Source organism: Lytechinus variegatus, chromosome 11 (genome assembly GCF_018143015.1).
Source record: "Lytechinus variegatus isolate NC3 chromosome 11, Lvar_3.0, whole genome shotgun sequence".
Classification (NCBI taxonomy): Eukaryota; Metazoa; Echinodermata; class Echinoidea; order Temnopleuroida; family Toxopneustidae; genus Lytechinus; species Lytechinus variegatus.
This window is the reverse complement of record NC_054750.1, coordinates 5,338,685-5,603,171: the sequence shown is the minus strand read 5'-3', so window position 1 is coordinate 5,603,171 and position 264,487 is coordinate 5,338,685. Positions and strand designations below refer to the sequence as shown.

The 264,487-nt window shown below is 35.9% G+C and overlaps 10 protein-coding genes across 11 annotated transcripts; 5 read left to right on the top strand and 5 right to left on the bottom strand.

Moving 5' to 3' along the window:
• The first annotated feature begins 53,073 nt into the window (after positions 1 to 53,073).
• LOC121423647 (transcription factor AP-1-like) lies at positions 53,074 to 55,605 on the top strand. Its single transcript, XM_041619063.1, has one exon. It carries the CDS (start codon positions 53,303 to 53,305, stop codon positions 54,233 to 54,235), a length of 933 nt encoding a protein of 310 aa, XP_041474997.1. The 5' UTR covers positions 53,074 to 53,302; the 3' UTR covers positions 54,236 to 55,605.
• Positions 55,606 to 78,401: 22,796 nt separating this feature from the next.
• On the top strand, positions 78,402 to 87,303 carry LOC121424174 (dystrophin-like). Its single transcript, XM_041619780.1, has 8 exons — positions 78,402 to 78,483; positions 80,927 to 81,021; positions 81,783 to 81,844; positions 83,124 to 83,198; positions 83,845 to 84,049; positions 84,559 to 84,644; positions 85,382 to 85,477; positions 87,275 to 87,303. Exons 2-8 carry the CDS (start codon positions 80,966 to 80,968, stop codon positions 87,301 to 87,303), a joined length of 609 nt encoding a protein of 202 aa, XP_041475714.1. The 5' UTR covers positions 78,402 to 78,483; positions 80,927 to 80,965.
• Positions 86,214 to 98,825, top strand: LOC121423932 (dystrophin, isoforms A/C/F/G/H-like). The gene is made up of 11 exons (XM_041619479.1): positions 86,214 to 86,313; positions 87,275 to 87,383; positions 87,932 to 88,098; positions 89,023 to 89,153; positions 89,950 to 90,006; positions 90,588 to 90,758; positions 91,307 to 91,535; positions 92,377 to 93,544; positions 94,999 to 95,061; positions 96,071 to 96,163; positions 97,360 to 98,825. The coding sequence occupies exons 2-11, from the start codon at positions 87,320 to 87,322 to the stop codon at positions 97,371 to 97,373; spliced, it is 2,157 nt and encodes a 718-aa protein (XP_041475413.1). The 5' UTR covers positions 86,214 to 86,313; positions 87,275 to 87,319; the 3' UTR covers positions 97,374 to 98,825.
• Positions 98,826 to 101,527: 2,702 nt separating this feature from the next.
• On the bottom strand, positions 101,528 to 121,213 carry LOC121423915 (very-long-chain enoyl-CoA reductase-like). The gene is made up of 11 exons (XM_041619464.1): positions 121,133 to 121,213; positions 119,581 to 119,631; positions 117,929 to 117,980; positions 116,984 to 117,028; positions 113,737 to 113,840; positions 109,172 to 109,281; positions 105,482 to 105,587; positions 104,639 to 104,711; positions 104,172 to 104,215; positions 103,679 to 103,871; positions 101,528 to 102,259 (listed from the first exon to the last, which is right to left on the bottom strand). The coding sequence occupies exons 1-11, from the start codon at positions 121,136 to 121,138 to the stop codon at positions 102,132 to 102,134; spliced, it is 912 nt and encodes a 303-aa protein (XP_041475398.1). The 5' UTR covers positions 121,139 to 121,213; the 3' UTR covers positions 101,528 to 102,131.
• Positions 121,214 to 129,867: 8,654 nt separating this feature from the next.
• Positions 129,868 to 131,561, bottom strand: LOC121424171 (dnaJ homolog subfamily B member 1-like). The gene is made up of 2 exons (XM_041619777.1): positions 131,522 to 131,561; positions 129,868 to 130,535 (listed from the first exon to the last, which is right to left on the bottom strand). The coding sequence occupies exons 1-2, from the start codon at positions 131,559 to 131,561 to the stop codon at positions 129,904 to 129,906; spliced, it is 672 nt and encodes a 223-aa protein (XP_041475711.1). The 3' UTR covers positions 129,868 to 129,903.
• A 2,135-nt stretch (positions 131,562 to 133,696) lies between these two features.
• Positions 133,697 to 142,960, top strand: LOC121423762 (dnaJ homolog subfamily B member 4-like). Its single transcript, XM_041619249.1, has 2 exons — positions 133,697 to 135,034; positions 140,004 to 142,960. Exons 1-2 carry the CDS (start codon positions 134,228 to 134,230, stop codon positions 140,241 to 140,243), a joined length of 1,047 nt encoding a protein of 348 aa, XP_041475183.1. The 5' UTR covers positions 133,697 to 134,227; the 3' UTR covers positions 140,244 to 142,960.
• Positions 142,961 to 152,342: 9,382 nt separating this feature from the next.
• LOC121423609 (cilia- and flagella-associated protein 57-like) lies at positions 152,343 to 168,921 on the bottom strand. Its single transcript, XM_041618991.1, has 19 exons — positions 168,817 to 168,921; positions 167,178 to 167,693; positions 166,404 to 166,660; positions 165,682 to 165,853; positions 164,875 to 165,027; positions 164,420 to 164,559; positions 163,794 to 163,959; positions 162,972 to 163,085; positions 162,120 to 162,332; positions 160,923 to 161,096; positions 160,078 to 160,242; positions 159,223 to 159,472; positions 157,926 to 158,116; positions 157,386 to 157,559; positions 156,594 to 156,752; positions 155,866 to 156,126; positions 155,257 to 155,388; positions 154,530 to 154,673; positions 152,343 to 153,807 (listed from the first exon to the last, which is right to left on the bottom strand). The coding sequence occupies exons 2-19, from the start codon at positions 167,646 to 167,648 to the stop codon at positions 153,490 to 153,492; spliced, it is 3,654 nt and encodes a 1,217-aa protein (XP_041474925.1). The 5' UTR covers positions 167,649 to 167,693; positions 168,817 to 168,921; the 3' UTR covers positions 152,343 to 153,489.
• A 4,271-nt stretch (positions 168,922 to 173,192) lies between these two features.
• On the bottom strand, positions 173,193 to 207,764 carry LOC121423729 (muscle-specific protein 20-like). 2 transcript variants are annotated; one of them, XM_041619179.1, is made up of 5 exons: positions 207,175 to 207,764; positions 176,941 to 177,080; positions 176,500 to 176,578; positions 175,582 to 175,686; positions 173,193 to 173,883 (listed from the first exon to the last, which is right to left on the bottom strand). In XM_041619179.1, exons 1-5 carry the CDS (start codon positions 207,220 to 207,222, stop codon positions 173,677 to 173,679), a joined length of 579 nt encoding a protein of 192 aa, XP_041475113.1. In that variant the 5' UTR covers positions 207,223 to 207,764; the 3' UTR covers positions 173,193 to 173,676. The 2 variants fall into 2 exon arrangements, with proteins under 2 accessions (XP_041475113.1, XP_041475112.1); XM_041619178.1 differs by lacking the exon at positions 207,175 to 207,764 and adding an exon at positions 201,694 to 201,902.
• A 9,521-nt stretch (positions 207,765 to 217,285) lies between these two features.
• On the bottom strand, positions 217,286 to 244,248 carry LOC121423857 (pre-mRNA-splicing factor 38A-like). The gene is made up of 9 exons (XM_041619367.1): positions 244,087 to 244,248; positions 225,115 to 225,274; positions 224,015 to 224,136; positions 223,209 to 223,336; positions 222,335 to 222,400; positions 220,221 to 220,330; positions 219,733 to 219,872; positions 218,180 to 218,291; positions 217,286 to 217,506 (listed from the first exon to the last, which is right to left on the bottom strand). The coding sequence occupies exons 1-9, from the start codon at positions 244,214 to 244,216 to the stop codon at positions 217,482 to 217,484; spliced, it is 993 nt and encodes a 330-aa protein (XP_041475301.1). The 5' UTR covers positions 244,217 to 244,248; the 3' UTR covers positions 217,286 to 217,481.
• A 201-nt stretch (positions 244,249 to 244,449) lies between these two features.
• On the top strand, positions 244,450 to 261,657 carry LOC121423856 (origin recognition complex subunit 1-like). The gene is made up of 16 exons (XM_041619366.1): positions 244,450 to 244,680; positions 245,844 to 245,953; positions 246,656 to 246,846; positions 247,493 to 247,793; positions 248,397 to 248,914; positions 248,945 to 249,010; positions 251,362 to 251,471; positions 252,059 to 252,160; positions 253,075 to 253,246; positions 254,240 to 254,347; positions 254,702 to 254,851; positions 255,357 to 255,476; positions 256,592 to 256,761; positions 257,103 to 257,190; positions 258,488 to 258,524; positions 258,975 to 261,657. Exons 1-16 carry the CDS (start codon positions 244,574 to 244,576, stop codon positions 259,136 to 259,138), a joined length of 2,514 nt encoding a protein of 837 aa, XP_041475300.1. The 5' UTR covers positions 244,450 to 244,573; the 3' UTR covers positions 259,139 to 261,657.
• The last annotated feature ends 2,830 nt before the right edge of the window (positions 261,658 to 264,487 follow it).

The window sequence follows — 264,487 nt, the reverse complement described above, 5'->3', positions numbered from 1 at the left end:
CCACATGAGCTAAAGTATGATATCTCTACTGTTAGGGATTTATGTAACAATTGGCTCGCCATACATTAAACCTGAATTTAAGTTAAACCCGACTTCAGAATACAGGCCAATATGTCTTTAGGTTAAAACATGTATTTTAAAGAAAAGCTGTATTCACACTTAAAATGCTTTCACGTTTTAACATATGTAAGATTCTTTCACAGTTAAAAAATATTATTTATGAAGGGTGAATTCACACTTGCAATAACTCTAAGCAATAAAGAGGCAAATATTTTACACAGTCAAATGCATCATTGACAGGAAAGGTTCATTCACACTTTGATAAATGAAGAGGTAATTCAATGTTTGCAGTTCAAGGCATTATTCCTTGGGAAAAGCAAATTCATAGATTATTTCTCAAGATACAAGAGTTTTTAAGTACAAAATACAATCCAAAATATATCAAACTCATTATAAAGATGCAAGCATTTTTGGTCAATGACAGTAATAAAGAAAGGCACATTGAAACTTACCAAATCTTTAAGTCATAAAGATCCAAGTGTTTTATAATGCATGCAAACATATGACACTCCATGAAAAGGGGTGAATTCACACTTTGAAAGTCTTCAATATAACTAAAAACATGCCATAACTACAGTCAGTCGTATTGAATTGGGGAAAAAGTCCGTTCACACTTGTAGAATTCAAGCTCTAAAGACGCAAGAGATTTAAAGTCAAAGGGTAAAGCAGATGGTGGAAAGATTTCCTGAACATAGAAAGTATCTGATGATTATTCCTAAGTGATCCATCTCAGGAAGCTGATGTTGACAGCCATAAAAACAATGCTTTCATATCTTACTGAGATGCTACTCCTATTCAAATAGGTTGAGTTGGTTTTGTGTTTGAGTTGTTTGTGTGTTTATTTGTTTTGGGTGGTTTTTATGGTCAGGGATTTTAGCACTCCATTGAACATGCCACATATTTTTTTCATACAGTCCCAAATTTTTACTTGTTAGCCAACAACTTAATAAACATTGTAATTAGAATCCTATAGAATAAGCCACCTGGAATAAGCCGTCTGAGAGAAAAAAGGAGTCCTGTGAATTGTTATCTTACATCTAAAATAAAAAATATATACATTCACAATATGCTTTTAAATCTAAATAAAAAAAAATGTAGAAAATTTATTTTATCTGAATATTTATTCTACAAAACCTACACAATTTTTTTTATGTGTGTGTTTTTGTGTCTGTTGTTTGGTCTGGTTGTAATTGACCTATTGTAGATTTGATTGTTCTTTTTAGTTCTTGATTTACCATGTCATAATGTATACTTTGTATGTAAGGGGACCACTGTTTAGCAAGCTATAGGCCTTTGTTGTGATCCCCATACACATTTTATTGTTTATATCTGCTTTGCATTATATGAATTATTAATAAATTGAAATCGTTAATCCTCAATTGTCCTCATCCTCATTGTAATTGTGTTGATAGAATATGTTCTTCATCAAATGGCTGACAATGACCACACCCTCAATTCTATTCAAATATTCCTAAATGACTAGAAATGCTATAGATGAAATGATTTGGGATAAACTAAAAAATGAATACAAGAGTATTAATAACTTGTGTGTAAGTAATTCTCATTAATATTACCCATAGTTACCCATAGCAGTGGTTTAGTATGAACGCAGGGTAATTTATCTGCGATTGCAAATGGCATTGAGATGGGGGAACAATGTTCATGGTGAAGGTTGGAGGAAGGCAGGTATGAATCACGGACCCAGGCTTCCAAGAAAAGAGTAGGATGTCTCGAGCGTTAACCCCAATGTCAAACAAGAGAGGTATAAAGTGACATCTGGAGAAACCTAATCATGTTTACATGTCTGAAGCCAATGATGTATGGACTCATTTAATAACCGTTTACAGCTAAAGTCATCAACGTTTGCAACGATACTGATTGCTTTACAGGTTTAATTTCTTGGAGTTTTTAATGTCAACGGAAATTGTGCTCTCTGTCTCTCCCTCCCCTTCTCTATCTCCTCTGCAACATGACTCCAACAATCTTTCATTTAATAACTTCCCTGATCCCTTCATCTGAAATTATACTTCTAAATAACTTTCCTAACTTGTTTAAATAAAGTACTCCTATCACACTTTGCTTCCACCCCAGAAAAATGATGATTTGAATAAATATAGAAAAATCAAACTAGCATAATGCTGAAAATTTCATCAAAATCGGATGTAAAATAAGAAAATTATTGCATATTAAATTTCTGCATATTTTTCACATAACAGTGATATGCACAACTCAGTGTCATTCAAATGAGTCAGTTGATGATGTCCATCACTCACTATTTCTTTTGTTTTTTATTGTTTGAATCATACATTTCATTTTTTACAGATTTGACATTAAGGACCAAGTAGACTAAACCATATAGTATAAAACAATACTAATTCCACATGTTCAGTGAGGAATTAATCATTGTTTCACTTGACAATGAGGAGAAAATTGAAATATTTCATATAAAAAAATACAAAAGAAATAGTGAGTGGATGACGTCATTAGTATCCATAATTGCTTACCGAACAGGATGTGCCTAGAACTGTTTTGTGAAATTAAGCGAAACTTTGAAATTTCATACCTTTCTTATTTTACATCCGATTTTGATGAATTTTTCAGTGCAATGCTTGTTGGATTTTTCTCTTTTTATTCAAATAAACTTTCTGTTGGTGTGGACTTGCCCTTTAAGTAAGAAATATCCCCTTCACCCTTTCTCCAAGTTTCTCTCATTTTTACTCTCTTACCTCTTTCATATCCTTCACCTTCTCTATATAAACTGCATACTCACTGCTCATTGTCCCTGCCCATCCACCCCCTTTCCTCGCCCTCAGCGGGGGTAATATCATCTCTAAAGCACTTAGAAACATAATTTTGATGTCTCTAATACAAACATTATATGATATAGCATGATATCATTTTTATTATCCTTGCAGCGCAGGGAATGCTGACATATCCTTCAAATTGTACATTTCTTACAACCACTTGAAGGGTCATCTGTGCCCCCCCCCCCTAGAGCTCCCTCCCTCAAACAATCACCAGAAATCACCACAATAACCTCAATCTCTCTTGAAAACCTGAAAATAAGTAACCACAGTGAGATATCATAAGCTATTACAGTGACCACGATGTGATATCATAGTAATTTAGATCACATGATCAGTTGAGGACTCATTAACAAGTCCTCTTATAACCTTGCTAATTAAGGACTAATTACCAGGTCAGGAATGGTGTCAGACAGAGGTCTAGCTTCAAAGCACTGTTCCCATTCCCAATGTCCCTGTCCTCATTCTTTGGAGATTTATTAGCAGCAATACCTTTATACCCCTTTCATATTGCGCTTTTCACCGGCGAAGTGCGCCAGTGAAGGGAAAGTGTCCAGTATGAAAAGTACACAGGAGAACTTTACCGGTGAAAGCAAACCGCAGAACTTCTCCTCTTTAATGACGTCAGAGGTCAATTTTTTCTCTCCTGAAGTACCCTGTGCCGAGATTCCGCGTGCGATAGTTGCAAGCTCAGCTGAATGCTGTGGCCAAGTAGATACCCTTGAACACAATTTTTTTTAACTAACAGTAGGGGATGGCGGGGTAAGTTGAGCATAGGGGCAAGTTGAGCCACCAGCCCCAGGCCAATGATGAATGAGTCAGACATTGTGGTGGTGTCATGTATTGATGACCCATAGCATAACCCCTAACCCCACCACATTGTTTTCAACTTTGAAACAAAAAGTAGTTTTTTAGAGGGAAAAACATGAATTTCAGCCAAAAAAGTAAAAAAGAGTGTGAAATAGATAAGTGCTTTAAAAACTCACACGTCTTTAAATATAATAAAGACATGATAACAACATTATTAGTCCAGGTATGGATCTTTATTCTTGTCATAGTCTTTTATATGATGGATGCATAATAAATGTGTGGATACAAAATTATCGCACTAAGTACGGACTGGGGTAAGTTGAGCCAAACAGCATGGGGCAAGTTGAGCCATGGTAATTCCTATGGTAATGTATCTTAAAAATTAAACAAACCATAAAAATCAATTGAAATGCTGGCTGAAAGGAGCAAATTTAAATGACTGCTCTTTTCCTTTTAAAGGATGTAAGTATTTATAGAGAATTAGCAAGTGAAAAGACTTTAAACAAAAAATTGACATGCTGGTTCTCCCCTCATACATTTTGTACATAGTTTTTGTGGCTCAACTTACCCCAGAAGGTGGCTCAAACTTACCCCATATATGGGGCAAGTTGAGCCATTTGACATCGTTTTTTTTCAAAGGTCACGATGACTTTCAGTGTGGGGATAGAAAGTTATATATAGGTGGAAAATATTTCAGAAGAATTAAATTTCAAGGCAAGGCACTTATTTCGACATGATTATTAATCACATAAATTCTAACATGCAAAAAGCAAACACTGTCACAACTTACCCCGCCTTCCCCTATGTATTAAAAAGCAATTTTTACATGTATAAAATGCACTTAAATATGAAAATAAGGTGATATTACTTTTATTTCTCGTAATAGGCCTACTTCCAAAATATGTTGCAATTAATTTTTTTATACCTTTTGTAATAGGTAATGTTTACAATTTTCTTTCGTTTGTCCTGCAATCGCCATTTGACTTTCGCCGTCAAAGAAATGTAAGTGCGAAAGGGTACATTTTTTCCTTAACCGGGGAAGTGAGGAATGCGAGGCGGAGAAGTTCGCCGGTGAAAAATGAAGAGGGCAGTATGAAAGGGGTATTAGCACACTGCACACACACCATATCATACTTAAAGGCCCTACACCTTACGACTGGTCCAAGATCTCACTCTGGAAGAACTCCAATTTTGTATATTTTCTAAAAATATGAATGAATAGAATCTTTGCATGTGAGGCCTAGATTATGTGTCAAAATACTAAAATCAGAATTTTTACATAAAATTTTGCAAAAGTTTTGGAGTATAGGTTGGTTTCAAATTCTGGCCGATTATATGATTTCTATATGTAGGCCTACATCATTACAATTGGATATTAAATTTGCTTTAATTCTTATGAGCAGATTAGCATGGCCATGGATTCAGACCTAAGTGCAATTGGTGCAATTATTTAGAACTTAGCACTAGAATAGGTTCAGTGCCTTGATATTCATATGGTTGTTCTATTGCAAAATGGGAGCGCAAGCCAATCGTATGCCCTAAGGTAAGTGGTGGCCTTAAAAAGGACAGCGTAGTTAAGATTGTCATTTTAATATGAAAGAAGAAGAAGAATAGCACCAAGATTTTCTCTTTTACTAAGATAATTGGGATAATTTGGGATATTACTTGAATTATAAGCAATAGCAATAACATTAAGATCCAGCTTGGCCATTTTTATTATAAATGTTTGTCACAAATGTGATTTGACTTATGAGTGCTAAGTGCTAAAAGGTGCAAATAGTGTTAGTTTTATTCAATCCTCTGTTCAAAACATGAAAAATGTATGTTAAATTACTTGACATGGGACATTGAGCATGGTTAGGAATTCTAATATTAGAAAATACCCTTCTTTCCTATTTTATTACAGCATTAAATGAGTAAAGGACAAATATCCAAGGCAAATGAGATGGGTACTAAGGCCAATAAAGAGGACAACTAAAGTCATGCCTGGATCGATTCAAGGCATGTTGGGGTTAGGGTTATGATTCATCTATCACCAAGATTGTTGATCTTCTACAGGAGCAATTGTTGCCAAGATGCAAATGTCTTAGAATCTCTGAGAGTATTCTCTCTGGTGAGAATGGGGTCTATAGTGCTTTCGCGATGGAATAACTGAATCTAAAATGTTTCTGGGTCAGTAAAATAGGTTGTCTGATAGGGACCATTACCCTCCATGTAGGCTGATTGATGACTATTTATTCATCGTTTGATGTTCTAGGTACATTGACCTATCAGGATATCATTTTAAATCAAGCAAGTTTCTTTTTCTAGTCTTTTCCGAGTTTCTTTTTCTAGTTTTTTCGAGTCTCTTTATTTAGATAAATATTTCATTTTCCAGAACCTTTAAGTAGACAGAGTCCGGAGTTCTCCCTACATTAGAACTTAACAACAAGATAAAGTCTATTTTCCCCCTTTTAAATGCTTTTTGCAAAAATAGAAGAGAAATGGCCAATTGAATAAAGGTTCTCGATATCAAAACTGTTTGATTTAATAATAAAAAATCCTGAGATATTTTCAAAACTCTTTGATACAATTATACATAATCCAGAGTTCTTCTTTTAAAGTTGTGAAATTTCTTAGTTATCCAATAGTTGATAATGTGGCAACACACTTAATATCTCATGCCAAAGGGGGCACTCACGTATAACGGCAGTATTGGTTTGTATGGCCCTTAAGACTCCCCATTTAATGCCTTACGAAAAATTCCCATTTTCATCCTCTTTTATTGATCAACCTATTCTCCCCCATTCCAAAGCCCCTCATTTCAGTTCTAAAGACCCCCATTTCATGTTAGATTCCAGTTCCCAATCCCCCCCCCCCCCCCGAGGGCCATCTAACTTGTTCATTCTTAAGCCCCTATTTTCATAAGCAACTTCCGTATGCTTTCAGATTTTGAGGACATACACCCCTCCCCTTTCGGAATCTGATAGCCCCCCCCCCCTCTTACATCTTACTTACCTAATTCAAAAGAAGACTATATAAAAGAAATTACACATGCACAATAGAATTAAAAGCCTTCCTTATTCTTAAAGGTCTCTTCGTAAGATGAAACAAAGAAATGGATCTTGAAGTAGCATAACATCATGGCTCAATCATCACTTTAGCACTCCTGAATTTGCAACATTTCATGCTATAAATACTATCCCACCTCCATGATTTTAATCTCTAATCCTGTTCCCAATCAAGCTATAACATTGGCTTCCTCCTCCCCAAATTAAAGTCTACCTGTAGACTGCTTATTAACCATCTTGGCCCAAGAATACCATTGTGATCCTTGATAGGGGTGCAGGAAGTTACCCCATGGGAGCGGTGTTGTACCCCTCAAGGGGGGATGGTCAGTCCCACCATATAAACAGAATGTAAGGGGGTCTGCCTTGGGGCGGGGAAGGAAGAAAGAATGATGGGGATGATTGAGTTTGATCCCAAACATCCCGCTTCATTACCATGACTTCTTTGCTTCTTGCAAAGTCTCTCAAATTTGCTTTCTTCCTTAGTGCCTACAACTTCCTCGTTCAGCGTTTAGAACTGCCTCTAGAACTGTCTCTGAACTTTTCCTTTGTCTTATCTTAAAGAAGAAAATGCAGTCTGATATCCTTAGGCTTTAAATGCCATATTCAGTTCAATTATGATAGAGTATTACTTTATTGTTAAGTGCATATTAAATCATATAATTTAACACTTTTGGAGTGCCAGACATCTTTACTCAGCTACAGTAGTCAAATCCAGCTCAAGGTGCATTTTAGGAAAATATCCAAAAGAAGAGTTGAGAATACTGCTAGAAACATAGAGATCAACAGTTCTTTCTAGAGCTTTACCCAAAATATTGCCCGACAATCCTTTTCAGGACTACCTCACTTACATTGTGCAATGGGTAAGCAATTGCATGTCCTCAAACAGTAAGATTACAAATGGCCCATGAATATTCTTAACATAATATTCATATCAAGCGTGACAAACTGGCTTTATAGCACATGTTCCACATTGATTAAACGGAAAATATCTATGAGAAAGTCTTTAAAGGAGAACGAAACCAATGGAACAAGATAGCTTGTGTGAGAACAGAAAAATCAAAGAAACAGATCAACAAAAGTTTGAGAAAAATCGGACAAATAATGAGAAAGTTATGAGCATTTGAAATAGCAAATTGGCAATGCGACAAAGATGTGTGATGTCACTTGTGAACAACTCTCCCCATTACTTTAGTATATATTTCACTTGAATTGCCTCTTTTATCACATCTATCCATAGATCATGTGTTCTTTCTACATGAGGGCATGTAATACATATTTTTTAAGAATACATCATGGATAGAGTTTGTATCATCATAAGAAAAAGCAAAAAGAGACATTTTGAGGGTATTTTATAGTCCACCAAAGGGAAAGTTGTTCATCAGTGACATCACACATCCTTGTCGCATTGCCAATGGGAAGATCTCCATAGCATTAGTGATTGCAATATTCAAATGCTCATAACTTTCTCATTATTTGTCCGATTTTTCTCAAACTTTCTTTATTCTTATTCTTTGATTTTTCTGTTTCTACACAAGCCTATTTGCTCCAAAGGTTTCATTCCCCTTTAATTGACTTAAAACCAACCCTTCATTCCTTCCAAACAAGAAGCTAAAAATTAGTTCATCTTTTCTAATTTCAAACCCTCTTCTTGATAAGCTGATGTAATTGAATTTAATTTGAATTATGCACCCAGAATATCATCGCTGATGCCTGATACTATTCAACACATGAATGAATCCAACCTGGCCTAGGACAGTAGCCGCATTGTAAAATCTGCACCCTTTTATGCATTATCTTTATGTTATCCTGTGGTATTTTGATCTGTTCATTTCCCAATGTTCATAGATCTTCCAAAATCAAGATTTGCAATTTGACCAATACAATGCAGTCTGCATGGTAGTCTAGATTGCATTGCCAATTGTTCCTTTCTGTCTGCACCACAGTCCCAAAGGGACATCATATGCAGGCATTTGATTGGATAAAAGTCATTCTGTAAAGAAGCATAGTCTATACGCACAGACTTAAATTTGATAATTACCAGAAATGGATTTGGGTGTGCAAATGAAATTACTCCCTGAACGATTTCTTTTTTATATTAATGAAGATATGCATAGATTGTTTCATCAAAATAATGTAAACCTTTTGAAGTATCATCGTAAACTTGTCTTGTCCAATTTTGATATAATTTTCATTGCATTGTTTGTCTGATTTCACTCTATCTATATAGATAAAAAGGATAGAATTTCAGCCTGGAAGGCAAACCCCTCCCCTCATGAAAAGAGATTTATTTTATGTCAGACAATTTTGGGAGAGCTTAGTACATCCATTATTGGTGATAAACTTCTACCATTTTGTGATCCCCTCCTTTTGTGAAATACTGGATCCACCCTTAAATGAAATAGAAAATACCCTTAGGGTAACACATTATCATCAGCATTTTTTTCATCAAAAATGAGGTTATAACTTGTTGAAGGGGTCCTTTGATAAAATCAAACAGTTTCTTTACAGCAATAGACCAGATTTTTGTCTGAAATTTAATCTCCAAGAGTGACTGCTCTTCTACATGAAAATGGGGTCCATAATCCACCACCTTCCTCTGTTCTAGTTTTCTACCCCCTATCCCAAGGCCACGCCCCTCAAGGGAGTGCAGTGATACCCCTCTTGGGGGAAGGGTCAGTCCCTAATGCAAACAGCAAGGGGGTTGCCTGGGGGCGAGGGAAGGAAGATGGTTAGATAGGTAATGAGTGACACTACATCCAAAATCAAAGCACCCTTCTATAAAAAGGGAAATGCTTTAAAACATTTTCAATAAAAAATATGAATGAAATGAATTCAATCTTATCATTCAAAAAGTAAATTAAAATACTTTTGTTTCCAGAACATCACATAAAAATATGAAATGAAATGAGAAAATACAAAGTTATAGAAATCACAGGCTTTGTCATATCCCAAACACACAATGAAAGGAAATCATGCAATGTTTTTAAACATTATGAGTAATAAATATTCAGCTTTAGATTTTAAAACAAGTAAAATCAAATAAAGATTTGATGGTGGGTCAGTGGTGGATCAGCGGTCTTGTAAACTTATGAATCAAAACCAAGTCAAATGTTTTCATTACCCAGTCCTTCAGGGCTTAAAATATTCAGTGGAAGAAATCAATATTTCCTTTTGGATAGCTATTTTTCCTACTTCATTCCAAATGAGAGTTTGTACTGTGTTCAATAGCAATTAGTAGGGCTCTTTGTCGAATTAGTATATAGGCATAATCCTTTGTAATTTTGGGGGTAAATTGCTAGAGTACATTTTCCTGTTGCAGAATCACTGGATTCCCATTCAACTCTCAAGCATAAAAAGTTTTCTATTGACACAAATTAAGCTTTCCAAACTATCAATGACCCACATATTATCCAAAATACTAATTACTTTCAAAAGTATTTAGATAATAGCAGAAACAAATATGAAAAAAGGACAAAAACCTCCAAGAAGTCGAATCAGAAACGAAAGCACTCGATGATGAAAAGGCTTTTTTTTTAAATTCCATCCCAGGTACTTGGATCTTTTCTCCCCCTCCCCCCTCCACAAACAAAAATCTTCAGAAAACAAAAGGGTCTTGATCTCTGTTTGAAGGCTGAGCACTTAATAATTTTTGTGTATGTTTTGTCAGAGCGCCAGAGGTTGTGGAGATGAGTCAGAGTAGAGCGTGTGTGACTCACCCATTCCCAGGGGCAATGCAGAGCAAGTGAAGGACTACATCACTTACTGATGAGTCTGAACCCTCACATCTTCAATTAATGAAAGTGGAATGTCTAGAAAGTTTGTACTGTTTGGACTAGAAAGACATAGAAAGACATATATCCAGACAAAATAATGATAATCTTTGTATATTTATTTTTAAATCACATTGTGACAGACATAATACAGATTTGTAATCCTACCACACCCTCACCTCTCCCTCCTTTCCTTATTCTCTCCAACACTTTTTTTTCTCCATTCTAATACACACACTCTCCCAATCTGCCTGTTTGTCTCTCTCTCCCTCTCTCTTTATCTGTATCTCTATTTGTCTCTCCCTACCTTTCTCTCACTCTCTCTCTCTGCCTTTCTCCTTCTACTCCCCATTATCGCACTAACCCTCTTCCCCCGAAACCCTACACCCACCCCCTTGATTGTCCTCAGACATCTCAAGAACACCCTTACATGTAGCTCCCTCTCACATCCCTTCTCTCCCTCTTCCTTCCATCCCCAATCATCCCACCATCCCCTTCTACCACGGAACCCTACACCCACCCCCTTGATTACCCCAAGACATCTCAAGTACAACCCTCAAGCTCTTTCATCCATCCACCATTAACTACTTGTCTAATGAAGTCATTCATGAGTTGAGGCAGGTAAAAGGGTTCGACAGCATACCGGAGCACTGACTTGTCCGAACCCAAGGGTAACCAGACCAGGGGAAAGCATCTTCCGTCGTTGTCGTGATGGCATCTCGCTTCCGGAAGATGCAGGGGACGAGAAAGATCATGCTTGCAAACATACCAGCAACATGAGTTGAAGGAAATGGACTGCAACATGATTGAAATGGAATATGTTTGCTTGCATTGATTACTGGGGTCGAAGGATTCTCAGATGATTAACCATGGGGACTTGACGGGTGCTTCAAAAGCATTTTGCCGACAGTCGGTCGGTGCCTGACCTACAAGACTGACACATACATTCATGTGCTATGTAATTAGCAGTGTTGCTCAACATCAGGGAGTCATCAAAGAGTGTCAACACATTACCACAGATCACAGAAGATTCCTTAAATAACTTTAAGAGTCACCAGGGAACATTATCAAGGATCTGTGGTGTTCCCCTAATTTTGTAATTTGAATGATTGTAACAAACAAAAATAGTTAATTTATGATTTTCTTTAAAATTTTATTTGTGAATATTCATACTTCCCTTACATTTGTGTTGTTATATCCTTCCCTATCCAGTCTATGTTGTACCATGTTCTTGTTTTACTACTCAATGTCATGTTTTTGCCAGTTTCTGGTCTTGCTATTAAGTTTTTCTACGCTTTTGATATAATGCAATGTGTTTGTTATGTTCTTTTGGTTATGTTAGTACTCTGATCGTACGTTAATTGTACAGGGCTCTCTTGTAAAGTAGTTCTTCTACTGTAAAGACTATTCTGGGTAAATAAAACATGATAGATACATGAATGAATAAACAAACATGTAGATTGTAGAACACAGTATATAATGCCTTTCCTGTCCATGCATTTAACAAGATAAACAACCATTTTTCATTCTTTTATCTCAAAATAAAACTCTCTATAATAATGAATAATCTATGTTAAATTCACATCAGTATTCAATTATATACATTAGTTTAACAAATACTGTATTCAATAATAAAAATAAACTGCAATAAACCTTGCAACCCTAATTAGACAGTATATTTGAATCAACAGGGGCCACAGAAACCCAACTAGGATTTGAATCTAAAGTCTTCCATTATAGCAACAACAATGAAGTAACTGCCATTAAGCCACCATTCTGTTGTCTTTATCCCTAAAGAGATATCTAATCATGGCAACGCGTTGTTTCTTGACTCCTAATCTAATTCATTCAACTTTTCAAAACAAGTTTGACCTTCTCTCCTAACAGAAATCTTCCTGAAGCCGAAATCCAAGATCACGTTGTGAAGATACTCGAGAAGCAAGTAAGATAAAATGGAAAGGGGAGATAGCGGATAGATGATCCTGGCTTGATTGAGTGATTCGGCAAGCTTGCTTACTGCCTTCAACAAAGCCAGAGAATCGTGCCTATGAAAGTTTACATCCTTGAGAACGATCCTGAATACCTTAACCCTTAACATAAAAGTAAAATCCTAACTTGATGGGATTTGTGTGTTTCATGATATACAAAGTGGCAACTATGAGATGTTACATCTTAGGTCGGGACACATATTTTAACTCATATAAACCTCTCAGAAGAGATAGATTGCATTTAAAGTTTAATATACCTATCAACCTTTTTTTTAACTACAAACCCGTTTTAATAGCTGCATGTTTGTATCAATTAAGTAACTAATTAATTAATGTTAATTGCACTATGGACCTTGATAAATCATATTTACATTAAGCAACTATTGTCACAAGTCCAGGATTGTTTCTGTTTCTGTGTAGAACATTATCTAAAATAATTTTCACATTAGAAAGTACACTGTATTTTGTCATATCTGTGCCTTGTTACCTACAGACTAAAAGAGGTTCATTCTAGACTTCTTTAATGATCAATATCAATTATATGATTCCTTGTAGCTCTCAAGTTAGAGATTATGTCCTTCTGCTTCTAACCAGCCTGTAGTACCTGTAAAAATTGCCTGTTCACCCCCCCCCCCCGTTACCAGAAACTGGGGAATATGTCATGAAGAGTTTAGTGCGATAGCTCAGTCGGTAGAGGGGGGGTCTCGAATTCCGGTGACCCGGGTTCGATTCCCAAGTGGTGCGCTAGTGCCCTTTGGTAAGGCATTTATCCTCATTACCAGGTCCCTCGGAGAGGACCTTAAGCCGTTAGTCCCCTGGTTGCTTGCTCACAGACATTCGTGCTTTCTTAGCAGTCAGGTAAAACAACCTCGGTATAACGGTATAACATAACTTTCACCAACAGATATCTATAAGTTATCAAATCCTTTGCATATGATTGGCTAAGAGCAAATTTGCCAGTTAAAATCACTTTTTTTGTTCCTAAAACACTCCGTATTAAATCTGAATATTGCAAGGAATCATACATTGTAGGATACAGAGCTGAGGCAGGTGAATTCACTCCCACATCAATGCATAGGCACATTCAGACCAACTCAATCACCACAATACCCGATAAATTATTTTTTCATATTCACACCAAAACAAAGCAGACTCTTTGCCCCTACAGAAATTTCCAAGCTTGCGGGAAGCGTGCGACTAGTTTGCGCAAGCTTGCGGCATGCTAGTAACTAGCATGCGGCTAGCTTAATAAGCGTGTGATATGCGTGCAGAGTAATAGTTAAATGATCTTTTAGCGAGCAGGGACTGTTCGCTAGCATGCACTCGCTTATTAAGCGAGCGCCCTGCTAGTCGCATGCTAGTTACTAGCAAGCGGCACGCTTAAATTTCTGCAGGGGTGGTAGTTACGTTCTCAAAGTAACAAGCATGCGCAGTATGGTCCAATTATACAACAGGATAGGCGTGCGACTCAAAATCGCTACTCGCTTGGTTGAGAAAGTTCTAATTTGCTTTCACACTGCAAGGAAACATGCAACCTTGGAAAAAAAATCCCTGTGAAAGTTCTTGTAATTTGACTGGTACCCAATATTTAGGAGGCATTTTCCTTTGGGAACATTACAAGCATTCTGCCTTCACATTGCCAAAAATATCTTGGCCCCGTCTTACAAACAGTGACGATTGATCGGATCAATCGTAACTCTATGGAAATCCATCAGTGTCATGATTTTTTCAACAAAAATTTTGCACAATGTCCTTTGTATGCAACGAGAAGCGCAGTGAATTTTCAAGAAAACAATGAATTATGAATATACATAATAGCTAGAAGATATTTTGAACAAACATGCGATTGATCGGATCAATCGTAACTCTTTGTAAGACGGTGCCCGGGTATTTCCTCATTGGGTAGATTAGGAAAAATTTCCTGATCAAATATCTTGGCCCCATCTTACAAAGAGTTGCAATTGATTTGATCAATCGCAATCGCAACTATGGACGGCCAGCAACGTCAACATCCGTTATGCATGTTTCTTCAAAATATATTGTAGCTTTGATGTATATTCATGCATTCATTGTTTTCTTGAAAATTCACTGTGTTTCTCTGTTTACAAAGGACATCATGCAAATTTCCTGTAGAACAAATTATGACACTGATGTAACTCTTCATAAGACGGGACCCTGGTATTGTCAAACTTTGAGGTGGTCTGAATACACCTCATGTAAACTGAATTGGGTTGGATCCAAGCGGCCTTTCTCTTACCCTTAGATTTCCTGTAGGAAGGTGAAATGTAAAGCTTTACTTCTGGTTAAATGAACATGTACCTGTCACATACGAGGCCAGTTATACTGTATAAACCAGGGAAACATGAAAAACTTGACATATACCCTAATTCATGATGGAATTTGAAAAAAAGGTGCATGACTATAGTTTGGATAAATCTCTCTGCAGAAAAAATAATAAATAAAACATTGTTTTATTTAGATTGTTTCTCTGTCATGTCAGTTGTGAAGTAGAGTGTTTAAACTGTAAAGCACCAAAAAGAAAAGATGTACTATCATTACTTACTAAATGTTGGGGGGTTGGTTGTTTCTTTTTTTGCTGAACTTTTGCTCAGTTTTCACGAAACTATTCATAAGCAAAACACTGTTCAACCAATGTATCAATGAATGCAGCTATTCAATTAGTAGTATCAGTTTTGACAAGATAGTAAAAGAATTTACTTTGAAGTTTTATGAGATAACAAGTCAAAACTATCTATACTATGAATAATTGCATCTTCATAGATGAATGGATGAAATCCTTACCATAGATCACTGCCATATTGGGAAAGTTATGAAATCTATTTAGTCGTAATTAAACAAAATAATAACAAGATTACTTGCAGATTATAAAAAAATATGAAAGGAAAATTACATTTATGCTTTATTAATGAGTCTAAATCTTGTGAAGATAAGAGTTAGATATACCTAGCAAAGGAAACTTGACTTTAGGAGAAAACATTGTCTATAATCACTCTTTATTTATGTCGAAAACACTTACAAAAGTAATTTTCTACATTCCATGTGAAAGAATGTGCAATATCCCATTGACAATCCTGAAAAAAGATTAATAAATTTTACTATTTACATTGAAAAAAAATGTGGAAGAAATGATTTTGAACATATTTGCATATTATATATTATATTTGCATTTTATATATGAGCTCATTTGGAAGGTTAAAAAAATGAAAATGAGTCTAAATCAAGTATCAATTTGAAAACAGCATTCAGATTTAGTGAATTTACATCTTTTAAGCCATAATTTCAAACAATGCACTGTCTACTGACATTATGGGAAAAAAGTTAGGATGTAGGAATTATCTGAAAATGGAATATTGAAAGAGCAAAGTAAGGAGTGAGACGCACTGACGAGGTCAGAGTAAAACAGCCGAAATCGTACATTCCTTCAAAGAGCCCATTTTGTGAATCTTTCAAGATGAAATAAGATACCTGTTAAAGGAAGGGTAAAGCAATTTAACCATTTCCCCCTTCCCCCTCTCCTTGGGTTCTCATCTTACACCCCTGCTGTCATGGTGAGGGGTATAAAGGGGGGTAAGAAGGTGGTCTTGTCAAACTTAAGGTGATGTGAACAGGAGTGGAAATGGGTCATTTTCAGGGAAGGGGGTGGACAATCTTCTTCCTTAAAGGTCAGCAAAGTTCAAGAGTGAAGCTTTCAGGGAAAGGAAGCAGAATTTTTGTAGTAAATGTGTGTACAAAAAGCAGACAGTAAGATGTCATTTTTTTTAGGGGAGGGTTGAAGCGGTTCACTTTTCAGATTTTTTAAAAAATTTCTAATAGACAGAATCTTTACTTTTAAATTACTAAAATTCATTCATATTAACTACCTGTTGACATACATCAAGTATTTAGTTTCTAGTTGATTTTCGTTATTTTCTTTTTGTAAGTAAAGCATAAGTAAACTTGTACTAAATGACCACCACCAAAAATATTCCTTGCTTAATTTTTTCCGTGTAAAGATTTTGACTATGAGAGTGGCAATTGGCTTGGTAGAAGTTATAACAAGTTTAAAGTTTACTTAAGTCTACAGGTTCAACCATTTTGAAATATGGTCATCCAAAGTCTGTGAGATATATAATTTTTTAACAAAGATGCATTTACGTAAATGGTGAAAAGCGTCAAAACTTAATGACGTACATAACATGTCAAACCCTTTGGCTATCTGTACAGGTCCCTGGAAAGTGTGAATGTTGTAAACACTTTCCAAAAGTTAAAAACCGTAAGAACTTCTGGAGGAAAAACATCAGGAACTTGGAAGGCTGGTGAACTTTGAGAGAAAGTGCCAGGATCAATCTTACGCCAGAGTGTCTGTCTTGCGGTTCCCTTAGGACGATCGTTGGGTGACCTTGGGGGTGGGTAGGAAGGAGGGTCTTACGAGGGTCACGCAAAGTTACCCACCACCATGCGTGGTTGAGTCATCATCTACCCGCCCCTAGATCCTATGTGTCCTTTATTACGACGACGTAAACATGATGGATCATACATGTACCAACTCTAAGTTAGAGTAGAACTGAAGCCTGATATGAGACTTGCAACATGTGGATGGGTCCAGCAAGAACAAATTAACCATCATATTGCCATCATACACCGATCAATCCTAAAGTTGTTAATGATAATAATTCCATTTATATAGCGCATATACTATGTGCATATACTCAACTGCGCTTTGATACTTGGTATCATATTATTACCCCGGCTGTAGCTGAGCCGCCATATTAATAGGCACTAAAAGCGTTCAAGGAATTAATCCTACCGGGTACCCATTCACCTCACCTGGGTCGAGTGCAGCACAATGTGGATAAATTTCTTGCCGAAGGAATTTACGCCATGGTTGGGATTAGAACCCACGACCCTGTTTCAAAGTGCAGAGACTAATCCACTGGGCCACAATGCTCCAGCAACAACAGATGTGCATGATCTTGAATAAGACAGGTTATAACACTAATGGGCGACTACATTTATAGCTTAAATACTTTAGCTTTAGCACTTAGATACAATATGGAAAGTGATGAAGAGGAGATAAATGAAAAAAAAATGTCTTTTGGCATTACCGCCTAAAGCACACTACAAAGACACAGTCTGTTGCAATCCAATTTTCCAAAAATTTGTAAAAGCATTAGAAATATTGTATCTAAATAGTTCCGAATTGTGGTATAAGTACTGAAATCAAACTATATCTCCAGTCTACCTGTAAAATCAAATCAAATCTAATTTCAAATGGTAATGACGGCATTATCAGTGAGACTTGAAGCTGATATGGATTTTACTCCGACCACAAGGCTTTCGACAAAGAAATATTCTGATTTCACTACTCCTAACATTATGTCAAACTTAATTTTACTGCTTACACAATTGGAACATGCGATTAGTTTCAATATCATGACATATCGCATCATGTAGTGTGCAGCGCACTTGAGATGTTAATAAAAAACTGACAAAAGCACGCAAGTTCTTAAAATTTCTTCAAACGCTATATGATAACCTTAGAACTAAGTTATTCTTCCAAGGTACAGCTAAGAAGACTAGCATCACACTCTTGCGGCAGATCTGCAGAGCGGATACTCCCACACCTAGGCAAGCGGAACTCTCCAAGTTTTAGAGGAGGTGAAACCCAAGTCCAGCCTCATTGAAGGGGATGGCTTGATAGGAGAGACCAAGGAGGCATCATGAATCATATACTACGAAATAAAATGACCATACCAGAATATGGTGACTAAATCTGGCAGGAAAATATGATGACTGGGTTTGGTAAGTCACGACGGTGGGATACAACTTCTCTGACATCAGCAGCAATTTAGACTGGCATGATCCAAGCGTAGTGGCAATATGCCATGTTTATGCCAGATTAAATATAAGAGAATGCTATGCTTTATTATCAAGGCAAACTCTTGATTTGGGCGGTGTTTCATGAAGCTGTTTGTAAATTATGCATGACTTTACAAACGAATGGAAGCCTTTTACTCTGCTGAATCAGATTTTAATGAATTTCCCTTTATTATAGCAACTAAAGTAGAAAATCCGAAATTTTTGAATAAAAATTCTTGTTTTAAAATGCATTTCAAAGCAAAATTTTATTTGTCAAGAGTCGTTTGGAATTAAAGTTCAACCTCATTATGCTAGAACTTGGAAAATTTTGGGTATTAATATCTGATTTATCAGATGTGTGTAAAGTCGAACATGATTTGTTTTTCCCTCCCAATTGTAAATCTTAAAAGGTTTGATCACATGAATTTCTTAAATCTCTGTGAGCTGTATGACCATTGCACGAAAATGTGTTCGCGGCACTCAAGAAGATGGACAGATATGTGTTCATGGCACATTAATGGTTAAGACTGAAACCCGAGTATCATAACCCTTGAAATTTGCTACTTGCATCAGTGAGGATCTTCAGAAAGTTGATTCTAATGCAGTTTATCTTTGATCTTTGGGGTTGAGTGGACAATTACTGACTTAATTCACCAGTCGTTAAACCTAGCTGGTACTTCAAGAATGAAAGAAAGAATATCCAGGTGCCATAATGAACTTTTGACTCAACAGTCATTAACACCAAGCAAGAAGATTAACTAGTTAATGCATGAGTCAAGATGCAACAACCTGCTCCTTGTAAGTCATCGCCGCCGCTGCGTCAGGGAGAGGAGTAATACTTGGGCAAGCACACTAACCAAAGAGATGTGTCACAGGTGGATGCACCCATTACCATGCACCTGACACAAACTACCGCAGAAGACATCAACTTCACGCTTGTAAAAATAAATTTAAGGAATAAGACCATGACGTGTTTAAATCCAAGCTCCTTTTTCTGCATAGTATAAAATAATTGCATGAGAACTTTGCATGTGCAACTTGATTGTATGCGGCTGATGCTATAATTACAGCTTATGATGATAGTTGTTTTATTGAACTTATTGACTGTGTGGAGATTCATTTAAAATCAACACCCAATCAGGCCCTCATTTCATAAAGACTTGTTATAATAACAAATTACAATTTCTATAATACATTTACTACCAGCCAATCAGATTGAATGATTTCAGTACCTTTTAACTGTTATTGTAAATTTCATTCATACCTTGACCAATCACATAGCAGGGTATAAAATCAATGTCCATGACTGAACTTTTGACCTCGTAAGTCACTGCGTGAGTCAAAGGTCTATGACACGTCGTCGTGACAAGCCTACGTCTAATTGGTAGGCTCTAACATTACGCTTTCCTAACGCAAGTAATTGACTGATGAGCATGTGAGCGTTACTCTTTAATACCGGCTCACAGGTGCGCGTTACTTCACGGTTATTCAAGAATAAAACACTAGGAACCTGCCATTTCCTGTGAATGTACTTTTTTTCACAGTGAAAGAATTTTAAACTGTAACAAAAATATTTGTCTATGGAAACTTTCTATCACGCCTTCAAGGGTAGCCTGTATGTAAATGAGGTTAATTGTAACAGGTGGATCAGGAAATTACATTTAGTGCTAGAGTTAAAATATCTCTTACTTAAAAAGGAATCAAAAGACCTACATATTGATTTAGAATAATTTCAAAAGGAAGCATATCTTTTACAAATATATAAAGCCACAAAATAATTTTTTAAAACTATAGATTCAGTGATTAAAACCAGGATTTACCCTTTTACCGAACACATAAGATTTGATAATAGAAATTAACTGATTCTACATGTATAATAGACCTTTTTGTTAGAAAATAGATGTGGGATTTAGCATTCATGTACAAACCATATATCAACAAACAAAATTGATTTATTTTCGTAGGTTACTTTTCACATCTTATACTGCCTAAATCTGCAATGTTGGATAAGCTTTAACATTGCAATGAATAAGGAATTTTCCAGGGCTACCTTTTTTTTTAAGTTTCCATGGCTCTTTTGAGCATTTCAGGGGCAATTCTGAGCCCCCTGTAATTTTTTTGGGTCAAACAGTAGCATACAAGTCAACTCTTTGATTATAGAATTCAGTGGAAAGATAAGCGACTAGAGGGGGAGCGTTTTTCATGAAACTTGCAGTATTTTATTAAGAAAGCATAAACTTCTGCAAAGAAAGTGGACCAGTTTGCATCTCTGCTGCTGGTGATCAAGAAGAATCATTATTGCAGGGGTAATCTCCCAGAGGAGGAAAAGGGGCAAAAACCTTGCTCCAAACTTCTCCCCAACCAATGTTTTGATGTTTGCGGTTTCCTCCAGCGTAGCCCTGTGATTGGACCATGTCTTATTCACTCTATCAGAGTTAGGGCCACAGGAGACTACTGCGTCCTTAAAGCTCCAATGGAAATGATTCAGCTAGACTCGTGCTTATCCAATGAACATTATACAGAGAATGTGTGCTGTATGTTACCTGGCAAGGATTTCAATACCCTCTAACTTGTACTGACTACACTTTTATTCTTTACATGTTTCCACAAGCCTACAAGCAAAGACAGGTTCTAAAAGTAAAAAAAAAACAATATACATGTAGATTGAAAACAGACAAGGACATACACAATGACAAAGTCACGAAGAAAATAGATTGAAGAAGAAATCGATAAAAGAAATTTTCTATTTTAAAAGTGAAATTTTACTTATTATTCTATATATCAGTACAGATACATGTATTTTACATTTGACCAACAGACTCCTTTAATATTTCAACTGTAAGGCCTAATTGAGGATCTGCTTCATTGAAAGAGTAATGGTGCTGAGGGTCATGAATTCAAAACAAAGTCAATTTTTTGAGGGGGGGGGTGAGTCATAAATCACTTTCACCAATAATCAAAAACTATATTACTCATTATCTCCTTATGAAAAAAAGGAAAATATAAAGTTTTCTTTATAGAAGAGGACTGAAGCTACATGGATATTAAATTTTACTGAAGACTTCAATTTTCTTGTGGTCTTTATTAAGTTAAGATGTAAAGATTGAACAATCTGAAGATTCTTTCCTTGGAGTGTTTATTTTACCCTTTTGGTTTCAAAACAATCATATTATTATTATATATAAAGGTCATGTGTTCGAATCCTAGACATGGCATGTTTCCTTCAGCAAGAAATTTATACACACTGTGCTGCACTCGACCCAGGTGAGGTAAATGGGTACCGGCAGGAAGTAATTCCTCAAAAAGCTGTGTGCACCAGAATCGGTAGACTAGCTTAGCCGGGATAATATAGGAGTGCCTTGAGCACCCAGCAAGGTGGATACGTGCGGTAAAAAAAATCCTATATTATTATTATTATGTATTTCTTGATTGGAACCATAGTCCATCTATGTCCATCTAGATTACCCAACAACTACTTTTCAAACTAATAAACTAATGAATTACACAGTATGAATTAGGTAAATGGCTGGAATTTCTTTGTATAAACAAAATTACAACTTGATTTTTATCCAATCAGCAACACCCATTTAGAATCCAAGCCTGGGGATGGAAGCCAGAACTCAAATGCATCTAATTTCCACTTCTACAGGATATGGCCCCTTTAATAGCCGCAGGATAGCTTGATTTCTACCCAAGCATAGACATCACTCTTCCCCGTCACGACAACGGGTTGACTAAAAGATTAATGAAGTTTCGATCACTTTGCTGAAACAGATCAACATCAATGTTAATGAAGTTATCGCAGCTTCAAACTTAGAAATTATTCAAAGTGCATCAATTTTTCAATTTCACTTCTAAAATCTAATCTACATTGATGTTAATATAACCATCACGGCTTTACAGTCATCAATCCATTTAACTTTTTTCATAAATTTCTTAATGAATTTGTTTCTTTATTCATGCTCTTCTTCTTTTACCATGTTTTTTGTATATTTTTATTTATTAGCTTATTCATTTTTTAACTTAATACATATCTCAGTTACTGAGTTAGCAACTTACTTATTAATCAATTTACCTGTTATACTTTGTTTATAAACACATATATCAATCTATTTGTGTATCTATTGGGCAATATGAGTGTCCTTTTTAAAGAAACAGCATTAATCTCGAGCATTACTATCTATCCCGTCTCTCAATAGGTGGTTTCAAACCGCCTCGATCATTAGAATCCCCGTCAAATTACGAAAACTTTTTAAGGCTAAACAAGTGGAATGCCTCTGGCCGTCTCACCTGCATCACGCGGTTCAATATAGCAGCAGTGCTGACTTTAAATACTACTCTAACTCGCACAAGATGTTCAGTGATACATGGTTACTCTTATGTCCACTTTTTATGAACTAGACCAATAAAATTACAGAGATATGATGGTTATTCAACGAAAAACCCCAACATGGCCAAAGTTCATTGACCTTACATGACCTTTGACCTTGATCATGTGACCTGAAACTCGAACAGGATGTTCAGTGATACTTGATTACTCTTATGTACAAGTTTCATGAATCAGATCCATAAACTTTCAAAGTTATGATGGTAATTCAACAGATACACCCAATTCGGCCAAAGTTCATTGACCTTTGACCTTGGTCATGTGACCTGAAACGCGCACAGGATGGTCAGTGATACTTGATTACTATAATGTCCAAGTTTAATGAACTAGACCAATAAACTTTCAAAGTTATGATGGTAATTCAACAGATACCCCCGATGCGGCCAAAGTTCATTGACCCTAAATGACCTTTGACCTTAATCATGAGACCTGAAACTTGCACAAAATTTTCAGTGATGCTTGATTACTATTATGTCCAAGTTTCATGAATCAGATCCATAAACTTTCAAAGTTATGATGGGAATTCAACAGATATCCCCAATTCGGCCAAAGTTCATTGACCCTAAATGACCTTTGACCTTGGTCATGTGACGTGAAACTCATGCAGGATGTTCAGTGATACTTGATTAACCTTATGTCCAAGTTTCATGAACTAGGTCCATATATTTTCTAAGTTATGATGACATTTCAAAAACTTAACCTCAGGTTAAGATTTCGATGTTGATTCCTCCAACATGGTCTAAGTTCATTGACCCTAAATGACCTTTGACCTTGGTCATGTGACATGAAACTCTAATAGGATGTTCAGTAATACTTGATTAACCTTATGGCCAAGTTTTATTAACTAGGTCCATATACTTTCTAAGTTATGACGTCATTTCAAAAACTTAACCTCAGGTTAAGATTTGACGTTGACGCCGCCGCTGTCGCCGCCGGAAAAGCGGCGCCTATAGTCTCACTTTGCTTCGCAGGTGAGACAAAAATTAATTATTCCTGCATTCACACTGCCATGAAACATACCCTTCGGGATAAGTTCCTGAAGTTACAAGCATGCGCAGTATGGTCTGATAAGCAGGCAAGGGGTGAGATTCAAAATCACTAGCCCAGCAGCCACCCACGGCGCCCGGGCCCAACGACACGCTGGGCTAAAAGTTCCTGTAAATTGCTTTCACATTGCCAAAATACCTGCGACCTTGGAAAAATCCCCACGAAAGTTTTCGTAATTTCGCCAAGTACCTACTATTTAGCGGGTATTTTCTTTCAGGGAAATTACGCGTAGTTAGCTTTCACATTACCAAAATACCTAGTATTTTCGGATCAGGGTAAATTTCTCGATCAGAGAATACCTGGAACTGACGAACTTTAGGTGGTTTCAGACTGCCTCGAAGTTCGTCAGTTCCAGGTATTCTCTGATCAGGAATAATGTGAAAGCAAACTACGCATAATTTCCCCGAAAGAAAATACCCGCTAAATAGTAGGTACTTGGCGAAATTACGAGAACTTTCATGGGGATTTTTCCAAGGTCGCAGGTATTTTGGCGATGTGAAAGCAAATTACGGGAACTTTTAGCCCAGCGTGTCGTTGGGTGCGGCGCTGTGGGTGGCTGCTGGGCTAGTGATTTTGAATCTCGCGCCTTGCCTGCTTATCAGACCATACTATGCGCATGCTCGTAACTTCAGGAACTTTTCCCGAAGGGTATGTTTCGGGGCGGTGTGAATGCAGGAATAATTAATGGGTATTTTTTAGCCGAAAACAGTTCCCGTAATTTAACGGGGATTCTTGTGATCGAGGCGGTTTGAAACCACCTTCTTTCTATCTCAATTATCAAGTTGCCATATTTTTCTTTACCTTTCAACCCCTCTCACTAGTGAACCCAAAAAAAGGTAGTATGGGGTTAAGGATAGTCCGGGTTCAGGATAGCATGGGGTTAAGGAAATGCAATGTGAAAAGCATATCACTATCTCTTCTAAAAAACAACACTCACGGAAACCTAATACATGACAAACATTGAGATATCGAAATATCAAATATCTGTAACTTGCTGTTAACATTGGATTTTCAAGCTTATCTAACTTCCTGAATGATATTCCCATACAATCAGAGGATATATGTACGACTTAAAACAAGGGCATCATCTACCAAGTAGGGAGAAGGTTTCATATATTGATTTATCAGTGATTTCTGACAAATCCGGTTAAAGGCTACTAAAACCCTTGCATCTGATTGGCTGAAATCAGTATTTTCAGTGAAAAACACTCACAGAATGCTTCAAGAAATCCTCCCCTCCACCCACAAGTCACTCAAAACATTGAATCTAAAACTAAACCTACAAAAAGTTTGCTTAGGCCTTACATGTATTTTACTTTCCAAATGAATAGTTACATTTCTTTGGAGTTTTTTTAACAAATTGCATCAAAAGCTGGTGAGCATTTTTTCTTTAAATCAGCTATCTTTTCTATAAAACCAATTTAAGAATTATATCAAAAACAAAGGATAAGGACTATTTTGATGGGAGTCAAATCAGTTGGAGCTTAAACCCTTGATAGAGACTAACCACCTCCAAAAGTTAAGAAGCATAAAAAATCCAATAAGCATTGAGCACATTAACGGGGAAAAGACACATGGCAATAATCATTATATTCAAGCCTTGATGATGGGGGATGGGGGGGGGTAGAGCAATCTATAAACCACCCTTAAAAACAAAGTTTAATTTCTTTTTCTACCTATAAACCACTGATTGTATTTTCTTTCAATGCTGCATCTCCCCCAAAATTATAATATTTCACAAGGTGTCCCAAGAGGCCAATATCAATGAAACACAATCACAAATGCGTTGTCTTTGATAATTGTACTGAATTGTTGAATATCTATGTCAGTCTTAATGGCGACAAACTAATTCCTAATTGCATTATTTCAAGGCAAAATATACTCATGTCAACATCTATTCTAGGTATTTCATTACACCAACATCATAGGACATATCAATTTGGAGATAATTCAAAAGAGAATAGTTGTTATGTATACACATCAAAGACTTGGGTTTTTGTATCATTTTCATGGATAAACAAATTAAATGCAATGCAATCTCTTCATCAAAAGACTGATCATACAAATGTTTATTGACCCATATAATTGGGAGCAATTTATCATTTTCGCAGGGATTTTCCTCTGAAATTGTCACATCAACAATACAGCTAATCACATTCGTACCAGATCACACTCTCTTCAATCTTATTTGATGACTTGTGATCAATAATTCTTAAAAAGTCATTGCCTAATGTGTTTTATATTATGTTAATGTGGATAAGCAAGAAAGCATGCAGATAAAAGGCAGATTGACAGACTTTACTCAATCTTAGATGGTAAATAGACATTGTATAATATAGAGGTAAACATAAAGCAGATCAGACAGAATCCCAGGATTCAAACTGTAATTTTTTTTATAAATATGAAAGTATAGAAAAAGAGTTTATCATACAAAATCATCTTTTTAAGTATGCCAAATAACCTTATAAAATGTTAAATGTAATTTGATACAGATTTTGAAAATATATAGAGGGAGTGAGAGATGTAGAGAGAGAAAGGAGAGAGGGAGGGAGGGGGGATAGGGTAATGGAAGAAAAAATATACAATCAAGATTCAAATCAATTGAAGTTTATTTCTCTCTGCATAAAATGAACCTACAGTAAAATACATGAAGAATAAATAATACATCACAAGAACTTTATTTTTATAAAAAGTAAAAAAAAAGTTGGAAGGGAAGCAGCCAAAAAGAAGAGTATTTCTTTACAATAACCAATACAGGGTGCTACATAAGCACTTGCCCGATTGCCCGGGGCAAGTAAAAGTTAGAGTCAGGCAAGTGTTTTGAAGTAAAAACCAAAACCACTTGCCCGAATTGGGCAAGCAAAATTCTGAACAGTAGAATGACCAAACTTTGGGTCAATATGTGATATTGACCCTAATTTGGGTCATGGCAGGCAAGATAACATCACCTTGGAAAAGGAAACGCAATAACAAGGTAGATCAGTTTATGTCAAAAGAGAGAAAAAAGTAAATGGTTTAAATAACCGCAAAACTTTCCTTTGAAGAGGTAAAACTTGTTTCAAGGATTTTTCGGGCAAGTGAAATAGATTTTTTGGCAAGTATATTCCAATTATTTCAAAATTTACTTGCCCGACTGGGCAAGTGCTTCTAAAAAGTTATGTAACACCCTGCAGTATCTGAATAATATCAAATAAACAAAATCAGATAAATGAAACACAAGATGGAAAGGCTGATACATAATGTGTAGATTAAACAATAACATGCTTGGGGAGAGATAATTTCTCACAAAATGTAAAAAAAAAACTCAGAATTTACACAAACCCCTCCTCCCTTTGCAAGAAATAATACTTAATTCAATACAATAGCAAAACTTGGCATACATGTAAATAAAAGTTTGAAAACAAACTGCCCCTTCATGAGCACAAACTATATTGTTTCCATTCATAGGGTAGATAGACACATATACAGATATATAGATTTGAAACTCTACATCACCCTGGGGGATTTTTCTTTTTTTTTTGGTAACTCTGGAGGCACCAACGACTGTTTCATATGGATTACACAGAAATATCCCACTTGCATTGTATTATATATTGATAGGAACCGGACTATTATCAGATTATAATTTCCTGTTAGACAATGGGACCATATCAAGCCCCTGGATGGCTGATTAATACAGGGGATCAAAACTCTGGAAAGTAGCCAGGATATGGATGAAATCTTTCCCCCGGCATCGAATGACATTAGGATGTATTTGTTTCTACGAATGCGACATACATGTACATTATATTCAAACAGGAAATTGTTTGAAGTGTATTATAACTCACATACAAATGAGGTTAGGATTTGTTTTTCTGCAGATGATATTATTATATAACATAAAATATGTTTTATATGTATGATGTATATCAGATTAAATCTGGTGTGTTGGCTCAGTTGGTAGAGCGTCCGTCTCACAACCAGGAGGTCGGGGGTTCAAACCCCGGCTGCGTCAGACCAAAAGACGTTAAACGATTGGTGTTGCTACATGTACTACCCTGTTTGGCGTTCAACAATTAAAGGGATAGAGCCTCAACGATATGGCACTACACAGCGGCTACCGGGCCCATGATCAATTGGGCAGAGCAAATTTTCGGAGTATTTCATTTCTGGTGTCTATTTCGAACAATAAAATATGTATTTTAAGATTTTTTTAAGATTAGATGGTTGGTCTGACATGCAGGAGGAGGGCAGATTGGGAAACAAAGTGATAGATTCCATGAATGCAACATCTGCAGAAGTATAATACAACATAAAATATTAGTGATCTTTTAGGCAATTGAATTTTTGTAATTTGTATCTTGGCATTATGAGCTTTTCAGTAAACCAAATGTGTCCACAACTCCATATCTAGAATAATTTTCCATGCCACAATCACTTTGGCTTTATGAATTTATTCCCTCCATGCATGTCTCACTTGGTGTTTCCAAAGCCATCTTAACACTCTTTAATGAGAAAACTGTCCAAAAGACAATGGACATCACGCTAATGGATGCTGTCAGTGGCAGAAAAGGAAAGGAAACATGGGGTGAAAAACAATGGGAAATGAGTGGAAATGGAGAGCAGAGATGGGCGAAGCAGCTGCGAGGATGTTACTTGATTACTTCAAGGGGTGAGGTGGATGGAGGGGGTGGGATGGGGGTCATTCTTTTTATCTTATTGTTCTTCAGTCATTCTCTGTTAAGTTACTGATCATCAGGGGCCCGTTGCAAAAAGAGTTGCAATCAATCGCAACCCTGATTTTCAACCAATCAACAACGCGCGTTTGGGACTTGCGATTGATTTTTTTACTTGAGTTTAAATGCAACTCTTTCTGCAACGGGCCCCTGATGACAGTTTCAAACAATGGTTATCATATTATATAAAATCTGAATTTTAGCCTAAGACGAACTCTGTGAAATTCATACAGGAGTAAACTTATTCAGAGTTCTCGATGAGTGGCGCAGGTAAAATTTGCCATGGTCTCTTTCTTATATTTTGAACATTGAATTTTTAAAGCACCATTCAAAAATTTCAATTTTATAGCCAGGGTTAGAAGTGCATTTATCCTTTTTTTTTAACTGAGTACAGTCTGTAAAATGTTAGATAAAGTCATGTCAGCAATGCGATGTCATATTCTCATTGCATTTGCAACATTTGATTTATTTATTAAGAACAAGCTTGGTATTCTCTTTTGCATGGTGCCCCCTCCCCCATCTCCCTACCTATATAAACAAAATATACATGAAGACATTTCAAATATCATAAAAGAAGTAACATGTTCTAAATGAAAAGATTAGTTATGACAGCACATCATATCAATAGTAACTTTCTCCTCGACTAATGAGTCATTTCTCGCTAAATACAGTAGAGTAGCTGTTCTCTACGCTCTCTCATCTGCCGCAGATCCCGGCATGACTAAGAAACCGAGAAATCCCTCGAAACCATTCTTAAACTATTGGCTTTCTTCTCATTAATCTGTTCTTAATCTACCAAAAATTGAGTCACATATCTATCTGAGAGATCCGAGAGTTTCATAGGGTAATTGTTCCTATCACTTCCTAATTGAAGGAAGAAGTGATAGCTTCGGAAGGCTTGTGCGATGAAAGACAAGATTCCACATCGAGGTGATGGATTGAATTATGGGTAGATTGTGTACTAATTATATTAAAATCATCATTTATGAAACATAATTCATATCAACTGATTCATAGAATAAAGGAACTTCACTGTACAGCAGCACCAGGAAAAGGGAAAAATTACATGGGGGCTCGGGGCAATTTCGCACCCTAAATGATCAAATGAGCCGTGGAAACTAATAAGAGCCTTGGAAAATCCCCATTTGTTAAAATGTTGAAAAAAGTCGTGGAAACTAGCCCCTGAAAATTGAAATTTAATTTTTTGCCTGACCAGGATGCCAGTATTCTAGGAATCCTGACTGAAATTTGATGTGTTATGTCACTGGCTACTGGATTCTCCAATTTTCATTCACCTTGTACAGGGATTGCCTGGTTCCCAGAGCCAATAAGTTAGAATGCAAGCCTTTGTAGGATTTCAGAAGACATTGAATCACCTTTGCCAGAGTTTCTGTCAAGGTGCGTGCGAGAAGGATGCGGTTGGCAGGTCACTGTGTCCGACATGCTGAACTATTTGCAGAGGTTTATTTCCAATTCATCTAATGCCAATTCTTCCAAAGGCCAACTCATCAACTATCATTTGGTCTAACATCAGTTCGTCCACTCACCGCATGGTCTACTTTCATTTAGTCTAATTCCATTCTGTTTAATAACCAGTTGGTCCAATAGCCATTTAGTCCATTTACCATTTGGTCTAATTGGACTAAGTGTTAAATTGTGCTAAATGAATAAAAAGAAAATGGGTATCATGCAGACCAACTGATTATTAGACGAAATGGTCATAGATGAACTGGTGATTAGACAAAGTGACGATTGGACCAAATGCTTATTGGACCAAATGGTTGTTAGACGAAATGTTGATGGATGGAATGGCATTAGACTAAATGAAGGTAGACCATGTGGTGAGTGGACGGGTTCAATTGGCAATAGACAAATAGGCAATTTACCTCTGCAGATCCCCTCATCCTCTGGGAGCCTAAACAAGGCACAGCAAGAAGAGGGGAGAAGTAGGGCCACTTATATCAATGTTTGAATAAAGACTCAGACCTTGATAGCATTCATCAATGTACCTTGGAAGTAGGCATAAAGTTAAACAAACCTTATTTGCATTAATAAACTGAGGACATCCATGCTGGGTAGATAGGTCTGGAAGCGCTTCTACAGTATGTTCATGGAACCCAATATTTCATGGGCTAAATTAAAGCCATTCTGTGCCGTCGAATTGACTTGACTTGGTTATCTTAATACTGGTAAGCATTCAAGCTTATACTAAAAAAAATTCCTGGTTCTACCATATAAGACCTTTCTTTCATTCTGGGTCATTTAAAAGAGTTATCCCTTTTCTCAAACCCTCTGGGGAGGGTTTAATGAAAGGACTCGTCTGACGCTTCATTCGACAAATTCTGTTTTATTCAACAGTTACCATAGTAACAGAGCTTCTCCACCAATCAGAATCAATGAAAGTTTTCAGGTTTGACAAAATGTCGGATGGAAATGTTGATGAAACGCTACCCAGATGGCTGTCCAAGGTGGAGTTCCCCAGGGTTATGCTTTGGGCACTGTATTGCAATTCTTCTTTTCAACAACAAAATTGAAAGTAGATAATAAATTTCATCTAAAATGCCAATTGTCATGACTTAAATAGCTTACAACAGAGTACTGTTAGTAGTTTTAACCCTTAGAAGCACGTCACTGGCTTCTGTTGTTGTTTGTTTTCTTTCTAGTTTTATTTCTAATCTCCATTTTTGAAGTGATATTTTTCTCTTTCTCTCCCTTTTTCCCCTTTCTTGAATGCAAACTGAAGTTTATTCTTATCCAATGATACGCATTCTTTGAATTTCTTTGAATGTCACTCACCTGGTGAACCTGACTGAACTTCACCCAGACATTAGTATTACTTAGCACAAATTCATTCCTCACTCTCAAGGGCAGAATTAAATCATCAGAGACACAATTTCAGCCCATTTTATTCCTTCTTTTCCTCCATCAACCACTTCATATTCATTCAGGCAATGAGAAGTGAAACTAGAATGAGAGCGTCGCACGGATATTAGAAAGGACAGAGGGAGATATGGATGTGGGCTTGTATAAGATGTTATGACATTGATGCGGCTCACACGGATAAACACAACCCAACCCTTGAGACATATAGCGCCTTCCCCTGTGCGGAGAGAAACATTCGTGACTGGTTACGGCCTCTTGTTTCTCCGAGAGGATAGGAATTGGTTTCGTTGGAGCGTGACTTTGCCGAGAGAGGCGTTAATTAGATCTCTTTCGGGATTGAAACCTGGAGAATGTGATAGCAGATGAGGATCACAGAAGAAAATTTGAGAGCTCTTTATGATTGCTTTTTGACGTATATGCATGGTTATATAAAGTAAATAAGATATTGTTTAATGTACGTGTTCATGAATAATTCGAAATAATATTTCTCACATTTTCCTTTTTTCTGCAAAGCTGAATTGATGTATACTTGTTATCTATGATAATAATAGTATAGATTATAACTTCCATGGAATCCTTGATTCTTACTGATTGTTGATCAAAGTAAGATAGAAGTTACCAATTACCGGTAATTAAAAGTTATGTGTGTGGGGGTTGTGAATGTGGCTGTGTGCTTACCCACAGTTGCAACAAGAGTTTCACATTTAAAATGAAAAACAGTGAACTGAGTCCACTGCGGTCCAGTAAGTTTGATTTAAATTTTGTTATTCAAGATACAAGATATCCTTGTTTGTATTGTAAAATTTTGCCATTAATCCTCAGTTACTCAGATTCCTACACATCACACAAATGTAGTAAAATACATTTTCTATAAAACAAAGTTGTCTTGATTCCCAAAACATATATGTGTGTTTTACATTTTTCGAGACATTTATCAATCTGATATTATCATTCAAGCCTGGGACCAATATGCAATACGTCTCCATCGAAACGATGTGAAAAAAACAGTGTAAATAAAATGGATTTATGCTCTGGGACATAAGTGCATGCAGTGGCCAGTTCTCAAATACTGGACCTTCATGTACTACATATCCTGTCAGGGTTCAATTAGTCAAGGCAACCCATATTTTTTTGGCCAGTTCTCAAATCCTGGACCTTCATGTACTGCATATCCTGTCAGGGTTCTTATACCAATTAGCCAAGACAACCCATAACATCAATGGTTTGTTGTATGTAGCAGGAACCTGTTATGATATTTTCATAAGCTAGGTCACACAGATCTGAACAACTCAAATATCTCAAATTTCATCAAGATCTATTCTTAAAGAAATAACTTCATGCAACAGATTTAAACCAGATCCTATATACCGTGCAACTTCAGAGTAAGATTTAACCCCAGATTGTCAGAACAATATGGAAGACTTCGCCAACAGGTGAAAGGGGGGGCGAGCTATACATTTGCCTAGATCTTGCCAAACAATTCAGCTGTTTCCTAACAATTACCCAACAAAATCTAGTGTCTCCAGACTGAACGGTCAGCTGGAATATTGTAAAACTTTGGGCAATTCAGTTGTGATGAAGGATGAGAAATGAAGGGTACATCACAAGATGTAAAATCAGCCAGCTGGAAATACCTAGAAAAAGAAATATTACTTTCAGAAAGCGAATACCGTAAGTAACGGTGTATTAACCGCACCCGTGTATTAACCGCACCCCCAACTTTGGACTAAAAAAAAAAAAAAAAAATCTTACATTTACATGCATATTTGAGGTACGAAGAAACAAAATCGAAGGTTTTAAGATTTCAAAGTATCCAAAGAGATTACCGGTATGCGGAAATCTGCTGTTCTTGATCAATTCATCTACAAATGTTAGAAAGAAAGAACGGTCCCGACAATATTGGCAACTTACACACTCACTCACAGTCACAGTCACAGTGTACACGCACACACACAGCACTGCCATTACATTGCAAACTACGATACAGTACCAGTCATGCCAGTACATCAAATTATGATCTGTGTCTTTCCCAGCGTAGGAGGAAGAAACATTCACATTTCTTGCATCACAACCTCACAATCACTTTCAGAAATTTGATGTCTTAGCATGAATTTTGGATACGGGATTACAGGAAGATTCAAGAAACAAAGAAATTGACATTTTGTCCAGTTGTTTTTTACGGCTTCATGCCGTCTCTCTCGTGCATGGTTTACATGGTATCTTATGAAAAGCAAACAGGAAGGCAAAAAAAAAGCTGGCGCGAAACGGGACTTTGAATAGCGCCAGCTTAAGTCGCATTATAACCACATTCCAACGCGATCTAAGCAAGCTCACTCAACTCTCGCTCATCGGTGACAAAAATATTACCGAGTATGCTTGGCGTCCCTTTTAAATTAGCCAGGGAACTTCACTACTTTGAATCGAGAATAAAGTCAAAATTAGTGTCATGAAGGTGGGTGCGTTTGTTATGGACATCATTTAATTAAGATCGTTCGCTTCCCATTACCCGCGGCTCATACCCCTCTAAACGACATTGCCTGGACGGCTACGCCCGGCCACTCGATGTGTTGTGAACTGGCAGACATCGTACATGTACGGGAGGGCCGGCGGGCTGGCTCGGACCCGTCACCGTGTATAAACCGCACCCCCGACTTTTGCTTCTATCCCGCAGAGAAAAAGGTGCGGTTAATACACCGTTACTTACGGTAAGTTCTTTATCCACTTTGCCACTTAAAAATATATGTATTTCATCAAAATAAGAATGTAAAAAGTAAAAAAAAAATCATTAATCAGATGATAAATTGTAAAATTTAACCACATGAAATATTTCATGTTTGAATAAAAAAATATTTCATTAAAGTCTTTCAGCTTTTAGGAAAAAAATTAGACTTCGAACAAATGACACTTTATTTTTACACTAATACAATAGAAATGGAAACAGTAAAACGTATAGAATGGTTTATAGTAACCAAGAAAAAACTGGTCAGTTTGAAAAACTATACAACTTTGCTTAGATTCCATTTTGCACTTTTCAGCATGGATCCATCAAAGATAATGCAAAACAGGAAAGGGAAGGAGTGGTTTTGATCAAAAGAAAAATCATTAAATTGCACAATTGATGAATTAATTAGCACAGGGATACACATCCTTTTGAAATCAATATGCTTTCCTTTATTCAGAGAAATGCAATGGTAAAAGGACATATGCTTTTTTCAGGAAACACTAGGTCAGATTCTTGGAGGAAACACATGATCATATGATGTCAAAGTGACCACTGTGTGTTACATGGTCAGGATTGGATACCAGATTTGCATCTATATATGAATAGACATCACATGAAGAAACACAACACATACAACATTTCAAACTATTATAAAATGTAATCAAATCTCAAACAGTGCAGAGGCAAGAATTATAGATAATTTGATTTCAAGAACATAACAGTCTTCTGATCCTTGCATCATGAGCTGATGCTATTAAGACACAACTTGGTGCTCATGAGGTCAGTTTGACCATGGTAGGGTTCATGGTTTCACAAAGTCTTACAACTTTGGCAACTGTGCCATTAATGTAATTACAATTATATGGGAACCTTGATTGTGATTGGCTGCTGAGCTGATCCCATGGTAGCTGCCATAATTTGGAGTCTTTATGAAACTGGGCCCCAGGGGCCCATTTCATAAAGAAATACAACTGTTGTAACTTTGCCATTATGACAACTATCATGGCAACTGGGCTCATCAGCTAATGGCAAAGTTACAACAGTTGCAATTCTTTATGAAACAGGGGCCCCAGGTCTTCTTTTTTAATCTGTCTGTAGCAATGGATACTTGTATGTCCAGACAAGCTGAAATTCCAGACAAGACATCAATCTAACAAACTTTTCAGACAATATTTCATTAATTGTTTGAAATAAATTTCTGACCATAGATCAAATCTTGGTTTTCATCCTTGATCTGGGTTATCCCTTCTCAAAGCTAGGCCACTGCTCTACTCGCTTTGCAGAACATTTTGCCACTTTTTCATGGATATTTATTTCCCTTTGCATCAGCATTATAGCTCCACAGTGTTCCCCTCCAATTTGGCACTAGTTAAATCTAACCTAATTTGTTACCATGTTAACTATCAAAACCATAATTTCCCTTGGAGAGATAACAGAGGACTCCTGGTTTCCAGGTAGATTTGGCAACTTCCTTTGTCCCATAGATACCAACAGAGACAAACAGGAAAGGAAAATAGATCAAGTTTATATTGCATTGCACACCTAAACTCCACCCGAGAGAAGTTTACAGAGTGATTTCTTGATAGGGTTATTCCTCTGTGAGGTAATTCAACCCATATTCTGAGGTTTCCTTTAATAGAATGAAATAGAAGAAATAGGGTCATATGCGAGGTTCAAAGCTTTAAAATTCACAGAGCAGTGTCTACTTGAAATCAATAGAATGGAGTGGAAAATGATTTCAATGGTGTCGAAGAAAGAAAGAAAAAGTTGCATCAAAGAAAATACAACATCACAATGTCCATGACAGATCAAGATCAGTGATGGCACCAGTAAAAAAAAGAACGAAAATGTATTCTGGAAAAAGCAGTAATTCAATACTTCCTCTTTAAATCCTAGAACAATTTTGCCAGCAATTTCTACAATGGCTAATATTTTGTGGCCCACTCATCAATTTACATTGACCGATGACATACTGGGTCCTGTAACACAAAGGTTGATGATTAATCATACGCTTGACTTTCATGATTGATTGTACATTGTAGTCATTATAATCAATCATAGAAAAATGTTCTACGATCATTGCTAAGCTCTGTGTTAACGGCCCCCAGTATTATACAGAGTTAGCCACACTTTGGTAAAGGTAGTGTCCTCTCTGGCTTTTTCCTCGCTGGTAATATACCTACTGCTAATAAAGTGACCATACTTCGGTCAGCGAGTAAGTTCAGAACTTGAGCAAAATTGACCATAAGCAAAAGAACAGAGATTTATATGAACTTTTATCAGCAGCTGGGACCAGATTCCAGAGAGTCTACCGAGATGCAGGGAAGGGGGATGGTGATAATTGGTGAGCATTGTTTTAGGAGAGGACCCAGATCAGTGTTTAATGGACAGGATGTGACTAACCATGACGTGGCTTGGCAAATTATGGGGAAGGGGAAGAACTTAATACGCCTCATTTTTGTCCCCTTTACCCCTCTCTCTCCCTGTCTCAATTTCTCTCTTGCCCTCTCTCCATGGCTCTCCTATAAGAAGACACTGCGACTGAAGCGATAGAGGGGTACCTCTGTTACCTCAAATGCCACAGAGGAAATTAGCTCTGATGAGGCTACCCCTGGACCAAGCACAGGAACAACACGCGTAGGAGAATCTGTAGTCTGTCAGCAAGGACTTTGGAGTTAGGTCAGCTGGCGCTAAGTGAGAACACATGGCTTCCGGGCAGCGATTGTTGCGGCTTCGCTCGCGAGCAAAATTTAACAAAGGTCTTGTTTCTGTCTCACGGTATCCTTCGGAAAACTGACAACCTGCTGATGGAATTTCTTTTAATGGACATTCTACAAAAAACCTCAGAAAGAAATTTGCACTTTTTTTGCTGGGAATCATAAATACTGTCAAATCATCATTTGCCCTAACTACAAAGAAGTGGCTAATCCAATAAGGCATCTCTGAAATCAAGTTTTGTCAAAGGCTTTACTTTCTTGGGAGGTACTTTAAGTTCTATAATTTTATTCTGATAGCCAAGCTTTTTGCTCAATTCACATTTTTATGAAGATGTGTGAAGTTGATTATGTTAAGAAGTTACTTGCTCCTAAATTTCACATGGAATATACATTTACCAGGGAAAACATTCTTGGGCTGTTCTTATGTCTGTGACACCAAGTTAGAGAAATTTGTAACACAGTAAACACACAATTACTAAGATCTTCCCACAAATTATTACCAATATTTCATAGGACAGTTCCATGTTGATACTCTCATAGAATACCATCATTTCTTTTCAGAGTTTGTACATGTTACAGGTAGAATGCTTTCACGATACAAGAATGCACTGTAACACTTTCAAGAGTTCAGAAAGATGTTATTAGAGGACTGACCAGAAACAGAGAGTGGGTCACATAAAAGCTCCTCTGAAAACAAATGCACTGCCTTTTTCCCATTCATAAAATTCAATCCAGATTTTATGCGTCCTGTTAGTCATCTATTAATCTCCCGCCATCTCCAGACATCGAAGTGTCACAAAACTTCCTTGCATTTCCCAATCCTTGACGTTACCTGCTCCACCTCAAACAAGGAGGTAGGATGACTCTTCAAGTTTCTGTACGACTTTCTGAAGGACTTTCCTAGGTGACACAACATTCACTCCTGCGACAATTGGTCTGGGATTACTTTCGTCTAACATGTAGAGTAAAGGTTGCATTAGGCTTTTGTTAGGTTTAGGGTTAGGTTTAGGATAGGGTATAGTGTAAAACCCAAGGCTGAAGTTGGTCATTCCATTAGTGTGTGAAATTCAGAACGGAGCAATAATCGCCGGAGCAAATGTAATGGAGCCCTTTCCTCAATCCCCCTCTATCATTCTTTAATTCCCCTCTCTTCTAATTTTATTTTCCCTTTTTCTAAATTCTAGACACCTATTAACTATCGAACCTGATCTCCCCCCCAGCCTCATACCTTTATCTTATCTTTTTTATAACTTTTTTAAAACTTCATTTCTCTCTAAATCCAATGTGCTTTACAACATTCTCCTTCTATCTCTCTCCATCAATTTCTTAACTCCCTCCCCCTTCTCTCTCTCTCTCTTTTCCTCTTTCCAACTTTTATTCTCTGCTTCTGTGTTTAGTTAATACTTTCTCTGTTCTTTCTCCCCATCTCCTTCCTTAGTGCCTTTAGTGCATACAGGGCCACCTTGGAAGGGGGAATTAATTGGAAGCAATACAGAAAGCGAGAGAGGAAACAATAGCCCTACCCAGAACCCTCCTGCTACTGCCTTTCAAAGTCATTACAAACAGTCAATTTGACAGATCATTCCTCAATCACAGAACTACCATTCCGATTGTACGGCTGATAAGACACCCTAAGTGACAGAGAGAGAAAGTGAGATAAAGAGGCCTGAAGTTCAGATAAATATCACTTAAATTCAGGTAGACATATCTTAAATGAATTTGATTTGGAATTCAAAATGGCAATCACCAAGCATAACCTTTCATGTTCCTTTTTCTATGTCATTAGGGAAGAGTCTAGTTATGCTGTTTGTTTCAATACGACCTTTCTTATATGTTATGTGTTGTATCATCACGGCCTGAATGAGCCACAATTTGAGGGGCTCAATATGGTGGATCAGGCAAGATTGCTAAAAGGTCACAAGTGAGCAAGCAATTAAGATTTTGACATAATATCAGAAAAAAATACAATAGTTCATCCCTTTCCCTATCTTTTGTTTATCTCCTATTATTTTAATGGTCATGAAACTTTTTTCAGGGAAGGGGGAGGGGGGTTCCATGTCATACGTGTATAATAACAAAAGACCAGGGGCCTGTTTCATAAAGCTGTTTGTAAGTTACGAATGACTTTATGCTCGACTGGTGACCAATTTCTTGTGCTAAATGATCTCTATATGAAACTGATTTAGCGCCTCAGAACAGGTTTCAGTCATGCGTAAAGTCATGTGTAACTTTACAAACAGCTTTATTACACACCACCCCGTTATAAATGCATGCATTTGGCATATGGCGCTAAATCAAAGTGCGATAATACAATAAATCTGCAGAGTCCATGGTTTCATTAATACAATGGTAAAATTGAATCCACCTTTGTGAATACGAGTCATCACATATATCCCTCTCTTTCTCTCCCTCTCCCCGCCCTATTTCTCTCTTCCCTCTATGCCAACTGGTAAACTCTATCTAACCTTCCCTATTAATTTGTCTTGAAAACATGTCACTAATAATTATACTTCAAGCTTTAATTGTTGACATTCTCCCCTGATCTTGGTAGGCCAAGGTTCCGCAAATCTTCTTTAATCCTCGGTCTTCTCTGACCCCCTTCCTAACGCCGTCCGGCCATGGTTCTTAAACAACGGAGCCTCGGACCAACGGTGGATCATCCACATTAGATGTGGACGTAGTAAAATGTCAAGGGTCATTGGGGAAAACTTACAAAGATCAAAGACAATGGACAAACACTCTTCATGTGCTAATTTCAAAACACTGTATAAGCTTGGAAATTGAATGTCAAAACCACTTTCACCACCTCCTTAATATGAACACATATGAGAAAACAATGAACTCAAAGAAAAAGCTTATTTCATGCCTAAAGACGTAGCCCGGTGCACATTGTCTGAGAGATGAAAACATAGATAATTTTGTACATCCCCTAAATTACATACAAAGTGTGGGTCACAACAAACATTTTACTAACAGTGAATCTGATGTTTGAAGGATAGTTTTGCTGGTTCCATATGAAATAATTTAGGATTTTTGTTTATAACAGAAACAAAAAAATCAACAAATCTTTGATTTGATAGTGATCGATTTATTTGCTTCTTGATTAAATGGTCTGTTCTGTTGCACAGACGATCGTGATTTATAATTCCGGTGCTTGAAACACATTGGCCCGAATTCACAAAGGTGGTTTTGAAAACCCACAGTTGAATCCACGGTTTATGCAGATTTCCTGTATATATTACGCTTAATTTTGCGTGTATAGGGTGCATGTATAAAAAATTCCCAATACTAATGCGCGCATTTGTCAGTGCGCGAAACTGACACCTGTTACCATGGTTATCCACGCTATTTTATTCATGAGTCCACTGTTTTTATTCACGAGTCCACTCTTCAAACGGTGGACTCGTGAATAAAATAGCGTGGAAAAACATGGTAACAGGCGTCACTTTGGCGCACTGACAAAACCACGCATTAGCATTGGACATTTCTTATACATGCGCCTGATACGCACTAAAATTAAGAGTAATTCATACAGGAAATCTGCATAAACCATGGATTCAACCGTGGGTTTTCAAAACCACCTTTGTGAATTTGGGCCTTCCTCTGCCATGTCAGTGAAAACACTTCTGGGCAGCAACCGCACTTACATGTATACTGGGAAGAATTGGTAGACACACAAAATAGATATATGACCTTTTAGTTCTAAACAGATGAAAAAATTTTAGTAGAATTTTTATTTTACCCGTGAGTAAAATATAAAGCATGTCGGATCACAAGGCTATACGGTGAAAGCAGCACATCCATTTCCCCCTAAACTGGGAAGAATTGATAATAGACACATTAAATAGAAATACACATATGACCTTTTAGCTCTAAACAGATGAATAAAAATCTTTGAGAAGAATTTTGATTTTTACCTGTGAGTCATCTCCATCCATCTCCAGCCTCCCCCCTGCATGATCCCCTCCTGACTGGCTCCCTCGGACACGCCTGATGCTATCCTCTGTCATCTCAGAGGTGTCATCCGGGTTAGATGTGGACGTAGCGGTCGTCATGGGAGTAGAGGTCGATGACCTTGCTGAGCTGGACCCGGTCATTCTTGATGTGAATAGTCTCTGGTCAGCAGAGCTGGCCATGATGGCATTGATTGGTTGCCTCGATAGATGCAGAGTATGGATCAAGTAGCCTAATACATGGAAATTTAAAATGTAAATAGACGATGTTTAACATACACATCCCTGCTGGCTGCTATTGCTTCAAGCAGTTTCCTGCTTATTATAGCAAACCCCTGCATTTTTACCTGACATTCTATTTTCACATGCTTTATTTATGATACAATCCTCAGTCTCTGACATTATTTAACTTTTTTATCGTCACATTTAAAATGTATTCATTCATATTATTATTATTAAATGTTAAATTATGATCGATTTATGAAAATGCAGGAAATCCTGCAAAAAAGGTCGAATTTGCCAACATCAGAAACAAGTCCAAAATACAGTTATTTTCTTTTCTAAGAGTTAATAAGATAAGGTCCATTATTTTCTTCTGAATGGTACCAATGATTGCAATATTTTCATCAGCCTATCAAATCAATAATTCATTGAAAAAAACATTTTAAGATTACTTTCAGTATGAAAGTATTGTTTTATATGATCTACTTTAACAGGAAGTTTTATGTAAAAAGGACCTGTTATTTGATAATGTACTGATTGACTCGGAAGGATTTTGGCCATTTTAAAACATCACAAGATTTGAAACCATTACCTTCTGATAGCCCTAGTGAGTTGCTCTTGCTCTCTCTCCCTCTCTTTCTCTAACTAAACCACACTGCCCTGCCTAAAAGGCTTAGAGACTTGATGAGTCATAAGCTAATAACTAGGATAATAATTTGAATCTACCGTTGGGCTTGCTGGGCCGCTTTTCCCCAGGTATACCCTACAGAGCGACAGGTGGGAGATCCAGGGAGATTCGTTAGGAGATTAGCAAGGGTAGTTAAGTATAAAACAGATGGCAGACGTGCAAGGATCGTAGCGTGGATTGCCAGACTTGCAGGAGCCAGGCTGGCACAAGCCAGGCATCAAGAATTACAAGATATACTATGAGTTTACAGACTTGAGTTTTGGTTTAAATGGATGGAGTAGGGGGATAGAGCAGTATCAGATTATTATCATAACATTTGAAACAAGGCTTGAAGGAATCGGTAGAGTTTCCTTGACATTTGGTGTATCCTTGTAAAAAAATCCTTGACACTCCTATTTGATTTGAATACTTTTATTATGTTCAATAGTTCATTTAGCCTTAATAGATGTCAATTAAAGATAAATCTTATGGTAGCCTGTACAATTTGTTGATTGATTAAGATCAATAAAACTTGATAAAATGACTAATATTAAGAAAATTTTGAATTACTTGTGAGTCAATCCGTATTGGCCTTTATATTTTCATACTTCATGAGATAAATAATGCAGTGTGTCACGACTGCTTGGGTAGTATTAACAGAAGTATCTAAACAAAAACACAATAAATGAAGTCATAATTAACCCACTATGCATAGTATTGATTTAGGTCTAACAGTTTTATTTTCATTTCAAAAAGAAGGAATTCTAATGCCATTTCTATTCCGAAAATCAGATACCCATGTCACTAGTCACTACTCTTCTAACCTGTCAGAAATTACAGCAGTGATATGGAAATGCATTTTAAACATTATTTCATAGACATAATTTAGTTTGACCTATAACATATGCATGTATATTGGTAAATAGAAAATAAAACTGGTGGATGTGATTATGAAAGTGAAGTGCTCAATATACAAAATCTTTTTTTAACTGACTTTGTCTTGAGGAATTAAAAGGGACATACACGTTGACTTAGTTTTGAAATCTGGGTCACATCGCACAGACAGCGGAATGATTGGGCCTCCCATCATCCTATTCTATTTATGATGACAAGTTATATCTATTTCTTTAAACTTTTTCCAGTCCACCACATGCCCATCTCTTTCAAGGAAGGAAGAAAGGCTACAAATTGAAAATACCAGGTTACATAAAACCAGTGGTATTGATGGATAAATGACTTTCACAAATTGCTTCAACCAATCCAATGGCAAGGTTTGAATCACTTAGCAGCTTATGTCTTTTCATTGGCATGTCTTGTGGAAAATGCACTGGCAATGAGGCGAAAACTTGCAATAAAAATATTAAAGTCAAAACAAATTGTCACAAGAGACAATGGAATCTTGATTTGGAGTACAGTATTTGGACCTTCTCATATTTGAAAGAATAATTAAATCTTGATTACCTTCCAGAGGATGAAAGAATATAATGGTCATTGATAAGCTCTAGGATAAATGAGTCTTCTTTTTTTTGACAAGTGCACACCAATTTACCAATAATGCATATAATGTAGCATTTTCATTTATTTGAAAGCAGGATAAAAGAGCATTGTGCATTAAATCCCTTGCTCACAGGCATGGGTAACGCGGCCGGGAATCGAACCCGGACTTTCTTTATGTATAGCCAGGCGCCTTAGACCACTCGGCCACGGCACCTCCATGATAAATGATTTATGAAGAAGATAAGAAAAATGACCAGCACACCTGCTAAGAATCATATATTCATCATTACACTATCTGACCATTCAATTTCTCAAAGGAGTACTAGTATCTGACCATTAGTATAATTTATGTAGGTTGGATCAATAACAGAACTATAGCAACGTTAAGGCCTGGTCACACTGCCCGAGCGTTGTTGGAGCGGTCGTGGAGCGGTAGGGAGAGAGGATCGAATTTTGTTCACAAAATTGGGGAAAAAATCGAAAAAAAAAAATAACAATCGAAATCGAAAATGGTGAATGGTAGCGAGTGGTGATTTTTTTCTTTCCGCTCCACGACCGCTCCAACAACACTCGGGCGGTGTGACCAGGCCTTTACTGCCTTTCATAACCATGCAAGACTGCCAGATTTAAAACCTAAATGCAAGATTTGTGGGCTGGGACCATTGTTTCCTGAAAAACAAAAAAAAAGGATAATGCACTCAGCATCAGGTCTTCAAACTCATAATTTTACCGTCTTAAAATTTAAAATGACAACATCCCTGGCGACTGGAGAAGCCTAAAAGTAGAGGAACTCTGTTGAATTTGTTAAAGATGATCAGCTAAACCTGGTTGTGATTTTGTCTTCCTCTTCCTGCGTTTCCCTATTTTGTAGCGAGTGACGAAAAAGACAAAAGAGACGAAGGGGGCTAATTGTCTTTCTCTGGTCGGGGCTTGATGCGATTTCCTGCTAATCCTCGCAGCGCTGCCAGACAAACGCGAGCAAGGGTTGCGTGTCAGCCTTAACAATGAGATGCCATGTTCAATGACGGGGGTATCGGGGTGACGTCTACGCACCCCTTAATAAGCGCTCCCTGGATGCCAGCCCGCTTGTTAGCAACATCACGCTAATCTCCGCCAGGAAGGGAGAAGGGTGAAAGCGACCGGGTAGAAGCGAACAACATGAAGCATCTTTTAAAAGAAAGAATAAATTCAGGGCATCCAAAGGATAGGATGCATCCTAATGAAGTTCAGGTGCAAGTTTCCACTCAAAAAACGTTTCCTCATCAAATTTGATAGAAGCAAATTACTTGAAGAAACAAAAAATGAAACAGGTACGAAGGGTGAAGACGATATGTAAGATTCCTAATAATTATGGAAAAAGCTACAAATAAAAGACACACTTGAACAACAGTACTGTGTGATATTTTGTTTATTTGATTGTATTTTGTTGTGAACAGAAAAGAATAAATCTCAAATCTTAAAAGCATACGGATTGTGTTGTTTGTTTTTTTAATTTCTAAAATGGTTCCTTATTTCATTTTTGTTATGATGGTACCAAGCCCGTACCATGCCAACCATGGTTCATAGTCATCCAGACGGGCCCCAGGTCACAATAATAGTTTATCGCACTGTACACCTTCTTATTCCTCCAGAAGATAGAGGTGGAATTAAACCAAAATCAAAACTTTTCATATTCCATTTTATAAATAGGCTGCAATATACCACAGTTCATCACAATCACACTATTTGCACCACAGAATTACATTTTTGTGAACTGACAGGAAAAACAAGCTTCCTCAATGAGAAAAGCTTGTTATAAATAAAAAATTGAAAATAGGGCTATCTAACTGTAAAAGTAGGACTAAGCCATGACTCTGAAAGTTTTGTTGCCCCATTTTGTTCCTAGAAATTTAAGCTTGCCAGATGAACTGCTGGCTTACCCTACAGTGTCACACAGTGTGATCACAGTGTGTTCACCTAGTCGGACTGTGTGACAACATTCACTGTTGAAATGCTCAAATTCAAAGTGTGAAGAAATTTTCACACTGTGGACACCTTGACCATGAAACTGTGAACACAGTGTGTTCACATGGTCTACTATGTGAATATGTGATTCAGTGTTGAAATGCTCAAATTAAAGCGTCAATATATTTTCACACTGTGGACACCTTGACAGTGTGGCCGTTCACAGCGTATTGCCATGGTCGACTATGTGAATATGTGATCCACTGTTGAAATGTTGAATGCAGTGTGAAGGCGATCAATTTTACATTGTGTTCCAAACTTGTGAACACACTGTGAAACACTGTGAAACACTGTGTTCATTCCAGTAGGGTATCCATCCACAATTAATATACAAATAATGAATGTTTATGAGTGCAATGGACAGAATACTTCATGAGGTGAAAGATGAAATGATCCATTTCATCTCTCACCGAATGAAGTATTCTGTCCATTGCACAAATGAAAAAACATTCATTATTTGGTTTATATGACAACTAAAAATTGATTTATTCCCTCCATATGAAATACATGAATTTCGATGCAAAACATGCTCATGCAGTGCGAGTTCGGTCTGTTGCAGTGATTGTTACATCATTAGAACATGCGCACTGCTGGTGCATGAGCTGCAGTCTCGGTGCGAGTGCAATGGACAAAATCGTATGGATCCAAAATTGCACGATGAATGGATACAAAATTGCACGCTTGATGACGTTATTGCAAAATGAGCTGAATGAACGATATCAAACAACCAATCAAATTGCAAGGGTCTATCTAGGTGTCATATAAATAGTATTAATTAAATTTTTACAATATTTACAGTGAAGTATGATGTGTTGGACATCATATGGGGCCAAAGACAGAGCCATACAGAGGCCTTGAATACAGAAATGGAACAATGCCTCTGTGCTGTTGGTAGGATGTCCATACAGTATGGTCATAATGATGATCGCACAAATAGCGTACATTGATGGTTGAATAATGTGGTACTTTGTAGGATTGTGCGATGCCCGTAGATTTTAAATGACCCTGCACTAATTATGCGATGACTTTGCAATGCGCTTTAAGGTTAATGATCTTTAACATGATTTTAAAAATTTTCATAGCTACACACTAACTAAAATCATAAACCATGATGACCAGGAATTCCTACAAAATTTGTATGATGCTGCTATACTCCCCCTTGGGAGATTATACGATTAGCAGGATACAATCACCCAATGGCCACTTTACAATGATTGTGGACCTAAAGTATAAAACGGGTACAACTCATGGTCTTTCGTAAAAGATAGGGGGCAGCAGCGCCAATTGCCCCTATCCCCATAAATTTCCAAAACCTACTTTTTTGTTTAGCATTTCATACATTTTTGCTTTTTTCCTTGACTTTGTTGGAGCAACTTTTTATAAACTGTTACACAGTTCTTGGTTTATCATCCCACCTTCTTATTCGTCTTTATTTTACATTATTTTGAAGAGAAATGGCACGTTTACCATACGTATCATGATAGCGCAATTAATTTCTTGGGAAGTGAACATATCCCTAATGGTCAAAATTTCATAGAATATATGGTCCTTTAGAACACAATTAGGGTCTCATGGTGATGGATCGTTTCTCTCCTTGCTAGTATGAACAGGATGTGTTGATTTCCTGCAGAATTCCTGCATGAATCAGCCTCTTCCAAGCTACCTTAGCGGACACCAATCATCAACGTTTTACACCACGTTTTGTTTGGTTAATTCTCAGGCATTCCACCTTCATGGGACAAGTCACACCAATGCAACCGTCTCTGAAACGTCCAATGGTATGGCATTGGAAGAAATGTAATAGCTTTCATTGGTATGGAGTAGGTGTTTGTTTGTGTGACTGTGAACTTTTTTAGTAAAGAAAGGTGTAAATTACTGAAGATATTTTCAGACATTAATGAAATTACATACCTGGGAATCCAAATTGAATACATTATCTGTTACCATGTCAGGCAATGCTTACATACACTAGTTTTGAGGTTAATTTGAGAAGATATTTTGAAATTGTAAAGAAATTGTTCCATTTGGTGGTGATGGTTTTTACCGATTACAATAAGCCAGTTCGTAGTTCCTTTCTGCGCGTGATCAAACGATTCTACGCATGATCATCAGAAGGTCATTTGTACTAAAGTGACATGGTGCTTTAAAATCTAATGAGATAAGCACCAACTTTGATGTCTTGATTGTTCATATATTCTTTGGAATTCAAATTCATTTATTTCACATCTCTTAAAAAACAGGGTACAATATAATAGTGTTTTTCATTTACATCCACAAAAAACAACAATGCATCCACGAATAACTGGTATTTCAGTTTGCCAAGTACATTGTGCAACATACTATGATATGCATTCAAAGTAGGAATGCAACAAATACCTTCATAAAGTGTTCATTGGTGTGCTATTCTAGTCACCTGGTCTATTCAATTTCTTCATCTTGCTATGTAAGGCAATTAAGCTTACGTAATATCTTGCTTTGAAATCTGCCTGTCATAATGAAAGAAATGAAAGGTCATTTGACCAAAATAGTCCATGAAGTAACTACGAACTGGTCTATTGATTGTTAAGCAAGCAACCAAAGGACCGAAGGCTAAAGGGCTTCTCAGAGGGACCTGGTAATTGAATAAATAAGAAAAGTTCAATCTACATTTCTTAGAAAACAAAGCAACCATTGAGCCCTTTTCAATAATTCATATTTTATTAGTAAAAACTGTTAAAGAACCAAACAAAATGAAGACTTCTGTAATCATTCACAAAAAAAAGTTTATTGAATGGGGCCCCAGAGTCTTGTATTCAGATGATATTTTGTCTTTTTCAACTAAATATTGATGAATTTTGTGTCTTTAGAAGACTATAAATTTTGGTCAAGCCTCTGAATCCTTTATGCTTGCCAAGTAAATAAATCTAAATTAATGAAATTAGTCCAAATTGCCACCTTTCACTCGCAAGGGTATACAGTACGAGTGCCAATTTCAGAGGCAAGATAGGTTCTTCACATCTTCCTTTTCTTACATGTATGTAGGCTATACTTATATGTGTACAAAAAATACCAGATCGATCATTTGCTTGTGTAGACCCAAAGATCTGCAATACTAGTAGAAGCCTACCCCTGGAAGTCAGGAAAGCACCACCCATAAACAACTTTAATAAAAACTCAAGACACATCTATGATCTATCTTATTAATAAAAAGCATTTCAGAGTCTTATATAGCGCAGTAGAATATATACTTTAGTGAAAAGTTTCTGCAGTGCTCTAGAAATCTGTATGATAATAATAATAACAATATTTTATTATTATCATAGTTATTATTAGTATTATCATTATTATTATCATTATTATCATCATCATCATCCTCTTCATCATTAATATCATTACACTGAAAAACAGTGCATGATTTCAGGTTTCCTACATAAATAAAAAAAGAAAATTTGCCCAACCAAGCTTACACGGTTTATCAAAAGCACTAAGTGCTTTGAATAACAAGATTTATTCCAATCATAACTATAAGGTAAACAGTTATCATACTTCTGTATCAATTACTGACATGCCTAGACCAAAACATTATTTTGATAAACGATTCCTGTATTCATCCTTGAAAGAGACATAATAATTTACAAGGGCCAAAACATGTTAATGATATCCCATGAAATGTACAATTGTCATTTCATGATTCAATTAAGATGGAAAATCTACTTTAAAAAGGTAAGGCTAGAATTGTCACATTTTGATATCAATAAAGAGGTTTAATAAATGAAATGGTTTACTTCCAGATCTCTAGGTAAAAACGTTAAAGAATATCTGACACAAATGAAAAAGAAATGCAAACAGATAAATTTAGAATTATACACAATAACTAGATACAAAAACTTCCATCAGTTGGAGATAATCCATTAAATAAAGTTTAAACTTCAATCAGCCTTAGTAATATTTTTATTTCTTTTATTTCATTCTTTTTTGGGGGGTACTAAATCAAATTTAATTTGCCAGTAAAACAAGATACAATATTTTCCAACATGCACATGTACATGTACAGCTTGAAGGAGAAGTTACGCAAGCGAGCGATGACTGGATTCTCCCCGGTTCCCAGGGTAGCATATTCCCAGAGTTGAGTCATATTTGCATGATGCTAGTAGTAGCACCGTCGATCCATGAGGACTCACCATACACTCAGTCTCACTCTGTATCACCTTTATATTCTCAGTATACATGGTAACCATGGAAACGGTGAGGTGGAAGAAATGTATATGTGGTTCAACAGGTAGCACTGGCAGGGGTGGTATGTAAGTCGGAATGCAGCTGACCTGTAATTAGGTGGAAACTTCAAGCTTGCAGCGTTTTGATGCACTCTTGAATGATTTTGCACAAAACTGAAAGTGTAACACTGTATTCCATGCAAAATTGCAAATGACTATTCTGCTCGCACAGACCCTTGGTTTTTGCAATTCGCATAGTGCATTATACAGAGTCTGAAGTTGTAAGACTAGATTCACTGTGTACTTTGGCATATAGTCTTCACTCAAGACCTGATATTGGTTAAAGTGTCAAATACGAGTCTTTGCTTGCACTCTTGCAGAATAGCAAATAATAGAGCATATACATAACATGATCTTCGTTCAATAAATTTTGTTTTAAATATGCAGATAAAATCACAATTGGCCTTTTTATATTTTGAAAAAAAAACATGTGGATCTATTAATATGAATTAATCCATCAATCAAGGAATAACTCAATGAATACAGCTAAGGGAATTCCCAGATCAGTGAGTTTTTCATGTTACATACCAATACCCTGACCTAATTAACTTAAAAGGGTACTCAAAAATGGAAATAATCATATCTAAATAAATAGAGCAAAACTCACTGAGCAAAATATGATACCAAATAACAAAATTATATATATCGTATAGTTTAGTGATATTTTGTGAAAGCAATTACTAAATGCCAGATAATATACAATATGTAGGCAGATTATGTCATGTTCCCACTTTCCTTATTTGATATGCTTCTACATGAAATCATAATTATTTCATATATGTGTGTATGATATATCTCGCTTGTAACAAAATAAGTTGGAGAAATGATTATCTTACACCTTAAATCAATTGTCAATCCATTTTTTTGGGGGGTGGACAAAATTTGAATAGATGTAATTAATAAAATACCAAAGAATAAGTTGTGATAACAGTGTATGCAGTTCTTTTCAAACGACTGATTCAACTAATCTACTTTAATGAAATCAATTAGGACTGAAAATTCCCTTCTTCCAAGAATGGAAAAAAATAGGCATGATGAAATAACAACCCCAAATAGCACTGAACCAATAAACCCTTCATTCACTATTGTCAATAAGTAAGCTGCTTGTCTTACATCCAACAAAATGAATAACAGTACAGATCTATAAATCTAACCACAATTGATTAAACAGTGTTCAAGGCAGACAGAAGTTTGCAGCAAACAACTTTCTTTTTTTTTTCAAAGTGTTGAAGAAACCGGATGAAAAACATGTCTAGTACGGTGTAAACAAGCATGAGCAATAGCTGAAGAACAATGTAGTCTTAACCTTTAGAAACAAGGACAACTAGAGATTTGAAGCCCATCTTAAAGGAAGTAAGCACAGGTGTTATTTGGATTTACTACGGACCAAAATAGCATTACAATTGGTTTGTGTAGATCTGCTTGCCACATACCATTAAAGTGACATCTTCTTCATCAATTTAAACCCACTCCATAGTACTGGATAATCGCTTCAGAGTACTCAAGACACCAAAATGGCGGTATCCGGTGGTCAACCCTAGTTTTATGGTACCCTAAAAATTGATTTTAGGTCTATGGCATTTTTTATCATACATGGTTTTTTATCATCTATAAATAGAACACAGATATGACATACTGTACGGACCTTGTTACTTCCAAAAAGCTCAATCTTCATCAAAGTCTAAGATTAAGTTAGAGACAAAGTTGAATAGATCTTGTTCAAATTTGTTTTAGTTTAGTGTTTGGACTAGTAATTAGGCTAGATCTAGGTCTTAGACAGGAATAGACTATCATTTTCGAAGATTTTTTTATTCAACTAGTTAGAACACTTTTATTAATTTATCAACAATCCCTAGAAAACAGTCCACTTATATCTTATATCATACCTTATTGTTACTTTAGAGTAGGGTCTAATGTAAGGCCAGGGCCAAGCCATAGCCAGGTCATGTCTAATAAAGTTAGGCTTAACCTAGGCCAAACTTAGTCTAAATTCTAGACCAAAAGCTTTGCCGTTTTAACTCTGTTCGTCAGTGTTGCACTCTGCTACGTCTTGTTTCACCGTCTCCTCCAATTTCATCAGTCCATGTGTAGACTGACACTGCCACATATTTTAATTGAGTATTTAAGCCTTGTTTTTCACTATTTAGGAAATGTTGAGGTTATGAGCAATGTCTGTGATAATGCTAATAAAGAATATAAAGGTAAATTCTTAAATCTAGTATTTTTGCTTTTTAGTAGAAATGCTGTTTTTTTTTTTGTCCTACTTACCTGGGCTACATGTAGGTTATTAATATTTTATTTAGACCTGCCAACTTACAACCCCAAAACATATTCTTATAAGGAAAAAAAATTGTTGACCCCAGTCTCGATCAGCCATTTTTTTGTTATGAATTTGAAAGAATTAGGAGAGGTATCGCGACAGAACTTTTTGGGGTTTTTTTGAGGTTCCAGTCTGTGCCTGATGTCAGGATACTGCCACTTGTTCGACCTTCATCCATCGTGGCAAGTGCATAATTTCTGTTTTCACAATTCAGTTTTATAAATATTTTGACCATAAATTACCCTAGTCCCATGTCTATGGCTTCGCGGGAGGGAGCTCCCTGGCCTGGGTAGTATTTGTCAACGATAAATGCAAATATAGGGTCAAAATAATGAAATATCATGGCAAAAGCCAACAGACAGTCACCGTCTCTAAAAACTTTTTTTTAAGCCTAGATCTAGACTAGGTCTAACGTTAGATCTTCATTTGGGCATATGAAACAGGGGAGACATGTAAATCTAGATTTATACTATTACTAGATAGGCCAAGACTGCATAAATATTAATGGAAAAATCCGTGACATATCCATGAATGTGACTATGTCCATGGCATGGCCCCTGGCGCCCACCACCACAACGTGTTCGAAATTGCAATTGCAGTGATTTGCACTTGTCTTTGGCTTTGCAGTTGCACGTGTTCGTTTAAGATTTTATGAACTAAAATGAGTTAGGCCGAGCAATGCCAACACTAAAACAGAAAATACTAGCACAAACATCCACTTATTTCCATCTTGAAACTTTAGTGATAACTTCATCAGAGTAACTTACAAGCAACATACAAAATTTATCCTCACCTTTTACCACCTGATTGATCTCGTTCACTTCCACAACAATACCATATAAGGAAAAAGGGGTTGTTACTTGTGACGTAGCGAAATCAAGGTTTATGCATGTTTTGTTATGGAAATGAAGGACCTCTTCCGGCGAGGCTGGTTCTATTACCCGGAAAAAGATTGTGACGTGTAATTGGATGCGTCCACATTGTCACGGGTAAGCTCAAACTAAAAACAATAGAATATCAACATTTAGATAATATTTCATCAAAGGTTCTTTGAGATAAAAGGTATCAAAATAAAGGAAAGTATTATTTAATAACCAAAACTGAATGGGAATTATACTTGTCTCTTTTATTTATAGCGAAATTATATCGTGTTACGCTTGATATGTACATTGGATTACATCATCCCTACTATGAAAGTGGAGTCGTCGAAGGGGTTACCGTTTACTTCCAGAGCACTGCACGTGTTTGATTGACATTTGGGATCGACCAATCAGATCGCAAGATGACATTGCCAAACACACGTCTTACATCATCGCCGACCAATCGTTATTCGAGAATCTGATGTCACTGCTCTTCCGTCTATTTTGGGAATCCTTAGTCAGTGTATATATAGTGAGTCAGCGTTGGTATCGGAAATTCATGCTACGATCATTTCATTCTGCACTGTGAAGAGACAGAGAATTCTCTCAATCCTTTACCTAGCCAACTACAGGATCTCCCTCTTTGCCACATCAATTCGAGACCTGTGACTCAGACTTGTAGCTCATAGCAAGAGAAAGCTCATAACTGTTTGTATGTCAGCCGAAAACGGTCGCAAAAAGATGGAGACTCAGTTCTACGAAGATGCACATAACCCGTGGCTGAGCAAGAAGAAATGCATGACTCTGGATCTGGACACGGGCAAGCGCAAACTTACGGCTGCTGTGCTGTCGACTCCAGACGTTCAGATGCTCAAACTCGCTTCTCCTGAACTCGAAAAAATGATTATTTCTCAGCAAGGCAATATTTGTACTACACCAACGCCTACTCAATTTATCTGCCCGAAAAACGTTACCGAAGAGCAAGCCGCCTTCGCCCAGGGTTTCGTCGAGGCGCTCCAGAGCCTCCACCAGCGGAATGATTCGGGGGACTCCGAGTCCGTGGTGAGCGATGATGAATCGTCGGTTGACCAGCTGGACCTAAGTGATCCAACAACGACCTACCAGCAGCAGGTCCTCAACCCCCATACCACCATCTCTAGCATGACCACAGCTGCGACATCGATTTACAACCCTGCAATGCCTACTACAACTACACTGCCTGGATCAACCGTTAGCCTTTCATCTCGTAATTCTATGCCCACTGACTCTACAGCCATCACACGTGGATGGCAGACGAATGTTGAACATATCAAACAAGAACCTGTGTGCGAAGAGCCCCAGACCGTCCCGGTGTACCACGCCACCGCTAACCCACCCATGTCCCCCATCGATATGGAAACACAAGAACGCATCAAGGCTGAGAGGAAAAGGCTCAGGAATCGAATCGCCGCCAGTAAATGTCGTAAGCGCAAGCTTGAGCGAATTGCCAGGCTGGAGGATAAAGTGAAGGACCTGAAAACGCAAAATTCAGACTTGACGACAACGGCAACCAAGCTTCGTGAACAAGTTTGTGCTCTTAAACAGAGTGTGATGGAACACGTAAAGAGTGGATGTCAAGTTATGTTGGCGCAACAACTGGCATTTTAATCTGGAATAATTGCAAATGATTTTGAAACATTGACATTCATACATGTAGCTGAAAATGGTGATCTCTACAGACTATTTGACTTTTGAGGCCTGTGAAACAAACATTACTGTGGATGTGGACTTTGAATTTGCATTCATATTCTTTGAGATTTTAAAAATTACCTAGAAGACATGTATATGTATTAATGTATTTTACTGTGCTGGTTTTGCAGTTCCCAAAATTATAGTGCTGATACAAAATTACTTTCATTCAGTAGTCCCGACCTGGTTATATCCAAAATTACCAGAAATTTGGGGCAGGATCCCCAGTATTCCTATTTCTGATTTTCAAATATCTCAGTCCATGATGTTCATTGTATGGAATTGATAATTATCTGCATTTATCACTCTCTGTGTAGGTACATGTATAACAATGCAGAGCAAATTGAGAATTGTAAACTTGTTTATTCCGCCCAGTAAGATGATTTGATAATCCCATCATACCTAATGACAAATTGTCTTTTAGCTTGCCCAGTAATTTTGAGTCAGTACTTTGGTAACAGTTATTTGGTGTAAACTTATAATGCCCAAATTTTAATTGTACTTGTCCATGCTTAGTCGTTTGAAGTCCAGTGTAGTAGGATGGTCCTTAATTCAAAAGAAAAATGGGAAGGGAAGTCGAATAATTTTTTGTGAGAAATTTTTGGAAGGAAATGTGAGGAATTTATAAAGTTGTACATTGAAATGGTTTATGATGTGAATATTCGTATGAAAAATATTTGTCTTTCAAAGAAACATACTGGTTTTGAGAATTTATTTCGAACAGAAGGTATGGTCTTGTGTCATAAATTTCTTGTTTTTCCTCAGATTTTATTTTTTACCAATTGTACATTTGACGAAAGCATTGTGTGCAAGGAAATAATCAGCTTTCTTTATTTTTTTATTTTTTGCTTGTAATGACCACTGACCATCAGAAATGGCTGCAAATGCAATGTAGCTCATCTGTGTTATGAATTTAACAGCTCACACCATTGGGAGGCCAAATAAAATATTTCCTACTTGCTTGCACATTACTGCACCAAAGCTTTTAGACTCTTAACTTACAGTAAAAGTTACGCATTTTGATTTACGACACCTGTGGTCGGTATTTTGTTTATTTTTGTATTTACCAATGCCGCCATTCTTGCAATACAACTTCAGACAGATAACATTTTGCCTGACAAGTCTATGACATAGGCATAAACAGAAAGGTTGTGATTCTTTTAATTATAGGCAATCCATGTATGAAGGCAAAATATGAAACACTGCTGAAGAATAATCTGTTATGAAATTGTACACGAGTTTCTTTTCACCCATTATTCACATGCTAGATTCTGGAACAACGTTTTTTTGTTAAAATAAATAACTCTGTTGTATTCTCCATGTGTTGCACAGCATTTGACGTTACAAAACCAAGTTGTTTCTGTATCTTTGCTGGAATATGTTCCAATAAAATGTACTTGCAATAATAGGTTTTCATGTTTTTAAACCATTTAAAGTCATGTGAATATTGTGTTGATTTGAAAGCTGGGTAATATTTTCAATTCTTCATTGTATGATACCTACATGTATCTGAATGAATTAGATCTTTTCTTCCAAATCACTTATGTTTTTTTTATAAAGATGCATCAACTAATACATGTGCATTAGTTATGCATTTTACCTTTTTGCCATTGTTTCATTTTTATGAAGTTTGTCATGCAATGTATTGTAAAAACAAAATTATTGAAAGAAAAAAAAAGAAACTACAGCTCAGTTTGCTGGATAATAAAAATTATGAAAATGAAAATGTTATTTCTTATGTGATTTGTTGGGTTTAGTGAAATTGTTTTCATGTTTGTGATGTGTGTGTTGTGATCGCATGGTGTGTCTCAGAGAGTTATGTATTTTGCTGCTAACATAAGTGAAGAAAGCAATAAAGTGTTCATCTTGTGAATGATAACAATGACGTTATTTTATAAAATTGCATGAGTTTGGTGTTCGAGTGCATGAATATGGAGACGCAGAGTGAAGAGTGGCCCTAATTACATTCTCTGTAATTATGTAGGCCCAAGTTGATGATTGATTTGCAAAAATATGTAGGCCTACATAAATTATATTTAAGACTTCTCAATAAATGCCAAGTTCTCTCATGAAGCTTCAAGCATGATACATGTAGGCTACACATGTATATTGGTATATCTCAAACATTTTTGCATCTCCTGGCATCATTTGCATTTTTATTTTCAAAACGATTCTCACAGATGAAATGGGATGATTCATACCCAGGTACTTCACTGATTACATGTATCAAATCAATGAGCAGTTTAAGAGCTCAACTGGAATGAAATTTGGAATGAAATTAACAAAAAAGCTTGGAAAATGAGAGCGGTGTCATAAGGCCTACATATTTTTACAGCATCCGATCTATGATCTGATATTGCCATGCAGTGTACATGTACAGTATGTGTAATTCTATGCTGGGGCATGTGGTGTAGTGGATGCAATCATTGAATATATGCCCGATCATGACATGGCCCGAGATAAAGAATACCATAGGTCATAGAGAGTGGAGAGAGAAGTGTTTATCACCTGGGTCTGTATTTGTGGATGGATTCTGGTCAGTTGGTAGAGAAATCATGCTTTAAATTCATTTATCATATGTACAAGAATACTGTGATTTACATATCCTTTGACATGTACATACACATGTAAGTACATGTAGTTCATAATTAAAGGACAAGTCCCTCCCGACAAAAAGTTATTCGAATAAAGAGAGAAAAATCCAACAAGCATAACACTGAAAATTTCATCAAAATCGCATACATGTGTATAATTATAAGAAAGATATGACATTTTATAGTTTTGCTTAATTTCACAAAACAGTTATATGCACATCCTGGTCAGTATGCAAATGAGGAGACAGATGACATCACTCACTATTTCGCTAAATTATTTATTTCACTATTATTATAGAAACATGAAATATTCCAATTTTCTCCCTTTTTTCGATTAATTCCTCCCTGAACATGTGCAATTATTATTGTTTAATGCTATATGATTTAATCAAGTTGGTCCTTTTTGTCAAATCTGTAACAAAAAAATGAAATATTGTACAATTCAAACAATAAAAACAAAAGAAATAGTGATGGACATCATCGACTGTACTCCTTTCTGCATTTTACTGAGCTGTGCATATCACTGTTTAAGCGAACTTAAAATTGTCATAACTTTCCAATTTTACATTGATTTTGATGAAATTTTAAGCATGATTGTTTGATTTTTCTTTATTTATTTAAAACAACATTTATCTGGGGTGGACTTGACCTTTAAGTTTAACTACATGTACATGTATAAACATTTGTTTATCTTAAATGTGAGGCTTGTCAAAAATAGAAATCAGTTTTTTGTGTGTGTGTATTACATGTACAGACACTGCTATAAAGTGTATCCACATAATTATTAACTGAAACTTGGCTAGGTAAATAATTTGCAATTCTGGTCTGCTATCTCTTTCCTTCTTCCTCATTTGGATTATTTTATTCTCAGTGTTTCCATTCTACATGTAGGTCTACATAGATTCTTTCTTATAAACCTCACAAATTGCATCGCCATGTTGTTGGGTTTTTTCTTCTTCATTGATTTTTTATTTGGGGTCCTTTTTGTCCATCTATCTCACTCCTTTTCTTCTCTTTCTTCCCCTTATTTTTCTTTCTCAGTGTCTTGAACATTTTAAGCACATGATCTAGAACTGTATATACATGAATGTATACACATATGCAATATTATTATAATCAGAAGAAATATGCATAATCATTTTTTTATTTGTTTATCATTTTATCAAGCAGCAGCATCTATTCTAAACAAATCAATGAGTTTCATCAATACCTAGTTTTGTCTCTCCTGCTTCTATTATTCATATAAATTTAATACAGTAGAAAAAAAAATTAATTGATTTCTAACAAAGGCCTACACGACAAGTACATAAATAACCATGTCATGTTGTCTAATAATTGCACCTGGTCAAACGATCAAATCATAATTCGCATCCGTCTCTACTGGATGAACGTTTCTCTACGTGCATAATCAGACGTAATAACCTTGCTGTATGGTTTTGAATAAATAACAGGAATTGTGTATTAACGGTGTATGGAGTCTGGTTTTCAACTGAGCTAGCAAGTTAGAGCGTACCTCCTTGTTTCCCGTCGGGTGTTGGACCCAGTAGGCAGGCTGTCACCGTCCCCTTCCTGTCTCTTTCCGCCTCCAATGTAGCTTTTTTTTATTTCCTTGAGAGAGAAACCTCCAATTTGACAGTTTTCAGCTGTTTTATTATCACCAAAATCAAGGATTATAAAAGCAATGTCCTTTTCAAGTTTGTGAAGGTCATTAAATAAAGGAGCTTGTGGCAATGTGAATAATCAAGAACTACTGCTACTCTGCTACTATCTCCTCCTCCTCCTCCTACTACTAGTAGTAGGCCTACTACTACTACTATACTACTACTTCTACTACTACTATACTACTACTTCTACTACTACTACTACTACTATTATTACTACTACTACTACCAATAATAATAATAACCACAATAGTAATTTAATAATAATAGAATTAAAAATAAAAGAATGATGATGATGATAATACTAAAAATGTTAATAATAATAAGAAGAATGATAAATATAGTAATATTGTTATTATTAGCTAGGCCATAATACCTAGAAAAATATACATAGGCCTAAACAGTCTTTTCTGTAAGACTCGTCTGGATAAATGAGGTTATGCAATAAGTCAATGTTGCGATTCTGAAACGATTGGTAAACGTGCAGCTACCTTTTCGTAATACCAATTTATAAGGGGCTTCCCATTAAAATTTTGTCATCATTCGACGATTATAAAGTCAAAGATAACAAACTGGTACAGCGCGGTACAACTATTGTGATGTCAAATTTGCATGATAACTTTTATAAATAGTGAACTCTTTTGTTCTGAACGAAATTGTATAGTCTGTCTATATACCTCCACAAAAAAACATATATATGTATTTTGAAATACATGTACACACGTGTGTGTATGTATTTCGAAATATCGATTAGTGACGTCATAATCATGTGATCCGCTCGGCTACATTCTTTGCATTCCATTCTATTGTGACGTAGCACGCTATTCAAAAGCGACGTTGCGCAAGAAAAGCAAACTCCAACATGTCCCAATAAAAACTATTGTCTCGTTTCTTTGAGCAAAGGTTCTACAGGTCTGAGCCCATGGCTGATGGCTCAGACCTATTCCCTTGTTTGAAGAACTGCAAAAAATTCCATTTGCAAACACTGAGCGTTGTTGAACGTTCATTCCAAGTGTTTTTATTTTATGTTTTTAAGGCCAAGGAAACTTTTCCAATCAAACAAACCCATGATGCAAATCTATAACCAATAAAGAGTTAAAATGTAGGTTCAATTTTTAATCTCTTACTCCGTGAGATAGCCATCTGATTTCCCAGATTCCTAGTGGGCCATGATCCCCGACTAGATTCGAGTTAGAAATCTTCTTCTCGGGTCACATGAGAACGGTTGTGACATTTCAGAGAGTGATTATTATAATCTGAAGAAAAAAAGATGTAGCTAAGATCTGAGAGATCTTGAACGATGAAGAAAAAATCACAATTTCACCCAAATGAATCTCGACTAAGGTCAAAAGTGTAAATTTTCGTGATTATTATCTTATAAAGTATTATCCATGAACACAATCGCTTGCTGAACACACTCACGAATACCATTTTAGTTGGAACCATAATTTAGAATGTAGTTTGTAACCATTAGATATTGCTGTGGTCAGAGCCTCTGGAATAAGCTTTTAGACTGACAAAAACAACACGTGTGACAAAACATTTGTTTTTTAAAATATGTATGGATTTGAATGTTCCAGGTTTATTGACGCCTGGTATTTTTTTTCCTTTAAAAATAGTCACCGTTCGTACCAGCGTGACCTCCAACCCCCTCTTTACATGCATTTCAAAATGCAAGATGGAAATGTACATTGTATAATTATGGATTAATGATGCTATGTGGGGCATGGATGTAAAGATTTCAAAATTAAGGGTGCGTCCATGCTAATAGGGGGCCTAATTCAAATCAGAATATATCATAATGTATTCTGAATTAGGCCCCCTATTAGTATTTCATAAGCCAAAATATAAATATAACCCTAAATTAACAAAGTCAATATTTTATTTGAGGCTGTATTTTTTCTTATGTTTCAGGAAATTTAATGTACTTCCTTGTGATGATAAAAACTATATATAATTCGCATTCGTTGACATTTTTAAAGTCGAATATACCGAATAATGATATTGAACATCTATATACATGACTTATGAAGACCTATTGCTATTTTAATAATAACTTACCCAGGGTAGCCACTTCAGTTAGGAAACTGCTCTACCAGCGGGCCCTGCATAACATTAGGCCTATATGTTATTATTACCCTTCTCCAAACTATATGCTGAGCGCCTAGCAAGAAGGCAGAAGGTCCCATTTTTTATAAGTCTTTGGTATGACTCGGCCGAGGATCGAACCCACGACCTCCCGTTCACGAGGCGGACGCTCTACCACTGAGCCACCATGTCCGGTGTACATTAATGGCTGAAATGCAGTCCAGCAAAGAGTCAAATACCAAGAAGATTATAAATATCTAAGCACAAAATGTTAAAGCAAATTCCCATTATTCCCTTTAATGTATACCTATACGCTTTATTCATGAAGACCGAAGGATGTGAAAAAAAAATGCTGGATCAATACCGGTGCATTAGTAGAAGCCGTCTGGCTGCGGGGGAACCCCAGTCCATCCGCTGATGAAGCATGGAAAAATTTCAGGGTGTTTTCCCTTGATTGATGAGTCATCCCTTCCTCGGGTCCTGGTAAAAATGAGTACAGGTGCAGGTGAAACATTGGCACAGTGAATGATCACGTGCGTATATAGGCCTATATATAAATATATATATGTGGTTGTGTTTCTTTATATCATACTTTGTGAATTCCTTCACGTTGGTTTGCGTCCCGTTTTAAGAATAGATTATGTAATTTTTATATAGATTTCAGCAATTTAAAATGAATCCACATGCACCTGGTATGAAGAGAATGACCCGAACCTAAACAAATTCGATTTATTTTCAAGCCTTCTGACTAAATTTCATATTTTTGTTAACCGCTCGACGCTGGGATTAGAAATAAATCTAACATACGACCGGTCACATATTTTCGCTTCAATATTCACAGCTAATTTGGAGCCTGACGATAACAAAAAATTCTTAACACCGACTCCAAGCCCAAAACAGATAAATTCCAGAGATGCGGTTGATATTTTCTCTTTCATTTAATATAGAAGTAGCAGTATGCTATGTAGGCATATTCCTCTTCTATTGGTTATAAACTTGTGGTATGATTTATGATTATGATTAAGGACCGGTGTAAAGTTCAGAAATAATCTTGGTGAAATCAACTCCTTGATGGTGAAATACCGAAAAGCGGAATTCTATTGAGAGCAGCGGAGTCGTAAAATTGCACATGTCATCCCATATACATCGGACTCGTTTATTTTCATTTCGCGCCTATAACCCCTAAAGCTAATCATTTCATTTCCAATTTCAGTTTCGCTAGAATTTATTATTAGGACTAACCACCATATTACAATCGAGTATTTCATCTGTGGTACTTTCGTTTTGCATTCATAACGAGTTCGCGCGCGCAGCACAATGCAACTCCTTGACACGCTGGCATGCCAGAGGTCATTATAATACATCCTCAAGTTCACATTATACCACAGCATATACCCCGCAGAATATTCCTTCCCGGACCCAATTATAATACCGCGGTTGGGAGTCTTTCGAATCGGCATATTCGACAGTCCTGAACCCTCTCCATGCATTGCTCTCATCCATAATGTGTGGGGTTATGTTCTACATTGAACACGAGGCATGCACATTAATATATGCGGGGGAGACACTTGAAATAATTAGGAGTGTAGAATATTCAAAGGGGTAATGCAATTCCCCCAGGGACAGGTGGTATTCCCCGCATGCACACTCGGTCCTCATTTTGATCTGATATGCTAGTCTTTGCAAACAGACTTCTATCTACACATTCTATTTTCAGTGTATCATTTGACAATCTTTTTTTTTAAATATACAATTGTATTTCATTTCTTTAAAAAATTTCAAGAGTCATGACGATTCGTCTAATCATTTTTCCAGTTACAGACCTACATCCCGATTTTTTTTTTGGTCCTTTTTAGAGTCAAATAGGATATTATAGTGGGTTGAAATTTCTTGAGGCGCGTGAATAAAACAAAAAGAGGGGGGTAAATGAAGAGAACAGAAAACTGTTCTCAATAGAAGACATCACTGATTATTTGCAAAGATCAGCCTTAAAAAGAATTGATCGGGACTCCTATGGTAAGTATCTTGGACTCATCACGTCTGATGGGCTTTATAGGCCTTGCCTCAGCCTGCCTTGCCTATATACTTACTAGAAGCTTACAATGTTTGTTCATTTTAAAGATTTAATATCATAGTTTCTTTTAAAAAATCGCAGCATGTCACCTTTGTCATGTAACAAATATTATTCTTTGAATTATTTCAGACTCACATAAACCATTCATGCGTGTATTAATTGTAATATTCTAGTGGCCTATATCAAAATCAAATCAAACATTTGTAATTATTAATTTATGATTGGATATGTTTATAGATTTGCCATTGATATTCACTAATAGCAAAAGACTGTGAGACTGTGATCTGTTTATTATACAAATGATCAAATTTTCCCCGCTGTATGATGTTATATGCAAACTCAAAGAACACAACATGTCCGCACGAAAATAGACTATCACATTGTACGTTGGCACGTTAGGTACACACAAACTGTATTTGCCAGAGACGAAATACATACACACACTGCCCGTGTCCGTGAATATTGCAATATTGGCGTGCATATATAATTAGTGAGGTCTTCTCCTCTTTTTCTTTTATTGGTCAATTATTAACCTGAAAATTGACCCTTAGAGAATTCGAATATATGCCTTCTAAGAATGAAATGGCACAGGCCGTGTACGAAGGCATGCAGATGACCCTCCGTCATTAAGTGAACATAAATATAAAGATGATTACTTGTGGAATGGTACCTTGAATATGATGAAGTGAAAGGATGTTTAATAAACCTCATTGCCCCTATGATAATAGTGGGGGAAATACCTGGAATATTTAGTTCATGTTCACACGGAATATTGGTAAACTCGGCCAAATATTTAATTGAAGCCTATATAGGCCTCTATCTTAATACGCTAGTTGCACATTCTTAAGCTAGATTTTTATTAGTATTCAGATTTTTTTCTAAACTGAGAAAACCACAACAAAATAAATCCGAGGTTTAAATTAATATGGATTTGTAAGGAGTTTCCAACATCTTTCAGCCTATTTTGCATTGCGGTATGTAATGAATATATTCCCCAAATTAATGGTGTTGATAAGTTTAATACTTCAACTTCAGTTACAGTGTACCCTATACCGGCCGCGTCAGCGACCACCAGCCTAAAAAAATATGCTGCTGTAGACCCCTACATGTCAAAGGGTGCCGGGTTTTTTTTTCATCTATTGTGTATTATGAAGGAATGTGATATTGTATTGCACGCATACAGCATAGCCCGCAGACAGAATACAGGCAACACAGATCGAATGGTTATGCTTCCAGACGAAATTTGGACAAGTGCACCGAAGGTTACTACACACACACAGCCACCGTGTGTAGAGCTGTGCATTTTGTTGTTGTTTTCAACGTGCCGCCTAGCTATACACGGCTGGTTGTATTATGGTATGACTAATAATGGTGGTCGATGTGTCAGCGCTTATTAATAGCACGAAGAGGGCATCCCTTTCCGTGATGTTGGGGTTTTATGATGACTCATACTCACGCTAAACCAATCTCAAGGTCTTGTTATTCAATTCAAGATGACCATTTATTGTGGCTGATGAGTCGAATTGTATGATAATGTGCCCCACCCGATGTAAACAACGCTCTATTTTGCACCCTTCCCCTTTTGATTTTGGGGTTTATAAACGCCCATTTCGCCTTCGATATTGGTGTTGGCATTATATGACACACCCAACGACAGAAATTATTTTTATATACTTCGTCATACATGGACGCATAGGTTTCATGTACATTAAAAGAAATGTCTCCCAATTTCCCAAAAATTAATTTTGTCAGTATGCACTTGAACAAATCAATTGTTCTTTGCTTTGAGTCATTCATTTCAAAAGGACCAGTGGGTAGGCATACTTACAAAAATAGTAGACATTAGGTTTGATTTGTTAGAACATATTAAACGGTGGATTCCGATCCCGGGTGGATTATCCACGATGGGGGAGGGCCAAGTTGCCCCTGTGACGAGTGCGTGCCCCCACCCATGAAATGGGTGGGGGCTAAACTCCGACAAATCAGTATTCTTTTCATTTAAAAAGATAAGAAACAGTGTAGATGACAATATTATTTTTTGCTTTCCAATCTGTTTTGTTGTTGAAAGGATCATTGGGACAGACGCGGGGAAGTCGACATGGAATATCCTCTTGAATATCCTTCCTTTATCGGCTTGTATATAGGCATCATACCGGGTCTATGCTTATGTAGTATTAAACTTACAGCATAGATCCTGTATGAGTTTCTTTTCATCCGTTCTAAAAGAAATATTGAAAGGAAACGTCCATTACAATTGAATGAGCCCATATCTGGGGCCCATATTCAAACCACTTCACCAATAGGCAACATAAATTATTATTTCAATCAATTTGTTTTTATTGAAAAAACAATCGTGAGAAATCACAATATTTACGAGTAATTTTTTTTTTTGGGGGGGGGCTTTGAAATAGCGGGAGTCTTATCTGATGACAGCCTCTCTCATGAAAACACCGGTTGAGACTTCAGAGCGAGCGAATCAAATACCAGAGGAATCTGTAAAATGTATCACGTGGTCTATTTATAGGCATGACTGACATCTACATCCAAAACAAAACTCGGACTAACCACTCAGATTCTCTTCCTTCCTCAACACAAAAATATATTTTTATGTGCATAATAATATAAGCAGTGCCACGTCTTACAAAGAGTTACGATCGATCAAATCACCACAACTATGGAAAGCCTACAACAGCCAACATTTATTTATATATAATTACATAAGTCTGTTTTAGTAGGGTGGCTCCATCAGTAATTGATATACTGTTGTCCTTGGAGGCCCTACAACAAAAATACAAACAAACATGAGTATAAACAGTGACAATGTAAGTTGAAACGAACAAACTGTAAAGAAAAGAACAACACAAGGGGCCAGTTTATAAACTAAAGACTATTATAACTCCAAAATAAAAGACTAAAGGAGGATTCGGATTGAGCATTCTTAAAAAATTAGGTAGATTGTTCCAAATGAATGCACCAGCAAAAGAAAAACTTTGTTTGCCCATTTCTGTTCGAACTCTGGGCAAAATCAATCCTGTGCTTTGTGCAATATATATGAGTACGAATACTATGTACAGTTTCAGATTTTTTAAAGATACTTATAACAAATAGACTGGATTTTTATTAAGAAAAACAGAGAATATCATTTTACATTTAAAATATTTCCAACTATTTTCGATGGGAACCCATTCCAGTTTGCTTGTTCCAAATATTTTCTACATGTTTCCTTGAAAATTTAGTATGCTTTACTTGGTTTGCAAAAGACTTTGTGCAAATTTTCTGAACACAAAAAAATATGGATTTCCATCATTGAGGTTGATCGGATCAATCGTAACTCTTTGTAAGACAGGGCCCAGCATTTATGAAAAAGAAACAAACTGAAAATCAAACTGATAGTCCCTAATATATTTTAGCAAGAGCTCATTACTTTTATAATATTTTTCTCGGTTTCTGTAATTTACTCTGAAGCGCCTTGAGCATAATTAAAAGTGCGCTACACAAATTGTACGTACTATTAGGGGCTCGTTATTTGTATTAATAGTGAGTGTTTAAGGTAAATAGGCCTATATTTTTACAGTCCATCAGTCTAAACCTTTGCGAAAAAGATTAACAAAGAAAATAGAATGTAGTGTCGAAAGTGAATGAAAAGCAAAATAATTCTTAAAAAGACTGGCTGCTATTATTTCAAGCTTTCAGCTTACGATAGCTGGCCTTTGCATTTTAATTTATTTGTTATTGTTTACATAAATGTCTATATCTACCTAACTATACTGATCATTATGTATGTTTAATTTTATATCATTGCTATAAATTTGTAATTTTGATTTATGAATAAATGCAGAAATACCTGCTTAAAAAAAATATATATATATTTCAAATATCAAACTGTTTAAAAACAAACACACGCCGTGGGACCATGCAGCCTATGTTGGATTTTTGTTTTTATTTTTTTTTTTATTTTATTTCATTTCATTATTTTTTTTTACATAGCAGCTCATTTGCCCCCCAAAAAAACTTTTTAGAAATGTTTACCATTATGGATAAGACTTCGGCTTCTTACAAAGAAATAATGTGATCTGACATATATAAATAGAATCATGACCTCAGTCACCCCCCCCCCCCCCTCCACCTCTCTTTGGCTCTGAAGATCACGGGGGAGATCACCTATTTTTGGAGGGCTGACAAAATACTCAACTAGTTTATAGCTAATCTATTTTCTTTTCCAGGAATACAGAAACAATTGAGATTTTATATTTCATAAATCTTTTCCCGGACTCTAAATCGCTGACCTCGTACTGGGACAATAATTCATCTTTTTTTATATACCAATAATAAGAGAGAGAATCACTACATATGATGATTCATCTCAAAACTACAATTATAAGAGCATGCGTGAAAACACAATTTCAATTCCATCAACCTGTACAAGATCAATAGATGCTTGGAAAATAATGATTGTTTGTCATCGGGGTTTATAAATAGATCGGGGAATAACAATAATGTTGATGTGTACAAGAATGGTTTCGAAATCAGCAATCGTCGATCTTTCATAACACCTTTCAAAATCTCATACAATAACAGACCACTGGCGTAAAGACGGGGACCCCCTCGAAATACATATAAATTGATTTTTTTTTAAATCATGACTCAGAAAAAAAGAGAAATGAAAATAAAAGGAAAGGAAAATGAGTGATCGTACAACAACGTTTTATGAATATCGTGTCAATTCTGTCACCAAATTATACATTTTTGTTTCAAAAGGTCAAGAAATGTTGCTTTTTTGCTTCGCTCACACACAGCTTTAAAAAAAACCCATACGCCAGCCTGGCCCCCTCAAATTTTACGCTACTCTAACAGACCCGTAAGGGGGGGGGGGCGCTCATGATGTAATTTTCTTTCTGGAATATGAGTTAAATCTTTCTGGGATATCAGGTGCCGTGGTCGAGTGGTCTAAGGCGCCTGGCTATACATGGAAAGTCCGGAGTTTGATCCCCGGCCGGCACCTACATGCCAGCGAGCAAGGCATTTAATCTACAATGCTCTTTTATCCTGGTTTCAAATAAATGGAAATGCTATATGCATTTTGGTAACTAGGTGTGCACTTATTTATAAAAAAAAAAAATCATTATCTTTATCGTTATAAAACTAGCATAAGTGGCATGCATGCTTCTTGTCTTCATCAAGTTGGAGTTGCTTCTTTTAGTTCATTCGGCAAATCATTGATTGCATGCACCCATCATTTTGCCATGAGAAAAAGAGAACCTCACATCACATTGAATTCTCTGGTCCTTGGCCCCTGATAAAATGGGTCAGATCCAAACACAGAGAACGAACCGGTCGACCTCGCTGTAATACGATACGTTCCGTTTCCATGGAAACGACTTGTTTGATATACAAAACATTATGGTACCTGGACAGGAAAAAAGACGAAGAGAATCGAGAGGAAATGGAGAGATGTTCGTGCATGCAGTATTCCAGAGGCGGGTCCAGGTTTGGGGTGGTGTCCCGTATCGTGCCCCCGCCCTAGGGGCCATGCAACGGTGTTGAAATAGGGGGAGGGGTGGACTGATCATTAAAAAAAAATCACGATCAGATGGTAATTTTTACGTATTTACCTTTGTTTGAACCCCCCCCCCGGGGGGGGGGCTTGGGAACGATTTGTTAATCAAGAGGGGTGAAGTTGTGGAGGGGGGGGGTAGACAAGGTAAAAAAAAGGTTTTCAATCCAAAATGAAGGTGAGCGCGGAAGGTGAGTTTGGTCTGAAAGTGGACATATTAGGTCCATTGTCCGAACAAAAAAAAATCGAAAGGCAAAAAAGGGGGTTAAGCTCCAAAATGAAAGGTGATTTTCTTCAAATTTCTACATTTTAGCATACCGACCTGATTTCCAAGGTGGTGCTGTCTATAGAACCCCCTGTACATCCCGTTCTCCCCGGTTCCTCGGTCCATGCGCCCCGACCGATTTTCTGCATGGGAGAAAAATGGAGGGCCAACTTTTCTGCATGGGAGAAAAAATGTAGGGCCAACTTTTCTGCATGGGAGAAAAAAATGTAGGGCCAAATTTTTTGCATGGAAGAATAATGTATAGGGCCAATTTTTGGAGCTGATAATCTTGACATGAGAAACGTTTGTCCCCACACCTACGCATGGGATTTCTATCAAAATTTGCAAATTTTGAATTATTTCGGCCGGCAATGGAACAGCAGACATCAACAACAAAAAAACTTAAACAAAATACTTATGTTTTTTTTCTTGGTGACATTGCTGCTGTTTAGTATTGCAGTAAGCCTACTGAACAGAATTGACACATAGGCCGAATATGTTCTTGTCATTTTCTTTCAATTTATATAGGACTGGTTACTTTTATCATAAAGTGCAGGTGAATTTAGGAGCGTATTTTTCGTTATGGTTTATATTTTTCAGGCATAAATACAAGAAACGAAAAGGGAAACACATAATATGAATACAGTGTCTTTGGCATTTTTTATCAAAATCAATAATATGAACACGCAGATCATGATTTTATTACGGCTTTGAAAAAATAGGAGAAAATATTATCATTAACATTATCATGCACGTGGGGATAAGTGATTGGATTTGGGTTATACTCAGTTAATTAATTTTGAAATAAAAAAAAGTGTAGAAGGAGAGATGGTAATCAATCAACGAATGGTGAATCATTTTTACTTGGAATAGTCCTCAATTATCTTTCATAATATCAGAAAGACGAGGGTCGATTCCTTTAGCTGTCAGTGACCCTGCGATTTAATTCAAAATCCAGGCATTGATATAGCCTTCAGCTCGAAAACAACGAACCTATTTTCTCTGACAATACCGTAATTATAAACGAAGCATGAGATATATCGATTTGATATTCACGCATGGCATATACGATCACACTTTGCCAAAAAATATTTCCCAGAAATTCACCTCATTTGCATCGAATGCAAACATCATTGTGAAAATTTTAACTCGGTTCAATTTACTCTGTCTACTCGAGTCGTGACCGCAAATAGGGCATTGACACAAGATATCGCACACCACATCACACCGCATGAATCCATGGATTTTTGTGTTCATGATCCCCCCCCCCCCCCCCAGTTTCGAGGCACCATTGCTGGACGCGTATGGTAGCTTATATTATAAGCTAATGATAGCCGTGTTGCCTTAATTTTACAGAAAATAATAATGAGAAGCTTGGATGGGAAAATAACAATGTCAAAATCTTCAACAGTTTTACATGAGGCTCTGGTTTTTTTATACTGCACCAGAAATGAGATACGTTACAGAAAATATTATACCCTATTTCTAACTCATTTATTACCAAAATGTTGCTCAGATTAATGTATTCTACAAATTAGCCTGAACATGCAGAAAAATATATAATTCATCACTGATTTATCATTACTCACATTAGTAGGCCTATCGACACACTCTCATTGTGTATATTGCCCAATATATTGATTTAAAGGAGTCAGCATCCAAGACTATGCGGTGTCATGACCCTTCGTCGTCGGATGATGGCGCCAGTCCGCTTTCTGTGAAACCTATCGATTATTATATTATTAGCGGTTAGACTCCAAGGCCTCTATAGAGTTAAATTTAGGACGTTCTTTCAGGATGTGTTCTCATTGTACTTTTATGTAAATACGAAACTGAAGAGCGGTTTATTGTTCGTATTCCTAGTAGAGCTTGAATACACAGTGGCAATGATAATACTTGAGAATTTAGGGGCGAGGTTAATGACACCAACCATTTTTTAAATAGTTGCTTTCATTATTTTACTTCCATTATCATAATCATAGAACTTCCTTATAAATACTAAACTGGATGAAGATAATCCAATATAGTTCATATCCCGAGCAGAAGATCAAGCAGCAAGTGAGGTTTAAGACATCGATTGGCATAGGCTACAGATGGGATGCTGTGGGGGCACTTGTTTGGTGGGGCACAGTGCCCCCACTTTTTAAAGCACTGAAAAAATGTCCTTTTTATGCAAGAAAAAATCCCCCCAGAAATGTGTGCTGTGTCCCTTTCACCTGTGGAGGATCCGATATAGGTGTTACAAAAAAAAAATCCCTTCTCGAACGTGTTCTGTACCCCTTTCACCTGAGAAGGACCCGTTGTATGTCTGAGCAAGTACCCCCCCTTGCATTCTTGTAAGTGCCCTTTCTCAGATCAGTGCCCCTTTTTACCAAAGAACTTAGTGCCCCTCATGAACGTGTTCTGTGCTCCTTTTATATCTGACAAGGATCCGTTTTATGCCGTTAGCAAGTGCCCCTTTGCCTCCTTATAGGTGTCCTTTCTCGTATCAGTGCGGTGCCCCTTTTCACCCTAGAAAAGTGCCCCTAACAAACATGTTCTGTGCCCCTTTCACTTGAGAAGGACCCGTTTTATGTATTAATGAGTGCCCCTTTGAAACAAGAAAACAATAATCTAATTCTTATATGTTACTACTTATGAAGGAATGAAGTTGTAGGAATAACTCTCTGTGCCTTAAGTTTCAAGAGTCATGTGAGTGGGGAAGATAAGCAGTGGCGTACAAAACACAACCAAGAAAAAAAAGGAAAGAGAAAAAGGTGAAATATAATATTTTTTGTATATTATGTCAAAATCTATCATAATTTGGATTTTCGTTGTAAAAATGTCATTTTTTTGCTCGCTCGCTTCGCTTTCTCCCAGCTTCTTATCTAGCCACCACAAATTTTTGGCTCATTACACCATTGTAAATAAATCATTTTCTTCATTTATTCAAGACATTGCCCTTTTGGAAATAAAAGGTGCCCTTTTTCCCTGTGCCCCCCACTTTCAACTTCGCTCCGCCGCCCCTGCAAGGGAGTTGAGGGTTGCGCCCGCCAATAATTGGAAAAGTAATTGTAACATCTAATTCTTAACACTTTCCAGTACCATGTTTACAGTGCTGAATTAAATATTAACCTTATTTGATCGTTTTCCGTTACCTCAAAAAGCCTGCGATCTTTAGTCAACAATGACCAAATGAGGGAAAACAAATTAGGGAGCCAAAATTTAGGTTTTCTATTTACAATTGATAAATTATTGATTGTGATATGAATGTAAAGACGAATCGGCCATATTCATGATTTAAAACACTAAATTACAAGGACTCAACACCACCTCCCAAAAAAAATGTTACACTTTTGGTAGGCAGTAAGCCCTCATCCAGGCTCCCCCCCCATTTGTAGGAGAGTAGCCTTTTAATGAGCCAATGATTTGGAGGAAGCACAACTTGGCGTATTGGGCAAATTTCTTCAAGACGTTATCTTTTTTTAAAGTGAAAATCGAATTTTGTAATAATTTGACATACTGTTTAAAAGTGATGTCATAATTTTACATTTTTTCTTTATTTTCTTTTCTATTCTCCTTCATTTTTTTTTTGGGGGGGTGCCATTTTGGGGTCCAGTGCCCCAAGCCCCAGTCCCAATACGACAGGGAATTGTAGGATTGGTGGAAGATCGATTAAATCACTGGAAATAGAAACCAAGGTTATTAAAGGATAAGTCCACCCCAACAAAAAGTTGATTTGAAGAAAAAGAGAAAAATCCAACAAGCATAACACTGAAAATTTCATCAAATCGGATGTCGAATAAGAAAGTTATGACATTTAAAATTTTCGCTTAATTTCACAAAACAGTTATACGCACATCCTGACTGGTATGCAAGTGAGGAGACTATGACGTCATCCACTCACTATTTCTTTGTATTTTATTATATGAAATGTGAAATATTCTGATCTTCTCCTCAATGTCAAGTGATACAACAATTAATTCCTCTTTAACATGTGGAATTAGCATTGTTTAATATTATATGGTTCAGTCAAGTTGGTCATTATTGTCAAATCTTTAACAAAATAAAATATTGTTTAATTCAAACAATAAAAAACAAAAGAAAAAGTGAGTGAGTGACATTATCGACTGTTTCATTTGCATGTCACTGAGTTGTGCATATCACTGTTTTGTGAAAAATAAGCGAAAATTTAAAATGTCATATCTTTCTTATTTTACATCTGAATTTGATGAAATTTTCAGCATTATCCTAGTTTGATTTTTCTCTTTTTATTCAAATCAACATTTTTATGGGGTGGACTTGACCTTTAAGACAAACAAAACATTTTATTCTTCATCTATTTATTCTGGTTCACAGGCACGTTTGATTACTCATCAAAATAATCTCGACGAAAAACCTCCCTTTCATCAAAAGCTCAAGTGGAAAAAACAAGGCCTACAAATATCATCAATATGGTGGTGACACACTAAAGATATCGCCTCCACATTTGATCGCTACAGCAACATTTAAATAATGAACACAAAGCTTGTTCGATATGTAATATATTTTGTTGATGTGACTGTCAAATGGAATCATGGATGTTTTTCGGGGCCCTATCTTTCGAAAGGGATTTGGGAAGGCCATATCCTGCTTTATGCTTGTACAGGTTACTTTCTATTTCCTTTGTTTGCAGCAACCATTTTGATTGAACAGGGTTTTTTTAATAGTCTGCCGTAGATAACAATGTCTAGATGTAACGACCAGAGAAATCAAGTTTAAATAAACATCAAGTTAAAGGCCCAAACGTGTCATTAAAACTATTCAATTAAAGGGCTTATCCAAGAAAGTTAATGCAGAGTGGGGGTCCTGTTATAAACTCACGTAGTACTACAAAAATCGTTCGGCGATGCCCAACTTCCAGCACCCGAGCAGGTTACTAATTGGTCTATCGCCGCTCTGAGTTGTGACTGAAGCCTAATACTATACGTCTTGATATGCAAACACCCCGGCATACACCTTTTAATACAATACTCTTAAAATAGTTGGGTAAAAAAATGCCCAACTTTTAACCAACCATGGGCAACATAGTCCGTCCCCACAACTATTGGTTAAAATCTGCCCAAATTGGGTAATAAAACTAATGATTGGGTATTAAATTTGCTAAATTGGGTAATAATTTCGCATTGACCCATCACTGATTCGAATCTACATAACCTATAGTAATAAAATTTATATTTTATTTACCAATATTACCCAACACAGTGGACAGTATTATGTCGCCCAACATTTCAAGTGTGAAGAATGGGAAATATATTGCGAAGTTTGGTATATTAATGTCACTTAGGAAAATGAGTATCTCGAAAGAAAATTTATTGTAATGCTTTCGTACATCGCTAAAAATTTATAGTTTCAAAAATTAGTTAACATTTTTTCATTGAAATGGGTATTTATCATAAGATTATTGCAACCATGCAACCATATTTATAATAATGATAATGATAATAATAATAATAATAATAATAATAATAATAAATAATAATGATGATGATAATAATAAAAACAATAATAACGATGATGATAGTAATAATACTACTACTAATAATAAAAATAATAATAATTATCATTATTATTATGACATTAATTTTCTAAGCGCTGAGCTTTCTGCCTATCAACTATAAATTATCAGGGATATTAAGAACGTAATCTTAATAAATCCAAAACAAAATTTAAAGAAAGAAACAAACGAAACGAAACCCTAAGATATGCACCTCCAAATAGACCACCCCATAACTCATATGTAGACACTAAAAAGGTAGGTCTTAAGCAAGGTCCTGTAAAAAAGGGCCACAAAAGACAAAAGGGGATTACTTGCTAAATGCGACAAAACATCCAGCATTATTGTTATAAAAATAAAAGCTTGAGACTACATGATTTTTATGAAGTATGTACCCTGTTAATTGTTATTACCTCCCTTCCCGTTTTAGATTTCTTGTTGGAAATTATATCATACAAAAAAAGTGTAAAATGCTAAATGACCTCAAATAACATTGACTGTGATACTGATTGATAGTTACCATGGAAACCTCCTGGCCCTCGGGGGTTTCGAAAGCAACAATAAACGGAAGCGCCGCTGACATATTTAAGGATAATTTTTCGAATCATTATCATTGTTTTAAGGTTAATATGTACTGACTCTATCTCTTTCCTGAAACAATTTTCTTCCTGCTGGGTAATTCCTGCAGTTATTTCACTAATCATAATAATAACTGGATTTATAAAGTGCCTTTGCCTGAGGATACCATGCGCTGCTATTATTACCTAAGCTTTAGCTCGAGCTGCCATCACCGGCGTTCAGTACATGCAAGGAAATAATCCTGCCGGGTACCCATTCACCTCACCTGGGTCGAGTGCAGCACAGTGTGAATACATTTCTTGCTGAAGGAAAGCACGCCATGGCTAGGATTTGAACCCACGATCCTCTGTTTGCATAGCAAGAGTCAGAAAAATTAGACCACCACACGTGAGCGGTGAGCATGTATTTGGTGCCACTGATTTTGCTGGTGATGGTTGCTGACAGCTGCGGTGGTGGTGGTGGTGTAATGTTGCTTGCATCATCAGTTGGTATAGGTCCAACTGGATAATATTATGTGTATAAGGGTGGGAGCAGATGAAAATTTGTCTACCGCCATTCCGTCCATCAACATTTCGTCTAACAGTCTTTGTTCCAATAACCATCTTGGTCAAATAATCACTTCGCCCTTGATCATTTCGTGTCATAACCAGTCGGTCTAATAACCATTTTATTTTAATTTATTTCACATGGCGGGGGGGGGGGGTGGCTGGTGAACGTTGGTGCACCCAATTGGTGCTGCTTCATCTCTCGATTGACCAGTCAAGATCTATGGGCCATTAATTAATTAACTATTCTCCATTCACATTTTTCTCTTGAAAATAAACTTGAATTATTCGAAATTTTGACATTTTTCTCACCATTTCGATGTCCATGGAAATTCTGTTCTATTGTTTTCTTCCCACGTTGTTTTTGTCATGAGGTAAGCTCTTTCATGTTATTAATCCAGGCACGTATCATTATGCTAGTAAGTTCACATCCTGTTAAGCTAACCTGGGATACAGATGAAAATATAACTTAGGCCCACGTTTTTGAGGCAAAAATATTTTGGTCTTATATTGAATAGGCCTACAGGGGAATTCTGTATCGTCTCTTTTTTTTCTTTCTCGATCTCCTCCTTTCTTTCTTTCTTTTTTTTCTTTCTTTCTTTCTTTCTTCCTTTCTTTCTTTCTTTCTTTCTTTCTTTCTTTCTTTCTTTCTTTCTTTCTTTCTTTCTTTCTTTCCTTCCTTCCTTCTTTCTTTCTTTCTTTCTTTCTTTCATTCTTTATCTCTCTCTCTTTCTTTCTTTCTTTCTTTCTTAAAAATTCGGGGGGGGGACTGCCCCGTGTCCCCCTCCCGCTGCTTGAGCCATGGTCCAGTTATTGGCTTTATCACTGAATTCGTGACCAAAAATTGTGCAGTCACGTTTCAGTTCCTCATTGATTTGTTATGACGGATGGACTGGATGATAATTTGATAAGATAAAAGAAGCGAGAAGTGTATTACATTACAACACTTCTGGTTGCTACTTACTTATTTTAACACTTTTTGAGTCTATGTACGCCAACTAGATTTTAATACCCTATTGGTATAGAAAACGAATCAAATTGGAAACTTGAATTGCATCAATATGTAGCAAAAGGGACTATCACTATAGTGTGTCAAAAGAAAAAAAATCTCGGAGAAAAAGATAAAATCAGCGATAAAAAAAAGAATATCTCTAAAAATTGCATCTTATGTTCCTTCATGAGGTTTAATCTCATCGTTTTGAAAATATAAAAAAGCACTACCCAAAACATAAACAAAAAACAAATAAACAATGCCATCGAATCATTTGATTCCTTATATACACATTCACACATCAATAGAAATGTGCAAAAATGACGGGTTGATATCCCCTTCTCATTTTATGAAATGTTTTTTTTCTCTCTGTACAGTTGAAACAAGATTTGATGCCTCCCTGAACAGGTGGAATTGCCACATTGAGTCCATGACGCGCTTCCTTTTACTAAAATCTACAAACTATAAGAGAAACGATTTTACTATTCATAATTGTTGATGAGCTAATTTCTAGAATTTCTTTTATTCCGTCTTTTATCAGACTTACAGACTTCTATGCCGGTATAAACGATATATTTGATGAATTTCTAAAATCAAAATTATGAAATTTATGTCCTTGTAGGCTGCACTTTTTTCGGTCATGATAAAAAATTACAATTCTTTGTTTTTACAATTTCTTACTTATTTAATAACGATTTTTTTTAAAATGATCATATTTATATTTTTTGTGTCGGGGTGCAGTGGGCAAAATTTATATCTTAATGTTATTTTTTGTTTTTTAAATATATACTTATCTTGATTGATCATTCAGGTCTATAATCTGAAACATACGTACATAGTACATAACCTGACGTAATTACCTCCCAAAATACATGATGTTGAGCAAAAACATGTAAATAGTCACTGTTACTTTCAAAAGTTAGGCCTATATATGAACATTCAGAGTCAGGGGCCGCAGAACGGTTTTCAAGTGGGGGGGGGGGGGCTGAGCATGCAAATATTCACAATCATATGGTAATTTTGTTGTTTTTGTACACGTTTTTGCCGCTTCCGCGGCCCCTGAGAGTTACGGTCAAAAGGCATAGGCGGACCCAGGGGGGGGGGGGGCGAGGGGCCCGGGCCCCCTATTGGCGGAGCAGAAAAAAAGAAAAAAAGGGAAAGAAAGAAAAAAAGAAGGGAAAAGAGAGGAGAAAAAAGAAGGGGAAACATAAGAGGAGGAAGACGAGTGAATAAAATAAGATGAGGGGAAGACTTGGAAAATAATTTTAAAAATGTTTCATGTCAGTATACAGTATAAAATTCGCGCTCTCATTGCCTTTTATGTGATTTATACATGTATATCTTGCACAGTATTAATATTATTAAATCGGGCTTATGAAATTATTCCACATTTATGTTGCTTATAAGAATAAAGCTAAGAAATTACTATTAGGACATGGGCGTTTTGCCCCCCCCCCCCACCTCAAAAAAAAATCGTGATCAAGAAAAAAAGAGAAATGGAAAGAAAAAGGGTGAAATACAATATTATTTTCCAAACGTTATGTCAAAATCTATCACTAACTTGGAATTTTGTCATAAACTGTCTAAATTTTTTGCTCGCTCGTAACTTCTTATTAATTTTACTCAATACGCCATATCGAGACCCCCTCAAAATTTTTGGCTCATTAAGCCACTGGGAAAACCCCTTTAAAGAAACTAACAAAAATCAAATTTGAGCGGCCTATCGGGGAAAGTATGGGTGAAAAAAAAATTTCGGGCCCCCAATTGGCAGTGGCTGGATCCGCCCCTGAAAAGGTACACATTCAAAGAATTTGAAAATGGGTAAATACCAGGGACCTCGGGGAAGAACAGATGGGCTATATTAATTTTAGCCCATCTGAAACGAGTCATCCCTACAATATAGGGTTATATAAGTCTTAGGCCTATATGTTGTATTATATTCATTATTTATGTTATGATTCTGTTATACTGATTTGATCTTACAATGTACATTTTGTTTATATTTACATATTTTTATCGTAAATAAACCAAACCTTGGCTAATAAGTACTGAACATTATGTAAAAATGAGTTCGCAGCTAAGCAATTGAATCAAATAAAACTGATTTAGTATTCTTTTTTTCTAAATGAAATCGACACCGGTTAGATCAGACGATACCCCCCCCCCCCACCCCGGATGGGTTTTTTTGCGGCACTCACATCACACCCGGTACCGGTACACTCATACGAAGGACAGCTCTCGGAGCGAAATTTTGAATTGTATAAAAAAAAAACGGACAAGAATCGCCATTGTTTGAATGAGGTATTTATAGAAATTGAGTGTATCATCTGCCAATTGTACTTTCTCTCACACTGCATTGTATTTTCAGTCAATATTCTTGTTCAAATGTATAGATCTCTAAAATTGTTTAAAAATATGCTCCTATTCTTATTTCTATTCTATAGTACGGTCCCACATACTAACTCTAAGCACTCCTACTACTAGTATAGTGACGTATTGTATTACCGGACACTATCATATTTCCGGACGCGCATATAACTGCGTAGGAAATCAATTTCGTACCGTAAGACTTCCGCAGTTCAATATCACAGATCAATTCAAAGAACGAGATTGCAAAAACAAGGCGAAAATATAACTTTTACCTTATTTTTCTCTAAAAATGACAGAAAATGCTTGAAATAACATATAACACAGTTTTGGCATTAACAATTGATCCCAATTGATCTATTTTCTGATTGAAATACGGACCTGATTTGCCGAATTTCAATCTCGTACGCTTCATCGATTAAATCGTCGACGGCTAGTTCTCAATGTTCCCGGTACCCCGGCCGTGCGCGAGGTTTACCGTGTTGGAGAGCCATCAATGATCGACAGCGCATCGATAGAACTTAACTTGATGACCGAGTCTTACGATATGAACGAGCATCATTAACACTTGGAAGTGCAATATCGAACGCGCAATTAAAAAAAAGGAAATTAGTTAGCAAACGCAAATTTATAACAAAGATCTGATCAGAATCGTTATAAGAAAGCAAACAAAAACTTAGAATTTACTCATGAGATGATTAATCTCGAAAAAAATCACACCAATTCTTTCTTACATCATTATAATCAAGAATATTTTTACCCGTCCGGCGCGCGTCCGGAATTACAATATAATTTGTCACGCACGAAAATAATTGTTTTTCGCGGAGGGGTATGCGGCAAGTGCGGTGCAAAGAAAATGGTTGGAAAATATAAAATAATTTCATCATATTCATGATTTTCAGAATATTTGGAATAGCAAGTGATAATTTTTCTTGATTGTATTTCCTCTAGTTGTCTTTTTTAAAGCACTGAAATGAAAGTGTCCGGCAATAGGATACACTGCCATACTAGTACCAATGAGGTCCAAACACATTATAAGATAACCTTGTTCGTAGGATGAGTGGTCAAGGGGTTTCACCAGTATCGCGATCTCAAAATTCTATTCCGATCGTCAAATGCGCGCTGTGCTGGAAAACCGGTCTGAAAAAGTGTGAACGAACTTCACGGACCAAAGTTTTTGTGGAGATTTTAAACAAAAACTCAAGCTCAAAAAGTGACCTATTTATATCAGATTGATGGCAAAATGCTTTACCCCTATAGAATCGGTTAGTACCACATTAACTCACATTTTTGATGATTTCTGCTTGCAAAATGGTGATATCGTAATGCTTGTTGAGAATATCAGATTTCTTCAAAACTGGCGCTAACGCCACGGTGACAAATTTGCCGATCTTTTGTCAATATTTTCATGATTACTGAATTCATCCCAAAGAAACTTACACCAAAGGGTAATTTTAGGTCGCTTTTCATGTTGATGATGTCAGATTTTAAGGATATCGGCTTGTTTTTGAGATAATTCAAGTTTTTGAGCACTATGGTGAATACAAAAATTACCCCCAAGTTACCAATGAAAAATAAATTGAAACTATACGGAAATTAGTATTTTTGGTAACAAAAGTGATATTTTAATGATTTTTTAAATTGTGTGCTGTGTACAGCATTGGTATACCATAGTCCTACCTGTAGATTTCCCACAGACAGGATGGTAATGAACCCTTGGGTGGTCATTTCATAATGAAAAGGATATAGGGGGGGGGTCAATTGATCATGTTCTTTTAATTAATCATCGGAATCATTATCCTCCAAAGCACAGTTAATTGTACCTCTCTACACATCTTTAAACAAGAGGTACAAAAGACCCAGCTCCGTTAATAACGGTGGTTGTTTTTACTTGCACACTGTAAGCAATTTTTATTGGATAATGTACATACACTTGCACGCTGCACTTCACCAGTACGACAATACACCAGACGGTGGACTGTACTGTTTCCAGAAGAAGAAGAAGAAGATACATGCTACCATGAAAAAAATATTTTTTCATATTTTATCATAAACCAGCAGAGATGCCAAGTTCAAAGACCAGCTATGCGTGAGATTTTCTGTGAATCTGAGTGAGATCACAGACATTGTGTACAATGTATGTGGGGATAGCCTGTGATAGTTGCGTGAGACAGAGATTTGAGGGATGAACAAGAGTCCAAAATGCTTGAGTCTCACGCATAATGCGTGAGACTTGGTAGCTCTGAACCAGTAGAAAATGGCAATTTATAGAATCGATAGTACGTGACATATAGGGGAGCTGCTTGCATGTGATAAACAAAATTACATGTAACAAGTGGGCAACTCTTATTAATTCATATCATGTATATCTTATTAGTACAGATAGACAGGGAAATGTAGGTCAGTATCAGAAAAAATGGAGAACCAATGGAGTAAAAGTGAAACGAGCAATGGAATTCCATATTATATCAAGTAAGCATGATTGTTTCTTCTAAAACTCATTAATGCATTGTATATTTACAAGGTTGCTGCATTAAGTTATGCCATTAAAGTGGGATTCAAAGGCACTGCGAATCTTTTACTACAATTTCCCCATGCTTTCATTTTTTAGAAATTTATTGCAAGGATTAAAGATAAATACCAGTTGCGGTAATGATCGCAAAATGAGTTTGAACAAAATCCAATAAACATACCACCCAAGTGTTTGTACATGTATGTATACATAAAAATATGTGCCAAGTGGCTCTGGAAAAAATGTGTAATTGCTGAGAAATGAGCAAAATAAGCACAGAATTCCATCAAATGTCAGATATTTTTCCAAGCAATATTCGGACATACATTATGCATACACATACACTTTTCTGTGTTAGTGATCATCAGAATTGTTGGTTTTGAGCTAAGATTTCATGATTTCACAAAGATAAGTTAACATTAGTGGTGACAATTAACCTTGATTTTAAAGAATTTCTCATGAAATATTTGTTTGCTCCAACTACTTTTCTTTTACCCTTAAAAATTATTAGATTCTTATTTAATTCCTGTGTGAAAGACATGGCTCAGAATTTTGATATTGTGCCTTTATGTATCCACGTTGACGTTACCATAACGTAATGTTCTTTTGCTCTCTCAAAGAATCTTTACAGAATTTATACATTCAAATCCAGATTCCTGTAGTATTATAGCTTCTAAATAAAGTTCTTACCATATGTATGTCTTATCTCCCTTTTCTAAAGCCATTACAGTGAGGTCACGCAATGGGATCACCCAGATCTTGTGTCGGCCATGTCCAGTTTGAGTAAGTATATTTGTTTATTTTTATTAGGATGTAAGACTTAAAAAAAAAAATCAAAACCTCAAACCATCAATTTTGTAGCTATTGTAATTTCTTTCCATTCTCCATCATTTGATCCTCTCATATTTCTGCAAATTATATGGCATTGTATCCTAATCCTATTGCCGGACACCTTTATTTCAGTGCTTTGAAAATGACAACTAGAGCAAATACGAGCAAGAAAAAATTGCACTTGCTATTCCAAATATTATGAAAATTATGAATATGATAGAATTGTTTTGTATTTACCAACCATTTTCTTTGCATCGCACTTGCCGCATACCCCTCCACGAAAAACAATTATTTTTGTACTCGACAAAGTACATTATGATTCTGGACGCGAAAAAATATATTGATTGTTAATGCAAATCTATGTTATATGATACTTTAAGCATTTTCTGTCATTTCAGAGATAAATAGGGTAAAAGTTGAAATTTTTCACCTTGTTTTTGCAATCTTGTTCTATGTATTGCTCTGTGAAATTGAACTGCGGAAGTACAGTACACATGTACAAAATCCTTTTCGTACGCAGTAATATTCATGTCCAGAATCATGATAGTGTCCAGTAATACAGTACGTGACTATACATTGTTCTTGTGAGGTTGAACTGTATTGTCCTTTGATAATCACCTACCTACATGTACACATATATGACTTTCTCATTCTTACTTTTTATGCTTTCAAAGGGTCAAATTTCTTAAATCGCGCATGGAAGTCTACAATGCTGTTTCAGCATTATTGATGTTGAACAATGGAATGTTTCACAATTATTCAATTGTGACTAAATGTCACATTTAAATTTCCAGTTGCTTGTGGTATAAAACGCATCACTGCATTGGTCAGATGTTGCTCTGTGGACATATTTTTCTGCTTATTAATCGATGAGATTGCGTGTCAGATATCATGTGCGCGCCAGCATTAAGCATGACTCTAAGCAGGGGCGGATCCAAGATTTATGAAAGGGGGAGGGCACATTTTCATGAAAAAAAATTTGACAAGCAAAAAAAAGGTCTTCACTTTCAAAAGGGGAGGCACACTTCTGTTTTAACAGCATTTCTACATTAAAATTTTTAAAATTGTGCCTCTCAAGGGGGGGGCACAGGCTGGATTTGCCCCCTCCTGGATCTGTCGCCAGTGCTCTAAGTCACACTTCTACTGTTTGTGAAACACCCTACTGGAATCATTTTAATAATTAATATGTGTTAGCTATGTTTGTAAATGTTTTAATCGTATGCATGTTTAGGCACAATGGACAACATTCAGTTTGGTGCATACAGAACTGCTGCTAAGCTTAGAATGCTACAAAAAGTATTACACAGTGAGTATGAGTAAAATGTCTTCTTTACCTCTTTTCTGATTAATTCATTGTGTATTTGAATTGAATTTTCTTTGCATTGATATATAGTGGTTATAATAACAAGCTCCAGTGCAAAAAAAGAATTTAAGGAATTTTGATGATGTTGAATTTTGACTGTGTCATTAGTTGCTTAATGTTACCAGGTGGGCTTTTCACAAAGCTGTTTTTAAGTTACAAGTGACTTTACAGACGATTGGTGACCCTATCTATCACTTTAATCAACACCTATGAGAATCATTTTCTAGAAGATAGGCTCACCTGGGGCCCATCTAACAAACAGTTGTGATTGATCCGATCAATCACAACTATGGAAAGCCAGCAAAGTCAGCATATGAAATGCATGTTTACTCAAAAACTTCTCTGCATATGAATGTATATCCATAAATTCATTGATTACTTGACAATTTGGTGTTATCCTTTGTTTACAAAGGACATTTTGCAAATTTCCTGTAGAAAAAATTATGACACTGATGGATTTCCATAGAGTTAAGATTCATTGGATCAATTGTAACTCTTTGTAAGATGGGGCCCAGTTGCTCATAAAGTTGTGCCTAATTATTATAAGTGTTATATGAAATACCATTGTGTTATCTATTCTATTCTCCAGTGGACGTGGTTAACTTGATCACTGTTAGGATGGCTTTTGAGCTCCATGGATACAGTCGCCATAACGACAGCGTCATGGATGCCATCCAGCTCTACAACATCATCAACGAGATGTATCACATGACCAAGGTCCGTGGACGGAGCACGCTTAGAGTGAATCGATGCAGTGATCTGCTTCTTAACTGGCTACTCAATTTATTTGATGTGTAAGATCAATTTCCTAATCATTACTCTTTCTGCAGATAAATAGGCCTATATAGTCATTCTTGCATTGTATTGATCAAAATCATGCCAAGATTTGGTTCATTTCATCTATTTAAAGAAATACAAGAGATCCATTAAAATGCAATTTATTATTTGAAATTATTACTGGATACCTATGGAATTCTTAAAGGGCCCATGGATTTACAAAGACGATAACGTTAACGATAACTTTCTGTGTAGAGTTTGTACTCTTGAAAGTAAACTTTTATTTTATAAGTGGGATATTATCACATGAATGTTACTTCTCTTGTTATTGTGTTTGTTTACTTCTTGCAAATCAAAATCTATATAATTTGAAACTATTTCTTGAAAAAGCTAGAACACTTTGCTATCTTTTTTTCCTAAGCAATTTCAAATGAATTCATATAAGTGTCTTATGACGTGAAATATTACGTTTTGAAAACAGCATGCCATCTGAGTGACACTCCTTGTCATGTCTGTTTTATTCTAGCCAAAGGACAGGTTGTATAAGAGTTCTACCTGTCAAGTTGGGTATTGCGATCATTTGCTCTGCAAGGATAACAGATAAATACAGATGTAAGTATTGTATGTATGGTAGTTTTTAAGTGGGGAATTACTGTCATCTGTTCTGGAAAGGTAACAGATAAATACAGATGTAATATTTGATCTGTAGTTTTCAAAGACTCATGAAATAAAACAGAAATGCAATATTGACTTTTAGGTTAAACAAGAAGTTTGTAAGCAATGAAATATCCATACAATGTTATGAATTAGGCTAATGTATTGCTTTTAAAGGTATTATTACAGTAAACAGACTTCTGGAATATTAACTCAAAATTTAAGGATTTTTATTAGTAAAAAATTGCCAACCTTGATATCTATTTATATTATAAAGGTAGTATTTCTACATGAAATATACATTGCTTAAGCAGATTTTTTTTTTTAAATAGGCTTGGCAATGATGACCCATTCCTTGAAACTCATCCATTTTTAAAAATCCTAATATTCTTTGTTGGATGTAATCCCTGGTGATCAAAATACAAGACTTTAGTAGCTTATAACGGTAGCTTGTAACATATCAATGATACTATGGTATAACTAACGATCTGGGTCTTTTTGTTTCATCTTTACAGTTGTCATGAAAAAAAATTGTTCTTGTTGATCAGCAAGTAAAGCAAATCATCAGTTTGGTTTTTAATTGTTTTTGTAAATTACTTATTACAGCAAATTATTTTCGCTCCCATATGTTTTTTTTGGTCTGTCACTATTTTATTATAAAGTCTGCTCCCCTTCCGATCTTTTATCTGTGATAGATTTCCAAGACCTCCTCGCTAATAGAATAGGCAGTATCACCCGTAAGATGATGACAGAATTCATGCATGACGTTACACAGGTAAGATCTATTCTAGGTAATCAAATCTTGTAAGGGAGATTTATACTACTCAAGAAAAAAAAAGAAATGGTTTCAACAAATTGTAGAAACAAAGTAAAGTTTTTAGTATGATGTTGTTGACTGTAAGTTAAATCACATTGGACAGTTGAGAGGTATTTGTTGAAAATCGATGAACCAGGACAGCAGATCGTCTGAAGATTTGGACTGATCGAAAAATTGCAAATATATTGTTTTTCCAGAGTCTAGGACGACACTGCTCTTTCGATTCAACAATTTTTTCAACAAAGTCTGTTTTGTCATTGAAGGGCTTTTGACGAAAGATTTTCTGCTTTATAGAAAGCATCTGCGTAGTAATTGCGAAAATGCCCTGTTATCCTGAAGTGTAGGAAACATTGTTGTTCAGTAACCACATCAGCAAATGCATTGATTTAACCTTATACTATTTCTTTTTCTCCATTGAAACATGTGACATGGCTATATATGGTTCAGAGTGGTCTTCTTTTCTTTGATTTCTATATTTGTTCCTGCGAATAAATTATTACTTAGTGGTGTCAACTTTTTCTCTTGTTTAATGTGTTTCTCTTTTTGCTACATCTCTTTCTATTCATCACTTAAGTTTCAACTGCTCCTAACCTTCTCAAATAATCAACTTCACAGATATTATATTTCCTGCGAATATTACCTAAAATAATGTCAACCTTAGGTAATTTTTCATTTGACTTCTAAATTTCCTTGACATATCACTCCATGTATTGCCAATATTTTCCTGTTTTACAGATAACTAATTTGATCGGTGAGAACGGTACATTTGGGAAAGGTGTAGGAGCATCAGTAGAAGACTGCTTCCAGTCGGTAATTCTACTTGTCTTAATTTTTGCAGTTACAGTACAGATTGTCAATGTCTTACATCTCTGGACATTGATCAGATCAATTGCAACAATGGAAAGCTGGCAAAGTCAACATATAAAATGCATGTTCGTTCAAAAGATTTTCTAGATATGAATGTATGTCCATAAATTCATTGATTTCTTGACAGTTTGGTGTGTTCTCCTTTGTCTGCAATGGACATTTTGCAAATTTCGTGTAGAAAAAATTATGGCACTGATGGATTTCCATTAGCGTTAGGGTTGATTGGATCATTTGCAACTCTTTGTAAGACGGGGCCCTGGGGAACATTGCGTGAATGTTATTAGCACTGATAAGTCATCAACATCCAAAAATTACCGTAGTTACAGTTACACACCTGTGCTTGTCAACCAATCAAAAGCAAAGATCAATTACAAATATTGATGGAACGCCCAACAGCAGTTGAGGTTTAGTCCAAGAAAACTAACCCTTCTGAGACTTGCTTGAATTGTAAATTTGTATCCAAGTGTCTTTGTCATGTTTATGAAATTGCTTTTAAATAATAAAATTATAATAAAACCATCTGCAGCCAAAAAGCATGTGATATGTCCAAAGAAGTATGTAAACTATGAAGTAAAATGTAAACTGTATGCAAATTGGATTTGGAGAATTGCAGTTCATTTAAAGCAGGCTACGGTAGTATAAAATTACCATCCCATTGTAATCGCCATCATGATAAAATATCTCTACAGCCAATCAAGTTTGGGATGATAGGTACCATAGTGGCAAAGTGAAAATGACCATAAGTCTTTATGAAATAGAGACCCAGGTTCACCCGAGTATTTTGCCATCAGTTCCTCAAAAATTATTTTCTTATATATTCTAAATTCAAATGTGATTTGATACTGCTCTGGTTTCAAATGTTATTTGATCCGTTATTATTATTATTTTTTATACTTTTTGACAGGCTTTGGGACCAACCATTTCTCAGGATGATTTCTACCAATGGTTGATGTCTGAACCACAGACCCTAGTCTGGCTTCCAACTCTACACAGGTTCTCAGCTGCAGAAACAAGTAAGCTCTTCATGCAATAAAACAAAAATATATGTACAGTATTCTGATTTTATATACTGATGTTGAATATTTACCAGTGTATAGTTATAAAAAGTGCCTGAATTCTAATGAATAGTTATATGATTTTCAAATATGTACAGTGTATGTTGGTCTTGTTAGTCATGTTTTTCCTAAGACTTTTTTTAACAGTGATATGCTTTGTGTTTCACTCTGTGTGTTCTGTCTCTCTTTTATATATAAATCTTTTGTTGATCTTTTTCTTTTTTACACTTCTTTTTGCTGTACTTTATTTTATTTATTTTTTCTTCCCTTCCTTTTGATTTCTCTGGCCTCTATTGCAAGAGGTTTATTGTAATCATGAAAGAATAGAGAATCCATTGTATTTTAAAAGCACAAAAAAATATGTGCACATAAGCACACATCATACAAGTGCACACATGCATACGTAATAAAATGGGATCAATTAATGGCATGCTCAGAAAATTGAGGACTGGTTTAAACTTCTGTTGAGATCCTTTGTCTCCCTTTCTTTCAATTGTATATTACAGTGAAGCACGAGGTCAAGTGTTCTGTTTGTAAGATGTATCCTATCATTGGACTTCGCTACCAGTGCCTCAAGTGTTTCAACTTTGACCTCTGCCAGAATTGCTTTTTCACCCGTAGGTCGTCCAAACATCACAAGCAGAGCCACCCGATTCAGGAGTATTGCCTCTCGGTATATTATATTCTCATTGAATTCTCAATGAATTGTTCATTGTATTTGTATTCATGTCCACTTTTAGAAGTATGCAAAAACCTTACACATGTAACCCCTCTCTTCTAACTCTATTTACATTATATAGCAGGATTGGTGAATGTACACTTAATTGTCGTAGATTTATACACTTAACATCTACAGAGTGAATGTACACTTCATTGTTATAGTTACAAGAGGTGGATATGTATAGGTGGACAAGATAAGCTTTGCTTTGTTAAAACACAAAGAGTCAGGATGGAGCATTAATGGGCAGGAAGTACATTGAAAATAGAGGATAAAATGATTAAAATGAATGTTGCTTGAGCATGTGGAGAGAAGCATGAGATATGGAATTAATGATATTATTGTCTGTTCAAGACAACTGAGCAGTTCAATTTAAAGTGCTGTTTACTCTATTTGAACCAAATCCTATATCCATCAAAAACAAGGTCCATAGTAGTATTTTGATCATACAAAGACAATAATATTTGAATTAAATTATGTAAGTGCAATGTACATGTACTTTGCATATTTCCATTTGAAATGTGATTAGTGAATTTAAATTTCTGCATTCTTTTATCTTTGTTTTTAATAAACATCAATTTTATTTCAAAATTGGATGATTATGGAATTGCTTCCTTACCTCCTAATTGTTCAGATATTATCAGAATATTTATTAGAAAAAAAATTAATTAAACAAAACAAAATGCAGATCCTAATCTGAAGACGATCAGAGCACATTGTTTCTGGCACGTTAGAAAAGGGTAATTTCCATTTGCAGTTTGAAAATTTAATCACAAAGTAGATACATAATGAAAGTAATCACTATTTCCCCATTGGAACTGTACATTACTTGCCTGTTTATTCATCGGTTTATTCTCTTTATTTTATTTAATTTTGCAGAGTAAATCAAAGGAGGATGTCCGTGCCTTTACAAAGACTGTGCGCAATAATTTGAGTAAGAAACATGGCCGTCGTATCAAGAAGAAATATCGCTCAATAGAGGATGGTTGGGAATCTGATGACAAAGCAAGGTAAGAGAAAACTAAATCCATTTTAAATTATTTTCTACTAAGAAATGTGGTCTCACTGGTATTTGAGTAGTTAACAAATTAAAAAAAAAAAACAAAAAACAATGAATGCATGAATGTGCATCATAGCTAGAAAATATTTTTAACAAACATGCATTAAATATGTTGACGTTGCTGCCTAAGACTGACCCTGGTCGGTGTAATCAATCATAAAAAATAGTTCTATGATTGATTGATATTCATATTCATATTCATTATAAATTTTTGACCATGATTTGACATTGTTTTTCAGTTATGGTTGGTTTTACCATTTTATGTATCTTTATATCACAGCGTGCAGTACAGGTTGAGAAATATGAGATCTTCATCATAATTTTATTCTTTAATTTTTCTTCTTTTTTCTATTCCACATGGTTCCTATATTGAATGCAATAATGATAATGGCTAGATTTATATAGCGCGTTCTGCCAGAGGATATAAAGCACAACTATTATTACCCGACTTTAGCTCGAGTTACCATTTTATCAATGGCACCCAATTAATCCTGCCGGGTACCCATTCACCTCACCTGGTTCAAGTAAAGTCCTTAGTCCACTGGGCCACAACATTCGATTATAATAACATAATATAATTTATGTTAGTATATAATTGAATATCAACGCAATTTATGTCATACAAAATAATCCATGAAATATTGTTCCTGTCATTAATGATAACAGACATTCAAAGTGTTACAACACTTCTACTATATTTAAAATTTTTCAAAATTTCTAACGGTTTTTGTGTTCTTTCTTTCTAGTGATAACCAAGATGCCGAATTAGAGACCCATGTTAGGCTCAGTCAAATGTCAGAGAGGTAGGATGAGGTCAATTATTATGATTGTAAATAGGTAATTGTTTATTGTTTCATGCAAGTATGGTAAGATTCAATGGTAGCACTCTCTAGCAAATGTTTCATTATAATAAAACAAAAAACAAAATAAATATTTAGTAGAAAAAAGCATAGAAGAATATATTAGGTTAACCAAGGTATTATGACATCACATCACTGTGAGTACATTTTTATTTTGTAGAGTTGGACATTAATCATTTTTTCATTTTCACTTGACAATGAGGAGAAAATATTTCATATTTCGTATGATAAAATACAAAAGAAATAGTGAGTGAGTGATGTCGTCAGTTCCTCATTTGTATACCAGCCAGGATGTACATATAACTGTTTTGTGAAATTAAGCGAAACTTCAAAATGTCATAATTTTCTTATTTTACATCCGATTTTGATGACATTTTCAGTGTTATGTTTGTTGGATTTTTCTCTTGTTATTCAAATCAATTTTTTGTTGGGGTGGACTTGGCCTTTAATGCATTTAGAGTGCATGTTTTACATACCCTGTACCAGTATTGCCACTGTCATCTGTGCATATAATATTTGAATAGGCTGAAAGCAGTGGAAGCCCAGCAACCTCCAGGGTTACATCGCTCTACTAGTCTACCGCCCTCTATCAAGTCCGCTAGGCCATCTATTGGCACGACAACCACTGATGAGAGTAGATATCAAGAGCGACGAGAGCTGGAGAATCTTATAGATGAATTAGAAAGAGAGAATGAGTATGTAGACAAGTATTATCTTTATTAGAACTGATACAAGAACAAGAAAATACATATATAGCAAATGAAAAAAAACAACTGAATTAGTTTTTTTTTACCCTGATATTGACTTATTTCCTCCAAGAATTGTTAATAGTACACCGTGTCTTCTCCACATATTACTCTGTACACAGCATATTTGTACATGTATATTTTTTAAAGTATATTTTCACAAATAAAAGCTCTATTTTCTTATCATGTCTCATTTGCAAGTCCTATGTTGAGGTTATAACTTTATTGAGAAATTATTGTAAAAAAAATTACAAAATCTTTTCCATCCAATACTAGTTAGCTTATTTGATTTTTCTCTTTCTATTGATTTCATTGAACTTGCTGTAGGTGTGGAATTGGCCAGTAAGGTTTGATTAATGCTGCTAAATTCATGAGATTTTTTCCACAAAATCCCAAGATTAAAGGAATGAACAAATGGAAATAATTTTTAGCATCTTCATAAACCCCTTAATGTGGTTTAATAAACACTTTATCCCTCTTTCATCTTTTTTGAAAAGTGAGCTTATGGATGATCTTGAACGTTTAGGCCTGCATGTCCAAGACTCCACCTCATCATCATCATCATCTGAGACGGACTCTGAACCAAGGGAACGTGAACCATCTCCTCATGACCGGACAAGACTAGTGGAGCAGCGAAATGAAGTCTTCGCTCGCTATGAAGTCCTGGAAGAACATAACAAGAAATTAGAAGAGCAGCTAAAAAACTTCAGAACCATGATACATAGGGTAAGCATACCTGATTTCACTTTTTTTCCCCTTTAAATTGTTTCACAGGGCCAGTGGGATTTTATTAAACTCAATAATTTGCAGTATTAAATTCTCCTATTCACAGTATTAATTCTAAACAAGATGAGAAAGTTTATATGTAGCTCTGTGGATTTGATTTTAATTATGTGGTGCCAATTAGCAACTTCATTTAAAGTAAAATTGTTGAACCCCGAACCCAGATGTGTAGCCATGCAGCTGAAGTTATGATTATAATGTTGTAATTATTGCAAACACAATCAGTTTTTGTCCAACCTTCAAATAATTTATTTAAGTGTATTTTAAATTGAATGAATACAAATCAATATTATTTTTCTTATACATAACTTTGAAAAATGTACAAACACACCTTTTTTTTTGTCCAATCTCAAATGTTTTTTGAATGGATTGGTGATGGGGTTGAATATAATTTTGTATTTCCTACTTTTCCACAATATCACTAGCTCATCAAACATGTTTTCTAACATTACTGTGCAACTTTTAAGCAGAGGTTTATTTGTTTGAATCTCATTGCTTTGCGTCCGTTGCATCAATCCTCACTTTCCATCCAGGTATTTAAATGGGTATCTCATATGATACAAATGCCTAAAATATGCCTAGCAATTGACTTTTGAAACTCTTGTTGGAATGCTCCCCAGGGAGTGGAGAAAAACCATACAAATTGTGTGAGCAAGCAAGGATCTGATAATATATCTGTAAAATGCTTAGAGATGTCATTTAGATTTATTAAGTGCTATTTCATAAAAGAAGAATATTATTAGTGTTATTAAAATTTATCTTCCTACTCTCCCATTGACAGAAGGAGACAAGCCAAGGAAGGTCTGATCACTCACCAAGATCTGCTTCCCTCAACCACAGTCCTTCATACCAACCAAGCAACGCCATCTACCACCATCAAGGATCCATGAACCACACCTCTAATCACAGTTCAGGATACCAGGCCAGTAGCGGGTATGACCGGACGGGCGAGCGACTGCCCCCCTATGGACAATCCCACCCCGCTCTAGACACCATCGCGGACCATTCATCAGGGTCGTCTGGTGCATCGGCGGTTAGACCACGGTTTGTCATGATGGGGAAGGACTACCCAGATGGGCGTGGCGACCATGGGCGTAGTCCCCCACCCCTGTATACCAGTCAAGCACTCCCAGTGGGGGTAGGTCAACATGTTAATGGACATGGTTATGGTCAGGGAAACCCGAGTGGAGCTCTCCATCAGCATCAAATGGCTGATCTATCAAAGGTTTCGACTGGGAGCTTTCGGATGCTGCCACCTGCTCCACCTTACCCTGGGAATATGGATCCTTCTGCCTTAGCTCCACCGGTGATTACTCATGCTCTACAGACTTCAGCACCAGCTCCGCTTCAGGGTAGTGGAGATGGTGCACACAGATCTTATGGTTTACAGAGTGATGCATCACCAGTGCATCAAGTTAGTGTGGGTGGTGTGTACCCTCCCAGGAGTCAGAGTGCTATTGCCCCGCACCACGACAACAGCCAAGGCTATCAGACCAGTTTATCGCATTCCACAGACATTCCATTCAGTAGCCAACATCCTTCTCGCCTGGATCAGTCCCATCACGTCGGATTCCAAATCGACCAATCACATCCGTCTGGGTTTCAAACGGACCAATCACATGCATCCCGATTTCAAATGGATCAATCACATGCATCAAGATTTCAAACTGACCAGTCACATCTATCTGGATTTCAAACGGACCAGTCACACCCATCCAGGTTCCGAACTGACCAGTCAATCCCTGCTGCATTTCAAATGAACAAGTCACGTGCCTTAGAGAGCGTGTTGGATCTGGAGCGATTCCTGCCCAACATCAACGACCAATCGACGGTTCACTTTCCAACGACAGGTGTATCCATGGCTTATCCATCAGAGGAAGCTGAATTGGATGAGTTGATTCAGAGAATGACTGATGCTTTCCCTCTCCATGACAGCCCCTCTCCTCCTCCAGGTGGGTATTTAGATGGGTTGCCATGATGATACCCTACCAATGTATACCAGGGTAGCGTTTCATCAACATTTTCGTCCGACAAGTTGTCAGGTCTGACAACTTTCTTTGGTTGTGATTGGCTGAGAAGCACTGCTACCATAGTAACTGTCAGATAAAACAGTACTTGTCGGATAAAATGTCTGACAAGTCCTTTCATAAAATACTCCCCTGTCTTTCTTGCAAAGAGTTATGAGTGATCCAATCAATCTCGACTACAGAAATCCATCAATATCATGATTCCTTTTGCAGTTAATTCAGTGGATTCACGGTATGGTGCACCATCAATCGGCTGCAGCAGACGGGTCAATTTCTAACCCCGGGGTCAACATCGTGCGCAGGCGTAGGCAGCGCACATTGCCAGTGTACTGTAATGTGACTCGGATGCTTCAAAAATGAAAACCATATGAAGCGGAGGAAGAATTTACCGAAAATTGTCTAAATTTTACAAAGAAACATGCAGCGAATTCTTCTCTTACCTCTTGGGGGGTGTTTCATAAAGCTGTGCGTAAAGTTGTGCGTAACTTTACGCACGACTGGAACATGTTCTTAGGTCAGAACTCAATTACACAGGGATATCACACAGCACAAGAAAGGATCACCAGTTGTGCGTAAAGTCATTCGTATCTTACGAACAGCTTTATGAAACACCAACCTGGACCCTGATAAACAGCATATGCAATCTGGCCAAGCTGCATTGGCAAGCACAGCATTCTGGCATGTATGCAATAGCACGCGCAACAGATGCCAACTTTTTTCCCCATGAGGCATTGCGAATTTCGGAATGTCCACTGCAGCCAATAAGTAGCGCACCACCAAATTCGTACAGTACCCTTTTGAGCACACTGATTTGTCCAGACAATGATGCATGCATGAATGTACATTGCATTTAGAAAACATATTTAAGAGATTATGTGCATCTTAGATATTGGGGTTGCTGGCTTTCCATAACTGAGATTGATTGCATCAGTCGCAACTCTTTGTAAGATTCCTGTTTGATGAGAGATGGTCCTTAATTAATGGGGGAGAAGGTAAAAGTAATTTTACTTTTGACTACTGTGTCTGTTTGTGAAAAATCTATCTGCAGTTATGTTAGGTAATTCAGGAATTTCCTTATTTTCAGTGTTTTCTAACTCATTTGTCGCATATTTCTTCACATAAGGCTTGAATTGAAAGATGTGTCAATGTCACTGGACATTACATTTCTCTGTGATACATTTCAATGTGATATGATTATGATTTGAGTATTCATAATTCAAAGAAATAACTAATGAAATTATGGCAAAGTGATAAACTTAGCCTTAAGAAAATGTCATAATAAATGAACTTCAAAGTGACCCCCCCCTACTTTCAATGAATCAAGCTTAATTCTGTATTTGGACTAAGGTTTTTCTTTTTTTTCCTTTGTCAAAATTCAGCTGAACCACATGTGCCTGTCATGACAATGGAAGAATTCCTTCAACCAAGACCAAGGAGATCAAGTATGTACTCTATTGCCGGTATTGTGGGGTCTGTTCCATGAAACTTGTTATAATAACAAATTTACAATAACAGTTAAAAGCTACTGAAATCCTTCAATCTAATTGGCTGATAGTAAATGTATTATAGAAATTTTAATTTGTTATTATAACAATTCTTCATGAAACGGGACCCTGAAGTCTGGTTAATAGCCGAGGCCATGATCTAAGTTGGTATTAAAAGTATGGCAAGCCAAAAATGTCAAAATTTCTGTTTACATTGTATGTTTCATATCTTTACTTGGCACTTTTCTTCATGTTTCAATTATGAATAGAATTATTTCAGTGATTATTCCCAGTCACATATGAATGATTTGAATGTCAAATGAGCTGGCAAATTGAACTTGAACTGTTTGAGATACCTGTCACAATTGGCTATCCATAGTTATGACAACGAGTTTGGACCAGAGTTTGAATTGAACCCAAGAATATGGGGTTAGGTCTTTAAATTCAGGACCTCAAAATAGCAAGATGGTTTAGGCCTTTGGTATTGCTTTACATCATTTTAAATCAGGATTTGGCATGCAAAGAGTTGAGAAATGGAAAATTACCTTTTCATTTAAAACAATAGGTGTATTTTTATCTTGTCACATTGAATATGCATTTCTTTATTTCTTCAGATTACCAACTGATATGTGTTTACAATATGACTGTTGAGGAATGGTAATTTAAGTAGTGATTTGAAAAATATACAGTGCATAGCTATATTTATATTTTGTATTCTTACACATTATGTTTATAACATCAAACTTCAGTAAATCAAAAATGTGGTAATAAACCCTGCCTAGGAAAACAAGAAAATTAGAGGGAAAAAGGGAAAGGAATTCCAAGAAAAAAACCATGATAATGATATACACAAAATAAAACACATAAAGGAATGAAAAGAGGGTGTATGAATATTTCTGGAATTTTATTTCTTAAAATAATCTCTTTTATTTTATGTTGCATTTATGTATTTAATTTCCTTTATTAGGAGGAAGTAGGCGAGGGAGTGGTGACCTATTTTCAGCTGCTAATCGGATTGGAGAAGCAATGTCAACGCTTGTTACAAGAGTTAGTGTTGAAGGTAAGTCATTCATTTACATTTGCCACTTTCCACCCAGTCGGGGAGTTCAATTCAGTAAATTTAAAAGTAAATTTCGGTGTCTTTCGGTTTATTCTATAATAAATGAAATAAAGTATAACAAGGCATGATAATGCAAGTGAGTTGAGTTCTTGAGACGTCATAATCAGCTCTTTTGTGTAGTTTGTTCAAGGTATTGAAAATCCCTGCTAATCCGGCTAATGATGGCGGTAAGTGGTCTCTGTCGAAGAAGCAATTCTTTGAATGCAGCTGAGAGCACTAACATTGGAAGTCTCATTAGTCTCGGAAGAGTTTCATAACAAAGTTTGTCAGTGATTATAAGTGATTATTATTGAAAGCTACTGTAATCCTTGCATCTGATTGGCTTAGAGCAAGTTTGCCATTGAAAATCCCTGACAAAACTTCCTATGAAACACTCCCAGAGTGATATTAGAGTGCCTTGGTTTGATTGAAATTAGTGCCGTGTAAATTATTATTTAAAAGATATTTTGTCATCATAGCTGGGTGTAATTTGATTGATGGGAAATTTTTAAAAGTATTACTAATGGAATGCTCATTGTAAGTTGGCGATTTGTGATGATTCCTAAACTTTCTATAAATATTTCATGACTAGACTTTTTAGTTGTATAAATTCTAAAGCCCCCATCACACTTATTCTGAATCAAGCAGAATTGGCCGGAATGAAAGGACTATTGTTTGACCACCAGTTGGTCATTTAAATCTACCTCTAACACCCTTCGAAAATACCCCTCAAATGTTTTGAACTTGACCAAAACCTTCGGGATGGCCAAAAGAAATGACAAAAATATTTCGAATGCAGTCAGAATATTTAGAATGTCCAAGAAATTAGCACAAATTATCAATCTGACTCCATTGCGGCTCATTTTAACTAGTGTATGATGATTCACCTTGTCAATTTACTGATTTTCAACTCCATTTGGTGAATTCATAAGTTGCTCACAAAACATTTCTAGATTTTAAAAGTATTTTTTTCCTTCCAGCTTCTGCTTGATTCCGAATAAGTGTGATGGGGGCTTAAAGGATAAAAACTGTCAAATTTATTTAAACACATGCAAAGTGAGACACGCCTATATTCTCTTCAAAGGACTAGATGAGTGTTTTCTGCTCTTCCTATACGTATCTCTAGCTAGCTCTTTCATGTTTTCTTTTGTTTTCAGGAGCACAAGGCTAGCAGTTTCACTCTACATAATGGATGCAAAGAAACCAAAGTCACATTCTCTAGGCCTCTGGAAATGGAAAACCATATTTGTTTCGTAGTCTTTCTGGTTCTAAGAGATGAAGCTTTCCTGCTTTCCATTAATAAGTTGAATCTGAGTGGCAGGCACATGGATCCAGCCGGTTTAGACACAATACCATTTCAGGGGCCATATTGTATTTTTGCACAATAGTCGGCCTCTCAAAACGGTTCCATGACATTTGCTCTGGCGACAATTGCTCTGATGGATATTCTGCATGTTAAGCTAAATATACAACCTAACCATCAGAACTAAATAAACCCTAATCCTTATCTTTACATTATACATCCTAACTCTAACCCTATGCCCTCTGAGATATTAAGATCGGTGCAAATGTCGCAGGAGCATATGTTGTGTCACCCTCACAACTATTGTGTCTCATCCAGCTAGATCTGTGTCTGCTAAGTGGATATTGCAAAATAGTATTAACTTTTATCATCTTGAATACACGTTAGGAGGTAAATGTTATTTTTTCTTCTCTGAATACAGATATTAAAATATATAATCAAACGATTGTAATTTATATCAGGGAATATATTTGATGCCGAAAAAGTGACTCGTAAATTAGAATCGGATGTAAGATTTGTTGTAAGATAATGATTTCAGAAAAATCAAGATAACAATTCTTCAAAAGCCGTTTTCAGTAATTTATATCAGGGAATATATTTGATGCCGAAAAAGTGACTCGTAAATTAGAATCGGATGTAAGATTTGTTATAAGATGATTTCAGAAAAATCAAGATTTCAGTATTACTTTGTAGTCGACTTACCTAACTTGCCTCACTTTATGAGTAACCTGTATTTCACATTTTTCACCTTGAGCATATTTGTCCATGAAGTGTGCTGCCTCAAATGTATTTAATTTCATATTTTATAAATATTTGTTCTGATGGGGTATATTTACTGGTATTTCAATTTACATTGTATTGTTATTTCGATGGTGTTAGAAATCGTATTAATAATTATTAAGGTGGTATACAGCAAATTCTTAAACAATTGCCTATTTGTATTGAAATAAAGAGAGGATATTGAGAGGAAATTTGTTTGGACTTTGTTGATTTATTAAAACAGTAATATCAAGAGTCATGATAACTGTTCATTTGACAATTATATTTTTTCCCTCTGAAAGGAGGAAATCCGGGTTTATTTCATCAGGGAACTGTAGGTGAAATTTACATATTTCATAATGGATGTTTAATTTGTCATCATGAACAAGTTGTCACTCGATGACAGTTAAAGTGCTTGTCAGTGGTGACAAGCTTTATGTAGTGTGAACCAAGGGCCAGTTTCACAGACCAGTGATTAAAGGTAAATGCCAGTAGTGGTAACGATATCAAAATGAGTTCGTACAGAATCCAATGAAATGACCACCAAAGTGTCTGTTAAATAAAACATATGTGCCAAAGGATTCTGGAAGAAATTGTGTAATTGCTGAGAAATCAGCAAATAAGCACGGGATTCGGGTCAAGCGTCGGGCCCGACATTCAAAGCAATAATAATACACTGTCCCACGTGCGCTTATCTCTGTTGGTGATCTTCAGTGTGAACATTTATCAGCGTAGATTTCAAGATTTCACAAAGTTCAGTTTATTTAACTACCAGATTTAGATCCTTGATTATGTACTGACAATTAAGCCTTGTTTTACAGACTTTCTCATGAAATCAGTGTTAACTGCAACTACTGGCATTTCTCCTAAACATACAGGTTGATTTGTATCATCGATTGATTATTATGTTCAATACAGTGATTCGGTCATAAAATCAGCCCCCATGAGCAATTGCTAAGTGTTGCGGATGACAATGAATCCATTCAGTTGTGTTACGTGGCCGAAGTGTTCTCAATGTGCTACATGCTTCATCTTATTTCCATTGCTTTCGTCAAATAACTGGTCAAAATACTTTGACTGAATGCATGCAAGTTTATTCTTTGAAAAATAAAGTGAACGAAATCGCTAATGTCTCTGTGTATGGAGCCATTGTTTCTTCATGTGCATTAGTGTTGATTGGGTAGGGGGATGCACCTCCAATCCCCCCAGTAATTCAGTGGTGGGGGTGGCCTGTATTACCTTTCCCAAATAGTTATTGGTAGAACATTATGATGAATATCATGAGTAGAAGATGATGACTATGCCGATGGTAGTAATGATTGGGGGAAATGCTCTCATATGTCACATATTAAGAACTATTAAACAGTCATAACTCACTTTTTGTTTGATGGATTTCATCAAACCATCGACCGATATTTTTTCTAATTTTTCTGCTTTTACTGGTATGTAAAATCAACCATGAATACTGATCGACAGATTTGACACCCAAGTTTTTGTGGTATCACATACCGTGAATAAACTAATTAACTACAATTAGAATGACAACACAAGAGAATGTAATTATTAGCTGCAAAATCACATAATTTATTACATTTCAATTTGAATTGTAACCAATGCCATTTTATACAATCACTCAATGTGTGAGCACATTTATGTCACTCAAAACATAGTATATTAAATATTAATATTAAAAAAGACATCAGTTACAGAAAGAAGAGGGGGAGAGTAACAGATGGGGTTAAGAGAGAGAGAAAGTGAGGAGCCAAAAAGATAATTACAAATTAAATTATGGGCTTTTATGAGTATACCCTGTAAGCAAGAAAAAAATTCTTTAATAATATTGGGGGAAAATGTTGAAAGTCAGGTACCAGGTATACCTTATGTAGACTTGGGATAAAATTCTTTGTCATTCCACAGAATAATAACTGATGTACTTTCATACATTGGAATTTTCTTAAATTTCAATGTTTTAAAATCACTTATAATTTCTCTATGACTGCTGAAAATAGTAATATGCACTTCTGCACAATCAAGGTTGCCTTGCTGCAATTTCCTAGCCACCTTCAAAATTTCCCTAAATTACTGGTTAGGTGGTTAGGTTTTAAACTTTTTATATGAAGTGATTTTTTTTAAATTGCCTTGCACTCCTGTCAGCTTACGACAGCATTTTCACGTGTTTGCATGAACAATTACCAAGGCACTTTCTATCAAGATTCAGAAATAAAATTTGTGGAAGTAAACATGTTACAGACACTACTGTATACAAATAATATGTTCCTTCCACTTTTGGATTGAGAGATTCAGAATAAACTCAAATGCTCGATTTAATAAAAACCTAATCTTGAAACTACGACCATGGAAATAGTAAAAAGGTGAATATATAATTATGCAGTAATGCCATTATATGATATTACCATCGCAACACAATTTCTGACACTCAAATTATGTGCCTTGCACCCTTCACTTCAAGACGAATGTATATCAAGGCTGAGGAAGAAGTTCACTCAACCGTCATGACAATTCCAGTCCCTCCCCCATTACATTTAGGTCAATTCCATGGGCCATGAGTTGCCAGGGGATAGCATGAAAAATGTCAATTAAAAACACACAAAGAATGTTTAAAGCAGGTATATTCATGTAAAAAATGTTATCATATATGTACACACATTCAATCATCACATGCATAGATATGTGTAGTAATATTCATTTTGCAAATGTTGCACTAACAAAATTATATATGCTGCAAGTAAATATCATTTAAACTGATATGGAATTCATAAAATCATATCCAGGAACTTCATGTGTAATGAATAATACACTTTATCAATACCAAACATCCAAGCATTTTCCCCCTTCAAATTTCAATATATCCGCCATGAAGAATCTTAAAAAAAAAAAAACAGTGGCACAAAATGTCCTTGGTACAAATGTGTAATGAACACATATCCAAGCATTTTCCCCATCAAATTTAAATATATCCAATATGATAAATCATAAAAAAGGAAAGAAAATTACACAAAATGCCCTTCTCAATAGCATTATGTAGTAAAAATATATCCATGCATTTCCCCTTCAAAATATGATAAATCATTAAAAAGGAATCTAAAGGGAAAAAAATGTCTATCTCAATAACACTGTGTAATGAAGATATGAGAAAGGTATCAATAAATTAATAATAAAATACTGAATACTTCCAACATAAATCAATTTGGCAACAATTAAATGAGGATGATAAGGATATTTTCAATACCATTTTTCTTTTAAAAAAACTGTTTTAATACTTCCTGGTAATACTACATGCTTTTCATATTAATCCTTTCAACAGCAAAAATGATTTGGTTTTGTACTGAAAATGATTCAAAATTACTTCCATATTACATAATTATCTATCATGGAGAAGACATAAATGATAAATTAATTTCATCTGCAAAATGGAATGCCATTTAAATCTTTCCTGCAATTTCTCAATCAAAATTAGATTTTATCATGACAACTATTTTCTTGAAAATGAGTTATATCAAAATTATCTAACACCCATACATGAAGGTCTGTTTTACATTTCTTGCAATACTGATTTTCATCAATTCAGAAAGCAAATCTCCCATGAAAAACAATTTTCAAAGGCAAACTATAAACTTGATCATTCAATTTGATTGAAATAATAATTTTTTTTCAATCTGGCATTGATCTTTGTCATTAAATCAGTAAAAAAAACCCAAACAACCCAACATGCCTGACACATTCGAAAAAAGATCTCAAATTATGTATACAGTGTAGTACCTGAAACTCAACACAGTCATTGATAATTTGAATGATTCAAAATGGTATTTGAGAGAAAGAAGGGGGTAATGGGAGAGGGGGAGGAGCTTAGAGAAGGAATGGAAGAATGGTTTTCCGTCCCCTTGGATATTCCTTGAATTCTTTCTTGTAGTTACGATGCTTTCCACCAGCCCAGATAGCCATCTGACCAAACCCAGCCAGGCAGAATAGAAGTACTGCAAGAAAGAGAAGGAAAGAAACATTGATTGATAAGGCTTTCATGCTCATTACAGGGCTACACTTCAAAACTGTCAGGCAGAATAGAAGTACTACGAGAAAACAGAAGGAAAGAATCAATGATTGATGATGATGACGATGTTAATGATGATGACAATGATGACGATGATGATGACAGTGATGATGATAACGATGATTATGATGATAATAATGATCATTCTTGTACAATGCAAATCACATTATGATATAACATCTCTATGCGCTTCTAAAGGACTTGAATATCATTACCGGCTTTAGCCAGGCAGCTGTTATTTACAACGCGGTGGCATTTCAAAAAATAAATTCCTGCCAGGTACAATTCACTTCACCTGGGTCGAGTGCAGCACAATGTGGATCAATTTCTTGCTGAAGGAAATGGCTGGGATTCAAACCCACAACCTTATGTTTCAAAGTGTGGATACTAATCCACTGGGCCACAACGTTCTGCAGCCTTTTTTACACTCGCTCCCATTTAACTGGGAAAAATTGGGGTATATCGTTACGCAAAAGAAATGATCACCAGTCATGCGTCAAGTTGTGCATAAATTACAAGCAGAATTAGGAAACAGCACTCACAAATACCACACACCGGGGAGTGTTGCCACCAGCAAATAGTGATTTTATCACTTTCTAATCTGGTTTGAGCCAATCAGATGCAAGGATTTTAGTAGCTCATAACAGTTATCAGTGAAAATCACTGACAACTTGTTTCCTGAAATGTTCCCTAGATCTTACCAAGGACAACAAATCACATGGGGGCTCGGGGGCGAGTTTGTCCCCTGAAAACGACACTCAGTCAGTGAGTGTCTTATTTACGAATGAGGCATACTCACCTGTCCCTGTTAAACATTACTATTCACCCCACCCTCAACAACACAAAGATCTCCCACATAATTTATGCACGCTCCTGGCACGTACAGCGTGCAACCCGTCAGGGGCCACCTTGTGACCTACATCCCTCGTCACTTCCTCTTTCACCACCGCGCGCCCTTCCAACAACACATCAGTGCATCGTAGAGTGATACCGGTGTTGCTGAGGGAGGGGTTGCAAAGTTAAACAGTGACAGGTGAGTTCGTGGATAATGATAGAAAGTATGGTAAAAACAGCCCTGGTCACCATAGCATAGTTACTATTATGGTCACTTTGCCATCCAATGGTAACTTGGCAACAATGCTCATCAGCCAATCAAAATCTAGGATTCCATGAAAGATACCACAGGATGGCAGTATTACCATAATAGTAAATTTAATGCAACAGCGCCAAGGAAAATCCTCAATCAGTGCAATATTAAAGCAAATACAATGTTGAAGATTTAAGCAGCAAGTTGTGAAAAATAGAACCCAAAAATAGAGCATTATTTTTTTTGCCTGGATCTTACCTGGTAGACACTGTGTCATGATAGCAAAACTGATCCATGCTAGTGTCTCGTAGGTGTAGTTAGGACAGCTGACGAACCGGAACATCTGGGTCATCGGGTTACCAGTTGGGTACGGGATACGTCGTTCCCTGGTGCCAGGGGGTCGAAGGTCACGCAGGGCAATGTGGATGCAGAAGTTGCCATATTCGCATAGCTGTAAGTAAAGTGAATGGAAATAAGTTTTGAATAGGAAAAATACAACAACTAATTCATTCACAGAGTTGAGTATCTCATCAGACTTTCAGTAAATTGAACTATCATTAACATCATCATTAAAATCCCCAATGTCCAAGTTGACGTTATCATCTCATCAGATTTTCATTAAATTGGACTATTATCATCATCATCATTATCACCACCATCATCATCACCACCACCACCACCACCACCACCACCATCATCATCATCATCATCGTCTTGCTTATCTTCATAACTTCATAAACCAAACACTCACCAAGAACATAAAGAGCCCAAAGTAGACTTGACCATCTCCAAAAGCTGAAAAGAACAAAGGTTTAATTAAATGAGAATATGATAAAAAAAAGTTTTGTACATTTGTGATTCACATTTTAATGCTGATAAAAAGTATAAATCTTTATTCAACAGCTCAATGTATCAAATTAGGAGCAAGATCATCAGTATAAAATGAATAAAAATTGATACTTTGCTTTAAAATAGAAGATTTTTGATATTGGTATTTGATGCATTTCCACCAATAGAATTGACACAATCTCCTATACCATTTCTATTTCTAATGACTTCCGATTCAAAATTTGACATTCTATAACAAACTTAAAATTTCTTATTTGCTATCAGATTTTTTACATCTATCAGAAGTTCAGCATGTAGAATCCACTGTATAATTACACTGTACAATGCATATCTCAATTTTATTATAGGATTTGACATCTCTTTACTTACTAGGTGGTGTGTACAATGGGTGGTTCATGAAGTAAGCAACAAAGGCTGCAAAACCCCAGTAGTATATAGAATTCTAAAAAAACAAATTTTAATTCAAGTTATCAGTGTCGGCCACACAGAAACGTTGTTAGCCTAACAGAGTGCTAACAGTAAGCCCAGTCACATCTTTTGGATTGTGAAGTCAAAACATTTATTTCAATGTTCAAGTAATGCATTAAAGCATTGCTGCCACACTAAGTGGTTGTAACAGAGCATCTGTTAGCGCATTGTTATATATAAGTATAATCGTGTTAATCCTAGAATAACACATTGAAAAAGCATTTAGTAACACAATATAACTTCTTGCAATTTAAAGTGTTTATTTTACGCTACATATGGTTGATATGTGTAGCTTAAAAGTAGTATGTCTTTCAGATCCTGGAGGCTCTTGGCAGAGAGTTGGGGGGGAATGGAAATTAAAGTCTGCAAAAAATCACAAGAATAGTCTGATGATTGATTCTTAAGCATCTGGCTGTAGAAATTAGGAGTACAGTTAATATGAGTTCTTTTTATTTCATAATTTGACCAAAAGTCAAATGGATGGAGAAAGTGATTCCAATATTAGCACTATAAATAGATATTTCCTATTGCTTCAAGGGAATAAAAGCAAAAACATGCAATATAATATATTATCTGAAGTGGTTGTGAATTCTGAATAAGGTTGAACCATGATTTTCAAATCTATCATTAGTCTTTCCCATTGAACATCCTATAACGTATAATTAAATGTAATTAAACCACATTTTTATGGGATGTCTAAAACCACACGATGGTATGAAAGCAACAAGACCAACAATGTCATACCTTGAAAATATTGGTGATAGGCATAGTGGCGTGAGAGAAGCGATGAACAAAGACCGTCTCAAGAAGTCTCTTGGCGTAGTGAAGGGTCCAACATCCCATAGCAAGGCTACATGATATAGATGACAATCATCATAATACTAATGATTAGTATAAATAAGATTTATACAGCACAATATTCATCTGGATTAGCTGCTCAAGGCACTTAAGACCAAATTACAGGAAAAAATATGTTGCAGGTTAAAAACTTTAATGATGAATGCTTAAATGTTTGTCTCTCAAAAGGCACTCTTATGTAAAGGTACATCTTCAGGTTGTCCCTGATGTCTGGATTGTTATTGGATGCAGATTCCACAGGGTAGGCCCTGTCGTGAGCAAAGGCCTGTTCCCCTTACGATTTTTGGGGATAAGAAAAGTTTTATGCACATGAGGTGTCAAAATATAACAATTATTCTCTAAATTCGTATTTGAATAGATTTTATCAAAGGAAAAGTGTTATGAGGGTTACTTATTTTACAAGCCTATAGACATAAAGGCTAGTTTTCTTTAGTATGCCAATATGAACAATCAAGAAAGAGTCTGGTTAAACCAAAAGGGACATGTTTTCCTGAAGGATGTTATGTCATGCAGCGAACATTACATGTACATTGGAAATGAAATGTCAGTTAAAGCAACATAGAATACCCTACATACTACATGTTTCTATCATGAGTTCCCAATAGTTGTTCAGTCAAAATGTTTGATCTTCTTGAGTACATAGATGTGTAATGTCTCTAATGCATGGACTGCTCTAAATTAGCAGCATAACAAAATAGACTAGTCACAGAAAGAGGAAGAGGAGAGGGGGTAACTACCTTCAATTTTAGGCATGCTTAACTAATCAATTAGATGTATCCTAGAGAGTAAGATTTGGTTAGAAGTTCAATTCCATACGATCAATTCAAGAGTATTACATGAACAAATACATTTATGTCACGTTATCGGATTTTGGATTGATTCACAGAGATTGATTTGCGAGAGAATTTGGATTGATTTGCGAGAGATCACTTTTGTCACTTTTGGACTGATTCACAGAGTACGAGGTGTAAGCTTCGAACGAAGCATAAGAGCTCGATATGTGAGCCGCATTTGAAGCAGCATAATGATGCCGAGATCCGTCCGTTAGTTCGCTTAAAACAACGAGTAGTGAGAGGAGGTAGATGCTCGGAGAGAACTAGAAAGGGGCACCGCCGCTCAAGGAAAGCAGTTCAACAAGATCTATGTACGCAACACTAGACAACATTTTTATTGATGAACCGCTGAATTGTTTCTGCTTCGAGGGACCTACTGTGCTGGATTATTGACACAGTCCCATCGCTGCATATCTGTGTTAGTGAAACATCATAAGCTATAAGTACATGTATTCGCCTTCTGCAGACTTTCAAACTTCTTATACCACGTCACATATTACTTTTCGAATTGATTAACATTTCAAAGCATGGACTGTGTCAATATACAAATCCAGACCTAACACTGTTGCTGTTCATCGAATCCCTAAACCAAATAGTTTCTTGCCAACTGTTTGTCCATTCTTCCAATCACTCCCTTGCAATGCCTTCAACCCGTTCCAATTCTGTCGGCACAACAAATGTGAGTGACATCATCATTGAACTGTTTCAGTCAGATAGATTCTTACAACAGATCGAAGAAATCGCTGAATCTATTGCAATGGAAATTGCTGAACAAACATTTGGGAAATTATAACAAATGATTGAGATGAATGAAAGCAAGATACATGACCTGGCAGTAACTGTAGAAAATAAGGAACAAAGATTAAAGAAGGTAGAGGAAGAATTATAATATTTGTAAATATTGTTTTATCATGTTAAATGTGTGATTTTATCTTGGGTGCAAATAAAAGGCCATATCGGCCAATCAATCAATCAATCAATCAATCAAAAGAATGAAAACAAACTTCAGGACTTAGAGATGGCAACAAATAATCTGGACCAGTACTCAAGACGCTCATCGTTGCGTATCTTTGGTGTAAAGGAGAATGCAAATTAAAACAAGGATCAGCTGATCTGCGATATCAGCAATACAAAACTTCATGTGTCCGTAACGCGTGATGACATTGATCGTTCTCATCGCATTGGGAAGTGCACTGGACAGCATCCGCGGTTTTTGATTGTCAAATTTCGGAGCTATCGAAAACGCGAAAAAGTCATCAAAGCACGCAAAATGTTGAAAAACACAGGAGTAACGATACAAGAGGATCTAACTCCCCGGAACGCTAGTCTGTACAAGAAAACCTACCAGTCGTCCAATGTAGAGTCCGCCTGGACACACGATGGGAAAATAATAGCTCTAGTGAAAGCTAGCGGTGGGAAAAAAGTAACTAAACTCATCGGAAGTGAGCTTGATCTCCGATCTCTATGATCCTTATTATGAGGGTCCTGACCCTTCTGCCGATCATGACTTTGAATAAATCAATGATATATGTCTCTGGTTGCAAACGTTGTTGTGAACTCATTGTCACCTTTTTATCTCGTTTGATTAGTTGTATTTACTCATTTATTTTATCATTGTACCCTTTGTGTTAGTTAATGTCACATAATTTTGCTTGTGTGGTTTGTGAAAGGCAAATTTCTAATATAAATAATCTAACTTGTCTAGCTTGTGAAGATCACTTAGATTCATTACGGGCTCTAGAAGATGATTTTGGTCCAAATACTCATTACTATACTTTACCTGAATACAATAAAGAAATTTCAAATACAAATTGTGTGGATAAGTTCTTAACCATTGCTCATTTTAACTGTAGAAGTTTGACTAAGAATATTGACAGTCTTGAATATGTAATATCTGAAACCAAATGCTCATTTTCTATAATAGCAGTATCGGAAACCTGGTTAAAAAATGAGGAATATGTTCAAATTGATGGTTATCAATTTGTCGGAAAAGGGAGAAATGACAGACATGGTGGTGGAGTAGGTTTTTATTTAAAAACTGGATTGAAATTCAGAAGACGTTTAGAACTTGATTTTTTTCATGACATTATTGAGATTCTCTTCATAGAAGTTTATACTACATATTCAAGTACTATCTTTGCTGTGTGTGATAGACCACCTACTCAATCAGTGCCATGTTTTTTAAGTGAACTGGAAGTACTACTTCATAAAATATCTAAAGAAAACAAAGAATGTGTCCTAATCGGAGATTTTAATTTAGATTTTTCTATTTTTTTCTCTTCTTTTTTTCCTACTTTTTCTATTGTTTTGTGTTTTACTTTGTATATATTTAAGAAACATTTTATGTAAATTTTTTATTACCTTTGGGAATAACCGATAGGCCTTTGTCAATTCCCACCACATTATGATTCCGAACTGAATATGTTTCATTTTAATGTTTTTTTATTGCATATATCTATTTGCATATGAATTTGTACTTGTGTTTTTAATCAGATGTGGAAATAAAATTGAATTCAATTGAATTGAAAAAAAAATAGTTCCATGACATTTGCTCTGCTGTGAACTCCATACGCTAACGGAATCACCAACTTCAACCCTGGATTAAGCACTATACCCTATCCTGCTAAAGACTAAACCTAAAATAAAAACCTACTGTAACCCTAGCACTATAGATGAAATAATGCCCCGAGCAATTGTCGCAGGAGCAAATGTCATGTCACTTAAACAGATATCGGCTACTTACTTTGCCACAAGAGTACGAGGCTGTGATGCATCAGATCCATAGATGATTGAAGGTCTCAAGTAAAACAGGAGATAGACAAAGAGAGGACCTGAATATTCCGTCAGAAACACCTTCAAAACAAGCAGGAATATTACCATTCAGATTAAATTTATTTGTCCAAATGGAAATTTGTTGTTGTGTATACAATCATTGATGCAACTATAGTTTATTCAAAGTAATGTTGTGCATGAACAATTAAGATATTCAGGTCACCACCTGGTTATTTACTGCATACATTGTAATCTTACAAGTTTAAGTTGAGCTATTGAATTGACTATCGTGCTTGAGCGAGCCACACCTAAATGTACAACATTGAATCAGACATTAAACGGAACTCAAAGAGTCGAGACTTGATTTCACTATATCTGTTGTCTACATTGGCTCTTATGTTATTTCAGCAACATTACATTTGTTTTGTTGGCATTATGCATATCATGTGCATATATATTAGAGCCTTATTAATATGCAAACAATACATAGTACACATCATCACATTTGTTACTCATGAACCGATAATGTCGCACCAACGCATAATGTCGCAGCAACGCATAATGTCGCAATCTGCGACATTATGCCAAGAGCGTCCGACGCATAATGTCGCAGTCAACGCATAATGTCGTAGTTTTTCTAACGCATAATGTCACATGTCGCAACGCATAATGTCGCAGCAAATCGTTAACGCATAATGTCACATGTCGCAACGCATAATGTCACAGCGGTATTTTCTTCAGGACTTGAGCTACAGATAAGATATAAAACATGCTTTTACTTAGTATGTTGAGACACGAATAAGAGAATGAAATTATTTTGAAATCAGGATTACTCTTTGTATGGATATTTGTCGCTTTATTGCCATTTCGTCTACTGCCTTTTCCTCAGTCGCATGGTCTGATATCATTTCGTCTACCATTAGTTAGTCAACTATCAACATAGTCCAATAACCATTTAGTCTAATTACCATCTCGTCTAATAGCCAGTTGGTCTAATAGCCGTTGTGTTTATTATCATTTAGTCTAATTGTATTTTTTTTCAGTTGGTCCAATATCCATTTTGTCCAATATCATTACGTCTATTACCTTTTGGTCTAATGGCCAATTGGTCTAATAACCACTTGGTGTACTCTCATTTTCGTCCATGTTCCATTTGGTCTAACTTCAGTTGGTTCGCTATCACTTTGTCTAAACCCATTTCGGCTAACAATCATTTGGTATAGTTGCCATGGGTCCAATCACCATTAGGTCCTATCACCGGTTCTAGGACAATTACCCCCCAGAAAATCACCTTCCGGACAACCACCTCTTAACATTTAGCCTCCGAGGACAATTACCCCCCCCCGGACAATTACCCCCGAGGACAATTACCCCCGGACAATCATCCCCTGGACAATTACTTCACAGACAATTACCCCCCTAGCAAATGCCCCCGAGGACAATGATTCCCCAGACAGTTACCGCCAAACAATTACCCCCGGAAAATCCCCCCCCCCCCACCTTCTCTCTGGCATCGAATCAAGCGTGACACCAGGGGGGGAGGGGACACTCGACCAAAAAAGTGGTATAAGGGTGTGCCGCGGGCGAGACAAAAAACGGGGTCCTTGGAACGGATCGCTAGCGTGTCAGTGCTGATGCATCCCTGTGGAACGGACATGCGTGCATGATGTAGCTCGCCCGGCGGCACGTCCGCCGGGTGCGCTCGCGCAGAGGTGATGGTCGGACAGCGCTCTGCGGCCGCATTTCACCAAAACTGCAGCTCATTGTAGCAGATCAATGTAACCGGAACGGCGTAACGAAAAATATGACAAGCTTTGGAGCGGATTTCTTTCTTCTTTTTTCTCGATAAGAAGAAAATGTTTTGCCTTGGAGCGGCTTTATTTGTTCTTTTTCTCAATAAGACAAAGATGCTATGCCTTGGAACGGAAATATGAGTGTCAAATTGGGGGTCCCCTCCGCTGCACATTATTATATACTGAGTTCCCCCCCCCCGGGCGTGATCCATTATAATGGTCTGGGTCGGTGGCACAGGTTTTCAATATATTTTCTACTTTATCTTATGTTAATAACTTTCTCTCTTATATCGCTCTCTCTCCCTTTTTCTCGCTCCCCCTCTCTCATTTTCTTCCTTTTCATTTTTTCTCCCTTTTCCGCCTTTTTTCTTTTTTTGTTTAGCAATGCCTTCTGCATCATGAAAAATGGGGGTGGGGGCTTGCGCTATATAGCTACGCACATGTACATCAGAAAATGTGTAAAGTTTTCATACAACAATTGAACATTCATGAAAAGACACCATTAGACATAATAATCACAAATGCCTAATTTCTCTGATTCCAACTGATCTGATTTTTCTTGATTTATTTGGGGTTTAATTCCAGGAAAAAATCAGGAAAATAGATAAAACATTAAAAAGACACCTTCACGGGTAGAAATATTGAAAGTCGGTAACGCAAACCATCAACACTACTATTGACAAGAAGAACCTATAAATCTGTTATTTTAAAACAATTCATCTAACAAGAAGCTAAGAATTATGAAACAATTTGTGCACATTCCAGATTAAGATGTGGCTTTAGTTTTAATACAGTAAGCAAAAAAAATATGCAAAGATAACATACACAAGAACGCCTTGTAATTTTACTATTTAGGCCCTAACTCTGTGCACTCTCTTTGTCCCCGGGGCAGGGTAATTGTTTCCGTTGGTAATTGTCCTCTGGGGTTATTATCCGGGGGTAATTGTCCTCGGGGGGGGGATTGTCCAAAGGGGTAATTGTCCGGGGGTAGTTGTCCGGGGGTAATTGTCATCGGGGGTAGTTGTCCAGGGGGTAATTGTCCGGGGGGAAATTGCCCTAGGGGGTAGTTATCCGGAGTGTAATTGTCCTCAGGGGGTAATCGTCCTCGGGGTAGTACTACAGGGGGCAGTTGTCCGGGAGTAATTGTCTAGGGGGGTAATTGTCCGGGGTGTAATTGTCCTCAGGGGGTAATTGTCCTCGGGGGGTAATTGTCCTCAGGGGGTAATTGTCCTCGGGTGGCTAAAATTGTCAGGGATTAGTTGTCCGGAAGGGTGATTGTCCGTGGGGTAATTGTCCTAGAACCAATGATTGGACCTATTGGTGATTGGACCCGTGGCAACGATACCAAATGAGTATTAGCCGAAATGGATTTAGACAAAGTGATAGCGAACCAACTGAAGTTAGACCAAATGGAACATGGACGAAAATGAGAGTACACCAAGTGGTTATTAGACCAATTGGCTATTAGACCAAAAGGTAATAGACGTAATGATATTGGACAAAATGGATATTGGACCAACTGAAAAAAATACAATTAGACTAAATGATAATAAACACAACGGCTATTAAACCAACTGGCTATTAGACGAGATGGTAATTAGACGAAATGGTTATTGGACTATGTTGATAGTTGACTAACTAATGGTAGACGAAATGATATCAGACCATGCGATAGTGGGGAAAAGGCAGTAGACGAAATGGCAATAAAGCGACAAATATCCATACAAAGAGTAATCCTGATTTCAAAATAATTTCATTCTCTTATTCGTGTCTCAAAATACTAAGTAAAAGCATGTTTTATATCTTATCTGTAGCTCAAGTCCTGAAGAAAATACCGCTGTGACATTATGCGTTGCGACATGTGACATTATGCGTTAACGATTTGCTGCGACATTATGCGTTGCGACATGTGACATTATGCGTTAGAAAAACTACGACATTATGCGTTGACTGCGACATTATGCGTCGGACGCTCTTGGCATAATGTCGCAGATTGCGACATTATGCGTTGCTGCAACATTATGCGTTGGTGCGACATTATCGGTTGTAACAACATTTACAAAAACATGGATAAACAGAAACAGAAATGTATATGTAGCATCAATTTATGGTGAACGGAATGAACTTGAATATTAACAACGTAGTTGCAGTAATCATCTATTAATCAAGGTTCATTGGGATCTGGTACATTAACATATACCTCAAATGGTAAAATAATGAAATTGAAGTTAAAAGACAATTACCCCAAAGATTGCCAACACACATGTATAAATATGTGGGACAGTGTGTTCTTTTTGCTTTTAAAAAAGACCCTACACAAAGCTTGAATGCCATGCTTATATATGTTGCTCATTTCTATTAGCCAATTGCACATTTTCTGCGAAAACCTTCTGGCAGATAAAGCTTAGTAGCCATCTAATTTTATTATGTTTGGACCCATTTTGAGATAATTACCGCAAGAGACATTTACATTTATTTCAATTTATTTACCAATTCACTTCTTTTACTTGGTTTGATTAAAAAAGAAAAAAAAAAGCATCAGAGGTTTTAGTATTCCAATACTTCGGGGGCCTTGCAACCCAACAAACAATAATATCGATACACAGATTTCAAATAGGTCAGGATCACTAATGCGTAAAGATGTGTGTAACACAAATCATGAAACACTTATTTGTAAACCCCTTTTATGGTGTATATAAAACACCAAACTCATTTGGAAACCTTTTCATGGTTGTATACTCACCGTAGTCCATCCAACCTGAGGGCCTAGATCCTTGAAGTAAAGACTATCACCATGAGTGATACCCAGGGATCCTAAAGTTGCATCTCCCTTCAAAGATTTACCCTCTGAATTCAGGTTTAAAGTAGAAATATATTGAAAATCGTAAAACTGGAGAATCATATATCACAATAAAGGAGAAAATAAGGAGAACACGATGGTGTACATCATTTATCATGGAGACGGATGAAACTCAGTTAATTGATAGTTTAAAGTTCTCTCTCTGAATGCTTCAAACACGCAGAATTACGTCCGCGAAATTGGGGATTTTTTATGACGTCACTGTCTGTACGAGAGGCGTGATTGGCTCTCCCACGTGAAGCTCCACTTGCATGCAAAACCTGTTGCAAGGGTACATTTTCTCCACATTGTCACTGAATACTTCGATCCCGAAATGATCGAAAGAAAACCCAGAATTTTATCTAGATTTGGATTTTCAAATTGATGATTTTGAGATGAAGAGAATGATGATGAAGTGAAACAACACAGTGAGGTAGTTGGAGGTAAATTGGGGGAATTACGCCGATGATGATGATGATGAAAATTCAACTTGCAACACAATCACAAGTAAAGTCATGTAAATACCGATTCGCTACCAATTCATGCTGCTGGAAGTGCTAGCTACACCGCGCGGGCCAAATTGAATTCATGCTGAACATGAATAACCACATCCAGACAGTCTATCATAAGAAGGAAAATGATATAACTGTACTTACAAACAAGTGAATAATCCGAACCTGAAGGCAAATCAACTCAACGAATATCGATATGGCATATGCACTGACGATAAACTTCATGTGGCTGGATAGATTGTCACTCGTTCTGTTAGATGTAACTTTTATCTCATTAATTTGACAAAATTACGAAACTCGGGGAATTATTATTCTATATAAAAATATAGTAACATCTCTTATCATTTTTTGAATTACGATAAAACCTGTTTTAAAGGAAAACGTTGAGGTAAATTAAAATTAGATGTAAAAGATCATCCCATCATGCGTAGCATTATGTGATCGTAAACAAACCATCACAACAACACATGCCGTATTGTTTGCTCGCCTTGGCTGAGACTGAGAGAATAGATCTATGCACGTGTTGCACAGCTCTCAATCAGCAAGGAAAGGAATACGTGCATGTTTGCGATGGTTTGTTTGCAATGACATACAAGCTACGCATGTTGGGGGGGATTTAAAAGTAATTTTAGTTTATCTCAACGTTTTCCTTCAAAAGAGGTTTTATCGTAATACAAAAAATAATAAGAGATGTTACTATATTTTTATAGATATAAATAATTCCCCGAGTTTCGTAATTTTGTCAAATTAATGAGTTACAAATTACAAACAGAACGAGTGACAATCTATCCCAGCCACATGAAGTTTATCGTCGGTGCATATCGTCTGCTGCTATTCGTTGAGTTGATTTGCTTTCAGGTTAATTCGGATTATTCACTTGTTTGTAAGTACAGTTATATCATTATTTTCCTTCTTATGATAGACTCTATAGACTCTCTCTGGATGTGGTTATTCATTTTCATGGATTAAATTGGGCCCGCGCGGTGTACGTATAGCTACCACTTGTAGCAGCAGCTTCATGAGTTGGTAGCGAATCGGCATGTACATGACTTTACTTGTGATCGTCAGGCAAGTTGAATTTTCATCATAATCATCAGCATTGTTCCCCCATTATTTACCTCCAACTACCTCACTGTGTTGTTCACTTCATCATCATTCTCTTCATCTTTAAAATCATCAATTTGAAAATCCAAATCTAGATAAAATTCTGGGTTTTCTTTCATTTCGTGATAGAAGTATTCAGTGACAGTGTGGAGAAAAAGTACCCACGCAACAGGTTTTGCATGCAAGTGGAGCTTCACGTGGGAGAGCCAATCACGCCTCTCGTACAGACAGTGACGTCATCAAATTCCAGTCAATTCAGAGACCGATGCGAGGCATATTTCGGAGGGGCATTTTAGCGTTTTTTAATCGGCGATTTTCACCTTTTTGTATTATTTTCGGTATTTTTGAATGACCCACTGATGATCCCCACATCATTACCTTTCCATTGATATATAATAAGACCACATTCATAATCAATATATTTCTCCTTTAAAGAAAACAAGGTTAGATGGTTAGATTAGTGAAAAAAATAAAATAATCAACCTTTCTGTACATGTACATCCTACCTCTATTTTCCAACCATTCTTTACATTGAATAGTACTGGTAATTAACTCGCACATTTTCGAAACATATGTTGCTTGAATAACACCTTTTGAATGTTATTCATAACAAACGCCTCTGAATAAGTAATTAGAAATTTAGTTATAATTACAAGTGTGTATTCTTTGAAATATAATTCAAAATATGATACAGATGCATCATCAAATGAGAGTCAAACTTCACTAGTGAAACATCCACAAAATAAAACTTTAGATCCAAACGCAAATTGGAATGTGTAAAACTGATCTACCTCCAAATTTTTGACTGAACACTTCAGTCTTCTTCAGGGATATGACCCGTTTGATCTGACTGCAATATTACAGGTTGTTAGGGTTAAAAACATGAAGAGAGATTATTTCTTGGAAGTTTTGTGACTGTGCAATGTATGCTATTACTTCCTTTGATTATCATTTGTCAAGTTTTTGTATCAAAGTTCTTTCCAATCTCACTTTATATGAACTACTTTTATTTTAAGATCCATCTCACAAAATCAGTCATAAACGAGCAAACTCAAATTATATTATATTGAACTAAACTCAAAATAAAGATGTCGACCAAAATGAAGTCCAGTGATGCTCTGATTCATTGGCCTGAAATCCAGACCACACTAGGCATTGCCTTTACAAGTTATATATTCAAAAATAGTGTCACATGATAAATTCAACCAATAGAGAAAGAAAGAATGGAAGAACCCAGAAAAGTGGAAGAACCAAGGGTGAAAGGTGAACCAATGAGGATGAGATAGGATGATATGAATGAAGAAGAATGTTCTGAATGAGAATGAGAAAAGGACAAAAGAAACATGTGAAGCTGTATGGAGTTGGAATGGCAATAGAATGATGTGATGTAGAAACTAAGGAATGAGAGAAACAGGTGTGTAACAATGGTAAAGAAATGGGAAGTGAAGAGAACTATGGAAAGCAAACGGTGAAATAAACAATTACATTAAACAAGGCAAAATTCAACCCTTACATAATCATTTGTAAAGACTTACTTGGCTCTGTCCTGAATGACTGTCTATCAGGGTAAAACTTCCTATCTGTAAAACAAACACATTTCCCAAAATAATAGATTAAATGAGAATTATTGAAAACAGCCCATCCCCCCCAAAAAAAAACCCTGAAAATACAGTAAAAATATTCATATGGACCTGGGTTAAATAGGAAGAATTGAAAATTCATATTGGGACAACTGAGTTTAGAAGAACACTTCATTCCAGTCAACACACAAGTCAAGTTGGACCAGAAGACACATTACTCATCATTTAGGGATAGAGATTTCTTTTTTACCAGTTAATAAAAACAGGAATCCACTTTCGTTCTTTACTTTCCATGTGAACATTCATTCAATTCACCCTTTGCAAAATGGAATTGATAATTTTGCTGTGTAAAGCTTCTATGACAAAATGGTATTTCCCTTTGTGATCAATTTTGAAACAGAATTAAAGGTTCTCAGAAATGGAAAAGACCATTGTTCTAAATGGAAAAGCACTCTAACCATTGAAATCACCAGTAACAATTATTTGTTCAATTTCATCAAACTCATGCAACAATAAACTGAAAGAAGTTTCAAATAACCTTTTTCAGAAAATCAAACATCAATTTCTTCTCACAGACAAAGGTTTTTTTTTCATCAAGAAGATAACTTTTTAACCTCTCTTTTCTGTTTGTATTTCTGTCAATGTCTGTTTGTTTGAAAGCTGAATAAAAAAAATAATAAGTTATAGTATAATAATATCTAGGATGAATACGAATGAACATTTAATGAAACTTTTTTTTATAGATAAAATAACTCTATTGCTTTTTATATTTTATTTAAATGTCTCAAATCATTATCAATCTTTATTTTACTAAGTTGTTCATTTAATAGTGGTGATCATAATCTCTGTGGATTTCATCATAAATGCAATCATGGACTTCAGAATAAATCAATAACTCACTCTTCTGATAGAAACCCTCCTTGACATCATCAATGGTCACTCCTTTGTTAAGCTGAAAGAGGCAAGAAACAAAATGATTAAAAAAAAAAATTAGGAGCACCTTGAACGCAAGGTGGATACTTGACATGCAATATTCATGTAAATACCCTAAACTATTATCAAATGAACAAAATATTTTAAAATGATAGATGAAAAAGGCAAGAAAAACACAAATCAGCGATTGTAAATTATATTTCTGCAGGCATACTAGTTTGCATTTCATTCAGTGTCCTGTTACTTCCGAATATTTAAAGTGGGGTATATTTCTAAGCTTTAAATGTGGAGCATTGTGGCTCAGTGGATTAGTCTAGAACTCACTTTGAAACAGAGGGTGGTGGGTTCAAATAACAGCCATTGCATAATTTCATGTGGCAAGAAATTTATCTACATTGCGTTGCACTCAACCAAGGTGAGGTAAATGGGTACCTGGCAGGAATTTATTCCTTGAAATGCCACCGCATGTAAAAGGCTGCGGGGCTAAATCCAGGGTAATAATATCCAATTGAGCACATAGGATCGCATTTGGCAGTGATATGCACTATATTTTGAAGCATGTTGATATTATTATTAAGCTGACTACAAGGAAACCCTCAGCTGAAGTACATTCTTAATTGTGTAAGTAAGTTTATAACGGGCAGTTTTCGCATTTACTCCGGGGAAAACTCTCTACAATATCCATTCCTTCTAAAATGCAATTAAAATCACAATGGAGAGCTGAGAGGCTTTTGTCGAAAGTTGGTGACACTGGGACAGTAGATCATCCGAAGATTTGCTCCGGCCGAACAATTGCAAAAGATTGTTGTCCAGAGTCAAGAGATTCCAATGCTGTCCCGGTCCACCAACTTTCAACAAAAGCCCCTCAACTCTCCATTGTGATTTGACTTGCAATTTTAAATTGGTGTGTTGTAGAGAGTTTCCCCCATAATAAATGTGAAAATATCCGGAATTCCATTCTTGGAGCCAGGTGGGTGTTTCATAAAGCTATTCATAAGATAAGAAGGACTAGTGATCCTTTCTTGTACTATGTGATATCTCTATGTAATTGAGATATGACCCGAGAACATGTTCAAGTCATGCGTTAAAGTCATTCATAACTTTAGTCTTTACAAACAGCTTTATGAAACACCCACCTGGTGAGATAGTTGGTACTATGTTGATTGTTTTCAACATATCCTAATATTGGATTTAACTGGAAGTGGCGATGGTAGAGGGTGAATTTAAGGGGGGGGGGGGGGGTAACGCCATCTTGTGTCCAGATCATTAGAAGCTTTATTTGACTGATTGATAATTTCAGGCATTATTGGACAATGTACATACACTTGCACACTGCACTTCACCAGTACAACAATACATGAGATGAAGAAGTTGTATTATTTAAAATAAACATTTCCAGGAGCTAGGTGAACAATAAAATAGTTGCAATTTCATTTCCTTCTACTTTCAATGATTTCTAACACACAATCGTATTTTGATATCCTCAGCATATTGTGCAGCATTATTTCAAAACCTTGTAACCTATTTCTCTATATTCCTTTACACTACCTCCTTTCCTCACTCTTTTCTGTGCTTTTCCAACTCCAACAAAATATTTTCTAAAAACCCCACATACTTACATTATGGAGGGTCAGCAACTCCTTGCCAGATTTAGCATTAATGACCTTGACCTGGAGAAAATGAAAATAGTTCAATCTTGATTAATGTTTAAGAAAAATATAAACTTGTGGTGAAGAGAGACTAGCCATGTGTTAGCACCTTTGACAACTGTATAAATATGTTGTATGTGTTTCTCATTCTAATTCCACACGTAATCATGTTTAGAATCCAGGGTTGAAAATAGACGGAAGTGACGAGTGATTCCGCTCTTGTGTGTTTTTGAATAGCTCTCAAAACTGCCTAAAACTGCTAAGTATGGAGTGACTCCCAATATAAAAATTGCTCCCGTCTGCACCCATCCAGTCTCCCATCCATGCCTGCATAGTAACCAGGCCAGCGCAGCTGCAGTATCTACTTCCATGCATTGTCGCTTTCGGATTTGTAACTGAGGGGACTTTTTAGAATCACGGGTGTGGCGCTTCAGAAAATGCGTATTCAGTTCACTGACACACTGATATCCCCCCAGTACGATTTTTCAAAACGCTGCACGACATCTATTTTATTGTGTTTGAAGATACCATTCTAAATTTGCTACAAAATAAAGTCCATGAACTCAGAACAAAATCACAGATTTTTTTTCGTTTTAGCGTATTTTTTTGCGACCCCACTTTTTAAATCTGAACTAAGCAACCAGGTCCTCTGGAAATATGGCGCGTATCCCGCAACTTGAAGGGCGAAATTAGTATTTTCAGCCCTAATTTTTGGTGAGTGGCAGTCAGTGCCAGAGTATATACATTTAATGGCGCTATTGCAATTTCATACCCGCCTGCATTGCAGTGATGATTGACTGTGAGTGTGAGCTGTGCTAGTAGCTGCGGTGGCGTACCTTAGCTTGTGAAATAAGTTGACATGTTGACATTAGCTGTCACTGTCAGGCTGCGATGCATTCAATATTTCATAAAACAATTTTCAAGAGTTTTTTTATGAAATAAGAAATTAAAAATATGAAAAGGATTTCTCCGAGTACAAATTCTGTTCAAATTTGATGAAATCATCCCATTCAATTTGATTGAAAAAGATGTAAAAGTATGTCCAGTTGATTGATAAATGAACAACAAATTAAATCATTATTTTCTTCTAGGCCTATTTTTTATTTTTTCTAAATGTTTGCATCAATACATTTCTTATCATTATCATCACCATCATCACCATCATCATCATCATCATGCATCATCGACATCATCACCATCATCTATGTTTTATGTCACGTTAGCTCCTCTCGTGGCCGCCGTGCACTGTGCCAGGCCAGCAGATGCGGCAAGCCGAGGCGAGCTCGAGGGCCAGATTGTCGCATCGCAGCGCGCGTGTGGACTGTGGAATCACATTTATAGGCGACCAGCTGCGCAAGTGCGGAGCTGGCGCTCCCAATTGCACGGGACAAATCATAAATTGTCTAACACTGCGTATTTACTCACGCTACAATATCATAATAGCATTCAACACATTCCAGATTTATCAGTGCATTCCAATAACTTCAATAAACATGGTAAATATAGCTCAAATAGAACTTACATCCATTTTCTTAGTCGTTTTCGTCCTCCGTCCAACTTTGTTGCAAAACCCCACGATAACAACTATGGTAAGCTAACAGGGAGTCACGCGTCAGAGAGAAGTATTCTAATTACCGTACATTATAAACATGTGATTCTGTAAATAATAAAATTCTTCTCATAACGTGACATCTTTTAAATTTTATTCTTATTTTCCATTCTATTCCCAACATATATTATCTCTTTGAATGATTCCTGTAAAAGTTTCACTGCCATAGGTGCGGTATGGGCAGCCAAAAGGGTAAACCGAAGTTATTTGATAAATATGAAAAGGTTAAAAATAATTTTTAAAATGCAGAAAATGAAACCTATAAGAACTCCTGATGCAGTATGAATACAGAAATATAGATACCCGGTAATCTCACAATCAAACATAAATGCAGAAATATAAACACGAGAATTTGGTCGAAAATGATGAAACCCGGGGCAAAGTGACTCAAAACAAGATAAATACAAAATGTATCTTTATCACCAAAATATAGAATGCGAGACACTTTTTTCCCATTTTCATATATATTCATATCAACAGCTAGAATTTGTATGATTTGATAAGATAGTCCTTAGATTATAAAAGTCCTTAATAGTGAGCGTAGAGAGGAAGTTGAAATATTTTAGTCCAGAAAATGGGATATTTTAAGCACTTTCTAATATAACGAACACGACCGAGTGGGGCGGGGGAGTCGATCGTCCTCAATTTCCGGGACTGGATCGTATAATTATTTTCACTGAACAGTTTGAATAGATGTAGGGTTTGCTCACCTGTCCAAATGATAAATATGATGGAAATAACGTGATGCTGGAGAAATTCCCACCTCTTGTAACAAATACATTCATCGTGATAAACATATACCCGTCAATCGGACAATCATTCTTATGATTTATGTAGCGTGAATTTCCTTTATTATATTTTTGTTGATGTTGACGCGCACACGGGTAATCCTGGTCTGATAGTGTAAACCAACCACCCATTTATGGGGGGGGGGGGGAGCTGGGTACAAAGGAAACATAACTGATGTTACAGATATGTTTAACGTTAGAAATTGAACTACTTTTTGCGCCCTAAGTTCAGAAATCATACACCACGAGTGCCCCTCTATGCATCCCCACCCCTCCGATCCCGAGCTTCCTATCTTTTTTCTTCTCCCCCTTTCTCTCTCCCTCTCCTAGCTCTTCTATCTCTCTCACCCATCCCTCTCATCATCTTAACCAAACTTATCATTGACAGTATTATCTTTCGAAATTATGATTTTTTTCAATAACTATCTATAGGAGTTGCCCTATATGAGTGATAGAGACAACTGCTCACTATTCAAAGCTTTTTTCACACGGATAATAAAAGTTACGTGAATATTTCCTAATAGATATAGTTGAAAATCTATTCGGTTGGTCGTGAGAGGCCGGGTTCCTCTTTACAATGAGATTCATAATCAACAGGGATATTAATAGGCAAATTGAGAATATTAAAGGTTGTGTGTATAGCTGTTCAGAGATTTATTGTAGATAATTTCTATACAGCACACAGTAACAACGCTGTTATATACAACGCTGTTTACTATATGAACCTTACAGTAGTTGTTTAACAGTTTAAACAATCATGTTTGATTTATTGAAGATTAGATATTGAAAATTAAACTGTGTTGTTTAAGATTTAAACACTTGTTTAAGCTGTTTAAACAATTACTGTAAGGTTCATATAGTAAACAGCGTTGTATAAAAAAATTAAACAGCGTTTTTACTGTGCAAGCCATCCAATTCAGCATGAAGAAAGAGTACTAGGCAAACACTGAACAGGATATTTTTCATTTTATTTATCTTAGAATAATTGTACAACAGCTTTTCAGATAGGCATGATATGTTTCCAATCTCTGCTTGTTTTTTACACTCTGAAGACAATCCAATCAAATTTAAAATATTCAATATTTTCATTCTCAGAACAGCACTGTAAGTTTCGGTTTCAAAATGATTTTCCTTTTCAAAGGCATAATCTAAAAAAAGGACAATTACAGAATGTTTGTCATTTTAGATAAAAATTTACTAAGGGACCCTATTAAAAGTTTATTCGAATCTGAGTAGAATGTTTGATAATGCAAGCGAAAGTGGTTTCATGATCATGCAAGTTAACAATTATCATATCACCCACCCCACTCCTTCCTCCTGAGCTCTATCTCATGATAAACACACCACATACACGGCATAAAAGGGAAAGGGATAAGAACGGTTATTGTTACTTACTTTATTTCAACTTCTGAACTTTTTGAAACAAGATGTATACACAACAAAACTTTTCAAAGTGTACAACAAATAAATCTGAAATACATGTACTATAAGTAAAAACGAAAATAAGACCTGCTATATTTCCATCAGTACTGTACAATAATACGTTTACGTTTAACTCTAATTATGTACGATACGTTTAGAGTGCGTTGGCACATTCTATAGCCTTTCATCATAATACATGCAGAGCAGTAAAAAAAAAACATATGAAAATATATTCTGGCTTTGACATAAAGATAATACATGTAGTCCAGAACTCAATTGTTCTTAAAACCCATGCACATAAATTTTTATGATATATAGAAAACAATGTTGAACCAAAATCTTGAACAAATACAAAACTAACCCATATAAACTTTGATGAAACAATTATTGTAACATAGCTTCCTCAAGTCGACAACCAACAGTTATGTTCTAATCAATAATTAAGCATATCTTTCAGTCAAAATAACGTTTAATATTTGCAATGTTGAAAAATATCAGAATGGGTATCGAGTAAATAAATAATCTCGTAAGTTTGTATACGATATGAAAAGTCACTTTTCAAATAAATTATGATCTATATACTTCCAATATCTTGCTTTTTGAAAATTAACATACAATAGACTTCCAACATTATAATCATAACAATCATTTTCGAGCAAGATTCAGAATGCTATAATGATCTTAATCTTTGCGTTTTTTATCATGCAAAAAAACCTTCCAACATAGTTATATAAATATCAAAGCCTTTGTGAACATCAATATTGCTTAATACTTCCAATGTCTTCTTTTAACATCAACATACACTAAACTTCCAACATCCATGCATAATCATATCCATACCTTTACGAACAAGAAGAATAATGATCTATATACAAACTTCCGATATCCTATAGTTTATACAAAAAACCTCCAACGTAATTATAAATATCGATCATTTAGTGACAACAAGATTGATTAATGATCATTATACTCCCAATGTCTTAGTTAAGAACAAAATCATGGATGCGTAATGTACTTCAATATTTTATTTTTTTTTACAATAAACTTCAAATATAATTATATCAATCCCTTTGCGACGAATGCGTATAACTATCTATAATTATGCTTCCAATGTCTTATTTTTAACATTATTATACAATAAACTTCCAACAACATATCAGTCCCTCAGCGTAAAAAAAGAATGATTAAAGATTTTGAGAGCAGCTGGGCATGCACTGCCTGTGCATGGCAGTCTAGGTTGTTGTTTTTTTAGATGATCAACGATATCGATATGAATATCGCCTGAAAATATTTCTGTCAATTGAACAATGATTATTATTTATCACGAATAAACTTTTAAAACTCAAAATGCAATTTGAAATAACAAAAGAAATATAGTTCGTATAGCATCTCTCCGTTTGTATTTTACATAATTACTTATTTTCAATTTATCGTTTGTTTTGAAATTTATGAAATGTTTGAATCATTATAGTTAGTAACATATCTTTTTTAACGGATATAATGAAATCAAGAACAAATTTGAAAAATGAAATTTATATAGTCAGTTTGACAGCAGCATAATTAAAAAAAAAAGAAAAAAAAAAGCCCAAGAACTCACTGGATCTCTTGATAAAATGAAATTACCGTCTTACAAAATTATAACTCTTTCTTGTAAATAGGCCTAATATTTATGTTTAGAAAATTTGTGCTAGCAGATTTCAATACTGCTTTTGCAGTTTATACAATGACAAACTTGTGTAGTTGTGTTTACGATAACTCTAGGTATTTTTTTTTATCTTCAAATCACTTCAATTTGACGGTGACAAAATAATGAAGACAAAGTCTAGAACTCAATTATTTGAAAAGACATATCTTTTGTATAATCGTGCGTTTCTTTTCTACGCGATATCAAAGTAAATGTCTAACAATAATAGATCAACATTTTAGTATGACTAAAGAATCACATTATGTTTACGATGTCAATATAAAATCATTGAGCTGTAAGACGCAATGTTAGCATCATGCACACAAATATGCATATTCCGTCAATTTGACGGCGACAAAACTGTGGAGATATTTAAAAGAGATCTACAATAAAACAAAAATATGTCTGTGTCTCTTGTTTACCTCTAAAATTATAAAAGTCCAATCATCAGTATGCAGTATTATTGTTCATTAAAAAAAAGAAACTTAATCCATCTCCTCAACGGTGGGTCCTCCGCCGCACGATGACGATGCCTGAGGTCCCTGAGGTCCGGCGTGCAACTTAGACATGATCGGAGAACATGTCTTCTGCAGCTCCTCGAGTTTGTAGGACAACTCTTCCTTGTCCGCTAGAGTGTTGTTTTCCATCCAACTGATGACATCATCAACCGCTTTGGTCACAACTTCCTTGTCATTGGGACTGAGCTTGGAATCGGCTGATGGGTCGTTGACGGCAGACTTGACATTGAAGGCATAGCTCTCGAGTTGGTTCCTGGCGGCGATTCGTTCACGCTGGGCATCATCCTCGGCCTTGAATCTCTCGGCATCGTTGACCATACGATCGATATCGTCTTTCGAGAGCCTTCCGCGATGGCCCTCATGCCTTATCACATACTGACATAAGTTAACTTATCAATTCTTTATAATAGCTCTTCAGTGATAACCAAGCACAGCTTTCCAAGTAATGAGCATGGTGATTCAGTCAGTGACCCCATTTTCCCCCTATCATATCCCACAATGCATTCTGCGGACTTGGCCCGAGGCCTCTATTCATTGACATGTACATGTAGGTTAAGGTCACGGTTTAAATCGCCTGCAGGAGGTACAAACTGCTGCAGTTTTTACACATTAACGTCAAAGATTAACAACTGGGGTTTATGAGCCAGGTTGATGAAGAGGCGGGCAAGCGGCGCCACTGTGGCATGGGGGCAGCTAAGTTGATGATGCTACGGGGTGTCCCACATGACAGCGACCTATAAATACCATGTGACCCCCTGACTGTGACAAATACCAAAGTAGGCCAAGTGTTTGCGAGATGTTAGCTATGAGGCAGAGAGAGAGGAATGTCTGGCAGCAAGCTCTGCTCTACATTGATGTAGAAACTCAACCAGGAGCAAGCGGCGGCGCTCAGTCTGACATCAAAGTCAGTCTCATGCAATGAAATATATACTGGTATCGTAATAGGCTTATTTATTATCATAGGTCTTAATTTAAATCTGAAATCTGAACTTAATACAGGTGCATTGCAAAGGATGATGAATGCACTACTTGTCTATTGTTTAATGATCTATGGATTCAGCCATCACGAACTGACTATGCATGAAATTGTTTAGAATGCCAAGATATCTAGGACCATGCAACTACCAATCAGGCGTTGTAATAATGTACATTAAATTACTATGCATGTACATGTATATGAAAGCATTGGCCCTCCTCGGTTCATCGGTTGCCTGACCTATCAGTAAACTTTATTCAAGGAAGAGAGGAAATGATTTGATACTCCCCTAATGAACAGTGAAAGAATGCGTAGCTTCCACCACAATGTGAACTGGTGGCTATTTAATGAAGAAAAGTGCGACTTTTTAAATTAAGTGTCACACTGAAATTTCAGTTGCATACAGTGGATGCACCCCCAGCGCATTGGTCAGATCATGCGCAAGAAACACGCACTACTGCATAGCCATCAATCAGATTACACATTTAAGTAACATATATACGCATTGACATGAAGCATGGGGCATTGCAAAAAACTTGCGATCAATTACACGTCTATTCTTAGTCCCCACTCCCCACATCAATCATATGTCTTGCAATTAATTGTAAATTTGTGACTGTTGATTTGCTTCTTTCAAGGAGAGTAATCCACTACTAATTTGCATCTACACTCTAGAACACAAATTGTGTTTACTAGGAATAGCGACATCAGCAGTCGCAAGAAATATACAATGCCCAGCAGGTGATGGGTTTGTTGTTTTGATTTTGACTCATCAGCTACTAACACTCAGAAGTCATGCTGTTGTGTATCATGTTTTTTTCTGAACGATACCTTTCACCAACATCGGGACAGAGAGTGACTGAAGGTACAACTGAACAAGATTTAAAGGGATGGTCCAGGCTGAAATATGTATATCTTAATAAATAGAGTAGAATTCACTGAGCAAAATGCTGAAAATTTTATCAAAATCGGATAACAAATAACAAAGTTATTGAATTTTGAAGTTAAGCAATATTTTTTGAAAAAAGTCGTCATGAATATTTATTAGGTGGGCTGATGATGTCACATCTCCAATTGTTCTTTTGTATTTTATTATATGAAATTAGGTTTATTCAATTTTTTTCCACCAAGAACTACAAAAATTGGATTGACAACTGATTTAGTGCATTAGATATTTTTTTGCTGCAGCTTATTTCATTATAAGGGAGACTATTATTCACACAAGTATGAAATAATGAAAAAAATATGATTTTATGTCATAACATTAGAAAACGGAAAGTGGAGGTGTGACATCATCAGCCCACCTAATGAATATTCATGACGACTATTTCACAAAATATCGCTAAACTTTAAACTTCAATAACTTTTTTATTTGTTATCTGATATTGATGAAATCTTCAGCATTTTGCTCAGTGAATTCTACTCTACATTATGAATTAAGATATAAATATTTTTAGCCCGGACCATCCCTTTAAAAGATCATGCCCTTCTGCTTTTGGGCAAATTTACATCTCACCTTGGTACTTACAATTGTAAACTCATAGTCATAAATAACCTTAACTATTCTTAAAAGTTTTCCTGCTCAAACCTGTTCACACTACAGCTCTACACTGCTTCCAAATTTGATGAATTTTTCTAAAGCTATGCTATAATGCTTAAAGGAATGTTTTTTTACAGAGTAAAAAAAAGGATAAGGTCTACATGAAGCATGGAGCTGACACTCCATGCATGTAGTATAGATGTATTAACGAGAATTGGAATCATGCCCTGTGCAATTATGGCAAAAAAATCTTGGCCATTAATTTCATTTGACAGAAATGAAAAGTATACTAAGAAGTAGTCAGTCAATCTAATGTGCATAGTAACTTAATCAATTAAACTTGAACTTAAAATTGAAAGACCACCAAAATATGAATAAAATTAAGCCCCCTCCCCTCCCCCAAGCATATAAAAATTGTCATGACTTTTTTGTGAAACAGAGATTCTAAGCAAACATGAAAATGAAGAACTTATAAATTTATTTTTTGCTTTCATAGAATTACTAGTAGACATGAATGGTAACTCTTTCCAAAGATGTCTCCAACCTATTCAAATACTTTTTTAAAGAGATCTGTACCTTGAAAACTTCATCCAGATGTAATTCTTTTAGAAATATATAGGCCTACAGTATTGAAAATGTACTTGTAATTTCAAAGTAGGCCTATGTTCTAATCAATCTAATGTACATATACATGTAGGGTGACTTGGGACTAATATGCAAGCCTCAGGTCACCCTTCACTATGAAGACAAAAAATAAAATAATGAAAATTCTTGGTGACTATGTACACAACCCACTGATTCATCTACATGTAACTTCAAAAAAATATATTTAGATCAAAATCAAACACAAAGAAAGAAAAACAAACTAGATTGATCAGTGAAAGTTTGAAAAATCAAGGAATAAGTTTCAGTTGTTAGGAAAGTAGGAATGAGATCATTTATACTAAATAAATTTCAAACTGGCAATCTAGTGAGTGGATTGTGATAAGTGGTAAAAGGATAACTTTCACATTTTCCATACGTAGATCTACTTGATTGTAAAAAATTATCGGCTTTCTCCATTCTCCAAAGTCCAAAGCAATGTTATCTTCATAGTGGTTGTTTTATGTCATCATAAAGAATTTTCTTTTCAGTTATAACAAATTTCAGCTTTTTTTCAATCAGGAAAAATTAGTTGTCAGTTACCTTAATATAAAGAGTACCGTACATCACAATGAAATCTCCAGTAATATTACCATAATCACACCTTTCTAGAAATTTTTTTAAGTTCATTTTTTTATTGTCTGATTTTGATTAATCTGCCTCCATAGAGTGTCTGGTCCTGGGGTGGAATTTCCCTTAGAAAAAAAATTGATAGAATCAAACCTACATGTATATTAAAGATAAATTCCAGTATTGGTAACGATCTCAAAATGACTTTTTACATTCTAATATAATGACCACCCAAGTGTCTGTTTGTATGAATAAAAAATATGTGCCAAAGGATTCTGGAAGAAATTGTGTAATTGCTGAGAAATAAGCAAAATAAGCGCGGATTCGGTCACTTCCGTCGGTCTTTATTCCAGAAATAATAATACACTGTCCCACGTGTGCCTATCTGTGTTGGTGATCTTCAGTGTGAACATTTTTCAGCATAGATTTCAAGATTTCACAAAGTTCAGTTTATAAAAACTTAACCAGATCTAGATCCTCGATGATATACTGACAATTAAGCCTTGTTTTACAGACTTTCTCATGAAATCAGTGTTTACTGCAACTACTGGAATTTCTCTTTAAAGCTTGTTAAGATACTTACATCTCTAAGTGGAATTCTTGCTTTGTAGACTAAATTACTCCCATCTCTGTTGAAAACTGAATGTGGTATGTCTTTGAGGGTGAACACAATATCTGCAGGAGTTTTCTTTGGACCTTGGTCTCCTTCTTTGGGAAATGTGATTTTGGTGCCTTCCTTCCATCCAGGTTTCACATTAATTTCAAGGATTTTGTCCTCAGTCCTCGTCGTTCGGCCATCTTCATTCAACACTCGACGGTTGATTTTCATTTTCTTTGTGCACCCACGGAAGATGTCCTCGAGTGTGACCCTTAGGTCATGGTGTACTGGTGGATCTTGGCGCTTCCTTTGACTGTTGCTTCGCTGTTGGTGGACTCCCGGGAACCCACCAAATCCAAAGTCGTCATCAACGTCCATTGCTTCGGGTTGGCCACCGGAGAAGTTAAAACGAGTGTTCTGCTGGCCGCCCATTCCACCAACATTAAAAAACATTTCAAATGGGTTGCTATTTCCAAAGAAGCTTGTGAAGGTTGCATTTGGATCGCCATGGAATGACCAAGAGTAGTTCTCTCCTTGTTCTCCTTGCGGGGCACCTGCACCTCCCTTCAGTCCTTCCTCTCCAGATTGTGATGAAGCAATAAGGTATGATTATAAAGAGAGAAACTTTACTTACATTGCCACTTGATTCTTAGCTGCATCTCCAATCAATCTTTCTGTATCTGTGAAGGCGACATAGCTGGGTGTGGTCCTATTTCCTTGATCGTTAGCAATGATCTCCACCTTTCCATTCTGAAATGGCAGTGTATACAGCCACACGCGTGTGGTTATATCCAGAACACCTATCTGTGGATACCGCCACACGCCGCCAGTAATAACAGTAAAACGCGTATGTAGGTCTGACCGTCTATATCACGATCAAAATAACCTCATTTCTTCATTAAATTCTTACATTCTAAACCACTCTGATTTCTTTAAATCGTTTCAATTTCATTCTCACCGTCTTCTTTCCTTGCTTTTCTTGTCTTGTTACAAAAGGCCGCCTGTTAAATAGCAAATTTCCACACTTTTTCTACTTGTGTCGATTCTCTACTGACTCTAGGCTATGTGCGTGTACGTGCGTACGTACGAAACTCGGGATTCGTGCATGCTTAACGCTTGGTATGAAAATTATTCGTACCAAACGTAAACGTAACCCAAACTGTGTATGTCTACTGCGCTGCGCTAACCCTGTATGGGTCTGCCACCGTACCGCGAAGGAAGCCAGAATCGACACAAGTAGAAAAAGAGAATTTGCTGTTAAACAGACGACCGTTTGTAACAAGACAAGAAAAGCAAGGAGAGAAGACGGTGAGAATGAAATGATCTAAGGATATCAAAGGGGTTTAGAATGTAAGAATTTAATGAAGAAATGAGGTTATTTTGATCGTGATATAGACGGTCAGACCTACATACGTGTTTTACTGTTATTACTTGCGGCGTGTGGCGGTATCCACAGATAGGTGTTCTGGATATAACCACACGCGTGTGGCTGGATGGTAAAGACACACGCGTGTGGCTGTATACACTGCCTTCTGAAATACACCTACACAAGAATAGGTGGTACCCAGATCAATTCCAATCGCTGGTGCTTTCCTTGGTGCCATGTTAAATAAAAATTGTTTACAAAGGATTCCTGAAAAGGATAATTCGTTTGTGGAAATATATACAGGTTCAACCTTATTTCTCAAATGTTTCTGTATAAATATTTTCTCAAGTTGAAACGCAAATGATGATCCAGGTATTCCTGTTGAAATACTTGAGGATTCGAGAAGACTGTCTCTCTGATATTCTGTGCGCACTCCGAGATGTCGAGTTTTGAAATTGAAACTCTCCAAGCGAGGTGGCTGATTTTATAGCACATGCGCCAGCTTCGGTAAAAGCGGAGAAGCTTCTAGTTTGAGAAGCTTCTCGTGTATACTCGTAGCGTGCATAATTTACGCAGTGTTTATAAATAGAGCGGGGCCTTTTCACACTGACTAAATATACCAGTATATGAATCCTTGGTATCGATGCATAGATCTGAATTACTGTAGGATGGGGGTCGGGTGTCCGGACACTTTATTAAAGTTTATATTTTTGAAGCCTTCTTTTTTGTCTTTGGATTACACTAAAAATACGAATTCAATTGAGGTAATCATCTTCTATTTTGTTCTCTATAATATTTCCTAACATTTTGCACTAAAAATTGATGAAACTTCGCTTGTAAATTTTTCCAAATGATTCTAAAATTGATCGTCCGGACACACAACCCGTCCGGATACACAACAACTGGGTATACTGTTTTTCGACTTCTCGTTTGGATTATGATAATTATGATAATTATATTATAATTGTATTGTTACATTGTGATCACTCTATGTATCTATTATGTATTGTAAATTTTGTATGTATGCTTTTGAATTTCATTTCTTTTGTACTGTATGTAATTTTTCTTTTTAATTAATTCTGTAAATGTTCACCATTTTATTATTATTGTTATATGTACAGGACTCTCTCGAAAGCAGTATCATATCATGGTTGTGTTTATGCCGAACTATCATACCTAGCCCTAAATATGACCGTGTGTGTGTATGTTTTTTTTAAGGGGGGGGGGGGGGGGGTGGCGATTACCGGTCGGGCCGGTGGGGAGAGGATCATCCTCTCTATAAAGCGCTATGAGGGCCTATGGCACTTTTGAAAACTTTTTTTTTCATTTAGCAATGTGAGCTTGACTACGTGAGAAATAAAAGTTTGGGAGGTAGGTCTCCTTTTATTCACTCTTCTTTTATGCTGTTCTATTTTTTTTTACTTTTTGAACTTTTTTTTTTTTGGGGGGGGATTAACGATAAAACGGCGGGGAGGGGTATATCCTCTTTATAAAGAGCTATTACTTTTGTGTGACTGGAAACATTGCCAAAACGAATCCCCGTCAAAATAGTATTTGCCTGAAATGCCGGAGCTGTTCCCACTTTTCAATGTTTTGTGGATGGCAAGCAAGCAGCAAAATGGGTGTTTCCCCCAACCGAAATGAAGCCCGGTGCGGCGGGAAACAAGCCATTTTTGCTCAGGAACCCCCGGGGGGGGGGGCCCACTTCCATTCACGAGTGGATACCATGCGCGACCATGGGGTCCCGAAAAGCACCCTAAACACGTAATTTCCATATTCTGAAAATGCACCCCTTAACAAGTACTGGCGTGTGAAACCCTACCCTTAACAAGTATTGGAAACAAAACGATACTCTTGGCAAATATTCCCTGAAATGAACCCCTAAACAAGTACAGGAATGTTTTATTGTTACGGGTCCTTCGGTCGTCTGCTTTACCTCATTTGGTTTAGTACGAACCCATATTCCCATATTCTACATCTCGCGCAAATCGGACTCTAAACACGAAGTGTTGGGGGAAAAAGGACATCCTTTATAAAACATTTTGATTTTGTTTTATCATCCCCACAAATTTGACCCTAAACACGTAATTTTCCAAGGGAAATAGATACGCTTTTTTCATTATTTTTGTGTTTTTGACACCCTTATCACGTTACGTACGTAACGTGTCCTATCGTGAAAAAGACATCCTTTTTACGTGTTTTTTTGGTCGCGCATGGTATCCACTTGTCAATGTAAGTGCCCCCCCCCCCCCGGGTCAGGAACACGCCAAATGTTGACAGCCCTGTGTATAACTCAAGGGGGTAAAAATCAAATAGCCAAAATGGGCGACTTACCGTATACACAAGTGTTCAAGCCTGGGTTCGCGCGCGCGCCTTGTTTGCCTTGTTTACATCGCGATGCTTCGAGAATATTCGTGTACATTCGATTTCATACGGGATTACGTGACGTCGCCGGGCTATCCCTGGCCAGATCATCATTATCCTTATGCGGCGCAGCTGCGGAGAGTCATGAGCTGGTTGAAAAGCGAAAGATTCAGAAATTTTTCGTTAATGCCGTCAAGAGCTTGCTCGAGTTCAAGTGAAACGATTGAGCAGTCGAAATCTCGAGGTTTGCTACCAAACACTAACGTGTGAAGAACATTGTTTCTCTCTTATTTTGTGCAACATCGATCAACGTCATCAACGAACTTGCCTTGGATTTGGTATCAACGTTTAATACTATACTAGTAGTTCGAACCTTTGGCTTTGCAATACTCATTTTCTACCCTGTTCTCCCAGCTGTTACATACAGATATTTAATTAAAGAGGAGCCATTTTAACTTTAAGGACGAACATCTTCCTTGTTATTTGTGAAGGTGAAGAATATTTCATATCTGTTTGAGGAGACAAAGATAGCCGTCACCTATGACCAAAATGGGGAAAGATTATTACAAGGTGCTCGGGGTATCCAAGGATGCCTCCGATGATGAAATCAAGAAAGGCTATCGGAAGATGGCACTGAAGTACCATCCGGACAAGAATAAAAGCAAAGGAGCAGAAGAAAAGTTCAAAGAAATAGCAGAAGCTTATGAAGTTTTAAGTGACAAGAAAAAGAAGAAAATTTATGATAAATATGGAGAGGAAGGACTGAAGGGAGGTGCAGGTGCCCCGCAAGGAGAACAAGGAGAGAACTACTCTTGGTCATTCCATGGCGATCCAAATGCAACCTTCACAAGCTTCTTTGGAAATAGCAACCCATTTGAAATGTTTTTTAATGTTGGTGGAATGGGCGGCCAGCAGAACACTCGTTTTAACTTCTCCGGTGGCCAACCCGAAGCAATGGACGTTGATGACGACTTTGGATTTGGTGGGTTCCCGGGAGTCCACCAACAGCGAAGCAACAGTCAAAGGAAGCGCCAAGATCCACCAGTACACCATGACCTAAGGGTCACACTCGAGGACATCTTCCGTGGGTGCACAAAGAAAATGAAAATCAACCGTCGAGTGTTGAATGAAGATGGCCGAACGACGAGGACTGAGGACAAAATCCTTGAAATTAATGTGAAACCTGGATGGAAGGAAGGCACCAAAATCACATTTCCCAAAGAAGGAGACCAAGGTCCAAAGAAAACTCCTGCAGATATTGTGTTCACCCTCAAAGACATACCACATTCAGTTTTCAACAGAGATGGGAGTAATTTAGTCTACAAAGCAAGAATTCCACTTAGAGATGTAAGTATCTTAACAAGCTTTAAAGAGAAATTCCAGTAGTTGCAGTAAACACTGATTTCATGAGAAAGTCTGTAAAACAAGGCTTAATTGTCAGTATATCATCGAGGATCTAGATCTGGTTAAGTTTTTATAAACTGAACTTTGTGAAATCTTGAAATCTATGCTGAAAAATGTTCACACTGAAGATCACCAACACAGATAGGCACACGTGGGACAGTGTATTATTATTGCTGGAATAAAGACCGACGGAAGTGACCGAATCCGCGCTTATTTTGCTTATTTCTCAGCAATTACACAATTTCTTCCAGAATCCTTTGGCACATATTTTTTATTCATACAAACAGACACTTGGGTGGTCATTATATTAGAATGTAAAAAGTCATTTTGAGATCGTTACCAATACTGGAATTTATCTTTAATATACATGTAGGTTTGATTCTATCAATTTTTTTTCTAAGGGAAATTCCACCCCAGGACCAGACACTCTATGGAGGCAGATTAATCAAAATCAGACAATAAAAAAATGAACTTAAAAAAATTTCTAGAAAGGTGTGATTATGGTAATATTACTGGAGATTTCATTGTGATGTACGGTACTCTTTATATTAAGGTAACTGACAACTAATTTTTCCTGATTGAAAAAAAGCTGAAATTTGTTATAACTGAAAAGAAAATTCTTTATGATGACATAAAACAACCACTATGAAGATAACATTGCTTTGGACTTTGGAGAATGGAGAAAGCCGATAATTTTTTACAATCAAGTAGATCTACGTATGGAAAATATGAAAGTTATCCTTTTACCACTTATCACAATCCACTCACTCACTAGATTGCCAGTTTGAAATTTATATAGTATAAATGATCTCATTCCTACTTTCCTAACAACTGAAACCCATTCCTTGATTTTTCAAACTTTCACTGATCAATCTAGTTTGTTTTTCTTTCTTTGTGTTTGATTTTGATCTAAATATATTTTTTTGAAGTTACATGTAGATGAATCAGTGGGTTGTGTACATAGTCACCAAGAATTTTTATCATTATTTTATTTTTTGTCTTCATAGTGAAGGGTGACCTGAGGCTTGCATATTAGTCCCAAGTCACCCTACATGTATATGTACATTAGATTGATTAGAACATAGGCCTACTTTGAAATTACAAGTACATTTTCAATACTGTAGGCCTATATATTTCTAAAAGAATTACATCTGGATGAAGTTTTCAAGGTACAGATCTCTTTAAAAAAGTATTTGAATAGGTTAGAGACATCTTTGGAAAGAGTTACCATTCATGTCTACTAGTAATTCTATGAAAGCAAAAAATAAATTTATAAGTTCTTCATTTTCATGTTTGCTTAGAATCTCTGTTTCACAAAAAAGTCATGACAATTTTTATATGCTTGCGGAGGGGAGGGGGCTTAAGTTTATTCATATTTTGGTGGTCTTTCAATTTTAAGTTCAAGTTTAATTGATTAAGTTACTATGCACATTAGATTGACTGACTACTTCTTAGTATACTTTTCATTTCTGTCAAATGAAATTAATGGCCAAGATTTTTTTGCCATAATTGCACAGGGCATGATTCCAATTCTCGTTAATACATCTACATGTATACTACATGCATGGAGTGTCAGCTCCATGCTTCATGTAGACCTTACATTTTTTTTACTCTGTAAAAAAACCCATTCCTTTAAGCATTATAGCATAGCTTTAGAAAAATTCATCAAATTTGGAAGCAGTGTAGAGCTGTAGTGTAAACAGGTTTGAGCAGGAAAACTTTTAAGAATAGTTAAGGTTATTTATGACTATGATTCTTACAAAGTACCAAGGTGAGATGTAAATTTGCCCAAAAGCAGAAGGGCATGATCTTTTAAAGGGATGGTCCGGGCTAAAAATATTTATATCTTAATTCATAATGTAGAGTAGAATTCACTGAGCAAAATGCTGAAGATTTCATCAATATCAGATAACAAATAAAAAAGTTATTGAAGTTTAAAGTTTAGCGATATTTTGTGAAATAGTCGTCATGAATATTCATTAGGTGGGCTGATGATGTCACACCTCCACTTTCCGTTTTCTAATGTTATGACATAAAAATCATATTTTTTTCATTATTTCATACTTGTGTGAATAATAGTCTCCCTTATAATGAAATAAGCTGCAGCAAAAAAATATCTAATGCACTAAATCAGTTGTCAATCCAATTTTTGTAGTTCTTGGTGGAAAAAAATTGAATAAACCTAATTTCATATAATAAAATACAAAAGAACAATTGGAGATGTGACATCATCAGCCCACCTAATAAATATTCATGACGACTTTTTTCAAAAAATATTGCTTAACTTCAAAATTCAATAACTTTGTTATTTGTTATCCGATTTTGATAAAATTTTCAGCATTTTGCTCAGTGAATTCTACTCTATTTATTAAGATATACATATTTCAGCCTGGACCATCCCTTTAAATCTTGTTCAGTTGTACCTTCAGTCACTCTCTGTCCCGATGTTGGTGAAAGGTATCGTTCAGAAAAAAACATGATACACAACAGCATGACTTCTGAGTGTTAGTAGCTGATGAGTCAAAATCAAAACAACAAACCCATCACCTGCTGGGCATTGTATATTTCTTGCGACTGCTGATGTCGCTATTCCTAGTAAACACAATTTGTGTTCTAGAGTGTAGACCCAAATTAGTAGTGGATTACTCTCCTTGAAAGAAGCAAATCAACAATCACGAATTTACAATTAATTGCAAGACATATGATTGATGTGGGGAGTGGGGACTAAGAACAGACGTGTAATTGATCGCAAGTTTTTTGCAATGCCCCATGCTTCATGTCAATGTGTATATATGTTACTTAAATGTGTAATCTGATTGATGGCTATGCGATTGTGCGTGTTTCTTGCGCATGATCTGACCAATGCGCTGGGGGTGCATCCACTGTATGCAACTGAAATTTCAGTGTGACACTTAATTTAAAAAGTCGCACTTTTCTTCATTAAATAGCCACCAGTTCACATTGTGGTGGAAGCTACGCATTCTTTCACTGTTCATTAGGGGAGTATCAAATCATTTCCTCTCTTCCTTGAATAAAGTTTACTGATAGGTCAGGCAACCGAGGAGGGCCAATGCTTTCATATACATGTACATGTACATGCATAGTAATTTAATGTACATTATTACAACGCCTGATTGGTAGTTGCATGGTCCTAGATATCTTGGCATTCTAAACAATTTCATGCATAGTCAGTTCGTGATGGCTGAATCCAAAGATCATTAAACAATAGACAAGTAGTGCATTCATCATCCTTTGCACTGCACCTGTATTAATTTCAGATTTAAATTAAGACCTATGATAATAAATAAGCCTATTACGATACCAGTATATATTTCATTGCATGAGACTGACTTTGATGTCAGACTGAGCGCCGCCGCTTGCTCCTGGTTGAGTTTCTACATCAATGTAGAGCAGAGCTTGCTGCCAGACATTCCTCTCTCTCTGCCTCATAGCTAACATCTCGCAAACACTTGGCCTACTTTGGTATTTGTCACAGTCAGGGGGTCACATGGTATTTATAGGTCGCTGTCATGTGGGACACCCCGTAGCATCATCAACTTAGCTGCCCCCATGCCACAGTGGCGCCGCTTGCCCGCCTCTTCATCAACCTGGCTCATAAACCCCAGTTGTTAATCTTTGACGTTAATGTGTAAAAACTGCAGCAGTTTGTACCTCCTGCAGGCGATTTAAACCGTGACCTTAACCTACATGTACATGTCAATGAATAGAGGCCTCGGGCCAAGTCCGCAGAATGCATTGTGGGATATGATAGGGGGAAAATGGGGTCACTGACTGAATCACCATGCTCATTACTTGGAAAGCTGTGCTTGGTTATCACTGAAGAGCTATTATAAAGAATTGATAAGTTAACTTATGTCAATATGTGATAAGGCATGAGGGCCATCGTGGAAAAATCAGACAATTCAATAACAAGACCGCTATGTGCGTGATATCCCCTGTGTTTTGATTAGCAAAGGTGACAGTCATAAGCCTGGTGATGAGCTCAGCAAGCAGACATGTTGGCTTTCTGGATTCTCAAAATGCTAAGAATTTACAATCAGGGATCTCCATTAGTCACCCACATTTTGAATATATACATGTCTGTAAACATGCAGAGTATTTGGCAAGCGATTGTTGTTATGATGTTATCCCTCTGTTATTGGATAGAAAAAACATTTCACTTTTCTTCTGCCATATTTGTCTCCACATAAATGTCTCTAATTTGATACGGTACTGTGATTTTACTATAAATGGGTCGCAGTGTGTTTCCTAGTGCCTTTAAAAACTTTCATATCTTTGACATTATGGTAATTTACCATGGAACTGGAAAACACAATTTGGATGGGCTCAGCTGCATATTCCTGTTACCATGGAAATTTTGTATTCATATCCCATAATGGCACTTTTTTTGCAATGGGACACAGATTTGAAAACATGACAAATTGAATAATCTTCAAGTTACATGTACAACCATACACACATGTATTATACATATGTATCTAAATTGTGGGAAATCCATGAGGTTGACGGGCAATTTCACCCTCATGACAGCTCAAATCACCCGTAAAATTCCCCCAAAATGCATGCTTTGGGGCAACCTTTCTTTGTAGAGTTGCCCCAAGATTCGTCACAACAGATATTCAAGATTAGATTAGAAATCAATATTCTAACTATGGCAGAATAATGTTATTTGGATTTACTGCATAATTTGCTTGTTGCCCCTAAAAAGTAGCCCTTAAATTGAAAGAAAAGCCCCCCAAATAAATATTATTTCCTACCCAGTATACTGTAGTCTGTATCTACCTAACATTTTACTCTCATTCAGATGAAGAAAACTCTTTTTATCTTTCCTGTTTTCACATAATTTTTAATCTTCTGTATTTTTGTGCATTTTTCTTCTTTCATTTTCCAGGCCCTGGTAGGGACCAGCTTGAAAGTACCGACCATCGAAGGGCGAACGATAACAGTCCCCTGCAAAGAAGTCATCAAGCCCAACTCCAGGAAGCGGGTGACGGGCGAGGGACTCCCGTACCCCAAACAGCCCAGTCGCCGTGGCGACCTCCTCATCACCTTTGACATTGTATTTCCCGACCATCTACCGAGCACCACCAAGGAAATCCTGGCCGACTGCCTCCCGGCGTCGTCGTCATGATGAGTTGTTCCCTGGAATGTTTGTGAGGCCTCTTTTGCATCAGGGTTTATCCCTCGTCACGATGCCATCAAACTCGTCATCGCAAGAGACATGGTATGGTCTCTCTGAATGGAATGAATGACTACAAGGATTATGTGGGAGGGCCTCTCTGAGCAAGGTGTGGTGAAATGAGCTTGAATGAAATGAAAGCTAGGAGGATGTATCTATGTCTGCCGCCAGGATTATGAAGACCAACAAATCTACGAGCGAACTGTATCTTCTAGATCTGCTTACACACGAAGAAGAATCTGGTGGTGTCCTTCATGTACACTGTATAGCAGAAAAAATATCATGTGGATTTATGCCAGATTTCTCAAACATATGCAATTTTAAAGAAAGCCAGCTAACATATTATGCATCATTAATTTTATAACATTACGATTATATACATAGAGTTGATTGCTAATCACTTTATTAAAGGGTATTCTGTTTGATATAGTACAGAGGTGTATATTGGTATTTATTGTGTTACTTTCAAAAAGTCTGAAATTCTTTCATTTTATTGTTGAACTATTTTTATAAAGACAAAAATGATATCCTGCCTGAGTTCTTTATACATGTGTCAGTGAATCACCATTTTATTGTCTGTGACTTTAGTGGAGACTTTTCTTTCCTTTGTAATCAACAAAGTAACAAGAAATTGTACAGTGTCCTTGATGATCAAACAGAAATTGGAAAAAAATTCTAGAGCATTAGACATAGTGAATAGGAAAACTTGGCATCATTGTGAAAATCTATGACAATAACAATCCTTAACTGTGATAGTCAGTTTGGGATTGAATCAAAATATATGTACAAGCTGCCAAAACATATAGTGTTATTTCAGCCTTAAACTGGCTGTCTATAAATATATTCAATTCAATTCTTTTTCTTAATTTCAGTTATTGCAAATTTCACTTTCATTTTCAAAAGAATCAAAAAGTTATTTCCAACGCTTTTTATTAAATTTTCTTCTGTTGGGGTTGTATATTGTATGTTCATAAATGAGAAATGATCATAATGAGTTTAATAAAAGAAATATTTTATTTTTTCAAGTGGTAGGCCTACTAATAGACCCATACATATTTCTAATTTCTTAAAATCATATGATATGTTGTAAATTTTAGTGAAAGTTTTAAAACAACTGAGTACATGTCTGTATATAAAAGTATTTATTGTACAAAAGATTATATTATGTTTTATTGAAACGGTGAGGTCAGTTGAAATAATAAAGTTTTGTGCTTTTATTTGAAAAATAAGATTGTGTGTTATAGCATTGTAATCATTTGTTGAAAAATAATAAAAATGGTAACGTGAATACATAGCTAGAAAACATGTGAGATTGTGGTCCATGGAAAAATGAAAAAATATTGCATTGGGAATTCAGGATAATTTCCATGCTTTTTCATATCAAATTAAGATGAGACTTCCTGGCCGGTTTTCTCAAAAGAGGTTTCAATTGTACTATGGTACCAACCATAGAATGTGCATATTTTTGTACATAATTATTGCTTAGTTCATTGTGTACAAAAATGGACAAATCCAATTAAATGTGTGCTTTTTTGGTGAAAAGGCACTAAAAGAGAAGTGCGGTAAAAAAAGAATCTGCATAGTCTATGGTTTTGCACCTGTTTTTAAATGATTGGCTGTGGTATCTTCATGTCATATGTAGGACATTTTGTATAAAAGTGAATGTTCTTTTTACATGTACAATGATTGTTAATATGATTTTGCATTAAAGCCAGTATTCAAAGATGATATTTTGCAATATCCACAAATCCCTTTATATCTAAAAAACAAATTTGTGGCAAAACATGCATTGCTCCTGTATTTTTTTAATCTGTTGTGTAACATTTTCAATGCCACACCAGATTAAAATGACGAAGGAGATATAAATAAGGATATATAATAGAATGAAATCAAGGATAATTCTAAACAATATGTATGCTTTTTGTTTGGTGAAGCATGATGAGTATTGTGTGAAATGGTTTTGAAAGGCTGTGTGTCTGTATTGTGAGTGAGGATACATTAAGGATCTGTTTTGAAGGTGTAATCTTCAGTTTTCTTTAATTCACAAGAAAAATCATTCTCACATACCAGGTAAGATTTGCAAACTGAAAAGCAAATGTCATGGTAAGCTGATTTTTACTCCTGCAAAATTTGTTTAAAAGTTTATTTTTCTGAACATTTTGCATTGACTTAAATTTTGGGCTGTGATCTAATTTTGTATGGTAATTCAGAATAAATTTAAAGGGATAAAAATCAAGGCTTGTAGAAAACATTCTCTAGATGAAATCAAATGCTGGTGTTATGTTGGTGTTTTGATTTTTGATGATTTCTCATGAAATTAGTTCTCAGGTGTAAATCAATTGCAAATTTGATTTGCAAAATTATTCACTTGTAAGTGATAGATCACTTTGAAGTAAAGTAAATCAATTTATTTTGTTGATGCATAAAGCAGACCAGCAATCATTTATAACTTTGCAATCAATTAAGACTTGTGATTGATTTTTGGATCAACTGATTGCAAGTTTATTTCTACGTCCTATTAGACTATTATCTTGTGGAAATTAGTTGCAAATATACAGGGAACTGTAGATTACCAGTATCTTAAAGAATGTGAAAAGAAGTTTTGATTGAGAAAAGATTACTGATTGCAGTTAAGAAAATAAAAATGAAATATATATGTTTAATGTATATTTTGCGAAAAAATTGAAGAAATTATCAAAACATGCTAAATAACAATGTATGATTGAAAAATGTAGTTATGTAAGTTGAATGTGTTTGTGCTAGAATTTTCAAAACATCTTAAATGAAGGAATGTATGATGATGCAAAATGAAATTATGTTGAGTGTTTTTTGCTAAAATGGAAGAAATTATCAAAACGTTGAATAACCGAATGTATGATAAAGAAGAATGAAATTATGTCATTTTTAATGTGTTTTTCTTTTTTTACTAAACAGGAAGAAATTAAATCCTGTCAAATAACAGAATGCTCAAACATTTTTTCTTACTCGATGTCTGTCAGGTATAGAGGAACAAAGAAATTTTGAATGAAAAAAAAGAGGAAAATATCACAGCTGCCAATTCTACATGAATGAAATTGCACGCCATACGCTTTTTTGAACTGCCATTTTGAGGTCAGAAATATCTACTATCAAAATAAGGTCGATTTCTGAGAGAAAAGAATAAAAGAGGTGTAGTGACTCAGTGACATATCACAATAAATTACACCATGTCTTTATTCATTGTGACTAATGTATGAACGCAAGGTGAGTTGAGGAAGTTCATGTAGTCTATCCATGCAGATTTAGCTATGTAGTTATATTTAAATTATTTAATGATGATAATAATAATAATAGTTGGATTTATACAGCACTTTTTTCAGAGGGAACAAAGCACTGTTAATGACAAGTTACGATTTTTTTATACGGATGTGTTTTTTAAGATTTTTTTTAAAAAGAGGTCCAGAGAAGAGGTATGGAGTGATGTTAGGAGTTTGTTCAAAGTCCGGGGGGGGGGTAAAGAATTGGAGCCGGCCTGTTTTCCGGATTTAGAAATGATATAGGAAGGAACAGATATAGAACGAAGAGTATGTTGATCTTTGTTTGATGAAATATGAAGAATTAGATGGATTATTGACTAAATACACAAAGTAAACACCTGTTTACGCATTGGCTTCCGTTTTAAGCATTGCCTTCAATGATTGGAAAATGATTCCGAGAGTTTATGTATTTTTGTTTTCCATTCATGCATCTATTGCAGGAAAATACTCAAATTTTACAATGTAAACATGTGATTTATGTCCCAAAACACAAAATATATTAGATAATTAATGCCAGGCTTTTGACAGTACTGAATTTTTTGCTGTTTGATATAGGGGGGGGGGCATTGGTAAATGCTGAAGGAAATAGCCTCTTTGCCAGCATATAATCAATTTGACTTAAAGTGTAGTCAAAGTTTAGAATGAACAGATGCCTTTATACTTTTTTACAATGATTACTTACAGGTATAATACATCTTTTCATTTTATTTTGGACCATTGGGCATTGGCCCATTTATGAGTGTATATGAATTTGTATTTTACAAAAACTTACAGATATGATTTTTATCTTATGAAGGACTGAAAAAGAGACTACAAAAGTCTCAATGTCTGTCTGGTTGATATTGAATTGTTTTTATAATATATGAGAATGAAAAACACTCTTTTCTAACAAACTGAATGATATACTGTAGAGGGAAATATAAACCGTTGGTGACAAACAAGGAAATGATTTAGTTATGTAAAAGAGATTCGTAATACTTTACATGCAAATTTTAATTATGTTGTATTGAAATAAAAAGAATAACAAATGTGAAATTAATGAATGATTCTTGATGTTATCTGTCGATTTGTTCGTAATTAATCTGTTAACTTGCTAATTACAGTTTTGAATTGCAAAGATTCAGTGAATAAGTTACATTTGGGGGCAAGGGATATCTAAGGAATGTGACTGATCGAGTTAATCTTAACTATGGAAGTCCAGCAGCACCATAATGACCAAATTATTTGTTGGCAACTGAGAAGGATCATGCTTATATATGCCAAAATAATAAACAAAGGAGATGATTTTGAAAAGGTGTATCCACTCTTGGTGATATCACTGGCCTGCAATAGTTAGGATTGATTAGGGTTGAGATTCATTTGATCAATTACAATCCCTTGTAAGACTAGCCCCTTGCATAATGTAAGAGAAACGTTCAATGAAATTATAGATCAAAAGGAAATGTTTTGGAAAGAGAAGGTTTGGAAGTGTTTCCAAAATCTTCTTAATTTCATTTGAGAAAAACTCTTTGGGTCGCAGATACGGTTTATATATTTTTTTGCATATGTTTTTCAGTATCAAATAATGCAATTTACATGCATAATACTTATCTGTGTATGACTGTTGTATCATCCAAGAAATGTACTGGAAAGGTGGAATAAAACTCACTGGAAAAAACAGACATTTTATCGAAGAAAGTGATGTTGAATTTCATGATTGTTTGAATTTGTTATTTTGGGGAATAATTGTTGTTAAATGTAGTACAAGTTAATTTCAATAGACCTCAGATGAGGTTATTGAATTCCACATGTTTGGAAAGAATACCATAACAATATACTGGTAAATTTGCATTTGACCAATGTCCTTCTGTGCCATATGTTTATATATCACAGAATATCTACTCTTGATTATTTGCATCACCAAACCCAAATATTTATTTTTTCACCACATTTGTGACCTTGTGTTGTAGTGATATTCCTGTGGTGTGATTTTATCAAACTCCTTTAGAATTATACAACACAAGGACAATATAACAAAAGTAAATCTTAGCCAGATGTATTTATAGTTTAAACAACAAATAAATTTATTCTTCATTATGTACAATTACACATGCATGTGATAATATACATGTATGCTCTTCGAAAATACAATTCAAATCAAATGGAATGGAATATTAAATTGAGTTATGGTATTATGTACATGGATATTTAGGAGAGCTTAAAGAAAGCTCAATTAGGGCTACACCCTAATCAGTCAGCATGGATCTAGATTAGCTATCCTACAGATTAAGATTAGGTAGAGGGCAGATATTGGGGCCACATTTAATCCAAATACATCCCTGTTTAATTCCCAACATGTCCTCATAATTTCACCAGACCCCCTTTCGGTGACGCATCCTAACGAATAAGATTTTCACCAGCAGCTGGTAATTAGAAAAAAAGGTTGTTTTAATTCAAGCAACTGTGTGTATGTTTTCTTTACATCTAAATCATTCCTGAATAGACAATTTATTCATCCAAGCTATCAATAAATGAGTTATAGTAATGATAGGCTAGCACGTAACTACAGTTGTATATAGTATGAATGTTTCTCTTTCACAATAACTCATTTTCAGAGAAATTCATTAATATTAAACAGAAGAAACAAGTACAGAAATATCCACTCCTTTGAGTAATAACAATAATGGCGGATGGACGCAATACTATTAGTCTATATTACATTACAGTGTATTGCATATATATTACATATAATACAGTGTTCTATCATACAATACATGATCTCACATGACCAAGTATATATATATATATTACACTAATACACTTTAATACCTCATTATTACAACAAAGCTAGCCAAAATCCTTCTTGAACACTATTCATCATGCCCCCGGCTTATATAGGCCTTGATGGTATTAATACAAATTGGCTGGCAGGCCAATAGCTCTATTGTGTAAAATAAATGGTATACAATACATTGTTATAAATCATTAATGATTTGGATCAAGGTTTTATAAGATTGACAAGGTGATATCATTGAAAAAAGATCTCTCAATTTAATGGAAGGCCATTACATGAATATACAGAAGTATTATTTCTATAACAAGAAAGCAGTTCTTGTTTCTAAGAGGCCATTTTCATAATAAATACAAATTAATTCATAGTCGACAACCAGGGAGGGGGGTGTTTTCACAAAGAGTTGAGTGTGACTTAGTGCTGACACTCACATGATAGTTAACACGCAATCTCATTGATTAGTACACAGTAATGCACATCCTCTTAGTATCATGTTTCTCAGTCATAGATGTTTATATTCAATCAAATTACAGCGATTAGACAAGGATGAATAGGATTTTAATTTTAAAAATTTCTATCCAGGCACTTTGCAATGGATAAATCATATAAATTTGGATTACAGTATGAAAATGGCCCCATGACAACAGACAGTAATAACTACTTTATTGAAAACATTGAACATTCAGAATGCATATGTGACATCATCTGTATGGACGGATCATATGAATATTCATGAAATTGAAAGTACTGGTACATCCAAATATACCTATGTTGTGTAAAGTACATTGATAAAGAAGGCAGAATGGAAGAAAACACAATTTTTACCGAGGCGTGAACAAACATGTAGTGTAAATATATAAAGATATATAAAGATATAATGATAATTCAAGTTTGCATAAAAGTTATCTGTTTATTTATTAATTCAATCAAGGTACAAATCAGATAAAAGACACCTTTTAAACAGAATTCACCAAAATATGTTTCTTTGACATCAGCAGAGAGTCCATTAATGTGAAAATTGTAGCAAAATACATGTACATTTATCAATTAAGCCTAATCCTAAAATTAGGCCCTTACATATAGAAAAGATATTTTATGAATGCAGAATGTTTAATTTTCACCAATTTCAAACCCTCTGTTCATTTTTCACTGGTGTCAGTAAATGAGAGTGTAACTGATACCTTTAAGCATCACTATATATGATTGTCTATCGACCTAGGTCATGCATGCTTACAGAAGCGAAGAAAATCCCAGCCTACAGGCCGGGCTACACATTGATTCCATTTCCCTGCGACCGTACATCAAGCATGCGGTACCCCTTCCTATTTGATTGTTGTACGACTCGATGCATCCACTCAACGCATCATCTTCCACTAACTTCCACTCCACAGCATGTGACATTCAAGACTCGTCCAACTTCAGTGGAGTTCACCCGGCATGTATTCATGCCATCAGACAGCCTTGTACCAGAGTATCACAGACAAATATGTATGAAAGGACTATTAAGGAGTGATACAATATAACAGCTAAAATTGATTTTAACAATCCACGGACCAATCAAACGTTTAAAAAAAATTGTTATCATCTGACTTAAAATTGATTTTAGTGGTTTCTGTATGGTATGATGGGAGTGATTTACAAACCGCTAAAATTAATTATAACACATGCAATCCATGGACCAATCTAATGCCATAGAATTGATTTGTCTTATTTGAAATTAATTTCAGTTGTTATCAATCAACCCCCGGGTCTATACAAGATTATTTGCAAATATGGTTGAAGAGAATGTTGGAAGATTGATTTGGATCCACATACAAATTATTGGCAAAGAATAAAGTGATAGGCACCGATATCATACAGATACAATGTAAATAGATTTGGCATATCATATTATGTAAGCACATTTGGTCAGCTAATTGGCGCTCATCCTATAAAAGATGATGTTTGTATCCTTCGGCAAACTATGATGTTTTCTAATACATGTACTGTCGTTTACGCGAGTTTGCTCTAGTCTGAAAGTCCCGTGGCTGGTTGGAATTCCTTCCATTCATAGGCTTGCCTAGACCTAGACCTTGATTGGGGATTCATTGCTGTATTATACTACATTCCATTTCTTTACCCCTAACCCCCCCCCCCATGTTGAGTACAGGCATGATGTACATTCACAAGACAGGGTCACTTCCATTGGAATTGATTAGAAATTTGGCCAGTTTTTTTAATATTTGGGGTAGTGTGATTTCCTATCAGCAAGAAATTTACCCACATTGTGCTGCACTCAACCCGGTGAGGTGAATGGGTACCCAGCAGGATTAATCCTTTGAATATGCACTGAGCGCTGGGAAGGCAGCTCGAGCTAAACCTGCAGGGGTAGTGAGGATATTGACCCTTGGAAAAAGATTATTTCTTAATACCCCCCTCCTCTCCTCCACATGGCTGTTATATTCTGTGGAAATATACATGTACGAGATATATCCTTGGAAGGGGGGTTTGCTTAGACCTTGACTGACTGACTCTCATTGACACATTCCTTTCTGTCTAAGCCTACCCCCCCACCCCCTTTCGATCACCACCTCCTTTCTCTAGCTCATAAAATGATCTACATTTAGAGTACAGTCATATCCTCATGGGGATAGCCAAGATGCTCGATTGGTTTACCCAGACTGCCAAGGAAGCAGGGGTACATACATCTCTTACAATGTGAGCAACTCTATAGGACCAATAGTTCTACATCCTATCCAAGGGCCTGGTGATGAAGATCAATGCTTTAATGCAAAATGGACCCAACTGTCACCCTGCTATAAAACCAACACATAGTTTGAGATTTGGAGGGAGGAGTGATAATTATACTTGCTTATATAGCACTTAACACTTTATCAGAAATATCTAAACACTCTACAGTAATGCAGCATAATTACAGATCAATTTACTTTTTGTGGCAAAATGAGAAAGGTAAAATAATAGAGCAAATCACCATTCAATGGAGAGTCACTCTTTTTAAGAGTAAACCATAAGAAAATGATAAAGTTTGAGGGGTTGGGAAAGGGGTATTGAACCCCTAGACCCTCTCATAACTTTGCTCCAGCCTTCAAACTTGACTCATACTTCAGGCAGGAAGCCCAGGTATGACTCAAAACAAAGGAATGTCCTGCTTTCCCTTAACATGCCACATTTCCTTGCACATTAATGCATGATAACATGTAACCCAGATCATTGCAATGCTCACAGAATCATCATGATCTCCATATGGAAGAGATGGTGGAATGCCTCGGGCCCCAGTTTGGCTTGGAAAGTGAGCCAAAGATCATTATTCGTGGGAGATGGTAATCTAACGAAGTCAAGGCTCAAGTAGGTTGTTCTTGAATACATGTCTGTCATAAATTCAGAATTTCAATACCTTTGAAAATTTTGTGTATCTCATGATATTAAGTTGTCAAATATTTTTTTTTTCAATGTGAACATACCCATGTTGAATAACTGTATACATTCACACACTCAATATTAATCACAGAGCTCACATTATACATGCATAGGAACTTAACATACTCAATGTTCAAGTGGATATCTGCATTACACAGATTGTGTTACATAGTAACAGCTTCAGAGATTCATCTACTTGAAGAAATCTTAAAGAATTATGTCAGAAAAAAATGTCCATGTGAACATATCAATCATTAATTTGTTCTCATATCCAGTGCTGATCATAAAACATGCCATTGGCACTGCATTTTTCCATCCTCTTGCTTGCAAATATAATGCGACAGATGTAACACTTGTATTTCCAGTGATGAAGATACAATGTTAAATTTTTCAAAAATCTCCAGAAAAGAGCATTAACTTAATGAGTCTAGAAAAAATCATTCCATGAGTACACAACAGTAAATAGACCCATTCAAAAATAATGTGCAGTGGTGAGCTGGCTATTAATTGCCATACACACAAAAAAGAAGAGATGCCCCGCCCCCCTCTCTCCCCAAACATCGAAGTGTGTACGGATAGATGAGAGTAGTGATGATTGGTGTACATGCATACCACAGATAATAACTGAATGAAATAGTTTCAGTGCAGATTTCATTCAGGAAAAGTTATCTGGATGACAAGCTGACATGTACAAGAATATTTTTGGAATGCAATGTACTTAAGTTTCACATTCTCTCATGCTGAGGTCTTGATGAAAACTGTTGTTTTCCCGTTCTCTCTCTACCGGCCTTAGCTGCCAACCTGAACAAGAATATTTCAGTATTTTCAAGGCTGAAAATCAATATTTTGGTGAGGAAATTAGTATTTTCACAGGAATACCATAGGACAACACATAAACTGAAACTTAAGAAATCAGTATTTTGCATGAAACCATCAGTATTCTTCTCTATTTTCAGTACTAAATACGGAAAATCAGTACTACTTGGCAGCTCTGCTACCCCCTCTCTTTCTCCCTCTCTCTGATTCTCTCTCCTTCTCCCTCTACCTCATTTCTTTTATGATACAAGTGAGTAACAGACTCGCCATTTCTAACCACATAGAAAGGAAGTTATCAATTAGCAACTTTGCTGGGCATGACTCACAGCTGGGCTCATAATTAATTTGGGGATCCATTGTTTTGTTCCCAACTTCTGATCCTGCAACATCATGAAAAGCTCAATGCAAAGCACACAACAAAGCTGGCAACAGTGCAGTGCCCTTCGTTGCCGCCCTAAATGCAGTGTTGATATGTTCGGTTTCTTTCAAATCCGTTTTAGATCATATGAGAGTCACATGACCGGTTACGCAATTACTTGTAAGTTCTCAAGCCAAACAACATTGCATGTTGCAAGTCCAATGACTTTCTTTCTGAAGTGGAGTTTATTTGAATTCCTTCCTTCCTCCCCCAATCCCTCTCAATCTATTATCATTGGCATGAAGGACTTAAAATTCAATAACTAACTTTAAATTCTAGGCCCATCTTCTGAACTTGGAATTGTTGTGGTTAATAACTATGTCATCTGTTGTGGTTAATAACAATGGATAACCATGGCCTATCTAAACTGTACATTAGAATATAGGCCTTGAAGTGCAAGAAAATAATCCAGGGGGGGGCAGCCAGATGTATTGCTGTACACATGCTTTACCAAATTATTTCCAAACACCCACTAAACGAGTTTTTCTCTATGTGCAAAATAATGCCCTAAAAAAGTTTTTGCTGGCTTCATTGACACATTTTGGCCCCTAAACAAGTTGTCGCCAGGATATGACCCCTAAACAAATTTTAACTGCCCCCCCCCCCCCCCGGAAATAATGTCTTCAAAAAAGAGAGAGAGGGGGGCCTTAAAAACCATTCACCTTACTTCATAACAATTTTGTAATCCATCAATTTCTATCCAATGTGGAAATTTACAAATAAGGCAGTTTGAAAGACAGGTATTATTTTGAGTGAATTTGCAATCAATTTCACTCCTTTTGGAAGCCATTAAAGTTTCAAAACTTGTCCTAATCTATCAGTCAAGGCATCAATGCTGAAAGGCATTCATTTGAAGGAACAGCTCAGTGGGGTCAATCTTGTAGGAGGCAGCCCTGCCTATGAAGCGATACCCGCATACCTTGAGGATCATCTTACGAGCTCTTGAGACCTGACTGGAACCTACACTGAATGGGGCAAAGGGCATGGGTTGCTCAAGGTTTAAAGATGCTCCTCACCTTACAGCCGATGCTGCAAGCGATAACAGTGATCGCTTGAGTAAATACCTAGTCCTATGGACTCACTTTAATGATAATTATTGACCTACACAATAATAATCAATATTTCTTGTACAGCATATATCACATTATCATATGAATTAGTCTCTATGCACATCCATAGGACCTGGATATTATTACCCCGGCTCCAGTCCAATAACCTTTTACAGTCCACAAGGTATTTCAAGGAAAGAATCCTTACAGGTCCGATCTGCAGCTCCCCATTAACCTCACTGCAATTACATAAGCATATTCACATTTGATGTTAAGGGTTTTGACGGTTGTTTCTTTTTGATTGGAACTCCCATTTGAAAATCTGCTCCACTCAATTAATTATCTCAGAAGAATTAAGTTCAATATAGAAACACCCAAATAAACACACACACACATATAGGTCTGGGCGAATTGGCTGAGGACATGGCATACACGCATATCACTTCTATTGTGAATTCAGCTTTTCACCAACCCACTGTCTGACTAGTCATAACGTCTGTTTCAAAATGTGCAAACAATCTCATTATATGGGAGCTGAGAATATGAACCCCAAATAGAGTTTGATAGACTTTCATTTTTACTTGGTGATAATGTTTACACTTCTCTTGCATGGTTTGATCTTGTGACTCACATCACGAGACGCAGCCCTTTCAAAACAAATCAAAAGGTTATGAAGCGTTGGCAAAGACAATGCATCATTGTGTCCTTGACACCTGTCTTTAATTCCTTCCTTAAAGGCGACATCGATAATCTTGTCTGCATGGGCAACATCAAGGTGAAAATTGTGCTAATGTGTGAACTGCAGTGCGAACTGTCATCTTAACGATACATTCAGGCACAGATGGTTGCATTCTGTTTCAAGGTGTGATATAGAATTGCAGTGGCGGATTCAGGGGGGGGGGAGGCGCAAGGGGTACATGCCCCTCTATATCTTAAGAAATGCCCATTAAGAATACATATCATTATATCTAATTCTAAGAAAATTGTCATCTGCGCCCCCTCTATTTCAATTTTTGCTATTTGCACCCCCACCCTCTATTTCAAACTCCTGGTTCCGCCACTGTCCATACAAGTAGGCTATATGGAGAAAACTTGGAAGGCTTCTTGATCAATATAAAAAAGATGAAATATTTGGAAAGTCATTTGAGATATTGACAAGGTGATATGACAAATTGGTCTGCAAAATTGAAAGCACAATGTAACTCTTTGCTGATATATAGTCTTTTGGTAATTAACCAAAGGCGAGCACTGCCAAGAATGTTTCTTTGTGTTTAAGATTAGAGATTAAGTTTTCTCTGTGAGCTGATACGCAAGCCAGGTGACATTTAAAAATTCATTCGGTGAAAAACTAGCACTTCACACCTCAAAAATATTCTGAGGAACATATGATAAAGTCTGAAATATACTCTACTGTACATACAAGTGGCATAAATTATTGTGCAAGCACGGGAGGAAGCCTTGCACCCGACGGCGGTCTTTGCGTTGCAAACTGTTCGGCGTCCATAAGTGCCGTCCTCAGCTTGCGGATCTCTTCTCGCTGCATCTCGATGATCTTAACATTCTCCTCGTTGCGACCCTCCCTCGAGGCGAGGCCGGAGGTGACGGATCCGTTGGGGATGGAGGTTAGATCTTGGGTGGGGGTCTTGTTTTTCTTGATACCGAGGGCGGCCTCGAGGTCATGGACCTGGGTACGAGCGATCTTTAGTTCTCTCCTCAAATCATTGATCTCTTTGATGAGTGAAACATTTTCCTGTTGGTTAAAAAAGAAAAAAAAAGTGATTACACAAAGTTGTATCATATCCCACAAAACTTCATTGAAAACAAAATGTTTTCTACATTATGACTTGAAAACAAAATGTTTTCTACATTATGACTTGAAAACAAAATGTTTTCTACATTATGACAATTGACCTGCCAATCCATGAACAATCCTGTATAAGGAACCTATGTCATATATCACTTTAAAATAGCTTTTGTGAAAATGATAAAAGTAAAAAGAGCATCATCATAGTGAAAAGTTAACTTCTTTATGTCTCAAATTATTATTAGTTTAAATACAAAATTAAAGCATATTTCTTAACTTAAAACATTTTTAATATAATTTCCTACAATTCTGAACCTTTACAGATATTCGAGAAGTTAAACTCTCTTATTCTATCTATCATGGAATACATTATTTTAACACAGATGGCACTCACTTTATAAGTGCCTATCATTAATATGATAATTAGCATAATCAATCTATTCATTCTTGGCAAATTAATAACTTAACCCATGGTCAATCAATTGAGAATAATTAATTTCTTAATACACACATCGCTTTTTACAATTTCAAGCAGAATTCTATTCACTTCTCATTCATGTCATATCTACATGGGAAATAAGTCTGAACAACAAAAAACACCTATTTTAATATTAAAAAAAATACATATATTACTATTGTGGAGAAAATGAAGGAACGATCTGACTTACCTGCATGATTCTGACATTATCTGCTCTATGGATCTCTGTATCCTTGGTGAGTTTCTTACGAAGTGATGCTACGCTCTGCTCTAGATGTTTCCTCTGTCGGCTATACTCCCTCTGGATATCAGCATCTACACTGGCAGACTCCACCTGAAATAAAGAATTTTTGTGAAAAAAAAATGATGATAATGATGAATCAAAACAATGGTATGAGTCTTTTCAGTATCTACATTATAAAACTAAAGACAATAGTCGTATATTTATACAAAATCATATTTCTGATACATTGAATTTCATGCACAGTATGTTCACAGGACCTAATTGACCTTTATCAAAGTATGAATGGAGATCAAATGCATAGAAAATCAGCACTAAATGCAGATTATAAACTCCAGATATCAGTTGATCATACAAATAAGTACCAGAGCCTTGTCTTTGATAAAGTTGGAAAGCATCAATTATTACTTGATAAAAAATAAACAAGTCAATTAATTGGTTAAACCAATATTGTACATTTGCCCTGTCTTTAAAAAGTGTTGAGTAAATCAATAATTTGGGATAGACTGATGAAAATGTATACTTGAAACAAATAAATTATTGTCTGAATGAATGATTGAATTAATTAATGAATGAATGAAAAAAAAAACATGCAAATGAATGAATAAATCAATGGATTAGTCAATCAATTAATTTTCTTTTTGAAAGCAAAACCAAGAAATAACATTCTACTCACTGTATCATCTTGGACATGTTTCTGGTAGAGGGCCTTGATGCTCTCCTTGAGTTTCTTAGGTTCCTGAACAAAGCCAACGCAGTTATGAAGATCTGTCTTGAATCGCCTGCTGATGGCATCCATGTCTCGCACCTGAAGAAGAGAAAGATTGGGTTATTAGCACTTCTGAAAGTACACTTAGCAAGATAAATAGGGCTCTGTATGATACCTACATTTGCCCTAATTAACTGAGTATGAATTTCAAAATGGTATTTGGTAAGTTTTACCTTATCCTGAGCATCATTTCCAATCATCATCAACATTATCACAGCAACATCATTCATCAATGCCATCATTGTCTTCACCATTGTCAGAGTAATCCTTTATTCTATTACCTTTATTGATTCAACCACTTAAAAAAACCCAGCCAAATCTACATTAATAGTCACAGTTACAATACAATGAAACATAATACTAAGTAAAGTTGGTAGGCAGCCCCCGAAGATGCATGAGCTCCCTACATCAATCAGCACCACCACTGCCACCACCACCATCACCATCATCATCATCACCATCACCACATCATCATCATCATCACCATCACACCATCATCCTCTTTCTCCCACTTACCTTCTGTCTCTCCATAAGCATCTCCTTCTCTGTTGCCTTGAGTTTCTGCCTCAGCTCGGTGATGTTGAGCTCCAGCTGGGTGTTCTGCTTGTGGAAGCGCTCCAGCTCGCTCTCCATCTCCTGGATCTGCTCCTTCATGTCCTTGATGTCGTTCTCCCTCGGCTCGATCTGCTTCTTCAGCTCCTTGATCTTGTAATCCAGGACAAACTTGAACTTTTCCAGCTCCTGGTTCTTCTTCTTGAGGTCATAGATGCGCTTCTCCTGTAAAAATTTAAGGGGTGGTCAAAGCGTTGGTGAAAAGAGAGTCAATGACATGAAGAGTGGCAATCGCAACTGTAACCATAACACATCTCCAGTTCATGGTTACCTTGAAAATGCATGTATATAACCATGATGTTATTGGAGGTACAGGATCAATGTTTTAAATAATCCTAAACCTTCAATTCACAGTAATTTGCTGAAAAGTGTAGCTAATCATTGATAGCTATTGAGTCATTAATTTTTTACTTTCATTCGCTTTTATATACCTACGAAGGGGAATGGGATGGCAATTATTTTTCATATATGTATTTACATGACAGTGCAGAAGTTTGGAATCTGGTCAATTTTCTCTTCAATTAGTATGATATATTATTCCAAATTCATTTTGTAGTCTAATCGTAATTTAATACATCTATAGCCTGCATGACCAGTAACTCAATATTCACAACTCTGCACATAAGACCTACCTTATCCTGAATGGTTTCATCTCTCTCTTGAATCTCTTTCTTGAGACCGTAGATATCCTTCTCCAGTGATTTGATGACACCCTGGAGCTTGGTCTGTTCATTCTGGAGCTTCTTGATGTCATCTTTGTGATCCTCTATCTCCTTCTGTTGACTGGTGAACTATATAAAACGACAAAGATAGTAATAATAATAAATAATACTGAACAATATTTGCATAACGCTTATCACAACAGGCTTAAGAAGAATAGAAAGAGAGAAGGAATTTCAGCAAAAAATTAAGTATAAACATGAACAGTTTAAAGTAGACGGTAAACAGGGAAATGGGTACTTAATAATAAAGTAGGTCTTTAACATGAATTTGAATTTGTCTGTTCACTCTGATAGTTTTATTAATTTTTTCTGGTCTTTTTTATCTAAAGAAAAAAAAAATGTTAGAGGTTCAATCTAACAATGAATACATAAATGGGTGTCTATTTAAAAGCAACATTATACAGGCATGTCTTCAGGTTGCCCTTGAAGATGGTCACTAGCTGGTGTCTGGGTTTTTAAAAGTCTGTGGAAGAGAATTCCACAAGGTCGGCCTTGCATGAGCAAAGGCCTGTTCCCTCATGATATCTTTGAAACTGGAGTTCGAAACAGGTTAGAAATTGAGGATCATAAGGGTCATGTTGGTTGGTAGTTATGATTCAAAGATGTATTTATTTACATGTATACTAACTTCTGCAGCTAATTCTCCTATCTTCATCACTATTACTTTTAACTTCTGTTTGTATAGTTATGGTGGACCTTTACCTTTTTCCTCATGATGCCTGTCTCTCCCTTGAGTCTCATGTTAGCCTCCTTCTCGTCTCTCAGTCGTCTTTCGTATTTGTTCTTGATATCTAAGATCTCTCTATCAGCGTCCTCTTCAATTTGTTTCTTGGTCTCCTCGTACTCACGCTGCTGCTGGCGAGATTCCTCTGTAGCCTAAAAATACGGGGGGAAAAGTTGGAATTGGAAATGTTTATGAAAGCATTTGTTACAAGAATGTAAATATAGGTACACACCGTCAAAGGAAAATACAGGTACATAGAGAGGGATCAAACATTCCGTCGGAAACATGCAATCAGCAATTTGAATAATATTTTACGCTCATAAATATGAGAGGATATAGGAGTTGTCAGAGAAGCGCCAGCTGCAGATCACCAACACATGCAAAGCCATGGCTTAAGCTTCTAAGATGGTGGCATGATGACATCAATGCATATGGTCTATTTCAACAATCAACAAGAAAACAAACAGAAGATCTAATTCTAGCCTCCAGCCCCAGGAATCCAATTCTCCACCACCTACCTGATCCAGGAGGGTTGTTTTCTCCTGGAGCTTGGTCTCGTAGTACTCCGTCAGCTCCTCCAGGGCCTGCTCCTTGGACTCCTCCATCTCGGCCAGCTGTCTCTCATAGTCTTCCTGCATCTTCTGGCTCTTAGACTGGAGCTCCTGGTACTTCTCATACTCAATCATCAGCTTCTGGTTGTTGGCAGATTCTAAATAGCAGAGGAACAAGCAAACAAAGATTGCGAAAGAACTTTTTCTTTTTGTGGGAGGCTCTCATGGAAAAGCAAAAAAGGTGGAAACCCTGGAGAACATATACCGAAGCTGTTTGAACAGACACTGGTCTCCATGAAATACAAGCATTTATTAACTTAATGAAGGATGGAAGCCGCTGGAGAGAAAATGTCCATGGATCTCGGAAATACTTCCTGACTTGATTGATTTTCTGTTGCCTTTTTGTTTACCATAACGAATTCTGGTCAGCTGGTTCGTATTTTTATTTGGGGTATAATTTAAAAAGCTGCTGGATCTAGTTTTTAAAAAGAGATTTAAGGTTGATTAGGCACGATTGTCCTCTGATTACGAAATGGACGAGGTTATATGACCATTTGCAAAATTTCATAAATCAATTTGTAAAATAAAAGAGGAAAATATATGAAAATCGTGGTCAGTCTGCCTATTCATTTTTTTTAAGGGGGGGTGGTAGAATTTGAAAAAAAAATGAAAGTCAGCAGTTTGCGAGTTTTACTCCAACCACAAAGCATGCAAAGTAATATGCAAAACTTGAAATAAATAATTTAATTCATGGAACTTTCACATTGAATGCAAGATGTGATTTGTTTACATATTGCATCATAATCGGATCATATAGTGATGTGCACTAGGCTATAGAGGTATGTTTGCCAATTTGTCTATTGCCAACTTGTCTACTAATCACATGGTCTACCTCCATTTAGTCAAATGCCATTCTGTCTATCAATATTTTTTCTAACAACCATTTGGTTTAATTGTCACTTCATCTAATCGCCAGTTTGTCGATGACCATTTCGTCTCATAACCAGTTGGTCTAATATCCATTTTCTTTACACTCATTTCACCCAATTAACATGAAATGGCCTATCAAGATCATCGTTGCATGAACATTTTGTTCAGTAGAATGACTGGGAACCACTCAGAATTGTTCTTTCAAATTACCGGTAGTGATTAATTGCTAACCTTTGTGTTATGAGGCCCTGGTGGATAGTGGATGATTTGGCATTAGACCAACTGAAAATAAACTGGCTTTAGATTTGAAAATGTCCCTGGGTGGGGCACTTACCAAGATCCTGCAGCTCCTTGGCATGCTTCTCCATGGTCTCTGCCAGCTCCTCGTCATGCTTGGCCTCCTCCTTGTCCTTCTCCGTCTTGAGCACCTGGTTCTTGGTCTTCAGAGACTCCATCTCCTGGATGAACTTCTCCGTCAGCTCCTTGATCTTCTCGTTGTAGTTCATGTCCTTCAGCCTCAGCTGGTACTCGTTCTCCATCTTCAGCTCTTCTACCCGTTGCTTCAGCTCGCCCATCTCTTGGTTCTGATAGAGGGATGGAAGAAAAGATGATGGTGGAATAACTTAGCAACCTTTTACATACTAGCATGCTCAAAGAAAGAATGAAGTGATCAAATACTGGGATAGGGAACAAACCTACTTGTAATCAATAATAAGTCAATTATGGGTCATTAAATGGATGATAAATTAGTCTTGTAAATACATATGTAATATGTGATTTGCTGAAGATAAAGTTGAATTTGATTTTTCAAAGTTTCCTAGTTTTTAAGATAAATTTAAAGACACAAGATAAATACCCCAAAAAGAGTAGAGATAGAGAATCAGAAAAGAAGGATCAACCATAATAAGAAACAAAAATAAAAATGGTATCAAAATGAAGAGAGAAGAGAGTGAAAGCAAGAGGGAGGGGAGAGAAAAATATGGAGAGAAAGAAAATTGAAAAAAATAAGATGGGAGAAATAAGCAAAAATAAAGATGAGAAAATTAGAAATAGACATGAGACAAAGGAAGTAAAATGAAAGAGATGAAAAAAAAGAGAAAGGACAAGGATGAAAACAGGTACAGAAGGAGAAAGTGAAGTAAATGAATGCAAAAGATTGCCCCCAAAAAGGAAAATAAATGCTTCTTACCTTATCCTCCAGGTCTGTTTTTGTGATGAGGATTTCCTCTGCATAGCCGACCTCCTTGTCTGTTCTCTTCAGGCCACGCCCTTCTTTATCAGCGATCTTCCAGATCATAAGGACAGCATCCTCAGAGATGGTGATCAGGTATTGGTCATCATATGTGATCCTCATCTGCATGACAAGAAAACACAAAAATATATTCATCAGAATCGAAATATCATTCCTCTTGCAATCATACCTTTTTTTGAGAATTTGTGAACAGTTTGAGATTTTATTACCTATTTTGTTCTGTATATTGATAAATTTATTTTTTTAAATGTTGAAAGCTTATAGATAGATTTGAAACTGACAAGTAAAGATTCAAATCAAAAGAAATGCATTTCAAGTGGAAAAAAGCTACATTTTTCAAATTTCAAAAAATAGCTTTCTTTTTCAATTTCACAAAGAAATGACTTCCTATTTGTTAATTTGTTTTAAAAATGGTGTGATATATTGATGAGGAAAAGGTTTCCACCTGCCAGTTATCGAATCAAACTAATTTTCCATTTGAAATTATTTTAGACAGTTTCTTCCATAAATTCAGTTCTCTATTGGAAACAATTTTAGACAGTTTCTTCCATAGATTCAGTTTCCTATTAGAAGCAATCTCAGTTTCTTTCATAGATACAGGCTCCTATTAGAAAAAAATTATGACAGTTTCTTCCATAGATTCAGTTTCCTATTAGAAACAAACTCAGACAAGTTCTTCCATAGATTCAGTTTCGTATAGATATAACTTTAGACAGTATCTTCCATAAATTCAATCTCACGACCAAAGCGGGAATTCATCTCCAAAGACGGCGTGGTCTTACCTTAGTGATGGCTCCACCGTGACCCATGTGCTCCTGCCATTCTCCTGGTGAGGTCAGAGGGAACTTCATGGAGCGCAGGGTCCCGTTACCGGTACCGGCGAACAACATGCGCCCGCTATGTGACATGACAACTTGAGATAGGGTGGTCTCATTAGAATCCAATTCACGCAAGATCTATGAAATAACATAAAAACATTAGCTAATGGATCAATCATCACTGCTTTTGCAAAAAAAGAAGCTGTTTCTTACAATATGGTATCTACAAATTAATACAGAAGAGTTTCTTTAAATATGGTATCTACAAATAAATACAGAAGAAAGGGGGCAAATAATCAATATTACACTTTATTCCTGTATAAATCTAAATTCATTACAGACATGCCACATTTATCCACATTATGCTGCACTCAACCCAGGTGAGGTGAATGGGTACCCGTTAGGATTTATCCCTTGAATACTTTAGCTCCTATATGGCCGCTCAGCTACAGCCGAGGTAATAATAATATACCAAGTATATTTCAGCACCTTGAGCACATAACAATGTGGATTTGGCGCTTTATTATTATTTATTATTATGCCGTTTCAAAAATGAAATTCAACATTCTAGAATTATCCATTCAAGAAGCTTTTCTTATTTTATATAATAACCTATAATGAATACTAATTACTTTGTTCCATGTATTGATAGTTAAAAATTAGGACAAGATTTTGGCAAAAACTGGCAGAGGTAGAAGTCGAGAATTGGAAAATCAACAGAATTAAATGATTCTCATAAAATGGAGAAGATTCAGATGTTGACAAATACAAAGAAGAGAAATGCTATATGCCAATGGAAATCTGTATCAGTGTCAATGCCCACGAGGAATTCAGTATTTAATGAGTTAATGATGAAGATGACAGATTTGCAAGGTAATGTTTAGTGTGAGAATTATCCCCTTTCTCTACTTTAATATCAATGTAGAAATATTGGAAATTCACTACATCTTATTGATTAAGAAACAATTACCTGTTTGGTGTAAGCAAATTAATTGGTGATTTTTAGTATTATATATAAGAGGAGTCGTCCTCCCCAAGCCCCCTGGCTTTTAATTATTCATCCACAATGTAAAGCAATTGAATTTTGATATGAATTATTCATGATGTGTTTTTCTTGATGTGGTTAATAAATGAATGAATAAATAAATAACTGAAACTCACCTGTGAATCTGATATTTCCTTGAGGGTTCTGTCTGATCCCACAGCAAAGGTGACCTTTCCTTCCGGGTTAGAGGTCACGCAGGTGTAGCTGCACGACTTGAGGACACTCTCACCCTCTCGCTTCCCCGAGAAGGCATTCCATTCGTACACAGCGCCATCCATACCACAAGATATGATCTTGCTGTCGTCAGAACTCCATATCACCGACCTCACCTAAATTTGATGAAATTTATTTTGACTTCATTAGATTCAGTTTCCAGATCAGACAAGTATTTACAATAAAAAAAATCTAAACATACATTGCCAGACAGAATATACAAAATATCAGAGTGGTTCATTTACTAACTAAAACCTTTTCTGTCTGATAAAACAGTAATACTGTATCTTGAAACAATGTCTCTTAACCAAACAAAGTAATCTGTCATATTTGGGCTCAAAGCACAATAGAATACAAGTATATATATATATATTCAGGTGATGAGGTGCTTCAATAAGAAGGCCATAGCATAAGAAATCCATGCATTCACATAATCATAACACAGCTTCATGATTCTTTAATAGAATAAAACTGTGATTTTTAAGTAGTATGTCACAAAGCTGTTATAAATCATGACTTGAACATGTTCTTAAGAAGAGCCAAGTCAGCTACATCAGGATTATATAATTTAGAACATAAAAATGGTAATTACTAGTCATACCTAAAATCATTCATAAATTACAAACAGCTTCATACAGCACCCACCTACTACAGCATATTTTCTTCAGCCATTGCCATTAAAGTTTTGCATAACACTCAAATTTTGAAACCCTTTTCCCTTCAAAACATTGTTTATTGATATTGTTTTCCCTTACCTTTCCATTGTGGCCTTTGAGATTGGAGACATTCTCAAAGGTAGTTGATGAGTAGATCTGGATGACATTGCCATGAACAGCAGCAAAGAGATGGCCACCATTACTGAATGAACACTGCAAATAAGAAACAGGACAAAATACAAATACATAATTCAAATCTGTTATCACATTACAAGTAAAATGGGTAAAGTGCTTTGTACAAAGTCTCATGTAGTACAAAATCTAAATAAACAGATACAATTTTCGAAATGTAAATATATCTTTAGTTACATCATTTCTACCTTTTCTCTGTATGCACATTATATCTTTACACCTATTGAAAACAGATTAATAAATTAGAATAATTAAAATTCAACTTCATCAGACTGAAATTACCAGTAGGTTGAACAACTGGGAAACCACAATATTTTTTTTTGTATTGAAATACAATTTCTGGCTTTCACCCAGTAAATACTTATATTTACCTATATACTGGGTGAAAGCTGGAATCGTATTTCAAAATAATGAAACTCCCCCATCAAGTATTTAAAATTCCCATCTTTTGCCCATGCAAGTCAGATTAAAAATCAGAGGTACTGAGGTATTTGTTCTTATATCATCGTGACTGTGTCATGGACCAGTGATTGCTAACCGGCAATCAGTAGAAGAGAGGTTCAAATCCCACTAGTTCCAAGATTATTCCTGACTTATTTTTATCAGATCGATCAATGGGATTTTATTTACTGGGTGAAAGCCAGAAATTGTTTCTTAAATAATTTTCTTATGTCATGTTTTTTTTATTTATTTATCCCAAACAATAATAGTTTCCAGTATTCAACCTACCTCTCTGCACCCTCTGATAGGGAATTCCTTGAATTTCTTGATGTCATCAATGAGTAGATTCATAAGACGAAGCTTATCACTGAACCCGACCAGGATGTACAGACCCGACGGATGAAGGGCGATACTGTACGCTTCCTCCTGAAACTCTTTATACAGCTCCAAGGAACTAAAGAGGGAAAAATAAAAAAAAATAAAACAAGAAGAGAATAAACGTATGATTTAAAATAAACAACATTGAGGAGTAGAGACATGGGGCCTCTTGTAGATAGAGTTGCATTTGAATGCAGCTAAAATATCAAGATAAAGTTTATTTTCTGGAGTTGCATTTTCTTTTTTGCAACAGGGCCAACCATATTGGAATCATATTCGATCATTTTGTTTGAGTTATCTGAAGAAGAAAAAAATGAATATCTTCAGATATTAATGCGAATCATCACTACTAACCCATATTTAGAATAACCATTTTATTTATTTGATGAACACTACAATTTACTTACTGATAAAGCTTTGTCAGAGTTTTGAAAACTGTGTCTAACCATTGAATACAGTAAGCTGCAAAGCACAAGCAACAAACAAACTTTTATTCTTAAACAATAATATTATTTTTTCATTGTAAGTTGCCTTACCATGTCTCATAATTCCAAACACGCACGGATCTGTCTGTGGAGCAGGTCGCTACGAGAGGTTTCCTGATGCAGACATCAAGGCCAGTGATTACATCAAAATGGAACGGCTGGGATAGAACTTCAAATGTTGCTTGGTCACCCTGCACAAGAACAAATAATAAAATGAATGTAACAATCTCAACAAATATTTAGACCATGCTCTCATCTGAGGATTTTTTTTTTGGTGGGGGGGGTTCAAAGGATGAGAAATCTTCTCTAAATCTAGACCATGATTGCAATGCCAAATCGATAGCACACTAACCAATTTCTGGCAAAAGAACGATTTATTTATTTCAATGTGACGTCATTTGGACATTCAAGTGCGACTCTAAGTCCTACTTTACTGTTTGGTAAACACCCCCAGGTATCATGCAGAATAATCTGCTTGAGCCTCCCCAAAGAAATGAATCATTTACCTTGCCAATCTCAGCACTGGACAATGTGATGGCATAGAGCTGGTTTGTAAGTGTACTGGCAATCAAGGTTTCCTCTGATGGACTGATAGTAAGAGTCTTAATCTCATGACTCTCTGCTCTGCTGTCATCTGCTCCGAGAGCATTGTTGACAATCTAAAAGGAAAGTGAAAGAGATGGCTGTGTTATCACACCTTGTTATCATCGCTTAACATATCTTTTATTTTACTATGACTATGTTCTCAGTAATTTACTTGTAAATAATCAACAAAAGATAATGTGATTATCATGAAAAAAAATCTCTATAATTTGACCTAGAATGTACTCAAAAGCAATGAAACATTTGAATTAACTCTAAAAACCAAACACTTCAAAATTAAGATGCAACAGGAATAGTAAGGGATTATTTACAGGAGTGTTAAGCTAGAGGTCTTACATTTCATCTATACAATTTCATTAAAAGAAAAATTTCTTAAAACTGCAGAACCTAGCTCTGGCTTTTTATCAATCATGAATATCAATAAACATTCTTGCAAAATTTACAATTGGACAAAAAACAAAAACAAAACAATAACCACCAAAGATTAGTGTGAAAATATTCATCAATATCAAGACTGTGACAAGTAATTGTATGTGGTATATATAATATAGCACCACCAAAGATTATAGTGTGAAAATATCCATCAATATCAAGGCTGTGACTAAAAATCGTACATGGCATATAAGATCTTGAAAGCTCTTGTATTCACCAGACCACATTAAAATCCTCTATCTTACATAATAACAATAAAGAACAAATGTAATAGTTACCCTGATCTCTCTTGATTTCTTGTAAGAATCTTTGTCTTCTGTTTTCTCATAGACAACGACCACACCATGACCAGCCGAGCAAGCAAAGCCCTTGGATGACGAAACAATAGCAGTGATCTGAGGTGTGACGGCTCCTGCACCCTCATTCTCAGAAATGGTCCCCATTCCAGATCTAAGACATCAACAAAATTGAGGTTTCAATTCATTAATTTTCCTGAAATTTTTGTCAGTTGACAATAGAATAGATCATTCAACATTGATAACTAATCGTATTCCCAATAAAAGTTACGTATTGAAAAAATGAACAACAAGAAAGTAAAAATAGAAATAAATCATTTTTGGTGGGGGGGGGGGGGATTTATCACTGTAGAGAGCTGTAAATCCAATGAACAGCACATTGCTATTCCAATTTTCTATCTTATTTTTATGAGAGCATGAATGTTTAAAAAGGTCTGATAAAAATTTTTATCGACTACCAAACAAGTAGAATAATGAAATACCCTACCCCAAGTGGATGAATATTTGAGGAATTTAGCAAATAGTGGAAATTGTTATATCTATATAGCATGAACGACTTTTTACAAGATGACCCACTGAAAATAATGTACAATTAAAGGTAATCACCTGAAAACTTTGATAACTATCAGTTGTTAAGAGATGTGACCATTGAGAGCAGAGATACCATTAAAATTAAGCTTTACAAAACTAAACTGGTAACTTACTTGTCAGCATCTTGCTTGGAGCTAACTTGGACCACCATTTCATTCCTGAGCTCCCCAGCCTCAAAGAGAAGGAGCTTGCCCTGGTCTGTACCGACGATCACCCTCTCATCTGAGACCCAGGCTTGCGAGAGGTAGTTCTGAGGCTCTAGCTTCTGGAAGGCAAACTGTTTGAGGTTACCCTCGCTGTAGCGGTAGAGCTTGAAGATGCCATTACCCACCACACAGATTTGAGTGTTATCTTGGGGATTGAAAGACACCTAGATAAGAAATAAAGAAAAAAGCAGCACAATAAACCAATGAATCACAAATATAACAATATCTAATCAACTGCTAGTATTTTGAATCAACATCAATAAATATGTTTTCCAAATATACCTCTACATGTATAGGCTTATATTATTTTTGAAAAGTTAATATAAAACTTCAGTTAGTCTTTGTCAATTAATACATCTTTAAATTTGTATAAAATACTTTCAGGTAGATGAAACCTAGAGGAATACTAGCTTTCTGTTTTTATAGTGGATTATTATTTCAGTTATACATAATGATGACAACTTTTATTTTTTTTGGTCTTGCTGAAAATTCAGTAAAAACAGAGTACAAAAATAACTTACTAAAGACACTTAATTGTGAATAAAAAAATATTGCAGAAGAGCAAAAATGATTGAGCAAATATGCTTCACCTTTATTGCTTAAGGATAAAAATGTATACTATACAGTCTTCTTGCTAAAATGATAAACTTCTATTTTTGTACAAGCCTTAAATTAGTTTACCTGGTAGATATCGTTGTTTGCAGGATTTGTAGTCTTTGTCACAGCCATCACTTTGGATTTTTCCCAGGTCCAATAGACCAAAGTCCATTCCGGCCTACCTCCTTGGGCTATCAGGTACTTAGAGTCTGGAGAAAAGGCCATACTGACGACCTCATTGGACTGGATGTCGGTGGAGCTTAAGGCCTTTCGTTTCCTCAGCGAATGGAGATCATAGATAGTGATCAATGCTTTATCAGACCCTCTTTCTGCAACAGCGATGTACCTTCTGTTTGGGCTGACACATGTGGCAGAGAATCCAGAGCTCTTGTCCGATCCGGGTATGAATCGCTGGGTTTTTTGGTCAATGTTGTAGAGGATGATGTTGCTGCCACAAGGGTAGACCACCGTCTGTTCATCAACATAACTGACGTTGCCAGAGACATCCCCTTTCATGCCAAATACATGGCGGGGCTGTGATAGTGCTATCGACATGGTTGCTCCTTTTGTTTATCTATTTCTTTAATCTATGTTATGTTCCTGTAAAGAGAAAGCAATGGTTCAACAAATAAAAATGTAATCGGGTAGTTTTAAATTCCAATTTTTAACAATAAAGTCATATTCAGTTCTACATCTTTTGTATGACTTACAGTTGCAATTATCAAATCTAATCATAGATCTTACATTCACCATTAGCAGGAAAAAAAAGAAGATTGGGCTGTATTTTATAAGTGAATATTCTTTTGCAATCCTCAAATTGGCAAGAATCCTACTTAGAAATTAATATTGAGAGCTACAGGGGTAAATAACATCAAGTTACATGGGTGAGTTGTTCAAGGTATACTATCAGGTAAAAGCTTACAGTTATGCTACACTGCAATATTGTCTTATAAAATTTAAAAAATAAAGGCACTGATACAAATCCAGTCCACTGATGGCTAACGTTAGGCTTTTTTTCAGTTATAAATTGACAACAATAATAGCTTTTTGCGGTTTAATTTTAACAATAAACACAAGAAACTTTACTAAAATATTACTTGGTCTAGCAAATTTAATGGCAGCTAATGAGCTCGGCTGGGGATGTTCGACATCAAGTTTGTCAAAGTTGTACTTGTTTTGACTTTTTTTTCTTTTGAATAGGGAGACTGCAAGATTTTTCTATCTCATCAACCACTTCATTGAACTGTCTGATTTTTTCAGGTCTTGATGAAAATATATCTAACTTTAGTGTGAACACAAATTAATTGTGCACGGGTCGTGCGCCATTTTCATTCGCCATTTTTTTGATTCGGCAGTGAATTAATGTGTGGGATGCTGAGTATCATACTCTACTAAAAAACCCCTGAAAACTACTGTTATTAATATTCACAATGATAATTTGATTTGAAAATAATTAAGTTAGCTTCCCGAAACCTGAGTCAGAAATCTGTGAACAGCAAGCAGCAGCTTAAAGTATTAATCAACAAACACAAAAGAATGCGTGTGGGACTGAACATTGAAAGAACGACCAAGATCACGTCATATTCCACATGCCACTGTGTCACATAACACACCATATTAGACATAATCATACATTCATTGTGAGAAAAATGACTTTCCATCTATATTTCAACACAGAATTCTGAATTTAAGGCCAACGTAAGTAAAGAATTTTATGACTTACCGTGGTTGAAAATTTACAGTGGCAAAGGTGTCCCACAGCCAAGCGCGTATTGATGTGTTGTTGCTATGCACCTGTCTCGCTGTTGCTATGCACTGCTCTGGATTGGAAACGTCGTCGGTCGCGAATTCTCGTCGGAAAAGAATCATCAGCGATGGATTCGAGGGTGGGGTTAAAATTGATAATATAGTTCAAAATGTTAATTCATAAAGCTAATGAGTAATATAAATATATTCTTCCACTGAAATTAATTACGCTGATTTTTTTTTCTTCAATTTCCCAGTGTCTACCAGACAGAGCTTACATAATCGAGTACCACAGCCTATAGTTTCTCTTTCCACTAAAAAAAAAAATGGTTTACCCAAGGGGTGAATAACATAAAATGGGGACATGCATGGGTTAAAAGAGAAACAGCCAAATATGGGGTAAAAAAGCAAAATACCGAGCAAACATGCATGTTCCTTTTTTACCCAATGTTGGGTAAAAACTTGTGTTTTGAGTGTCCGTCATCGTGAACTGGAAAGAAATATGCTTAATGTTGGCTTTCCGAAGTAAAGAAAAATTGTATTCTGCAATTTAATGACGTAGGGTTTGGACCAGCTTAAATTAATATGTAGCTTGCAAATATCACTGGTTGGATTAGGGAAGCTTTTTTTGTGTGTAACAAATATGATGGAGACAACTTGAGATTTGAGAATAATGGTAACAGACCTGTAACATCTTCACTTGACAACCCGCCCCCATGTAGGTTTTGTATTAATTTTTAAACTGTTTCATACTGCCTGTTTTCCCCCATTCCAAATCTAGTCCACATACCCTTTAAAAATGACAATAATATTAAACCATTTCAAAGACAAAATGCAACATGAAAAATGTTTAGTGATATAGGGCCAATTCTGAAATTAATAGGCCTACCTATCCAATATTAACTTTCAAATATTCAAACTGTTTTGTTCCTCTCTCAAGAGAAATTTGATAATGCATTGTGCTATAAAAAATTTCAATATCAATGATTCTACTTCAATTACCGTGATATGTTTTAATAATGTATTTACTATCTTGAAGCGCCATGTGAGCCAATATTATTTTCATTATCATTATCTATTTAATGACAAAACTCGATAACAATAAGAGTTTTCTTCCCGATGTATTCCCCCGCCCCCCCTCCCCGTAATTCCTCTACTATCCTACCATATTGTTCCGCTCTTTAATTACTTTTGCATTACATTTACTTGCTTAAAATGGTACAAGCTATTTATGTTGCACAACTTTTCCCCTTTCTGCGTGAAGTTTGAGAATGTTATATTTTTAGATGCCATTTTCACCATGCCGTTATTTTGAGGATGTTGAATGGAAGGGAAAAAAGTTCACATGAACTTGAAACATCTTAACGTCAATCAAAACCATGGCAATGATTACCTTACGGACAAGAGATAGTGTAACTGATGGGGATAGATATAATGGAAGGAATAGTCATCATCGCTATAAGACAGCGATCGAGAGAAAAGAAATCCAACTCAAACTTTTAAGATCAGTGTATGTATGCGTAATTGAATTTGGTCAGACTTGTACTAATCAGATATGATTATTTAGGTCTGGGACCGACCTTAAACGTCACTGTCCGAAAGACGTGCTTAAATTTACCTCGAATCTCTGCAACGCCCTGTTTGCACAATACTGTATGGTTTATTGTCACAGAGGGCGCCAAACCACTTTATGCCATGGTTCATGATGGATTGACAAGTAAGTAGACAAAGCAGAGCAGAATACAGGGGCGCACAAAATCAAAATACAGGCGGAGCATACGGCATACAGGTCGTGCGCGAGGGGGGGGGGGGGGGGGGGGGCTTGTCTAACAAAATTCGTGAAGGCCTATTAATATTAGTGCAAATTTTCACATGATATCAGACACTCACTAAATCCCCCAATTATGATTTAAAAACAAAAATGAAAAACACCTTTGTCATCAGTTTGGTCACTTCATTCCCTCGCCTTCAAGTATTCTTCAAAATTTCATTTAACCCCTTATATGAATTTCTGCTCATGGACATACAGACACGTTTTTCTAAAGATTCCCTCTATTAAAACCCATTTCCCCTTTCATCTCCAAAGAACTTTTTTTCCTCTAAAATTCTCACACATTCCATCTTTTCATACACCCCTCTTTCCAATGTTTCCACGATATAACCATCAGAAGTACCCCTCCTTCCACCCCTAGCAATTGTTTTCTTCCATTCTAAAATAAGCCCCCAAACACATTTGACGTTCCCCTCCTCTCTTGTATCATTGTACCCTCTTTATACCCCTCCTCCTTCTGTAAACTTATCCACCATTTCACTCACACTATGTTTACTTTTTCAATTTCATTCTTTTCTCTAAATATTTTCCTTTTCCCATAAAATTTGCCTGAAATGCCCCCCCAAAAAGATGACTTATCCTTCTGTCATCTAATTTTCAAAGATTTTCAATCTATTTTTGTGAATACTATTCTTCCTTTTTTATGTGAATGATAGCCAGTTTTATTGAGTGTTGCAGAGTTTGGATAGTACCAGAAATGCCCTGCATCATATTTTTATATTATGCAAGATACTATTTGTGAATACCAGTACAATATAGGTAATTTAATATTCATATATATATATATATATATATATATATATATATATATATATATATATATATATATATATATATATATTACCTTTTTAAATTATTCAATTGAAATAGTATCCATTACATTTTCAATGTGATATTTGGACAGTATTGAAAGTACGTGATTCCAATTTCGGGAAATTCAGTACGTGGATATTTTTGTAAAACAATTTTAATTTGAGCTAGTCAGGAAACCTGCAGTGTTTGAGGTGAGTTTACATATAGACACTATTTTTAGATGGCATCACTGTACATTTTCATTACACGAAATGTGAAAATTGGAATCGATATAAGTGAGAAAATGAATGCAATTGACAAACGAAGAGAAAGAAATTGTTGAGAGAGATAGAGAAAAAAAAGAGGGGATAAAATAAAGTGTGAAAACTATAGAAAGAAAGAGAGAGAAGACAGAGAAATATATCATTACACCAACAGAGACTGATTTCCGTGCTTTTGACAAATCATTTAATTCAGCAAGTTTACTAAATAACACCTACATGGAAATAAAATTAGCATAAATATATATCTATCACAAATAACTGAACGGAAGACATTCTATCATTACTGCATAATTCACATGTCAAATTAATTACATAGATATTTTGGTACTCTTTTAAAATTGGTAGACTATTGAGCCTTAGTTGAGATACAATCACACAGAATGTAAAATTTTGATTTATGCGTAATACTGTTATTTAAAAGTTATCATCTCTGTATGGTAACTTGTTTTGCCTCTATAACTAATGTGCAATAAATATTTAAAAAACAATAATGTTCAGATTGTTTTGTGATGTGCAGATCACTTTGAAATGAAATATAAATATTTCTGTTGAAAATATTAATGCCTAGATAGTAATAATGCCAAAATAAACATAGAACTGTTGCTATTATTATGAATTATAGTGTTGGGCAAACCACACAAATGTTGTATAAAGCTACGTACATGTATAAAAACTGAGTTGGAGATGGAATATCTGGAATGACAAACATAAATATAGTTCATACTATCCTATACAATCTACACTACATATATGATGTTTCAATAAACAAGTCAGCATGCGTTTTCAATGTGCGCCGTATGGTGAAGGTTAAAAGCAAAGTGTAAAGGAATTTTATATGTACCATGGAATTCATCACATTTATTTACAGCTGTACAATTCAAATCTCACTTTTTTCACATTGGAATAGAGGATTATGGGAATGTGTCGGCATGGAAATGTCAGAACAAGATTTCATGGAAGAAAAAATCAAACTGAATGACACATCAAACAGGTTTATTGATTATATGTGAAGAATGGTACAATAGTTTTCTACTCAGTTTAGTCCATTAGAAATTTCATGATACATATCGGGCACCTCATCCGTAACTCTCTCATAATAAATTAATTTCAGACTACATTATTACTAGCTTCCAATAAAATATCATCAAGTCATCTCATTATGCAATGTTCAGATCAGGCCACAATATTACAATCATGATAATGATATATTGACAATAATGATCCCAGAATCTCAGAGCTGGACAAGCCCCCCCCCCTATTATGATAGAACAAGAAAGTAGCATTAATAAAAGTAATGATGTTTGTGTTTGCATATAGCCTCTTACTTTACAATAAATTGTAAATATCTTTGAAGATGAAGTCCATAAGACTCTTACAATATATGCGTCATATTTTAATACAAATATCAAAAGGCCAAAAAACTAGAGGAATCCAAAATATTTTAAAAAAATATTAAAAGCAGTTTGAAATATTATCGACCGAAGAGGTGACTTTTTGAATTAATGTAATTTTGTAGAGTCGGACATTGCGTTGGATACTCTGGGTACCTCTGTTTACTGTATTTCTTTGTAAAACTGTTAATGTAAATTTTGTCATTAAATTCTCATTTGCTCAAGATGTATGCTTTTGTGGAGAGAGAGAAAATCAATCAATCAAAATTGTTGTTTTCTGAGGACATCCAGGTGGGTTATAATACATATACTAGACAGACCATCTATCAGTCTTACAGCAAGGGTCATGATTGACGACTTCCACGAGTTCAGACCACATATCTTTGCCCAAATATCATCATCTTTCCAGCTCTACGCAGACGACCGTCTCCTGTAATACAGGAAATGCCTAATCAACACTAGCAATGTCTTTAACAAGTGTGTACGTCTCGGCATCAGTCGCAATTTCCTTTGGCTGCCGAAGCCGATTCCTGATTGGTTCACATTTTTCTTTGGCTGCCGAAGCTGATTCCCGATTGGTTGGCTCCCTTGTTGGTGCCGGCCTGGAGACCAATGATATTCTTGCCTGCCTCCAACTGTTCCTTGGTGAAGTCTCTCTTGTTGGGATCAGCGACAGCGATTCCCCACTGGATGGGGTACCCTTTCTTTGTAGCGACCCCGGCCAGTCGATCCAGACACGTCACCACCTGATTATCAAAACAAAAATATTTAAGATGAATGAAAGTAGTCACAGTAAACACATGATTTCATCAGAAATTCTGTAAAAGCAAGATTTATTGTTACTATATCATCATTGATCTTACATAAACTGAACTTTGTGAAATCATGAAATCTAGACGGAAAAACAATCACACATAAGATCGCCAACACAGACAAGCACATGTGGGACAGTGTATTGTTGCTTAGAAAAAAGACCGAACAAATGGTTTGAAATTAATGCTATATTTTGCGAATTTCTCAGCTATTACACAATTTCTGGCAATTCTTTGGCATATTTTTCATTCATACATACAGACACATGGGTGGTCAGTTTCTGTACAAACTCATTTCTAAAATTTTTCTACAACTGAACTGGCATTATCTTTAAAACAACCATCTAATGAAACATTCTAATACAAAAATGCATGAATATTTATTATTCTACTAAATTACACTGCTAATTAGAACCAGTTTAACAAGGCAAAGCGGTCTTAAAAACCATATTGCAGGGTGGTTTTCCAAACTGGTTTGGAAGATCACTTAAGATCACTTCCAAGACTGTCCCCATAACATGTTAAACCAGTTTCCACTTAAAGGGGAAGTTTACACAGACAAAAAGTTTATTTAAAATAGTAGAAAAAATAATTATATAATATTGACTGGCCTTGAGGGGAACATCAAATATATTGCCAGCAAAAGAGTCATATTGGCCCGAGTCTTTAGACGAGGGCAATATGGGTCTTTTAAGGGCAATATATTTGATGTTCCCCGAAAGAAGAGCCAGTCAATATTTTTATTATCATCCAAATCAGATATCTAGAGCAAAAATCATGATAATGATATTTCTTTTAAAAATAGAGTTCTATTGTGTCATGTTAATATCGGTCTAGGCTCTGCACTTTACCATTATGACGTACTTGCAAGCGCTCGGATCCAGCGTTGTCTTTGTTATGACGTATATTGTTGGTGCGCGGATCTTTATGAAACGTATCTCTTTATACGCATCCACAAATGCCCGGATGTGAGACCAGGGAAAATACAAAGGTATATTTTGTGTCGTCTCTGCATGCAAAGTAAATACGCACATTGAGACCGAGGAAAATACAAACAATATACCTACCCTTCCCGATATTCAGAAAATGTAGGGCAATACGGTTTTGTAAATGACCAGCTCAGATGTCTGATACGGGTGATAATAACAAATATTGCCTGAGGTTTGAGAAAATTTCATCTAATAATCAAAAAGTAATTAGAATTTCGATTATTTGATTTGTGACGTCATATGCGAGCAGCATTCCTACATAGCGAATGGTAAAAAATCAATGAAATGTCATTTTCTCAGAAAATTGAAAATGGTTTTCCCTGTACCTTTTGTATATCAATCGACAAATTACTTCACACCCGATCATGAATAGAAAACAAAATCAAGTCATCAGGAACCATACAAAATTTGAAATTCATGCATTTTATATTACATAACACATGGGGCATCTGCTCGTTTGTGACGTCACAAATCCAAAACTTTGAACTCTAATAACTTTCTTACTCTTTAACAGATTTTCCTCAAACCTTCACCAATATTTTCCACTATTTTTTCTGCTATTTTTACAATGAAGTTTTCTTCAGGGTGAATTTCCCCTTTAACTAGTAAAAGAAAGACAAGAATGAAGTCTTTGTTTACATACCATGCCCACATCTCGTTCTTCATACAGATCCACCGTCTGGAAGAGGGACTCTTTAGGAACGCCAAATTCCTCTGCAAATTTCACAAAGTTACCAATGTTCTCCATCTACAAAATGAAATAAAAATGATTCATATATGGTTAAATATCATTTTTTTTAATTCTGCTGCTACTTCTAAACGGGTTTCAATTTTTTTCTGGTTCAAAACTTTAGTAATCATTGTATCGATTATAGATTTTGGATAAAATATGTTTTAATATATTTCTGTCATTTTGTTTTTGTTTTTCATAACAAGAAATAGTAGATGATGTCATCTGTCCAATCATTCTGTAAGATTAAGCAAGATTTTAAAATGTCAAAACTTTCTTATTTTATATTCAATTGTGATGAAAGTTTTAGTGTTTTACTTGTTGATTTTTTCTCTTTTTATTCCAATCAACATTTTCCTGAGTGGACTTGTCCTTTAGTCATACCCTAAAAACAAAGTGTCTTTAGTACTCATCTTTAGAAGGAAGAAAGAGACATGAAATAAAATGATCACTCGCATTTTGCATAAATATTCTGTTATTACTATCATGGATTTTGTACCATATACATACACCTAGCAATCTTTTATCAGGATTCCCATACTTTAAAAATTGATCATCATTATATTGTCACTGATATGTTAAAAACTTGTATCTAAAAATAAAACAAGTAATATCTCTGACAAGGTTTGATTTTATGACATATGATAAAACCTCCAATTGCCTAAAAAATATATATTTTTGAATTTTGAGACTCTTCAGACAACAAGAGGTTGCCTAAATTGCCATATTTTTTAGCTTTTTCTGTGCTGCCCTATTTTTTAAATTTTCATTTGAGATACACAGTTTGAACATGCCCAGCAATGACATTATACTTAAACAAGAGTTCAGTACCTGCTTAAATGCCATGGAAGAAGTGTTGATCTTCTTAATTTGAGGACTGCCAAAATGAGCGACGATTTTGTTGATCAATCTAGATAGAGAAAAGAGAGACAAGGGAATGTTTTAATTTCTACTTCATCTCCTACAAAGCTCCTGCTCATTATCATCAATATTGTCCCCACCTTCATTGTCATCATCGTCATCATCACTACCACCACCACCACCATCATCATCATCATCATCTTCATCACCACCATCATCATCATCATTATCACCATCATCATCACCATCACCATCATCATCATCATCACCATTATCATCGTCATCATCACCATCATCATCACCATCATCATCATCATAAACATCATCATCACCATCATCATCATCACACCACCATCACCTTGTCATCACCATAACCACCACTATCACCACCACCATCGTAATCATACTCACTTGCACAATACCACACCATCCTTGAGTGATTCTGCGAAGTGATGCGATCCAATCTCCTGGTCCTTGAGTGGTTCTCCTACAACCTGCTCTACCCATTTCCTTGCTCCTATCTCAATATCTTTGGGATACTTGGCTGCTTTCTGTAAGAAAGTATACAGAAACATATAATGGATAATTGTAGTAATTGCAGACTGACTGTAAAATATTTTGAAAAAATATAAACCTTGAAAAAAGTTAGAATAGTTGAATAATCATAATAATTAAATGTACACAAGAAGGAAAATAAATACGATGTATAACAATTTAACAGACATCTGATATATAATGTATATCTCATTTATTAGACAAATAAGCTGGCCATTTACAAAACTGTACTGCCCTAGTTTTCATAAATATTGGTAATAATGAATGGGGTTTATTATTTGTATTCCGCTCGAAATTCTTGCATGCACCGATTTGCATACAAACACTGTATTATCCAAGGAATCACAATCCAAGCAATTTCAGAAAGATATTCGCGTCATATTGATCAGCACAGCAACAACACGTCATACTGCTAAAGGTCAAGTCCATCCCAGGAAAATCCTGACTTGAAAAAATAGAGAAAAATCAAACTAGCATATTGCTGAAAATTTCATCAAAATCTGATGTCAAAATAAGAAAGTTATGACATTTGAAAGTTTTGCTTATTTTTCACAAAACAGTGATAATGCACAACTAGATGAGTCAGTCAATGATGTCCATCACTATTTCTTTTTTTTTATTGTTCAAATTATACAATATTTCATTTTTTACAGATTTGACAAAAAGGACCAACTTGACTGAACCATATAGTATTAAACAATGCTAATTCCACATTATCAGGGAGGAATTAATTGTTGTATCACTTGACAATGAGGAGAAAATAAGAATATTTCATATTTTATATAATAAAATACAAAAGAAATAGTGAGTGGATGACATCATAGTCTCCTAATTTGCATAGCAGCCAGGATGTGCGTATAACTGTTTTGTGAAATTAAGCGAAATTTTAAAATGTCATAACGTTCTTATTTTACATCCGATTTTGATGAAATTTTCAGTGTTATGCTTGTTGGGATTTTCTTTTTATTCAAATCAACTTTTTTTCGGAGTGGACTTGTCCTTTAATGAATAATTTGAATATAAAACAAAGCTGGATACGTGTCCTCAGGGAAGCCATCTCATAATTACATAAACTGGTAAAGCTCAGAATTTGTGATATAAACATGACACAATAGAATCACTTTCTTACAGGATAAAATATTTTCCGTTTCATGATTTGCTCTAGATGTCTGATTTGGCGAATATTGAAAATATTGGTTAGCTCTTCTTTCTGGGAACATCAAATATATTGTACTTAAAAGAACCATATTGCCTATGACTATATAGTCTCAAGCCGATATGAATTTGATGCAGACTTTATTGGCCTAATTCATAATGGGGTAATGAATAAGAGGTATGATTTTTTCTGGCTATTCCACATAAGGCCAGTCAATATAAAATGAATCAAATAACTACAAGATTTAAAAAAAATTAATCGTTCAATAAAGCTACAAAATAAAATTGGGTTGTAAAACTTGAAATTATGAACAATAAAAAAAGGTATCTAATTTACACTACATTTATAGAGCTATCATATCCTGTTTTGAGACAGACTTGCAATAATATCAATTGGAAGAGACGCCATTATGAAATTCAATTGAATTCAATTCTCGCATATGACATATTTGTACATGGGTTATTGTTGTTGGGTAAATCATACAGAGATACAAATAACAGAAAATAGAATAAAAAGAGGCAAGAACCAGGAATAAATGCATCAAAAAGAGATTCTCTGAACCAACCAAATGCGATCATACAATTTTTACAATTACTGTGACAAAATCAAGCTCCAATCAAAGGAGAAAAAAGGATGGGCATAACAGCATTGCCTCAGGCACTATGCAATTTTCTTTCTGTAAGGATAGATTGAATACTGGCCAATTTAACTTGCTTTTCGAGGCACTTTTCACAATGAAAGGGATTCTGATTTCATTTGAGATTGGCTGCATGGGGAAATGAATTCATTGAAATGCTGCCGATAGCAGCAAGTAGTATATAAACTCATTTCATAGTGGTGCATATTTCAATATGATTTGAGGTATCTTTAAATGGCAAAATTCAATCACAGTGACTACATTGAATATAAAGGTGTGTTCTTGGAAGGAGATCCTACGTGGATCAAGCAGGAGGGGGGGGGGGGTGGCGCGGCACACCGCGTAAAATCTGAAATTGAGCAAATAGAACAATTACCTTTTTTTGCATGTCAATTTTTTGTGAGACCACATGCCCTTCATTTTGGACTATAATGACTTTTTTGCTTTGGCCTGGGGGGGGGGGAATTTGCTCCCCATAAATATCCGACTTGGTATCTGTGCCTGGTGAAGTTGAACCTGATCAGTTAGAGCATAGAGCTATTAACAGAGCTCCATGGTTAGAGTGAGTATTGTGTGTGTCAGTCTGTGAAACCCATGGTGTTTTGGATGTTGAGAAACTTCAATTTCACTGATCTCAATGTTTTTGTTTCAAATTTTTTGATAAATGTCTGTCCATGACAAATATATTACACTTGGGCGCTTCAGTTGTCAGACAAGCTGCACTCTTTTTTTTTATCCCTCAGTTTTTCTTTATTCTCCTCTAGGATTTCTTTAAAACTATATTTACAGCTTACAGCCAATTCTTAATGTAGGCCTGAAATATAATAGCTCCTATTAAACTGCATCATAAAAATTCTTGGTTTCGTTCATTTCAAAATTCTTCTGACAGCTTCATGTAGGCCTATTAGACTTGTTTGGCAATATTTTAATGACATATATTAGTGCACAATAATAACTTAAAACTAAACTAAACATTCAATATACAATCATCATATTTTTTTCATCTACATTATCCATTCCCCCCCCTGACTTCCGTATACAATTCTCCAGTGTCACACCCATTTCCTTGAACAAGATGACCCTAAACCCTGAAACCAAGGCAACAGTCTAAACAGTACCGGGCAGGCTATTTGACCTAACAAGAGAGTTAATTTACTCACGAGGAAATACCAAACATACATATATCATTGACATGTATTTTTCGCCAAATTATTAATGTCCAGCATGTAAAACATTTAAGACATAAATACCTCATCATCAAGTGCTCATTATCATAGCCTATAATGCAATTTTAATATCTGTAGCTTCCTTTGAGTATACTTCAACAAAAAATATAATCCTGGTAATATCTCTAGACATACATGTTCTCCAGTTTCACACCTATTTCCTTGATCAAGATGATCTGATCCTTGAAACCATGACAACAGTCTAAACACAGGGCAAGCTACTTGACCTAGTGAGAGTAAATTTACCTATAAGGAAATAAACTCTGTATAAGTCTTATTAATTCCATTGACATTTTCCAAAGACTTGCAAAGTCAGCATGTTGCAATGGGGGGGGGGGGGATATCTATCATTGACCTACAAGACAGTTTGACAAACCATGGATGGACATACATTTCCTATCTTTTCCAGTGATCTTTCTTTAATGGGGGTAGTTAAAAAGTCTGCAAGCAGACACTTCAACTAATTACATGAATACCAAGTCTAGAGTGTAGACTAGACTCCAAACTATCTGTATGTCAAATAAGCAGCCATAATACATGAATCTAGTCTCACTACTTCAGACTCTGAATTATGCACTAAGTGAATTGCAAAAATTAAGGGTCTGTGCCCGTAGACTACACTATTAGTGGAGCGTTGTGGCATAGTGGATTAGTCTCCGGACTTTGATACAGAGGGTCGTGGGTTCAGTTCCCAGCCTGAGCCATGGCGTAGTTTCCTTCAGCAAGAAATTAATCCACATTGTGTTGCACTCAACCCATGTGAGGTGAATGGGTACCTGGCAGAAATTTAATCCTTGAAATACTGAGTGCATGAAAGCTGTTTGAGCTACAGCCAGGGTAATAATATCCAAGTTCTTTAAAAGCGCATAGAGATATTATTCATAATGTGTAATTGCGCTAAACAAGAGCTGACTAATATTATTGTAATTATTAATTAAGTCTCGTGGATGGGGAGGGTTGGATGACTTTTACTATTGGATTTTCTAAAATCTACACATTAGATATGCTAGCACAGAAATACTGATAATTATATTTTCACCTATATCATCCACTGATATTTCTGAAAAATATATGTACTATTCATTGCAAAATTGTAATTTAGGCCACATTTCAATAGCTTACAGTCTGATATAGGTATTGAGTGAAAAAGTTTGAGTTTACCGATTTAAATGTGACTCAACCTTTTAAAATGATCAATATGTTTTCACAATGTTTGACGAGCATGCACTGCATGAAGGGTTTGGTGATATGTAAATATACTCGGATGAAAATGCTCAATCATTCAGCAAATGCCACGCTTTGTTTGCAACCACTTCTCACTGAAAGGAATAATTTCATCCCACTAAAAATAACTCAAAAATCTCATACTGTGTATGTAACAATTATGCTATCTACAAACATGTAGTACACAGACAGACATATCACAGAGATGATTCGAGCAAGGCATCCATGTAGGCCTACATGCTCAGATGATTCTTGTTCGATATGACAAGTTAATTTTTGGGGTACCTATAGTTGTAAAAATGTAACATTGGATAGATAGTCCTCGGGACCACACTATTGTTATGATATGCAGTATCGATATCAACATATTTGAACTTGGAACAATGGTGACTTGACCTGCCTGAAACCACCATGTACTCTATAAAATGCAAAAGAGCTAATCTTGTTCCTACCATCACTCCGAAAGGAGTGATGGTAGGGACCAATTTCTTTGGAGTGAACTGTGCATCTTGTATACACTTTCACCCCAAAAAGGGGTAAAATCCACTCTAGAAAAATGCAAATCTCACTCAAAAATTAGTGAATTTGTCTCACTCCGAGAAGAGTGTAATTAGGATCACCTTAGCACTTTTGCAGTATATTCACCAAACATCATTGTCTCTACATTCATCTATTATCTGTTCATGGTGGCAGAGGTGGGATGAAGGGCCGTGCTGTTATGGCTCTGTACTAATTACCATCTTATAACTAGTTTACTGGAAAAAAGTAGTGAGAATGGTCGAAGCGGTCTTGGAAGCGATCTTCAAAACCGGTTCAGAAAGCCACCTTGCGATGTAGTTTTGAAGATTGCTTTGCCTCGTTAAACTGGTTTTAACGTAAGGACAGAACCAAAGTTGCAAGTTCACATCTAAGAGCATCATGGCGCTTACATGGAAAGTACAAATATTTATGAATAAATCTTAATGTTGCTTGCCTGTTTGCACACATGCTAATAAAAGTCAAGTTCTCAAAAAAATTAAAAGAAAACATTTTCATACTAATCATTTAATCATCACGAATTTTCATAATAATGAAAAATGGCAAATAAATGAGGTCCTGTAGGAATATGTAGTTAATGTATGACCTGGAAAATTAAAAAAAATCTTGTATCATTTACCAAAGGTCGCCACTTCAAACCTCACCTGGGTGGAGAGCAGCACAGTGTAGATAAATTTCCTGCTGAAGGAAAACTGACATTTCAGCAGGCCTTATATTAACATATTATTACCCTTCTCTAATATAATTGCTGAGTGCCAATTAAGAAGGCAGAAGGTCCCATAACCCAAGACCTCTCCATCATGAGGCGGGGCGCTTACCACTGAGCCACCATGCCCACTGTAGAATTTGTAGATAACCAAAATGGCAGGAATTTGTTGAGCACAGGTATTAATTATGGTTTTCTTGCTGTACAAAAAATGGCTTGTCTGAATGGGGGGTTGAACAGATGGAGAAATGAAAATGATATGATCGATGAAGTACAGCACCACTCCTACAGTCTTTCAGCAAGTGTGTTATTGATCACCTAATTCTATTTTTCACTAAAAAAAAAAAAAACAATTTTCATGTTTAGAAAAAAATAGGTCCTATTGTCATGAAACCAATGGACTTATATTCTGTAGCAATCTTAGTGAGCAGTTTGAAGGACTAGGAGTACCAATTTCCATTTTCCCCTTAACTTGAGAATAAGATGTAGCATCTATATTGTAAGTAAATTCATTGGTGGACTAACACTTTGTAAAAAAACTATGCTTGATAATAAACTTGTTCAACAAATTTCAGTGTTGAAAGGCAACTATTTTATTACTGTCTTTATATATTTTGAAAAGTGAAATCCTCTCTGACAAAATGAATAAGCTTTCCATATCTTTCAGGAAACCACAATTAGGTCAAACACGGAAGTGGTTACAACTACTACTACTATAGACCATATATGGTAAAGTAGTTAGAAGGCCTATATGCTTATACCCAGACACATGTCTTGACTGTCTGGACAGGTTAATCTGCAATTTAAATAAATTTAAAAGTAATACAAATAGCTTGATTGAGAACTATCTTTGACTAAATGTAAGTGCGATTATTTATGATTTCTTGTGCTATCTTATTCAATGACTTTTTTTGTTCATTCAAGAAACAATGTTATATCCAAAGATAGAACCCCCACCCCATCCGACCATCCTTCTGTACCATAAGAGTTGACCTGGGTCCCGTTACACAAAGGTTAGCGATTAATCGCATCATCGCACGCTTCATTTTCACGATTTATTTTACATATTAGTCATAGGAATCAATCGACGAAAAATGTTCTACGATCATTGCTAAGCTTTGTGTTACGGGCCCCGGGAAGTTTATTTTTCATTTGCAAGCCCAATGTGATCAAAAATTCAATTTGTAGGGCACTCCCCATATATCAAAGCATTTCCACTCCCCAAATCATAAATAATGAATATGACACAAAATTAGCCGAATACGAAAAATGGGCTTTTATAATTAATATAGATTCACATTTATATAGGTAATACTTCAATGGTTTTGTATGAAAAACAGCTAGCACTCTATGCTATAGGCAAGGGCTTGGTCAATACAGCAATCACTCAACAATGAACTAGACTTGCCACAGTATAGTCAACAGTCCATGGCCCAATTCTGTCATGACTCACTGGGCTATTATAAGACTCATTCTCACTGGCAAAATTTAGAGCTGTTTAAGCCCGATAAATATAACGAAACTGCATCTTGACTCTGTTCTCACTTTTGAAATGAGGACAGGTTTTTATCTGAATAGAAAAATTTACAAGAGAATATAAAACTATAAACCAATAGATAAACTATCATTGTGAAATGCTGGGTCTATTCTATTATATTCATTCTTTTAATCATTTTTTTTGGGGGGGGGGGTGAGGGAAGGATAAGTAAACGAATAAATTAAAATTTGAAGAAGCATACAAGCAAGGAAATGAAACAGGCAGAAAAGGGCCCTCAGACATTGATTAGAGCAGACTGAATTCAATACTTTGAAAGAAAAATTGCTTGTGATAGAATGAAGCAAGAGTGAGTTTTGAAAATTTGAATTAACTTGCACATCTTTGTTGGAAGAAGAGGGGAAGAGAGAAAATTCTAAATGGGGGGGGGGGGGCAAGATGGGCAACTGTCTTAACCCCTACCCCATTATAAAATACTGATAGGTGTTAAGACTAGTCTGCAGGCACAGAACCTTGGCTTTCACAATTCGCACAGTGCATTATGCAGAGTGTGAAGTAGTGAGACTAGATTCGCACTGTACTATGGCTAAGAGCCTTTGGCGTATAAGTCTTCACTCAAGACCTGTTATTGGTTAAAGCTTGTGTATAGTTTTGGTAAATCCACCAAAATGCACTTATCACTATTCCAATTCATTGCTAGCTGATATGAATGGATATGCCCTATAACAGTTATGATGTGGAGGATATGAAATGAAAATGTGTTTTACAGGATAAATTTTGTGATTTTACATGGATAATTTAACTTGATCGGGTCACCCGATCAAATTAAAATATCTGTGTGTTTTTGTCTTTCAATTAAATCCTATTCCAAATCATGGAATGGGCTGAAACTTTCAAGATATGTTCTTTGTCTGTAACTTTTGGATATCTAATCACTAAATTTATAAGATAAGTGCCTGAATGCCCATTTTTTAAATTTAAAACAAGCATCGCCGAGAGAGGGCGCTATATATCCAAGATTTGAATATTTGAAATTTTCTCAGAGAAGTGCAGTTGGAAAAATATCTAACGGTCTCTACGCTTCAGTAAGACTGTCATATTAGATGATATTCGATTATCAATCACATTATTAAATCCTTTATCCAAAGCTATACACAGGCTTTAAAGTGTCAAATATGAGTCTGTGCTTGCAGACTATGTTTAGACTGCCCAATGTCTGATTGCTTTACTAACAAACATAGGCACCTGGCACATGCTGTTTTTATAGAAGTGTAAACAAACAGACAAACAGATAATTAATGATCATTGATGACCTTCCAATTACCTCACTTGCAGCACTACACTACGATAAATCCTAAAGAATGTTTTTAAATCTAAATTGATTCATTACCCTCGAGATTATCCATCCATGCAGTTCACTTATTAGTTCCAAGAATGCTACGGCATTCCATGTGCATCCAATGAAACATCCCACTGGAATCTGGAGTCCAATTTCCCCTGAACCTTCCAAAATCAAAATAGCCCCATTTTATTTTCCAGTGGGAATGACGTCAAATAAGGTAGGCTCTTATTTCATAAAAACATGGGATCAGAGAGTAAAGACACCATGCATGTAGGCAACACCACATACTTTCCCATCCACTGGGGGCCATGGCCTTTATTCAGGGATTTACAAACCACTCTCAGAATTCAAGATTGTCACATTACCTCAACAAGGTGGCTTCTCTTTACAAAGCTCCCACTGCAAGGGATTTTGGGAAATTTTCTGATGCTAGCTGTGTGTTTCAATGGTCCCTACACCTACATGGAAATGAACTCCATGCACTTTAATATGGTGTTTTACCCAACTTAAAGCACATAGACCCTAATTTAAAAATGAAGTACAAAATTCAGTTTCTTGTGGTTACCAGTGATATGATGTGTAGGCATTTAATACTGGCTTTGTTTACAGGTCAAGTCCACCCCAGAAAAATGTTGACTTGAATAAATAGAGAAAAATAAAACTAGCATAACGCTGAATATTTCATCAAAATCGGATGTAAAATAAGGAAGTTATGACATTATAAAGTTTCGCTTATTTTTCACAAAACAGTGATATGCACATATCAGTGTCATGCAAATGAGACGGTCCATGATGTCCCTCACTCACTATTTCTTTTGTTTTCTATTATTTGAAATATACAATATTTCATTTTTACAGACTTGACAATAAGGACCAACTTGACTGAACCATATAGCAATAAAAAATGCTAATTCCACATGTTCATGGAGGAATTAATCAATATTTCATTTGTCATATATATAATAAAATACAAAGGAAATAGTGTTATCTCCTTGGTATGATGTCTCAGTCTCAGCATGGTCTCAGTCTCCTCATGTGCATACAGACCACGATGTGGATGTAACTGTTTTTTGAAATTAAGCGAAACTTTGAATGTCATAACTTTCTTATTTTACATTCGATTCTGATGAAATTCTCAGTGTTATGCTTGTTAGATTTTTCACTTCTTATTCAAATGAACTTTTTTGTTGGGGTGGACTTGGGCTTTAGCTAGATTGTGACCTGGAAATTATATATCACTATCAATTTCTATTTAAAACTAATTCAAAATGATTAATCACATATTAGAATCAATAATGAAAGTTGTAAAGCTAAAAAAAGCTACAAACAAAACCTTCAAAGGCCTGCACATCATACCACTAAACCACAAAAAGAAATTTTGTACTTCAGTCTTCACTTGATATGACAGTGGTAGGCTTAAAGTAATTATTTGGCATACTATCTGATCAGAAAAAGGTGGAAAGCAATAGTGTATTTACCACAGACATTCCCCAAGATCTCAGTGAACTAAATATTTCAGAAAAAAGGTGGATGTAGATTATAAGCAAAAGTGTATTACCTCTGACATTCCCCAAGATCTCACTCAACTATAATATTTCCTTACTTTCTTCCATGCTGTAGGCAAACTGTCATAAAAATTGTCACTCAAAATTAATGCTCTGGTCAAAAATAGGAATTTCAGCCATGAAATCAAGCAAAAAATGCACAAACATCACTCATATCTAAAGGGCAAGGGTCAACCTTCTCTCATTGGTCACAGTGGAATACCTAAGATGTAGAAAAGAACTTGAATTTCATTTCATCAAAATTTGCCATGAGCTTTTTAAGGTCAGATTCTAGCTCCACGGTCAGATCATGATGATAATGCCAACATGTCTGAACTGAAGTAATTGGTTCAGACATAAATTATTCCAACAATAGAGGGGTCAATTCAACCCAATCCACATATATCTTCAGCATGTTTAGGATAAAAATATTGGTATGAAATCAAAGAAATACATCTTCATTCATAGCAAAGTCTTTACAAAAGCTGTCTATAGCTCCACCAAACACTGTAATAATTGCTAAAATTAAAAGTTTATAAACTGTTTTGACTAAATATTAAATGTCAACAAATTTGACTGATAAATAAATGACTGATAAATAAAAGAATTGAATTGAATTGAAAAAACTGACAAATGTGTAGACTTACAAACTAATAGCTTGTGTGTGTGTGGGTGGGGGTATAAAGGCATACAGTGAATGTGCCTTCCTCAGTGCTTGAAGTTTTTGTCTGCTTTTCATGTTTTCATTTTGAATTTAATTTTTTGTAAAAAGAATACACACAGCAGGTACATGCAATCTGAAGTATATATGGAAACATACAAAAGAGCTTAAAATAACAATATTCCTCCTCATTGATGTTAACATGTACATGGAAACTTCTCAACTCAACTTGGAAGAAAGTACAGAACAATGAAATTTATTGCATTCCAATGTTTATAAAGAGTGAAAGTTCAAACCATAAATGCTCATTAATGATACTCTAATTGCGTAGTTTGGGAATGATTTACATTGCTACTTTGGAGAGTTATAAACTTTGCAACAAGTTTTAAAACCCTTAAATCTGATTTATTGACTTCAGAATTCATCATATTTTCTCTTCCAATCAATCACCTTCTTGCTTGCCCCCTTACATGTAGGTATACATGTAAATCTACAACTTCTGCATGCTAGTAGTATGTTTCACAAACTGTGCATGATCAGAAGAAATACATTTAATATCAACATGCTAATTAATGCATTCGAAGTAGAAATGCAGCAAATCCCTTCATGTAGTGTTCACTGATGTGCTGAGATCATCTTATCTCTGCCATTTCTGCATCCTGCTATGTCAGGCATGCTTTCATGATATATTGCTTTGAAAATGACAGAACGGAAGGGTCATCTGAACAAACTTGCCCGTGAGACAACTCCGAACTGGTTCTCTGATCTCACCAAGAAGGTAATTATACGGGTAACACATTTTCATTTCCTTCTATTCTTACTTTTTTCCCCTTGATATAGGTATATATAGGCCTAGTCATACACGTAGGCTGAATTGCTTGTGTCTAAGCACTGTGCAAACTGCAAATGATAAAACTGGATAAAATGTCTGAAAAATAATGAAAATTGAAAAAATATATCCACCATGTACATAGGCCTACCCACACAGTAAAAATGCTGTTTTACATGTTTATACAATGCTGTTTATATGAACCTCACAATAATTAGGTGGTCTGTCTATGACAGATCACCTATTGATTTCGTCAGAATTTTCTTTATTTCTTTCTTTCTATCTTTATTCATTGTACCTATTTTTTGTCGCCAACTTTTCTCGAAATTGGATGAATCAATTTTGCTGATTTTTTTGTCATATATAGAATCTATCATAGAGACGGCAAAATAAGCTTTTGAAGGTCATATGGTCATGATGACGTCATCTACGCGCCATTTTGTAAAATTCTTCATTTGATCATATCTTCATTATCAATTATCAAAAATTAACAATATTTACATGACATTAACTTCATGTCAAGGGTCAACTGTCAATGTCATCAAAGGTCATGTAGAGGTCATGACGCGCGCGTACGCGCGCGTCAAAGGTAAAAAAATCGTCCAAATGACCTATAAAATTTTTTGGGTACGTTTCAGGTCATTTAAAGCATTTCAAAAATTTGCGCGCGCGCACATATGCGCGCGCGTTTCCGCGCGTTACACCTTAACGCAACGCAGAAAAACCGTTTCTTTTAATATCATTGCATTGCTAATAAAATTCTGAGCAATTTGATACCTTGATCAACCTTCTACAACCATTAATAACGAAATTAACACCCGTTAAACTTTGCAGCACGTGTGCGCGCGAGCTCTCACTATAGGCCATATATGGGCAAAAACATGCCTATTGCAAATTCACTGTAGCTCTTTAAATAGTCCGTTGACCCCCAATTTTTTTTTCATATATCGATAGATTATGAGTTGTAGATTTGATTTCATGTCACCATTGTCCCTAAATTATCTCGTGACGTCATCAAAATGGCGCCTAAACTAAAAATTTCATTTATTCAAAAATGACGTCATCAAATTTATGCAAATTTGGTTGTAACTTCTCGAATATAGATCATTTTTCGCCCAGATTTCGATATGTTGTAGTTTAGAATGTACTCTTTCTCCTCAATTAACATGAATATTCGTTTTGAGAAACGCATCATTGCGTAAAACAGCGATGAAAAGAGGCATGTCATTTTTCCTCATTTTGCGTGTAATCTCTATGGGACATGACTATTTCCCAAAACTAGATTCGACATTCCTCTATTTCGTGAGCCATATCTCCATTTTTTCTTGTCAGCTTTCCTTGAGCTTTTAACATGTTGTAGCTGAGATTCTGGGCTATCGGAAGTGTGCCCTTCATTTTTTGATCAGATGCCGGGATCATGCCCGTATTTCACTTGCAAAATTGGAATTGTAATTCTCAAAATTGCTTACGTGTAATCTCTATGGGGAATATCGTGGCTCAATGGATAACGCATTTGACTTGCTTTTTCGAGGGCGGAGGTTCGATTCCTGGGGTAGAAAAGATGATTTTTTTTTCATTTTTTTTTCTTTTTGCCACCTCCTACATGATCCTTTATGATAATTTAAAGGTATGAAAGTTAAAATTTAGCAAGATAAAACAGATTATAATTGTTTTTTTCATATCACATGTATTTTGCGTGTAATCTCTATGGGACATGACTTTTTCTCAAACCTAGATTCGACATTCCTCTATTTCGTGAGCCATATCTCCATTTCTTCTTGTCAGTTTTGCCGGAGCTTTTAATATGTTATAGCTGAGATTCTGGGCTTTCGGAAATGTGCCCTCCACTTTTTGATCAGATGCCGGGATCATGCCCGTTTTTCACTTGCAATATTGGAATTGTAATTCTCAAAATTGCTTACGTGTAAAGTCTATGGGAAACATTAATAATCACATTGAGCAATGGTCAAAATTTATTCTTAGGATGTCTAGAATCAAGATTATCAATCATATCTAAATTATTCATTTTATACATTAGCCGACTCTGAATGAAAAATCATGACAGACCACCTAATTTGTCCGCATGACGAATTAAATTCTAGTTGTAATTTGTAAACAGTTTAAACACATGCTTAAAGTCTAAAACGAAAAAGTTAAACTTTCAGGCCCGTATACTGGCATCAGGTTTAACCATGGTCTAACTCTGAGCTAACATTATGGGAAGCCAAAAGTGTCCAAATTTTTATGAAGTTGTATGTTTCTTATAATTACTGTGCTCTTTGGTGATTCTTCAATGGTGAAGAAAATCACCTACACAATTATGAATGATCTGAGAGCCAAATGAGCCAAAATATGATATCTCTACTGTTAGTGACTTATGTAACAATTGGCTATCCATACTTAAACCACAACTTTAAACCCGAGTTTAAGTTAAACCCAACTTCAGAATACGGGCCTCAGTATTCAATCCTAAATAAATCAAGCATGGTTGCACCACTGTAAGGTTCATATAATGTACATGTAGTAAACAGCAGTTTGAATGATATTTTGGACAGCGTTTTTACTGTGTAGCAACAAAAGATAACAATCCTACTTATTGCCAGGTAATAAATGGACAGACCTTGTCCACATCCTTTTATACAAACAGGCCTGAAATAAAAAAGGGGGTTGATTAAAAACTACTGATGTTTAGTGAATAGAATGGAGATAAATTCGAGAAGTAATTATGACACCACAGATAACAAACAGTCAATAGAATCTGCTTTTGTGGTGGAAATTTTTTTGTAGAACTTTAAAGACATTTATAAATAAGACTAAATATACGCAAGGGAATGAATCGGCTCAGCTGATTATGAAAATGGTCATTCATATATTAATAGAAATTGAAGGAACTAGTTGTAGTAGGTAGGGTTTGTTTTGAAAAATTCTGCAACTCAACCCCAAGCATGTACCTGTACCTACATGTACATAAAGGAAATGATCATCCCTTTCAAGTATTTCAAAGCAGTGTAACATTCCAGTGTAAATTACAAGAACGTGACAATTGGGTTCAAACATACAGCTTGTAATTTTATTCCACTACTAAAAGTTAAATATAAACCAATAATTGCTACTGGTCTAGGTTCTGACGTCTTGAGGACAATTCTACAAGCTTGAATGATCCTTAAGTATGTGTGTATTGTGTGGCTTGAGAAGACATTCCACGGAAAATAAAAAAAAAAGTTTCTACAAAGTCTGTAATTTGTAGTGAAATGGATTACATGCAATTAAATGCCCTCTCTCTCATAAAAAATACTTGTTGCTTATGAAATATCAACTTCTCAAGTTTTTCTTTCTTTTGATCTATTTTAAACCACATTAAAAGCATTGTTGTCTTGCAATGGAATTTTGAAAAACTGCAACACTCTGGACTCTTAGTTTTGTTGAGTTAAACATAACAATAGGATCATCTTGCAAGTCAAAGAAATACAAGGATTTAATAGGCCTGCATTGATCGGAGAGAAAGTACTTTAGTTTGAATAGATAAACCCATAACACCATACTTCCTGGGCTTATATGAGGTAGACACTTAGCATTTCTGAAGTCATCCTCTTATTTACAAGCTTGTAAGATTACATACAATACAAGATAAATAGACTCTCTGGAGACAAGTATTTGCCATTTCAAGCCTTCCATGTCATAACCATGGAGAAATCGTCAATAGCCTGCTCACCTTCAATGTAGGCATGATGCAAATATGAAATGCACAAGCATAGGTCTATAAGAGGAGACTGTGCCCTGCCTTAGTTGTATATTTTTATCAGACATTATCAATATCTCAATTTGTACAAAAAAGGCTTCAAATATTAATGTTCATTAGCAAAATGTGAAAGAGTACATGTACAATTTAAATAAAAATGTTTAAATTTGGTCCACCAATTTTTTTTTAAATAGTCTAATTCTGGTAGCAAATATGTTCTCAAGCATAAACAAATATTTCAGGATGCAATCTTTAGGACCAGCCCGAGTTTTCAAATTAGCACGCTATTTCTGATCCGGCAAGTTATCCTGATCTGAACAATTTCGAGATTATTTGTAATGGAGACTCAATTATCGAGCTCGTTCGAAGGATTAATCTTGAGATTGCAATCCCAAGTCAACTTGGGATTATTTGCAAACTAGCACGCTATTTACGAATTATCCTGCTAATTCGCAGGTGCAGACGCACTTCGGAATTATTCATTCAAGGCGTCAGGCCATAATGCATCAATGCCTCGACAGGGTTTCTTGAATCTCGAGATTAATCGCAAAGAGGGCCGATCGGGCTAAAATCTCGAGATTGAGCTAATTCGGGCTGGTGCAGCACCACCTTTTGTATCCAGCTTTCAGATTTAAACAGTAGGCCTATTTACAAGAAGATATTATACATGTAGGTGTTCAAAATTCCTTGTTTGGAAAGTAAAAACATAACAATGGAAAGGAGGCAAATCAGATCAACACACACAAAAACTTTCAAATTTGAATGTTTGATTTCAATAAAAAATTGGCTTAAAATTAGCTTTATTTAGTGACATACATGTAAGACTAACTTGAGAAAAAGAAAATGTGTCAAATCTTTGCTCCAATCCAAAAGACAACTGACTTTTATATTAAATTCCATGTTTTTCTTGCAGCTGAAAATGAGATTTAAACACAAAGTGACTTATGTATATATGTCCTAACAGGTGTCCCTATCATAAGCCTCATACACAGATCCTAAAATTGTATATCAGCAAGGTTATTATCACGTTGTAATTACTCCCTGACCCCAGTTACACTGCAGATGGGACTAGTCACACTGAAAAGTTAACCAGACAAGTAGGCCGAGTATACATCAAAAATAGACAAGCCAAGCTAATTGTGACTATTTGTGACGGTAAATTGCCGATTCGTCTACTGCCTTTTCGTCCACTCATCACATGGTCTAGCTTCATTTAGTCTAATGCCATTCTGTCCATCAACAATTGGTCTAACGATTATTTGGTCCAATGACCATTTGGTCCAATTATCACCTCGTCTAATCATTAGTTCGTCTATGACCATTTTGTCTCATAACCAGTTAGTTGGTCTAATATCCATTTTCTTTTTATTAATTTCGCCCAATTAACGCTTAGTCCAATTAGACCAAATGGTATATGGACTAAATGGCTATTAGACCAACCGGTTATTAAACGAAAATGGTGCATGAAATGTTGATTAGACCATAAGGATAGTGGACGAACTGAAGGTAGACCAAATGATAGCAGATGATTTGGCATTAAACCAATTGGAAATAAACCTTTTTTTTCACTGTAAAAACTGTGGTGTTAAAACTGACACCAATTGGTGTTAATAGAGGACCACACCCTGAGGTGTTAAAATTACACCCTAAAGATTGAACATAACACCAAAGAGTGAAAATGTAACAACCAAAGGTGTTGTAATAACACCTATAAGTGTAAAACCAACACCACCAATTTAACACCAATGTAAAATAACTGGTGTGGTCCTCTATGTACACCGGTTAACACCACAGTTTTTGCTGTGTTGTGACTATGACTGATGCATGGGGTATTACACAGCCCTAGAAGTATCATTAAGCATTTTTTTTATTCTGTACAGTGTATATTGACATAATCAATTCATACATGTACATGATTGGTCACTTAAACTATTGCTTTTGATAACTTCATACTAGTATTTCATTTGAAACTTGAAAGCTTTCCAAAATTAAATCTCATATAGCAACAAGATAATCATTATGTATAGCCTATTGTGTATTTTCTTATTCTTTGGAAGACCCAATTAGTTTCAGTACTCTGAAGTCAGATTTGTGTATAAGTATCAGAGGCCTTGTTGTAATGCCAATTGTCCGATTTTTATTTAATTAATTTATTAAATTTCTAGTGTTTTGTTTGTCCGATTTCTCTTTATCTGTTTATATCACATTATTTTCAGCCTGGAGCATCCCTTTAAGGTATTAAAAGCAACCTGAATAAGTTATATTTGCTGATCAGACATGGGATGTGTATGGCTAATGATAATCTGGTGTTGTCACTTGTCTTTGTGACCGGGGTACTGCCTTGCTTCCTTCCTAGAAGCCATAGCCTGACAAATCCATCAGTGTGGGTGATCAAGTCATGGCCTTTACTCTCATCTTTTAACAAGGTTTATTAATTTTCAGCTTAAAGGAACACTACTTCACCTTTACTGAAATATTTTATGAAGCACTAGGACCTAGATGTAAATATTCATAAATTGAATGGCAGTCTGGGTACTTTGATTGAAAGGAAAATAAGTAAAAAAGAAATCATTGAGAAAGCTTGGAGAAAAATGAGAGAAACAATACATTTCATGAAGACTCAGACATGAGTCATCATTAACTAAAAGAAATCAAAGACATGTTTATTTTTCTTTGATGTACTTAATCTTCCCACTTAATCTCACTATCCATAATTACAAAATAAACAAAAGTACTACTCAATGAATATTCACTGGATTTATCATTTGTCTTTGTCATCTGAAATATACTTTTTGAAACCGGGGAAAAAAACATACATTGTAAGGACCAAATGCTTGCTCCCTTCTCAGCACCCCCTCCCATTCTGCACCTGCACTCATATTATGTATGAGAGTATTATCAAATATAATTTGTAATTGCTTTCCAGGGTTGCCACACAGTCAAGCTAGGGTTAGAGTGACAACCCCTGCAACCCTTAAATTGTTATAGAAAAGAAAACTTTTTTGCTTATGAATTGTTTTGATTCTTGAAATGAAATCTTATAATGTTATGTACTAGGTAGTTCCTAAGCTAGGCTTAGTTAGAGAGGCAACCCCTGCAACCTTCTTAAATTGTTATGGAAAAGACAATTTTTTTTTTGCTCATAGTTTTGATTGTTGAAATTAAAATCTGATGTTATGTACTATGTAGTTTCTAAGCTACATGTAGGCTTAGCTAGAGTGGCAACCCCTGCAACCTTCTTAAATTGTTATAGAAAATACAACTTTTTTGCTTATAAATTGTTTTGATTGTTGAAATGAAATCTCATAATGTTATGTACTATGTAGTTTCTAAGCTACATGTAGGCTTAGCTAGAGTGGCAACCCCTGCAACCTTCTTAAATTGTTATAGAAAATACAACTTTTTTGCTTATAAATTGTTTTTAATTGTTGAAATGAAATCTCATAATGTTATGTACTATGTAGTTTCTAAGCTACATGTAGGCTTAGCTAGAGTGGCAACCCCTGCAACCTTCTTAAATTGTTATAGAAAAGACAACCTTTTTTGCTTATAAATTGTTTTGATTGTTGTAATGAAATCTCATAATGTTATGTACTATGTAGTTTCTAAGCTACATGTAGGCTTAGTTAGAGTGGCAACCCCTGCAACATTCTTAAATTGTTATAGAAAAGACAACCTTTTTTGCTTATAAATTGTTTTGATTGTTGAAATGAAATCTCATAATGTTATGTACTATGTAGTTCCTAAGCTAGGCTTAGTTAGAGTGGCAACCCCTGCAACCTTCTTAAATTGTTATAGAAAAGACAACCTTTTTTGATTGTTTTGATTGTTGAAATTAAATATTATGTCATGTATTATGTAGTTTATAAGCTAGGCTTAGTAAGAGTGGCAACCCCTACAACCTTCTTAAATTGTTATAGAAATGACACCTTTGATCATTGTTTTGATTGTTGAAATTAAATATTATGTTATAATTGTTATGTTCTGTGTAGTATCTTTGTTAATTTGTACATTTGTTTCATTTTTGCTACATCTTCATTCAATGCAAATATAACTCAAAGTTTTACAGGGGGTGTAATAATTCAATATTACATAGTTTACTGGCAAGTTAAATAACGATAATTGCCTTGCATAATTACTAAAGCATCACAATACGCATACTGCATCATAGCTTTAAGACAGTATTAAATGAAGCAAACACGCTTGGAAATCCTGGAACTGTCAAGATTGAAGAATGTGTTACTTACATCGTGGGCTTGCATCACAACATGCAACTTGTGGAAAATCAATCAGGAGAAATTTGACATGCAGTGACATATCCCTGGTTTGAGTTTTAGCTATAATATGTTATGGCGACTTTAATCTGGCTGCTACGAAAATTAATGCAACAGCAACATCTAGGCCTATTCTTATTTTGGAAAATCTTTAATAACCTTCTTTCAAGTTGAAGATGGCATACCAAAAAAAGGAGTAGTAAGGTTCATCTTTCTCCATTACAGAAATTATTCTTAAAGAATGGAAATAAAACAATGAAAATATGTGCAGAAGCCTAGGCCTACTTCTCTTCTAATTTAAAGGACAAATAATCTAAAACGCCTTTCATAAACACAATTACTATGAATTATGCGGCTAATAGCAGCATAATTTGGTCGTAAAATTGGAGGAGGACAAGAGTTATCCGCATTACTCTGATACTGCTATTATCCGCATAATAGCGGCATCGGGATAAGATTTTGAGTTTATGAACGCATTTCCAAATAATGCGGATAATTGCCATGGTGCGGTCACAAGATCACCCTTTTCCAACACAACCGCATCGGAGGGGGCGTGTCCAGTTGTCATGGCGATTATCCGCCTTTTTCAGGACGGGCGCTCGTAAAAATAATGCGGCTTATTTTCGGAGTTTATGAACGCAATTTTTATTGAATTATCCGCATTACTCTTAGGCGGCTAATTGGAGGATAGGTTTATGAAAAGGGTATAAATCGATCTGCATGCAGGCAACATTTACAGTTCCACTACCAGCTAAAATATTAACAAAATGATCATATTCATTTGAAGTGCAATTTACATGCTACATGAAAAAGTACATTATGCATACACCTGGGCCTATACATTTAGTTTATTTTCATGACTTACTTTTTTCTGACAAGCACATTTTCAAAATTTGCAAATGACTGATTATTGTTATCTCTGTGTAGTGTACACTCTAAATTCCATGCCTTGGAATCTAAAATAAATCCAGATCGGCTGTGAATAGTGACTAGCCTAAAATATTAGATTTAGATTGTAAACCTTGTTGATTTAAATATAGGCCTAAATCTAAAAACGTTTGAATCTAAATCGTTTGAGATCTAGATTTAAAATCTATCTATCTATCTATCTATCTATCTAAAATTATGCTTATATCTCTCAATCCATCCATCAATCTATCCAGTTTTCTTCAAATATTGAGGTGTAAAATTTCAGAATTTTAGTAGTAATGACAAATCTAGGAGATTCAAGACTAATACTCTGTACTACCATGGACCTATGGTACTACTACCAATGAGAGTTGCAGTAGGTCCATGGTTTTGTCAAGAAAACTTGGCAAGCTTGGAAGGAGTCTAGACTATCTACTCCAACCATATTTTATTCATTTCTCCTTGGGAATATCATCATTGCGACCTCTAACCTTTAGGTAGTTGAAGTCATATAGGTCACTGGCAAGGAATGTCAAGCAGGTGCTTGCATTTTTTGAGCAGGAAAAACTAGAAAAATGTGAAGGTTTAGTCACAATGAAGTTCATTTATGATTTACATTTATATCACCCATGTTTATTACAATTACCAAGTCCGGGAAGGCAGGAAAAAATCTTGTGAATTTCAAGAATTTTTGCAGTACTTGAGACACATTGACAACTAAAAATCAAATCAACTGAAATAGTCGGAATGCTGATCTGTCTAATACATTTAAATAAAAAAGATCAAGGAATTTGTTTTTAAAAATGTAATGAGAACATAAAAATTGAAGAAAAAAAAAATACCATCATGCTTATGTATAGCGCACACTGCCAAATTCATCCCTATGCACTTTTTGAAGAAGACATAAATTGAAAAGAAAAGAGAGAAATTTGCAGGCAATCATGGCACTAACTCATTTCAATTTCTTTTTAGATAAGTTAATAAGTAGGCACCATGTTTCCAAGGTGGATTCAAACTTGGGTGTAGGAGAGTTCTTAACACATGAGCTAGTATTCCTAAACTTAGTCATAATTACATAAATAGGCTGTTTAATATTCCTCTTAATTATTTTATAAAGGTAAACAAATGATGATAAAGCAAGTCCACTGCAAAGTTAATGCAATGCCATAATATTGTACATTAAAAAGAAAAGAAACCAAACCAAGGCTAAAACAAATTCTTACAGGACAAAACATAAACCCCTTTCATAAACCTATCCTCCAATTAGCCGCCTATAAAGAGTAATGCGGATAATTCAATAAAAATTGTGTTCATAAACTCCGAAAATAATCCGCAGTATTTTTACGAGCGCCAGTCCTGAAAAAGGAGGATAATCGTCATGGCAACCACGCACACCCCTTCCGATGCGGTTGCGTTGGAAAAGGGTGACCTTGTAACCGCTCCATGGCAATTATCCGCATTACTTGCGAAATGCGTTCATAAAGTCAAAATCTGGTCCCGATGCTGCTATTAGGCGGATAATTGCAGCATCAAAATAATGCGGATAACTCTGGTCCTCCTCCGATCTTACGACCAAATAATGCTGCTATTAGCCGCATAATTGGGTTTATGAAAGCCTTTCATAGAAAGGGGTATAATTTTATTCACAATACAATGGCCATGTAGGCCCACATGTAATTGTGAGTTGCTTATTGAATGGTTGAAACCACGAGTGAAACTAATTTGTCTATCAAACCAAAAAGCCATTTTGTCCTACATTATTACAACAAAACTTTACAATCACAGGAAATCACTGTTTGAAATAGCATCATTAGAAGCTGGATAGCCTCATTCAGTCATTGTTTCACACTATGCACATTTAAGGGGGAAAACATTTTCAAATTAATATCTTGCTATGTCATCTTAGTCTTTGAGGTTCATAAAAAAAAAATTCAAATTAATTTATAAATAAATCCCTGAATATATGGAACATTAAAGAGAATCATCCTCAGTCTCTGAACATTATCAGAGATATCAGTCACCAACAAAAATCATCATCACTACAATACAATTAGTTTTTTTTTACTTGCACGCTGTAAGTAACTTTTTATGGGATATATACACTTGCACACTGCACTTTACCAGTACGATAATACACCAGACGGTAGCCTGTACTGTTTCCAGAAGAGGAAGAAGAAGAATTTATGGTGAAACTTCGATAAGTCAATTAAGGGGCACAAAGAAGTTCTCTTGCTTTTTGCAAGTTTGACTTTTTCTCCATTTCTTTCTAATTTCTCCTCCACTCTACCTTATTCTCCCTCTTACTCTTCTTCTTTATTTAATAAATTAATTAAATAAATAAATACTAATAACATTACCAACCCACTACTCTCAATCTCTCACCTTCTTTTTCCTCTATATTTTGCTATATTACCGCCCGGGGGGGGGGGCACTCGACCAAATAAGTGGTAGGGGTGTGCCGCGGGCGAGGCAAAAAACAGGGGCCTTGGAGCGGGCTTATTGTAAAAAGGAGGGTCCTCGGAATACAATTTTGTGAAAACGGGGGTCCTTGGAATGGATCGCCAGCGTGTGAGTACGTGCGTATGCACCCCTATGGAACGGGCATGCGTGCATGATGCAGCTAGCGCGGCCTCCGCCGGGTGCGCTCGTGCAGAGACAATGGTCGGACAGCGCTCGGCGGCCGCTTTTCACCAAAATTGCAGCAGATCATTCCGACCGGAACAGCGTAACGAAAAATATGCAAAGCTTTGGAGCGGATTTCTTTCTTTTTTATCGATTAGTACAAAATGCTATGCCTTGGAGCGGCTTTCTTTGTTTTTTTTTCTCAATAAGAGAAAGATGCTATGCCTTGGAACGGAAATTTGGGTGTAAAAATGGGGGTCCTCTCCGCGGCACATACCCACTATGCATTATATACTGAGTGCCCCCCCCCTCTTCTTTGTCGTTCTTCCCTCCCTGGCTGTCCTACATGTATGTCATTTTCCTTATTTTCTGACAATTCCTCTTCTTCAAATCAATTCCCTACCACCCTCAATATTAAACCATGGATCTACTAAACATATTCATGCACACTTACTGTATGGTAGTGAATTGTATTACCAAACACTTTTCATAAATTCATTCATATTAAACACAATAATTATAATTCATCAAATTTCCACCATTAATTTACAAAATCACAGAGAAGCTTTTTTGATATGTTGTTGTTATATTAAGATTAAGAATTAAGATTTCTAAAATGTATTTTTGCCCTTTTTCATCATTTGTCTTTTCATATTCCCTTTGGAAGGATGTTGCCAAGTTTTAAGCGCATTGAAATTATTTTCTGATTTGTAAATATGTGTGTTCGGTAATACAAGGCTGGGCGATAATACAATGAATCTCTCAGTGTTGTGGTTTTTGTCTTCTTTTCATGACGTGTGTTACCCCATTCTTTCTTCCCCCTCCCTCTCTCTCTCTTTCCTTCTCTCTCCCAAGCCACATTTTATGAATTTTTCAATTTCTTATGTGTACACCACCTTGACAAATACAGCCCTACCTTTCAACGACATACCAATGCAAACAGTTTGCTCTATCTCATTGTTTGTTCAGATAATTGAAAGAATTCTACTCTTTTGAATGCATTACTATCTCACATGCATGCTTCAAAAGTATGCAATACTATTGGATAGTAGAATAATGTCTGTACTTTCTTGGGTTATTTCATTATTTGCAGTGTGTTACATCATTTAAAATTATGCAAATTTCTCTCTCCTTTTGAAGAGATGAATAGAGAATAAATAAAACTTAAATCGAGGAGTTTTTGTACTAATGCACACATAAATCTTGATATTTTTCAATCTATGACTGTCTTGTCACAAACCACTGTGATCTTGATCATGACTAATAAAGATTGATAGATTGTTAAGAATTTTATTACCTGTCAATATGAAATAAAATCATGAATTGCATGCTAATTACCAAATAGATACCATGGCATGCATGATCAGATTTAAGGGCATTATTTTACATAAAGGAAAACAGTGCTAATATAAATAAAGTCCATAAATGGCGAAATCAAGGTGGTGAAAATAAATGAGGAATGTTTTAAAGATGTCTGGAGAACTTTAAAGCACTGTAAACTTTAAAATCAGGCAAGGCAATTAAGCTCTCTGTCTCTTCAGACTTCACAAAAGCCTATCATCAAATCTAAACCATCGCCTATTCTCGGGCCGTGCGATGCGGAGATGGCGATAAAGACCCCGATGAATTATGATTCTTTAAAATAAGAAGATAACGACAGATTCCCACGAAAAAGAAATTAATCACAAATTCATATGATAATATTTACCTTCCTTTGGATGTCCAAGTTAATTCCACTTGGTGGTGCTCTATGGTTTACAGGCATTTTGTCAGGTTTTAATCGCAATTAATTAACCAATATTTTTGAAGGAGGCTCCAGCAGTATCGCACTCTTCAAACTTGGAATCACGTTTGACTTGTTTGTGCACTTGCAGTGTCGTAAAATTTGTGTGTACCGAGCTCGCGATGATTCGCGTGCTGCATTGATTCCCGTTCAGGTGGTATCTTGAGTTCTTAGAAATTCGTCATTCTCCGTGGTATAAAGCATTTATTTTAGGCCTACTCATCGATTATGCTTTTTGTTAAAAATATGTATTCTTTCGTTTTTCTGTTTAAAGAGTAGCTATGCAGCGAAGAAGTGAAAGTTCGAAATGTGTTCAATAGTGGAGTTTCAATTGGAGAGGGGTCAGGTGTCGTGCAGGTTGAATTAAATGGTTATACAAGTTTTGCTATTTTTGCTCTTGCTTGTCTACTCTAACTAGTGCGGGAATAATGTATTTACCAAAAATATTTTACAGGAAAATGTTATTTGAAATTCGCTACATTGCTCTTTATTAAGAACTTTCCACAAAGGATTCCCAACCGACGCTCATAAATGCCGATTACAATTCATATAGGCCTATTACTAGTATTATAAATGAGCTTTTGTTAAAACATATCAAACCAAATCAAAAGCAAAAAGAGTTTTTTTTAATAAATCACTGAACTTTTTTCCTATAAAAATATTAAAATTTAAAACAAACATAAAAAACAAGGAGACAGAAAATGGTAATTAGTATTCAGGCAACGGCAACCTGTCAACAAACAAATAGCTATTGCATATTATTATCGCACAGTAAACCTAAGTAATAAGGCCTATTAAAGTAATTAGAAAATTAGATAAAGACTGTCTAGCTCATGCATTCGACCGCTGCTGTTTCAGATTGTAAACAAAAGTGACGTCATCAGAACCATTGGAAAATGCTTCATCATTATTGTGTGTGTGTGTGTGTATTTGAGTTAACGTGTAGCAATCAGATATGATTATTTACGTCTAATGGACCGATCTTTAACGTCACCATCCGAAAGACGTGACCGGGGCTCGAACCTCGAACCTCTGCATCAATTTGTAACTTCCCCCACATAGCTTGGATTACAGGCGCACGCCACAACGCCCATTATTTTATTTTCTCACTCAATTCTGTCCTAGCTATAGGCCTATAGGCTCTCTTTTTACACAGTGTTTTATTCCGGACGGCAACAATCCTTGCCCAAATTCGAAGGCGGTATAGACTTCCCCCTTTAACCAAACCAGACAATCTCACACTCGTCCACAAGAGCGATATCAGAAAGTTTACAAATGGCGGGAGAATATGAAATGTTCTGTCGTCTGCGCGCCGTCTGGATACACACAATGTGAACAATGATGAGTCATCGATGAGAAATGTTTGCACGTTCTCTTTGTGACCCATCAATCACCATTGTTCACTTTCTTTTACTCTATGACGTCAGAGCTTCTTCGATTTTTCTTTCCCTTTTTTGGGTGCTCCAGATGGGACGTGCGAACATCGTCTTAAAACCAACAAAGATAGGCCTATTACTGGATTTACAAACTTGAAAAAGAGATATCTTATACAAATTTCCGTTCTTTGTCAGCGAGAAACAAAGTTCCATTTCCGGGAATGAAATTGGTGCCCGGAATTGGTGATAAAGATATTTTATTGCTATAAAAACAAGCAGTATTTATAGACAATCATCTTCCATTGCGTTCCATTGCCAAAATGAAATTATTTAATTTTGCTCATGGTATATATATATATATGTATATATATATATTTATTTATACGATGATGCAGATATAATCACTCTCTTTCTCTCTGTACTTCCCGTTTTTTAAACCACAAATCACTTCAAATGATGAAACATAAATGAAGAAATAAAAACATTTGTTTTATTTTTGTGTTATATGTAAAGCATTTCGGGGTGTGTGAATTCCAATTCACACACTGAATCAACCTTCAATTCTAATCAATTGATCAGCAAGAAAAAAAAACTTTGAGGGCTGATATAATATTTAAAGTTGTGTATATTTGAGGATCGAACTCTATTCATGGAATTTCTGAACATTAATACAGAAACCCTAAAATACTCCAGAGAGTCCAGAACCTGTACTGCTTTCGATTGTTGAGTGATCGGCATTGCTCAATGCACGATCAGCATACATTCACGTGAGTCAACGAATATACCATTATTATTTTGTGGGCGTGGTCGGAAGAGGAGGTGGGCGTGGTCGGAAGAGGAGGTGGGCGTGGCAAAATAATGGTTTCTTAGTCGGATTGCTGGGGCGGTATTCTGAACATTGTCTTTTCTCCATATTTTATCTTATCTCAGAGATATGACAAAATCGGTATTCTGGTGGATGTCATAACTTTTGTCACAAAAATTGTCATAAATTTTGTCTCTTCTCTTTAGCGCGCAGCAAAAATACGCGGCTTTAAATGCGCGTAATCCTTTTATACAAGCAAAAGATATGACAAAAGTTATGACAGGGGGGTAGCAGTCATAAATTTTGTCATATCTTTTAGTACCAAATATCCCGATACCCTGCCGACTGAATGTCAAGCAAATAATTATATTATTTAGATTAGATTGTGGTATTAGTTTCACTCATCTTCCATGACAATTTTCAAAATTATTTTTTTCATGCTACAATTAGTTAGGCCCTACATATTTATTCCTCCTTTTTTCTCTGTTTTCCTTACTTTTCTACCTCTCCTCTAAAATTCTTCACAGCTCCCTGTCTCTCTATGTATTACTAGTAAGCGCATCAATATACGCGTAGTTGCGCGATGCCAGCAACTTTTTGGGGATACGCCCTACCTGCCACGGGGCTTTCCTATTGGCTAGAAGGGCTCCAACTGGGAACTAACGATGATTTTGATTGGTTCGCTTCCAAAAAGATGGGTGGGAACTTTGAGAGATATGACAGGGAAAAGACAATGTTCAAAATACCGATTTGTGACAATCATAGCGGTGTCACATCTCGAAGAGAAATGACAAAATTTATGACAAAAGTTATGACAAAGTTACAGAATACCACCCCTGGTTGTTTGCATAATTTGTACGACTGTCTATCATGTCTATAGCATGAATGTATTACGTGTACGGAAATACATACGTAATCTGAAATACACATCTGCATGGTTTAAAAAAAAAGAAGAAAAAATGGAAAGATAAAATCTTGCACCTTTAAAGGTCAAAAGGCCAAGTCCACGCTACAAGGCTATCACTGATATAACATCATCCCGGTTTCACAAAACAGTTATAAATTATGGTGAGAACTGATCTCATACACCCCCTTTTCCGTCTGTATATTCCAGTCAGTATATCGTTACCCCCCTCCCTCCGCCCCCTTCCCGAAAATTTGGAAAACTGAAGAAAAAAATGTTTAGTAAAAAATGCTGTCATCTTACTCAAGCTGCAAAGTCCTCCAAAACACAATTTGGCTCCAGTTTTTGAAAATTTTCTTATCCATTCACTGCTAGCTCCAAACATTATTAGTCACTAACATTAATATTTAGGGACATTATATAAAATTCAAAATTTCTCTCACGCTCCGTGCTAGCAGTGGCTGTTGATTGAGATAATGATCGGTTTAATAGGAAATAAATTATTCTTCTCGCGATTTTAGTTTTCATTATTTGTTTTAGCAAGATGAGCATCCTCAGATTCAGTAATTTATTGTCTTCAATGGAAATTCACTCTGTTGGCATTACAAAATGTGCTCATAATTAAAGAAAAAAATGCTGAAAATCATTTTTTTAGCTCGCAATACACGCTCGCATCATGGTTAGATACCCATCCTGTTCATGGTCACAAAAAGTGCTTTGAATGTCCAGTTATCTCAGGATATTAACCATTTTCAGCTCGCGCTTCGTGCTCGCATTATTTTTTATTTTGATGAGACATCATCTTCACGAGTCAGTGCAGACACTATTGGTCTCTTTTCAAGTGTAGTAGGGCCTACAGTATACCCCCCCAAATGTATCTTTTGCCCCCATAGTTTAAAAATCCTGGTGCCACCATTGGAGATAAAATACTAACAGAAGCTTGTGAATTACATCCGCCTTTTTTGGTGGGGGGGGGGGGGAGTGCGTGGGTGGGGGTGAACATTCACAAAGAAATTTGTGTGTAAACTATTAATTTTGCAAGGGGGATTCAGTATAGCAGGTTTAAGACTCGAAAAAAGGTCTATACAGAAAAAAAAATGCTTTGGTATATTCTGTCACATTCGAATGGGGTGTGGCTTGTATATAGATACAGGTGCTTGCTCTTTACACGGAAGTGAGAATTTTTTTTATTGCATTCTTGCACGTTTGGCATCTGTTTCGCTGGCCTACTTTTGAGAATAACAAAATATCTATGGCCAATTTGAAACTAAAACAGCAAACAACTAAGAAATATGAAAGTGAAATTTGAATGCATTCTCCTGCTAGCAAAGAAATTCAAGGTGGATAACTAATTACTTTCGATATTTCTTCAGAAACCATAGGCGTGGTAGTAGCCTATATGGTATCTCGGTCTCATTAAAAGGCCGGCGTCCATGCAGACTAGGCTATTTCATACTAATTAATGCCAATTAAAATTAACAGTCACATACACACACTATCAAACATAAATTATAATATCACACACATCTCATTCAGCACGCATAAACCAATATAGGCCTATACTAATATCAAAGCGTTATCTGAAACCAATTGAAAATAAGAAGGTAGATTGTTATCATCAAGTATACCAGGATAAATGCATTGTCATAAAATAAGGTCAAAGGCAACTGCATGTCTAAATTTATCATTAAATTGTTGTTCGACTAACGCCTCCTTTAGTCACATTACGTGTGTAATACGTGCTAAACGACAGCAAATTGAAAAATACATTTTGCTTGTTGTCGGGGAAGGGGGTGAGGTCTCCAAAGCAAATGATTTGAATAAAAAAAACTATTACGAAACAATCTTGGCCCCTATAGTGTAATTATTAGCCAACCCCAGATATCCTTGTGCGTCGCCTTTTATGAGACATGGCAATAATATTACGTAATCATGGTTTCTATCAAATGCCTCCAGATATACAAACCATGCAATTAGCAGATCAACTTGCTAACATTCAATCACATTAATCAGTGTTAATAGATTTGAACGAATTTACAGATCAGATTTGAACAAACGGATCAGTTTGCTAGCATTCAAACACATAGATTTGAACGATCCTTTTTCTCGAAATGTTGAAAGCTAGCTTGTAAGAGGCTTACAAGATATAGCAGCATAAATGGCAGTTGATACCTCTAAACTCCCTGATGTAATCGGTATAGGCCTATATAAGACATTGAATAACGTGTATAGCAAAGAAACATAATCTGTTACAGGTCTATATAAGGACTCAAATTGCAATTATCATGAAAATAATGTGATAATAATAGTTACATAATCACCTTGTCAGCAATATCCTTGTTGATTCCACTTGGTGCTGCACGAGACATGGTGATATTTTTCGTAAAGCAACGATGAAAACGAGACTGAAGTCAGGGGTATTCCTCTCTGAAAGATAATGTGCCGCACCCTGTCAAATTGCTATCAAACCTCCTTTTATAAAAACCAACAATTTTCAGGCTTCAGTTGATACTGATAGAACGATTCTTTCGTAGAATAGTTTCGATTATTTGCTTTCGGACTAACGGTGATGGTGATATCCAGTAATGTGTTTGCAGAGTCACTATTACAGTCTATAGAGTAATGAATAATGATTCGCGTGAAATAGTATCGAATAACAACCACTGAATAGGGTAATAATTATCAATGGAAATATTGTACATACAACAAACGGACACGCCCACTCCAACACGAGCTCTTGCTAAATGGCTTTATAGCTACGAATCGGTTTAGCTAGGCGATATTTGAAGAAGAAAAACAGAAAATGAAGCTCATGGATGGTTGATATCCTGTGTGGGAAATGAGCCTGAATGTAGAGCTATAAGTATTGTTTCTTCCTCGTTACGCGTTGAGCAGTCTGCAGAAAATGTGGAAAGATATCCGCCGAGGTTTCCTCCGTCGGTCACAATGCGTGAAACTGCGGTATAACGAGGTAACAGGTAGGGAGTTGCCCGGCTGAAGGGGCGGGGCAATTTGATGCATTCATGTTCGAAGTAACCAGTGTCACATGCCAAGAATAATCATTATGATTTACAATCAGCATTCATGTAATTTCAGAAACTATATCAGGCACATATACCTTTCGATTTTATATTAAAACCCATTAAAGGGGGTTTGAAAATTTCGATGGCCGTTTCGATATCATTTTTCTGAAGTAGATAAAATCAATTTTTGATCATTTCAAGCTGTCCTGTATGTCTTACATCCTACTTATTTTATTCCATCGTTTTAACAGAGGGAGAGAGGGGGGGGGGGGTGGGCGAAGGGGAGAGAGGGGGAAAAAGAATGGGAAATAAAGAATGGGCGAGATATCTCGAGCGGGGGGGGGGGGGTGTCAGGGGTGGAGACGGGAGGGATATCGTCTGGGGCGGAAGAGGAAATATTTGTCAGGGCTCCCCTTTGCTCAAAGGATGAATGAACAGACAAAGTAACATGATTCTTGATAGAAACAATCGAATGATCTGCACGGTAAGGGGGCAGGGGCTCGAGCCAAGAGAGAGAGAGAGAGGGGGGGGGGGGTAGTTATATGCCGGAATCGGGAATAGCACATCTGCTAAAAGGATGTTTATGATAATGTAATATATTCACATTAAGCCTCTAATTGATACACCATGGAGGAAAATCTTTATGGATACACTACAAAAACGAATGAAGATCAACGGTTGATCTGCAATTTTATTCAAATTCCAGACAATCCTCCAACATAACATGATTATGTATGTTAATGAAGTGTACATAGCCTCCATCACCACCCCCCACATAGTATAGCATCCGAGATTTTGAAGTTAATCATATTAAAGGGAAAATTCACCCTGGCAAAAAGTTTATTGTAAAAATAGGAGAAAAACAATACAAAAATATTGCCGAAGGTTTGAGAAAAATCCAACAAAGAATGAAAAAAAATATTAGAATTTCAATTATTTGATTTATTACGTCATATGCAGCTTTCCTACATATCGTATGGTAAACATATCAATTAAATGTCATTTTCTCAGAAAATTGAAATTGATTTTTACTGTACCTAGACAAAAAAAATAAGTAATGCATTTTATGTTACATAACATAAATTATGGAGCAGCTGCTCCTTTATGACGTCACAAATCCAAAAAATGAAAATTCTAATAACTTTCTTAATCTGTAATGGATTTCCCCCAAACCTTCACCAATTTTGTAATCGTTTTTTTTTTACAACAATCTTTCCTTCAGGGTGCACGAACTTCACCCTTTAACTATATGTCAGCCGCTTGTTTTGGCCTGTATCCTGTAATGATATACTTTCTTCCTCGACAATTACAGTTCATGGTTATACATTCTTTGAATGACAAGACGTGTCTACTCCCTAAATTTATTACCTTTATTGTAAAATACTTCTTATATATCAGTAGACAACACGTGACACATCGTGTCCTTGTGACAGTTGAGAAAACACATACCTTTCCATTGTTAATCGAGGGTTTACATGGATTTATTGAACACGTCTTCAAACAACATTTTCACATTCCAGAATGTTGCGATCCCATAGTTACCTTGATAATTGAATAACAGGTATATTGATCTATTGAATAGAATTACGATAGCCATGATAGCAGTAGATGGACAGGCATATCATAAAGAAGGCGTGCCCCTGTGCCAAGTAATGCCTGCATGGGCGATCGAGGGAGAGGGGGGGGGGGGGTGCCCGCCTCGAAGCCTCAATAAGGTGCTATCGATGATTATGCAGGAGCTATGTTGGAACACCCTTCCCTTTCCCTTTTCTTCATTTCACTTCATTCTTTTTGTTTCATTCTTTCGTGCACTGTAAAAACTGTGGTGTTAAAACTGACACCAATTGGTGTTAATAGAGGACCACACCCTGAGGTGTTAAAATTACACCCTAGAGATTGAACATAACACCAAAGAGTGTAAATGTAACAACCAAAGGTGTTGTAATAACACCTATAGGTGTAAAACTAACACCACCAATTTAACACCGGTGTAAAAGAACTGGTGTGGTCCTCTATGTACACCGGTTAACACAACAGTTTTTGCTGTATGTTTTTTTTTGCTTTTATGATGATTTTAAGCAAAATGTGTTACCTTTTTTGGTTTCTACTCCTGGGCCAATCTTTGTCATTTCTCATCGGCATCTTTTCTATGTGCTACAACTGAAAGTCTCCCTTGTTTCAAGGCGGGGGGGGGGTACTCCAAGGCCCCTCTCCCGGAAGGAGTTCCTTTATTTCTCTATGCCCGAATGAGATAAGGATAATGGGATGATAAATTAAAGGGAGACAGCACAGGGGGGGGGGGTTGTTTAGTTGTTAATTTGTGTCTGAGTGTGCTGTGATAAGATTGATGATTCACCCATTAATAATGAGCCAATTTATAACACGAAGAGAATAAAAAATGTCCCATAAGATAGCAGTCCCTCTACGTAAACATACACGAGGAAGCAGTGCGGCGAGAAACTTTCGATGGAAAATAGTTTTCGAGGAGGGAAAGAACGGATCGAGTCTAAAAATGGAGAAGGGGGGGGGATGTTACGATCATGACCGATTGATAGAGGGAAATCTGAAAAACTTTGGATTTCATTCAAGCTCTGCACATTAATTTCAGATGTTAATTCGCTCATGTTTTGCACTATGATGTAGAAATCTATATACCGGGATATAATGATACAAGACGGGTGAAGAAAGAGAGATGTAACTATATATAGGAATTCTCGCAGTTGCATTAACTTGGACGGATTCTGCAACATGGTAAATCTATTGATAATGAATGTCAAATCACAATAGAAAGCTGAGTTTTTTGTCGAAAGTTGTTGGAAACGGGACAGCAGACCGTCGTATGATTCGGACAACTAATTCAAATATGTCGTTTGTCCATGGACGACACTGTTGTTTTGATTTACTAGTTTTCGACAAAGACTGCTTTGTTATGAAGGGCTTTTGACAAAAGATTATCTGCGTTCCAAAAGGCGTCTGCGTAGTGGTTGCAAAAAATCCCAAGGTTCTTGAATGAAATTAATAACCACATACACGACATACAGGAGGAATTCCTTATGCATTGCGTGATACGGAATAGAAAATAATGAGATTACTACATGCTTTGTGGTTGAATGGAAATACGATCATAATTTCGGTGTGAGACAAACACCTCTTTATTCTCCCCTTATTGGATATAGATAATCTCATTCAAAATATGAATTTCTTTCTCTCCCTTTCTTCCTTGTGGTAAATAGCGAGAAGAATTGAAAGTGATCTGAAGTCACGGTCAGTGCGATAAGAACTACAGCAACAACAACAACAACAACAAACAAACAAAAAACCTCGGTCATGTTTATGGAAAAAAAGAGAATGAGGACATTATGATTATACAACGTGTGCCCCATCGACCTACATCTTGCTGCCCAACTTGAAATAAAAAAATTACCCTCCCACCATATGAATGTAAAAGTTTTTTTTCCGTTCAATATGGCTTGACTTTGAAAATGAGAGAAAAATTAACCCATTGGAAATATTATTCTGCCCAGGATCTCCCACTTCCATGTTCTGGCCATTGATGTTATATCTATTTTTTTTTCTTTCAATACAACCTAGTGTTATTCCGAACAGTGATACCATTTTACATGGCAATAGACGTTGTTCTTGAAGGGTATTAATATATTAGTTTTGTAAAATAATTGACCTGAAAAATTTGAGTTTTTCAGTACATTGGAAGCATATTGTGTACGGTAATTAATACTGAGAGCGCTAAACTGTTAGAAATTTATCCTTAAAATAAAAGAAGTTCCTACAGCAGCAGAGTCTCGAGAACACCTGTAATCTTACCAGATTGCGTAATCTTATTGGAAATTATATTTGGTGTATGGAATCCTACAAACATCCTTAAATAAAACACCCTTTTCCCCCTTTTAAACATTAAAAATTCATGTTTTGTGAATTTACAGAGTGATTCTGTTAATGCTTTCTGCAAAATCTTCTGTTTTTTCTGCAAAATCAGAGTTTTTTTAACAGTGTATATAGGCGGCATAAGAATGGCGAAAAACAATTATCACAAATTTCATTGAAAAAAATTAATACCTATATTTTTTATATTTCATCAAACCGCTTGGATAAAATGAAGTAGAACGGGTATATAAGAAACCGCAACACTCATTATAACGGTCAATTAATTCATTTCACGCATTAATCACCATGCATCGTACTTTTAGTACACCTAATTAAACACTGACGACATAGAACGAAGCCTTTATAACACATGCATTCTCCCTGGGGATAGATCATCTCTTGCAGTCTATTGGGTATATAGGCATATGTATAATGAAATGAATGCCTGATGAAAAAGTGTATCCCTTTCCGGTATCAATTGCTTTTTATTTGGAAAAAATGATAATTTACTATAGCAACCAGGTAATTCAAACATTCAGCTGCCAGCGCATGTTTTAATTTTCTCGCATAAGGATTTGAAACCATATATCGTGAAATCTGAAATTTCTTCCGAATTTATTTTGTTTCATCCTTCCTGAATTAGATTAAATTTTAGCAATATTCATTTATGCATTTTATCTGCTGGATGATGAAAACTCCTGATAGAAACTGGGGATTTGAGGGCTTCTCTAAATAAGTAATGAAAGCAACAACTTATAGTCTGATATAGGTTAAAAAGCAAAATAGTTTATCTAACTAATTTTTTTTGGAGGGGGGGGGTATAATTTGTTGAATAATCAAAAAATCTAATTATGTAGGCCTAGGGACCTATCCACGGAGGATCAGTCTATTGTTACTGGGGGTGCTGAGCTTTGTCACAGCACCCCCAGTAACAATAGATAATCCTCCGTGGCCAGGTTCATGTGTAGGCCTATGCGCCTGTAGTAATTTACTCTGAAATAGTTACATATGATAAATTTGTGCAAATGATACTTTAAGCAGGGAGTTGGGAGTACCAGCTCTGATTTGCTGTTACTTCCAATCTTATTATTACAATATAGATAAAAAATAACATTTGAAAGGCAGTGGCGTAAATAAGCACAAAATTGTGAGGGGGCCAGATATGGCGTATCGGGTAAACTTTCTGAAAAGTTGTGAGCTGGCGGAGCGAGCGGGCAAAAATTTTGACATTTTTTATTACAAAAATCCATAGAATTTGACATAATAATTTTCAGAAAACAACATATTTCACCCTTCTCTCTTTCCCTTTTTCTTTTTCGTGAATTATTTCATTTTTTATCTATTTATTATTATTATTTATTTATTTATTCATTTTTTTTTTTTTGGGGGGGGGGGCTGCAAGAGCCTCAAGCCTCCATCTGTACCCCACTGTCGAAAGGACGCTTGCCAAGGTACCCCCACCCTCTCAATCACCTCCCATCAAGACTCGCCGTCCCCTAACTGCATTCATGAATAACTTCCTCAAGCCAGAAAACAAGCCACTTAAAAGATTAAATGGATCAAGAGATAACGGAAACAAAGCCAAACCGGTCGATATAATGTTATCAAGTACAGCATGACAATCCGGAAAATAAAGATTTTATTCCCGCAATTTTTCTATCGGAATAACCCGTTGGGTCTGGAGAAAATATGAAGACACATGCAGAGGAAAAGGAAACCGCTTCCCATATCGCGTGACACTAATGATGAATTCAGCAAGGGTTTTACTGGTGGTGCGTATGGGGTGGGGTGGAGCCATTTGCCCCGTTTAAGAGGTGTTGCCGCTATTCCTTTGACCCAGCAATTTTGAAGATACGTTATTACTTCAAAGTAGTGATATATATATATATATATACACATATGTTTTAATCACCACCTGCATAATCCTTTTCCCTATCAAATATCTACCATAACGACCAGCAACCACCATCATCATTGTAATCACCGTCATCATCACCATCATCATCACCACCACCATCATCATCATCATCTTCCTTATCATCATCATCATCATCATCATCATCACTATCCTCAATGGCATCATCTTCATCATCATCATCTTCCTTATCATCATCATCACCATCATTATCATCATCATCATCACCATCCTCCTCATCGCCATCAAAACTGTCCTCAATGGCATCATCTTCATCATCATCATCACCATCCTCCTCATCACCATCAACACTGTCCTCAATGGCATCATCATCATCACCATCATCATCATCATCACCACCACCACCACCACCATCATCATCATCACCACCACCACCACCTTCATCATCATCATCTTCCTTATCATCATCACCATCACCATCACCATCAACACTGTCATCAATGGCATCATCTTCATCATCATCAAACATATAGGCACTAACAGTTATCCTCCACAGTCCACACCATGGCTATACCATTTTTCAAAACGTTTGAGATCATTATCACTTTTCAGTTTAGCACATGAATGCAACATGGAATTGCTATGAAATTTGTACAATTTATTCACAATATTCATGAAGTGCTCCTCTACAGCAGGTGTCTACATTATATGATCCAATATCATTCCTAACTCATCAAACAAAACTAGCAAGTTGGCCCATATCACAATACATACTTTCTAATCAAATAAACAAAAAAAGGAAACACCAATTTTACTTGCCCCACACATTCCAAAATAACAATGTAAAACTTACTTTTGTTTTTCTGAAAGGTTTTTTTTACAAAAAAAAATCAGCCAATTCTGAAAACATGGAAATCATTATAAACTGACGGAATACACTAATTGGCACAAAGATGTAATTTTTCTTCTGGAGCATTCACTTGCACTACCCTCATCCCAAGTTTGCAGGTAGTCTGTAGACACAGACCTTGGGATTTTGCAATTCGCATAGTGCATAATACAGAGTCTGAAGTAGCGAGACTAGTTTCACTAAAAACTGTGTCTGTCTCAACCACAGACAGAGTTTGGCATCTAGTCTTCACTCCAGACATGATATAATTTGTTAAAGTATCAAAGCAGAGTCTGTGCTTGTAGACTAGTTCGTAGGTGGCTCTTACACCAACTCCATACCTGGGGTTGAGTAAGCCAGAAGCAATGAATGAATAATGGATTATTTACAAATAATTTTGGTACACATAGCTAAACTTTTCAGACTAGCAGGACTTGGCATACGATACGAGTAGGGTAACTTTGCCAAAAAATGTTATTATTTTTTTGTTGCAAGTTTGTCCACTGGTAATTGATATTAATGGAAAGATGATAATATCTGTCAAGATACCGAAGCATGTGTTGTAATTACCAAAGTAAACCTTTGATAAAATGCTCATGTACAGGGTGCAAACAGGATATGCAATTAGAGAAGAAAAAATGTTATTTAAATTTCATTAACAGCTAAAATACATCACACATGAAGTAAAAGGACATAGAAAATCTTCATGGTACACTGACATTTTTCAGTCTTACTCTCTTCAAGATAAAATAGGTTAGAAGAATAGACCTGTATACTGAAGTCGGGTTTACTTTAAACTCTGGTTTAAAGTTGTAGTGTAACTAAGGATAGCCCATTGTGACATAAATGTCAATTGTGTCACAAATCTGTAACAGAAGAGGTTCATTGTATCAGCTAAATTTACACTCAAATCATTCTTCACTGTCTAGGAATGATTAATAAGATAATTATCTGCACCATAAAAGAATTAGGTAAGAGCATGCAGTAAACATAAACGTTTAATGTATACAAATTTTTGACATTTTTGGCATACCAAAATATTAGCACAAAGTTAGACCATGAAGTTAAACCTGACTTCAGAATACTAGCCATAGATTTACGTCTCCCCCCATTAAAAAAAAAATAAAATCTATATGAAGTATCAGAATAAAATCCTTATGCTAATAGAAACGACAACAAATATGCCACCACCATATTATCCCAATAATTTTGAGATCCGATTCTTGTACCATAAATCACTTGAAATGAAGTTTGGATAACTGACATGTTATTTCACAAAACCACCTCCTTCCTTCCTCCACTTCAACAAAGGCGTGTCATGTCAACACACACAGTTGTTATTCAACCAGTATCCATGGTAACAGAGAGTATGATATAAATACTGGTAATACATGTATATTGGCTTGCCATCTTCAAAAGGGCATTATAACTTGCTTAGATTCTTCAGCCACTATCAATCATAAGCATATTCAACAAGTCACAATCTGAGATCAAAACAAAAGATACGGTGAAATTTGTGTATAAAGACCACTCAAGAGAGATGAAAAGTTTATTATCAAATATTAAATAAAGGGAGATAGAATGACGTTCCTTATCTCAAGCAGGTGTGAAATCTTGAACAATACTACAGCTTGCATATTTAAACAATTTGGGAAGTTTGAATGAACAATCTACAGTATAGAATAGTATGATAATATGTATGTGAAAGGAATGAAAGTCAATCAGTTTACTTGATAATCTGAAGTACTTCCTGTTAAGCCCAGCACAAACTACAAGATCCTTTAAGATCTAATTTTCAAAGAAGTTATAATAGCATTTGATATAAACATTTCAACCTACTAAATCTGAGCGATCAAAGTTCCAAATAGTGGAATGAATATCAAAACTGAAATTCCAGTCTATTTTGAGCCTCCCTATAAGAAGAAAAGCAAATTCAGTTCCAAATCGTAATGGCATTATCATCTGATTTGGATTTCACACCAACCAAAAAGCTGGTAGCAAAATAAAATTCTGATTGTAGTACTAGTATTCATGGCATTATGCCCACCTTCACTCAATAGATTTTTTTTATTTCTTGGAACTTTCAAATTTAATACAAAGTGCAATATGTTTGAAAATTGTGTTGTAGTCGGATTGTTTAACATGTGCCGGGGTTAAATGTAACTTCCAGATCAATTTCAAGATACATAAATCAAGGAGTCTATGGATTTATGCCTTTCTGCAGTAGAGCAGGTCATAAATACATACACGCTGACAGCGCAGAATAGTTCCAGTGTAATCTCAGTAGGATCTCTTTCCTGTAAAAAAATGATGCAATGTCTTTCTATGGCGTAGAGGGTCACAAATACAAATACACTGACAATGCAGTATAGTTCAGGTGTGATCTTAGTAGGATCTCCTTTGCTTGGTGAAAAGCGATGTAATGTCTTTCTATGGTGGAGTGGGTCATAAATGCAGACACACAGAAAGCACAGTATGGTTCTAGTGTGACTTTTTCACTTTCAATGGAATCTCCTTTGCTTCATGAGAGGCAGAGTTAAGTCCTTCTCTGGTGAAGTGGGTAATAAATACTAGCACATTGCCAGCACAATTTAGTCTTGGTGTAATCTCATGTTTTATTCTATAGGACCTCAAATGCCTGATGAATCAATTTAGGTCTTTCTGTGACGGAATGGGTCATATTTTTGACACATTGCTGATGCACAGCAGCTCTTCTAGCGTGACCTGATAATTCCAGAAGGATCTTCCAAGTCTGAAGAAAACAAAGTTAGATTGTTGTATGGTGGAGGCAGAGTGGATAATTATTAAAGAAATGTTGCTGATGATAGGTAGTTCTAGTGATATGATCTTTTCCTGTTGTATCGTCTGTGTTTTAAGAAAGCAAAGTTAGGTCGTTCTGTGATGGAGAGGGTCACAATAGAGACACACCTGGTGTAAGGTAGCTCTAGCATGATCTTATTATTTCCTGTAGGATCTCCTGTGTCTGAAAAGCAAACAGGATGGGAAAGAGAGGAGATAATAAAATCATCTGAGAATAACAAATAATTGGTTACAACTTGTTAGTCTAAAGGTTTCATCTTCCGAAGGGTCATCAGTCTGACATTTTAAAATCAAAATAAGGTTGTTATTTCAAAGGTTCAATAGTCAGATATACAGGCAATTCATAAGTTATTTTTGTTATATAGCAAACTTAATTTATTAAATGTTTGGATTATTGAACCTTAGGAATGACAAGTAAGATGCTCTTTTTTGGATTATCAAACTTTAGAAGAATGACTCAAATGATTTCATGATATTAGAAATTAGCCTAACAAATTATTGATTAATCAAAATCAAACTTCTCAGAGGACTTGAGTCGATATAATCTTTGAAGATTATGCAAAAGATGATGTGCTTACAGAGTTCCTAACCAGGAGGAACTTGATTAACTCTAAAAGAGCGAACGGGGATGGTGGTGATCCAACCCCACCTCAACGTTTTCTCTGACAATTCACCAAATGAAATTCAACTGTTCCCTTTTCCAGAAATTTCCCTTGATTTTTACTTCTGCAAAAGGCACCTTGAAATTTCCATCATTCAATAAATTCAGTGACCTTTACAAGACCCTTAAACACTACACAACTAGGAATACATGGGGTAATAGACATAGGACCTACCTATCATCAGGTGACGTTGATCGATGTCTGTGATGGTATCTATCGTCACTCCTCTCGTCACGTCTCTCATCTCTCCTGTCATCACGCCTCTCCTCACGATGGTAATTACGAGCTAAAAAAACAACCATTGTCACAGATGTTAGATGGTAATAATATAATTCTAATGATAATGAACATTTAGAGGCACTAGAAGCAAGAAGTACCATATTGCATACAAAGTATGAAAACAGTAATCACATTAACACAATAATAAACACAACCAGGAATTTAAGATTAACAATAAAAAAAAATAAAAAAAAATAATTTGTAATTGTATGAAGGGAAGATTTGAAGCAAAGAATTCTGGAAGCATTTCTTATTGGCAGAGGGATGGCATTCCAAGTCTTGGCAGCTGCTACAACAAAATATTTTTTGAAAGAGGAGAGTTTTGATAACAGAATGCAAAGTCTGCAAGGGTCAGTAACTAAATGAAAACACGAGAGGGTGTGTATAATTCGATGGTGTTATTAGTGTCAAATGATTAAGAATTTTGAAGACAAATAAACAGACTTTGAAGAGGAAACCAATGGAGCTCTTTAATAAAGTAGGGGTAGAGCAGATGTCACATTACACTAAATGCATTGATCAAATAAGCGAGCTTATGGCCAGAGATGCCCCTTTGACTAGCCTCAATGCCCCTCTCATTGGCCTGGGAGATTCGTTGTGCCTTATTTTTTTTTACCTTTGTGCTGCTGTAAAATATAAATAAGCTATCAAAACTTCGAGACCAAGAGTTGCAGCATTAAGTCTGAAAGTTTTGAAGAGCAAGACCAAAAGGTGACCTATTTATCAAATTAAGCAAATGGGTAAGCAATCATTCAAGTTATTACAGCTGCCAAGCTAAAGCGAGGGTGATAACATCCAAGTCCTTTGGAAGCACATAGATACGTCATGATCATAATGTGATATGCGCTGTACAAGAACTGTCTTTATCATTATTAAATTCAGAGCAAATTGTCTAGGCTAGGAATGGGTATATGGTGAATGTTTATTATTATCATTATTACATTCATATCAAATTGTCTAGGCTTAGGGGGTGTTGCAAGAAAATATTTGCGATCAACTGCAAATATTCTGTTGCAATTTTACAACTGATAGATCAATGTTAGCTGTAGAAAATCAGATTAAACTTCTTGTTTCAAGGAGCAGATTAGCAATCAATCACTAATTTGCAATTAACTACAAGACATAATTGATATAGGGATCAAAAATAGACTTGCTATTGATTGCAAGTTTCTTGCAACACCCCATACGAATGGGCACATGATAAAAGAGACTAACCACCTGGTAATTATAGTATGTTTGAATTAGACTCCAAGACCAAACATTAGAAGAAAGATATTGATCTATACCATCAAGTCTGATCCATCCAGGACCATTTCCCTAAGAAGAGCTATTAATAAAATTGAGAGCAAATGGATCTCGGCGAAAAATAGGAAAATGTAGGACATTTGATGTAAGAAATCTAAGCTCTGAATGGGACAATATAGGATGTGTAAGAGAAAGCCCATTACCTGGAGATCTGTGTCTTCTTTCTCTTGACCTGCTCCTTCTCTCCCTGTCCCTCTCCCTATCTCTCCTTGGGCTCCTGCTTCTCCTTCTCTCCCGGTCTCTCCTGGGGGAGGGACTTCTCCTCCTGGGAGGAGGAGATCTCCTATATAAAGAAAAAAAGATACAGGTAAATACAATGGTGCTAAGGCCGTAAGATGTGGATCAGTTTGTACTCGAACATCGATTGACGAATAAATCTTATGTTTTGCAATCTCCCTGTGGTTGCGCTTCAAGCTACAGTTTCTTTTTTTATTTATCTTCGTAATGTTGTCTTTACACTGATTGTGTATGATTAGTGTGATTTTGCAGAATTGTATGTTTTGAAATTACTAAAAAAGGAAAACCCACAAAGAACAATGAAGATCCTTAGAAATGTGGCCTTGTTATAATTCAACAACCACAAACACACCGCTGGTAGAAACCGCCCCCCACCTCAAATAGTTTATCTCACCTTCTAGGTGATCTACTCCGACTTCTACGATGCCTTGGCGAAGGACTTCTCCTTGGTCTGTCGTGATCATGATAGCTTCCTCTGTGACGTTCAGGTGACCTGTGTATCTCCTGTTAGAAAGAACCACAGAAAAATAACGTGCCTCTGGGTTCTGGTGAATTCTACAGAAAGCTTTGATTGATTTCTAAAAAAATTTTTACTAAACGTTATCTAGTTTTTGTATTACTTTTGACATAGAAGTATCATGCTTCAAATAATAATTCAAGTGTAATAAACTGACAGATCAGGGACCCGTCTTACAAAGTGTTAGGATTGATCCAATAAATCATAACTATATGGAAATCCATTATTGTCATCATTTTATTCTACAGGAAATTTGCAAAATGTCCTTTGTAAACAAAGGGGAAAACTCCAATTTTTAAGGAAAACAATGAATTTATGAATAGGGGAAGGCGGGGTAAGTTGAGCATAGGGGCAAGTTGAGCCACCAGCCCCAGGCCAATAATGAATGAGTCAGACATTGTGGTGGTGTCATGTATTGATGACCCATAGCATAACCCCTAACCCCACCACATTGTTTTCAACTTTGAAACAAAAAGTAGCTTTTTAGAGGGAAAAATATGAATTTCAGCCAAAAAAGTAAAAAAGAGTGTGAAATAGATAAGTGCTTTATAAACACACAAGTCTTTAAATATAATAAAGACATGATAACAACATTATTAGTCCAGGTATGGATCTTCATTCTTGTCATAGTCTTTTATATGATGGATGCATAATAAATGTGTGGATACAAAATTATCACACTAAGTTCGGACTGGGGTAAGTTGAGCCAAACAGCATGGGGCAAGTTGAGCCATGGTAATTCCTATGGTAATGTATCTTAAAAAACAAACGAACCATAAAAATCGATTGAAATGCTGGCTTAAAGGAGCAAATTTACATGACTGCTCTTTTCCTTTTAAAGGATGTTAGTATTTATAGAGAATTAGCAAGTGAAAAGACTTTAAACAAAAAATTGACGTGCTGGTTCTCCCTTCATACATTTTGTACATAGTTTTTGTGGCTCAACTTACCCCAGAAGGTGGCTCAAACTTACCCCATATATGGGGCAAGTTGAGCCATTTGACATCGTTTTTTTCAAAGGTCACAATGACTTTCTGTGTGGGGATAGAAATTTATATATAGGTGGAAAATATTTCAGAAGAATTAAATTTCAAGGCAAGGTAATTATTTCGACAAGATTATTAATCATATCAATTCTAACATGCAAAAAGCAAAAACTGTCACAACTTACCCCGCCTTCCCCTATATATCATATCTAGAAAATATTTTCAACAAAAATACATTTATAAGATGCTGACATTAATGGCTTTCCATAGCTACGATTGATCTGAACAATCATAACTCTTTGTAAGACAGGGCCTAGGGCCTGTCTTACAAAGAGTTATGATAGATTAAAATTAAAACCAAGCTGTGATTGATCTAAAACTGTGTATTTAAGAGAAAGAATGTTTAGATCAGTCACACTTTGGCCCGAAGTCACAAAGGTGGTTTTTAAAACCATCGGTTGAACCCATGGTTTATGCAGATCTCCTGTATAAAATTTAATTATTTTGAGTACTTCACTCAGTATTTTGCCTAAGTAAACATTTTTGGCATTCAATTGTATTTTTTGGTGAAGAGTTTTGATTAAATCTATTAAGTCAGCCAACTCCCTGGTGACTGACTTGCGTGCAGTTTACAAATGTACATACGCGATGTCAACCATGCCGGGCACAGCTGGATACATACATTGTGCATATTTTGGCTTGGGCTTTATGAGGTCACAATAGTTATTAGTAATTTGCTTAAAGTTGGCTTGATAAAGTAAAAATACTTAGTAGTGAAATGAATACGAATATAAGCATTTTGCTTAGCGAAGTAAAATACATGTACTAATTCAGTTAGTCAATCAACACTTGGAATCAAATACTGGCCCTGAACTCTACACAAAATAATGATCTTTTCTTTCCTTAAATTACGATGGCTCTTCTATGCATTATGCCACAATAAATTATTGGTTTTCTTTTGAATTGCTCATAAAAATCATTGAAGAAATGAAGAAAATGGCTTACTGGAATATCCATATCATCATCACTAGAGTCTTCCATATCATCCAGATCCTCTTCCAGTGGGCTAACCTACAGACAGAAGAAAATAATAGGTTTGGGTATCTTAAAGGGGAGCAGACTAACTAACACTGTGTGGCCTTTCATTGACAATGTGTTATATGCAGCTACTCTTAAAGTATACCTTTTGAGTATCTACTACTTTAGGAGGTACAGATTATCTAGTTGCCTATTCAATGGCACACTATACATCACCCTGGCTACAGCTCCAGCTGCTAAAGGTGCTTGGTGCATTCAAGGAATTAATCCTGCCAGGTACCCATTAAGTACCTCACCTGGTTTGAGTGTAGCACAATTTGGGTAAACTTCTTGCTGAAGGAAACTAAGCCATGGCTGGGATTTGAACCTGCATCCCTCTTACTGAATGATGACAGTCGTAACCACTAAACCACAAATGCCCCCATTTAATGATACAGAGAACAGATCAGCTTATAATTTTATGCGTCTAGAAAAAAAAAGTGTTTTGTAATTTAATAATTGAGATATGAATGTATTGAGTAATAAATTAGCATGTTATCATCCAAGTGGGCCTCTATTACGACGCTACACTGCTCAGAACGTTGCATTATGGGTCAGGAATCTGGCCAGATGTGAGTAATTGAGGTCTTGAGGTGGTGCTACTAAGGCTACTGGTTTACTTCCACTTTAAAGCACACAATTCATAAAACTACAGGGTATTTAAATAATACATCATTTCCTGATTCTTTTTTTAAATGAAGAAAATTAACAAGGTGCATTAAGATAATATCAAATTGAATTCTACAGAGTTAATTTTCTTGAAGTTAAATAGAAAAGTGCTAAAAACATGAAGACTTCTTACACGCAATTCAAGCTGTTCGGTTTCTTCCAGGATGTGTCGCTTCTGTACTCGAGGAAGAATGATGTCACAGACTCTCTCTTCATTCAACAGCTCGTCGATGAACTCATCAACGTGAGATAAGAAGTAACCTAAAGGAAAAGATCAACAGAATGAGAACTTTATTGACCAGTCTTCAGCAAGTTTATGCTAAATCAAGGAAGCATAATTTGTCTTCATCATTTTCTGGATTAAAAGAAGACAGGGTGTGCTCAAATATATGATGCAAGATGCCATAAAATTGCAATTCATCATCATCATCATCATCATCACCACCACCACCACCACCACCACCATCATCATCGTCGTTGTCATCATCATCATTGTAATTATCGAAATAATCATCGTCATTATAATTCACATCATCATCATAGTCATCCTTATAATAGTAATAATAATGTGACTTGTAAAGTGCGAAATCCACTCTGTAGAGTGCTCAAGGCGTATAAAGAACCAAGAGTCAAATGAAAGAAGATTTTTATAAGTCTCAACAGAGTTGCATCTTTTTTATCATTCATACTCATCATCATATTCATCACAATCAACATTATCATCATTATCATCATCCTCCTCATCAATATCAATCATCACCATCACCACCACCATCACTACAATCCACCTCCTCCTTATTGATGTACACCACACTAACGTGTGTTAATTCTTTTGCCACCTCACAACCTACTGTTATAAACTCATAAACTTAAACACTACAAACATTGCAGGCCGTTCATCTTTCTGAATTACCGGTAATCAGCTGACTAAATTCTTACCACCATTCTTATCCTGTCTTCTGATCTTCCTGTAGTCATTGTACAGAGGCTCTAGATACTTGTAGACATCAAGACTTTCTCCAACCAGTCTGATGTACAATGCTCCTAGGCAACGCACATACCTACAAACAATACAAATTATATTGGTAGAATAGTCACAAGTAGGTGAAAACTTCCCTAAATATCAAAGCGTAAAATCATTGAAATAAATACAAGTAATTTTCAATTGTATCTTACAATGTGATGGTATTTGTAATCGCAGTAAACTCATCTTCTTTTAACACTTTCAGATTTTGCTTGAAAACTGCAATGGATACAAAGGATTCTTTCGTTTAAGAGATAAAATGTTTGGAAAAATCTTGACACTACCATTACTGATAAATCTCAATTCATCATTCCTCCATAATCTTCTGCAATACTGATGCATATATACAAGGAGTCCAGACATCAAAGGTCAAGTCCACCTCAGAAAAATGTTGATTTGAATCAATAGAGAAAAATCAGACAAGTACAATGCTGAAAATTTCATCAAAATCGGATGTTAAATAAGAAAGTTATGACATTTTAAAGTTTCGCTTATTATTAACAGAATAGTTATATGAACGAGCCAGTTACATCAAAATTTATATTTCTTTTGTTTTTTATTGTTTGAATTATACAATATTTCAATTTTTACGAATTTGACGATTAGGACCTCCTTGCCTGAAGCACAAAATGTTAAAATAATGGATTCCACGTGTCAGGGAGGAACTTCATTTCACATGACAATGACGAAAAAATAAAAATATTTCATATTCAATAAAATTTATTCATTTATTTAATAAAATACAAAAGAAATAGTGATTGAGTGATGTCATCAGTTCCTCATTTGCATACCGACCGAGATGTGCATAGAACTGTTTTGTGAAATAAAACGAAACTTTAAAATGCCGTAACTTTCTTATTTTACATTCGATTTTGATGAAATTTTCTGAGTTATACTTGTTGAATTTTCTCTTTTTATTCAAATCAAGTTTTTGTTGGGGTGACCAGTGCTCGTGGACTTGTGATAACGAAATTCCCATAGAAAATGGGTCTCTCAGTCTGTCCTGTACACTCACTTGAAGTCTTCATTTTTGATGAATTCAATGACAATGTCCTTCTCTGGCTGTATCTGGAGCATTTTGAGGAGGAGACACAGGAACGGAGATGGTTTGATATTCCCTCCATATGTACCACCAATGAAACGTAGCTCCATTGCTTTGTCCACGAGTAGCTCGGCTGGAAGGGAAAGATAATGTAAGATATTAAAGCAGTAGTTTCAGCAGTTAAAGGGGAAGTTCACACTGAAGACATGTGTGTTGCAAAATAGCAACAAAAAAAATAATGGTGAAGGTATGAAGAATCCGTTAAGAGTTACCATAATTTTAAGTTTTGGATTTGTGACATCATAAACGAGCAGTTGCCCATATGTTATGCAATATAGAATACATAAATTTCAATTTTTTAAGGTTCATGATGACTCATTTTTGTTTCTTTTTAGGAAAAGTTGAGAAATTATTTGTCTAGATTGATATATAGAAGGTAGAGTAAAAACTAAAAACAATTTTGAATTTTCTGAGAAAATGACGTTTCAATTTTTTTCCATACAATATGTAGGAAAGTTGCTTTCATATGGCATCACAAATCAAATAATCAAAATTATAAGAACTTTTTAATTCTTTGATGGACTTTTCTAAAACCTTCGGCAATATTTATATTATATAGGATGGCTCAAAATGGAAAACCAGAAATATTCCAAGAGTTTGGGCAAATATTCCATGAATCGCAGATGAGTGGAATATTTCTGAAGACTATTGAAGCAAACCAAAATTGCAGGTCAAACTGATCGCATGCAATGCTTTGAAATCGGCCGAGAATAATAACGGATACGTGTGAGGAAAAAGATATCAACAATTTCGAGGATAACCGGAGGATGGACAAGGAGTAAAATACGGGTGAAGAGTAAGAAATTAAGCTATTTTACTTTCTCGTTATATTTTTTTTCTATAATTTTTACAATAAATTTATAACATTTCCAGCTGATTTTCATCCCACCTCTGTCACTGGGAATATCTGATCGTGTTCACCGCCCAGAAGTTTGGCTTCGGGTAGGTGGAGCGTAGTGTAGCGGTAGTGAAGTGGAGCCGGCACAAACTTTGCCCGAGGAAACCAAAATTATGGCTTTATTCCACATTTTACTGAGATTAATATTGAGACTCCAATCTTCCTAACCCAGGGAGTGCCAGCCCATGAAGCGGGCAGGCGCCCAGGAGCTCACCATGTATTTTCCCATACTGACGGGACAAGGGTAGATTATGGTCAAAATATCTAGCAAGACGCACGCGTCTGTAACGTTGGCGAAGAACAATAGGAAACAAGATGGCCGCGTAAACATCGGGCAAGTCTCTTCCGTCTTGTCATATTTTTCTAATTTTTTTAATGAATTCATGTTTAAAAATGAAATCAATGGCGCAGAAATGTCGGAAATGAAGTTACAGTACCAGTCAGCAATCTTTGAGCATACGCGGACACGCGGCGAGCCATCCAACCCGGATGTGTGTCACACGCGCGACTACACGAGAGCAGGTGCTACTATTTCTCTTCGCGTGTCATTTTGCTCTCGTGTCAATAGCGTGTTACACTCGGCGTCGATCTTTTGTGATCGAGCCATTCGTCATGGTCAAGTGACCAGAGTGTCATACGCGGTTTTTACACTCGACAAATCCGAACAAAAGAGGTCTAATTCGAGTTGCTTTTGCGTACAAGTAGATGTTCATGTATTGCGTTTTGATAGTAAACGCTATGCGATCGAGGTGGACAGGGAGGCACCGGCCGCGCCGCTGCTCTTGCTGCGCCATGCGGCACGAAGACGGAGAGCACCTGCGCTGCATGCACACTTCACTGGCACGGCGCTCCCGGTTACTGGCCCGGTTCTCCGGCGTGCGACAGCTTGTGGTTGGCTTTGCGTGCTTGATCATGCTCCGGTCAAGCAAAAGCAATTCAGAATTTAAATGTGAATGAAGGAATTAACAGGAGCCTACATCAAGAGAACATAAGATCTAGGATATTACTCACATTGTTCTCCCGTTCCTCACCGGTCCCTCAATGACCCAAACAATCCAAGATTCATATGTACAATGTGTATGTTTGTGATTTGTTTTTCTAGTGTCAAGGCCCGTAATAATACGGTTTCGGAGATATTATGCATGATGATTTATTATTCATTACTATTGTTCATATTGTCATTGTTGATATACTAGTATCATTTGTTTTAATAATCTGAGTTCCTCTCTCTATTATTTTGAGGATTTGTCTTCTTCCCTTCTTTTTTTAAATGACCATACAATTTTTTTTTTTTTTTAGTGATTTTTTGCATGGTCAGCTTCCCAACTTTTGGCTCAGCCCCCCCCTTCCCACTTTGAATACCGGTCCGCGGCCCCTGATGAGTGTGGATAAGGATGATGATGTCGATGCCGTATTAATAACGATGATATGAGTGATGGTTATGATGATTATGTGGCCATTGGCGGCGAGGAAGCCAAACAATTCAGGGGGGGGGCACCAAAAATTTTTGACAAGCAAGCAAAAAAAAAATTATCAACCCAAAATTTTAGGGGGGAACACAGGAAACGAAATTGACAAGCAAAAAACAAATTATCAACTAAAAATTTAGGCTTCTGCCGCCTGTGCATGTGGCAATAATGAGTATGACAAGGCGATGATGGAGGATGGGCATGTAAATTAAAAAGACATGTTTTTATCTTTACACAATTATACTCTATCATCTGTAAAAAAGGGATTTGTTATGATGGATACTGATGACAGCATCGGAATAAGTAGGCCTACAATTTTTTTTTAAGTGGTAAGGTTCACCACAGTGGCGTACGCAGGATTTTTGAAAGGGTGGGGGCCCAGCTGAATGAAATGTTGACGAGCAAAAAAAAGTCTACACCACAAATTTTACGTTTCGTACCCAACACAAATTTGACAAGCAATTTTTTCCGACTTTTCTTCAGGGGAGGGGGGGGGGTGGGAATACAAATTTTTGGCGGGGGGTGAACACCTGTACCCCCCTTCTGCGTACGCCGCTGATCCACCATTATGGTCTGTTGTCAGTTTCCATTCAATATTTTACTTACAACGTAATATGATGTACCCCGCTATATATGAAATATTTTATTACAGATGAATTCTCTTGATCATCATTATTTTTTAAATAAAGTACGACCATACAAATTGATCACGATAATGGCATTGAATGATGATGATGATAGTAATGGTGGTGATGATTATGATAATCTTAGAAACGATGACAATTTCATGATGAGGATGGTGTGACCGTAATGATTGTGGTGATAAGGACGATGATGTTGATCCCGTGTTGATAACAACGATAATTACAGAGATGGATATAATGATGAAATGTGGCGATAGTGAATATGACATGGCTATGATGGAGAATGGGCATGTAAAAAGAAATTTAAAAAAATGTTTACATGAATATAATATCAGCGGTAATAAAGGATTTGTTGAGATTGGTGTGATTCATTCTGATTACATCATCGGAATAAATAGCCTAATTTAATTTTTAAAAAGTGGTAAGGTTTTTGAGTGTTTCTCATCAAGAAAAACTAAAAGCTAAGACTTGAAGAGGTTCCACATGTGAATTATCATCCATGACGCTGACAGAGCTGCAACCCTCCTCAGTTTGTGCGAGGCTCGATCCCTGGACATCGTGATTAACGTATCTGATATCAACCAAAGATAATTCGCGTTGTTTGTGATTATTGGATACCATACCACATAGGAGCATGAATGTCTTCGCTCACTGACAGGTAAGATTTTCTTGTTTCAGATGAAATACCGAAATTGCAAAGTGAGAAGACTGAACAATGGGCCAGGCCATACGGGGAGGGGTGGAGTTTCCAGGGCAGGGGGATCAATTCAAAATTTGATTGTGAATAATGGGTACGTGATATAATGATGTCATGATGATGCAGGGGCCGCGGTATCGGGGGGGGGGGGGGGGGGCTGGGGGCTTCAGCCCCCCTTGTTTTTACAAAACCATGTACAAAAACGTAAAAATTACCACTGTGAGTGTGACGTGATTTTTTGCAGGGTAAGCCTCCCCCCCTTTAAAACCATTCCGCGGCCCCTGTGCTGCTGGTAATTCTAATGATAATGAGGGGTATGATGATGAATTTTCATGATGTGGGTTGTGACGATGACGGTAATATATTCTTTTTTAAGACCATGAACTTCGGCGACGCGGGGGCCTACAATGTATAAGGCTAGAGTATAGATTCGAATTCGTCATGATAAAAAAATAGGTGGTTTGCCTGTTTTCATTCAATGTTCATCACAATAAACAGAATATGTTTTGACAATGAGAAATTAACTATAATGTAGGTGATAAAAAACGGATAACATTAAGTCACTACCAGTACTCGAGCCTCGCCTTCTAATTGTCTATAGAAGCAGAGCTAACCAGGCCAGGGAACTAAAGCAGAGCCTGGCTGATGTAGCTAGTGTCGAAAGACCATGCATGTACATGTAGTATGTACCGGTATCGTGTGGTACGCAGATAAAATTACTCATTCGGATATTTGTAATTCCATGCAAATTATTTACGATTTGAAGCCAGTCTTAAAGTAGTACAATACAATCGGCAATATGCACAATGCACAGATTTGTAATAAGTATCAACTTAATAAATGACGGGTTATCCCTTTCTTTGCAGAACTCTCTAACGTTGACCTGCTCCCAAATAATGCGATACTATGGTATGGTATTCGCAAATTTCCAATAAAAAATATATGCAGGAGAGTCATACAGTGAGCCATAAGATAAAGGCAAATGGACTTATATTGACGTTCAGATTTTTTTTAATACAAAGTAGAGGCAAAAATGAAACAAAGGAATTTTTTTAAAAAGATAGGGAACTATGAAGCCATAAGATGAAACTTTTAGAAAGGAGTTGAGTCGAGATTGGGCAATGGGAATGGTAGAATGATAACTACCAGTACTCAAACAAAATTATTTTAAATGAACCGACAAAGCAATCATGGCATAAATTCCTTGCATAATGGGGGACGCCCCCCCCCCCTCAAAAAAAAAATCCAAGCAGGTCAAGATAATGTTATCACCCCCTTCGGGCTGGAGCTACGCCACTGGGGCAAATGATAATTTGGTACTAAAAAATAAAAGGGGCATAACTACCCCTAGAGCCTTCTATTAACTTGTAAGCTATTTGATCTGTTCACGAACATGATTGCGTATTATACGGCTTCATATTAATTCTCGTCATTGGATGGAAGATGGGTTATTGGGTGGGAACGGAATTTGTTTTATTTACCTGAACGTTTTCATATATTTTTATTTCTTTTTTCTCACCTCTTCCGCGAGCCCTCCCGTTGTTCATCTTTCTTCCTCCTGCAATTTGTTCTTACTCTTATCTGATCATTAACTATCCTCTTCCTCTGCTTTATGACCTTTTTTTATTGCGTCCCCTTTCTGTTTTACCTACAAAAATTAGGAGTTAGGCCTGCACACCAGAACAAAAGTTTATTCTTATTTTAAAGTTTACCCTGACAAAAGTTTAGTGCGAAGTAGTAAAAATATAAAAATATTGCCGACGGTTTGATGAAAAAAATCATCAGAGAATAAAATTCATTAGAATTTCGATTTGATTTGTGACATGTGCTAGAATGCTTTCCTAAATATTGAATAGCAAAAAATAAATGAAATGTTTTTTCTAAGAAAATTGAAATGCTTTTTTCCCGAGCATCCCGGCTGAGCATTCAGTATATCAGTAGACAAATCATAAATTTTATACCCGTTCGTAAAAAGGAAACCAAAAGGAGTCATCATTAAAAAGTTACTTCACTTACTAATATGCATCCTTTATAACAAACATGTACATAACATAATGGGGAAGCTGCTCATTTACGACGTCACAAATTAAAAGATTAAAATTCTAATGACTTTCTTAATATTCATTTGATTTTCCTCAAACCTTCGCCTTTTTTATTATTATTTTTCTGCTATTTTCACAGCAAATCTTTCTTCGGGTTGAACTTCCCCTTCAAAATGGAGACTTGATCAACACTTGTAATGAAATAGGAAATGATCAAATACTTTCAAAATTGAGGCATTTCAAAAATTGTTTTAAGATTTGATGGGAACGAGACTCTAACGTTTCATATCATTTGAGAACTTAGATGGTACGTCATAACAAGCTGCAGATTTTTTGTATGGTCCCCCCTCCGTAACACTTTACAACTGTTCCGCGGCCCCAGTACAACTTTATGATTTGGTCGTTATCGATGGTCTTATCATACGTATATACAATACAAACCTTCAGTACTTGAGAGTTGCATGTGTTCTACTCTAATTATCATTTTCATTAGAAGTAGTATTATATTATAATTTATTGCATTTCATTATACAGCCTGGTAAAAGCTTTTTACAAATCGAAAGCTTGACCAAGATTATGATTTAAATAATATTCCTTGGCATCAACAACACGTGACCGACATTGCTATTAAGCTCACAGACATGTTTCTTTCATCATAATTCTTACATACGTATGAATATGTTAAGGTAGTTTGCAAAATTCTCAGCTTTGGGTCATTGCATGCTGCATATTCGATTTTTGTTGTATCCTGGCTTTGTATAACGTACCTGGCCTTGGCAAGTACAGTACATGCCCAAATCGTCAAGCATTACTGATATCCAGTTTGTCGAATATCAGGCATTAATCACAACCCATCGTCATAATCTCTATGTCGTACATCATTTCTTGTGTATTTATTGAATCAACTAAATCACGATATTTGATCAAAATATAGAAAAAAATCAAGTACAAGTAAAATAAACAATATCCCCCAAAGAATGTATGTTATATGCAGACAACCCTTATTTCTACAGAGAAAATTTACTTTTTTTCTTGACGTCACCACCATATCAAGTTCATAACATAAGAAAACAATCTTATTATCGTCATCATCACATCACTACCATTATCCTCATCCTCGATCATTCCGTTTTCTCAAATGCTGACTGTTCGTGATTGGACAATGGGAGGGGGGGGGTCATCGCTGAATAAAACATCAAAAGACTCCGTGGCGTAACTTCGGTTGCAACAGATTCTTCCTATTGTCAGCTGTTAGCGGTAATTCACACCTTCATCCATTGTTCACAAAACGTGCGAGACGATGTAATTAATTATCCCCATTCAAGTCACTACAGCTTGGGGCATTCAATTCAAAGCTTCTGCTGTTATAAAAAGGATATTAAGAGTTAGTATCTTTCCTAAATGAATGCTCAAGTGCATTGGGGTCTTTATACAATAAAACACATCTTGAACAATATCAATTAGAAGCAGCTCAGATCCTCATGGAGGCTGATTATCCAAGCACAGACACACTGACACTTCAAAATAGAGTGAAGAATTAATGCTTACAATAAATATTTATGTTTAACTCCGATTAACTCGTTACCCATTGGCCGACACCATGCACAGTGCAAGTGAAGCATCGGAAAATTGACGTTTTTTTTATTTTTTTTTATATGAAAATACCTTTGAACTTGGGGTCCAATTCACAAAATCATTTCCCCTAAAAAGGGGAAGGAAAGACCGAGAATGAAAAAGCAAAAAAGAGGAAGTGCGTATATGTAGGCAAAAAAAAAATATGTATGAATGACCGGCCGAGAATGAAAACCCAAAGAGAGAAGGTAGGAAATAATATGAATGTAAACCAGAGAGAGAACGTTGGAGATATATAATAATGTATGAAAGACAGAATGAAAAGGAAAAGAGAGGATTAAGGTAGGATAAAAAAGAAAGGTCGAGAACGGAAAACCGAGGAGAGGAGGATAAGAGAAATATGAAAGATCGACTATAAACCAATGAGAGAAGGTGGAATGATTTATGAAAGACCGGGGGGGGGGGGGCACTTCCATTCACGAGTGGATACCATGCGCGACCATGGGGTCTCGAAAAGTACCCTAAATACGTAATTTCCATATTCTGAAACCTTACCCTTAACGAGTATTGGAAACAAAATGATACTCTTGGCAAATGTTCTCTGAAATGAACCCCTAAACAAGTACAGGAATGTTTTATTGTTACGAGTCATTCGGTCGTCGGCTTTACCTTATTTGGTTTAGTACGACCCACCTTCTACACCTCGCGCAAATCGGACTCTAAACACGAAGTGTTGGGGCAAAAAGGACATCCTTTATAAAACATTTTAATTTTGTTTTAAAATCCCCGCAGATTCGACGCTAAACACGTAATTTTCCTAGCGAAATAGATACCCTTTTTTCATTATTTTTGTGTTTTTGACACCCTAATCACGTTACGTACGTAACGTGCCCTATCATGAAAAAGACATCCTTTTTACGTGTTTTTTTGGTCGCACATGGTATCCACTCCTCAATGTAAGTGGCCCCCCGGGATGAAAGACCGAGAATAAAAAAGCAAAGAGAGAAGGTACATGTAAGAGAAATAAAATAAATACAGAAAAAAATTGGGAATTAAAAAGCGAAGAGAGGTAGGAGGAAAAGAAAGATCGAATATGGAAAAGCAAAGAGGTAAATTAGGAGAAATAAAATAAGAGTGTGAAAGACCAAGAATGAAAAGCAAAGTGGAGCCAGGCCGTGAGAATGAAAAAGCAAATAGAGGGGGTTGAAAATGGAAGATCGAGGATGAATAACAAAATTTAAGTGAAGGTAATTCAGAGATATAAAAAAAATGTAAAGCCGAATGACCGAGAATGAAAAAGCAAAGAGAGGCAGGAGAAAAAAGAAAGATCGAATATGGAAAAGCAAAGAGGTATAGGTAGTAGAAATAAAATTTGGTGTGAAGGGGCTGAAACTGTTAAGACCGGCCGCGCCCCCTCCCTCGGCTCCCCTTGTCTGCTTTAGCTGGATATACATGTATATTGCAGATGAATTCCATATAACTGCCATTTTAATCACCCCCCCCCGAAGATAATGAAAATGGAAGATTTTCTTTGCTTATGTGAATGTAATGTTTGGTTTAAAAACATAAACCTATTAAATCAGAGCCTAGTTAGAAGGGCGGGAGGCAGATGGGTGAGGAGTGTTGGTTGAATGAGGTCAGAGGCGATATCAGTAATGCATGTAAAGGCGTACCACGAAAAAATCAATTCCATTCAAATTTAAGTTTGAAATTCCGAATTATCATCAATTTAAAATACATTGTAATAATCAAAAGAAACACAATATAATGCACACAAACAATTAATATATCAAATATATAACAGCATAAGCTTATGAAATGTAATACATTTTGAATTTGGCAAGATAAATGATGAGATCAATTCAGGATCAATTTTATTTTTACAAAACTTAAAGGTTACGTGAATAACAATGAATAAACAGAAAACAGAGATATGGCATTGCAATCAACTTTTCTTGTGGTTGAATCGATTGTACATGTCGGCCAAAGTTTTTATTTTTAAGTATAATATATTGATGTTTGATTATTAAGCCATACAATTAATTTAAGAACAGAGTTCAATAAAAGGTGTAACTTAAACACACTGGAAGTTTTAAAGGTACATGTATCTTACCTCAATATAGAGATTGTAATAAAAATCAATTCAACAAATGTATGTAATGGATTGTAAATCAGTACATGTAGATGTACTACAGTTGTAGATACATACATGTGTACATGTAGATGCCTTATTGATACAAACTCTGTAAGATCGCCGAGGAACCCGGCGCAGCTAGCTAAGGACAAAAAAAAAACTACTCCGATATGCGATCCAGACACAAGTGAAATCTTGGATTTATCAGTCCATATGACATACAATACATAAATACTGTACAGGTATAGCCGAGGCACAAGTCATGTCTCGTGAAGACGAAATTATAAAGCAGTGCAGAACTCTACACAATATACATTCTGTAGGTGCACTGGGAATAGTTTGTAAGTAGATTTATTCAATTCTGGGTGGATTATCATAAATATTCACGCAGCTACGACCGGGCGGTTAACAGTTACCGTATCAGCGGAGCGGAGCAGCCATGCCAGTCGCCGCGCACCGCTAGCGCGGCCCGTATCATGCGGCGGACCGTGCTATCCGCTTCATGCTCGAGAGCGGAATCGAGCGGTTCATCTGCTGTGCGACATAACATGATATCATTCGCGCGGAGTGTCATTTTTACACTTGACACTCGGCTAGAGCGAGCGGACACACAAGCGCCGACCTAGTGTCAGTTCTACACTTGTCACTCTGTAAACAATGGACGCACCTCTCGTGTCAAAAATCAGAACACTCGAATACATGGCAGAGTGTGCTCTAGCGTGACATTGGCGTGTCAATACGCTGCGACGGCCGGAAATGGCTCGCCGCGTGACCGAGTGTACTCAAAGATTGCTGACTGGTACTGTACATCCCATGTAGGCTACATAATTTTTTAGGGCTAGATCTCTAGTCTAGATCGATCTTTCAGAAGGAAAGTAGAAATCTCGGGGGCGAAAGTTTCAGATTTTGGCGGCCTATGCGCACATGAATGGATAGGAATACCATCATTATCGTGATATTGGGAACCACCGTTCACTTCATACAGCAGCGCTTTATTCAGTCACACGCACAGTTCCTTATTTCCACCTCCATTCTACAGTGCGCGTAGGCAGTAGAGGCGCACGGCCAATATGGGAGACTCTCTCCAATAAGGGAGACAATCTCCCATATTGGAAACTTGCTTTGCAAAAGAACAAAAGAAACAACACCAACAAAAGTATGATTTTTTCCACCCAAACTTTTGTCCCACCGAGGTCAGAAGCCCATTTGTTTTGTGTGTGGATGACAACAAAAATCCTTATAAAAACAAAAGTAGACGGTGAATTTTTAAAGTAGACGGTGAAAAGGGGTAATATTTCATGAGGAATCTGCTCATCACATTTTTATTTGCCGCCAAGGTAATCCTTTTTAAGCAAATGTAAACAAAGAAAATTGGTCTCCAAAACTGGAGACTGTCTCTGAAATTGGATACCAAAATTCTTTATGAAAGTCTCTGATATTGGAGATAATCTCTCTCATGGGAGACAGTCTCCAATATTGGCCGCAGCGTTCTCGCCAGGATTTTTCTTACGCGTGTCGCAAACCCGCCGATTCGGTGGTGGCCGATTTTACACGTGATGTTTTGATTTTCACATGTGCTTTGATGATTTGATCCCGGTAAAGTCAAGTTTCATTGCCAATCCGCGAAGTTCACTGTAATATTGTTCTAATCGGCGGCGCACACCAATACCTAACTTAGAGTTGATATCGGCAAAATGTTGACATGTTAAGTTGCTGTTTATCTAAAAATGTATGGGTCTTTTTGTCTGGAAATGTTTTAAAGTGTTTTGAGCTGTATTGACTTAAAATATATTTGAAATACCTTTCGTTATGGACTCCCGTTCTCCGAGAAGAAATATAAATCACGCATCTATCAGGACATGTTTTAACATTGTTTTGAGGTGCTTGAGTTGAAATATATTTGATATGCCTTTCGTTACGGACTCCCGTTCTCCAAGAGTAAATATAAATCACGCATTTTTCTGACAACCGCGGGAAAGAAAAATAAAAGAAATAGAAGTCACAAATATCTCAGATTAATGAACGATCTATTAGGAATGTTTTAAAATTGTTTTGAGGTCCTAACGAGTTAAAATATATTTTATATACCTTTCGCTATGAACTCTCTCAGAAATAAAATTCACACATTTATTCTGACAACAGCGGAAATGAAAATAAAAGAACAGAAGTCACAAACATCTAAGTTTAATGAACGATCTATCGGGACATGTTTTAACATTGTTTTGAGGTGTTAATGAATTAAAATATATTTGATATATCTTTCAGTACGGACTCCCGTTCTCCGAGAGGAAATATAAATCACGCATCTATCAGAACATGTTTTAACATTGTTTTGAGGTGTTTGAGATGACTTTCGTTATATATGGACTCCCGTTCTCCAAAAATAAATATAAATCACGCATTTTTCTGACAACCGCGGGAAAGAAAATAAGACAAATTAGAAGTCACAAACATCTCAGATTAATGAACGATCGATTAGGTATGTTGTAAAATTGTTTTGAGGTCCTAACGAGTTAAAATATATTTCATATACCTTTCGTTTTGAACTCTCAGAAATAAAATTCACACATTTATTCTGACAACAGCGGAAATGAAAATGAAAGAATAGAAGTCACAAACATCTAAGATTAATGAACGATCTATCTCAGGACATGTTTTAACATTGTTTTAAGGTGTTGATGAATCAAAATATATTTGATATATCTTTCAGTACGGACTCCCGTTCCCCGAAAGGAAATATAAATCACGCATCTATCAGGACATGTTTTAACATTGTTTTGAGGTGTTTGAGTTAAAATATATTTGATATGCCTTTTGTTATGTACTCCCGTTTTCCAAAAATAAATATAAATCACGCATTTTTCTGACAACCGCGGGAAAGAAAATAAAACAAAATAGAAGTCACAAAAGCTCAGATTAATGAACGATCGATTAGGTATGTTTTAAAGTTGTTTTGATGTCCTTACGAGTTACATGTAAGATATATGTTATATACCTTTCGTTTTGAACTCTCTAAGAAATAAAAATCACACATTTATTCTGATAACAGCGGAATTAAAAATAAAAGAACAGAAGTCACAAACATCTAAATTTAATGAACGATCTATCCGGACATGTTTTGACATTGTTTTGGGGTGTTAATGATTTAAAATATATTTGATATACATTTCTTTACAGACTCCCGTTCTCCGAGAAGAAATATAAAGCACGCAATTTTCTGACAACAGCGGAAATGAAAATAAAAGAACGAAAGTCACAAACATTTTAGATTAATGAACGATCTATCAGGACATGTTTTACCATTGTTTTGATGTGTTGATGAATTAAAATATATTTAATATACCTTTCGGTACGGACTCCCGTTCTCCAAAAATAAACATGATAAATATAAATCACGCATTTTTCTGACAACCGCGGGAAAGAAAATAAAACGAAATAGAAGTCACAAAAATGTCAGATTAATGAACGATCCATTAGGAATGTTTTAAAAAATTTTGAGGTCCTAACGAGTTAAAATATATTTTATATACCTTTAGGCTTTTGCTATGAACTCTTTAAGAAATAAAAAAATGAAGCTACAGCCAAAGCAAGTGATACCTCCTTCGTCATATAAGGTACATTGCGTAATACCTTGGGTGAAGCAGCTGGGATAGATCTGTCATCAGGACACTCGACAACAAATTTAGATAATCTGCCAAGATTTGCTGAACCATTAAATCAGGTAAACATGAGATGAAAATCGTTTCTCTTGGGTATCATTTGGGCAGCCACTGAGGTCATTTTAAAACATGAGCCATGAGAGCGATTGCTTTGGGTGGTGACGGACATTTCATTGATTTTTTTTTCAATCAGCGACTATACAAATAAAAAAAAAATTATACAAATTCTAATAACTTTTAAAGTCTTTGATGGATTTTCGTAAAACTTTCATCAATGCTTATCATTATGTTTAAGTTCTGCTATGTTTACAATAAACTTTTTGTCAGGGTGAACTCCCGCTTTAATGTTTGGTCACTTGAAAATGACACCTACGTATCACGAACGTGTGTTAACAGTAAGTTAATTTTCAGTTGGGAAATATTGGAAATATACAAAATCACTTATTCATTTTTACCATGCTTTATTTTTTTTCAGGTTGAGACTTCGAAAATGTGTTGACCATTTTCATCATTTTGCAATTCAAATTCCCTTTAGAGAGATGTTGCAAAGTCTTAGGCATATTTCTGATCTGTACGATGCAGGATCTAGGGGCGGGGGAGTTGGCATGACATATCGATTAAAAATACCTAAACATCGATCTCACGCCACCCCCCCCCCCCCGAACATCAATCAATAGAACTGTACACACATGTGAAAAACAATACAAGAAATTATAGTCTGTTTTAGATGAAAAATAAATGGTGAATCCAGCAATTAGCTGTCATACAAATAACATTAACATCTCGCTCCCGGGATCTCGCTTTTTTCCTTTCACAAAATCATCCACATGTATATCGCAAACCGTTTTAACATTCATTCACATTTTCTAATATCAAGAATTAATTTCTTGATGTCAAGTATTAATTTCTTGATATTAAGAATTCATTTCTGATTTCGAGGGTCAATGTATTGCAAGAAATCATTCTGATTTTCAATCAGAAATTCTTGATATCAAGATCTTCATTTTCATTTCTGATTTTGTGCATGCATCAATATATTGCAAGAAATCATTCTGATTTTTATTCACAAATGAATTATTGATATCAAGAAATTAATTCTTGATATCAAGGTCTTCATTTTCATTTCTGATTTCGTGCATCAATATATTGCAAGAAATAATTCTGATTTTTATTCAGAAATTAATTCTTGATATCAAGAAATTAATTCTTGATATCAAGATCTTCATTTTCATTTCTGATTTTGTGCATGCATCAATATATTGCAAGAAATCATTCTGATTTTTATTCACAAATGAATTATTGATATCAAGAAATTAATTCTTGATATCAAGGTCTTCATTTTCATTTCTGATTTCGTGCATCAATATATTGCAAGAAATAATTCTGATTTTTATTCAGGAATCAATTCTTGATATCAAGAATTCATTTCTGATTTCGAGCGTCAATGTATTGCAAAAAATCAATCTGATTTTTTTAAAGAAATGAATTCTTGATATCCAGAAATTATTTTTTTATATCAAGAAATGAATTCTTGATATCACAAGAAATTAATCTTTGATATCAAGAATTCATTTCTGAATTCGATCGTCAATTTATTGAAAAAAAATCATTCTGATGATTAATCAGTAATGAATTCTTGATATCAAGTTAGAAATTAATTCTTGATATAAAAATAAATGTTTTTTGGTATCAAGAATTAATTTCTTGATATCAAGAAATCGTTTTATGATATCAAGAAATGAGTTCTTGATATCAAGAAATGAATTCAAGAAATTAATTCTTGATATCAATAAATCTAATAATTTTTGATATCAGAAAATGTTAAAATAGCTTGCCATACGCATGTCGCTGGCCGGCCGGCGGCCATTACAGTTCATACATCCAATAATTTCAACAATTATTTCATTGTTACATGACAGCAGAAATTGAGAATGAACGTTAAGAATATACTTAGCAAGTAATTACCAGGAAAATTATATGGAACAATTCATTTTAAAATCAAAATTTCTTGAAAGTTATCAGAATACGGTATCATGTAAAAATGAAAAGTTACGTCGCATCGCGGACAATTCAGTTCCAAACATTGCGTGCAGGTCCGGCTCTGGCTCAGCTAGCTACCCGCGCCAGCGGGCTGGCAAAGCTAGCGTGGCTGGGTGGCCGGCTGGAAGTGGAAATGCTAGTGTCTATGCATGGATATTATCCAGTCAAGTGATAAGATCGTAGTTTGTCTGTTGCCGAAATGATTCTGAAACATTCTATATTTTTGAGGATTGATGATGAATGATGCAACAATTATTTTCGATGATTTTCCCTCACTCTTTATAATTTTTTTTTTGCCCGTGTCGCTCACTTTTTGCGCGTGACGCACCAGGAGCTTGTGGAATTTGCGTGTGTCGCATGCGACGCGTGTGTTCTACACTGGCGAGAACGTTGATTGGCCGTGCGCCTCTACTGGTAGGCTACACAAATCGACGAGTGGTTCCTGAAACCACGATTTGGCCGGAATTCCTGGCTTCATTAGCCTTTATCGTGATCCAAGTCCCCGGTGACTCGGATCCACGGACAATTTTTCACAACGTAAAACATGTCCTACCTGTTTCTACCAACCTCCATCGTAGTGTGACTTGTCTCTTTTCAGTCTCCACCGGCACCAAAGATTGTAGAGCGCCGCGTACGCGAGCTCTACAATCTTTGGTCTATCTTCACTTTATTGGCGTTATAAATCAGATAGAATTGCATCTATCATGTCTATATACTTCTTTTCAATCTCTATTGCTTTAGTTAGTAAATTAGTACTTTTTCTATAAATAAATCATGATTATTTCATCTTTTTATGTTTCCCACACTATGAAATTTGCTTTATTTCGTTTACATTTTTACTAAATAAATCGGCCCCAAGTATATCCCTCGAACAGTCTCAATTGCTTTATTTCGTTGATTCCTAATTTACTAAATAAATCAGGATTGAATCATCTTTTCAATCTCCATTGCTTTATTTCGTAAATTGGCACTTTTCATATACATAAATCAAGATTATATTCATCTTCTTATGTTTCCCACACTATGAAATTTGCTCAGTATTTCGTTTACATTTTTACTAAATAAATCGGCCCCGAGTATATCCCTCTTCTGCAGTCATTGCTTTATTTCGTTTATCCCTAATTTACTAAATAAATCTAAATTGCATCTACTTCTTTTCAGTATATATAGGCTTAATTTCGTCGTACTTTTTTATTATGCTATGAATAAATCTCATTATATGTTTGTCATGATTATGCTTTATTTCGTCTATCACGTTTTTACTAAATAAATCAAAATGCATATCTCTCTCTTAACTGTCTCCATTGCTTTATTTCGTAAGGTACGTAAAAAGAATGTCGGTCTATAATTACTCCTCGTGATTCAAGTCCCCCTTCATCCGAATTAAATCACTGTGTTACTTGTTTCCTATTTTCGATAATGAATTATTAAGATCAATAGAATTGAATTAAAACAGTATACTACTCCTCGTGATCCAAGTCCCCTCTCCTAAAAATACAAAACGGCAATTAACCCGTTGATATTCATCTACCCCTCATTTCCCTCCTCTTCAAAACCACTCTGCCACTTTTAGACAGTTTCCTAGAGATGATTAATAAATATTTTCGATAATAAGAATCATTAAAATAAATGAAAATCACATTAAAGACACTATTTAACTGTCTAAAAAATTGAATTAAAAGAGTATATACTACTCCTCGTGATCCAAGTCCCCTCTCCTAAAAATACAAAACGGCAATTAACCCGTTGATATTCATCTACCCCTCATTTCCCTCCTCTTCAAAACCACTCTGCCACTTTTAGACAGTTTCCTAGAGATGATTAATAAATATTTTCGATAATAAGAATCATTAAAATAAATAAAAATCACATTAAAGACACTATTTAACTGTCTAAAAAAATTGAATTAAAACAGTATTACTACTCCTCGTGATCCAAGTCCCCTCTCCTAAAAATACAAAACGGCAATTAACCCGTTGATATTCATCTACCCCTCATTTCCCTCCTCTTCAAAACCACTCTGCCACTTTTAGACAGTTCAATAGACATGATTAATGAATATTTTCTATAAAAAGAATCATTAAAATAAATGAAAATCACATTAAAAACACTATTTAACTGTCTAAATACTCCTCGTGATCCGAGTCCCCTTCCCGTGTTAAGTTCGTCCAATTTCCCATAGGAGGGGACTTGGATAACGAGGAGTACTATTACTCGTGATCCAAGTCCCCTCTCCTAAAAATACAAAACGGCAATTAACCCGTTGATATTCATCTACCCCTCATTTCCCTCCTCTTCAAAACCACTCTGCCACTTTTAGACAGTTTAATAGACATGATTAATGAATATTTTCGATAATAAGAATCATTAAAATAAATGAAAATCACATTAAAAACACTATTTAACTGTCTAAATACTCCTCGTGATCCGAGTCCCCTTCCCGTGTTAAGTTCGTCCAATTTCCCATAGGAGGGGACTTGGATAACGAGGAGTACTATTACTCGTGATCCAAGTCCCCTCTCCTAAAAATACAAAACGGCAATTAACCCGTTGATATTCATCTACCCCTCATTTCCCTCCTCTTCAAAACCACTCTGCCACTTTTAGACAGTTTAATAGACATGATTAATGAATATTTTCGATTATAAGAATCATTAAAATAAATGAAAATCACATTAAAAACACTATTTAACTGTCTAAATACTCCTCGTGATCCGAGTCCCCTTCCCGTGTTAAGTTCGTCCAATTTCCCATAGGAGGGGACTTGGATAACGAGGAGTACTATTACTCGTGATCCAAGTCCCCTCTCCTAAAAATACAAAATGGCAATTAACCCGTTGATATTCATCTACCCCTCATTTCCCTCCTCTTCAAAACCACTCTGCCACTTTTAGACAGTTTCCTAGAGATGATTAATAAATATTTTCGATAATACGAATCATAAAATCAATGAAAATCACATTAAAAACACTATTTAACTGTCTAAATACTCCTCGTGATCGGAGTCCCCTTCCCGTGTTGAGTTCGTCTAATTTCCCATAGGAGGGGACTTGGATAACGACAAGACTACTCCTCGTTATCCAAGTCCCCTCCTATGGGAGATTGGACGAACTTGACACGGGAAGGGGACTCGGATCACGAGGAGTATTTAGACAGTTAAATAGTGTTTTTAGTGTGATTAATTTTGTCTTATTAATTGTTTTGATCATTGCTTAATCAACTAGGAAGAATATACCGCCACAGGAGAGAAAAGAAAAAGACTATTTTTGTCGTTTGAAAAAGTGTCCGAGTCAGTTGTTTTTGTGTCAATGGGAAAACGTGTGGTGGAAGGAAGTCCCCGCTCAGTGAGAAGCTTCGCACAGTTTCGCATCGCGAACAATGAATTTCTTTTGAAAATCTTCCAACCGTGGATTCTATTGAAAGATTGCTGATATTTGAGGTGTGTCTCAAGTTTGTCCCCAGTGACTTGGATGACGATAAGGCCCTTCATTGAGAGTAAGCATACGTCAGTCAATGATTTTTATTCTCAAGAAGCCGCCTGGCATGCCTGGCTACTCCTGGCCTGGGCTCCGGCCCACGAATTCGCGGGCCGGAGCTCCCTCGCCTGGGCCCTGGGTTAACGTTACCCTAAAATACACTTTTCTGAATTACACACACAAAAAGAACGCAGAGACTGAAACAAATATAATTAAGACAAAAATGAAAATGTAATATAAGCTAAAATTTATACCACTTAGGGCAAAACATTCTTCTTTCCAGTATCTCGATTCGTAGATTCTTGATCTTGTTATTTTTTCCACTAAATACTGAGGATTCTTCCCCTTCACGCTGCGAGCGTCTCGGACAGTGCGATTCGCCATCTTGGATAAGCTCAGTGGGTGATAGGATTTCCAACAGTCGTTGTTTCTTCATGTGGTAAATATTTTCTTTGCATTTTCAGGTCATGGGTGTAATTATTCAAAAATATATATTTTTATCCAGTATAAAATAAAGATTGTATTTTTTAGATTTTTATTTTGTTTATTACAATCTATTTGTATAATTGTTGAAAGTATGACAGTCTGGTCAAAAGTCTATTCACGCTACGTGTGCACGTGATGGGTGTCGCGCGAAAGGTAAATCAAGATTGTTGATGGTTGCAGTTGGATCAGCTGTTGTGCGTGGCCTTTAAACTTTCATATTTTTGTGCCAAATTAAGAAATACTGGTGATTGCAAGATGTCTGCTGACAAAAGAATAATGAAAGGAAATAAAGGGTTCTCATGGGTCGGAATGGGCAAACGTGACGGGAAAGCAACCCGGCGCTTCAAAAACACACATTACGAGTGAGTTTTCAATTTGATAATCATATTCTCCATCACTGAGTCCATGTTCTCATGTCTATTTGAGTGAGACTTGAAGTCATGCCTTGCTTTGCATTGTTTGTGCTAGACCAAAAGCTTCGGTCTCTGTTATGTTGGTTGTTCAGCTGAACTTCGTTGGCTTCACTCACCAAATACATGTTGACGAGGAGAAATTAAAAAATTAAAAAATGTTAAAAAACTCCTCGAAACAGACGGCTGCCAGCTGTCTATGTTTGTGCCTGAGTGGAACAATGTTGTGAGTTGTGAAGTTATGACTTTACTTTCACCAACTTTATCATGTCAAAAATTTAAACAAGTTGGACAGGAATATAATTTGTTGGGTCTTGGGATTTGTTGGATTGAATCATTGATAATACAATACTCAATAGTTAGAATTTTTTTTAAAACTGGAGTAAAGTAAACAAAGATATGTTTTGCAACATTCATCATTTTCATCCGATTCATGACACGGCCTAGATCTAAGTTTTAGATCTAATTCTTTTTACAATTATTTTTTTCGAATGAGTGATTAAACATTTTCTGATTTTTTTATCAGTCCCCCTAGGCCTAGCCTAGGCCTACTGCTTAATTAGCAGAGTCTACCAAGTCTCATGCAATGCATTATGTGTGAGACTCAAGCATTTTTTTTACTCTTGTTCATCCCCTCAAATCTCTGTCTCATGCAACTATCACAGCCTATCCCCATATACATTGTACACAATGTCTGTGATCTCACTCAGATTCACAGAAAATCTCACACATAGCTGGTCTTTGAACTTGGCATCTCTGAACTTGGCATCTCTGAATTAGGGGAGTTGAAGCCAGATGAAGTCACAGCGGAGCATATCCTGACAGAAATAAACTGATTTTTTTTGTCTAACATTAACAAGTAACAGTTTAACTGCTTAACGTTTAGCCTTTACTTTGAAGTTAATATTTAAATTGGTCTTACTCTGCAAGTAGAATTTAGTCTACAAAAAAAATGTCATCTACGGGAGCATGACTGCATAGCAATAGCATTGAAGATCATGTTGATCATGTTGATCGATGATTTACCATCTTTAACTGATAAGTTCAATACATGTAATATTTGCTAGACCAATATGCTGACCAAAGATCACAATTTATGTTCATTGGTTTTTCAGAGGATTTCGTCTTCCAGGAGTTGATTCAATCAAGGTGGGAGACCATGTACTGATAGAGGGAAACTCGGTTGAGAGTTTTGTTGCTCTCATTGAAGATCTCTTTGATAATGGTGAGTAGATTCTGCACTGATCCAGTTCCTCAAACCATCCAGGTCAAGATTTAAAATTTCTGTGCAGTAAATATCAAAACTATTTCTTTTTGGAATGTCCAATAAATATTCAGTTTTAGGAGGATTTTTTGAAAAAAAATTTCAAACTAAAAGTGAAGTTAACTTTTTTTCTTTATTTCCCCTTTTACTTTTCCTTACATGTTTGTATGTACATGAATGCATGGTTTCTTCTGATCTCTTCCTTATATAAATTTTTTGTTCAGATGAAGAAAATTATCAATTTTTTATCACTAAATTATATTCCAAATAATTAGATCTAGAGGGTCTAATATAATTTATCTCCTAGTAGAACCCGTAGATCTAATGCCAAACAGAAAATCAACTTTATTTCAAGTTTACTGGAGTGGAATATTCTTTTGTTCAAAATCCTCATAAAACTGATAAACTTATAGTTAAATTGGACATTCCCAGAAGAAGTAACTGTTTCAGCGTTAACATAAGTTGTTAATTCAGAAGTTGGCATTGCCAAATAGATACTGTAAGTCTTTCAATACTAATTTCTTTTCATATATTTATCATATTTAAAGCCTTGTAAATAATTTGATTTCATTGATTTGTTGTACATACTTAAATAAAAACATCTCTTGACTAGGGCTCATACTCTGTATTTTTCTGATTATCTCTTCCCATTCATTGTCGCAGGGCAAGATGCTGAGAACGACCCTTACAGGGCCAAAGTCCAGTGGTACATGCGCCCCTCGGAATTGCCAAAATCAATTTCCCGGAAACTGCCAGTTGATCCTGTCTCCGGGGAAATCTACAAATACATCCAGTCTAAAGGAGCATCCACCGATGTAGAGATTGATGCAGAGACAATTATTGGGAAATGCGTGGTACGTTGAGTTAGTTGACTCTTATCGTTCCCAGGTCCTAAGCACGGTGTCTTGTCCAGGAACACTGGTAGACTTGGCTGTTAGATTGATTGGAGGACAACTCCACCCTAGCAAATAATTAATTTGAATAAAAAGAGAAAAATCCAATAAGCATAATACTGAAAATTTAATCAAAATTTGGTGTAAATTAGAAAGTTATGACAGTTTTTAAGTTTTGGTTGATTTCACATGAGTTATATGAACATCCTGGTTGTATGCAAATGATGATATCACTCACTATTTCTTTTGTATTTCATTTTATGAAGCATTGAATATTTAAATTTTCTCCTTGCCATGTAAAATAATTTTTTTTTTCCTCCCTGAACATGTGGAATTACACCATTGATATTTTTGGATTGTTTTATCGACATACTTGCATGAAATAGCACCAATATTTGTGAAGGTTGTGTTTTGTAGTATTGTCTGACATTACTTTCAAACAATTTATGAGATATTGCTTTCAAAGTTTTTGAAACTGCTGTTTTCTCTGGGGTAGCAAACTGTATAGTCATGCTAAAACTGGGTATACAATTTAGAAAATATATTACAAATCAAGACAAAGGCAATTCATGTGATACATTTTTGATATATTTTATTTTACTTCCAGGTTAAAGAAGTAGATGTTGACTTCGACATACCAGATGAGAAGGAAAAGAAAGTGAACCCTGTCTTCTATACTCGATATGCCATCAATGTCAATACTGTAATCCCTCTCATTGATCCTGAGGAGGAAGAAGAGGAGGAGGAGGAGGAAGAAGAAGAGGAAGAAGAGGAGGAGGAGGATGAAGAAGAGGAGGAAGAGGAGGAAGAAGAAGAGGAGGATGAGGAGGAGGAAGAAGAAGAGGAAGTGAAGAAAAATGTTAGGAAGAAAGGATCTAAAGAAATTAATTCTTCAGCAGTGAATAAAAGTAAGATCCTTTTCAAGAAAAAGAGAAAGACCTTTTTCTTGAATTTGAACTATTAAATGGATATTTGGTTATGAACCATCATTTTATTCCAATATTGTCCTTTGGAATTATGTAGGTTTGTGAGTGTACTAGGAAATTATATCCTCCTTTCTTTTCTTTAAAAGAGGAGTCCAATATAAAGTAAAGTTGTTTTTAGAGGAAAAAGAAATATTAGACAAGAAGGTGGGTGAAAGTTTGGCAATTTTGACAAACTATGAATTAAAAATTTTTGAAATTTGTAAGAATTGGTAAATCACTTCACCTATAAAGACTTCAAATTGACTCCATTGGTGATGTCATATTGATGTAAGGCAAGGACTACTTTTTTACTTCAATACATGAAATTGGTAAAAAAATTGTTTTCAAGTTTTACTTCAAGTTATATTTTTCTTACTTGAAGGCATAAAATTATATTGTACCTGTGTTCTATTTTTATTACTGATTCAGGGCAATTCCTACTTTAGGAGAAACCCGCAAATTCCTGATAATTAAGTAAATGGCCTATGGAAAAGTTTCCTCATTTCATATGAAATACTAACATTTCCCCCATTTTTTCTGGAACAGTTTTTTCACCAAGGAAAAGGATAACGTACACAGCTGATGAAGTGTGGGAGATGTTTTCCTCGGATGACGACAACTCCCCGTGGAAACAGACAAAGAAGAGCACTTCCAAGAAACCTGTGGTATCCACAAAGAAGGAAGCCAGGAAAGTGGGCAGACCCAGTCTCGCCAGGAACACCCCGGTCCTCAAGGGGATCCAGCCTAAAGTTCTTGAAGCTTTGGAAATGGAGGAGAAGATGACGCGCGGAGGACGGGTGATAAAACCGACCTCCAAGCTGAGGATGTCCATGGAAACGGAAGCACAAAGCAAGTCACCGTCAAAGTCCAGACTCCCCACCACTCCCAAACAGAAGCAGAAGGCGGCGAAGACGCCAAAGACAGTCGGAGGTCGAGTTGGTCGACCGTCCAAGGCGGATTCACTGAGGAAGACTCAAAGTTGTATAAAGGAAAGCTCCAAGCAGAAAGGAAAAAATGCATCCACACCGAGGAGGAGAAAATTGACGTATGATGATGAGGAGGAGGAGGAGGATGAAGAGGAGGAAGAAGGGGAGGAAGAAGAAAATTACACTGCAATTAAGAGGAGAAAAATGTCAACTGCATCACAATCTGTACCCCAGGTGAGTTAATAAAGTGATATTTCCCCTCAGTGCTATTCTCACCTTTTCCTCTCCTCTATCCCACTTTTCACCTTCTTCTTGTCATCTCCCCCTCTCTCTACTCTTTCTATAAATGAGAATACCTATCACTATTCTATTTATTAAAAAAGCCTGCATAATGCAAGTACCTTGTACATTGTTGAATGATTATTGTACCACATTGTTGATCATACATGCACAGGTCGTTAAACCTTCGTTATTGGAGTGTAGTCAAGACCAATTCAAATACTTATGCAGTCATTGAATTCAAATTATCTTGTAAACATGATCTCTATGTATTTATTGCCTTCAATTTGATTGATTAACAAGCTTAGATTAAGCTGTGTTTATTCCCCATTGGAAATGAAAATTACATTCTCTCAAATTTATTTGAAATTCCTTGAAAGCATTTCCTATATTGAATAATAAGAATAATGAAGAATCACTTTGCATTCTATCTATTTTGGCCAGACACTGGCTGTGGAAAAATTTATGTCCCAATGTATGTACAGTTCACAGCATCTCACAGTTTTACTAGTTTAATAAATATACATGATCTACTTATCATATTTAACTACTTAAGACAAATTGACCTTTCCCCTTGTCATTGAATACTAAATATCCATTCACGTATTCGTATTATTAAGTTCCAAAGTATGTACTTTATGAATATGTACAATGTAACACAATGGCCCAAATTCACAAAGGTGGTTTTGAAAACCCACGGTTGAGTCCATGGTTTACGCAGATTTCCTGTATAAATTACGCCTAATTTAGCACGTATCGGGCGTGTGTATAAAAAATGTCCAATGCTGATACGCACTTTTGTCAAAGTACGCCAAATTGACACCTGTTACCATGTTGATCTACGCTATTTTATTCATGAGTCCACTGTTTTTGTCTCACCTGTGAAGCAAAGTGAGACTATAGGCGCCGCTTTTCCGACGGCGGCGGCGGCGCCGGCGTCAACATCAAATCTTAACCTGAGGTTAAGTTTTTGAAATGACGTCATAACTTAGAAAGTATATGGACCTAGTTAATAAAACTTGGCCATAAGGTTAATCAAGTATTACTGAACATCCTATTAGAGTTTTATGTCACATGACCAAGGTCAAAGGTCATTTAGGGTCAATGAACTTAGACCATGTTGGAGGAATCAACATCGAAATCTTAACCTGAGGTTAAGTTTTTGAAATGTCATCATAACTTAGAAAATATATGGACCTAGTTCATGAAACTTGGACATAAGGTTAATCAAGTATCACTGAACATCCTGCATGAGTTTCACGTCACATGACCAAGGTCAAAGGTCATTTAGGGTCAATGAACTTTGGCTGAATTGGGGATATCTGTTGAATTCCCATCATAACTTTGAATGTTTATGGATCTGATTCATGTAACTTGGACATAATAGTAATCAAGCATCACTGAACATTTTGTGCAAGTTTCAGGTCTCATGATTAAGGTCAAAGGTCATTTAGGGTCAATGAACTTTGGCCGAATCGGGGGTATCTGTTGAATTACCATCATAACTTTGAAAGTTTATTGGTCTAGTTCGTTAAACTTGGACATTAGAGTAATCAAGTATCACTGAACATCCTGTGCGCGTTTCAGGTCACATACCAAGGTCAAAGGTCAATGAACTTTGGCCGAATTGGGTGTATCTGTTGAATTACCATCCTAACTTTGAAAGTTTATGGATCTGATTCATGAAACTTGTACATAAGTATCACTGAACATCCTGTTCGAGTTTCAGGTCACATGATCAAGGTCAAAGGTCATGTAAGGTCAATGAACTTTGGCCATGTTGGATTTTTTGTTGAATAACCATCATATCTCTGTAAGTTTATTGGTCTAGTTCATAGAAAGTGGACATAAGAGTAACCATGTATCACTGAACATCTTGTGCGAGTTAGAGTAGTATTCAAAGTCAGCACTGCTGCTATATTGAACCGCGTGATGCAGGTGAGACGGCCAGAGGCATTCCACTTGTTATTCATGAGTCCACTCTTCAAACAGTGGATTCATGAATAAAATAGCGTGGATAACCATGGCAACAGGCATCAATTACGCACACTGTGACAAAAGCGCGTATCAGCATTGGAATATTTTATACACGCGCCCGATACGCGCTAAATTAGGCGTAATTTATATAAGAAATCTGCATAAACCATGAACTCAACCGTGGGTTTTCAAAACCACCTTTGTTAATTCGGGCCTATATGTCTTTATCTGGTATGAGTATACGTAATGCCACGAGTGCCATGCCAGACGGACCTGTGCACTCTAGAAGAATCCACTATCATTATCATTGTATGATTGTATCCCTCCAGATTATTGGTAAGAAAAGATTATTATCAAGGAGAGATGCTACCCCTGGTATCCATAGTAGATCCACCCCCGTTAAGACCCCATCAAAGCCACTGGAACATGCAAGAGTCAGGTTGGACCAATATTCATTGTTTATCAGTTATTACATATAATTAACTTTGAATGACTGAGAGATCTGTTTTCTCTGAATCAGATGGGTAATGTTACACATTTTGCCCAAAATTCACTACAGGGGGTTGCTTAACACTGAGATCATAAGCTATGCAGATTTTATACTTTATAGGTAAATTTTATAGGTAAATTATGCATGACTCTGAGAAAGGTCCTACACTACTAATTATGAGTTTTTTAAAAAGGGTGCCAAATATGTGCTGAATTATAAAATGCTCTGTGTTTATACACAAAACCTGCACTTGTTCATAGCTGCAAACTTTTGTGAACTCTGGCCTTATATTAATTCTCAAATTCTGTATGAATCAAGATTGATATTATTGATAATATCCTTGATATGGTGTGTGACTACAATTACTGTGCAACACTTTGAGAATGTATAATGTTTCTTATGAATCTGACTAATTGTTAGCCATGATTTTACATTTGTGACACATAAAACTTTGGAAAACTAAATAAATATTAATTTATGAAATTCTGTATGAATATTTATTTCTTATTCCTTTTCTTTCCCTGTCACATGTACAGATTGCATGTGTCGGCAGTACCAGACAGCCTCCCCTGTAGGGACCAAGAGTTTGCTGATATCTACTCATTCGTCAAATCAAAACTATTGGATGGTACAGGGGGGTAAGTCATACCAGATGCTGTTCGGGGGGGGGGGGGGCTGGTAAAGGGGACAATGCCCCCCCTCCCCTTGTGAGATCTTTTCCTAGATAATGTATATATTTTTTTTCAATGAAAATTTTATTCACTGATTTGTGATAATTGTTTTATTTTATTATTTTTGCTTGTCTTGAAAAATATGTAAGAGTGTTCGCTCCTTCAGGTGGATCCTGGAATCTCCCCAGAATTGTTCTAAAGTCCTTATCAGGTATTTTCAATGTAGTTTGCTACAGATAAATGTGCTCCAAATATGGACTTAGATGTTAAAAAAAGTAACGCATCTGTTTCCGTTGCTTAATAGCAAACCAATATGAGCATTATTCTCATGGATGCACTTCAAAATGTAAAACTTTTGTTCCTCTCTGAACCTGTCTCTGAATAGTAGTTTGATATCAAAACCTTGCTTCTCATTTATTATTATTTTAGAAATGATTTTGTGTTAACATATTAAGGTAATATTTAGTATCAATGAATAGGCTTAAATGAAAAATGGCTTTCCAAATGAACATAGTGGTATTCCAGCCAATTTTTATTTTTTATTTTGGAGGGCTACTTTTCACAACGTACTGCATTAATCTGCAACATTGGGTAAGCATTAACAGTGCAGTGAATGGATATTTTCCAGGGCTCTTGAGCATAGGGGCAAATCACCCTGAGCCCCCTGGTCTTTGTTTCCTGTGGCATATGCTGACATTAAGGTGGTGGTGTGCCATCCCCTTAACCCAGTTCTTTTGACACTGCAAGACACAAATGTTTCATAACCAGTGGCGGACTGTGACCTGGAGGACACAAGGGGTACTGTATTGATTTGTCTCCTCTGGGTCACGGTCCGCCACTGTTCATAACAATTTACAAATCTCCCTCTTCTCCACCTCCAGCTGCATGTATATATCTGGTGTACCAGGCACAGGAAAGACGGCTACCACCATGGAAGTGCTTCATTGGTTGAAACAAGACGCCGAGGCTAAAGACATTCCCAAGTTCAAATGTGTGGAGGTCAACGGAATGAGATTAACTAATCCTCATCAGGCTTACGTTCACATCATTAAGGTAGCTTGGAGTTGCATTTTCCCCCTCTTATTTCTGTGATCACAGTATGTTTGGCAGAATTATTAAACCCTAATATTTTTTTAAATGAATTTGTTCCTGGGATGGATTTCTTGCAACTTTCCATACTCTTCAGTAGGTGGAAAATGCTGATTATGTACAATGTAACAATTTTAAAGAATTTACCAGGTTATGGTGTCATATTTGTTTAGGTGCTATAAATTAGGTCAAAATACTTTTGAGAAATTATAGGACTGTTACCTTTACATCCTTTCAGAGGGACCTGGGAGTGTTTCATGGAAGAACCTGCCGGACAGTCTATCTGAAAAGTTATAAAAGAACAGTTGCCATAGTAATGGTGCTTCTCAACCAGTCAAAATCAAGGAAAGTTGTCAGATCCGACAAGTTTTCGGACGATGAATGTTGATGAAATGCTCCTCCAGTAAATTAGGATTAAACTTGAATGGTTTCAAATATTGACCTGAATCTGGTTTCATAAAGACTTATTATGGTAAAAATTGTGCAATTTCTGTAACAAATTTTCCATCAACCAATCAGAAGGATTTCAGGAGCTTTTAATTGATATAATTGCTGATGTGGTTTACGGTACACCATGTGGAGTGTTATAGAAACAGTGGATAGAAGAAGAGAAGAAGTGGATAGGCGAGAAAGTGGAATTTTGAGAGTAGAGTATTCTTTCTTGAAAATAGTCCTGAAAAGGACTGTAAACCAGAAGGAATGTTGAGTGAGAACAGCTTGAGTAGTAGAGCTGATGAGGAGATGCTGGCTTGAGTCGGCGAGTAGAGATGATGAGTAGTAGAGAGACTCGACGTTTCGGACAGGTTGACTGTCCGTCTTCAAGAGTGTATAGTGTTTTAATTGATAGTGCCAAGTTTTATTATAAAAAGTTTTATGAAACAGGCCCCAAGTTTTTAACCATATCACCTGAATAATGCCACTTAAAATGTTTGTAATATTTCTAATTTCCCTTTTTAGAGTTTAACAGGAAAGAAAGCGACCCCTGAGCATGCGGCTAATCTACTTGATAAACTCTTCAGTTATAACAAAGCTACCAAAATGCCTACAGTACTTATTGTAGATGAGGTAAACAACAGGATTTTCTTTTCATTTTTTTGTATCGATACTAATATCATATATGAGATGTTTATGAATTTGAGTAAGATTGATGTAAACAAAATATGTTGAAAATTTATTGATTCAAATGGTTACTGGTACATAGACAAATGATACTTATAAAGACTTTTTTAATTTCATAAAGAACTTTCAACTGTGGTAACTTTGACAATGGAAACTGTGATGTGATTTGCTGATGAGTCCTGTTTTAGTAGTTTTAAGTTTTCCATAAAATGGGCTCGATATCGGACTTACCTCACAAAATAATTGCATGAATTCAGCCTCCCTTTTTAATTGTACCAATTTCTTTCATTGTCTTTGTAGCTTGACTTGCTATGGACTCGCAAGCAGGGTGTTCTTTACAGTATCTTTGACTGGCCGACGAGGCCCAATGCTCAACTGATTGTTGTTGCCATAGCAAACACCATGGATCTCCCAGAACGCATCATGATGAATAGAGTTGTCAGCAGAATGGTATGGGATCTGAAATTTGAATCTTATGTAAAAAAGTATTTTATGCTAGAGATATTGGATGGTGCAGATGTTATATAATTGTATTGATTTTGACTACCGGTAATTGGAAAGCATATGCATTACATTTTTTAATTTGTAGATGTTTTAGGCCATTTATCTGACAAAAATAACATCCCTTGATTAATAGAATGATTAAAGTATTCAACTTTTTTTTTCTTCAATGTTTATACGATTGATTAAAACACAGATGTTGCTCCTTTTGGCATAAGAAATAAAGTAAAAAATAATGAATAATTTTCATATAGGGACTATTTTATGTACCATTTTTTTTCTAAATGTAGCTTTTGATCACGCCCGACATCAATATATGGTTTATCTTTTGCAACGTACAAGTGCTATTTTTTCGTCATTTCGGGGGTGAATCGACCAGCCCCTTTGCCTTTTTTTCAATAATTTTAATGATTGTTACATGCCTATTTACAATTTTAATGCCCATTTTTTTTAGGGACTGACGAGAATGACCTTCCAGCCTTACACCTACAAGCAGCTGCAGGAGATAGTTGAAAGTCGTCTCAAGGGCATTGATGCTTTTCAGCCAGATGCTGTTCAGCTTGCAGCGAGAAAGGTGAGGAAGTCAGTGGATATGTTCACACAGCTCAGTTAGAAAGACTGTCCTCCCTCTTCCTTTTCTGTCTAAAGGTCACCGCACCCCTTACGACTGTTTGCAATCCGATTTTGGAACAAATCGCATTTTGCTCATTTTCTGAAAATGTGAATGGAACATGTCATTTTATTTGAGGTTAAATTAATTGAAAGAATACTAATATAACCATTTTGTAAGATTGTAAGCCTTTATTTTGGAGTAAAGGCCAAATTAGTTTCAAATCGTAGCCAATTGTACGACTGCTATGACGTCATTACGACTAGATATTAAATATGTTTTTATTCTAAGAAGGATGTTAGCATATTCACAGATTTGAATATAGGGATTCGTACGATGATTTTGAACATTACACAGTAAGATATTCAAAGTCTCAATATATTAGCATCAAATTATACTACGTTTTATTTTATAAGGTGTGCGGTTGCCTTAATGTGCAATGTATTACTCATGGCTGAAACATTGACTGAACTTGTTGTGATCCCCACCTTCTTAATTTCTTCCTCTTTTTTTCTCTTATTATATACGCATGTATCACATTCAGTACCAAATTATTTCTATATTTTCAAGGGGAATTCTTAATGTGAACCCCCTCATTTCCATAGGCTTTATTTCAATACTTCTTTTCTTAAAAATGTCAATCCTTTAACTTTGTATCTGATTTATATCACTTTGAATGGAAATGATTGAAAGAATTGAATTGAATATGAAATGACAGTCAGAATGACATGCTTGTGCAGCATCTCTATTTTGCGGTAGAGTTTACATCCCTTAAAAAAATCAAATGCTGACTGCATGCCCTGAACAATCCAGCTAAGAGATTCCAACTTAGGCATTCCCAAATTTTATTAGATTCAAGTCACTCAGTATCAAAGCAATTGATTGAAAAGTAACATTTAAATGATGTTTTCATGCAAAGACCCTCTCTATTCTATTATTTCTATCATCATTATTACTATTATTAAATTTGTCATCATCGTCATTTCCATCATCCTCGTAATCATCCTCGTCATCACCACAACCATCACTACCATTACAAATGCAAAATTATGAATTTGTGAAATCTTATGTTTCCTCAGGTTGCTGCTATATCAGGTGATGCTAGACGAGCCTTGGACATCTGCCGTCGTGCTACTGAGATCGCCGAGAGTCACGCCCAGAAGACCAAGAAGAAAGCAGTCGTCGGCATGGCCCAGGTCGATGCAGCCGTAACCGAGATGTTCTGTTCCCCCAAGATTGTTGCTATGAGGTGGGCCGACATATATTCTATTCATTGATAGATTGATTGGTATTGTCATCACAAAAGTGTATGTCTTGGTACCATTTGACCCAATATTTTGGTGTATACATATTTTCATTCTTAATAGATTATCATATTTACAAGTTGTTACATTCAGCGCTTTGTTTCTATATTTTTCAATTACAATATTCAGTTAGTCAATTTTCAAGGGGTTAAAACCATCTAGAACACTGCATCCTTTACAGTTAATTCTTTGTAAGTATGTTGTCTTTGTTTGTCTGCGAAGTTGTTATTCTTAAAATGATTCTTAGAAATTGACCGAGGTTTTGTTTTTGATATTTAAATTCCAGACAAGCTTCTGAACAAGAACAGATCTTTTTGAGAGCCGTCATCTCAGAGTTCAGGCAGTCGGGATTAGAAGAAGCCACATTTGCTGAGGTAAAAAATAAGTGTTATGTTGAATCTGGCTTTGTCCTTAGTGTATACAGAATAACTTTTTCTGATATTTTTTTGTTGGTTTTTCATGGTTTTGTGTTACAAATTAAAGATATTCAATACAATTAGTATACTTGATATGCTTGCAGTCATATTACATTTCAAACCCAGTAGATTCATGCAAATTTGATAATATTAATGATAAAGTACAGCATTTCTAATGTGCCATTAATGTTTTATGAATGTGCTATCGAGCTTGAGGATTAAGAAAATAGTGGATAAGGAATTAAGAAGAAAGTGGATGATTTATGTTTGCATACAAAAAACAGTCACATTTTCACAAGCATTCCAATTTGAAATGGAAGTTTTCAAGGGGGAAAGGGATGAAAAGTGGGAAGCGGGAGAGGGGAGGAAGATGGGGGTTAATGAGCAGTTTCTGCTCTGTGTCACCAGATTAAAGCCTGTGTATAGCTTTGGTAAAGGGTCAATAATGTGATTGATAATCGAATATCATCTAATATGACAGTCTTACTGAAGCGTAGAGACCGTTAGATATTTTTCCAACTGCACTTCTCTGAGAAAATTTCAAATATTCAAATCTTGGATATACAGCACCCTCTCTCGGTGATGCTTGTTTTAAATTTTAAAAATGGGCATTCAAGCATTTATCTTATAAATTTAGTGATTAGATATCCAAAAGTTACAGACAAAGAACATATCTTAAAAGTTTCAGCCCATTCCATGATTTGGAATAGGATTTAATTGAAAGACAAAAACACACAGATATTTTAATTTGATCGGGTGACCCGATCAAGTTAAATATCCATGTAAAATCGCAAAATTTATCCTGTAAAACACATTTTCATTTCATATCCTCCACATCATAACTGTTATAGGGCATATCCATTCATATTAGCTAGCAATGAATTGGAATAGTGATAGGTGCATTTTGGTGGATTTACCAAAACTACACAAGCTTTAAAAATGATGTGTATGTGCTTGTAATAATCTCAAATGCCTATATTTTGTGATGGATTGATATACAATGCTCCATTTTATCCATACCTCTTGACTTTCAGGGCTTGTAAATATAGCTAACCCAAAATGCAAGGTTAAATATGATGTAGTATGCTTTGATAACTTAAAGAATACCAACCATCAATTATGATCAATATAATTACATAATTTAACAAAATATTATCATCATGCAAAAGAGTAACGAAAAGAAAGAATCCTTGCAAGTTGGGTCTAATACATGTACATATGTTTAATATGTATTTTCTATATCATTCATTTACAGGTTTTACAACAGCACATATCACTATGCAGGATAGAAGGTGCGTATTACACCTTGTCGGCAATTTTGGGATTTGTTTTTATTCTCACTGAAAGTGCCTATTTTTAGATTCATGTACACCTGTCATAGAAGATTTTCATAATTTTTCATCGGTGTATATATTTTGGGGGCAAATTTATCAATCTGAGATTGTTTTAAAAAGAATATGCAGAAAAAGATGTTTGCAGGATTCATTGATTGATTGAGGTAGGATTTGTTCTTAATGTTATTCATATGATCTATATATATATAAAATATATTCTTATGTTTCTAAAAAGAATACCGTAACCAAACGCTTGGTTCTCTTGATATAATTTAATTTTTTTTAGCCGGATACTTTATATGGAGTCTTATATTAGTTTATTAGATTTTCCAACCTAAACATAGGATTATGTCACTTGTGGTACTTCATTTATAATGTTCTTGTACCTTTTTCTATTTTTCATACCAGGTCAGTTGCCTCCTACAGTGTCTGATGTCTGGGGTGTGTGTAAAAGACTAGCATCAACAAGACTTCTACTCTTAGAAGCAAGCACTAATGAACTCGGCCAGAGAGTACGTCTTAACGTTAGTCAAGATGATGTTCGGTATGCATTGGATTCCCGGAACCAATAGTGATCTGCTCCAGTACTTTGACAGTATCCACAAGACTTCTACTCTCAGAAGCAAGCACTAATGAACTCGGCCAGAGAGTACGTCTTAACGTGAGTCAAGATGATGTTCGGTATGCATTGGATTCCCGGAACCAGTAGTGATTTACTCTGGTACTTTGACAGTATGCAAAAGACTTCTACTCTTCGGAGCAAGCACCAATGAACTCGGCCAGAGAGTACGTCTTAACGTTAGTCATGATGACGTTCGGGATGCATTGGATTCCAGGGATCAATAGTGATTTACTCCGGCACTTTGACAGTATCCACCAGACTTCTACTCTTAGAAGCAAGCAACAATGAACTTGGCCAGAGAGTACGTCTTAACGTTAGTCAAGATGACGTTCGGTATGCATTGGATTCCAGGGATCAATAGTGATTTACTCCGGTAATTTGACAGCATCCACAAGACTTCTCCTCTTAGAAGCAAGCACCAGTGAACTAGACCAGAGAATGTGTCTTAACTTCGGTCAGGATGTTGTTCCCTATGGCCTTATACATTCCTGGATTCTGTAGTGATTTTTTAAAAAACTTTCCAAAGTCATAGTGGAACAGGAATCAGAACTATTGAGATTGAGTTTGAGTGAGAAACGTGACATACGCAAGATGTTCTGGATCTGAACCACAGTGGCAAACAATATGTATTTGATTCCTGTACTATAATGACTGTATAAGGTCTGTGGAAATTACCAATTTTTTTCTGTAGTTTCACCTATTGTGGATTACCAAATAAACTTTCCAAGATTTTGTTTTGTGTGAGGAACATGATACTGCCAGGATATTTTGAACCAGAGTCTTGGGTTCTGTTTCATAAAGACTTGTTATAGTAACAAATGCACAATTTCTATAACAAATTTACCATCAGCCAATCAGAAAGAACGATTTCAGTAGCTTTTAACTGTTATTGCAAAGTTGTTATCGTAACAAGTTTTATGAAACGGACCCCAGATGACTTGGAATCATAGATCCAATAATTATCCATGTCATTGCTATTTCAATGTAAGGGCAACATTTACCGGCCACGGGTTCAGACCGTGATTTGGTTTTTAATGAATTTCTAATGATTTCTATATTTAAGTGATTTTTAAAAATGCTATAGAGGCTGCGCAAACAGTACTTTCAGCTGGGCTGAAATGTGTTATTATTCTTTCTGGAATGTACTGGAACCAACATAACATAAATTCAGTGACATACTTTTTATTGTGTCATTATGCAACTTGAAAGGGACGTGTAAAAGTACTAGAAGACCTATAAAATGGTGCTCCAGTTTTTTTTTGCCATCTTTACATTGCCTAAAGCCCCATTGGAATAAAGTTAGTATACCCCCCTCCTGATACACAGGACAATTCGTCGTGTCGGTGCAGGAACGCCCTTAGCTTCAGACTTCCATGCACCTCATCAGTGCAGAAACGCTTTTGCGCAATGCCCTTATGCACGCAACTAAGGGCATTTTTGCGAGCATGCAATGTACAAAAGTATAGTGCTAAGGTCGTTCCTGCAATGACATGACAAATTTTAGGAGCATACATGATGTGTTTATATATCAGATGAAAACAACAAAATACAGCTTAAACACATTTCTACTTGATTGAAATTGATTACCTACATTGGACCATGGTCTTTATATTCCAAAATCCTATGCATTTATTGACAAAAAAATCAATAGGTAATTAAATGCTGCATTGCAAAGGTTAAATGATAATTTCTACAGGTGCTAGGGATTAGCGGGGTGGGGTTGGATGTTGTGTTAAAGTGAACTTTTTTTTATTAACCTGAAATAATTGTAGACAAACATAATGAATAGAACATAATATTTTAATGATTGTATTTGATAAAGTTTTTAATTCAATATGAAATTAACAATTTGGCACAGATGTATGTTGATAATGGCCTGTGATTTGCTGTTTAAAAAAAAACAAATTGTGTTGCATTGTTTTGAACAATAATACTATCATTGAACTTTATGAGGGTACTCGTTATTAACACATTAATAGTATACCTGAAATTAAAGGCGTTGTCTAACATTACATGTACGAAGGTCATATTTATAAAAATATCTGAACTTTGATTGATGTTGCAATTTAATATTGTTCATATGGATGAAAGAATACCCAGGAAGAAAAAAAACTTTCAAGATATCTGTGACTGAAAAATAATTGAAATATTATGCAACATTTTATATTTTCCAGAAGCGAGTTTTAAAAATTTGATCAATATAACTTATATTAATAATCATTTACCCCAACAAATTTCATTTGTAAATATTTCAATGTTTAAGAAGAAAAGCTTTGGGGAAAGATGTGAAAAATGGTTTAGATTAATTCTGGTATAACAGTTCACATGAATGTGCCTTTTAATATTTTTTGTGTGGACATTTTAAACAATTTTTCACCTAAACTTAAGATTTTAACACGGAAATAATGTGCCTTAAGAATTTTGATGTACTGTAAATAAACTTTACCTTTTGGAAACAGAAGAAAATTACTTGAAAATGTGTTTTTTATCAAAATTAATTTGAGTTTGGGATGGCATTACAGTTGTTATTCTGATAATTTGTGGTTGTTGTGATCATCATCATCACCATCGTCATCATCATCAGTCATCACCATTATCATCATCATCATCGCCATCAGTATCATCACCACCTCAGTATCACCATCATCATCATCTTCACCATCATCACCATTATCATCACCATCATCATGATCATCACCATCATCATCACCATCATCATCATCACCATCATCATCACCATCGTCATCAGCATCATCACCATCATCACCATCATCAGCATCACTATCATCATCACCATCATTATCATCACCATCATCACAATCACCATCATCAGTATCGTCACCTTCACCATCAATCACCAACTCCACACAAAGGCATTATAGTCTGAACATTCAGACCCAAAACTCGAGTGAAGTGTTTGCACAGCAGACTAAAAATCATCCTCATGATCATATGATTCATTAATAGAAAATAACAGAGCTTTGTGAAAATTATTTGAAATAGATATAATTTAATACATCAAAATTGAAACAATCACTAACAAATTCATGAAATTCCATGGTATCAACATGTTCAATACATACACGTGTGCACATTAAGTTTCATGATGTACTAGTAGTAATTTGCTCCTGTCAATTGGGTAGGCATGACAATTCAAAATTAGGTAAGGCTGTTCGATATTGTAGCCAAGTAAGGACAAACATACATGTACACTATAAATACAAACGTGTACATTTGAAGATTCAAATTAAAAGGACATTTAAGTCCACCGACTTCACTGCAAAATAATAACAAAATTTGACATTTTCTTTACAGTGACGACAGTTACGTCCTTTATACAGTGCGTATCAAAAAAAGTTTACACTTTGAAAAAGCCCTGGGAATTAAAAAATATACAACATGAGGGTAAATTTTTCCCATATAATCTTGGGGTTGGGTCTCATCTATCCAATGAAAGTAAAAGTTTTGATAGAATGTTACACTTGAGTGAGCACTGTCCATTTTTGTAAAGCTCGCAGAATTCTGTTTGCGCACAAATGCAAGTTTTCACGCTGTGTCAAGGAGAAAGGGCAAAATCAAACTTACCCTGCGAAACATTTCTCACACATTTCCCTTGCACTTTTTGTCAATTGAAATAAAACGGATACATTCAAGCATTTGTAACAATTTTGCCACCCAAATTGAAATTTCAAAACTTAGAGAGCACAACCTTTACCCTTTTTGTGCCAGCTGGATCTGAGGACATAACTTGGCATAATAAGCAATTATTATCAATCAATATAAATCTTAAACTGTTGGAAATGAATACTACTGTGTGTGCAACGAGGTAAACAGATATAGGTGAAATGCCAGAATGATCTGTTTCTATCAAAATAATTGTTACTGCCAAGGACATTGATGAAATGAGGTAACAGATAACGACAAATTGCCTGAATTGATTTGTAAATTTGTCCTTTATGGAGCAAAGATCGTGTGTGTAGTAATATACATTTGATTTATCTCAGTCTTTGAGAAACATCACTTTAAGACATAATGCTCATACCATTTGATGGTTGAAATATCAATCTACTGGACAACAGCAATTTAAAACAAGTCCTAAAATGTAACCTAGGGGTGTTCCATAAAGGTGTTAGTAAGTTAAGAGCAACTTTAAGAATGACTGGTGATCCTTTCTTACGCGCTAAACCATCGCCAATGAACATTATGGTGTATATCATTCACCACAAGACAGGATCATCAGTCGTTCTTAAAGTTGCTCTTAACTTACAAACAGCTTTATGAAACACCCACCTGGGGACAGCGATTTTCAGTTTACCAGAAAATCATAACAGAATATCCATTTTAGTTCTTTTCTTTCATGTCAAGAGTCATTGAATTTAACTTTGTAAAAAGGAATTCATGCTTTTGCTGTGTGCATTTTCTATGACGAAACAAAATTTCCATTTTAGATCGAGTTTGAGAGAGAAGTCAATAAAAAAAAGAAGAAAAAAAAACAGAAAATAGCAGTCCCGGTTTATACTAATCGCTTTCAATTCATCTGCAACAGTCTACCCAGTGGTGGATCCAGTTAAGGGCACATCCAGCCCATATCCCTCTCCCCTTTGAGAACCATTAAAAAAAAATCTGTGGAAAATACCATTCATACGCAAAAGAACTTTCTTTTTTTTTGCTTGTCAATCTTTTCTGTGACATACATCAAATTATCTTTTGTGAATGAAGACCTTTTTCTGAACAAAAATGCCCCCCCCCTCCTTTTGGAAAATCCTGGATCCGCCTCTGTCTCTACCAACTAGTACATAAACTTAATGAATACTGCAAGCTGGCAACTTGGCACCATTTTTTAATCTCCATCTGCAACAGATATGAATATTTACATTGAATATTTTTTTTGAATTGATGAATAATATTAAAATACATTGTAATATGGCACATGCTCATCTCAAATAAACTTGAAATTGAAATAATGCTTGAACATTATACAATGAATGACAACATGAACCAATCCATCTTTTATTACTTTTTTGTATTCCTTACACAATCGTCACATTTTGGCATTACTTTGTTATAATCAATTTCTTACCTGTCCTCTCCTCATTAAGACCAAATTTTTTTTCTGGATCCTGCAGACTTAACAAGCCTTGCTTTTTTATGCAGGTTCCCTCATATTTCACTCCTTTTATTTGTCTTTAATTCCAAATCGCTATTCTCTTTAATTTGAATTAATCGTTATGCCTTGTCTGATTTGTATTCTCATAAGTTTTCTGATATTGTTTTCATAATTTTGTTTGTACTTGTGAAA

What these genes read in the sequence shown, in the direction of transcription:
- LOC121423647 (XM_041619063.1), top strand. Translation starts at nt 53,303, where the DNA reads ATGTCAGCCGAAAACGGTCGCAAAAAGATGGAGACTCAGTTCTACGAA.
- LOC121424174 (XM_041619780.1), top strand. Translation starts at nt 80,966, where the DNA reads ATGGAGAACCAATGGAGTAAAAGTGAAACGAGCAATGGAATTCCATAT. An exon ending in GCTACAAAAAGTATTACACA is followed by an intron (nt 83,199 to 83,844) that starts GTGAGTATGAGT and finishes TCTATTCTCCAG; the next exon opens with TGGACGTGGTTAACTTGATC. An exon ending in GATAACAGATAAATACAGAT is followed by an intron (nt 84,645 to 85,381) that starts GTAAGTATTGTA and finishes TATCTGTGATAG; the next exon opens with ATTTCCAAGACCTCCTCGCT.
- LOC121423932 (XM_041619479.1), top strand. Translation starts at nt 87,320, where the DNA reads ATGTCTGAACCACAGACCCTAGTCTGGCTTCCAACTCTACACAGGTTC. An exon ending in GAATTAGAAAGAGAGAATGA is followed by an intron (nt 90,759 to 91,306) that starts GTATGTAGACAA and finishes TTTTTTGAAAAG; the next exon opens with TGAGCTTATGGATGATCTTG. An exon ending in ACCAAGACCAAGGAGATCAA is followed by an intron (nt 95,062 to 96,070) that starts GTATGTACTCTA and finishes TTCCTTTATTAG; the next exon opens with GAGGAAGTAGGCGAGGGAGT.
- LOC121423915 (XM_041619464.1), bottom strand. An exon ending in GGAGGGTTTCTATCAGAAGA is followed by an intron (nt 117,029 to 117,928) that starts GTGAGTTATTGA and finishes TTTGTTTTACAG; the next exon opens with ATAGGAAGTTTTACCCTGAT. An exon ending in CATGACACAGTGTCTACCAG is followed by an intron (nt 102,260 to 103,678) that starts GTAAGATCCAGG and finishes TCTTTCTTGCAG; the next exon opens with TACTTCTATTCTGCCTGGCT.
- LOC121424171 (XM_041619777.1), bottom strand. Translation starts at nt 131,561, where the DNA reads ATGGCACCAAGGAAAGCACCAGCGATTGGAATTGATCTGG. An exon ending in AGCGATTGGAATTGATCTGG is followed by an intron (nt 130,536 to 131,521) that starts GTACCACCTATT and finishes CACAATCTGGAG; the next exon opens with AGGAAGGACTGAAGGGAGGT.
- LOC121423762 (XM_041619249.1), top strand. Translation starts at nt 134,228, where the DNA reads ATGACCAAAATGGGGAAAGATTATTACAAGGTGCTCGGGGTATCCAAG. An exon ending in CAAGAATTCCACTTAGAGAT is followed by an intron (nt 135,035 to 140,003) that starts GTAAGTATCTTA and finishes TTCATTTTCCAG; the next exon opens with GCCCTGGTAGGGACCAGCTT.
- LOC121423609 (XM_041618991.1), bottom strand. Translation starts at nt 167,648, where the DNA reads ATGTCGATAGCACTATCACAGCCCCGCCATGTATTTGGCATGAAAGGG. An exon ending in TCCAAGCAAGATGCTGACAA is followed by an intron (nt 165,854 to 166,403) that starts GTAAGTTACCAG and finishes TTGATGTCTTAG; the next exon opens with ATCTGGAATGGGGACCATTT. An exon ending in AAACAACCCTCCTGGATCAG is followed by an intron (nt 157,560 to 157,925) that starts GTAGGTGGTGGA and finishes CCGTATTTTTAG; the next exon opens with GCTACAGAGGAATCTCGCCA.
- LOC121423729 (XM_041619178.1), bottom strand. Translation starts at nt 201,750, where the DNA reads ATGCCTGTAAACCATAGAGCACCACCAAGTGGAATTAACTTGGACATC. An exon ending in GATGGTGTGGTATTGTGCAA is followed by an intron (nt 176,579 to 176,940) that starts GTGAGTATGATT and finishes TTCTCTATCTAG; the next exon opens with ATTGATCAACAAAATCGTCG. An exon ending in AAGAACGAGATGTGGGCATG is followed by an intron (nt 173,884 to 175,581) that starts GTATGTAAACAA and finishes TTTGATAATCAG; the next exon opens with GTGGTGACGTGTCTGGATCG.
- LOC121423857 (XM_041619367.1), bottom strand. Translation starts at nt 244,216, where the DNA reads ATGGCGAATCGCACTGTCCGAGACGCTCGCAGCGTGAAGGGGAAGAAT. An exon ending in CCGAACAGCTTGAATTGCGT is followed by an intron (nt 222,401 to 223,208) that starts GTAAGAAGTCTT and finishes TTCTGTCTGTAG; the next exon opens with GTTAGCCCACTGGAAGAGGA. An exon ending in ATGATGATATGGATATTCCA is followed by an intron (nt 220,331 to 222,334) that starts GTAAGCCATTTT and finishes TCTTTCTAACAG; the next exon opens with GAGATACACAGGTCACCTGA.
- LOC121423856 (XM_041619366.1), top strand. Translation starts at nt 244,574, where the DNA reads ATGTCTGCTGACAAAAGAATAATGAAAGGAAATAAAGGGTTCTCATGG. An exon ending in CGTATGATGATGAGGAGGAG is followed by an intron (nt 248,915 to 248,944) that starts GAGGAGGATGAA and finishes GAAGAAGGGGAG; the next exon opens with GAAGAAGAAAATTACACTGC. An exon ending in CTTACGTTCACATCATTAAG is followed by an intron (nt 253,247 to 254,239) that starts GTAGCTTGGAGT and finishes TTCCCTTTTTAG; the next exon opens with AGTTTAACAGGAAAGAAAGC.